Genomic DNA, 288358 nt, shown 5'->3' on the forward strand with positions numbered 1-288358 from the left:
TTATTCAGATTTGTTTATTTGTTTGTTACAACAGTGTTGCCATTGATATTAACTGCTTCCTTTCCTGTGACTACACTCAAAATGAAATTTTAAAAAGATATAAAGTTACTCTAAAGATAAAATTGTAAGCAATAGATAAATCTGAAAACCGGCTGAAATGTTTTTTTCACCCCTCACAGATTAAACAATGTGACACCAAAGGTATCAAAGCAACCCGTGCCACCTGGAAGTCACAGGAGATGCACCAGCACTTGTTGTCAACACCATCCCAATGAAGACAAGCACGGTGTAACAAACAATGACTACCACTGTCCAACAACAAAACCAAGAATGGGACCCAAGTCAGTGTACAAAGGTAAGCATTTTTTTTTCAAATTGTTCAATGTGCACATCTTTTGCAAAAAAAAAAAACAAAAAAAAACTGTAACTGACATTTAAAACAAAGTGAGACACAGCCTTAAGCTATTTTCTGGAACTGTGTTTGCTTTGGTAGAGGTAATTCATTACACCCGTAAACTTGGGGAGCGGAACCCTTAGGGACGTCTAGGACTTCAGACAAGGCCCAACATATCAGCATTTTAAATTCTATATTTAAAATCTTTCATTTAATACTAATTATCTCTTCTAATTCTAAATTAAGCCCTAGTTTTTGTCAAGTTTGCTTCAGTAATGAAAAGGTTACTGTCCTGAAACCATGAAAATTGAGTTAGCCAATCAGATTTTGTTGTTGTTGTGTCTTGGCAGAGAAAGGGTTAGCTGGCTGGCTCCCTTATTGGTTAGGACTGCTGTGCTTGGGTGTTTATTTAGAAAGTGACAGGTGAATCAGCCAATCATAGTTTGCTGTTGTAGTGGATGGGACAAAAAAAAATATCGTCCTAGTACTTCTAGAAGTCCAGACCTATCCAGACATGGGCTCACTCATAAAAAAGAATGATGTGCGGTTGCTGAGGAGTCATTATTTGTGATTGACTGACTCTTTCACATTGGCAACCCAAATACACTGGTTCACGTAAACCAATCGAACCGCACATCAGTAACGTTCATCTGTGTATCAGACGAGTGTGATGAAGTTTACGAAGCATGGCTACAGGAGGAGACGAGAGCGATGTTGTAGCTAGCTTGTTGGCGTTACCCTTCTCAAGATGTGCTTTCGGGGAAAAAGCAACAAGTGATTGGAAATGGAAGGCCAACTCCCGCTCTTGTCTTGCCTATGCTTCATCACCTCACCTGTCGGGTGTTGACCATCCCCGTATCCACCTCTTCAGTTGAGCGGTCTTTCGAACCAGTCAGTTAAATAATTATCCAGTCCGTTAAGTATTGAACTGGTCTGTGAAGTAATGAACCAGTCAGTTATGTAATGACCAGTCAGTTAAGTAATGAACCAGTCGGTTAAGTATTGAACCAGTCAGTTAAGTAATGAACCAGTTGCTTAAGTGTTAAACCAGACAATTAAGTAATGAACCAGTCTAAGTATTGAACAGTCAGTAAAGTCATTAACCAGTCAGTTAAGTATTGAACCAGTCAATTAATTAATGAACCAGTCAGTTAATTATTGAACCAGTCAGTGAAGTAATGAACCAATCAATTAATTAATGAACCAGTCAGTTAAGTATTGAACCAGTCAGTTAAGTAATGAACCAATCAATTAATTAATGAACCAGTTAGTTAAGTATTAAACCAGTCAATTAAGTAATGAACCAGTCTAAGTATTGAACAGTCAGTAAAGTAATTAACCAGTCAGTTAAGTATTGAACCAATCAAATTAACCAGTCAGTTAAGTATCCAATGGATTTGATTTTGGTGGATCTTGAGGCACTGAGTTACTGGTGGTGTGTGTGTGTGTGTGTGTGTTACAGCTGATCGCATATTACTACTCAAAAATTTGGCTGATTACAATATCATTGTGCTGTTGAAGGCAAAGAAGCAAACACATTTTTATCTATATAGCACTTTTAAAAACATAGTTACAACGTGCTTTGCACTCCATACACAAAATACGAATAAATACATAAAATAAATCGAATGAATATAAAAACTTGGCATTGGGAGTAACAGACCAAGCTAAAATTGAAACAGAAATCTGGGGTGGGAATCTATAAAAAGCTTGCCTAAAAAGATGGGTTTTTAGAAGCCGCTTAAAACGGTCCGAAGATTCAGCGAATCTAATGGGTCGGGGGATAGTATTCCAGAGGCATGGGGCTAAAATTGCAAAGGCTCGGTCATCTTTTGTTTTGCAGTTGGAGTGGGGAATGGATAAAAGACCAAGGTTTGAGGATCGGAGTGGTCAGAAAGTGGAATGTGGAATGAGAAATCAGAAATATAACTGGGGGCAAGATCATGCAGTGCTTTAAATGTAATCAATAAGATCTTATAGGTTATTCTGAATTTTACGGGAAGCCAGTGGAGGGATGCAAGAATAGGGGTAATATGGGACCTACGGCTAGTTCTGGTTGGTAGTCTAGCAGTTGCATTCTGAACCAACTGGAGATGATTTAAAGAAGCTTTGTTAAGGCCACAGTAGAGGGAGTTGCAGTAATCTAGACGGTGAAAAAAATTAAAGTGTGAATGAATTTATTCATTCACACTTCATTAATTAAGGCCCACTATCAGACCCCACGGTTCCCTACTGCAAGAATCTAATGTGCTTTTATTTATTTTACAGGTGATTTCCCAGCATGGATTGCAGACAAGAGGCGACTATGTAGGCCACCTGACAAATTGGGGTTCAATGAGGGAAAATGTCCAATATCTACTACCTATAAGGAGAGCTACAGTTACAAGAAACCCACTAAGAGGCAATTATGCAGGCCGCCTGACAAATTGGGGTTCAATGAGGGAAAATGTCCAATATCTACTACCTATAAGGAGAGCTACAGTTACAAGAAACCCGCTAAGAGGCAATTATGCAGGCCGCCTGACAAATTGGGGTTCAATGAGGGAAAATGTCCAATATCTACTACCTATAAGGAGAGCTACAGTTACAAGAAACCCACTAAGAGGCAATTATGCAGGCCGCCTGACAAATTGGGGTTCAATGAGGGAAAATTTGCAACGTCTTCTACCTATAAGGAGACCTACTGTTGCAAGAATCCTACTAAAATAAGAAAGAGCTTCAAACCAGTCCCACAGACGCGGAAACAGACTCCTTTAGATGGGACAACTACCTGCAGGTTGCCATATAAGGGTCAAGCAATCGCATCTGCAAATCTGGTCCAGAGAAAAACTCCAGCAGCCTTTGATGCAACCAGTGAGACCCATGACAAATTGAAAATCTGGCCCCCAGAACCAAAATACCGTTGCAAGGCTAAAGATTACATCCCACCTAAGGACCACATGGAATTCGTCTTTGTGATGCATGCTGACTGTGTGGCACATGATCATTACCAGTGCCCCAAGTCAGTCTTGCCACGTATCCAAAAACCCTTGGAAAAAAGCAAAGAGCCTCTACAGGTGAGAGCCAATACAAAAGTGGATTACAAGGCTTGTGACACAGTGCGTTTGCCCCCTTTGGCCCAAAAAAAAGAAATGCTTGAGAAACCCAAGTGGACTTATGAGGAAACTACCACTTTAAGATTGGTATACATTCCCAACATTGCTAGCCAATTTGCCAGCTGCAAACCTGTGCACAAGCCTTTGAACTCCAGGCCTATGCTGGGTTGAGACCTCAGTCTATCTTTGCAGCTTCACAGCCAAGAAGGTACCTCAATATCCATCTGAGGAATGCACAAAAAAAAAAAAGACAACTCCACGAGGGCTAAAGAAAACAGGCTGTCACGCCGGGGCAGAAATGGAGCACCCAAATGCATGGCTCAGAGACTGACTGGTCTAGAACAAGTGCCCCCTTCACACTGGCCAAAAAAACTGCTAACATCCACCTTTCACTCCCGGGTCAAATGACTGCAGTAGTCAAGGGTATTTATCGGCTCCAGCTCTGACCGGCATTGATGTAAACGCAACACCCAGGTAGACACGCGAATTCCATCCATCTTCGTTCAAGCAGGGGGAGGATGAATGGGACCAGGGATCTCAGGCGGATGGTCTGAGGGCTTGAACGATGGATGGAACCAATCTGGAGGGCGACCAGGATGCAGGACCAAGGGGCAGAGCAGCTCTGGCGGAAGATCAGATGGATGACCCGGAGGTCGGCAATGATGACAGGACCGCCACGGTGTGACGGACACTTGGGAAACAGACTTCAGAGGTGGCATGACGGCCGCTCGGGAAACAGACTTCAGAGGTGGCGTGACAGCCGCTCGGGAAACAGACTGGCTGCTCAGGAAACAGACTTCAGAGGCGGCGGGACGGCTGTTCAGGGACCAGACTTCGGAGGTGATGGAAGGGCCACTCGAGGACCAGACTTGGAAGGCGGCGGGACGGCCGCTCAGGAAACAGACTTCAGAGGCGGCGGGACGGCCACTCAGGAACCAGACTTTGGAGGCGGTGGAAGGGTCGCTCGGGGACCAGGCTTTGGAGGCAGCTGAAGGGCTGCTCGGGACCACGCTTTGGAAGCGGCCCGGCAGCAGTTTGGGAAGCAGGCTTCGGAGGCAGCCTGGCAGCCGCTCATGCACCAGGCTGTGGAGGTGGTGGGGCGGCAGACAGACCGCACTGGCCGACGGCACAGAAACAGACCACCCATCGGCAAAGACGGCTGACGGCACCGGTACCGACTACACGCCGGCCAGGGTGGCCAACAGCTCAAAGATAGACTGACCATTCTGGAGCTCAGAATGGTCAGTCTTTTCCTGGTCTGGTCCTGTTCACTCAGCCACACAGGCGCCGGTGAACTGAAACACCAATCGGGGGTGGGAACAGGCAAGCCCTAGTGACCCAGATCACACACCAATAACAGTAGTTATCCCAGTCCACCAAATACTAAATATTTCTCCCCCAGCATCGAGACTTGAGGAGTTTCTTGACAGTGTAGACTTCTTCGCCTTCGATGAGCCAGGGAGGAGGGTTGGCGGGTGGGGCAAGGACACAGGTGCGTACTGGCTTGATACAGGAGATGTGAAAGGTGGGATGGATTTTCCGAAGGGTCCTGGGCAACTGTAAACGGACAGCAGCAGGATTAATAATTTAAGACACCGGAAATGGTCCCCGAGCGGCCGAAGTCTGGTCCCTGAGCGGCCGTTCTGCCGCCTGTGAAGTCTGTTTCCCGAGCAGCCGTCCCGCCACCTGTGAAGTCAGTTCCCCGAGTGGCTTTCACGCCGCCTCTGAAGTCTGTTCACCGAGCGGCCCTGGTGCTCCAGAGCTTCAGTTGTCCAGAGCCTCAGCTGCCCTTCGCTCCCGAGTCTCAGCTGCCCAGCATCCCCAAATCTTGGGTGCCCAGAGCCTCAGCTGCCCAGCGCCCCCGAGTTCCAGAATGATCAGTCTGTTCCTGAGCCGTCGGCCGCCCCGTTCGGTATGCGTTCTGTTCCTCTGCCGTCGGCGGTTTTTGCCAATGGGCGGTCTGTTCCTGAGCCGTCGGCCGCCCCAGCCAACGTGCAGTCTTTTCCTGTGCCGTTAGCTGCACTGGCCAATGTGTGGTCTGTTCCCGAGCTGTCGGCCGCCCCGCCTCTGAATACTGTTCCCCAAGTGGCTGCCAGGCCGCCTCTGAACACTGCTCCCCAAGCGGCTGCCGGGCCGCCTCTGAAGTCTGTTTCCCACCGCCTCCAAAGTCCCACTGCCTTTAAAGCCTGGTCCCCGAGCTGCCGTCCCGCCGCCTGCGAAGTCTGGTTCCCGAGCCGCCGTCCCGCTGCCTCTGAAGTCTGTTCCCCGAGCTACCCCAGCGCCACAGAGCCTCCATTACCCAGAGCCTCAGCTGCCCAGCGCCCCCGAGCCTCAGCTGCCCAGCGTCCCCGAGTCTCACCTGCCCAGCATCCTAAAGTGTTTGCGTTATTAAAACTTTTTTCAAGCCCAGCTTGTCCTTGCTGTCTGCATTTGGGTCCTCTCCTTGTCTCACCGTGATACTTAAAGTTAGATATTTTCTCTTTTTTTTTTTAAATCGTTTTATTGATTTTTGAACCAGTGTTGCATACAAAACATTGTCATATATACAAAACGTCCAATTGAACTGATTTCTTACATATCTACATAGAACCAATAGTAGAGTATACAAACAGTAGAAAAAGCAGCAACAAGAACAGTAATCAATCCCTATTCCAATTCATTATTACCCAATCTTTATATATGTTGTAAATGTACACCATACATGTTTCGAAAATGTTAAGTAAAGATTAAGTTACACTCGGCAGGTTCACCAAATAAAGGGTTGCATTTTTATTTAACATTAACTACCATTAACACCAGCCATAGTCTCTGAACCCCAGAGCCACACCCCCAAACTCTTTTTTATGCAAATAGCATAAACAATAACCGCCCGTCCGCGATGAGGTCACCAATCATAAACAGCTCTCACAACCCCCCCCCCTTTTTGATTACTTTTGATCAATAACAAATCGTCTAGATAAAGCATCAAAGAAAACACAACAATGGATAGTTATGTTGGGGAACATCTTGTGAGGCTTGTCTGTTAGTTGTAAACCAACTGAAATGCTTCAGATTTACATCAACACACTTCATGTATAATTGGTTGGCTGGGGATAGGCGATATCCAATGTATGTCTCACTCGTCAATTTATGAAATGGTTCGTGTGATATTTTACGAAAAGTTATGCACAAGTTTTCATGGATAATCCTACGAATGTTACAGTCAGGAAGCACAAAATCACAGTCTAGCTGGGTGAGCTTACCCGTCCCTGACCATGACGCACTGTACGGCCTGCATTGCGCCGCGGAGTAATGGATTAGCTGCTAAGTTAGCTCGGCGGCCGGCTAACGTTAGCTCACAAACTGTTTTCTTTGTCCGAACTTGCTTCGAAACGTGAAAACAAAGTCTTTCCCCCCTCCAAAAAACAAAAAACAAAAACGCCGTTTGTGTCACCGGGGCTGTTCCTTCAATGCGAAAAGGGCTCGTCTGTAACTCACAAACAACTTTATAGTCCACTTTGACGTGAGTTTTTCGGGGGAGTCTTCTGCCAGCATTCCTATGCTTGGAGCTTTATTGATGCTTTGTTGGCATGACTGCATAAAAAAGGGGAAAAGGAATAGATAGAACTGGCAGAAACATAGAACAGCAATTGAAAAGCAACTGGCAGGAATTGAGAGTGTTTTGGTCACTCACTGACCCTTAGGCTGTGGAGTGAATCAGGTACGCCTACACACTGACGACTATATGTATATGCCGCCCAACAAACGGAAGGTGAGCTATTTTAATTTGTTTTAAGACAAGATTTAATTTGATTTTTTTTCGGTTCATGTCACTATTATTCCATCTATTCTTATCCAAACTGCTTATCCTGCTGTCAGGGTCGCAGGCACTCTTGTTACTATGATTTAATTTTTTTTCACTTTATTCTATCAAGGTTTAAATTTTGAGTTTATTATTTATCATTTATTCTGTGTGTTTTCTTCTCTCATTACCTTCCTTTTTTTAATCTACACTTTCGCCAAAGCGCACTGTATTGCATTTTAATATAGGAAATGTGCTATGTAAATAAAGTTTACGTGATTGATCGATTGATTGGTTGATTGACATTCGTCACGCAGCTTTGTCCTCACACACAGTTTTCTATCAAGCCAAGATGTGCGCAAAATAAATCGAGCAGTAAGGAGTCTTATAAATGTAGCCCGTGGAATTAGATACCACACAGGACACAATTACTTCCGGGGTTCTTGTAGCTTTAATTTTATTGTTTGAACCTTCGAATGCAGATCGTTTTACTGAGTGCATACATTCCTGTGTCTTTCGAGCAAACAGCTCATAAATGTTCACAGATGTGGCAAGTTTAACAGAAAAGATTTTAAAAAGGGAAATAATAAATACAAAATACGGTGCAAAATACGGCAGTGGACTATGTACGTTAAACAGGGTTTAACAAAGACATGTGGAACTTCCTGAAGATCGCGCAACTTCTCACTCTGTCAGTTACCTTTAAACAGAATTAAAATGCATATAAAACCTTTACATCCCAAATACAATGGCATGGTGTGGCTTTATTCACGCCAACATTACCTTGTCATGCCTGCAATGGCGAACAGCGGTCGATGGCTCGCGCCCAAAATCACCGAACATCAACTCCAGTAGCGTCTAAATCAAACCATCTTGTCAAATTACCGACATACAATATTGTTTGGAATAATGTTACAGGTATATTTCACAAGATATTTACACCTACTTACTACGGAGTCAGAGCACTGTCACACCGCAATCTTCAGGCGCTCCACACAAGAAAAAAAAGAAAGAATACCCAAGATGCACTTGGATAACTTGCACGGAGTTACAATAAAAGTCCGCCACTGCCACTTACTGGTCAAAACATGCAATGACAACCAAAACTATAAAAATACACTCACAATCTGCCTCACAATTTAAATACATCAAATGACATTTTACATGGCTTGACAGTGTAACAATTACATATATTAACAGTTAAACTATACTAAATTTAAGTGGAAAATCTTTTAACATATTTAACAGATTTACCACCCGGCTACATACTCCCCTGCAAATATAGTCAACGTCCTCGGTGACTACGAAACATGAACTGACTCAAATACTCCCTGCAAGGCCTTTTCAAAGAGAGCAGCACCCAGGCTTGTCAAAACCTTAGAGACCATGTCTGTGCTGACTGAGACTGCATTACAGGCTGACTTTGGCAGATGAAATGGGTTTGAATGAGATCCAGCCATTTCCCGCTTGCTTTTCCTAATGGCAGGTTTAGGCTCATAGGTTCTACGTCCTGCTCCACCAGCATCCTCTGTTAGTGCGGGCCTGTCCCTGTTTTCAATAATGGGCAAATCACTGTCGCTAACGTTTGGATGCACATCATTAACACATTCTGTTTCTGTGCCACAATTTCTCATATCTGAATAACCTTCCTCAGGTCCTTCACCGTCACTCTCATCTGTGGGTGCTGTCACAGGTAAACTAACACTTTCTGCTGCAAGAGGCAGGTTAGGTACTTGCACAAGCCGGCGAGGGATGACTTCCTCAACAATAACAAAATCAGCCTCAGGTGACTCAGGCTCATCCTCAGCTACAGGCTGTGTAGTGGTCTGTAACCTAGTTCTAGTTCTTGGTTTGGGAACTGGTTTCGCACAAGGTCGCAACTCTGACCTATGAACTCTTTTAATGGGACCTCCCTCAAAAGGTTCAACAGTGTGTGTGGTACCCTGGATGTCAACTACCTTGTAGACTGTTGAGGTCCATGTGTCCTGAATCTTATGTCTACCTGGGGGTCTGTGACGTAGGAAAACCAACTGACCAATGTCCACAGGAGGACAATACACCTTCTCATTTTGCAGTGAGATCCTCTCAGCTGCCTTCTGCTCTGAGTACTCTCTGGCTCTCTCATGTGCCTGTTGGAGTCTCTCCTGATGAACAGACAACCAATCCTGTTTCCTGTCTGACACACACTCACGCCCTAATAAAGCATCTACTGGGAGATGTGGCTGTACCCCGAAAAGCAAATAATAAGGCGAGTACCCTGTGGTGGAATGAGGAGTGACATTATAGGCATATACTACTTCAGACAGATGCTCTGGCCAACGCTTTTTTTCTCTGGTGGGAGTGTCCTTAACAAGTCATGGAGTGTGCGATTGTATCTTTCACACTGACCGTTTCCCTGTGGCCTGTAGGGAGTTGTCCGTGTCTTTTTAACCCCATAGAGTTTGCACAGCTCTGCTATAATTTCACTCTCGAAATTTCGACCTTGGTCTGAGTGCAGTCTCTCTGGGACCCCATATTTCATGAACCACTCCCTGAGCAAAACTTTAGCTGTAGTGTCAGCCTTCTGGTCTTTGGTAGCATACGCTTGTGTGAACTTTGTAAACACATCGGTCACAACAAGGACATTTTCACGGCCATCTGAAGCTGCCTCCAACACTGTAAAATCAACAGCCACCACTTCTAGAGGTCGGGAGGCCAGGAATGCCTGAACTGGAGCATGGATTTTTGGCTGAGGCATCTTGGTCAAAATGCACCGCTCGCAGTTTTTAACCCAGCTTTCCACATCCTCGCATAGCCCTACCCAAAAACACCTCCCTCTTAGCAAGTTTACAGTGCGCTCTATGCCCTGATGTCCCATGTTGTTATGTACATTTTCTAGAACTTGGTCCCTCAAACAACTAGGCACGAGTAACTGCCACACTTCTCCATGACGTGGGTCTGTGATAACCCTGTACAACAACCCTTCTCGTTGTTGTATGCATCTCCATTGTTTCAACAATCTTTTCACTTGACTAGACAGGGCTGCTCTCTCTCTGGGACATGGCCTCCTCCCCCGATCCCAAAATGCCCTAAACTCTTTTAGGGTGGGGTCACCGGCCTGAAAACCTACCAGCTCCTCTCTGGTATAACCTGGCAGTGTGGGGGTGTTGCCCTGTTTAGTACCTGTCTCACCAGACCTCGACTCCCCAGCACGGATCTGTCTCACTTTGTGACACTCCAGACCTCTAGAGACAAGACCAGGATCCAGAACTGTTCCTCGCTCAATCAGGTTACACACAGTGATACAGTCGTCAAAATCCGAGTCAGGGTCTGTTTCAGGCTCCCCTGCAAACTCCTGCCTAGAGAGAGCATCTGCGGCGGCATTACTGCAACCAGGACGGTACTTAACCTCGAAATCAAAAACAGACAGTTGCGCTACCCACCTCTGCTCTATAGCACCTAACTTGGCTGTCTTGAGGTGGCAGAGGGGATTGTTATCAGTCAGGACAACAAACTTTGAACCAAGCAAGTAGCCCCTGAATTTTTCAGCAACTGCCCATTTTAAGGCAAGCAGCTCCAACTTCATGCTACTATAATTTCGGTCATTCTTCTCAGCCTGGCGTAGTCTGCGGCTAGCATATGCTAGGACACGTCTGGTGTCACCTTGCTGCTGACACAATACAGCGCCTAATCCATGCTGACTAGCATCTGTCTCAACTACAAATGGTTGTGTGAAGTCGGCAAAACCCAAAATGGGAGCAGAGGTAAGTTTTTCCTTTAACTGCTCAAAGGAAGAGTCACACTCTGGTGTCCACATATTACAAAACTGGTGACCTACTTTCCCTGTTTTTTTCACACCTGAACATTTGTTGACTAGGTCATGCAGTGGCCCGGCAATCTGTGAGAAGCCTCGAATGAATCTCCTGTAGTAACTACAGAAACCCAAGAACGACTGCAGCTCTTTGGCAGTGGTTGGGACCTTCCAGTTCTTAACAGCAGAGACCTTGGAGGGGTCAGTTCCTATACCTTCTGCTGACACCTGATGACCCAAAAACTTTACTGACTGTTGTAGAAAAGCACACTTCTGCAACTTCACCTTAAGGCCCGTCTCTGCCAGTCTCTTAAACACAGTCTCAAGTCTCTCCAAATGCTGCTCAAATGTCTCTGAAAAAACCAAGATGTCATCTAGGTAGACCAGGAGTATCTGAAAAATGAGATCATTCATAGTAACTTGCATAAGTCTCTGAAATGTAGCTGGACCGTTACAAACACCAAAAGGCATTCTCACGTACTCATACAGACCAAACGGTGTAGTAAATGCAGTCTTAGTCCGATCTCTCTCATGCATAGCTACCTGGTGGTATCCGCTCGCCAGATCTATGGTCGAAAAGAACTTTGCCCCTCTCAGCGCATCAAAACTCTCATCAATTCTCGGGAGCGGGAATGCATCACGTCTTGTCTTTGAGTTGAGTTTCCTGTAATCAACACATAGCCTCAGACTACCATCTGCCTTTCTCACTAGTACTATAGGCGAAGCATAAGCACTAGAGCTTTCTTGAATGACCCCTTTTTTAAGCAGCTTGCCAATGTGTTCCCTGACTTCACTGTACTGTGTGGGTGGGATTCGTCTGTATGGCTGTGTTACAGGTATGTCATCTGTCAGATGGATCTCATGTTGTACTTTGTCAGTGTGGCCTAGATCTTCATCTTCTGTTGCAAACACAAAAGAGTACTTCTCCAGTAACAAAGTCAGCTGTGCTTGCTGTTCTGGGCTACCACAAAAATTGAGCTTGCCGAGAATTTCCTGCACATCTGTCGGTGTTTCGGGGTGTTCACTGATACTCACTTGTTCAGTGTCTGCTGAGATTCTCTGGAACTGTACCTCACAAAGCTCATCACTTTTCACACAGTCTACCTGAGTCAAAACCCCTAGCCTAGTCCGTGGCCCTAGCCAGATATCTTCATCAGACAAGTTCATGACTCGGACTGGAAAAATGTGATTGCCCGATGAAACCAAAGTAGGCACAACAACCAAACCTCCAGGAACGGGGACACCCACAGACTCCAGCAACAAAAAAGAACCATCCTCACTCACGGTCCTGAGTCCCCTAGCCATAACTGTAGCAGCAGATGAAGCAGGTATATGGACTACATCCTTACCAGCTACCCTAGCGAAAGAGAGTCTGTCTGTTGCATGTACTGCATGAAGATGATTAAAAGCCTCTCTCCAGTTTGAGTCAAACCTCTCCTGCAGTGTGGTGTCAAACTCAGTGTGTACTAGCTCTCTGCATTTTTTGACAATGTTCATCCCTATTAGACCTGGAACAGAGGAAGAGTGTTCAGAATCTTTAACTATCAGAAAACCTCGCTCTGGGATAGTCAGACCCATGGCTTCTACATCAAGCTCCACATAGCCCATATAGGGTATGTCTAATCCATTAGCTGCAGTGATCTTTAACCACTCAAATGCCGGGTGAATGTCTTCACCTTTCACTGACAGGTGTTCCCTGAAAAAACTCTCAGAAATTGTACTGACCTGGCTACCAGTGTCAAGTAAGCAGGACACTGTAACACCTCGTAGTTTCACCTCAACAGTTTTACATTCTCCGACTGCACGCTCTAAGATCCTGCTTCTGTCTGGAGTCTCTTTTGGTGAGCCAGCTTCCTCCCCTCGAGTTGTGTGGCTCATGACAACTGAGGGTGCGAGTTTTCCTGCACTACATAAGAACTAGGTGTTGCGTCCCCTTGACCCCCTCTGGCCTGTGAGCATTTTCTTGCAATGTGACCTATGCCTCTACACTTGAAACAGATAGGCTGACCATCTGGTGTGAACTTTGGCTGGGGTCTAGGTCGTGGCTTGGGCTCTAGGAATGTCTGTTGAGTGCTGCGCTTACTCAGTTCACCTACAGCAAAGGCTAGATCAGCGAGTGTTTTGCCTAACTCTGCTAGCTGTTTTTCTTGATGGGCTACTGCTCTCCGAACATCATTTAATGCAATACCTTGGTCATTGTTTGTTTTAATAATAGAGCACTGGGTTTCTGGAACCTCTGATGTAACTTGGTTGCTCTTTATGACCCTGGGACGATGAGACCTGCTGTCCTCCATCTCCCACAGGAGGGCCTCGTTCCTCACATCTAGAAGACTGCTCTCTGGTTTGTCCCTAACCATTTTCCTGAGTTCACGCCTGAGTGCTGCTTCTCTTAAACCCTCAATAAACCGGTCTCTGAGCACAGTTTTCTCATTAGGTATTACATCTGTGGACTGTTTCACTACAGAGCTCAAAATCTGGGATAGTGCATGGGAGTAGTCACGGAGGTCTTCTCCATCAGTTTGGTTACGGTTGTAAAAGGTCTGCAAAAGCTGTGTGGAACTGCGCTTTTCCCCAAATGCATTGCTCAGGTAAGAGTATAAATCACTGGGCCCCACTGACTGACCCCTCATGCATAGTCGCACCTCTTCCAATGCAGGGCCATGCAATAGAGATAGTATATAGTCACATTGTTCTTCTGTTGTTTGCTCTCTGTATCTTAAAACCCTTTCAACCTCTTCAATAAACTCTTCGACAGATCTCCTGTCTGTACCACACTCCCCACTAAATGCTTGGATCTGGCGTTCTCTTGGAACGTAGATGTATGAACGTGTGGGTGCACTGTTATCACTTGCTCTCTGAGCCCTTGCTTCACCATTTAACCTGGTGAGCTCATCTCGCAGTCTGGCAAGCTCTTGCATGGTGGTCTGCATTTCTTTTGTAGCACCTTCACCTATACCCATTATGCCACCTGAGGTGTGGCCATTATCATTACGTGAACTCCCTTCATCACCAGAATCACTAGACATAATGATATATTAGTCTTTACTCAGTCCAGTATAAATGAGGATATTTAGTTCAAAACCTGGTTCAAGGATACTACAAGGACAGTCTTTAACTTGGAGCCTTGCTGGATCTTGGTCTTTGTAGCTGAAGTTAGCGCTGGAGTCCTCTGCGCTGGTACGGCTGAGTCGTGTGAAACAGGAAGCACCAGAACCTCTTAGATGCCCTCACGTCGTCTCTCGCTGGTCACCACCTCCACAGCAGGATGGCTTCAGACTCAACACCAACGGACGTCACCAGCAATCTTCACCACTGCCGTATTTTTTTTTAAGTAAAAATAAGCCACTCTGTTGCCAATTTAAAAAAAAAATGTTTTAGCTACACCCCACTCCTGGTACCAAAATTATGTAGCCCGTGGAATTAGATACCACACAGGACACAATTACTTCCGGGGTTCTTGTAGCTTTAATTTTATTGTTTGAACCTTCGAATGCAGATCGTTTTACTGAGTGCATACATTCCTGTGTCTTTCGAGCAAACAGCTCATAAATGTTCACAGATGTGGCAAGTTTAACAGAAAAGATTTTAAAAAGGGAAATAATAAATACAAAATACGGTGCAAAATACGGCAGTGGACTATGTACGTTAAACAGGGTTTAACAAAGACATGTGGAACTTCCTGAAGATCGCGCAACTTCTCACTCTGTCAGTTACCTTTAAACAGAATTAAAATGCATATAAAACCTTTACATCCCAAATACAATGGCATGGTGTGGCTTTATTCACGCCAACATTACCTTGTCATGCCTGCAATGGCGAACAGCGGTCGATGGCTCGCGCCCAAAATCACCGAACATCAACTCCAGTAGCGTCTAAATCAAACCATCTTGTCAAATTACCGACATACAATATTGTTTGGAATAATGTTACAGGTATATTTCACAAGATATTTACACCTACTTACTACGGAGTCAGAGCACTGTCACACCGCAATCTTCAGGCGCTCCACACAAGAAAAAAAAGAAAGAATACCCAAGATGCACTTGGATAACTTGCACGGAGTTACAATAAAAGTCCGCCACTGCCACTTACTGGTCAAAACATGCAATGACAACCAAAACTATAAAAATACACTCACAATCTGCCTCACAATTTAAATACATCAAATGACATTTTACATGGCTTGACAGTGTAACAATTACATATATTAACAGTTAAACTATACTAAATTTAAGTGGAAAATCTTTTAACATATTTAACAGATTTACCACCCGGCTACATAAATGTAGCAAAAAAATATCTGGAGATACTGCTTCCACCTCTTAATAACCCCCCCCCCCCTTGCTAGCACTGCACCTTCATACACGCGTGTAATTTTTTTTTATTCCCCCTCCCCCCTTCTTCTCCCCAATTTACCCTTTGTTGGCCTTCTGATTGGTGTGTTATACCCACCAACCAGAGGGCTCCTACCCATGGTTACCGTTTCTAACGTACTTGGGGTTAGACAAACAAATCGAGTGGATAAACTCTGATGCGTTCCGATGGTAAGTGAATTTGAGAGCGAAAACAGGAGGAATTGAGATTGAACGGGAAAACTGTTAAAAGGTGTGCCTGGGGTACCTGTAACAGTGACTCACGATATCCAGAACGAAATCCTGGAGTTGTTTTTATTCCTTTCGTCAAACCCAAAACAAATATTGAGAGATGTCGCCACTGGATTCGGCTGTGTGGACAACCACACGGGCAGTTCAACCCTGCCAGCAAAAATACCTGTATATGTTCAAAGGTAAGAGAAAACAATATTGTTTTCGGTATAGTGACAATATTCCAAATGTTCCAAGAATGTTCGCTACCTGTACTGAATAACGTTAAAAGCATGCTGGTAACGTCGTCATTTCTGTCACTAAGCTAGCTGACATCAACAACAGAGTGTTGTTGTTTTTTCCCTTCAAAATAAGCATTTTGTTGATGGCGCCCCAAGCGAACAATATCCTGATCCTGTGGCTGCAGCAGGAACAGCTGCCAGATAGTCGAAAAAGATAAAGTAGGAAATGTTGTTTGCTAACGTCAGCTAAGCAACTTGCTGTCTGATGTAACTTAGGCTAACACAACCAGCAGTGAGTTGATGTTGATTAGTGTGTGTGTGTGTGTGTGTGTGTGTGTGTGTGTGTGTGTGTGTGTGTGTGTGTGTGTGTGTGTGTGTGTGTGTGTGTGTGTGTGTTTTGGCGAAAGAATGGTACTTTAACTTTTCATTATTATATTTCTGACATACAGTGTCTCAAATAATTCTTTGGGGTCCCAGCTCATTCCCCTAGGGCTTAGACATATGTCATGCTTCTTGCGGACGGCCCACACAGTGCATCTGCAAGAAGCATGAAACCCATCTTAGAAGGTTGGCAATGACGTTTTCTTTTAAATTATTGCTAAGAACAGGCCCACTCAATATTACTTTTAGAATTTCCAATATGATTCTAATGTGATGATAACAAACAGTACACCGATAAGACAGTAAACAGTATTATATATGACAAATATTGCAATTGATGCTCTGTGTGAATTGCAACGTAAACTCTTAGAGAAATCTGAATGATGTCAAGGCAGTTTTATGAACTGAGCCTACATTATGGCCTCCTTAGCTAATTATGTATTTGGTTAACAAATGTTTTTATAAATGTATCTTAATTTCATGTAGTTATTAGGATTTTTGCACAAAGCCAGAAGCTCAACTTGGAGGTCCCTGTGAAGGGAAATTGAATGTGAGTGTGCTTTAAGTATTACTGTTGAGTTGAATCCTCACATTTTTCATTGTTGCTAGTGGGGTTAGAGGGCATGTATGTTTATTTTGTACATTTTCGTGTTTTCTTTTAGTGGTAAGCCCACTGCCGTATTTTGATTTGTTTTTGAGTTTGTTTTTGTTTTTTTGTATTTGTTTTTCATTAAATCTTTCTGCTTAAACCATGTAATCTTTTTGCCTAAACCATTCAATTTAGAGTGATAACACAAAAAAATAAAGAAGGCCAAAAGTTGTGATTGTGTCCTGTGTGGTGCCTGTTTCCACGGGTATATAAAACTGGCTGTGATTCCTGAACGGTTAATGAATATTTTTGTCCAACCCCTTAAATTAAATCTGAAAGTCCACACTTCAATCACATTTTGGTTACTTCATTTCAAATCCACTGTGGTGGTGTAAAGGGGCAAAATTACAAATATTGTGTCACTGTCCAAATATTTATGGACTTAACTATGTCCTTTCAAACTTGAGCCTAGTTTTGTTTTATTTTTGTTTTTGTTTTTTTTGTTTTTGTTTTTTTTATACTTACTTACGTTGTCACCTCCTGACTAGAGCCTTGCTTGTGTTGTATTAACTGTCAGCTGTACGTCGCTTTGGATAAAAGCGTCTGCTATATGAAATTGTAAAGGCAGGAAAATCACTTTTTTCTGTCCATGTGTGCGTGTATTTCTCTTCTCTCGGTATGTGAAAAAAGAAAGGGTGGTTTGTCGCCAATTTGGAACACTGGAGAAGGGGAGAAATATGTATGCCTGGCGGAGATCTGCTCTTTACCATGGGCGATTGTTCTTCCTTAGGGCGATCGGGCGACATGCTACCAAATGGAAAAAGAGTGAATTTTTCTATCATATTCTACCACAGCATTACGCTAGCTATGACTGTAATTGACAGTTTGTCCTACGTTTGACTATCATATCACTAATCAGCGTCAACTTATGTTCTGTGGACAGCCCCTTCGGGACGATTTCAGTCTGATTGAAAATCACCCAGATCAATCTGATAGATATGGAGCCGTATTAGGGACATGGTGAGAAAAAAAAATAGGGGCAGTTTTGCGTTCCCTAGTAAATCTATTGCATTCCCTTGCAATACTTTTACGTTCCCTCGCAATATATTTTTTCACCAGTGAAGAAGAACTTCTACTGAGCCGTTTAAGAGACATGGTGAGGGGAAAAAAGGGGGGGCAGTATGTGTTCCCTCGCAAAACTATTACTGTAGAGCTACATTAACATTTAGCAGACACTTTTATCCAAAGCGACTTCACACAAACAAATCAATAAATAAATCGTCAAAATGACTACCGCCTACTTAATGATCCAACCCGGTATCACACCAAAGCGTGTAATACACCCGCTGGTCCAGCGTGTCAGTGTCACGGTTTGCCTCGCTCAGGCGTGAAAAGTACACGCGTGTAGAAAGGCGCAGTGCCAGCAGGGCGATGATTAAGAGGTGAAGGCAGGTTAGAGTTAAGGTTAGGGTTGGGTTAGGGTTCTTGTTAGGTTTGGGATAGGGTTACGGTTAGGGTTAGGCCAGGGATTTTGGAAAATGCTGTATGCTTCTTTTCCTCCGTGGGGAGTTGCTGGCATTGAGTTAATGATCGCCCCCTGCTGGCACTGCACCTTCATACATGCGTGTTCTTTTCACACCTGAGCGAGGCAAACCGTGACATTGACACGCTGGACCAGCGTGTATATTACACGCTTTGGCGTGATACCGAGCTGGATGATGATGATGGTGAGCGCAGAAACCAGCTGGAAGTTAACTTCTTCACTGGAGTAAAAGATATTGCGAGGGAATGCAATAGTTTGCGAAGGAACGTAAAACTGCCCCCTAATTCTCTTTTTCTCCCCATGTCCCTAATACGGCTCCGTAAACTTCCGGCTGGTTTCTGCAATAACTTTTTCACCAGTGAAAACGAAGAAGCTATCTTCCTGCTGGTTTCTGCAAGCATCATCATCAGATCATTCAGCGTTAGGTAAGCGGTTTCCATTTTAATGATTTATTTATTTTTATACTTTTTCATACAGTAACGATCACGGATAAATAGGCTTGCTAGCCCTTGGCTAACGGGTCGGACCCTTTAGTCGACTGGTTAACGTTGTCGCCCGCGGTGCGGGATATCCGAGTTCGCGCCCCAGCTGTGACGGTCCGGCTGAGCTACCCCCTGAATTCGCTAAATCCCACTTCTGACACCAATGCAGGGAATTCGGGAGGCAGCCCGGAAACCGCCACAGCCGGGACGCGAACTCGGATATCCCGCACCGCGGGCGACAACGCCAACCAGTCGACCCGTTAGCCAAGGGCTAGCGAGCCTATTTATCCGTGATCATTACAATACTTTTATCACATATAGCGTTATTTTGCGTTAACTCGCAGTACTTTCAGATACAGTCGCTAGTGTCTTCCGAGTCAAAACATCCGCTATGAAGCCTCTCATTGAGTTTTATTTTCAGCTTGGACTCAAATATAAAGAGATCACGACAGCGCTCGGTTATAGGCATGGTTATCACTTTTGTGAAAGACAACTGAAGATAATTCTTCATGCAAGAGGATGTTCACAAAAACTTTCGCGGTTAGGGATATAGCTTGTAGTTAGTGCAGGTGGGCCCTGTGTACTGACGATGTAAAACTCACACATGACAGTAGTGCCTTTGTACTTGCATTTTAGGTCACATATCCCTGTCACATGCAGTGCTTGACCACCATATGCACTGAGTTTTATTTCTGCTGGTCTTAGATCTACATCTCCAAAGTCCCTGTCATAAATGTCTCTCGGTATAGTGTTTACATCAGCACCTGTGCCCAGTTTAAACTCAGTTTGTGCCTTTGTGGTCAAAACTCCAGTTTAACAAATGCTTGCCTTTTGTCATTATTACTGGGGTTCTTAGTAACTGTGTCTATGAAGACTTCATAGACACATTCATATGTCATATCCTGTCGTATCAACTGTAACGTGATAGGTTACAGGAATACTACAACCGGGCTGAAGTCAGAGACTTTCAGCGTTTCTTCCACGCCAATCATTCGGATGAAACCCTTGACAGCTACTTAGAAGGAGCCAGCACCGCCAATTAAAGGATTGAATACTGGTGGGGATATCTGCACAAGGAATGCATGGAATTCTGGATTTCATTGTTTGCAGATCTGAAAGACAATGGGTTCTACGATGGAGGGTTTTTAGAATAAAAACCCGCTTTTGTTTTGCTTTATGGGACTCATTGAAGTGAGTTTGTTTGAGATAATAATGTGCATGACAATTCGCTGTGATGTGATTTGTATAACAAAAGTCAGAGCTGTGTCCGCATTCTTGGCACAAAGTTAAACACGTTTTCAGTTTGTGTCGGACTCCGCCAAGGTTTTCCCTTGTCTCCGATTCTGTTTGTGATATTCATGAACAGGATGTCAAGGCGCAGCCAAGGTGAGGAGTGTGTCCATTTTGGGAACCTCAGAATTGCATCTCTGCTGTTCACAAATGATGTGGTTTTGTTGGCTTCATCAGAACGCGACCTCCAACGCGCACTGGGGCGGTTTGCAGCTGAGTGTGAAATGGCCGGGATGTGAGTCAGCACCTCCAAGTCTGAGGCCATGGTTCTCTACCGAAAAATGATGGATTACTCCCTCCGGGTTAGGGATGAGTTGTTGCCTCAAGTGAAGGAGTTCAAGTATCTCAGGGTGTTGTTCACGAGTGAGGGTAGGATGGAGCGGGAGATTGACAGGATTATTGGTGCAGCATCAGCAGTAATGCGGATGTTGTACCGGACCGTTGTGGTGAAGAGGGAGCTGCGCCAGAAGGCAAATCTCTCAATTTACCGGTCAGTCTTTATTCCAACCCTCACCTATAGTCATGGGCTTTGGGTAGTGGCCGAAAGGGTGAGATCACGGATACAAGTGGCTGCAATGAGTTTCCTCCGTAGGGTGTCTGGGCTCAGCCTTAGAGATGGGGTGAGGAGCTCGGACATCCGGAGGGGCCACGGAGTAGATCCGCTGCTCCTTCGTGTCGAAAGGAGCCATTTGAGGTGGTTCAGGCATCCGATTAACATGCCTCCTGGGCACCGTCCTTTGGAGCTTTACCGGGCACGTCCAACTGGGAGAAGACCCCGGGGTAGACCCAGAACTGCTGGAGAGACTACATGTCCAATCTGGCCTGGGGACGCCATGGGATCCCCCAGGAGGAGCTGGAGAGCGTTGCTGGGTAGAGAGACGTCTGGAGGGCCCTATAGCTTGCTGCCACCACGACCCGACCCCGGAAAAGCGACTGATGAATGAATGAATGAATGAATGAATGAATGAATGAATGAATGAATGAATGAATGAATGATGTAATATGATAAAAAATGACAGTAATTACAGCATCATACTATAATATTAGTTTTGTCTGGAATTTTGGTAAACCGTTTGGTAAACCGTTCATTAGACAATATATAGTGTCATATTATGATACTATCAATATTATATTCATGTATTTCTTAGCTCTGCACATATTCATTTATACTAGTATATAGTTTTGCCTCAATTAACTTGTAACATGTTCTTTACAGGATGAACTGGACGACGTTGCGTTTGTTTTGAATACACACACCATCAGGCCATCCCAAAATGCCAAATGTCCCCAGTGGCCTGCCCAGTGTGATGTATGCACTCCCTGAACTCTACAGAACACGAGACTTCCTCAATTCCGTCGAACATGAAACTCTTCAGTTTTGCGAGACTCAATGTACTTTGCGCCTGACTGTTCCATGCGACGGAGATGTATTTGATCTATGTAATATTATTATGGCTGAGAGTCATCTGAATCTTCCCAGAGACCCGTATCAAATTTAAGTTTAATTTAATCGGGTGTTTAAGTTTAATTCAAACGGGTGAAAAGTTTCACGTTGTACATATCAGGTCACGTCCGTCCGTCCGTCCGTCCGTAACTTGATATGTGCAACGCGAAACTTTTCACCCGTTTGCTGATAGGTGCAGGTGAAAGTTTGCCGAAAATTCTGTGCATGTTGTTGACATATATCCATGGTAAATCTTGCAGGCGTCGGGGAAAACACGCCATTGTCAATAGCGCACGCCAGCAAACAGGACACTGGTGTGACCGCTGCAGTAAAAACCGGAAGTCAGTGAACTACCATTATGCACAGAGTGGAATGAATAGGCAATATCAAGTGTAACTTAGTTTGAATTTTAGCTTTTTTGAGTTTCTCAAAAAAATTTAGATTTCTATAGCTATTGTATTGTTATAAAGCCGCCTGGTTGCTTGGACAACTATGGGTGTCACCAACATCCATCATCTCTCGGAGAAAGTGAAAAACCATGAAACACTGAAATGCATATGGACAGTTGCCTGAAACTTTCAGCTTTCGGGAGGGTCAACATTACCACACAGTTGGACGTGAGCTGCAAGATAGCTTTGCTTCGTCACAACGATGAGGTGAGCAAGAACCGTCACATTTTAGTCCGTCTGATCAACTGTGTGAAGTTTTGTGGAGTGTTCGAAGGCTATTCTGATGAAAGCAATGCTATTTGATGAAGACTGAATCAGAATATTGTGAGTGAAGACCTTACTCAATTTTATTTGATTAATGGTAAAGCCGTCTCTCTTGACATTCACGGGTATTTGTGAAGTCAAACTGATAGATGACAATTGACCACAGTGGATTGTTCAGTCATTATATAGCCAACATAATTTTATTCAAGACCCTGTAATGGATTGGCAGCCTGTCCAGGGTGTCTCCCCGCCTTCCGCCCAATGCCTGATAGGATAGGCTCCAACATCCCGCGAACCCAATTGGGATAAGTGGCTTGGCTAATGGAATGGAACGTTTATCATGAACTCCTGGATGTAGCTGTCCACAAATACTGTACACTGTACAGTATTGTAGCCCAAGGAATAATCCTTGTCTGATGTTGCCATTTAGTGGTTACTGGTGGTATTGCTACATGAGAGGACCAGAAGTTTGGGAACAAATTGTACAATGCAATGTGACTGCAAATTAGCTAGCTGATTTAGGTTAATTTACCCATTGAACAGGTCACCTTACCCATCATCGCAACAACCCCCCCCCCGAGAGATTTGGCAGGACCCGCCACTGCTCCTCTAGTTTTGTTTATAGCTCTGTCGGTCTCTGTAACTTGCATCTGTTCAAAAAAAAGAGTTTGGTAATTTATTAGCATGGGGTCCAGGGATTGATGCTGGTATTAACTGATACCTTAATTTAAAAATTAATTTCCTCAGAGTTTCACCTTCACTGTAGGAAAAGGAAAAAGTGTACCGCAGCACAAGAACACTTTTCTCCAGCAGTCCACACCAGACTAGATCAAATGCCTTTATCTCTCCTCTGAGCAAGAGAGTCTTCCAACAAAGCATGTCTAATTTGAAAGAAAATGAAAAAAAGGATTTCAATGAGCCATAAAATATAATGCATCTGGCCCAGCGGCTTTGATGGGAGTCCATCAACTTTGATATTAGTGAGGGGATTTACGTGGCCGTTCGTGTATTCTGCTTTCCAGCTGAGAGAAAAAGAGAGAGAGAGAAAAGGCTTGTTCTATTACATGGGTTAGCACTTCTACAGAGATCACCTGAGACCTGCAACACTCTCCTTTTTCCCCCAGTCCACATCCTCTCCCGCATTGTCATTGCCGCGCCACGTCGCACACCAGTCTGCCAAGCAACAGTAAAGAGATATAGGTACAGTAATAGCAATGTTGATCATCCGACCTTGAAAATATTCAGTGTATAAGCTATGCTTTGTAGTTTGACTCCCTTACCATTTCTATTTTAAGTGTATGAAAAAGGCAATAAAGTCAAATGCTCGAAGGGGGAAATATACCCCCTCGGATCAAATTTTGCGCAGGTTATCTAAATCAATCTCGGTCTCCGTTATTTATGGACACACGTACGTTTTTTTTTTTTTTACTAAGGCCTGAAACAAAAAGAGAGCCAAGGCTTCCTTGATGGTACTCTGACTGACTGGGAATTAGAGAATATTCTTAGAATCAGGATTTCATATCTGTGAAGTGAGTTGATGCACACAAGGAAACTTACTTTGGAAACACATAATGTAACGTGAGGTCAATAACATAGTATAACTGCAAATATAGAAGAGAAATAAAAAGATTTGAGAATAATCAGTCTTCCAGACCATGCAAGTAGCGGGTAAAAAATAATAATAATAATAAAAAAGCAGAAAAAATGTTGTAGGCATTAGCTAACTTGTTTATAGATACACAACAAATGGCCTCTGCTATGTAATGTTCACACTGGAGAAGATTAAAAGTATATTATGAAGCATGTTAGCAAAAGGGCTGGTGGACACTTAATAAAATACATCCATCTATCCATTATCTAACCGCTTATCCTAATAATATAATATAATATAATATAATACAGCCATAGAAATTATTCAATTTGTTCTTTTTTGGGGGGTTAATCTTTAACGTGATTGACATCTAGATTAGTAGATTGAGCAGCTGCAGAGCATTACCGATATGTTTGCATATTGACTACCCATCCATCCATGATCCAAACCGCTTATCCTGCACTCAGGGTCGCGGGATGCTGGAGCCTATCCCAGCAGCCATTGGGCAGCAGGTGTAGAGACTCCCTGGACAGGCCGCCAGGCCATCACACGGCTGACACACACACACTCACATTCACACCTAGGGACAATTTAGTATGGCTGATTCACCTGACCTACATATCTTTGGACTGTGGGAGGAAACCGGAGCACCTGGAGGAAACCCACGCAAACATGGGGAGAACATGCAAACTCCACACAGAGGATGACCCTGGATGACCCCCAAGGATGGACGACCCCGGGGCTCGAACCCAGGACCTTCTTGCTGTGAGGTGACCACGCTAACCACTGCACCAATGCACTAAATATAACTAAATGTTGTTTCTACAGTAGCAACAGTAATGTTTACAACAGCAAAATCATTATATAAATGCAGTAATATTTCACTGTAAACAAATCTAAAATGTCAATAAAATGATATTTCTGACATGAAAATACTGAGTGAAGTTTAGAAAGAATGAAGAACACAGACATTATTCAGTGTCAGTCATTAACATCGTCAGTAATGAACCTGGGGGTCATCAGGCAAATTAACAAAACATTTAGAAAAAAAATTTTCTTTAAATTATTTTAAAATTCTCTTTCATCTTAAAGTTTAGATTGGATTTATACTCTTCATTGACACCTTCAGTAAAATCCTTTCCCAATCATGTGATCTTTGGGCAACAGCAAGCGATTCAAAGCAAATTAACCAAGACTACATTTTACACAAAGTCAACATTAGGTTTGAAATTATAGTAATCTGGGACGTGTTTCAATATAGATTTGCATAACGCCCTTTTATCTAACTTTTCACTGTAAGAAATCAGCCTAAATGTTTCATAACATGGGCACTGCATTGTTCCCAGAGGTGGTGACAAGAGGAGATGGAGTGAGTGCTCCCAGATCCCTTTCTGTGGGGGGGGGGGACTAGTCAAGAAGCAAAACTACAGAAATGTCAAAGTGCAGCTAGGTACAGCGAGGACAGCACGGAGGTCACAGCTTCTCACGCAAGAGGAGCACAAGCTCGCCAGTGCTGGGAAATGGAGGACATCTTGCCGGGGTTATGACTTCAAACATGTAACAGCCCCGGCTGCTCCGGGCCAAGGGAACAGATTGATCCAATTACAGCAAACCTCATACACCAGCATCCCCTGACACATGCAACGGTCTGCTGGAGTGGACTTAGGGTAGCGGCATGTTGCTCTGGAGCCCTGGGAGCTCCACGCATCCCAGTGCCAATCTGTATTCCATTTGAACGTGCAGACGTCTCCTTTTAGCCCCGCTTTTTCGTTTTGAAGTCTGCTCAGACTCGGGTGTCTTTGGCCTCCAATTCAGGTGATTGGCACCTACTCTTGGAATTCATAACAAAATCAATTCTGATGCGGCATCCCTGGGCGATCTGAGAAGAGACGCTTTCTACTTTGCGGGCACAGCATGCTTACAGATGAATCCCCAAGTACTCGTCCGCACATACGCAACTAAAAGCTGTGGCGGACAGCAAATTTAATTGGCAGCATCAGGTAAAACGCAACATACTGGGACAGCCGGCTGCATTGGGAAAACACCTTGTTAATTGAGGGCCGCAGTTGAGCGATTGACTAATTGATCAAGGCCTTTCCAGAGGTAGATAATTCATGGCGCTAACACCAGGAGAGAGGAGCCTTGTCAGTGATGATTCATGGGTCTCTTAGAGGAGATGCCACTCTCCACGGTCTCTTTTGTTCAGCAGGGCCTGGTAACGAGGGAATTGTATCATCAGCACCTCCGCCCAACAGCTCAGTTCTCCCTCTAAATCAGAATTAAAAAGGTGGGCCTGGTGTTGATAGGTTGCCATAAATGATACAGTGCTGTATGTCTGTATGCTTCCCTAGCTGGTAGGCCGTGCTCCCTGTACACCATCAAGGTACAGGGAAGATGTATGGTTGTACTTTAATGAAGGCATGAAGGGACTTAAGTCATGGAGGAGATGTCTATCACACAGGTGGTGCCTGTGATCATGCCCCTGTGAGCTGCACTTGAGAACAAATGAAATGTGTAACAACACTGCGAGGCTTAAAAGTGGAAGAGAGTCTGCAATTCTTTTGGTCAGGTCTGTAGACTCAGAGAGAGCATAATGGTATAAGGTTAAAAGTCTTTTCATCAAATAACATAACGGAAAATTAGCAAGCTCCTACTGAGGTAAATCAGCAAATTCAATTTTCTATCACATTCTACCAGTGTTAGGCTAGCTGGGACTGTTATAGACCGTTTGTCCTGCGTCGGAATATCATGTCCCATCAGCGTCAGGTCGTGTTCCATGGAGTAGCGCCCCTTTGAGGCGATTTCAGTCTGGTTGAAAATCACTCAGATCGCACTGATAGACTTTCGTGTTAAGGCTTCTTTTTTTTTCTTCTTTCCGAACTGCAGACTCTGCAATACATTCTCTATGGGGTCCGGGGGGGCTTGCACTAACTTGTTGTCGTCATACGTAACCAGGGCAGCCAGCCATACCTCACTGGCTGCTGCTGTGTTGTACTGTTCTTATTGTATAAGAAATGAGACTTTGTTCAGTTTTCAACTCGCTAGCCGCGCTACCGCTTTATTTCCTGCCATCTAAGCCTGTTTTCTTCTTCTCTCTCTATTACCCAGGTGTACTATAGCTCACGAACCACAGTGACAGCTACAGGCCAATCGATATATATATATATATATATATGAATAGCCGAACTATGCCATATCGTTACATCCCCTTTCCTAAGAATGTTACATAACATAACAACATAACTACAACTTTCAAAGCTTCCATATAAAACATTTGTCGAATACACAACCCCTCAATAAAACTCAAATACACTCCCTGAACTTGTTTGTGCTTTCTCTTGTTTCCCAGACTAACCATCAACATTGTTTATGGTCTAACATTCCATCTCACCTCTCATATGAAGATATTCCACATCACTTTGTTTTCTTGTCTTTCAACACATTCTTTTTAAATGCATTTCTTTCACATTTCACAACACCCCCCTTTTTTTCTTTTTCTTTATTGTAGTTATTTTATTCATCTGGACCATGAACTCAAGTTACATAATATTAAGTGGCATCTTTGCTTGGAAACACTCTCCATAGACCACTGTTGCAACTTTTGAGTGGGTAAGACAAACACTGGTGCAGAGGCAAATGCGTTCCCTTCTCAAGCAGGGAAAAAGGATTGAAACATCATGGCCATAGGTTCCCCAAAATTATCACAGGAAAAAAAATGTAACTTTTAACAAAATCATTATTTTATTTTTTTTGTTTTTGGGCGGTAACTACTGGCAAACATTAAAGGTCATTACTACAAGCTCAACTTCTATCAGGGAATGACAGAGGTGCAGAAGCAGAGACATTATTATTTCAAAATTAATAAACATTGTTTTTTTAACTTTGTTGTTATGAATTGTATCGTTCTATTTTGTATTTTATTTTATTTATTTATTTTTCTCCCGTTTTCCTCCCCAGTTGTACTTGGCCAATTACCCTATTTTCCGAGCCGTCCTGGTCGCTGCTCCATCCGCTCTGTCGATCTGGGGAGGGCTGCAGACTACCACATGCCTCCTTCGACACATGTGGAGTCACCAGCCGCCTCGTTTTGCCAAGGGATGGCACATGGGAGGATGACGCTATTCCCCCCACTTCCCCCTCCCCCCTGAACAGGCGCCCCGACCGACCAGAGGAGGCGCTAGTGCAGCGACCAGGACACATACTATGTCGCCGCTATGCGTCTGCGTGGTCGCCATATTGGAGCGTTCAATATCCGCTTGTAAACAATGTGTACTGTAACATGCACGGATAAATAGACTCGCTAGTCCTTGGCTAACAGGTCGGACCCTTTAGTTGACTGGTTAGCGCAGTCGCCCGTGGTGCGGGAGACCTGCCGGGTTCACGTCCCGGCTGCCCCCCGAATTCACTACATTGGTGTCAGAAGTGGAATCCGGAAGCGTGCAGATCCCCATAAGGCCCTTCGGAGCGCGGGAATAACGAAGAGGGCGACTACTGTAACCTACTAAAAAGACTAACTGACCTATTGGTCAGGGGGTCGGACCCTTTAGTCGACTGGTTAACGTAGTCGCCCGTGGTACGGGAGACCCGGGCTCGCGTCCCGGCTGAATTACATTGGTGTCAGAATTGGGATGGTGAGACCGTGAGGCCATCGGAAGCGCGTGCGCCCAGAGACGTGAGGGAGCTGATATGCCGAACGGGGGTGGTAGTGTAACCTGCACGGGTAAATAGACTCGCTAGCCCTTGGCTAACGGGTCGGACCCTTTAGTTGACTGGTTAGCACAGTCGCCTGTGGTGCGGGAGACCTGGGTTCAGGTCCCAGCTGCGGCGAATCCCGGCTGCCCTCCGAATTCGCTGCAGTATTGACAGATGCAGACTTCACTACCAAATCGACTGTAACTCACTTAAAGTTAGCAAGCCCCTACTGAGGTAAATCAGCAAATTCAACCTTACTTACTGTATTGCATCATTATTAGTGTAAACTACTAATAAGACACGTTAGTCCCTAGCTAATGGGTCTGACCCTTTAGCCGAGCGGTTAGCGATGTCGCCTTGTGGCGCAGTACAATCCGTATCGAATCCCGCACCGGGCAAGAAAATAACCAGTTACATTGGTGGCAGCGGTGGGATCCGGAAGTGTGCAGATCCTTAGAAGTCTCTTTGGAGCGCGGGAATAACAAAGCGCGAGGGCGCGCTTCCGGGGAGGCTGACGACTGTAAACTACTTCTGACCCTTTAGCCGAGCGGTTAGTGATGTCGCCTTGTGGTGCAGTACATCCCGTATCGGATCCCGCACCGGGCAAGAAAATAACCGGTTACATTAGTTTGTTATTTGGGATGATATTGTTTTGACGAGGATGATGATGATGATGACGGCGATAACTAGAAAGGACAGCAATAACTAATTATTGGTCATAAGTCACTGAAAATTTGTTTGTGATGACAAGCATGCAAAATCCAAGATGATGCATGTTCCTTGACTGGCCTGTAGTATTTACTGCAGATGGACGCCGCTAACTGCTGGGGAAATGAACTGCTTCAGATCAGACTCTATATCACCGACGGTTTGTCCCCTCAGCTCTGTTCTGGAAGAAGAAACATTAGCTGCGTTGAAAAAAAAACGGCTTGAGGTGAACGACCTGAATTATTGTCATGACTTCACACAGGCCGCTCTCAGCCAGGATATTGCTGCCATGAATCACAACGGGTCTATGTTTTAGATAGCATTAGCATCAAGATTACTTTGTAAATCCAGTCAATATGAGCAGTCCTGCCAAGTTTGCCTGCAGTAATCCCGTTGACAGCTCGTTCACATCCTACGGCTGAAGGAGCCATCTTAAAGTATCAGGGGGTCCTCCTGGAAGTGACGGTTATGAATCATGGCACCTTTACACACATTTTTTACCGTTTTGGAAGAGTAAACCTCGCGTTCTCCTCACTATGGATGTACTGCTCAGCGCTCACATTTACCCACGCCAACTACGTGGATGTCATAGAAATGTAATTTCAAAAACTCATTTGATAATACCAAATATATGTTACCTTCATCTCAATTATTATTAAAGTCAACAATATTCGTTTTAAAGCAGGTCATTTTGACCCAAATAAAACAAGGGCTAATTCGTCCATGTGGAGCACAGGCAGCTGAACTCCTAAAAATCGTTTAAGGTGCTGCATGCAACCAGGCATTGTATTGTTCTCGTGTGATACGAACGCGGTAAACTTTATTTATAGCTGTGGGGTTTGTAGCAGAAAAGTAACTGTGCTGGTCCTGAAACGAGTCCTGGGGGACTTTTGTTTTTTGTTTTTGTTTTTTGCCACTTTTTCTCCCAATTATACCTGGCCAATTACCCCACTCTTCGGTTAGATGGATACCACGTGGACTCAGATCTGATCGCAGTGTTCTGGATTCAAAACTGGATGTGTGTCTACCATTGCTGCACGTCGTCCCCAATTCTCTTCACCCTTTGTTTTTTCTGTCCGTCTCTACTGTCCAGTCTACTAAAATCTTAAAGTATAACATATCTTTGAAAGAAAGAAAAAAGTGTACGCATCGTATCATATTGTTTGTATTATTTATGAAACCAATGTTGGGAAAATGCTTCAGAAGAGGTGTATCATCTGTCTATGTTCATGCACTGATGTTCTTGTAAAAGAGCAACAGATGTTTTTTGTCATATCCCTGCAGAGCCAATCATCTTTGGATGACTTGATGATGTTAAATTAATCACAGGTGGGGCGTCCGGGTAGCGTGGCGGTCTATTCCGTTGCATACCAGCACGGGGATCGCCGGTTCGAATCCCCATGTTAGCTCCGGCTTGGTCGGGCGTTGGCTGTGTCTGCGGGTGGGAAGCTGGATGTGGGTATGTGTCGTGGTCGCTGCACTAGCGCCTCCTCTGGTCAGTCGGGGCGCCTGTTCAGGGGGAGGGGGAATAGCGTGATTCTCCCAAGCGCTACGTCCCCCTGGTGAAACTCCTAACTGTAAAGTGAAAAGAAGTGGCTGGCGACTCCACATGTATCAGAGAAGGCATGTGGTAGTCTGCAGCCCTCCCTGGATCGGCAGAGGGGGTGGAGCAGCGACCGGGACGGCTCGGAAGAGTGGGGCGATTTGCCAGATACAATTGGGGAGATAAAGGGAAAAAAATATTTCATAATACAACTAAGGGTGTTTAGAGGTAGTTGAAAGAAAAAAATAAGGTTGCAGGTTTGATCTCTACAACAGGTAAGAGCATCCGTTCAGCTCAAAGTGCCCTTGAGCAAGATACTCAGACTTTACCGCCCCTTACTGAACTTGGTGTGGCGACTCCGCTGGTAGGATAATGTATAACCATGTCGATTTCCCACACAAAGTGTGTAGAGATCTTGTATGCCAAGAGATGCGTTCCCAGTAACACACCGTTATGGAGTCGGAGCGCTGAATTCCGACCGAAGAAAATATGGACGTTCCAGCTCATTCCCCCAGATTTTAGATTTTAATCAGAGCAGTCAAAATGTTGACATAGAAAGTGGATGATTGATCGTCCCTCATTTGAAGACTGGATTTGATCTGGGCCTCTAGGATCCTTGGGAATACTCAGAGAGATATGCACGTGCACGTGTGTGTGTGTGTGTGTGTGCACGCGCGCGCGTGTGTGCGTGCGTGTGTGTTGGAGAACTGGACTGCTTTTCTCTAACCATATTTACTATTACCATTTATGCCGCCTCAAAACCTCCTGTTAAAAACATTCAGCGGAGGGGCGTCCGGGTGGCGTGGCGGTCTATTCCGTTGCCTACCAACATGGGAATCGGCGGTTCGAATCCCCGTGTTACCTTCGGCATGGTCGGGTGTCCCTACAGACACAATCGGCTGTGTTTGCAGATGAGAAGCCGGATGTGGGTATGTGTCCTGGTCACTGCACTAGCGCCTCCTCTGGTCGGTCGGGGCACCTGTTCGGTGGGGGGAAGGGGAACTGGGGGTACTAGCGTGATCCTCCCCCGCGCTACGTGCCCCTGCTGAAACTCCTCACTGTCAGGTGAAAAGAAGCGGCTGCCGACTCCACATGTATCGGAGGGGGCATGTGGTAGTCTGCAGCCCTCTCCCGATCGGCAGAGGGGGGTGGAGCAGCGACCGGGGCGGCTCGGAAGAGTGGGGGTAATTGACCGGGTACAATTGGGGAGGAAAAGAAGGGGGAGGGGACATTTAGCGGTACGTGACATCGTGAACATTTAGACATGTTGTTGATTTTACATGTCAAGAAAGGCATGACGTGTGTGAATGGTAACGGGTGACGTTGCAGGCTGGGGGGAAACGAAGCAAACTGTTCCTGTGTGGCTGGTAGGCGTCACTGTAACACAAGGAGGCGGCTGCTGCTCCAGGAAGTGAGTGGAAATCATCGAGCCACTCCTCAAGTCCTTGATTTGAATAACCGAGTGTTGACATTTTGTCCGGGTTTCTGCAAACAAGTCCCCCGAAGGCTGCTTGTGGGCCGTATAAACGAGACTCATCTGCCAGCCAGCATCCTTCTCTCTCGCCTTCTGATTTGCCCAGGCAGTTGTTTGTGACAGAAACAGTGGCAGGTCACAGGTGCCAGGAAAACGAACCGTTCCTTTCTCCCACCACAAACAAGCGCAAACGCCGCAGCCTCCCACAGGCTGACACGTCAACCGTGCGGATGCGTTCACCCATGGCATTAAATTTCACTTGTGCGTAGTGAAGAACAGACTCTTCTGCGCTCGCAGAGGTGACTGCTGGCCCGCTTTGAGGCTGGTCGTCTGTGCCAAGGTCAGGCAAGCACGAGTTTATTTGTTCTCGGCCGCCAAAAGGCATCCTTGACTCAGGTGCGGACGCACACGTGTGCTTCCCTTTGTGCTCGTCTGCAGCTCGCCTGGTATCCCTCTGATCTCTTCTGAAATGTTTTAGAGCCTCCGTTGTCCAAAGACGATCTCTCAAACGGAGCTTTGTAATTTCCCAGCTAATATTTCATCATCTTATTTTTTCCCCCCATAATTTCACGGACTCTAACTCGAGATATTTAGACCTCGTTTTTTGCCCCTTTATTTATTTCACCGAGGCTGAGCGGGATTCCTTTCCCACTCAGTGAAATAAACATATTGTGGCGAATTCTACTGGAGTGTTCCTGCTCGAAGTCAGGGGGTTCATTTGCATATTACCCACGATGCAACTGAAGTGTCAATGTTTTGGTTATGTTGTGGGATATTGAACATGTTAAAAACGGGCATATCTGTTACAGATAGCGGGGATGTGGTGGAAGGTAATGGGGACGTTATGAGAGAAGTTGTATTAGACAGCGTGCTATTTCCCACCATGAGGGTAAAGAGGAGGCAAATAGATAAGCTCGCTTCTGTGGCCAAGAGAAGGGGATAAGCTGAGACCAATACTAACTTGTGTCTGTTATGACTAGCTTGGTTTACGGTCATTAAAAGCTTGCTTGTTAACTCTGAAAGGTTGGCTGAGAAGCCCATTATATGACCACATCGTAGTATCAAAGCAGTCTGTTAACTATTTGTCTATATGTTTATTTGTTTGTTTATACATTCATAAAACAAGACTGACTTTGCGTTTGTTTGGGTTTTGATTTTTTTTTTATTATTATTTTTACAATATTGAATGTATTTAAATTACGGTATGGATTTCCAATCCTTTTTAGGGACGCTATTTATCAACTTATTTTTGAACTTAAGTAACTCAAGTAAAATTTTGTAAAAAACTAAACATCGTTTTGTGCATTGAATAGTGCACACATGGCGTGTGTAAACTGGCACATTGTGTTGTGTCATTCATCTGTCTTGTAATAATGTACGGACAGGCTCAAATCCATCCAAACCCGCCCCCTCCTATAACCCAGTCCCTCCACTCGTGTTGTTTTCACATCCAACGTTTGGGTTTTAGGGGGGTTTCGCGCATCATTTGTGAATCTGGCCTGATGAAAAACATTTGCAGTCAAGTATATGGTCTAGGATGCAAGTCTTGAAAGCGCAGACTCTCTCTAGTCTCTTCCCTGCATATTAAAAGATCACCATGATGCGGGGGTCACCAGTTTGCTGCCGCAACAGTGCCCTCTACTGGTACTTAGACATCCAGTGGAAGACAGGTCTATGGGAGATTCCAATAAGTAGCTGGTGTGAATTAATTATCGAAGTTTCCGACTTGGCAAAGGCAATTGTTTGAAGGAGAGAAGAAAGAAGAAGTTTGTCAGACCCCTTTGAAAACGTGACTGAAGGAGCTGGTATCTGCTCATGGTGGGATTTTAATTCCAGACATTTAATTCACAAGCTGATTTGTATTCCTGGGTGATGGAGCGTCCCATATACAAATCTTACAATCAGATGCGAAACCTACTGCCTGTTACTGATCATTTACTGTGTCATACATTCTCCAGTACTGTTGTGACCACTTTGCACTGTCAAACATTGTCAGCTGTAGTATTATATGTGGAGAGAGTATTCAATCAGACCAACATAGTTACCCCTAGAGCCCCTAGATTTTTACTTGTGTTTTACCCCTAGAGCCCCTAGATTTTTACCTATGTTTTACCCCTAGAGCCCCTAGATTTTTACCTGTGTTTTGCCCCTAGAGCCCCTAGATTTTTACCTATGTTTTACCCCTAGAGCCCCTGGATGTAAAGTGGATGTGCTCTGCAGGGAATGGGTGGCAATAAAAAGGTTAGTTTGGCTTTCTAATGTCCAGCTGAAGACACTTATGAAGTGTTGTATCAGGACGTGGATTATTATATTATATTATTAGTGTGTGTGTGTGTGTGTGTGTGAGTGTGTTTTATATATTTTGCTATTTTTATATATTCTGATGCAATTGTTGTTACTTTTAATTATTCAGTGTTTATGGCACTTTTATTTATTTTACTAACTCAGTTTTATACTTGTCCATACTATAAATTTGTCTGTACTTTTTTTGTTGTTGACCTGACCGTTGTTGTTGTTTTTGTGTGTGTGGGGGGGGGGGTTATTGATTTAGTGTGTGAAGCACTTTGTGTTAAATTTGTTTGTATGAAACGTGCTATACTACAAATAACGTCTGCTTGATTGATTGATTGATTGATTGATTGATTGACTGATTGACTGATTGATTGATTAGTGACCAAACGTAGTTGTTGTTTTTTTCAATTGCCAAATCATGCTGGTGGTTGTTGGCCTCCTCTGACGTGAAGGGAGTTGTGGGTCTTGGTTTGGGGGGGGTGAAGGGAGTTGTGGGACTTGGTTTGGGGGAGGGAGTTGTGGGACTTGGTTTGGGGGAGGGGGGGTGAACACCTCAAGCTGGAGGGAATCTCAAGTGTCTGAATTCATAATGCACTTCTCTTTTTTTATTATTGTTCATTGCTCTTACGAATTTTGATATCTCACTTCGCCCCGGAGCGTTCCCAGCAGGACCCTTGGAGCTGACCACCTGCTCCCATCTCATGCTTGTTAAGGAAGCGGGAGGGAAAATCACATTTCAGGAGGGAAGCCCTCTTTCTTTACACGTGTCACGCTTATTACGCAATCCGCACGAGCGACGTCAAAGAAACCTGGTCTATCCTTTCCTGTTGGCGGCCCCGTGGACACTCTCCGCTGTACTCCAACAACGTTGCCTCCTCTCTTTTTTTTTTACTCTCACTGAATGTGGCATGAGTCGTTAACTTCAAAACAATATCACGCATTCACATCGCAAACACACTTAGCAGCCTGAAAAGAGGGAAACCCTGATTCTGGCGTGTCCAATGTCATCGTTACATTTCCGCTGCAACATTTTTATCGTCACACCTTCCCCTCGCTGCCGATGGGTGGCGACATGCATATCGTCAGTTGTCAGCTACAGATCTCCAGATCGGCGTTGCCTACAACAATCACATGTGATCACGATAATGTTTCCCCAGTATCAACCGGTGATACAGGCGACAGACCCCCCCCCCTCCACCCCATCCATCCTAAAACAGCTGTTTTAGCTCTAATTAAAGGGAAGTAGCAGGTGTCACCTGAGCCCCAACTGCAGGGGCACACCTGGCTGCAGCAATTTGATCCAAAGTGGTTCCGACGCACTGCCTGCACTCCGGCGCCTCGCATTAAGCCACAGGAACTGAGCACCTGCTTGGAGGGAAGCGAGCAAGATTACCGCGCGGCCATGTGGAGGCGTGCCAAACTGGCGAGGCCGTGTATTCCCAATGACCCCGGAGACGTCTCAGTCATCTCTGCCTCTTGAGTTAGCAGCAACATCTGTGAGCGAGGGAAGAAGAAGAAAAAAAAGCCCTGGGATGTGGAGCCGTGGTCACATCGGGCTAAGGGCTGGGTGTGCCCAAGATAATTGGCTGTGAAAACCTCCCCGCGGCTGTAACACCAGCTTGTTTCACATCTCCTCGTGATTTCACAGGACATTTAACTTTACACCGCTCATTTGTTACGTCTTCCTGGGTATCTCCAAAATGTCCATTACAGGTATGCAGCAACCCTTAACCTCCACCGGCTTTTTATGCCGACATAAATTGCCTTTGAGATCAACGTAGAACAACAGCGGGGTATTGACATGATGCAGCTGAGCAGTTAAACACGGCTTATGGGGGTGTGCGTCTGTTGGCTTTGTGTGCGTGCGCCTGTTTGCTTTGTGTGTGTGTGCGCGTGCGTGCGTGTGTGTGTAGCGGCAGATGAGTTTGTGATTATGTGCACGTGCACGTATAGGTCGGTGTGTTACTGTCCTTGTTTGTGCATGTATGTGTGTGTGTGTGTGTGTGTGTGTGTATGACAGCAGGGGAGTTTGTATTTATGTTTATGTGCACACGCATGTATAGGTCTGTGTTAGTATCCTTGTTTGTTTATATATATATATATATATATATATATGTGTGTGTGTGTGTGTGGCAGGGGTGTTTTTGTGTGTTGGGGGGGGCTCTGTGCATGTGTGCATGCACTCAGCTGCACAAAAGTGTATTGAGGTTTCAACTGACCTTCATATAGAAATGCAATAACAGTATTCTGACCATGCATGTGCAGGACGATGTCTTCCGATGTCTTCCTGACAGCCTGGCAAGCCGAGAAATAAAAGGCGGTATTTACATCACCTACTAAGTGTGAAGCTATGTCAGTGTGACTTGGTTCTGTCCGAGTCCTCTCTCTCTCTCTCTCTCCTGCTGCAGTCATTTCTTTGTGCCACAACAATACGTTCATTTCATGAGTCAACAGGCTACGACTGGCGGTTTGCGTGGAGTTTCACAGTATTAATTGGATTGTGATCCATGGCGACACCGCCGGAGGGCTGTTTCTATCTTTTATTTCAGCAGCACCTAGAGCGTAATGGGGTGATTACATCCCTCCTGCAGTCTCTCGCCTGCTCAGCCTGTGCAGGCCCTTTGGGAACGTGCCATTCACAGTCACAGTCCATGTTGCCCCGATGCCCCGGTTTGGCTGCTGGCGAAGCCTAAGCCTCTGTTGGTTTTTTGTTGCTGCACCGCTAACACAGGCCCACATTTAGAGGGATTAACCCAAAGACCTTTCAGCAGCCATTATAATTTTGGGCAATGTTCAATTGCGAAGCTGAAATATTTGTTTACTGCGCCAAGTAAGGGAATTTGAGAGGAGATTTCCCCCAGACAAAGTAATCATGTTCACTAGGATGGAATTAAAGTTATTCTGTAATATTAGGGATACTGTTGTTTACGAAATGGGACCCGTTTTGGAGGATTCAGTAGTCTGCCATCTAAAATGACCAGATGGGATCAGGCCGTCATTGTTAGAGCCCCCCTGTAGATTTTGGGATTCTCATCCTGAGGAGGGCACAGTTGGGTTTACTTTAGAGCTTGGGACGTTTAACCTCCCTGCTCTTCACACATCCCTTATTTTTTTATTTTCATTTTACTCATTTACCCTTCATTGCTTTTAATCATTGTATCCTTGTACATGTGTTTTGATCCCTCCATTCATCCATCATCCAAGCCGCTTATCCCACTGGGGCTGCAGGATGCTGGAGCCTATCCCAGCAGTCATTGGCCGGCAGGTGGGGAGACACCCTGGACAGGCCGCCAGGCCATCCCAGGGCCGACACATCCACACCTAGGGACAATTTAGTAATGGAATTTATTCATTTATTTATCATTTATGTATTTTTATTTATTTATTTATTTGTGTATTTGTTTATTTAGTAGTGTAATTTGTTTCATGTGTTTTGCACTTTAAGTTTTTCGAGAGCGCTCCGTTCATAAGGTTTAGCATTATAATCATTTGATTAAAAATATTCACTATTTAATCTCAGTAGCAACGATTAACAAAATGCACAGAATTATAAAACAAAAACTACTGTTCATTTTCAGTAGGTTTTTTTTTTTAATTGACACCAGCTAGTGAGTTGTAGGAGGGACAGAACAGGCACAGAGAATTGCACCTCACCTGCCGTGTAAACCAGGGACAGGTCAGTGACCCCTGCTGAAGAAGATTTGGGAGAATGGCCAGCACATGAAGTCGGCACCGACAGCACAGGGGGAAACAACATTGCCGGGCCACTGACCTTCAGCGGGTCCACACACACACACACACACACATACACATACACACTCCCATCGACAACCACAGAGCGAGATGCATCTGAATAATACATCCCCCTCCTTACTGCTGGGAACGCTGGGGCCACAGCCAAAACCCAGAGACAATACACGGACACGGTGCCCTCATCTCATATCACACAGCACCCCATATGATATAATACATGGAGGCAGCATAGTACATGACCCAGCCTCTCTATTCTCATCTTCAAGTCTTCCAAATACTCCCTTTGGTACCTATTCTTGGCTTAGATAATTTCACTCACTATCGCGTGATGAACTAAATGGTAATGGGTGTAAACTGACACATACTTGTGTGCATAGTTGATAAATAAAATTTACAGGTGCACTTTGGGTGAAAGAAGGCCTCACTTAGTTTTTCTTTGTAAGTAGCGGTGTTCACTTGAAGGAGCAAAACTAAGGTGTGAACATAAGGTAGGGGCACACACAGTCAGCATTTCCTTCCCATTCTCATTTATCATACCACCCACTTGGACGTTTGGACTGGTGTGACGTGAACAGGTACACGTTGACACATCATCGGTGATGTAACCATCGTACATGTAACCAGGTCATTGGTTGGTTTGGGTCTTGTTATATTTGGACACGTTTGCTCAGACGGCACTGCAGGGTTTGATCAATGCCTGTCTGGTGTCCGAGAAGCCTGAATCCACAGTTTTTAAAAGGTCCCCTGATCTCTCATTGCTGAGGTTGCGGTTTCTCCCCCTTGCCCGGTCGGCCTTTGCTGGACTAAGATGTCTTGCTGCGGGCGAAGCTGCTGTTGTCTTCAAAAAACCTGGTCACGGTACAAGCAGTAACATCCCTCTCCCAGGGCATTTGGACAGCGGTTGAGGATATAATAGAGCACATCTCTTTGAAGGCATTGATGGCATAAAGATCTCAGCTTTGCCCCAGCAAAAAAAAACAAAAACAAAAAAAACTCTTGGTTCTTGCCAAAGGCTTTTTTTTTTTTACCAAGAGATTTTGCAGTCCACTGCCTTGCATGAATGAAGAGTGACTTTTCTGCCCCATTCACGAAATCCACATGGGGCAATGATATTACAATTTAGTTGTCATTGACGATTTTCCTCACAAAATTGATATTTAACCTTTTTTTTGTTTTAATTCCTCAGCTGTATAGCAAAAAAAAAAGAAAAAAGAAGAGCATTTTAAGACTCAACTTGTTTATAGTGGATTTACAGTATAATTCCCTATTTCATATATGAACCTTTTCGTAGTGTGAAAGGAAGTAGAATCACACAGGGCTGAGAGAGAGAAAACGGCAAGACAGCATTTGGGCTCCATCAGTTCTTGCCTTCACACCAGTAAGTGAACAATGGGGTGTGCTGCTAGCAATCTGCTGTTTACACAGTGAGACTGAGTAGAAATGCATGAAACACTTCACAGTCCCTCGCCATTGCTGGCTGCGCCGGCTCTCTGGTTTCCATATGCTTTACATACAAGAACTGCACCACAGTGTGCTCTGAGATTATTTGAATTTCATGGGTTGCTTGACGGCTGACAACAGTGTCATGTTTGTAGATTTTGAAGTCTGCCACAGACAATATCCTCTCATGTTTGCTCAGGCTCTCCTAAATATCTCTGCATGACGTCAACAGTCATAAATGTTTCAGCTTTGCATATGTAGATACGTATCAATCAATGTCACTTGTACAGGTTAGCTTTGCCCCCCCCCCCCCAATAACACATTGCGTTGGACCTGTGGAAAGCAACAAGGTAAATGCATGAGAGGTGAGAAAAAAATTGTCATCAGTACTTCAGTAATGACAAGTCAATACATTATTAAATCCTAAATACGCTGCACAAAACACATTTGCAAGTAAATTGTAAGCCTGGTCGAAAGTGTTTGCTTTATTTGTTAGTGCCCCCCCCCACACACACACACACTTGTTGTTTAGACTTTGAACACTATAAATTCAGACAGACTATGTGTTTGGGGTAGCTACTAAATAAGAGGTTGTTGACAGAAGTGACTGCAGGAAGGCTTATTTACAAGGTGTAGCCGAGAGAGAGAGAGAGAGAGAGAGAGAGAGAGAGAGAGAGAGAGAGAGAGAGAGAGAGAGAGAGAGAGAGAGAGAGAGAGAGAGAGAGAGAGAGAGAGAGAGAGAGAGAGAGAGAGAGAGAGAGAGAGAGCGTTGTGTGCGTGCGTGTTTGTGTGTATGTTCGGTTAAGTAATTTATCTTCTGACCTTAATGGCTTTGCTTGCATTTAATGTGTACATTTATACGACAGTGAGCTATAAAATTTGCAAATAATGAATAATGCACACATACACAGCGATAATGTATGCGTGCTAATCCCCACCCATTATTTCTCCATTATTACTATACCTGGTACTGAAGCTCGGGATTTAACACAAACGCAAATCTGATTGTATACGAGTAAATAAATAGGTTACACGACACACTTGAACGCTTTGAAAAAATAACTCAACAGTTGTGTAGATTTTAATGGTGGGACTCGTCAAAACATCTTCAAACTCACACGTGTCGAAAACCGAGGCGACTGTGCTGAGCGCAATGTGGAACTAAAGTGTTTGGTACTCTCGTTTTCTACCGGTGTGTTTTTGTTGTCCCACCCGAACTGGAAATGCGCTTCGGAGTAGCACTTTTAAACGTGCTCGAATAACCCCGTTTTTTTGTTTTTATTCATTTATTTTTTAGGATTAGTATTTTCCTAACTCGATTACGTAACTGGAAAGCCGCTGCTGCCAGACTGCCCACCGAGGTTTGAGGCTTTGAGGTTTATATCGCTTCCTTTTTGTGGCGACCCGTGTTCGCCTGACGGCTTCACGCACGAAAAGACGTTTAGTGAGGAGAACAACACCTTCGGCGTTTACCGATAACACAAAGAAACCGGAACATCGAATTCACGACCAACACGCGCGCGGAGAGCGGTGACGTGCGTTTCAGGTAAAAACGTGACGCGCCTTGCTCGCGCAGCGTCATTAAGCGATTCACTGATCAACTCATTAACCAACTTAAGTTTGCTCATACCAGAAATGTGTATCGCTGGGATGCTTATCATAGAGACAAAAGGACGCAAGCAAAACATTTTTAACGCAAGAAAACAAATGTCAGAAGTATCTAACTTTAAAGAACGTATATGCAACATCTATCTGAGTGTCATTTGCAGCTAAGCAGTGGATATTGTGGAAGGTTGCATTTCTGTTGGCTTACGAGGGGCAAAATTCAAGAGTAATAGGCATTTTTTCTGTATAGGGTTATTCAAAGTTATTCAAATTTAATGTATTGCACTTGTAATTTGTTACATCATACACAGAAAGGAACATGAGTATAAATAAACTGAGAATGATCCAACTCAGTTGGTTTAAAAAAACTTGTTAAAAATCAAATCAAATCAAATCAATTTTATTTGTGTAGCCCAATATCACAAATTACAAATTTGCCTCAGTGGGCTTAACAGCAACACAACATCCTGTCCTTAGACCCTCTCATCAGATAAGGAAAAACTCCCTAAAAACCCCTTTAACAGGGAGAAAAAATAGGAAGAAACCTCAGGGAGAGCAACGGAGGAGGGATCTCTCTCCCAAGACGGACAGCGTGCAATGGATGTTGTGTTCACGCAATTTACATAATACAACATTGAAAGAGGATAACAGAATTATAATGGACATAAAATGTATGAAGAACATGATGCACAGGATGCCAAGAAGTGTCCACGTGCCAACGGAGCAGTCCAGGACCCAAGCCACGTGACCAGCATCATCATGTAATAAGAAAAACATAGGTGAGGAGTGGAAGGGCAGGCAGCATCCAAACGGCGGCCACCATCACCACGGAGACCTGGGAGGAGAACCGACTGCACATGCATGCAAGAGAGACTCACATGACACCATTCAAACACAGAAAAAGAGAAAGGAGAAGACATCATTCAGAGAGAGAGAAAAGACATGTTAGAGAAGAGAACAGTTTGCAATAGTCATTAGCCATAATCAATTAAGTCATAAATTCGTCATAATCTAAACTCGATAATCTCGTCGGCAGAAGAGTGGTTGGTAAATTCATTGAGACATAAAAACAACCCGCCATCCAGTACAGGTTGTGAAGCACTCAACTTAAAGGCAACTAATTGTAAACTAAGGCAAAAAGATGAGTTTTAAGTTTGGATTTAAAGGACTCAACAGACTCCGATTGTTTGATGGCAGCAGGCAGGTTATTCCACAAAAATGGAGCCCGATAGGAAAACGCCCTGCCACCAGCTGAAAAAAATGAATAACAATATAATTTAATATACTATAAGCGATACTGCACAGCTGTTACTGTAACTATACCAATTCCTATGAATGTGCTACTCAACAGGGCATTTATGATACTGGAAGGTTTATAGATATGTTCACACAGAGTCTGTGCACATAATTAATGCCTTTGTCCGGTGGAGTTCCCCAGTGTACAAATAGTCCCTTCATTCCCTGGCTGGCTATTTTCTGCTGGCTGTTTTCTGCTGGGATACCCATGCTTGCAGCATCTGCTGTCATCACACCGTGCAGACAGTCTGTAATAGATGGGATTATTTACAATCAGTCCATTCAGCCTTTTAGTCAGACACATAAATGAGTGTGGTTTCTACATCATGCTGTGTGCCAACAAGGCATAGAGACATGCCTGTCATGCCATGACAAGGTCCACCCACAGTCTTAATCTATTCCCTCTATTTTTACGTATTATATAGTTTTAAATCTGTGCAATTAGATTAGCAATGCAATATTTTCTTACTTGAGCAGTATATTTCTTAGTTTAATAGTCTTTGGGTATCGGTATTATTATTATTATTGTTGTTATTATTATTGTTATTATTATTGCTATTATTAGATAAATACTGAATCCAGAGTTGAAACTACCATTGCTGACAGTCATACCAACATGTACCCTGGCTCTGCCAAATGACAGAAGCTAAGCAGGTATGGGCTTGGCTAGTACTTGGATGGGAGACTCCCAGGAAAACGTGAGTTGCTGCCGGAAGTGGTGGTGGGCCAGTAGGGGGCAGTCTTCCCTCTGGTCGTAATAAAAACAACAAATGGCAAATCCCAATGCCCCAGTGCAGTGATGGGGACACTGTGCTGTAGGAGATGCCGTCCTTCGGATGAGACATTAAACTGAGCTCCTGACTCACTGTGGTCATTAAAGATCCCATGCAAAGAGAAGGGGGTTCCCTGGTGTCCTGGCAAAATTCCAAACCTGGCTCTCTCCATCTGGCCACCTAATCACCCCCCCCCCATGTAATTGGCTCAATGATTCCTCCCTCTCTACCTCAAGCTGATGTGTGGTGAGCATTCTGGTGCAAAATGGCTGCCGTGCATCACCCAGGTGGGTGCTACACATTGGTGGTGGTTGAAGTGAATTTCCCCCTTCAATGTGAAGCGTTTTGGGTATCTAGAAAAGCACTATACAAATGTAATGATTATTATCATTATTACATACACTACCGTTCAAAAGTTTGGGATCACATTGAAATGTCCATATTTTTGAAGGAAAAGCACTGTACTGTTCAATGAAGATAACTTTAAACTAGTCTTAACTTTAAAGAAATACACTCTATACATTGCTAATGTGGTAAATGACTATTCTAGCTGCAAATGTCTGGTTTTTGGTGCAATATCTACATAGGTGTACAGAGGCCCATTTCAAGCAACTATCACTCCAGTGTTCTAATGGTACAATGTGTTTGCTCATTGGCTCAGAAGGCTAATTGATGATTAGAAAACCCTTGTGCAATCATGTTCACACATCTGAAAACAGTTTAGCTCGTTACAGAAGCTACAAAACTGACCTTCCTTTGAGCAGATTGAGTTTCTGGAGCATCACATTTGTGGGGTCAATTAAACGCTCAAAATGGCCAGAAAAAGAGAACTTTCATCTGAAACTCGACAGTCTATTCTTGTTCTTAGAAATGAAGGCTATTCCATGCGAGAAATTGCTAAGAAATTGAAGATTTCCTACACCGGTGTGTACTACTCCCTTCAGAGGACAGCACAAACAGGCTCTAACCAGAGTAGAAAAAGAAGTGGGAGGCCGCGTTGCACAACTGAGCAAGAAGATAAGTACATTAGAGTCTCTAGTTTGAGAAACAGATGCCTCACAGGTCCCCAACTGGCATCTTCATTAAATAGTACCCGCAAAACACCAGTGTCAACATCTACAGTGAAGAGGCGGCTGCGGGATTCTGGGCTTCAGGGCAGAGTGGCAAAGAAAAAGCCATATCTGAGACTGACCAATGAAAGAAAAAGATTAAGATGGGCAAAAGAACACAGACATTGGACAGAGGAAGACTGGAAAAAAGTGTTGTGGACGGATGAATCCAAGTTTGAGGTGTTTGGATCACAAAGAAGAACGTTTGTGAGACGCAGAACAAATGAAAAGATGCTGGAAGAATGCCTGACGCCATCTGTTAAGCATGGTGGAGGTAATGTGATGGTCTGGGGTTGCTTTGGTGCTGGTAAGGTGGGAGATTTGTACAGGGTAAAAGGGATTCTGAATAAGGAAGGCTATCACTCCATTTTGCAACGCCATGCCATACCCAGTGGACAGCGCTTGATTGGAGCCAATTTCATCCTACAACAGGACAATGACCCTAAACACACCTCCAAATTGTGCAAGAACTATTTAGAGCAGAAGCAGGCAGCTGGTATTCTATCGGTAATGGAGTGGCCAGCGCAGTCACCAGATCTGAACCCCATTGAGCTGTTGTGGGAGCAGCTTGACCGTATGGTATGCAAGAAGTGCCCATCCAACCAATCCAACTTGTGGGAGCTGCTTCTGGAAGCGTGGGGTGCAATTTCTCCAGATTACCTCAACAAATTAACAGCTAGAATGCCAAAGGTCTGCAATGCTGTAATTGCTGCAAATGGAGGATTCTTTGACGAAAGCAAAGTTTGATGTAAAGAAAATCTTATTTCAAATACAAATCATTATTTCTAACCTTGTCAATGTCTTGACTCTATTTTCTATTCATTTCACAACATATGGTGGTGAATAAGTGTGACTTTTCATGGAAAACACAAAATTGTTTGGGTGATCCCAAACTTTTGAACGGTAGTGTATGCATGTAGGTAGGTGATTGACTGGTGGCCTGTCCAGGGTATCTCCCCACCTGCTGCCCAGTGACTGCTGGGATAGGCTCCAGCATCCCCCACGACCCTGAGAGCAGGATAAGCGGTTTGGGTAATGGATGGATAGGTGGATGGATGTAGGTAATACAGCTGCATTGGGGCCCGCAACAATTTAGGGCCCACGCACATGGACCCCTCTGTATCACTCCACTATCATATCAAAGATCTCCAGCACTGACTCTATGGTATACGGTATGAGCAAAGTGTACCTGCATGTAATTATGGACGTGTACTACTGTATAGCAATATCTACACAGAAGAGTTAGCTAGCTGGTAAAGTTTCAAGACTTTGCACAGCGAAAAACCCGGTGAGTGCGCCTATGATGCAAGTAGAACTTATTATTTGACTAATAATCAACCTACACGTGTGTTTTGTGTTTATCAGGCCAATGCACAGACATGGATAATGTTGTTAATGTGTGGGTGCACTGTCACCGATTATGTTTTCATCAGTGTCAAGGTTCGCTGTTACCAATTATGTTTTCATCTGTTATGGTGCTCCGACACCAGATTTTGTGAAGTAGGCTAGTCTATCAATATCTTGGCCTTGCTATTATGACTCCTTTTCTATAGAACGACAGTCTTCTAGTAATCATCTCAATTAGGTGTCAACTGTGCAGTACATTTTGTTGTTGCTGATTATTTTAAAGCTGTGTTCATTTCTTTCATTCGCTACTGACATCACGTTATGTTACATCTGATTGTGATGGGCAGGCTGGGACCCGCGTTGACCATCTTGCATTGGGACCTGGCACTGACTCGTTACACCTGTGACTGAATCTCTGCAATTACGTATCCATTATACTATTAGCTGATTGGTCTGGATTCTTCCATCCATTCCATCCATTATCCAAACCGCTTATCCTTCTTTCAGGGTCACGGAGATGCTGGAGCCTATCCAAGCAGTCATTGGGCAGCAGGCGGGCAGACACCCTGGACAGGCTGCCAAGCCATCACAGGGCTGGTCTAGATTCTTTACTATTGTAATTTATCCTTAAATTTAAATGGCATATACTACCTGTTAATAGAATATTATCATTTTGAAAATAGGTAGATGGCAGTACAGTCAACGGTATAGCTTAGCTTCATCATTATTGTACACAAATGGCGACAAATGTAGGTGAAACTAGTCACTCAAGTTACTTTCACTGATGCCAATTGCCAATCTAGCTTAAGTTGCTACAGATCTTGTTAGATCCAGTCATCCCGGGGCCTCCTCTCCACAAATGCCAAAACTAAATTTAAATTAACAGATTGATACTTAGTACCCTAATTTGCCGACTGTTGCCTTACTGCATTTTGTGGGGTGAAATCCATTTCATGATACACGTGCTGAGAATTTTGTGGGACGAAAGCATTTTGTGATGAGGCAAAGCATTTTGTTACTCAGCACACTGGGGTGCCACATCATTACACTGGCCCACGCACAGTGTAATGATGTGGTGCGTCATTTCCAGCAGGGCAGAGCATCCACCAATCAACTTGAATTGAATTGGCAAAAAGTGACAATGGCAGCTTGCAAAGGTTCACCCAGGAGAGGCAACGCACACATGCAGTCCATTGTTACTGTGCATTTGTCATACACAGTTCCGGCTCAATGATGTCTTCAAACTGCTTTCTGTTTCACCTGCCAGTTTGGAAATGTTACTTATACATCTGCTTTATTGTACCAGTAGGTCAGTGAGCAGTGGAAAAAGCAAAACATGCTGTGTTTATATTTGTTGCAGTAGCACCAATGGCAGGTGGTTTTGGGAAATTGGGAGGTCAATGAAATGATGAAAGTTAGAGCACAGTGTTAGAAGAGTAAATTACAGCCTGCTGTGTTGTGATACCTATGAATCACGAGAAATCAATGGAGCCTTTACGCCCTAAACAATCTGTATGGAAATTCAGCCCAATCCGACAGTGCTGCAATATCACATCTTCAATCAGAACAACTGACCTTGTTTTTTGTCTGTTCCACAGTGCAGTTGAAGAGCTTCTCATCAATGGCTTTGCTATGGTCAAAAATTTCAGGCCTTTTGCCCATTAATGAGGCACAGTTTCCGCTTGAGTTCGGCGATAAAGTGGAGTCAAGTGTGTTGGATTTGCTTAAACGGTCCAGACAGCAGCTGTACAGTGAAACTGCAAGTGCCTATTGCATGCTCAATGCTCAAATCATCCTGGATATTTCATGGGAGAAACTCAACAAAGGAACATGGCGCCATGTGGAAAAGGAGTGGAGGCGTGTGTATTCTTACGGCTGCCTCTTCAAAGTTTTGGCACTGTGTCATGAGGATCCATCACCAGAAGTTATCCAGCAGGCCATAAGGACTTGTGACATGGGCTTACTCATGGGTGCAGCCATTATGGACAATATTCTTCAAGCCCTTGTCCAAATTCTACACTGTGAAGTCAGGAAAGCTACGAGGGAGGAGGACCAGACTGTGCATATTTATACCAAGGTCAATGTCCTTTCATCATGACATATACTTCTTTAGTTATTATGGTCTGTGTATTTATTTAAGATAAGGATCATGTCACTTTAGTTAAGCACCATAAGTTCCAGAGAAGTAATCCCCGTGTTACCTCCGGCTTAGTCGGGCCTCCCTACAGACACAATTGGCCATGTCTGCAGGTGGGAAGCCAGATGTGGGTATGTGTCCTGGTCGCTGCACTAGTGCCTCCTCTGGTCGGTCGGGGCACCTGTTCAGGGGGAAGGGGGAATTGGGGGGAATAGCGTGATCCTCCCACGGGCTACATTCCCATGGCGAAACTCCTCACTGTCAGGTGAAAAGAAGCGGTTGGCGACTCCACATGTATCGGAGGAGGCATGTGGTAGTCTGCAGCCCTCCCCGGATCGGCAGAGGGGGTGGAACAGCAACCAGGACAGCTCGGAAAATAGGGTAACTGGCCAAGTACAATTGGGGAGAAAAAGTTCCAGAGAAGTATTTGCCTCAGCTGTTGCAATGACCTAAAACCATTTGAACCCAGGCACCCAACAGGGTTTAGTTAGGCCATATATCAGTAGTATTTAAATTGTTGCAACCTTATTTTTAACATTGATTGGCAGACCCAAAGCACCACTTGGCCTACTAACAGTGATGGAAGTATGACAAATTACATCCAGATAGTGATAATATCTACTTCATGCTACATGCAACCACTTTCAGCAGTAAGCCTATGCTCATGTAAGACTGAAGCACTTTCACCTTATTTTATTTTACCTTAGAGAGGAACATTTGAAATTGACCTCATTGTGATAATCAGAATCAGTCATATTCGACAATTTGGATTGCACATACAAACAACTTCGTGAGATTGCACAAATAGATCACTTTATATGTAAACAAAAACTTCCAATATATCTTCTAGTATATTCAAGGTATCTGTCTCTTCTCTATTGTATTCTCACAGTTTCCGTTTATTGCACCTGGGTATGGATATGCACTTAAAAAGCAACTTATAGAAGGGCATTTATGAATGAGGTAGTATATAAGAGTTAATACGAAAATAATAGAATAATAAGAAAAAAGCAGGTCTCTTTTAAACTGTGTGCACAAAGTCTCTTGTTAGTGTTTGGTTTGTTGCACTAATAGAAAGAAATGGGTTCCTGCAAAAGGAAATAAGATAACAGCATTTTCCAATACACGGGATATGTCATAACAATCAGCATGCGATACTCCACAGTGAGGTTTCATACAGAAGATGACGAGCTATGGACTAACTATGTCCATCCTGTACCAACCTGACAACCTGTCAGAAGTTTACAGATCTAATGAATAATGCACATGGATCTGTAGTATCTATGGCTGTATTGCCTTCCATTAGAAATCATGAACTGTCAAACTTTTTTTTTTTTTTTAGAATTTAAAGATTTATTAGAAATACAACAACCCTCAACTTCTAATGGCAGATTGCTCTTTTCCTGCTCTGGTCCTGTTCTTGGCTTCTTGCTCTAGACAGGTACAGTCAGTTCCATTTTAGCCTTTCCAAACAATGTAACTTAACTGGCGCGTCACACAGGTTTAAATTTTCAGGATGAAAACATAGCTGTGCAAGATAATAAAAACCTTATGACTGCTCAGAGTTGATGATATCCAGGGCGTCCACGTAGCATAGCAGTCTATTCCATTGCCTACTAACATGTGGATCTCCGGTTTGAATCCCCATGTTACCTCCGGCTTGTTCGGGCACCCCTACAGACACAGTTGGCTGTGTCTGCGGGTTGGAAGCTGGGTGTGGGTATGTGTCCTGATTGCTGCACTAGTACCTCCTCTGGTCGGTTGGGGCGCCTGTTCGGGGGGGGGGAGCTTGCGGGGAATAGCGTGATCCACCCACGCGCTACATCCCCCTGGTGAAACTCCCCACTGTCAGGTGAAAAGAAGCGGCTGGCAACGTCACGTGTCGGAGAAGACACGTGGTAGTTTGCAGCCCTCCCCAGATCGGCAGAGGGGGAGGAGCAGAGACCGCGACGGCTCGGAAGAGTGGGGTGATTGGCCAGTTACAATTGGGGGAAAAGGGGGGTGAAAATCCGCCCCCCCCGAAAAAAAGAGTTGATGATACCCACATTTGAGAATAAAGCCCCATTCGAAGACAATAAAAAATCCTTTGTAAATGTATTTTAACCATAGCCTTGATACACTTAAAGAAGCCATGACTGACTGTTTTACTAAATTTGGAGCTCCATGCAAGATTTTTACCCCTCCTTTCTTCTGTTTTAACAGAAAATGAAAATAGAATGCCCACCTGCTCCTCTAATCAAACCAACAATGGCAGTACCTAGGATACATTGTCCGTCATTGGAGAGTTTCAAGACAAATTACCTGCTCCCCCTGGAGCCAGTTATTTTAGAAGGGATCATAGACCATTGGCCGGCCCTCAGCAATCACCCTTGGAGGTAGGTGTGTGTGGGTGTATGTGGGTGTATGTTTTTGCTTGTGCTTGTGTGTGCATGCATGTGTTATCTATAGTGTACCTATGTATATCAAAACAGTTAACATCAAAACTTATCAGGACTATGTATTGCAAACTCTCTTCCACATTTACATTGACTCATTTAGCAAACTCTTATCCAGAGTGACTTACAAGAGAAGCAATTAACAGATAAATTTGAATGTAACCATCATAGAGCACTATATCAAATCATAGCCAAGAGTGCATGTCAAGTCAATTGTATTTACTGTAGGTTTGCCTTAAAGCATCAAGAGGCAGGGAATAGGGGAATCAAAGTACAAAGTAGATGTCCGTTGCCACAAGTCAGCAAACAGACAAATTAAGCTGTCAAGGGCAGGTAGAAAAGGGCTCAGTTGTAGACACCATTATTAATAGAGTTTAAGTAAGTACAGGCACAATAGTGACAGCTGGCACCAATTCAAATTCATAGCAAAGCGCCTTCAGAGACCACTGTAAGGACTGAGGTGGGCCATATTAAAGAGGAACGTTTTTAGGTCTTTATAGGACACAATTAAGTGAGTCAGTAGCTCTGATGGAGGCCAGGAGTTGTTCCACCATTATGGGGCCAGGAGAGGAAAAAAATCTGGACCTAAAGCTAGTTTTACATATTTTACTGTTCTTTAATTTACCACCATTATGACCTTTATCTTGGAATTGAGCTTTATTATCATATTAAAACTTTGCACATTTGTTACAATCACTTGACTTATCTACTGTGTGTGAACAGTGGCATTCGGCACCACGAGAGCTTGGCAGTATTACCACTGGCATTTTCAGTTGCATTACTACAATAATCTACTACTGGTGACATCTCACATCTAAGTTTTCATACCAGGTGCCTGGATTGTGACGAGGCTAATGTCACTGGGGGCGGAATGGATGGAAAAGAGGACATGGTTAGGCAGTAACACAGGCTTTATTTAACAATGGCTCTTTTTCTCACTTCACACGAGCTGGTGCATTCAGGTGTTGGAGCTGCTGCCTCACTCACTTCATTCAGAGCTTGTGTGTGGCTCCTTTTCTCTGTTTCTCTCGTGTTGTGTTCCGCCGTGTCCTCAGTGTCAGTCCCAGACCCAGCTCACTGCGGTATTTAAGCTTAGTCGGTTAATTAGGCACACCTGAGGCTGATAATAATCGGCCTCCCTACTAACAGAAATGTCTGCTCTCCCGCAAACCACTGCTCCCTCTCTCCACTTCCAGCCAATGCTAAACCACTCCCACATACAGCCCCCACCCCAATCGAGAGAGGAAGTCGGCCATCACCGTCTGCACCCCCGGCAGTGGCACCACTGGAGTGGGGCATGGTCTGAATAGAGGGTGAATGATTGCCCCAGGAGGTAGAAGCAGAGGGTGCCGATCATCCAGCTAATGGCCAGATAGTCCTTTCTCAATAGTGATGTACCTCCTCTCCCTCTCTAACTTCCAGCTAATATACAGCACTGGGCGATAACTCCCTCCACATCCTGGGAGAAAACGGCCCCAGCCCTCTGTCCAACGCGTTGGTCTGCAAGAAAAAAGGGAGAGAGAAGTTAGGAGTGTGAATCAGTGGCTCCCCACAGAGGGCTTGTTTAACCCTCTTGAATGCCACCTAACACTGCTTCATCCACTGCACTGGATCTGAGGCACCCTTTCAGGTGAGGTCAGTCAGGGGACTAGTCAGCCCGGCAAAGGTGGGGATGAACCACTTTTAGTAACTGGACAGTTCCAGGAATTGCCTCACCTGCTTTTCATCTGAGGCTTTGGGCTGGCCACAATCACTGCTGTTTTATCTACCTGGGGGGGGGGCAGCCCACCACTTAAGTGGTACCCCACATACTGTACCTCCCACCACCCGACAATACATTTCTTTGGGCTGGCCGTGAGCCCTGCCCACCGCAAGGAGTCAAGCACTGCCGCCACCTGCCACATATGCTGCCCCAACTGCTACTGTGGATATCATCCAAGTATGCGGCAGCATATGCAGTGTGTGGCTGCATGATGTGTTGAAACGTGGCTGGAGCCGTAAACAGCCCAAACGGAAATGTCACGAACTGGTACAAACCATCCGGCATAGAGAAAGCCGTTTTTTTCCGTAGAAACATGATTCGTAAGTTAAAGCATGAGGATAGTCATGATTGGGATAAAAGGTTGGAGTGTAGTGCGGTTGATGCCCCCAGGCCTCCACAGGGTTTTCCACCTTCGAGTTGTTGTTTGGCAGAATGCCGAGAGGTGTGTTGGACCTAATTGAAGAAAGCTGGGAGAGCGGTTCAAATGCCAATAAAAATTAGGTACAGTACATCTTGGACCTAAGAACAAAACTCCATACAGTAGGGCAGTGAGGAGAATTTGGTCCAGGCTCAGGAATGGCAGCAATGCCTATATAACAGAGGAATGCATACGTCAGTTTGCACCAGGAGATAAAATGTTTGGATTACTTCCAACATCCAGCTCCAAATTACTTGCCAAGTGGCAAGGATCCTTCGTGGTCCCACAGTGGGTGAAGGATATCGACTATGAGGTTGTACGTAATTACAGGGGAGAGGTAACACATCTTTACACCTCAATTTCCTGAAAGAGGTGGCCCCGGTTTCTCTGGCCAAGGTGGTATCGGAGAAAGATGAGTTGGGGCCAGATGTACAAAAAACAGCAATCCTTCCTCCCTCCATTGTGAGAACCATCTCTCGCCCTGCCAGAAAGCTGAGGTTACCCCATTACAACAGTGGTTTGCTGATGTGTTCTCTCTCTTGCCAAGACGCACAAACCTCATACAGTCATGCACAGCGACATCACAAGGCATGGCAGTGGGCTCATCTCCGTACCACTGTCCCGAACACAAAAAGAAAACTGTTCAGGCAGAAGGTCAAGTCCATGCCGGAAATGGAGGTTATAGAGGAGTCTAGCAGTGACTGGTGTAGCCCCATCGTCCATGTGCGTAAGTCAGATGGGTCTATATCAGGCTCTTAAGTCTCAAATTTTGCATTTTCTAACGCATTTTAACCAAATATTTCACCAGATATTGTCTGAGACACTTGCAGCGGTAACGTTCTTCTGACGATTTTGTGGCATATTAGATGCAGCAAAGGCATGTTGCTGCCTTCCCCAGGTCATTTGTAGAACTCCACTGAATGAGCTAAATCCTTATCCTTAAGTGCAGTTCAATGGAGAAAATTAATAATGGTTCTGGTTGTTTCATACTGTTCCTTGTTGATTTCAATGAATGATCTGTAACTCTAATACCGATGGCTCTACTTGGCATATGGCTTCTCTCTGTGTGATAGTTAGTGCATTCCAAAGCATGATTCAGTTTCCAGCAGTAACGTTAATAATCAAATTTCCCAATAAGAGAAACCTATGACCCTTCGAAGGTTGGATGAGGAGCCATATTTTTGTAATGTGGCTCTTTCCAAAAAATATGTCAATATGGCTTCTGAGTTGGCCAAGTGTAAGTACCACTGTTCTATATGGTTCTGCATAGACTACCGCAAGATGAACAATGTATCAAAGTTTGATGTCTATCCAATGCTGCGGGTCGACGAACTCCTGGACTACTTTGACCCTGCTTGCTTTTTCACGACACTGGATCTGACCAAGGGCTACTGGTGGATTCCCTTGTCACCAGATATCATTTTATTAAATCTCTCCACAAGCCTGTGTCTGGGGGTGATACATGCTCGTGCAAATCAATTTTACACCCAAAAATTGATACAGTTTGTGTAGTGGCTGTGACAAATGACGTGTCCTGGTCCGTCAGAATCTCTTTCGGGATTCCGACGTGGCAGATTAAAAACAGTGCCTGCGCAACACTTTTAGCCAAGATTTTGCGCAATGGCACAGCATGTTGCATAAGCCACTATGACTAGCACAAAGTGGTTTAATGACCCGACAGTATACATGCTAATATGTTCAAATGGGACCTCAACTAATGGTAATGGGCACAGTGGTGCTTTCTGGATGGCCATTAGGTTCACCAGTTGACATTTGCAGCAAGACACATACCACCTATACATGTTGCCATGAATGCCAGGCCAGTAGAATCGAGCCTCTATCACCCGATGTCAGATCTATAATAAAATAATCAGCCGGCGTTCGGGTGCACCTGTTGACCATCGATGGTCATTACACGGTCGAAGGCAAAGCGTAGTGTGTTATCTCGAGTCTGTTTGGGGGGAGCCACTGTGGACTCCCCCTTGCTTGGCTTGGATGAGCTCGCGTCACCACTTAGGACCGCGCACACCATTCACACCTACCTGGCTGTTGCTGTCATGGCCCTGCCCTCTCCCTAACTACCCTATCAAACCCCGGCCAATCCAAACCTTATAAAAGGGCCGTGACAGGCAGAAACTAACCACGGCCTTGACTATGCTTTTTCCCCCATGATGTCTGATTTCAATGGTCACCACCAGATACTTGTGAATATCCCTATGCACACACCAAATTTCCACCCATGACGCCTCCACTAATGCCCCGGGCCAAACCAGGCTTTGATGGATCAGGGTCTGTATCCACCAAAGCCTGTACCACCCCCTTGCATATGCACCAGCTCACGGCATTTCCCCATCTGGACTGGGCGAGGGGGCTGACTGACCAAGAACCCAGACCACCTGGCCTACCGCCATTAAAGGGCACTCCTCCCACCAGTGGCCCAGCTTCCCATGCTGCCAGCACTCTGGGCCTGGTGTTCGACGTGCCCCTCGTAGGTCCGGGAGGGTAGAGGCTGGGCCCTGTGAATTAATAAAGGGGCAGGGTGTAGTACGGGGGCGAGGTGTAGGGTTTATCTGCTGCTGGGTGGAGGTGTGTGCATGTATAAGGGTGTGCCCCTGTCCTGTCTCCTCCTCGGGGTCGGGATGGGGCGGGCCACAGGCACCAGCCAGGGTCCTCACCATGTTGGTCCCAGGCGGTGGCTTTGTCTGAGCCCTCAGGACAGTGGAACTGGACCCAGTCGGCAGTGGCAAGCATGTAACAAACTGTTCTAGTGCCACTTGCTGGAGGAGCTCGTCAATGTTGCCGGGGTCTAGACGCAGCCACCGTCTCACCACGAGGAGCTGCTGTGCCACAATGAAGGGATGACTGGTGTCCTCCAGAGTGTATGCCCTGAACCAGTGGCGATGTCCCTCTGGCGTAAGCCCCACCCAGTTCAGGACAGCTCACCTCATGGCGTGGTCATTCCCAGAGGACACCGGTAGGCTATGCACAGTGGCTTGTGCGTCCCCGGTGAGCATGTGCACAGCCCATTCCTCCGCCGACCACCCACATGCTGATGTCGTCCTCTCAAATATAGAGAGGAAAGCATTAGAGTTGTCAGTGGCTGTCATCTTGGGGGAGGGTGATCTGGTGCCGATGAGTAGGTGGAATGGCCAGATCATCTCCATGGGTAGCCAGAGGAGAGCACAGCAGCTCCCTCAGGAGAGCCCAGTCTTTTGCCTGCTGAGCGTCCATTCCCTGCAGGGCTCGGGTCTGATCATGGAGGGTCTGACGTGGCTCTCCTGGTGGTCGGCGATCCAGTTTAGGGTTTGCCCTAGCAGAGACTCTGTTGGCCGACTTCCTATCAATACCTGTGATAATGTCACTGGAGAGGGGGTTTGGATTGAAAAGAGGACATGGTTAGGCGGTATCACAGGCATTATTTAACAATGTCCCTCCTCTCTTTTTCTTACTCCGCACGGGTCGGTGCGCTCAGGTGCTGGAGCCTCTGCCTCGCTCTCATCATTCAGTGCTTGCATGTGGCTGCCTCTCTCCCATTTCTCCCATGTTGTGTTCTGCCGATGTCCTCATCAGTGTCAGTCCAGGACCCAGCTTCACTGCGGTGTATAAGCATAGTCGGTTAATTAGGCACACCTGAGGCTGATTGGTAATTAGCCTCGCTACTAACAGAAATGTCTGCTCTCCCACAAACCACTGCTCCCTCTCTCTGCTTTCAGCCGATGCTAAACCACTCCCCACCTTCACACAGATGTATCTGATTTTCCTTTTTTGAAGTCAAGACAACACTTTTATTGTTGGTATTGTTAGTCAAATCATCTTGCACATAAAAGTAATTTGACTTGGTTAGACGCTCACTTAAAAAAAAATGTTTGAGGACAATATGAAATTCTGAGAAAGAGATTAATAACAAGGTAATTAAGAGTGTCCAAGAATATAGACTAGAGAGGAAGGCAATATAGGGAATGCTGTAATAATGATTTTCTCTACAGAGTGGGAAAAACAATTTTTTATATATATTTCGGGGAAAAAACCCAGTTATAGCGGTTCTATATAAACATTGAATATTGCACAAGTAAAAAAAGTTGTTTTACTGGGAAGTTAACATCAACACAAATATAGTAGGTGGAATTGAGTTAAAGTGGACCCAACTGCAGTATACAAATACAGTAGAAGTGAGACTAGTGGATGATATGTTTTCAAAATATAACTAAACTTATTATCAATAATTTTGTGAGTAAAAATAGAGGAACACACAGGGTACCAGCAGTAGGTCTGGGTCTTGTCTCTCACTCCTGATGCTGACATTCATATACTTAGTCCGCCACCTGATGTGCAACCTCACCATCAGACTGGTGGAGGAGGGTGGTATGAAATATTCACATTACATGTATTTTTGTGAACATTTAGAATCCAGTAAGACTAGATTTGAATTTGAATGTCATACGCTGCAATATTACTTGAATATTTAATATGTTTGTTTATTTTTGTTCTCTCTCCTTCAAAGCATAGAATACTTGAGATCTGTTGCTGGTTGTCGCACCGTACCTGTTGAGGTGGGATCAAGATATACTGACGAGGAGTGGTCACAAACACTCATTACTGTCAACGAATTCATTGATCGGTATATTCTATCAAAAGTAAGTCTACTCTCTTAGTCATTACTATAGCATTCTTTTAAAATGAAAACAATTTCAGTTGAAGACTCCATTGCCTCTCCTCTCATAATTACCTTTCATTTTTATGCCCTGTTCTTCAACCTAACCAAGGATGAAGTTAAAGCTTTGGGTTATCTCGCTCAGCACCAACTCTTTGATCAGGTACAGTAGGTTTTCATCTCGCAAGCTCTCTGTGACATGCTAAGAGTGTTGTGTTGTTTAGAATGGTTAAAATGGAGCTGGTTGTACATACTCTTATGTATATACTCTTAAAAAGGAAACCAAATAGTTGTTCATTTTAAGAGACCTAGCTTCTTTCTTTTTGTGTATTTACTATTGCTCATTAATAAGTCAAAAGTGTTTTTTATCCGATTAATCAATGGAATAATCGACAGAATACTCGACTACTAAAATAATCGATAGCTGCAGCCCTAGCAACATGTGCTCTGCAGTGCCATGACTGATTGAGAGACCTTCAACCAAAGAAGACAGAGTAAACAGTGAAATGGCTGGATAGAAAACCTGCATAGTCATGGCACTCCATGGCATATGGTTGCTTACACCTGTTTTAGAACTAACTGGTTAAGATGAATTCACACACTGACTCCAGTACTGATTATGAACAGTCATTGCTATTCCACTTACTGTTATCAAGATTAAAACATTCACATTAGTCACTAAACGTTTTTCAAAAAGGTAGTGATTGTACAGAAAACAGCTTGTGTTCTATTATAACAGGTGTCTGAAATTCAGATTTGACCAGAAATGTAAAGCACTTTGAGTGGCGCTAGAAAAGCGCTATATAAAATGCAACTTGACTTGATTGATACTCTTAGACCTGCATATCATAAAATATGTATCGAAAATCCCAAATAGTACAAATGGGTATGCTTAGAATACAGTGGCACTGGGTGTCCGGGTAGCGTAGCTGTCTATTCCGTTGACTACCAACATGGGGATCGCCGGTTTGAATCCCCGTGTTACCTCCGGCTTGGTTGAGCGACCCTACAGACACAATTGTCCATTTCTGTGGGTAGGAAGCCAGATGTGGGTATGTGTCCTGGTCGCTGCACTAGCACCTCCTCTGGTCGGTCGGAGCACCTGTTTGTGGGGGAGGGGGAAGTGGGGGGAATAGCGTGATCCTCCCACGTGCTACAGCCCCCTGGCAAAACTCCTCACTGTCAGGTGGAAAGAAGCAGCTGGCGACTCCACATGTATCGGAGGAACCATGTGGTTGTCTGCAGCCCTCCCTGGATCGGCAGAGGGGGTGGCGCAGAGATCAGGATGGCTCGGAAGAGTGGTATAATTGACCAAGTACAATTGGGGACAAAAAGGGCAGCTTAAGGGCAATCGAATATATGTAGGTCATTTTCCTTGGTCCCACCTCTTGCCGTTTATCTTCTCAAAACTGAGGTGGAAAACAAACGTGCATATTTTGCTGAGTACTTTGCTGGATAGAAATGTTTGACAGAGCTTTTTTATCCTTAGAGATGATGAAGTATGGTTTGAAGAGTGTGATTTAAGCAAAGGATACTGAACATGTCCATAGAAACATTAATAGCACCTAAGACTTGAAGACTTGAGTAATTTGTCAATAAGTTTACAAGTGTACTGCAGCACTTGGCGAATTTCATCTGCACAGCATAGTTTAATCTCAATACCATCATGGCCTGCTCATATCATGTTCTCCAGATAGACCCCGGCACAGCAGATCCTAAACCAAAGTGCCCAGTTTGGAATTTGATGTATGCATTTGGATCCTCCGAACACCCACTGGCGAAGATATCAAACAAGCTGTAAATGTCCCTGGAGGCATTCATGTTGATTTTGCCAACAAATTTGATAAATTGTCTGATTGAGAGGGGCATCTGGGTGGCGTGGCAGTCTATTCTGTTGCCTATCAATGTGGGGATTGGCGGTTCGAATCCCCGTGTTACCTCCGGCTTGGTGGGGCATCCCTACAGACACAATTGGCCTTGTCTGCGGGTGGGAAGCTCGGTGTGGGTATGTGTCCTGGTCACTGCACTAGCCACTCCTCTGGTCGGTCGGGGTGCCTGTTCAGGGGGAACTGGGGGGAATAGCGTGTTCTTCCTCCACACTACGTGCCCCTGGTGAAACTCCTCACTCTCAGGTGAAAAGAAGCTGCTGGCAACTCCACATGTATCGGAGGAGGCATGTGGTAGTCTACAGCCCTCCCTGGACTGACAGAGGGGGTAATGCAGGAAATGGGGCGGCTTGGAAGAGCTGGGTAATTGGCCAGATACAAGTGGGGAGAAAAAAAAGGGGGGGGGGTCCCCCAAAAAATTGTGTTATGAACTTTGTGACATGGATGCCATGTCTAACTAATGATGAGACAGCTTATAAAAAGGAGGTCTCCTTTCTTGTTGACTGGTGTAGCAATAACAATCTGGAACTGAACATCAACAAAACTAAAGAACTTGTGGTTGACTTCCGTAAAAATCAGGACGCGCTACTACCGCTGGCCATTAACAACCAGGTGGTAGAGAAAGTGGATCATTTCAAATTCCACAGAACTACAATCTCCTCCTCCCTAAGATGGGAAGACAACTTCACCACCATCCAGAAGAAAGCTCACCAAAGACTATTATTTCTCAGGCAGCTTAGGAAATTTGGAGTGTTAAGGGTTGCAACGTTACAGTTCTACAGAACTCTTAATAGAAAGTGTGCTCACTTTCGTAATAACTGTATGGTATGGCAATTCTACAGCCCACAAGAAAAAACTGTTGGACAGAGTCATGCATGCAGCTTCAAAAATAATTGGCTGCAAACTCCCCACCATTTCTGAATTATACCATATCCACATTCGGCTGAAAGGTTTTAAAATGTTAAAGGACTCCTCACACCCGGCCAACTCCCTATTCAATCATCTCCCTTCGGCTGAAAGACTCCACGGTATCAATACCAGAACATATCGCTTCCACAATAGCACTTGCCCTGCAGCAATCTGCATCCTCAGTGCTTCATTGATTGAACAAGTATAGTCTCCTTAAGCACATGCACTTTAATTTGTCACTTTAAGGGCATGGGCCATATGGTTGCATTAACTGAATTATAATTTTAACAGCATTTTTCTGTGGACACTCCTTGTATGTATCGTGTGGTTATATGTTTACTGTTGTTATCTTTGAGCACACAGACAAATTCCAAATCAACTGTAAAGTTGATATGACAATAAATTATTGAATCTTGACTTTGAATCTTGTAACAGCAAGTGGTGGCTTAGACTCGTTTGATGGCTCACAGTGTGGAAATTATTATGAGTGTCATCACACTTACATATTCCCCACTACATCCATAATCCACACCATGGGAACTGGCTGGGAGAGTGAAAACACATTTTGATGCACTGGAGGCACAATAATTTACAAAAAAAAACTAGGATTAGAACAATTTTTGGATAAGAACAAGTTTAAGCTTAACATTTAATCTTATTTAGAGTTTTTAATACCAATTGGTGTTCAATAAAGAAAGATCCATCATATGTTTAAAGAACAATTTTAGAATGTACTGAAGTGATTTTTCTTTTTTTACTTTTGCTCTGGAATGTTTGGAATTTTATTAATAAGGCTGTTCTGATTAAAAGGCATATTTGCAGAAATAGTAAGTTACTAAATACAAGGAGAAGATAAATAGATGAAAATTAAAAAAAAGGCCTAAACAAGCACAGTGGAAAATAAAGTATTAGTGACTATAATATGATTATTATATAATTATATTCTATATTATTATTGTATAATTATGTAACAATTATATATATGTGTGTGTGTGTGTGTGTGTGTGTGTGTGTGTGTGTGTGTGTGTGTGTGTGTGTGTGTGTGTGTATAAATCCAGGGACTCAAGTAAATTCTTGAAAAATAATTTACATAATTTACTTGACTGTGTGTGTGTGTGTGTGTGTGTGTGTGTGTGTGTGTGTGTGTGTGTATATATATATATAGCCATATATATAGCCATATATATAGCCATTGATTTTGCCGCAAAACACACAGTGATATCCGAGCAAGACAGAGACATTATATACCAGGCGAAGGAATCAGTTTTGTACCACAATGGAAACCCATGGCAGAAAAAAGGTAATAGTAAATTTGATGTAACCATGGGCAGCTTCAACTGGGCGGAAACTTGTGAAATAATTGGAATATATTTGTTACCTCAACTACAAGACCTAGACATCAGTGTTGGACTCTGTAGGGATGATGGGCTAGCAGTTTGTAGCAAAACACCAAGAAAAGTTGAGCAAGTTAAGAAAACAGTATGCAAAATATTCTCAAACAATGAGCTAAAAATCACAATTGAAGCAAGCAAAAGACAAACTGACTTTCTGTACATCTCAATAGATCTTAGGAACGGCACATACAAGCCGTACATTAAGCCAACAGTATGTCCATAGAGAAAGCAACCACCCACCCTCCATCTTGATGAACGTCCCGGAAAGCATTAATAGAAGTCTCAAAATTATCCTCTAATGAGTCCATCTTCAGTGAAGCTACACCCCCATACCAACATGCATTACAAAAGAGCGGCTACAATTTTAAGCTCAAGTACAACCCACCATTAAATACTGACTCTCAGCAAATCAACAAACGTAGCAGAAGATGAACCATCACCTGGTACAACCCACCCTACAGCAATACCGTGGTCACAAACATCAGTAAGCAGTTTTTTTTACTTTTGCATAAGTGCTTTACCCCGGGCCATCAACTGGGGAAGATATTCAATAGGAACACCATCAAAATTAGTTACAGCTGCATGCCTAACATTCAACAAATAATATCGTCCCACAACACAAGAATCATGAACAAATCAATGACACCTTCATCACAACCGGACTCCCCCAACTGCAACTGCTATGTGAATGACTAATGCCCCCTCAAAAGAAAATGCCAGACGAAAGCGGTAATCTACCAAGCTACGGTGACAAGAGATGACAATGGCAAAATAGAGACATACATCGGTCTAACAGAGGAAACATTCAAAAAGAGGTTAAATGCACACATGTAGCTTTACAAACAACCGTTTAAAGAATGTTACATTTTTAAGCCGTTATATTTGGTCATTGGCAGACAGAAACATTAATTATTCAACCACCTGGAAAATCCTCTCAAAGAACAAAGCATATTCAACCAGTAGTAAAATGTGCAATCTATGTCTAACTGAAAAATATTTTATCATTTGCAAACCAGAAATGTCCACATTGAATAAGAGGAATGAATTGACCAGCAGTTGCAGACATACACTCACCGGCCACTTTATTAGGCACACCCGTCCAACTGCTCGTTAACGCAAATTTCTAATCAGCCAATCACATGGCAGCAACTCAATGCATTTAGGCATGTAGACATGGTCAAGACGATCTGCTGCAGTTCAAACCGAGCATCAGAATGGGGAAGAAAGGTGATTTAAGTGACTTTGAACGTGGCATGGTTGTTGGTGCCAGACGGGCTGGTCTGAGTATTTCAGAAACTGCTGATCTACTGGGATTTTCACGCACAACCATCTCTAGGGTTTACAGATAATGGTCCGAAAAAGAGAAAATATCCAGTGAGCGGCAGTTCTGTGGGCGAAAATGCCTTGTTGATGCCAGAGGTCAGAGGAGAATGGCCAGACTGGTTCGAAGTGATAGAAAGGCAACAGTAACTCAAATAACCACTCATTACAACTGAGGTATGCAGAAGAGCATCTCTGAACGCACAACACGTCGAACCTTGAGGCAGATGGGCTACAGCAGCAGAAGACCACACCGGGTGCCACTCCTATCAGCTAAGAACAGGAAACTGAGGCTACAATTCACACAGGCTCACCAAAATTAGACAATAGAAGATTGGAAAAATGTTGCCTGGTCTGATGAGTCTCGATTTCTGCTGCGACATTCGGATGGTAGGGTCAGAATTTGGCGTCAACAACATGAAAGCATGGATCCATCCTGCCTTGTATCAACGGTTCAGTCTGGTGGTGGTGGTGTAATGGTGTGGGGGATATTTTCTTGGCACACTTTGGGCCCCTCAGTACCAATTGAGCATCGTGTCCACGCCACAGCCTACCTGAGTATTGTTGCTGACCATGTCCATCCCCTCATGACCACAGTGTTCCCATCTTCTGATGGCTACTTCCAGCAGGATAACGCGCCATGTCATAAAGCTCGAATCATCTCAGACTGGTTTCCTTAACATGACAATGAGTTCACTGTACTCAAATGGCCTCCACAGTCACCAGATCTCAATCCAATAGAGCACCTTTGGGATGTGGTGGACCGGGAGATTCGCATCATGGATGTGCAGCCTACAAATCTGCAGCAACTGCGTGATGCTATCATGTCAATATGGACCAAACTCTCTGAGGAATGTTTCCAGTACCTTGTTGAATCTATGCCACGAAGGATTAAGGCAGTTCTGAAGGCAAAAGGGGGTCCAACCTGGTACTAGCAAGGTGTACCTAATAAAGTCGCCAGTGAGTGTAGATATAAGCACCTACTTTGTAATTACAAATAAATCATGCTAATAGACAAATACCCCCCCCATTGGACCGTTAACAATCACGTGTTTTTGAATTTTGAATTGCACCTCCGTAAGCGATCACGTGTTTTTGAAATTTTTGTATGTTGCACCTCCCCCTTCCCTATTGGACAATGTGCACATGATGTGTATGACGAGGCAGTAAATGGTGTGTCCTTTGACAGATTATTGCTTATGGCATGAAACAGGCTTGTACTATCTCACTGTCTCATAAAGAATTTACTTGTCTAACTGGATTATATATATATGTATGTGTACGTATATATATATATGTGTGTGTGTGTGTGTGTGTGTGTGTGTGTGTGTGTGTGTGTGTGTGTGTGTGTGTGTGTATGTAGGTATGTGTATATATATGTATGTGTGTATATATATGTATGTATGTGTGTGTGTGTGTGTGTGGGTATATATATATATATATATATATATATATATATATATATATATATATATATATATATATACACTACCGTTCAAAAGTTTGGGATCACCCAAACAATTTTGTGTTTTCCATGAAAAGTCACACTTATTCACCACCATATGTTGTGAAATGAATAGAAAATAGAGTCAAGACATTGACAAGGTTAGAAATAATGATTTGTATTTGAAATAAGATTTTTTTTACATCAAACTTTGCTTTCGTCAAAGAATCCTCCATTTGCAGCAATTACAGCATTGCAGACCTTTGGCATTCTAGCTGTTAATTTGTTGAGGTAATCTGGAGAAATTGCACCCCACGCTTCCAGAAGCAGCTCCCACAAGTTGGATTGGTTGGATGGGCACTTCTTTGAGCAGATTGAGTTTCTGGAGCATCACATTTGTGGGGTCAATTAAACGCTCAAAATGGCCAGAAAAAGAGAACTTTCATCTGAAACTCGACAGTCTATTCTTGTTCTTAGAAATGAAGGCTATTCCATGCGAGAAATTGCTAAGAAATTGAAGATTTCCTACACCGGTGTGTACTACTCCCTTCAGAGGACAGCACAAACAGGCTCTAACAGGTACTATTTAATGAAGATGCCAGTTGGGGACCTGTGAGGCGTCTGTTTCTCAAACTAGAGACTCTAATGTACTTATCTTCTTGCTCAGTTGTGCAACGCGGCCTCCCACTTCTTTTTCTACTCTGGTTAGAGCCTGTTTGTGCTGTCCTCTGAAGGGAGTAGTACACACCGGTGTAGGAAATCTTCAATTTCTTAGCAATTTCTCGCATGGAATAGCCTTCATTTCTAAGAACAAGAATAGACTGTCGAGTTTCAGATGAAAGTTCTCTTTTTCTGGCCATTTTGAGCGTTTAATTGACCCCACAAATGTGATGCTCCAGAAACTCAATCTGCTCAAAGAAGTGCCCATCCAACCAATCCAACTTGTGGGAGCTGCTTCTGGAAGCGTGGGGTGCAATTTCTCCAGATTACCTCAACAAATTAACAGCTAGAATGCCAAAGGTCTGCAATGCTGTAATTGCTGCAAATGGAGGATTCTTTGACGAAAGCAAAGTTTGATGTAAAAAAAATCTTATTTCAAATACAAATCATTATTTCTAACCTTGTCAATGTCTTGACTCTATTTTCTATTCATTTCACAACATATGGTGGTGAATAAGTGTGACTTTTCATGGAAAACACAAAATTGTTTGGGTGATCCCAAACTTTTGAACGGTAGTGTATATATATATATATATATATATATATATATATATATATATATATATATATATATATATTATTAGATACATCATTTAGGATCAGCAATAACCTCTGACCTAACAAAAGGCATACATTTACTTTATTTTTACTTTATTAAAATTAAAAATAAAACAAACGTTGACAATAATGATGACTAACACATAGCAAAATATATAGTATATATGTGTGTGTGTGTGTGTGTGTGTGTGTGTGTGTGTGTGTATATATCAGTTAATTTGAATATAAACAGTGTTTGTCCTGTGACATACAGTATTTCATTGCTGCTTTTCGGGAACTCCTCTTTAAATCAAAGCTGCCCCCTGAACAGGAAAAAAGTACACTCATCCAGAAGATTAACACTCCGAAATTAAATTCCAATAATTGGTCAGGTTTTGATATATAGCATCTGTTGTGGTCATGTGGTTCAAAGGTGATGTCCCTTGGAGGTGTAGTGGCACACACCACACAAACAATAGTGGCAAAATGGCACAAATCAATTCAAAATTTAGCATCGCTGGTATTTCCCCTTTAGTGTATGGGTTTTTGAATTTTTGTAATATTTTCCTAGATACCAGAACTGAAAGAAGACATCTGCATCCCTGATTATTGTTGCCTGGGCGAGGGGGACGATGACAATATTACCATCAATGCATGGTTTGGCCCCGGAGGCACCGTGTCCCCGCTCCACCAAGATCCTCAGCAGAACTTCCTGGCACAGGTAATGAGAACCAAATACTAGCGCTCTATAAATTCAATTAACGGCAAAGCTGTGTCGTGGGGATTTGTTGACCGCAAGGAATTTCCGTTGTCTGTGTCAGGTTGTGGGAAGGAAATACATTCGCCTGTATTCCCCAGAGCACACAGAGAAGCTGTACCCTCATCCAACGCAGCTCCTTCACAACACTAGTCAGGTGGGACTGACAAACCATGGAGGACATGGCACATCTTTGGCCTGAAAATGTATGCCTTGTTTTCTCTGAATGAATAGTTTTTCTTGGTGCAGGTGGAGGTGGAGAGCCCGGATGAGGAACTGTTCCCTGAGTTTGTCAAGGCTCCCTACCTGGAATGTGTTCTCCAGCCAGGGGATGTGCTGTTTATCCCTGTGCTGCACTGGCACTACGTACGCTCCTTACAACTCAGCTTCTCTGTGAGCTTCTGGTGGTCGTGAAGGCAGATTTAAAGATTTTTCGAAAATAACCTTTAATCAAGAGCATAATATATTTTTTTAGGGGGGGGGTTTCCCCCTTTTTCTCCCCAATTGCACTTGGCCAATTACCCCAATCTCAGAGCTGTCCAGATCTCTTCTCCACCCCCTCTGCCCATCCGGGGAGGCCTGCAGACTACCACATGCCTCCGCCAATACATGTGGGGTCACCAGCAGCATCTTTTCACCTGACAGTGAGGGGTTTCGCCAGGGGGACGTAGCACGTGGGAGGATCACACTATTCCCCCTCCCAGTTCTCCCTAACAGGTGCCCCGACTGACCAGAGGAGACGCTAGTGCTGCAACCAGGACACATACCCACATCCGGCTTCCCACCCACAGACACAGCCAACTGTGTCTGTAGGGATGCCCGACCAAGCCGGAGGTAACACGGGGATTTGAACCAGCAATCCCCGTGTTGGTAGGCAATGGAATAGACTGCTACGCCGCCCGGACATATTTTGAGATAAATTTAGTAGATTCATGCTCACACTACTACCCCACCACCTGCTTCAAAAGCAAAAACCCAAACATTAATTTAATTCTCAAAAGATGACAGAACAGCTGTCTGTCACCCAAACCTGTGGTCCATGAAGAGTGAGCAAACACTGTTGAATGAATGTCAATTTTTACTTTAAGCCGCATCATTTTTGGCTTTAACCTATTTCACATGATATTTTTTTAAATCCCACACTTTCACTTCAACTCCCCATACCCATCCATTTTCCCAGGTCAGTATCCTATCCCAAAACTGCATATATATAATATATAAGTATGTGCATGTGTGTGAGTGTGACACTCTTTGCCCTTACCCCAAAGTAGGGTTTGTTTTTATTATATTTTGTCTCTTGAATATGTGTATATGTATGGACATTTCTTATTCTTCTTATATTTTTCTTATGTGAAGTTTGCATTGCATTTTATGTAAGAAATGTGTCATGAGAATATTTTTTATTGATTAATAAACCATTATGTTAGCCTGGGAAATTCGCAAATGCTGATTAGTCTGTCTGCTCTCAGCCCCTTCCATCCATCCATCCATCCATCCATTCATTCATTACCCGAACCGCTTATCCTACTCAGGGTCGCAGAATGCTGGAGGCTATCCCAGCGGCCTGCCGCCCAATGACTGCTGGGATAGACTCCAGCATCCCGCGACCCTGAGAAGGATAAGCGATTTGGGTAATGGATGGATGGATGGAGCGTTATCAACGGACGCAGACCAAACTGCCTCTGGACGCAGTTGGATAGAACCTAAAACCAATCAGAGCAACGAAATGTGTGACGTAGCGCTTAAGCGTTTATCAAAGCCTGTCGGGCGTATGGGAAACACATCTTTCTGATCAACAAAAGCTTTTGTTTAAAGAAAATATGTAATAACTCTTGCCCACATAGCTCAAAGCTGTTAAGTAACTGACTTGTTCTAATTTTTCCTCTCCCATCAAAGTCAAGGAACTAAATAGTCCTGTCAGGATGCTGCTTACATTCATCCATATCTGCTGACCAAAGCCCGTCTCTTACTGAGTGAGGCTGGTGGACAAACTGTTGGAGTTTAGGTGGTTCCATATTTTATTCCAATTTCATGATGGGGCCTGCTGGGCCTTTTGCATATCTTATTCATATCTATCAATTATTCATTCGGAAACACAGATCCGTCATCACATTTTCAAAAGTGAAAACTAGCGCTGCACAATTAGTCTAATCACGATGTCAGCCTGTGCAATTGATTATGTAACCGCCAAAGGCTGTGGTTTAATTAAATAATAAAATGTGCGCGTGCGGACGTCTGTGTGTGCAGTCAGTCTGCATAGCTACGCCCATAATTAAGAACTGACCAATCGGTCTCTGTTGAGGCAGTGAAGCGCGTGCAGTCTAGGGTCACGTGACTATCCGGTGTGCTGCCTGCAGACCAGAAAGAAGGGGAAAAAAAGGATACGATGACACCGTTCAGGTTAACGCTCACGAACTGGTGGCAAAAAAGAAAAAAGAAACAAAAAACCGCGACATCTGTTATATGGCGATATTTTTGATTCAAGCTCAGCGACATTGAGCAGAAAGAGGTGTGTAAAACATGCAAAATGAAAGTTGCCACATGTCACGGCAACACGACAAATTTGTATTATATATGTATACATGTGTTTATTGTATTACAAATCGCGATATTGTCCACAATAATCGCAGTATTGCTTTTTCGCCAAATCGTGCAGCACTAGTGAAAACCCAGCTACTTAGTCTCCATGCTATAAACATCACGTGCATATTCAAATTCAATTAGTCAATAAAGGGGGAAAAAAACTTCAATACAGAGGAAACAAAACACGTAAAGCCCGAATCAGTTTCAACAGACAAGATGGTGGAACGTGACTGGGAGGGTAGTGAGTTTGAATTTGACTAACAGTGTCCTTTAGCGTAGGAAAATGGTGTAAAGAATTACTTGATGTAGTAGCCTGCGATCCCAGCGCTTCAAATCTTCTTTTTTATAAACTTTATTGAAAACAGTATGAAATACAAAACATAAAGAACACAAAGACATACAAATTACAACGTAGAAACACAAGGCCCAGGGGTACAGGCGAAAAAGAGTGTCATTCAAAAGGTCAAAACTAAGCACCAGTTTCAGTTCAGGCTGCTCCAACATCAGTCCGGCTCCGGCGAGTTCACAAACGATTCGTATTGTAACGTGCATGGATAAGTAGACACGTCTCTCCTTGACTAACGGGTGTGAAGTGGGACCCTTTAGTCCACTGGTTAACGGTGTCGCTTGCGGAGTGGGAAGCACGGGTTCGCGTTCCGGCTGTGGCGGTACCCGGAATGCCCCCTTGAATTCGCTACAATATAAAAGTACATTCCTCGCGGCTTTACAATTTTTTTTAATGTTTTATGGTATCCATATATTCACTGAGTTCATTTTTTAAAACGGAGGAAATGGTCCAGAACCATTGCATTTGCTCTTGTGGGTGTAATGTTTAGCATGTAAAAAATACAATATTCAAGTATTTTCCTCCACATTGTATCTTAAAAACAAACATACCAAAGAAAACATCCTTAAAACTGAAAGAAAAATCAGCAATGAAATATGTTTGGATGTACACTAGAGTCAGGCGCGGATCTACGGGGTGGCAGCTGCCACCTCTGGGACACAGTCTTGCCACCCCTTTGCCACCCCAGGAAAAAATCTCTAGATCCGCCACTGACTAGAGTGTCTGACCAAAATATCTGTATAAGAACAGTTCCAAAACACGTGAACATTTTTCAATTATTTTTTTTACAAAATGGGCGTCCGGGTAGCGTAGCGGTCTATTCCGTTACCTACCAACACGGGGATCGACGGAACGAATCCCCGTGTTACCTCCGGCTTGGTTGGGCGTCTCAGACACAATTGGCTGTGTCTGCGGGTGGGAAGCCGGATGAGGGGATTGGGTCCTGATCGCTGCACTAGCGCCTCCTCTGGTTTGTCGGGGCGCCTGTTTCGGGGGGCTGGGGAGAATAGCGTGATCCTCCCACGCGCTACGTCCCCCTGGCGAAACTCCTCACCGTCAGGTGAAAAGAAACGGCTGGCGACTCCTCCGCATGTATCAGAGGAAGCATGTGGTAGTCTGCAGCTCTCCGCGAGTCGGCAGAGGGGGTGGAGCAGCGACCGGGACAGCTCGGAAGAGTGGGGTAATTGGCCGGATACAGTGGGGAGGGGGGAAAAAGTGTGTGTGGGGGGGGATCCATCCATCCATTATCCAAACCGCTTATCCTGCTCTTAGGGTCGCGGTTTCATGGAATTTATCCCAACAGTCATTGGGCAGCAGGCAGGGAGACACCCTGGACAGGCTGCCTGGCCATCACAGGGCCTGGTTTGTGTGTGCGTGTGTGTGTGTGTGTGTGTGGGGGGGGGTACAAAATGAGCTTTCAGATTCAATATCTGTTTTATAGCTCTTAAGGAAATATTTAACTGGGTAGAACCTGTGAATTAATTTAAACGTAACATTTCTCACTTTATTAGTAATAAAATATTTGAAAGGTAAGGACCACACCTTTCTCCAAGGCACATTCTCTATTATATTCCATTCCAAAATGGGATAATGTAAGGAATTGTGACAATGTTTTTTGTTTTGTTTTTTTAATGAAGGCCTAATTGTTCTGTTTTTATTCTGATGCTCTGCTGAAAAGCAGACCACCCACAGCAGTATCAGATAATTCGACAGTGTGAGTAAGCAGCCATGGGAAGTAAATACCCCTCAGCAGTGTTATCATTCCAGAAGGAATTGCATTGAAAACGACAACATATTCCTTAACTGTTATGGGAATTTGATATTTCCTCAGAAAGTCTGAGTAGTTGTACAACAAGCCATTTGAGTCAAGGAGTTGACCAACAAGAATTAAAGCATTTTTGACCCTCCTACTACTACTTTCGGCTGCTCCCGTTAGGGGTTGCCACAGCGGATCATCCAGTTTTTTGCACCAGTTTTTTTTTTTAAAAAAAAGACTTGCTTTGGTAGAGAATGTCCTTATTATTCCAAATGTAATATCTATGCGGTGAGAAGTTATGTTTAAACATGAGAGAACAGGCCAACAGCATCTGCTTATGAAAGTTTAATAATTTGGCTGGGATTTTACTAGTGGTTGCACATTAAAAGAAACCCCAGGCCACCAATTTTGGAGAACACAAAATTACCCACCATGATTACACATCTGGCTTCCCACCCGCAATGACAGCCAGTTGTGTCTGTAGGGACGCCTGACCAAGCCGGAGGTAACACGGGGAGTCGAACCTGCGATCCCCGTGTTGGTAGGCAACGGAATAGACCGCTACACTACCCGGACGCTCCCAATACTTCAAGTCTTACTTGCTGTGTGCTGAGCCTACGTGACGTCAGTATTGTATTTAGAAATCACGTCAGGACACAGCGCTGTCGCTCGACACAACCTCTACGTTGCATTCTTTATTTAGATTAACACAGCATCACAGGCAGACCCAGAGCCCGCAGGCATCACCAATCGATCCCAGCACAATAGAACAGCACCAAAGCAAATGCAGCACTCTCGATGTGTGCAGACATAACATCCCCCCCCCCCCGGCAGGATTTCAAACATGAAAGGTTGACACAAATTCCTCCAGGTGGCCAGGGCGTAAACGTGTGCGAACAGGTCGCGGGGCGGCCTGAGGCTGGGCAGGCCAAGATGGGGAGGGAGAAGGCAGGAGAAACTGAGGCCCAGGAATGTCTGGGGCATGTGTAGGAGCTGCATGAAGCCCCGGGGCGTCTCGCCATGCTGAGGGAATGGCTAAGGTTGTGTCACCAGCTGTGTGTGGCGGAGCTGACACCTTCCATAGACGACTTGAGTGCCATCGCTGAGGAGGCAGGTGGCTGGGCCCAGCTGACGGGTGACTTGGAGAGGAGAGGACCAGTATGAAGCCATTTTATTGTCCCTGTTGGGCCTGCGGACCCTGACCCAGTCTGACACATTGATGTCTGGCACCCTGGTTCGTTTTGACTGGCCAAACCGTTGCTTCATCCGCATCTGCTGACGAGTGACTGAGGCTCTGACCTCAGAGGGAGGTGCCTGGGGTGTGGAGGGGCGGAGCCTGTGAAAGGGGCATGCATAGTTCCCGGCCTAGCATGAGAGAGGCTGGGGAGACGCCTGTGGTCGAGTGCTGTGTGGCCAGTTAGTGCAGCAGAGTGTGACGGATGGCCTGCATGAAAGAGCACCCTTGGGCCATGTGTGCTCTGAGGCCGTTCTTCAGTGACTGGTGAAAACGTTCAACGCCGCCATTGGCCTGGGGGTGGTAGTACGCAGTGCATATATGATGGATGCCCTTGCTGTCGAGATAAGCAGTGAACTCAGCAGAGACCGGCTGAGGGCCGTTGTCAGTGGTAATGGTCTTTGGGAGGCCCCAGCGAGAGAAGAGAGAGTCCAGGAAGTTGATGATGATCTGTGAGGTCACAGGGCCGGAAGTGGTGAGTTCAGGCCATTTTGAGTGTAGATCGTAGGCGACCACCATGAAGCGTTGGTGGTGGGGAACTCCATGGATCTCACCACAAATGTCCAACTGCAGGTGTTCCCAGGGCTGAGAGGGCCAGGTGAGAGGTTGCAGGGGTGGGGGAGCCTGGTGGCCAGTCTTGCCACTCACAAGGCAGGCAGAACAGTCCTTCACCAGAGCCTCAATATCTCTGTCTATCCCCCGCCACCACACCAGGTCTCGGCAGCGCTGTTTCAGTTTCACAATGCCCAGGTGGCCTTCATGCGCCATATTCAAAACACGTGCACGGAGAGCAGCTGGGACCACTGTGCAAAACCCACGTGCCACGCAGGTGTCGTTCCAGCAGGAGAGCTCCTGTCTGACTCGGGCGAACGCAGCCAGCTCCTGTGGGACCTTGGGAGGCCAGCCGTTCTGGATGTAGGTGCGGAGCTGGGAGAGGACAGGGTCCTGTTTGGAGGCTGCCCTCAGCTTCTGTAGAGAGACAGTGGCCTGAAGGGGTGTGTGTAGCATTTGGACAATGTCCTTTTCCACACAGTCAGTGTCCATCTTTGGAGCTGGGGTGGAGACAGAGCGAGAGAGCAGGTCGGCGACAACATTGTCTCTGCCTGGGGTGAACTGCAGGCTGAAGTTGTACTGGCGGAGGCGGTCAGACCAGCGGTGCAGCCTCAGGGGTTTGTGGCCTGTCCCAGATGTGGACAGCAGCACTGTCAGGGCCTGGTGATCTGTCCTGAGGGTGAAGGAGCGGCCATAGAGGTAGAGGTGCCACCTTTCACAAGCCCAGATACAGGCTAACGCCTCACGCTCACCCACGGAGTACCGCTGCTCGGTCAGGTTGAGGGCACGGGAGGCGAAGGCGATGGGCTTCTCCACACCTTTCTGGGTTTGAGACAGCACAGCCCCTATCGCTGTGGCTGACGCGTCACAGGTTACAAAGGTGGAGCTGGAGATGTCGAAGTGAGCCAACACTGGTGGTGAAGTCAGTTGAGTCTTGAGATCACGCACAGCGTCACTGCATGCCTTTGACCACACCCATGGCTCATCCTTACGCAGCAGCTGGCGCAGGGGGGCTGTGGTCGCAGAGTACTGGGGAAGAAACCTCAGGTAGTAACTTGTCATAACCAGGAAGGAGGCGACCTGGGCGGCCGAGCTGGGCTCAGGGATGGCCTGAATGGCGTCCACGTTGGATTGTAGTGGAGTTACACCGCTTGCTGACAGCCGGAACCCCACGAACTCGATGGCTGGCACAGAGAGGACACATTTCTCAGCATTGAGAGTTAGCTTGTGCTTGGACAGGGCGGCGAAGACCATGTTGAGGCGCTTGTCGTGGATTTCACTGGTGGGCCCGTGTACCACTATATCGTCCAGATAAATGGCCACGCCCAGTATGCCAGCCAGCACGGAGACCATGATTTTCTGGAAGCAGCTAGGGGCGGAGCTGAGACTGAAAGGCATCCTGGTGTAGCGAAACACTCCTGCATGTGTCACAAAGGCTGTGAGGTTTCGGCTGCTGGGGTGGAGGGGCACCTGTAAGTACCCCTGTCTGAGGTCGAGCTTGGAGAACACCTCAGAGCCATAGAACTGAGCAGTGAGTTCTTCTGAGGTGGGCAGTGGATACTTATCAGGGACCACTGCCTTATTTACTGCACGTAGATCGACGCAGACACGCAGGCCCCCCGACTTCTTCTTAGCCACCACGAGGTTTGAGACCCAAGGTGACGCGTCCACCGGTTCAATGATGCCAGCTTCCAGCAGTTGTTGCAGCTCGGCGGAGACTCCATCACGGAGAGCCAACGGGATGCGGCGCAGTGGTTGGATGACAGATTTCACAGCAGGGTTGAGGAGATGTTGATGGGTGAAGGCGGAGAGGCAGCCCAGCCCCATAAACAGCGATGGCCACTTCCGCTGCCAAGGCGTGGCAACAGTCAGGATTGCTGCCCCCCTTGTGTCTTAAGAGGGAGAACCCCAGAGCGGAGAACAGGTCCAGGCCCATCAGGTTGGCCCCACGGCGTGCCACATGAAAAACTGCATTGGGCACCAGCTTGGTTCCATAGCAGACAGTCACTTGGAGAGAGCCAACCAGATCGATTTTGGAGTCACCATACCCACAGAGGACAGCTGAGGGTGCGGACAGTGGCAGTGAACCGAAAAATTGACTGTAGGTATCAACATTCAGGAGAGACACACCTGCACCGGTGTCCAACAGCAGGGAGATGCACACATCATTAATGTTGACTGTGCATGATTTGAATGACACTGGCCATGAGCTCACCTTGTGAATGATGGCGGTTGAAGACTGGGGGGTGTGGCCCTCTGACCCAGACGGGGAAGATCGACAGACGTTGGCAAAGTGATTTTGCTTACCGCAGCTACGGCATGTCTGGCCACGGGCAGGGCAGTTCTGAGCCCTTGAAACATGAGACCGAGATCCACAGTTACCACAGGCCTGTTGAGGGCGGGGCCAAGAACGCTGTCGTTGCAGTTGCAAGACGTCCCCAGTGGAGTCGGCGCCCGCCTCGCTCTGGTTGGGTTGCGTCCCGAGGGGCAGCCGTGAGTAGAGGGAGGAGTCGTTGGCAGCTTGACTGGAGGTGGCCACTTGCTGTGTATTTAGCATAGCAGCACACTCAGCTGCTCCCTCAACCTGTAGTGCGATGGTAATTGCTCTGGACAGCAGCAGATCGTCTTTTTCCAGCAGGAGAGTCTCACGCACCTTTGCGTTGTTGGTGTGTTCGACAAGCTGGTCGCGAACCATCTCGTCCTGAAGCGCGCCAAACTTGCATGAGCTAGCTAGCCCTCGCAAATTAGCTACATACTGCTGCACAGACTCACCGGGCAGTTGGTGTCGCTGACGGAATATAAATCGCCGAAGGAGGGCACTCTGTGGAGCAGCGAAATGGGTGCTCATAAGTTCCACAGCTTCGTCAAAGTTTGTGACGTTCCCCAGAGTCCCGAGCACGATGACCCTCTGCTCCCAAGCAGTGTAGCAACAGAGCCGTCTTCCTAGCCTGGCTCACGTCGTCGAGCCCTGAGGCGATGATGTAATTTTCAAAACTATGTAGCCAGCGAGTCCATGGTACCGGAGGCTCGCCAGGTAATGCCAGGAAGGGGGCAGGTGGTGGGAGAGAGATATCAGCCATCCTCGTCGCCAATATTGTATTTAGAAATCACGTCAGGACACAGCGCTGTCGCTCGACACAACCGCTATGTCGCATTCTTTATTTAGACTGACACAGCATCACAGGCAGACCCGATCAAACAACCCAGAGCCCGCAGGCATCACCAATCGATCCCAGCACAATAGAACAGCACCAAATCAAATGCAACACTGTCGATGTGTGCAGACATAACAGTCAGGGCGTTTGCACACGTGGTCCAGGGTACTCCTCTGAGCCATTCAAATAGTTTTGATGGCAGCATTCATGAAATCATCAGTTCTGTTTAAAAATTGACTTTCAGAGATGGGTATTTTCATTGGATGAGCTCTATTTTCAATCATTATCATGAATCATTAATTTCTATCAAAACCTACCTTTCCAACTGTATTTTCGTCATGGGTTTATTTTACTTTAACATTACATTAGATCAGTTACAGAAAAATAATTACAGTTTAATCCAGTTTAAGTTCAGTGGTACAACACATAAAGAGCCAGGGACTGGTAAAGGTGCTGCATGTCTTGTCTAGAGACAGGTCAGTAGTGGCTGTCCTCCTTCACGCCAGTGAATTAAATGGAAGACACGAATCTGTAGTGCAACAGAATAACACAGACAGGGGTAAAAAAGTTGAAAAGCCTTTTGTACTGGTCTTTAGGGCAATTTAACCATGATAACAATTATTATTTGGATTACACTTTCAGAGTGCTTACAGACTTCTTTACAATGCCTTCATAAAACAAACATAGAGGACCAAATATAAAATGAGGTTTAACATTACCCAAAACGAAAGTAAGAGTAATGAAACATTAATGGCATATACAACAAGGAATATAGAAAATAAAAGATATACATAAAGACCAGTCCAGGTACCAGTGAACACAATAACTAATAAACATGTTATGTAAAGTTAGTGGGGGGGGGATCAAATGTGGCTCATGCGATTTTGAAATTCTAATTTCAAATAACACAGGAGCAGTGTCAAATATAATCACAAATAATATAATTTTGATTAAGATTCAGTTTAGTGAGAAAATATTTGAACATTTTTGCACAGTGATATTTAGCCACGTTTGTATTAGGTCACGGACTTGGCCAGAAGTGGTCATTCCATAATTTTCAAGCAAAACTGTTATTGCTCTGTAGTTGTCAAGTAAGTGGCATTTACGATTGCACAAAACTGCTTACTCTCATTACACTGCAATCAATACTTAATTACCAGTGAAGTAATGGGGGACCTCTGGGTCTTATAACCCTTTCTCTACCAGAAACACTTAGGCTGCTCTTCTGATTAATGGCCTCCTGGTTCTTGAAGTAAATCTGGCAAATCGAGATAAAATCCAGGAGATTAATCTGGTCTTGAAACACAGTAAAATTATTTACAGGCGTTGATGCGTTGCAGATGCAGTGCTGAGCACCGAGCAAAGGATGTAAAATGTGATTGTGGGACTTCGTCAAACTGAGCGGTTGACTCACCCAGGCGTCCACTAATTTATAGTTCATGAAAAACTTGCTTTACTTACACGTATAAAATGGATGTTTATTCATAATTAAAGAGTATTTATCTGTGCATTAGCTGGCAGGCACACCTAAGACAGATGGACAAATCGATAGATAAAAGATTTTTGTGCTTCATGCAACCATCTTAGTTATGACATATATGCCACTGCACCTAAATACCCACCCAAAATATAACATATAACCAAATGCAACAGGTTCAACATATAGGGATTTATTAAAAAAAAATTCTGGACAGACATATTAAAGAAAAATACGAACAGTGTTAGTTAATGACAAGATATCAATATGCAAAATTTACAAATGAGTACAAAACGGAGACTGTCAAGTGTTTCACAATATATATTTAGTTAAACATACACTTGTATACCATCATTGGAGAAATGTCTTTAAACATTCAGTTACAATCTGAGCAGTTTTCTTATGAAACCACATTATCATTTTCTAAACATATCAAAGTGTTGGTAGTTGTTCTTTAACGAGAACTTTAATATGGCATCTTTTGTAGTACATTACATTCAATGAAAAAGCCATAACACACACACCCACACACACACACACATTTGCATATATCAATATAGATGTAGGAAAAAAACTTTTAATACATAGCAGTACAAACTTGTTTCGTGCGTCGCACACTTTGCATCCGAAACAAGCTTGTACTGCTATGTATTAAAAGTTTTTTTTCCCCCCTACATCTATATTGATATTCCGTTCCTCATTAGTTGAGCACTTAACACCATTGAAGGTTTCCGGAAAAAAAAAAACACTATATGTATGTAAAATTATATTTATATATATTATTGTCTTAATATTCCGCTCCGCATTTGTTGAGCGCTTTTATCTACACCATTGATGGTTTCCGAAAAAACAAAAACGCTAGATAGATAGATAGATAGATAGATAGATAGATAGATAGATAGATAGATAGATAGATAGATAGATAGGATTTTATACAGTGATGCTTGAAAGTTTGTGAACTCTTTAGAATTTTCTATATTTCTGCATAAATATGACCTAAAATATCATCAGATTTTCAAACAAGTCCTAAAAGTAGATAAAGAGAACCAAAGTAAACAAATGAGACAAAAATATTATACTCGGTCATTTATTGAGGAAAATGATCCAGTATTACATATCTGTGAGTGGCAAAAGTATGTGACCCTCTAGGATTAGCAGGTAATTTGAAGGGGAAGTCAGAGTCAGGTGTTTTCAATCAATGGGATGACAATCAGGTGTGAGTGGGCGCCCTGTTTTATTTAAAGAACAGGGATCTATCAAAGTCTGATCTTCACAACACATGTTTGTGGAAGTATATCATGGCAAGAACAAAGGAGATTTCTGAGGACCTCAGAAAAAAGTTTGTTGATGCGGCTAGAAAAGGTTACAAAACCATCTCTAAAGAGTTTGGACTCCACCAATCCACAGTCAGACAGATTGTGTACAAATGGAGAAAATTCCAAGACCATTGTTACCCTTCCCAGGAGTGCTCAACCATCAAAGATCACACCAAGAGCAAGGCGTGTAATAGTTGACCAGGTCAAAAAGGAACCCAGGGTAACTTCTAAGCATCTAAAGGCCTCTCTCATGTTGGTTAATGTTAATGTTCATGAGTCCACCATCAGGAGAACACTGAACAACAATGGTATGCACGGCAGGGTTGCAAGGAGAAAGCCACTGCTCTCCAAAAAGAACATTGCTGCCCATCTGCCGTTTGCTAAAGATCACGTGGACAAGCCAGAAGGCTATTGGAAAAATGTTTTGTGGACGGATGAGACCAAAATAGAACTTTTTGGTTTAAATGAGAAATGTTATGTTTGGAGAAAGGAAAACACTGCATTCCAGCATAAGAACCTTATCCCATCTGTGAAACATGGTGGTGGTAGTATCATGGTTTGGGCCTGTTTTGCTGCATCTGGGCCAGGATGGCTTGCCATCATTGATGGAACAATGAATTCTGAATTATACCAGCAAATTCTTAGGGAAAATGTCAGGACATCGTTCCGTGAACTGAATCTTAAGAGAATGTGGGTCATGTAGCAAGACAACAACCTTAAGCACACAAGTCGTTCTACCAAAGAAAGATTAAAGAAGAATAAAGTTAATGTTTTGGAATGACCAAGTCAAAGTCCTGACCTTAATCCAACTGAAATGTTGTGGAAAGACCTGAAGCAAGCAGTTCCCACCAACTTCTCAGAGTTGAAGCTGTTCTGTATGGAGGAATGGACTAAAATTCCTCCAAGCCGATGTGCAGGACTGATCAACAGTTACCAGAAACGTTTAGTTGCAGTTATTGCTGCACAAGGGGGGGGGGGGGGGGTCATACCAGAGACTGAAAGCAAAGGTTCACATACTTTTGCCACTCACAGATATGTAATATTGGATCATTTTTCTCAATAAATAAATGACCAAGTATAATATTTTGTCTCATTTGCTTAATTGGGTTTTCTTTATCTACTTGTAGGACTTGTGTGAAAATCTGATGATGTTTTAGGTCATATTTATGCAGAAATATAGAAAATTCTAAAGGTTTCACAAACTTTCAAGCACCACTGTATATAATTATAATTAGGCAAAACAACAAAATATGTATGGGGCAAATATTACATGGGTAAAAATTACATGTTGGAAATAAAAATCCTGAGATGGGAGCAATGCAGATACACTATTAATAAAGGCGGTGACTATTAAAATCATACAGTGACACCGGTAATGCCAAGGAATTACAGTAGAAAAAAAAAGGTTTTAGTGGCATGTAGAAGACAATTTAAAAATAAACCAGCAAACAATGTTCAAGATACACTTAATACTTTGAAATGGATAACCATGCAAGCCCATTTAAAAGATTTGATCAGGCAAAATAACTTGTGTGTCAAGAAAAGTGCAAACATTTTGAATATTAAATGCTATTCATTGGGCATCACTCTTTACATTGTGTGATTTTTAGAGTCCCCATGTGATAACCTTAAATCAGGGTTTTCTTTTCTTTTTTTTGGTTCTTCATAAAGTATTGGTCCAACAAATTGCCAGTATTAAAATAGGTTTGTTTTTGCTTTTTTTTTTTTTTTTTCAATATTCTTGCAAGTCCAAAGAGAAATTTTGCATCCTTTCCACCAAGAAGAAGCAGAGTGTTCCAGTGAAGCCAATTACAACCATGAAGAGGAGCTGCCATGTCAATAGCAGATAACCGCTGTAGAGGAAGGCCACCGCTGCAAAAATAGACTGAAGAGGGCAAAGTAAAAATGGAAAAAATATCTGTTACAACTCTGTGATACACAACACCACTGCCACCCACCTGAAACAAATACTAAAGATTTTCCGGTAATAATAATAATAATTTTATTTATATAGCACTTTTCTAAAACAATGCCACAAAGTGTGTCACAAAAAAAAAAAAACCTGAAACACAAGATCAACGTTCTTCCTCTCATTCAAGCATCACACGGCCGAGCTAACTAATTACATTGCTAACCTTGTTATCGATGGTAAATTAAATGTTTCATGGTTCATTTGTGGAACATGGCATTGATTCTGCAAAGCACAGCGATACCGCTGCAACCATCACCACTTTAACAAGCATCAGCATGCAGCAGTCTTAAGAACTGGAGGGTCAACCACTCAGGCTTACCCTGTTGTTGTTCTGTATTACACATCTGCATTATAAACCAAAGCCTACAGATACACACCTTATTATAAAGAAAAAAATGAAGATAGAACAATAAATTCTGAAGTTTTCTGAATGCATCAAGGACACTATAAGTTTCACAGAATACCTTGGGTCAAATATCCAAACTAACCCTGGATATTTAAAATTACCAGTTTTACAGGTGTCATTTTTGCACAATTGTCCCTCTGGTTACGTAGTACTCATTGAGATAGTTCATAGCTGTTCTCTTCCTTCTATAGGAAGCTAAATTATGTTTAATAAATTACAATTTTAGACTTCTAGACTAAATTATATTGACTATGTAATACATTTCAGGCCGGAGAATACCATTCCTTTTTTCTACCTAATAGAGGCATACAAGTGTACTGGTATTTATATATAGTCAAATAAATGTATAGGTGTACTTCATCTGTTTTAAACAAAAAGCTACAAAATGCATCAGGCATAATAGCAATAGATTAATATTATAATTATTAATTATTTTAATTATATATGTTATTATAGTATTATTATATTATTATAATATTATTAATAATATAATTAATAGATATAACAGATTGCGTATTCATTAGTCAGTCAAGTCCACATGAAAAATGTCTTATGTAAATGAACAATTATTTTTGCAAATATATTTCAAGTATTGCGTAAACATTTTTGGGATCATGTTTGTATCAAAAACTAATAATACTTTCAATGGAAATGGTAGATTCAGAGGGTTTATTTATTTTATTTTTTTCTGGCAGCAAATGGGAGCAGCAGAGTGCACTGACGGTGAGATTGACAGACAGACCTGTCTTCACAAGCATCATTCTTTTCCAGACAGGATAGAATATGCGTATGGCTACAATTTTCCTGAGTGTGTGAATTTATTTTACATTTGACAAAACAAGATTTCATCCTAACTTCACTCAAGCCCACTCACGGTGTCTGCTAAAATGACAGCTGGATGGATTACCTGGATGAATTTGAAGATGGCAAATGCGGGCGAGCTCTGCTCGGCATAAATGTGCCCCAGTATACTGTACAGTTGTGTATTGAAACAGCTATCACCAAGTCCAAGCAAGAAGCTACACAGTATGGCAATGGATGCACTAAAAAAGAAAATGTGTAACACATTAGCCTACACAATAGGCCTCATTCATCAATTGTTTGTACGTACAAATTTGTTCTTACACACCCATGGAATTTTTTTTTTAGCTCTCAATATTGTCTGACAGTCAGTAGCAAAGCCTGATGGTTATTTGTAATTCCTTCCCCCTAATATCTATTGTCTACCTCTTGCAATGAGCAATCACCCAGGCTTGCAATTGGTGTCTAAATTCAGGGGTTACCCAGGTTCTACGCTGGTCTCTGAGATAAACTTCTGCACTAAAAAATTCTCTGGGTGTGTAAGAACAAACTTGTACATACTAACGATTGAGGAACAAGGCCCAATGAGAGCACTGACTAGCATGTTGTTTTTAATGCATGCGCAAAAGTTGCACTCTCTCTCTCTCTCTCTCTCTCTTGCACACGCACACACACACACGCATACACACACACACACACACACACACACACACACACACACACACACACACACACACACGTATGCAACATTACTTGGCTGTCGTTAAACTTGACCTTGTACTGCAATGTTCCCAGTCAAAAAAATAAAAATAGAGAAATAAACTACCTTGGAGTCAGAAATGGTTTGTCCTGTGTGCTGGTTTTTATCACAACTGGAGCATCATCAGGGATGTTGAGGAAGATCAAATAGAAGGCAACAAAATGGACAACCATGCCCAAAAAGACTACCGAGGTCCGTCTGAAGCGGTTGTTCTTGCACATCAGTCCAAAACATCCCCCACCTAATGAGAGATGGCACAGCTTGTTACCTTGCACCGCATAAACTCAACATGCTACTTGGACTAAAGACTTTAGTCGCAGTTAATAAACTGAATAGAAGAAGAAATAAACAAAAAAAGCCACTTTATTTTGTCATTGTACAGTTAGAATGAAATTTGTTCTCTGCATTTACCCATCCTATTGTATAGGAGCAGTGGGCAGCTACAGCACCTGCAAAACTTATTTCCATTGCCTTGCTCAGGGGCACAGACAGGAGTATTAACCCCAACATGCATGTCTTTTTGATGGTGCGAGGAAACCGGACCACCCAGAGGAAACCCACGCAGACACAGGGAGAACATGAAAACTCCACACAGAAAGGACCTGGGATGGCCTGGGGTTCGAACCCAGGACCTTCTTGCTTGTGACGCAACAGTGCTAACCACTGGGCCACCGTGCCGCCTTAAGACTTAGGCCTTTAATTAGAAGACCTTCCACTTACCGACTATCTCTCCAGCACCAACTACAATGCCAGAGATCCCAATCAGGCCTTTGGCGGCTTCTCCAAACTGTGCAGTTGCCCCAATACAAGTTCCATACACTCCACTGTAAAAAGACAGCTCCAGACCTGGAGAACAGGGGAGTAGGTTTTCTATGGATGCTGTTTGGAGGTTCAATTATGGTTTTTGATGGACTTCGATACTTTGCCTTACCACTGTATGCCATGCAGCAGCTGAGAAGCAGTATAGTTTTTGTCTTCAAAAGATGTAGGATCATCTCTAAAAAGGAAGAAGAAAAAACAAGCACCATTTTATAATTCTTATAAATACTGTCTACATCCAGCACCTGCCAACAGACCTCTTGGATATCAGAAATAAGTTAAGAAAAATCAACGCAGACAGGCAAGGGCTCAAAGATAAACACAAGCAAGAAAGAAACCAAGTGAAAATTCATTGGTGTTACCAGATGACAAATGGCAATGTAAAGGTGAAATGAATAATTACATAAGCAAATTTGTAGTCCACTGTAATAGTCTGTTGTTGTTTTTTTTGCAATATTTAAAAAAAATGATTCTGACATAGATGATAATGGGCAACTGGGATGCCTTTTTAATCTGTGCCCAAAATTATCCATGGATGAACAGTGGATACATAGGATAAAAGATGCATGATAAATGTAATGTGTAAAGGAGACCAAAATGTACACCGTATTGGTAAAATAGGAAACGTACATATCAGTGTTGTGTTCCACGAGTACTGACACAACTTACTGAACTCTGACTTGGCATCATTCACAGCAGTCCTTGCTCTTTGCTTATACCTACAAAAACAAGACAGATTAATTATATCCGTTCCAATACTGAAACCCCAACCGCTCCTCCTTTGAGTGAAGACCTAGAGAAGTCCATGCATCAATGACACTTGGAAGTGCACAAAGTACAGCCAACTTTTAAAATAAAGTTGTTTCAAAGGTCTCCACAGTATATCTTGTTTTGACATTGAAAATGGTAACTGTCTAGTAATCAGAAGGTCGCTGGTTCGATCCTCGGCTGCTGCAGAGAGCATGTCAAAGTGCCCTTGAACAAGACACTGAACCCCTTACTGCTCCTGATGAGCAGGTTGGCGCCTTGCATGGCAGCCTCCACCATCAATGTGTGAACGTGTGTGTGGATGGGTGAATGTGAGGCATCCACTGTAAAGTGCTTTGAGTGGTCGGTAGACTAGAAACGTGCTATATAAATGCAGTCCATTTACCATTTTATCTGGATTTGGAGACTCCAAATATGATTTGAATAATCACGACATATGAAATCAAAAATGGATGAAATGGAGCTCAATGGCTGGCAATTAAAGGTTAAATTAGTTGTAATTATCAGATTACTCTATGGTTATATTATTTCAATCTCAAATGTTTCTGCTAGCCCATGCAGACCGGCAGTACAGATAACACAGAGGGCGGTCTGGCGGCGGCCTCGCCTACCTAGCTTTGACTGTGTTTTAGTGTCGTCGTGTGGAGTGCGGGGAGGTGTGTCGAAGGTGTCTTTCTGGGAGAGCTAGCGTTGGATCAGCTGAGGGAGCTTAGTCTGCTGTATCCGGTGGGCCCAAGGACCACAGCCCTGACTGGAGCTGCGCCCCAAGAGGAAACACCGAGGGCGGTCTGACAGGACACGGAAGCAGGGCAAGCTAACTGCATAGCCCATGCAGACCAGCAGTTCCAACAGTCATCCTGGCTGGCGTTCGTTCTCCTGGACAGTGATTTTTTTTTTTTTGTAGTGTTCATTTGGATATATACGTGTTCTTGTAGTTCTTGGATATGTTTTTGTCTTTGTGTTGCACTGCTGTGGGCTGGGGGAAACGATGTTTCGCACACATCAGGTTAGCTGCCCTGTGAGCATCCAGATTAGCTGTGTGGATGTTGACAAAACTCCCTACTGATAATGTTAAGCTATAATTTATGCACTCAGGTTCTTACAGTCTAGTTAGAGCGCTTGAGAACGCAGTAAGAAATATGTGTTGATAATATAGGAAATTAATTTACATCACGTGAGATGAGAGCAAAGACTGGCCTTCCTCTTCGGACAACATCTCCTGTTGACGATCGGTCTGCCTCAGTATTAGGAAAGTAAGTGTACCAAGAACAGAAGTGACCAGCAGAGTTGTAAAGATGGTTTTCCTGCTCCCATCTGAGAAAAAAAATTGATTACAACAATTAAAGTAAGAACAACGTACATGCTTAACAGGCACATATTTTGCTTTTTATCATACTACATTTTCCATTGTAATCTTTGCCATCATTCTTTTGGTTTGAACCCTACCTGATATTTCTGTGGCCCCATTCCAGTCAAAGTAAATGTAGAGATTGCCAAACAACATACTGTAAATAAAAAGTATCCATATGAAATAACTCAAATAAAAAGGCCTTTCACCACCAAACAAATGCCAATATTTACATTTCACCAGCCTCTCACACATACCAATCTTGAGTAAATATGAGCAACAATATGGAAACACAAAAAGTTAGACGGAGATTTGACCAACCACAAAGACAACCTTTGGAGAAAGGTTATCAGGTTTTTAAGGAATTTGAAAAACAAAACATTTCACCTGAATCTGAAGAGATCCTAGGAGGAATTATATATATATATTTTTTAATTTTGATATACTTTATTAATCCCCAGGGGGAAATTCTTCTCTACATTTAACCCATCCTAGCTGTGTAGCTAGAAGCAGTGGGCAGCCACCGTGCAGCACCCAGGGACCAACTCCAGTTCTTTTCCTATTGCCTTGGTCAGGGGCACAGACAGGAGTATAAACCCTGACATGCATGTCTTTTTGATGGTGGGGGAAACCGGAGCACCCAGAGAAAACCCGCCACAGACATGGGGAGAACATGCACACTTCACACAGATGATGACCTGGGATGACTCCCAAGGTTGGACAACCCCGGGGTTCGAACCCAGGACCTTCTTGCTGTGAGGCATTAGCGCTAACTACCGGGCCACCATGCCGCCAATATTTTCAGAGTAGGGAAAAATTATATTAATTTGTATTATGGGTGAAATTATCCTTCCATTTTTCTTTCCTCCCCCCTTTTTTTCTCCCCAATTGTATCCGGCCAATTACCCCACTCTTCCGAGCCGTCCTGGTCACTGCTCCACCCCCTCTACCGATCCAGGGAGGGCTGCAGACTACCACATGCCTCTTCCGATATATATGGAGTCGCCAGCCACTTCTTTTCACCTAATGGTGAGGAGTTTCACCAGGGAGACGTAGCGCGTGGGAGGATCACGCTATTCCCCCAGGTGCCCCGACCGACCAGAGGAGGCTCTAGTGCAGCAACCAGGACACATACCGACACCCGGCTTCCCACCCGCAGACACGGCCAATTGTGTCTGTAGGGATGCCTGACCAAGCCGACGGTAACACGGGGATTTGAACCAGCAATCCCTGTGTTGGTAGGCAACGGAATAGACCGCTACGCTACCCAGGCGCCCCCTTATCCTTCCATTTTTTAATGAAATAAAACAATGGCGCGAATAACTTTGTGGTTGCACATATTCTTGTTGGGACAGAAGGACAAAACCATAACATGTTCAACATTGCTGTGCATTGTTGGTGGCTCCATACCTGCACTGTAAGAGGGCCCAGAACATCCCTGTGTTCCTGTTGATGGTCGATGCCTCCGAGTTTTCAACCAAAAAGTGTCCTTGAGCAGTCCAAAGCACTGTTGGAAAGAGAAGGGGCTACAATTAAGCAATTAAGAAACAACAATTAGGACTGCACATGACATGAAAAAGGACCTTTGATGAGCTGGTAAACCATGACTGTCCAGGGTGCTTAGGCCACAACAGGGTTTATATCCACTTTATTCAGGATTAATAATTGAAATGCATGTTCATATCTCATTGAATACAGTGGCTTCAGAAAATTCAGCCCCTATTAATCATTTCATGTTTTGCATTGTTGGAAATACAAATTAAGATAATGTATATTCAAATGAGTTTAATTTTCTAATTCTATAGGAGTAACTCTCTTCAATGTCAAAATGAAATTAATTATTTAGGTGTCTTCAGAGTTATATAATAATAGAAACTTGAGAATTACTTAATAAGTTTTCACCTCCTTTGTATTAACAACTTAAATTGGGCCCAGTGCATTTCATTTTCTTGAGTGATCACACTGAATACATTAACAAGGCTCACCTGGGTCCAACTGCATGACTGCACAACAAACATCACTGACTTTGTCAGGTCTTATAACTGACACAGCAGATCAGATGTGCACTGCTGTCCTGGAGATCGAGAAACTGCCTGTGAAACTTCGGGACGACGTTTTTAGCAGGCAAAATGCTGGAAAAGGTTATAAAAAGACTAGCAAAGCTTCTAACCTTTTAAACCAAACAGCATCGTGAAGTACTTTTAACAAAATGGAAAAAATATTTGGCATAACCCAGACACTACCAAGGTCAGGCCATCCTGCCAAACTGATAAAGTGGATAAAAAAAGGCAATTATTAATACAACACTTGGGAGAAACTGTTAACCCGTCAACAATCTCTTAACACCCGATTTACATTTAGCATAATGTGTCTCGAGTAAATCTGAGAGCAATCTGATTTAGTCAGACCACCTCCAGAGGCATGGTGGCAGTGTGGTTAGCGTGGTTGCCTCGCAGCAAGAAGGCCCTGGGTTCGAGCCCCAGGGTAGTCCAACCTTGGGTGTCTTCTCAGGTCGTCCTCTGTGTGGAGTTTGCATGTTCTCCTTGTGTCTGCATGGGCTTCCTCCGGGGCGCTCCGGTTTCCTCCCACAGTCCAAAGACATGTAGGTCAAGTGAATCAGCCATGCTAAATTGTCCCTAGGTATGAATGTGTGTGTGTGTGTGTGTGTGTGTGTGTGTGTGTGTGTGTGTGTGTGTGTGTGTGTGTGTGTGTGTGTGTGTGTGTGTGTGTGTGTGTGTGTGTATATACACTCACTGGCCACTTTATTAGGTACACCTTGCTAGTACCGGGTTGGACCCCCTTTTGCCTTCAGAACTGCCTTAATCCTTTGTGGCATAGATTCAACAAGGTACTGGAAACATTCCTCAGAGAGTTTGGTCCATATTGACATGATAGCATCACGCAGTTGCTGCAGATTTGTCGGCTGCACATCCATGATGCGAATCTCCCGGTCCACCACATCCCAAAGGTGCTCTATTGGATTGAGATCTGGTGACTGTGGAGGCCATTTGAGTACAGTGAACTCATTGTCATGTTCAAGAAACCAGTCTGAGATGATTCGAGCTTTATGACATGGCGCGTTATCCTGCTGGAAGTAGCCGTCAGAAGATGGGAACACTGTGGTCATAAAGGGATGGACATGGTCAGCAACAATACTCAGGTAGGCTGTGGCGTTGACACGATGCTCAATTGGTACTAAGGGGCCAAAAGTGTGCCAAGAAAATATCCCCCACACCATTACACCACCACCACCAGCCTGAACCGTTGATACAAGGCAGGATGGATCCATGCTTTCATGTTGTTGATGCCAAATTCTGACCCTACCATCCGAATGTCGCAGCAGAAATCGAGACTCATCAGACCAGGCAACGTTTTTCCAATCTTCTATTGTCCAATTTTGGTGAGCCTGTGCGAATTGTAGCCTGTTTCCTGTTCTTAGCTGACAGGAGTGGGACCCGGTGTGGTCTTCTGCTGCTGTAGCCCATCTGCCTCAAGGTTCAACGTGTTGTGCGTTCAGAGATGCTCTTCTGCATACCTCGGTTGTAATGAGTGGTTATTTGAGTTACTGATGCCTTTCTATCAGCTCGAACCAGTCTGGCCATTCTCCTCTGACCTCTGGCATCAACAAGGCATTTTCGCCCACAGAACTGCCGCTCACTGGATATTTTCTCTTTTTCGGACCATTCTCTGTAAACCCTAGAGATGGTTGTCCGTGAAAATCCCAGTAGATCAGCAGTTTCTGAAATATTCAGACCAGCCCGTCTGGCACCAACAACCATGCCACGTTCAAAGTCACTTAAATCACCTTTCTTCCCCATTCTGATGCTCGGTTTGAACTGCAGCAGATCATCTTGACCATGTCTACATGCCTAAATGCATTGAGTTTCTGCCATGTGATTGGCCGATTAGAAATTTGCGTTAACGAGCAGTTGGACAGGTGTGCCTAATAAAGTGGCCGGTGAGTGTATGTTGGCCCTGTGTGATGGTCTGGTGGCCTGCCCAGGGTGTCTCTCCGCCTGCCACCTAATGACTGCTGGGATAGGCTCCAACATCCCCACGACCCTGAGATCAGGATAAGTGGTTCAGATCATGGATGGATGGATGGATGGACCTCCAGAGGTGATCGGGCATCTGATTAGGATGCCACCTGGGTGCCTTCCTTTGGAGGTTTGCTGGACAGGTCCAACTGGGAGGAGACCCCGGGGTAGACCCAGAACTTGCTGGAGGGAGCACATGTCCAATCTGGCCTGGGAATGCCTTGGGATCCCCCAGGAGGAGCTGGAGGGCGTTGCTGGGGAGAGGGACATCTGGAGTGCCCTACTTAGCTTGCTGCCACCATGACCTGACCCCGGAGAAGTGGCTGATGATGAGACCTCCAGAGGTGGTATGAGGAATCAGATTTAAATCCTTCTTTAATGTGTCTTGGGACTGTTCATAGGTGGATTTTTATGTGGTTTGACTAAATCGGATAGCGATCAGACACATTTTTATGCTAAATATAAACAGGGTGTTGAGCACTTAACAGAATTGGCCTTTTTGGGAGTGTGGCTACAGGGAAATCACTTCTGAGAAAGGCCAACATTACATCATGCCTAGTGTTTGCTAGACACCATGTGACAAAATCTGAGGCCTTCTGGAAAACAGACTTGGAGATCTCAAGAGAGTAGAGTTGAGCTTTTCAGCTTGAGAACAAAGCACTAATTTTGGTGCAAACCAAACAAGCCATCACCCAGGCAACAAGACCAAAACCATGCTATCATCAGGCTTGAGGCAGCAGCATCATGCATGGGGTTGCTGAGATCTGCCTTATGCCCCAAGATTCATGTTCCAACAAAACAATGACCCAAAGCGCACAGCAAAAATGACAAAAGAATAACTGTTAAAAAAGACACTATTCTGGAATGGCCCAGGCAAAGCCTAGACTTAAACCCCAATTGGAAATGTGGTAAGACCTGAAAACTGCTGTCCACCAATGCAGTCCATATAATTTGGTAGAACTGGAGCAAATTTGCATGGAGGAATATAAAAAAAAAAATCTAAAACTGCAAACGTCCGACAAACACTCAAAGAGACTCAAGGCTCACCAACACCACTTCCGGCAGCAACTCAGTTTTCCCGGGAGGTCTCCCATCCAAGTACAAGCCAAGCCCATACCTGCCTGGCTTCCGTCATCTGGCAGAGCCAGGGTACATGTTGGTATGGCTGCCTATAACACTATAATAGGCTGACATACAAAGTGTTGATTGGGGGGGGGGGGGGGGGTCTTTTTGTATGTGAGAAATGCATGTCTCTCATATCCAAACAAACAAGAACAAGAATTCTTGAATGATTTTTTATTCCACAGATTTTGAAAAAGAGAAGAAAAAAAAACAAAACCTTTTCAATGCATTCAATTTTGGATTTATAACAGAAACAAAACTAAGGGATGCAAGGGATGCAACTAAGGAAAGACTGCCCCCTACTGGCCCACCAACACCACTTCCGGCAGCAACTCAGTTTTCCCGGGAGGTCTCCCATGTAAGTACTAGCAAAGCCCATATCTGCTTAGCTTCTGTTATCTGGCAGAGCCAGGGTACATGTTGATATGACTGCCTATAACACTATAATAGGCTGACATACAAAGTATTGATTTGGAGGGGAGGGGAGGGGGGGCGGGATACTTTTTGTATGTGAGAAATGTATGTCTCTCATATCCAAACAAAGAATAACAAGTATTCTTGAATGAATTTTTTTTCAGAGATTTTCATAGATTTTGCTGTGTTAGTGAAGGGAGAAAGGGGGGGGGGCTTTTCAATGCATTCAATTTTGGAGTTATAACAGGAACAAAACTAAGGGATGCATATTTTCTGAAGGCACTGTATCTTTAAGAGCATGAATGGAGTATTTTAGATATTACCATAGAAACTAAGTTTACAGAAATTGCGTTCAAACCATAGGGAGCTAAGGTAAGGTCACCTTGTACATTCCTCAGTATCTTGCCAAATACCCATGTAATTTAGTTTTTAATATCAGTAGGTCTGTATGCAGGTTAATCTAGGGTTTCAACTATAGCTTCTGTTGCATTCATGTTTTTAGATGCAAACATTTTAGATTCAAGCCCTGCACAGCTTAAGGAGAAACACCCACACTTCTCTTTATTTTTTGGACAGGAAAATATTTCTGACACAGATAACAGTATTGAAGGAAAAAAGAAGTGAGATGTGGTTTGAGTTAAGGGGGATGGTGTAGTTGTTTTATCTTTAATGGTTCTATTCAGGAAATTGTGCCTGAAGTTGTGACTAAAGAGACTCAGTTCTAATTAACAAATATATTAATAACAACACCATAAAATAGTGTTGGGTGATATGGAAAATATTCTGATAATCATAGGGAACTCTCCACAATATCAATATATATTGAGATTCCAGTGGCGTCTGGACACTGCTTGGCATCCTCCTCATCATATATCTTATAATTACATTATAATTCTGTTATCCCCTTTCAATGTTATATTCTGTAAATTGTGTGCACACAACATCCATGAATAAATAATAATGAAATAAATAATAATGAAAAAATGAATAAAAAAAGTCTATCTTTCTTGGGAGAGAGATCCTTCCTCTGTTGCTCTCCCTGAGGTTTTTTTCCAATTCTTCCTCCCTGTTAAAGGTTTTTTTTAGGGAGTTGTTCCTTGTCTTACACAGGCAACAATACGGTTTACAGATACAACTGAGGTTCATCACATTGAACTGTTTGGTCATGTAAAGTGTAACACCAAACCAAAACCAGTTTTCAAATAGTACCTTCAGATATTTAAGACCTCATTTCGTGATGAATTTTCAGCGACAGATTCCTGTTATCATTCCTTTATATTGCAATATGACAAGATTCAAATTTCATCCCAATACAATATCATTGAAAGACAAAGAAAATAATGGTGAATTATTGCCCAGCCCTGCTATACTATCACTATGATAATAATAATCATTACATTTATATAGCGCTTTTCAAGATACCAAAAATGCTTCACATTTAAGGGGGTAACTAACCTCGACCACCACCAATTTGTAGCACCCACCTGGGTGATACACAGCAGCCATTTTGTGCCAGAACGCTCACCACACATCAGCTTGAGGTGGAGAGGGAGGAATCACTGAACCAATTACATGAGGGGATGATTAGGTGGCCAGATGGAGAGAGCCAGATTGGGAATTTTGCCAGAACACCGGGGAACCCCCTACTTTTTATGATAAGTGCCGTGGGATCTTTAATGACCACAGTGAGTCAGGACCTCAGCTTAATGGCTCATCCGAAGGATGGCATCTCCTACAGCAAAGTGTCCCCGTCACTGCACTGAGATTTGATATTTGTTGTTTTTATCAGGACAGGGGGAAGACTGCCCCCTACTGGCGAACTAACACCACTTCTGGCAGCAACTCAGTTTTCCTGGGAGGTCTCCCATCCAAGTACAAGCCAAGCCCACACCTGCTTAGCTTCCGTCATTTGCAGAGCCAGGGTACATGTTGGTATGGCTGCATATAACGCTATAATATCCTAAACACCCACGAATGCCCAATTCTGCATGCTTTCTGGTTTGTGAATTACCAACTATTAAATGTCTCTGACTTTTAATTGTTGTAGTGTTAACTTCATATAGTTACTGAGAATGGTGAAGTTTTGTGTGTATAGTGGTGGGAGGAACTCACTGGCTGCTCCGACGCCGATCATCACAGAGGTCAAGTAAAAAGACCATGTGGATGGGAAGATGAACACCGCTATGTAACCACTAAGAACAAAAAAAACCCAAAAAAAACAAAAGATGTCAAACAGTCATTAGCGAAAAGTTTCATCATCAAAATCCCGGTTACATTTCAAATTCAACATATACTCAGTAGAGTGGGTTCACCTGTATAGTATGCCACTGAAAAACATAGTCAGCCGTGGTCCAACTACCGCAATGGCCATTGGTGCCAGCAGATTAGAGAAGGAGAAAACTCCATAGATGATCCCCAGACTGTTATAGGGACACAAAGGGAAAAGATTGATCATTACGTTATAGCATTCAATTAAACAAGGGTGTGTTTGTATGAATACGTGCACCATATAATAGCAACCCATGTTACGGCAATCGTAATGTGGGAATGTGATAGTATCCTTGGTTACACAAGCTTAAATTGGAATCACAGAAAACCAGCATTTCCGACACTTCCATGCCATCAGTGTGTGTGTGTGTGTGTGTGTGTGTGTGTGTGTGTGTGTGTGTGTGTGTGTGTGTGTGAATGAATTAATTGTAAAGCGCTTTGAGTGGCTGTTGCAGCTAGAAAAGTGCTATATAAAATGCATCTTGATTGATTGACTGATTGAATCTTACCTGTGGTAACCACTTCCAGTGAAACTACCATTGTCCAAGCTTTTAAGCACAGTTTGCTAAAACAGAGAAGAAGAGAAATGCTTAAATTCCAGGAGTTGGATTTGTACAAAAAAGGGGCTGTGATTGGAAAGCCCTTCCTCCAACAAAACAATTTCTTTAACCGATGAAGTAAAATTAGAAACACGAGATGCGTCTCACAAGGGTCACAATGCTCTGGGCTGGCCGGCTGCCCGCCACTACAGTCGCTTCAAGACAAACGTCACATTAATTTATAAAGATAACATCATTTTCGTGCTGTTCTAGGCCATCATTAAATTACTTTTTGAATGGATGGTGAATGGGTGATGTCAGGGTCTCGCCTATGTGAAATCTACGCCACCCATTAAGGTCTTAATTGAGTAAAACCACGTAAATCACTTGATCAGTCGTGTGAAAATGCACAGGAACTAAAATATAAGTAGTTTTACATTAGCATGATAAAATCTATTCACTGATCAACATCGTGCCAAGTGTGTCAAGACTTACTTCGATGTTTCCACAAGTGGTAAAGGCGGTGAAAATCAACAAAAAGCCCAAACCCAAAATCACAACGTTGAAAGTTCTTATGTCTGCCATGATTTATGAACGACGCAAGACACCAGCAGTTCCTCGTCTACAAGCAGCGATGACCGGACGCCTCATCTGAGCCGCCAACCCCCCGGAGACCCCGACGCTGGCGTCTTCATTCAGGTCGCCGCAGCAGCAAGAAGCCTACGATAACCCGGTTTAATGGCATGGTGTGAAGACACCCCGGCGCGTCCAGATACTTTTAAATACTATTTATTGACTGGTTTGGTTTTAAACTACCAACTAAACAAACAGACATTGGAAGAAAGGTAGTTTTAACGCATATACAGTAGCATACAGTAGCTACCGCCGAGACACTACGGCACTTCCCTCCTGACAGTTACAGGCAAGACAACTTGTGACTTTAATTACAGCAAGTTTTTCCCCCTTTTTTTCCTTCTTCTTCTATCACTACTTTCATTTTCTTCTTCTATCACTACTTTCACTCCCCCCCTCCTTAGTCTTCTTCTTCTTCCTCTGCAAAATGTATGTAGAGTGGCGTGCTTTTTGGCGATGTTGCCCTCCTGAGGTTATTTCTAGTAATATCCTTAGGGAGAGATAACGTTGTATTTTAACAGTTTAAACCAATTCCTATCTACCCCTTCATATTAATCCACTCAAGAGATATGCGTTCATAGAAGAAGAAGAAATAAAGTCACTTTATTTTGTCATTGCATAGTTGTTCTCTGCATTTAACCCTTCCTATTGTATAGGAGCAATGGGCAGCAGCAGCGCCCAGGGACCAACTCCAGTTCTTCTTTCCATTGCCTTGCTCAGGGGCACAGACAGGAGTACTAACGCTAACATGCATGTGCGGTCGGCTCACAGCAAGAAGCCCCGGGGTAGTCCAACCTTGGTGGGTCATCCCGGGTTGTCCTCTGTGTGGAGTTTGCATGTTCTCCCCGTGTCTGCGTGGGTTTCCTCCGGGGGCTCCGGTTTCCTCCCACAGTCCAAAGACATGTAGGTCAGGTGAATTGGCCAACTAAATTGTCCCTAGGAATGAATGTGTGTGTGTGTGTGTGTGTGTGTGTGTGTGTGTGTGTGTGTGTGTGTGTGTGTGTGTGTGTGTGTGTGTGTGTGTGTGTGTGTGTGTGTTTGGTGGCCCTGTGATGGCATGGTGGCCTGTCCAGGGTGTCTCCCCGCCTGCCACCCAATGACTGCTGGAACAGGCTCCAGCATCCCCACGACCCTGAGAGCAGGATAAGCGGTTAATGGATGGATGGATGCATGTCTTCTTCTTTTTTTTTAAAGTCTTGCCCTATGAGCCTTTTTTGTTATCCAGCCCCTACATGACAGGTGGGAGAACATCTAATGAATGAATGAATGAATGAATGAATGAATGAATGAATGACCTTCCAATCAAGCGATTTTGACTTAAATATGCATTCATAGTTTCACCACATGCTGTTTTACTCTCTTGACCTTTTGTTTATTGTAATCTAGCCCTACATGACAGGTGGGAGATATCTGAAGTTGATGGTTGTAGGTGGTTGCCCTTGTTGCAGCAATTCATATTAGACTGCACTGTATAAACCAACGATTTTTTTGTTGATCTAATTGAAGAGATGTCTATTTAATAAGATAAATAGTTAAGGAAGACTGAAAAACGAAGATCAAATCAGTGGAATGCTCAGACTAATGAAGTGAGTCATGAAGCAGAGCCAGCAGAGTGGCCACAAAAAAAAAACTCAAAGGAGAATTGGTAAGAGGAGGAAAGGGCACAGATTATGACAAGTGACAATAAATATGAGAATTGTAGTCAAATTACAGATAATCAGTCTTTTTGTTTGGATAAAGCAACACTGTACTGTGATGGTCAAAACTGTGTTTTGTTTTGGTTTTTTTTATAGTTAATATAGGGTTATAAATCTGGCTATAGATGCTTCCATGAGAGTCATCGATCAGTCTAAAATTCATATTACAGAAGAAGATGGATGGTATTGTGAGAAATTTGCATCATCTTAAGGTTTAGCTTTAGGATTGGGACAAGAACTGATGCCTAAGCATTTCATTGTGAGCAGTGCCTGCCACATTGTATTGTTGCGTATTTGACAAATAAAAGGAACTTGAACTCGCAGAGAGATATCCTTACAATTTGAATTTGCCAATATTTATAAAAGACGCATTTAATGTAATCCAGTAGCGGGCGTTAATGACACAGTTTAGAAAGCAATCATAATCATAAAGGGGAAGAAAACCGTCTCCCATAACCAATCACAGAGCTGCCACCTCTCGGTGGCTGGTGAAGCTGGTACCGCCACCGCCACCCCCCCTTTTTTGTGTTTTTTTTACAATCAGAGAGTATTTAGGGAGGCGAGAGATTAAACGTAGCGCTTATAATCATGTTCCTGTTAATTGTTTCACTTTTAATGATAAGAGCGTCACGGATTAGGTCGTAAACTTTTCTATTTTATTTTAAAATGTATATACCGTTTTGATGACACTGCCAATGCAATAAGCACGTCACGGCAATTTACGTATGGCGAACAGTTCATGAGAAATTTCCGAGTTATTGACATTTAAAACCCATTAGAGCGTTTACCCGATAATTGGTTATAAAGAAATCTATTTTCTAGTATGCTGCACTGTGCATATCAGAACAAGAAAAGCCGTGAAGGAGTAAGGGAGGCGTTGCGTGATCCAACTCGGTTATGATCGATAGGTGAATCAAACGTGGGCAATCCTGCTGAGACTGAAAGGAAATCCGAGAGAATACACACAGTTGTTGACACAGCGGGAACGTGTTTGGACATCATGGAGAGGAAGCGCAGGGGCTGTTGAGAGAGGCTTTTGGGACAAGAGAATGGAATGAGGGGTGGGAAAGAACTACTACTACTACTACTACTACTACTACTACTACTGTATTCGGCTGCTCCCGTTAGGGGTCGCCACAGCGGATCATCTGTTTCCATTTCTTCCTGTCCTCTCCATCTTCCTCTGTCACACCGGCCACCTGCATGTCCTCCCTCACCACATCCATAAACCTCCTCTTTGGCCTTCCTCTTTTCCTCTTCCATGGCAGCTCCATATTCAGCATCCTTCTCCCAATATACCCAGTATCTCTCCTCCACACGTCCAAACCATGTCAATCTTGCCTCTCTTGCTTTGTCTCCAAACTATCCAACCTGAGCTGTCCCTCTAATATAATCGTTCCTAATCCTGTCCTCCTTCGTCACTCTCATATATATTTAATTTAGATTTGATAGAAGAATTTAGTTTTATTTTCCATCCGGTAAAAGGCACTAATGCGAAATTTCGGATGCAAACCACATTTGATAACCAAAGAAGAAGAAGAAAAGCGACGGCGGGCGATCGATTTGTCTTTATGCGTGCTCAATGTACAGGTTTATAAGGGCGGGGATACCTGCAGTTAGTTGAGACTGAAGATGCCACTTAGATGAGTGACAAAACGTTTCTCTCCCAAGAAACGTTACATTATGTCCCGATGAAGTGAGTCAACTTTCTGCGTTGTCACATGTTTGCCAATATGCGCATGTGCGCCCAACTTTGGCTTCGATTTACTCGGCCTTCATGGTGCCGTTGAGGGACGATCTTGCTCTCACTCCGCTCTCACTATCTTTACCGCAGCCTACAACGGATTGTACACAATCATCATGGCGACCCAGGATGGTGGGTATTGAGGAAAAAAATATAGTTTCTTCTCTTTCAAACTAGCTCATAATTGCGTGCGAACATTTCAATGAAACAACCTCGTTTATCGCGCAATGTGCCGATATAAATCGCTATGAATGCGGCAGCGTTTTGTTCCGCATTTCTCCGTATTTAACTCAAGATTCGTCTGTGCTCTTAACATTAACGGTCGCTAGCTAGCAAATAGCTAGATATAACATACGTTTCCTTTCTTAATAGTGTCCGCGTCCCACAGCACCCCCCTTGAATGGGATAGAAATTAACTTGTGCTTGTTCCGTTGCTAAATAAAACAAACAAACAAAAAGAAAAACCAAAACACATGGTTACTGTAGGTATAAAAAAAATATGTTGACAGTACCTTGTTCAACGTCTAACCCACCGGCTACTATCTATCGTTAGAAGTGTGGCCAGAGATCGGTTGAATCATGTGATGTTATTTTGGCCCCTTGTATAATCAAACAAACGCACCTCCAGCCAACGTTTTATGGTAAAAAATGGCCACAGAGAGTGTTTGATTCGTAATGCCGTCGGTTCCAGCATCGTGTCATCGTTTCTTTAAAGATGACATTCTCTCACAAGTTACACAAACCTTGTGTTTAACGTTACAAGTTAGCAGCGATGTCGCTTGGTAACCTTGGCTCATTTAGCGACTAAAGTTAAGAGCTTCGGGTGATGTTAAATTTTGGCTAATTCGTTGTTGGGGAGCTCATGGGAGCTGATGGTGAATGGACTGGGTGAAGACGAACTAGCAGGTTAGCTAGCGTTACGCTGAACGACAGCGTTGTAATTGACCGCCATTGGTCGTCGTTGGAAATATATAGCGTTATTGTGTTGATAACTTCGAACTGGGAACTAACCCTATTTTAGTCTGTTATAAAATGCTAACAGCAGGTCCATTAATATTGACTAGTCATTAACATGGCTCTATTTAGAGGAGGTCCCATGGTATTGTACTTGAGCCGTTAACATTTTATTAGAGTTGCCATGCAAGTATCCAATACAACTGACTTTGTGTGTGTGTGTGTGTGGGGGGGGGGGTTATTCTGCTTAATTCAGACTAATGTCGATTCTCGAGTCAGTTGAAACAATATTTAGTGATTAACCGAAGTAATTAAAAGTTCTAAAGGAAAATTACGGTGAAAAGAAACCCTGAGGTTAGGGTAGCAGTCAAGACCCACTCACTTAAACCTGATACTAGTCTTGTCTAGTCTGGTACTAGTTTAGACTCAGTCAAGAGCGTTAGCTAATGGGTCCAGGCTATGATATGAATACTCTGCAGGGTTTTTTTCAGACCACTGAGCAAACGTCAAAATGGGTATTTCCTTACATGTTTCTTAGAAATGTATTGACATCATTTTCATTTGAAAATGTGAATAACAACTCAGAAAGTATGTGAAGCAATAGCAAAGCCAGGCAGACCTAAACCAGACGCTACAACAATATCAAGACTTAATGTATGACCAAACACAGAAGTTGTCAAATGTTTCCTTAGGTTTTTTTTTATACTCTCTTATATGTTAATTGACCCTGCTGTCGTTATGTTGGATGGTTAGGTCAAGTCAGCTTTATTTATATAGACCATTATCACAAATTACAAATCAGTCTCAGTGGGCTTTACAGCAATATAACGTCCTGTCCTTAGACCCTCGTGTCGAATAAGGAACCCCTTTGGTTGTCTCGCGAGAGCATCTGGCAATCTGAATTTGTTAACGGCCAACTCCTGATGGCTTCTGCCAACTGGCGCGTATTCTGCTCTATAAGAGAAATGAAAAGCAACCAAGAGCATATTAGTTCTAATGATGTGATAGAGAAGTGTGACCTCACCCAACAGATGGGTTAAGAAACAGCCAAATCATGAGGTATTTCATTCTTTTGAGTTTTCTTTTCAGGTTTTCACAGTAGTGACACACAGGATACATTTTTCCATTAATTGACCACCTCTGCCCTGTGGTCATCACATTACAAGCTGAAGTGCTGCCAAAAATTTTAAATTAATCTCTCAAGACAGAATTAATGCATTCTTCATCTTATTTGTGTTTTTTGAAATACAGGAGAAGTTACAAGTTATGAAACTGTTGGGGTGATGCATTTACAGGACTGTTTAGGCTAACTGACCAGTTAAGGTTACAAACAGTATACAATCTGTTGCCTACATAATTAATATTTGTATTGAATGAATTTAATGAGTATTGCACATCTATGACAAATGGACAATAGTAGGTGACATTGAAGAATCCTTCTGTAAGGTGAAGTAAGGTTGGGGTTCTCCATGTAGCAGCCAGAGCATCACAGTCAAGCAATGCCAATGCTGAAACAACCGCCTGTCTGTCATGGGCTGTTAGGGTGTGGTTGATCTTCATATTGATGTGAATTTAGACAACAGCGTCAGAAAAGCTACCGACGCTGGGTTAGTGGTGTTGAATGATGTTGAAACAATATTAGCAAAAAAATCAACATTGCGAGATTTTTGTTTTCCCAATATGTATTTGACTATTAAAGAATAAAAATGAGTTGTATAAGTTCACCAAATGTATGCAGATTTTATCTTTCAAAGCTCCATTTGCGAAAATATATGACTAACAATGATTAGGGTGGTTTTAGAGGGGGGACAACCCCCCTCAAAAATAGGCAGTTGTTCAAGAAGTTGTATTATTTTTCAGATGTGCTACAATATTTTTCTGGTATAGTGTTTAAAAAAGCAGACCTTGCTAGATTTTGTTTTCTATCAAGCAACAAAAGTTTTAGCCTAACATGACTGATGGGTCCAATTTGCCTTACATTGCATCCTTCAAAGTGTGATTATTGTACATATGTATATTGTGATGTCAATTCTGAAACAATATATTTTGTTTAGCTCTACAACATACCACTTAGCAGCTGCAAGGGGCTTCATATAATGGATGTAAAACAAAGCTTTTAGCTATTTTTTTGTCCCCCCCCCCCCCCCCCCAGAAAGTGAAGGCATAACAATGGAAACGGAGGACCAGCCGAAAGAAGCTGAATCACTTTGTGAAAGTGCTGAAAAAGATGCTTCAGAAGACACGTGTCAGTCAGATGGAGGAAACCCATCAACTCAGGACTCTAATATTAGCAATGGAGGTGATGCAGAGGATAAGCAGGAGATGGTGGATCTAAAGATTATTTGGAACAAGATCAAATATGACCTGAAGATTCCGGTTGATAGCACTGGAGCCAGACTTAAAGAGAGGATCCATTCACTTACCGGTAAGCGTGTCTAACAGCAAATACTACACTTCCTCAAAGTTAGTTACCAATTTGCTGTTAAGAATTATTTAGGCAACAGTCTAAAACCAATTTCCATGTCTTTCCTGTTATTAGGTCTTCCACCAGCAATGCAGAAAGTGATGTACAAGGGGTTACTTCCTGAAGACAAGACGCTACGTGAAATTAAAATTACAAATGGTGCAAAAATAATGGTGGTAGGATCGACAATAAATGATGTATTAGCTGTGAATACACCCAAAGAGGTAATTCAGCAGGAGGTGAAAGCTGAGGAAAACAAAAAAGAACCTTTATGCAGACAAAAGGTAAGGCATTTTTTATTCAGGATACTTAAATATATATAGGACTTTTTTTTTACAGTGTTAACATTAAAATTTCATTGCTCTTTCAGCAACACAGGAAGGTATTAGACAAAGGTAAACCAGATGACATCATGTCAGCTGTGAAGGGAGCAAAGGTGAGAGATGAACTTGTGTACCATAACAGGTCCCAGAAGCAGCACAGATCCATTGTCACAAACACTGTGATTTCAGTAAGTATTCAGACCCCTTCATTTTTTGCACACTGTGTTGTAGATATAAAATTTCCATTTTGGCTATCTACACTCAATATCCCCCACAATGGCAAAGTGAAAACATGCTTTTCGAAATATTTGCAAATTTAGTAAAAATCAAAACTGAAATCTCTCATTTATATAAGTATTCAGACCCTTAATTATTACTTTGTAAAAGACTCTGGCAGCAATTACAGTTTCTAGTCTTCTTGGGTAAGTCTCTACAAGCTTTGCACACCTGCATTTTGGGCAGTTTATCTCATTCTTCCTGGCAGATCCTCTCAAGCGTCTTCAGATTGGATAGGAAGTGTCTGTGACCTGCCATCTTCAGGTCTCTCCATTGATGTTCTATGGAGTTTACAGTGTGTTGCAAAAGTATCTAACCCCCTTGACAGTCATCACTAATTTCTGGATTATAAAAGATACTCGTACATCTGTTCCAGAACAATATTATTTTTGTGAACCCATAAGCCCTAACAGCATGTTCCCAAAGCCAAAATAAGTTTCACTGACTTTTTTAAAAAATGAATTAAAAACTAAACTATAGTGTTTGCATAAGTATTCAACCCCCACATATCGATAATTTGTAGAGTACCCTTTTGCTACAATAACAGCCATGATTCTCTAGGGGTAAGTATGTACAAGCTTTGCACATTCTTCTCGAGTAATTTTTGCCCATTCTTCTTGGCAGAATTTGTACAGTGCGATTCTCAGTCTATGCCACTGATTTTCAATGGATTTGAGTTCTGGACTTTGACTTGGTCACTCCAAAACATTCACCTTTTTGTTGCTGAGCCATGTCATTGTTGCTTTAGCCTTGTGCTTAGGATCATTGTCCTGCTGGAAGGTGAACCTTCTCCCAAGCTTCAGTTTTATGACAGACTGCAACAGGTTTTCTTCCAATATTCTCTCTATTTAGCTCCATCCATTCTTCCCTCAATTTGAACAAGGTTCCCAGTGCCTGCAGATGAAAAAGTAATCCCATGACATTATGCTGCCACTGCCGTGCTTCACTGTAGGGAGGGTGTTTTTAGGGCATGAGCAGTGTTAGGTTTGCACCAAACACAACGCTTTGAGTTTTGGCCAAAAAGTTCCAACTTTTGTCTCATCGGACCACAAAATGACCCACATCCTAACTGGGTCTCTCTCATGCTTGGTAGCAAACTCCAAACATGCTTTTATATGCATAGTTTTGAGCTTCTTTCTTGCCACCTTCCCATACAGGCCAGATTTATGGAGAGCCCGTGATATGGCTGACTCATGCACATTTACTCCAGTTTCAGCCACTGACCTCTGGAGCTCCTTCAAAGTGATTGCAGGATCATCTGTGGCTTTCCTCACCAGCTGACATATTGCTCGGACACTGAGCTTTGAGGGACAGCCTGTCCTACAATGCATCAGGGTGGTGTGATACAGCTCCCACTTTCTGACAGTGGATCTAACAGTGTTCCGTGGGACATCCAAACACTTGGACATTGTTTTGTATCCTTTTCCTGCCTCCTGCATTTTAATCACTTTGTCTCTTATGCTCCTTTGTCTTCGTTTTCTGATGGAGCTCACGCCCGGCTAATGAACTTTACACAGAGTGCTTTTTATACCCATAAATGAGACCGTTACTTTAATATCTTACAGGTGCACAGTAATTATGTCCAATTGTGTTTACCTTAGTTTGTCATTTCTGTAAACTTTGAGCTTTCAGAGCACAAGGGATTGAATACTTATGCAAGCAATATATTTTAGCTTTTAATTTATTAATAAGCAAAACATAATTTATTTTGGCTTTTGGAACATGCTGTTAGAGCTTATGGGTTCACAAAAATAATATTGTTCAGGAACAGATGTGTGAATATCTTATAATCTAGAAATTAGTGATGACTATCAAGGGGGTTGAATACTTTTGCAAGGCACTGCAAGTCTTGGCTTTGGCTGGGCTACTCAAGGACAGTCGGAGACTTGTCCCAAACCCACCCCAGTGTTGTCTTGGCTGTATGCTTCGTGTCTTTGTCCTGCTGAAAAGGTGCACTATTGCCCCAGTCTGAGGTCACGTGCACTGTGGAGCAGGTTTTCTTTGAGGAGCTCTGTATTTGGCTGCGTTCATCCGTCCCTCAGTTTTGACCACTCTCCTTGTCCCTGCTGCCGAGAAGCACCTCCATAGCATGATACTGCCACCACCATGCTTCACCATAGGGAGGGTATAGCCAGGTGATGAGCAGTGCCTGTTGTTCACCAGATATAGTGCTTGGACTTTGCCCAAAGAGTTAAATTTTGTCTCATCAGACCAGAGAATCTTTTTCCTCATGCTCTGAGTCCTTTAAATGCCATTTGGCAAAATCCAAGCAGGCTGTCGTATGCCTTTCACTCAAGAATGGCTTCCATGTAGCTACTCTACCATAAAGGCCTGATTGATGGATTGCTGCTGAGATGGTTGTCCTTCTGGCAGTTTCCCCCATTTCTGCAGAGGACTTCCGAAGCTCTGTTGGAGCGACCATTTGGTTCTTGGTCACCTCCCAGACTAAGGCCTTCTTGCCTGATTACTCAGTTTGGCTGGACAGCCAACTCTAGGTAGAGTTCTGGTGGTTCCAAACTTCTTCCATTACACAATTATCGAGGTCACTGTGCTCCTGGGAACACCCAAAGCTTTATAAATGGTCTTGTACCCTTGCCCTGATCTATGCCTCACCACAATTTTATCGAGGAGGTCTACAGAGTTCCTTGGATCTCATGGCTTGGTTTTTGGCCTGACATGCTGTGTAACTTGTGGGACCTTTATATACACAAGTGTGTGCCTTTCTAAACTATGTCCAATCAATTCAATTTGCCACAGGACTCCAATAAAGTTCTTGACATACCTCAAGGGTAATAAAAACAAACAGGATGCACCTGACCACAGTTTGGAGTGCCACAGCAAAGGGCCTCAATACTTATATAAACGAGAGATTTCAGTGGGGTTTTTTTTTCTTTCTTAAATTTGCATTATTTCACTTTGTCATTATGGGTTATTGAGTGTAGATTGATGGGCAAAAACAGCAATTTTATCCATTTAGAATTAAATCTACAACACAATAAATTGTTCAAAAAGTGAAGGAGTCTGAATATGTAAACTCTGCTGAATCTAATATCAGAAACCCTGACTAAATCTCTTAATCCACTAATAACTACTAAAATCTTTCTCATTCCCCGAAACAGGAACGACTACCAACTGTGCCTTTATCCGGTATGTACAACAAATCCGGTGGAAAAGTTAGACTCACTTTCAAACTGGAGCAAGACCAGTTGTGGATCGGAACTAAGGGTGAGATAACGGCCATCCTAATTTTTCCAATATTGGTTTGTAGATGTAAAAAAAATAAAATAAAAAAATCTTCATTGTGCTCTCCACTACAGAAAGGACAGAGAAAGTTCCGATGGGCTCCATAAAAAACGTAGTGACTGAACCCATTGAAGGCTACGAGGACTATCACATGATGGTAACCGATGTCGCAAATTACTTGTCAAAGATATTACGTTTATGGAAACATAAACAACTGCTGCAGCCAGATAAAAGTATTGACATTGAGAACGTCATGAAGTAAAACACTCGGGGTCGATGATTTAGAAAATGGAGGTCATGTAAAAGGTCATATGACCTTTATTTGTGCCGGGAATAGCTGAAGTTACTAAATGATACTAGAAGGTTTTATCACGTTTGAAAAAGAACTTCCCGGTTAAATATAACTATTGTCCAAACAGCTGTGGTGCATTGCAAAGGGATTCACCATGTGAAAGAATAAGGCTGCTTTAGTTCTTCGACTGAGTCAGCATGGAGGAACAGATTCTTTAGACTGTAAGCATACACTTGATAGTCTTCTCACACTAAAGTGGGTGGGAGAAAGCAGCCAAAACATCAAACTATGTTTTGCTGTCTGAATACTTACCGATTTCACTATAAATAGCAAAGATTGGTGTGGGAAAACGTCTCCTACCTCAGATACTCTGTTTATTCATTTAAACGGTACCTTCTCCTATCCATCTACTAAAGAGACAAGAGCTTTCAAAGTCAATGTTGGTTAACAGTGAATAAATATTTGTTTAAATTCTTCAAACAATTTAAAGAGATTTGCTGATGCCCCCCTCAAGTATCATGGATCGCCATATAAATTCTTGGTTGCTCCATCTGCTGATGCTAAAATATTGTCAGTTATGATCATTAAATGGGTGGCTCGGTAGCATAGTGATTAGCACGGTTGCCTCACAGCAACAAGGTTCTGGGTTCGAGCCCCAGGCTAGTCCAACCTTGGGGTTCGTCCTAGGTCATCCTCTGTGTGGAGTTTGCATGTTCTCCCCGTGTCCGGGTGCTCCTGTTTCCTCCCACAGTCCAAAGACACGTAGGTCAGGTGTATCGGCCATACTAAATTGTCCCTAGGTGTGTGTGTGTGTGTGTGTGTGTGTGTGTGTGTGTGTGTGTGGGCCCTGTGATGGCCTGGCGGCCTGTCCAGATTGTCTGCCTGCCTGCCGCCCAATAACTGCTCGGATAGGCTCCAGCATCCCGCGACCCTGACAGCAGGATAAGCAGTTTGGATAATGGATGGATGGATGAATGGATCATTTAATGGTGAACAGGAATTATCTCTCCCTGACTTGGTGATGTAAAATATATAACTTCTAAATGTCCATTTTATTTCGGTTTTTTAGCATTACCCTAAATACCCTATGATAGAGACATACATTTTGATTAAAGTGAAGCTTACCAATTGATTTTCCTTTATTCACTCAAATGAAAAGCCATTGCACAAAATGCAACACATTTAGATGCAGTAATTAGAGTGACTATTGTGCCACTTATTCCTGAGTTTATTATGGTATATTTAGACAGTGTGGCACGGTGACGCAGTGGTTAGCGCAGTCGCCTCACAGCAAGAAGGTCCTGGGTTCGAGCCCCAGGATAGTTAGACCTTGGGGGTCATCCCGGGTCGTCCTCTGTGTGGAGTTTGCATGTTGTCCCTGTGTCTGCGTGGGTTTCCTCCGGGTGCTCCGGTTTCCTCCCCCAAAGTCGTGGGTCAGGTGAATCGGCCGTACTAAATTATCCCTATGTGTGAATGTGTCGGCCCTGTGATGGGCTGGCGGCCTGTCCAGGGTGTCTCCCCCCCTGCCGCTCAATGACTGCTGGGATAGGCTCCAGCATCCCTGCGACCCTGATTGGGATTAGTGGCTTGGATAATGAATGGATATTTAGACAGACTGGTAACATTTAAAAGCTGTTCTCCTGTCAAGACAGCAATCTGTTTCATATTCCTTCCAGTGTGCTAAATGTTGTTGTGCTTGTAGCTAGTGATTCTTGGGCCCATAAATGAAATAAACCATCTTTGCAGTTTATGCTTCTCAGGTTGCCCCCTACAAAATCTCTGGTATCTCACCGGCTTGGTAAAAATAAGAAAATAGCCTCATAATGATGAGTGGGTGCTTTTCTTTTAGGTGAACGGGTCTTTGCCCATTATGTAGGTGGGCAACACTGCAGAAAGCAGAGAAACAGGGTGGAAAAAGGATGAAAATGGCAGATTCCCTCCTGCAGCATTACCAACAATGGCAGCACATTCAAACACATTGCTGACAACAGCTTTTACTTCTTTTAAAAGATGAGGTTACAGCATTGACTACCGGTTGGCTTCTCATCTGCAGTGTATAGCTGAATTAGTTGTTCATTGTGCACCAAAGAAAATTTGCTTGTTCGGTAGCATATTTAACAGTTGAACTTCATTTGTTTGCATCTCACAGTCAATATAACTGGCCAGTGTTAAAGCAAATCACAAACTTACTAAATTGGGATTGTGTTCCAGACCGCCCAGCTGTAGAAAAATTCAAATAACATGTCACTCACATCATGAATTATAAAGTTCAGCCCTATGTGTACGGCTGACATTGGCATCCACAAAAAAATGAGTTATTTGGTTAAATGTTTGTCAAACGGGGCGTCCAAGTAGCATAGCGGTCTATTCCGTTGCCTACCAACACAGGGATCCCGGTTCAAATCCCCATGTTACCTCTGTATTGGTCGGGCATCCCTACAGACACAATTGCCTGTGTCTGCGGGTGGGAAGCCGGGTGTGGGTATGTGTCCTGCTTGCTGCACTAGTGCCTCCTCTAGTCGGTCGGGGTGCCTGTTCGGGGGGGAGGGGGAACTGGGGGGATAGCATGATTTTCCCATGTGCTACGTCCCCCTGGCAAAACTCCTCACTGTCAGGGGAAAAGAAGCGGCTGATAACTCCACATGGATCGGAGGAAGCATGTGGTAGTCTGCAGCCCTCCCCGGATCAGTAGAAGGGGTGGAGCAGCGACTCAGCGACTGAGATGGCTCAGAAGAGTGGGGTGATTGGCCAAGTACAATTGGGGGGAAAAGGGGGGGGGGTCCAATATATATATATAGAGAGAGAGAGAGAGAGAGAGAGAGAGAGAGAGAGAGAGCGTTTTTTTTCCAAAACCATCAATGGTGTTGTTATAAGTGCTCAACTAATGAGGAGCGGAATATTAATACAGATACAGGAAAAAAAGTTTAATACATTGCAGTACAGGCCTGTTTTGTGCGTCGCGCACTCATCAGCTGCTGAGAGCGCGACGCACGAAACAGGCCTGTACTGCAGTGTATTAAACTTTTTTCCTATATCAGTATTGATATATATATATATATATATATATATATATATATGTATATATATATATATTTGTCAAACTTGTGCGTATGTAAAAAGACGTGTGTTATCAAAATATGCTGATTTTTTTCCCCCCATGTTTATTTTCGTTGCAGTTTGGTTGTAATTGTGATTGCTTTTGGTATTGTGAACATTTTAATGTCAGTGAAAGTGGGACTGAACAGCCGTATGATTGATGCACTCGCCTGTTTTCCACTTCTGTAGGCGTTTCAGTTGGGTCCGACAGAAGCCTCTCAGTATTGGGTCTACTGGGTGCCTGCACAGTTTGTCGATGCAATCAAAGACACGGTCCTTGGAAAATGGCAGTATTTCTAATGTGCCTCTATTTTTGACAATGACAAACTGAGATTGCGAAGAGGAGCTGATGGAAAATGAAACTGGAGACAACAAGGAGGCTTAAAGAACTTGGAATATGTAAGAGAAGCAAACTGAAGGATGCCTGTGGACTAATCATATTATTTGGGGTTAAAAGTGCACTATGGGGCAGCATCATATTTCTCAGTTCATCGGTCAAGATTTTCAGCTAATCCAAGGGAAAATGATGAAACAATTGTACAGAAATTGCTAACACTTTTCCTCAGTTATTCTTAAAGAAATAAAACTTATTTAAGGAAATACATGCACTGGGGTATTTGTCTTTTCCCGTTAGTCTGTTCGATAGTAAGTCTCCCAAAATAGATTGTTTGATATTGACTCCACAAAAGTTTTCCATCCATTGCTCTTAATCCTCTTCATGAAACAGAACTATGCATAATTATTAATAATGCTTCAAAAGGCTTTTTTTTCCTCTTAATGTCAAAGACAAAAATTAAGGACTCGACGCCGATGTTGTCGATGCAGAACACAGAACTTTGTGCGACATGTCTGTGATTCCTACACAGAGATCTGTTAGACACTACAGTGTGTTGCTGTTTGGATCAGCCTATCACTTGTGTTGGCACAAGGAAGCACAACCTTTTTGCCATGTCAGCCATGGTTGTATGGGTTCATAGCTACAGTTTAAAAGTCACTTCTTTTCAAACCATGTGTGAGGTGTATCAGTAAACAATAGCCATGAATTATAAATATCCTTAAAGAGAGGCAAACCCTTTTAAAAGATCAAGAGCTTTGAAATATTCACCTATGCGAACAGCATTTCTCACAGCATTTTACTTATTTTTGACCGAAATTGAAAGACTAATATTTTCTAACATCACTTTTTATTTTACAGGGTGGTGGGGGTACGCGTTTCCATATATATATATATATAGAGAGAGAGAGAGATAGAGCGAGAGAGATGTGTCTATAGACACATGTATGTATATAATATAGATATGTATTTGTGTGTATATGTAAAATTCGGTTTTTCTATCTTTATTTAAAGAGCTCCCCAGTTTGGCTTCTCAGCCGATCTTTTTTTCTGATACTCAAATTATCAGGCACCCTCATTTACATACAGCCAGTCAACTCATATGAAACCCCACCCACCTTCACACCAACCCTTTGCTTGCACTTTTCACTCAGAGGTCAGCTCATGAATATTAATAAGCACCCCTCCCTAGCAGTTATTGAAGGCATTTGAGAACTACAGATAAATGGTAAAAGAATAAAAAAAATGTTGCTGAATGTTTTAATTATGCCATGTTCAAAGTTTTAGACATGACAAGTTAAATCTGATCACTGATTTTTGTCCGACTTCAATCAACAAGCAAATTAGGTGAACTACACTCTGAGATGCTCTGTTTGAGATAGTTTGTCTTATGGTTTTTACTTTTTTGATAAAAATGGTCTACATTCTTTAACTGCTCATTACAAGATTATTTATTTCACATAAAAAAATGAAATGATGCAATATAATTTGATTTAATGGATAGTAAAACTACACTAATAGATGAAAGAAAGTTGTGCCTTTTTACAGCACCAAATGTAATGGTGTACTGCTTGGTTGGTGCACACAGGTCCAGTTTTCAATTTGCAAAATGCCAAACAAGCTGCAAAGGTTCGGTTCTTACCTTATTTTAGGGAATCCTGTTGGATGCTTTTGTAGCCAATGAATCAAAATATCTAGTCTACAGCTGACATTTCAGCAAAGTGAAAATCTGAGCACTGAAATCTTAGTGACTACTATGATATAAGTTGTGCATAATGGAACAAAGTTATTTGGATGTTACCATTGTGAATAACTTCTCATCGTTTTAATCCCTATTTGTTTAATGGTCGAGGTATGGTATCTAATTATTGTCGTGTTGAAAAATATTGGCCGTTTGCGATTGCAGCTAAAGTGATATAGCATTATTATCATCATCATTGTATTATTGTTATTATTATCGTCTCAATACAGAACGTTATGGTTAAGAATATAAAGAATCCCAAATATTTTTGTTGCAATGAACCTTAACACTGAAGTAATTTGAACACCAAACTCATTGAATTGAACAACCCAAATCATCCTCTACACATCTAGGGTTCATTACACAATGATCATCTTTATCAAAAAATATAACAATTTTTTTATCTGTATATATAATTTTTTTCATGGGGATGTATTTATTTAAGACAGTAGTATTCACTTATGTGCCATGGAAGTTCGGGTGTATGCAGGTTTTCTTTCCAACCCAACACTATGCCAGTTGATTTCAATGATTGCAGTGGAGTCAAAGGTCAAGTCTGTCCAGCAGTATATTCACCTTCAAGTGACGCTTAGTATAACACAGGAGGAAAGTATCGCATAAATCTTGGGAATTTTGTACAGGATTGCAGTTTAAAATAACCAATCTTCATTTGTATCGAACATTCCCTTCATAAAAGGCAACACAATTTGTTTTGCAATTAAACAATAATGGGCTGCATGAAATGTAAAGTCAGAAAATGACAGTGGATCAAAACAAAAGTGGAAAGGGGATTAAAAGAATAAAAACGGTAAAAAAGCGATGTGTTAAAAAAGCAATGTTAAAAAGTTAAGTTTTCAGGTAATGCTTGGACTATTCTTGCTTCTTGGCATCCATAAAATATTCCGTCAACCTCTTTGTGCGGATGCAAGATCATACAAAAACATTGATAAAATCCTTAGTAATTTTTTTTACAAATTTTTTTTTAGTCCTGGAACAACAGGTGAACATAATCACCTGGTAGAATAGAGAGCCAGCAGTAGCCTACTGTGGTGCCAGCTGAGGACTGGATTGAGATCAGTGTCAGAGGCCATAAGGAACAAAGATATTTCTCAGTCCTGGGCTTTGGCATTGGGACAACTAAAAAAATTACCGTCAGAGAGGGGACTTATAAACCAACAACGAAAATCAACAGGCAAGGGCCCCACCAGGGATTTTGGTCACAATACAAATGTATAATATTGAGCCCAAGGTCATCCAACCCAAGCCCTTTTAAGGGCCCGCTGTCAGCCAGGGGCCCTCAATCAAAGTCCCTGTTAACAAGGAACCAATCTAGACTTTTAAACAGGGATAATAGTCAATAAAAAGCCAGCAGAATTTTGCACTAATTGTATATAATAAATTGACTGAAAATAATGAGTAGGGCATTACAGCAGCCTAACCTGGCAGTTATCGGTATAATTCATGGTTCTGTGTTTACCCAGGAAGAGGAGGTGGTGTGCTTTAGCAGTTTTTAAGGTGGCAGAAATCTGATATGGGTATGTGCTTCCAAGGTTAGTGACTGCTGTGTTATGGCCTTGTTTTCGGATTGTGTTATAATTTAGACCTGATGTCAAGTCAAGTCGGACTATGTGGCCCAAGACAAATGCTTCTTTTATCGTTATTTTGTTATACAAATTTAAATTGCATCCATATCATGTATCTAATGACTTCTAATGTTTTGGAGCGCCACGGCTTTTAGTGTCGTCAGGAGGAGACCCGGATATACTTGACTTAACAATTCAGCGAAAAAGATGAATAACCTTTAACCTCGGAAACGCATCACGATGCAGTTTTCAAAACTTCCTGTGAGACGCGGCGCGCGAAATAAACAGGGACGCGACATGACAGGTTTTGTCAAACCAGGTTAGACCGATGGATAAAACGGAGACCCCCGCGGGAATAAAACGGCCACCGCCTATCAAACTACTGTCTGCTCAGTTGAGAGAGGGGGATCGGAAAGAAGCCGAAGGCAACGTTGAATGTTTCATCAGAGGCAGCAATGGCCGAATACTCCCGGTTTCAATGGTGTGGATGCAAGGGACTATACTGGAAGTTAAAGCCGACCGCAATGCCGTGCGGCTTTCGGACGAGACGGGAACTTTTGTCGTCCAGGGTATCGCCAACATCCCCAAAGGAAAGCCGTGTTTATCCGACGGTAAGCTAAACCGCCATCTCTCGCACCAGTACTGCGTCGTTGAACTACAGGGGGGCTGCACAGACTACTTGACTAAACCCAACGTGACCTTGGTCGCTTTCTGGAAGATGTTTGCTCAATTGCGTATCGTGGTGGATCAAGCAATTTATACGTGGATGACTTGTGTATTATGGTCTGGGTAGTGTAGTCTCAGCCGTTGGTGTTCAAGTTCATCGTACCTATCGAATCGTCTCAAGTGTACGCATGCACGGGTTACAATGGCATTTCGACAAGGCTTGAGAAATTGTTAGAAAAACTGGTGTTGTGTATCGTCTTGAAAACCAGCATAAACATGCCTCGCCACTACACATAATTAAGTTCGGCTGCTCTACAACAGTGTACATAATTTTCTAGAACGTAATCATAAAAAAAGGAAATGATCCCATTAGTGACTACCTTGACTGTGACACTGGTCACCTGAACGCTCATCAGGCATTTATCTTGAGCTGTGGAAGATATTCAGATCCAGATTTTTTTTTTAATTAGGCATCACGTTAAAATTGACAGGATGAATACTAGACTGCAGTTTCATACCTTCCTTACTTACTTACAGAATCAATCAATAACATGCCTCACTACCTCCCAACCCCACCTCATCTCTGATTTTGCAGGCAAATATGTCATGGTGATGGGTGTCATCAAAGCCATCTCCCCAGAGCCGGTCATTCATGCAGTGAAAATGGCAGACCTGTCACAGGATGCTGCCATACACAAAAGAATGTGGAAGCTGGAAGTGGAGGATCTGCAGCAGGTGCTATCTTGAATGCAGTTCAGCATCCAGTGTAAATGTTGACTCGGGGTTCATCTATTTGCTCCTGTGCCAGTATCTTTATAAGCCTTTGGAAGCGGTCAGTCAGATGTGACTTCTCCAGCACTTTACCATGTTGACTTTTTCCTGTCATTCATATGTTGTACAATTGAGTCTCGAAGGAGCACCTGTTTAGGGAGTGCAACTCATGGATTACCACCTTCAGAATGGACTAAAGTTAATTAAAATGACTCAAGACCATTTGTGTGTTTATTTTTTTTTTTTTGCATTATAACTGGTTCTCATGCAATTTATAATTTGTGTATTTGTTGTAAAAGTGATAACTCTGCCCAAATTAACTGTCTTCAACTCCCTACAGATGTTACAGAAAAATCAGAAGAGCCACAAAACACCTTAATAAAGGTGTACGATGTAGTTAACTGTTGCACATGATGGTTAAGTTTGTAATAACATTTATATATATGGAAGGCTGGTTACAAAGCACTCCTTATGGTTTTTTTTTTTTGCTAGGTTATTTGTTTTGAACCAAAGTTCCACTTCACATGTATCAATGAAAGGATCAAACCATGCCAACCATGGCATTCATAGGTTGGTCTGCACTTAATATCCTTCATTTAAAATTGTCAATTAAAAGTCAAGCTGAATTTAATTTCCTTTGACGATTTGATCCAAACTGGATGGATTTAAGAAAAGGCAAATGGCTGACCTGATTTTGAACGGAACCAAATTAACATGCTGTGCTGCACTACTAAAGCTTAATTCTTTTTCATTTGTCTGTGCCCAGTTTGAGATGTGTTGCTAATAAAATAAAAACTGAAAGAAAAAAAAATTACTTACATTTGTAACACAAATAAATGGAAATGACATATGCAGACAATAAAACAAAAGAACACAAACTTAACTTTAATGTTTAGTATCTGACACTTAAAACATGTGACAAAGTATAGCAAATGACATTCAGTTTTTTTCCCCCCAAGGTCAACTGAAGATTGAAAATGGGTAACTGATGGAACATTTTACCCATACCATTTTCATCACTGCTTTCAGACACTGAAACATCCCTAACAAAGTGTGTCTGAGGCAGCTGAATCACTTCGTAATTGTTCTTAACAAGATGGTGGTGTGCCTTTGTCTCTGGTCAGTTACTTAACTGCTATTCTCAAAGACCGGCCTCCGACACCTCCATTAAAAGTCATACAGTGATCGGTGTTCTTTCCTTTTCTTCTACCGAGGCCCTTGAGCACTCACCTGATTCAGCACTTTTTGTGCCATACAATACTGTACCACAACTTGCAAGTGAGCATGAACATCATTGTCTCATTGTTTAATGTCCTTAAGCAGAAAACTGTATTTACCAAAGTCATTGTCGTTTGGTGCTATAAGATGGTCTTTTCTAGCTTTGGCAAGTTTCATCAATAGGAATTCCCTGCGTTCTATCCACTCTGTGAGCTCTTGTTTCCCATGTGCCAGCTTACACAAGTCTTCCTCGATGCACGTGCCTTTGAGGTACCTGAGGAAAATGAAGTTTGATAGATCAGCCATCAAAAACTAGGGATATCAATCTGAGCTGCTGGGTGGGATGATAGGCCCTAAGACTTACTTACCTCTCACAGACTTTAAAAGTGCCTGTGGGGAATCGATACTGCCAACAGTTCTGGTCGTCTTCAGAATTGAAAACTTTGTCTTTGTGTTTTTCTGAAGTGATGTGTTGCTGCCACTGCTTCTCGCTGTTACAGTTTTTACCACACAGCCAACAATGGTTACCAGCCTGTCAAAATATAAAACGAGACTGTTGATGAGATTCAGTTCACCTAATTGCTTAATCTTTTATCTCTGTTTGTATGTACAATGGCTTGAAGTATTCAGACCCCTTCACTTTTTGCACATTGTGTTGTAGATTTAATTTTGAAAGTATAAACTTATTATTTTGTCCAAAGATATGCAAGTCAGGTGAATCAGAGATACTACATTGCCTCTAGGTGTGAATGTGGGCATGAATGTGTCTGTCTGTGTCTGCCCTGCGATGAACTGGTGACCTTTCCAGGTACCTGCCTTCCACCCAATGAACGCTGGGAAAGGCTCCAGCACCCCGTGACCCTAATTTGGATAAGTGGCTTGGAAAACGAATGAATGACTGAAAATGACATTTTTTGCCCATCAATCTACACTCAATAACCCATAATGACAAAGTGGAAAACATGTTTTTAGAAATATTTGCAAATTTATTAAAAATCAAAAACTTAAATCTCATTCATAAAAGTTTTCATACCCTCAATTCAGGGCTTTTCAGAAGCCCCTTTGGCAGTAATTACAGAGTCTTGGGTAAGTCTCTACAAGCTTTGCACACCTGGATTTGGTCAGTTTATCCCAATTCTTCCTGGCAGATTCTCTAAAGCTCTCAAATTTGATGGGAAGCGCTGTCATCTTCAGGTCTCCATAAATGTTCTATGCAGGGGTTAAAGTGGGATTTGGCAGGTGGGGGAACCCTAAGATCCAGTGTAACGGTGCAGCAGGGAAAAATGACTCACCTCAAAATAGCTCCCAAATTGATTTGTACTTTGGGCTCTGGTGGACTTATTTTCTTTGTGGATAGGCTATGATCAGCTGACCTTCTTTTAAGCACCCATTTCTTGGCATATTTTTCTGGATTCGACTGGTCCAAAGTAGGCCCAACCAAAGAAATGAACATCAGCACTAAGACTTTGTTGATTTCCAGTTGTGTCTATAGTGGAGTTATTATATTGTTCATTTCAGAGAACCTTCTTTCACAGCACTGTTAACAGCAAGTGAGTTTACTGCTTGTGACAGTTTCAGCAGCCCATCAGTCAGGAATTTTTGGATGCTCTGAAATCTAATGTCAAAAAGGTCCCTTTTGGCATAATAGCATTGCTTTGGTCAAAAAGTGATGTGTCATTCTCAGTCACCATTTGTATACTATCAGTGAGTGCTTCATAAAATATCTGAGGATTGATTGATTTCTGCCTTGAGTCATTTCGCACCATTACACCATGGAAGCTTCCATGTACAATAGCTTCAGCAGCCTGTCTGTAGTGTGGTCCATGATTGTGTTGTCTGGCCAGGAAAAAAAAACAAACATCAAACTGCCCCTTAATCATATTCACAGCATGAGATAATGTTATTTATCTTGACTGCAAACGTTTAAACAGTCTTTGAGCTCCTCTAGAGCATCAAGCATAAGACTTCAAGTGACTTCATAAGTTCTTTACGAAGTCACTTGAAGACAGCTTTGTAGCAAGTCCCTCAACCATGCATGTCATTTTAATTGTGTTCAGTATCTTCATTAGCCCTGCGCAAATGAGAATAAAGAGCACAATGCATTGTCCAAACAGTGTTCACTGCTCTAGATGAGAGGCCACCCATCTCGCACGTAGGACTCAACCCATTCTTTTTAATCAGAATGCCTATTTTTGAGGCTCCATAAAACTTGAAAAAATGACTCATTTCAGTGCAGTGCTTGACAGCATCCCTGGAGTTATTTCAGTGACCGCATGTGTTAAACCAACATCTGTGACCCGTCAGATTATGTGACCCTGCCCTTAAAATGCACCATTTTGGCCATCCTCCCACATACTAATCCAAATCTTAACCACACCAACCCCACATCGAAAATAATGTGTTTTAAAAACATGACTCCATAACCTGACAGATCACAGATTTGGGTGTAACACCTGCCCAATCTTATTGCTAATCATTGATCTGAATTGGTTAAAGATAAATACAAGAAAGTTGATATTTCTGGTAAAGCAGAGATGACATTCTCACAAGTGCTTTTACCGTTACACCTCCTGTGAACGTTTAACTTAGTATTTGTGTATTTTGATGTGCAAACGCGAAGCATTTACTAAGGGCAACAAAGCTGCATGGAGAGTGTATTTTCAGAACAAAGGGCCTTCGGAGCAGCCGACTTTGGTTTTCGTGATAACGGGCCGTCGGACAAATGGGCTTCCAGTCCAATGGGACATTTTTCGGGCTACTGGGGTTTATAATGGCCATCGGAACAATGGCAGTCCACAGAAGGAACGCGAGGCTGCAGCACACAAAACATTAACTCGCTTGACATTATTATGTACAGAACTGCAAATCAGATTTATTTACTTATTAATCAAAGGAGCCACATATATATATATATATATATATATATATATATATATATATATACACACACACACACACACATATATACATACATACATACACACATACATACATATATATACACATGTATATATACATACATACACACATGTATATACACATGTATATATATATGTATACATATATATATGTGTATGTATGTATGTATATGTATATATATGTGTGTGTATATATACATATATATATATATATATGTGTGTATATATATACACACACACACACACACACACACACACACACACACACATATATATATATATATAAATGACAACCCATTAAGACTGGATACAATATTTGCATTTATATCCCTTTAAGACCAGGTGTGATGGTTGCGTGAAACTCCCTTTAGGGATGTCTTTGAATGTTCTCATTCATCCAGGTCATGGTTATCCAAAGGAACTGAATCAAGTGCAACTGGACTTGGTATATATCCGTGAAGACATTTCATGTCATCTCCCTTTGACATGAGCACGTTTTAGGTGATGTCATCATTTTCAACACACGTAACCGATGCATCGTGATTAGCTGAAATACATGTGGGGAACGTGAAATGCATTATGAGATTTTTTTTCAGCACTTAGTCCATCTTAGCCTCTAACCCAGCCACTGAGGATGCACAAGCCAGTGCATCCTTAGTGCCGGTCCCAAGCCCGGACAAATGGGGAGGGTTGCGTCAGGAAGGGCATCCGGCGTAAAATCTTTGCCAAATCAAATATGCGGATCATAAATAAGACTTACATACCGGATCGGTTGAGGCCCGGGTTACCAACGACCGCCACCGGTACTGTTAACCAGCAGGGTGCCAGTGGAAACTATGCTACTGTTGGGCGAAGGAGAAGGAGAGGGTGAAAGCATGTCCAGAGGCAGCTAGAGAGGAGGAAGGGTAGGCATGTGGAGGTGAGAGTTGGAAATTTGAATGTTGGCACTATGACTGGTAAAGGGAGAGAGCTGGCTGACATGATGGAAAGAAGAAAGGTAGGCATACTGTGTGTGCAACAGACCAGGTGGAAGGGGAGTAAGGCCAGGAGTATCGGAGGTGGGTTCAAATTCTTCTACCATGGTGTGAATGGGAGGAGTAATGGGGTAGGGGTAATTCTGAAGGAAGAGTATGTCAAGAGCGTGCTGGAGGTGAAGAGAGTGTCAGACAGAGTGATGAGTATGAAGCTGGAAATTGAAGGTTTATTGCTGAATGTTATCAGCGCATATGCCCCGCAAGTTGGGTGTGAGATGGATGAAAAAGAAGAATTCTGGAGTGAGTTGGACGACATGGTGGAGAGGGTACCCAAGGAGGAGAGAGTGGTGATTGGAGCGGACTTCAATGGACATGTTGGTGAAGAGAACAGAGGTGATGAGGAGGTGATGGGAAGGTATGGAGTCAAGAAGAGAAATGTGGAAGGACAGATGGTGGTGGATTTTGCGAAAAGGATGGAAATGGCTGTGGTGAATACATATTTCAAGAAGAGGGAGGAACACAGGGTGACGTACAAGAGTGGAGGAAAGTGCACACAGGTAGACTATATCTTATGTAGAAGGCACCATCGAAAAGGGATTGGAGACTGCAAGGTGGTGACAGGGGAGAACGTAGCTAGGCAGCATCGGATGGTGGTCTGTAGGATGACTTTGGAGACCAAGAAGAGGAAGCGAGTGAAGACACAGCCGAAGATCAAATGGTGGAAGTTGAAGAAGGAAGACTGTTGTGTGGAGTTCAGACAGGAGTTAAGACAGGCACTGGGTGGTAGTGAAGAGTTGCCAGATGGCTAGACAACCACTGCAGAAATAGTGAGGGAGACAGCTAAGAAGGTACTTGGTGTGTCATCAGGACAGAGGAAGGAAGACAAGGAGACTTGGTGGTGGAATGAGGAAGTACAGCAAATTATACAGAGGAAAAGGTTGGCAAAGAAGAAGTGGGATAGTAAGAGAGATGAAGAAAGTAGACAGGAGTACAAGGAGATGCAGCGTAAAGCAAAGAGAGAGGTGGCAAAGGCAAAGGAAAAGGCATATGGTGAGTTGTATGACACGTTAGACACTAAGGAAGGAGAAAAGGACTTGTACCGATTGGCTAGACAGAGGGACCAAGGCAAAGGATGTGCAGCAAGTTAGGGCGATCAAGGATATAGATGGAAATGTGCTGACAAGCGAGGAGAGTGTGCTAAGAAGGTGAAAGGAATACTTTGAGGGGCTGATGAATGAAGAAAATGAGAGAGAGAAGGTTGGATGATGTAGGGATAGTGAATCAGGAAGTTCAGTGGATTAACAAGGAGGAAGTGAGGGCAGCTATGAAGAGGATGAAGAGTGGAAAGGCAGTTGGTCCTGATGACATACCTGTGGAGGCATGGAGATGTTTAGGAGAGACGGCAGTGGAGTTTTTAACTAGATTGTTTAACACAATCCTGGAAAGTGAGAGGATGCCTGAGGAGTGGAGAAGAAGCATACTGGTACCGATTTTCAAGAACAAGGGCGATGTGCAGAACTGTAACAACTACAGAGTTATAAAGTTGATCAGCCACAGCATGAAGATTTGGGAAAGAGTAATAGAAGCTAGGTTAAGAGGAGAGGTGATGATCAGCGAGCAGCAGTATGGTTTCATGCCACGAAAGAGCACCACAGATGCGATGTTTGCTTTGAGAATGTTGATTGAGAAGTATAGAGAAGGTCAGAAAGAGTTGCATTGTGTCTTTGTAGATTTAGAGAAAGCTTATGACAGAGTGCCGAGAGAGGAGGTGTGGTATTGTATGAGGAAGTCAGGAGTTGCAGAGAAGTATGTAAGAGTGGTGCAGGATATGTATGAGGGAGGTGTGACAGTGGTGAGGTGTGCGGTTGGAATGACAGATGGGTTCAAGGTGGAGGTCGGATTACATCAAGGATCGGCTCTGAGCCCTTTCTTGTTTGCAATGGTGATGGACAGGTCGACGGACAAGATCAGGCAGGAGTCTCCATGGACGATGATGTTCGCGGATGACATTGTGATCTGTAGCGAGAGTAGGGTGCAGGTTGAGGAGAGCCTGGAGAGGTGGAGGTATGCACTAGAGAGAAGAGGAATGAAAGTCAGTAGGAGCAAGACGGAATACATATGCGTGAATGAGAGAGAGGACAGTGGAATGGTGAGGATGCAAGGAGTGGAGGTGACAAAGGCATTTGAGTTTAAATACTTGAGGTCAACTGTCCAAAGTAACGGGGAGTGCAGTAGAGAGGTGAAAAAGAGAGTGCAGGCAGGGTGGAGTGGGTGGAGAAGAGTGTCAGGAGTGATTTGTGACAGAAGGGTACCAGCAAGAGTTAAAGGGAAAGTTTACAGGATGGTTGTGAGACCAGCTATGTTATATGGTTTGGAGACAGTGGCACTGACGAAAAGACAGGAGGCAGAGCTGGAGGTGGCAGAGATGAAGATGCTAAGATTTTCACTGGGAGTAACGAAGAAGGACAGGATTAGGAACGATTATATTAGAGGGACTGCTCAGGTTGGACGGTTTGGAGACAAAGCAAGAGAGGCAAGATTGAGATGGCTTGGACATTTGTGGAGGAGAGATGCTGAGTATATTGGGAGAAGGATGCTGAATATGGAGCTGCCAGGGAAGAGGAGAAGAGGAAGGCCAAAGAGGAGGTTTATGGATGTGGTGAGGGAAGACATGCAGGTGGCTGGTGTGACAGAGGAAGACGCAGAAGACAGGAAGAAATGGAAATGGATGATCCGCTGTGGCGACCCCTAACGGGAGCAGCCCAAAGTAGTAGTCCATCTTAGCCTCTGTGTGGACCGCAAATTTTTTTTCTAAAGTTGCGCTTCAGACAGTGACAATGGCTGATGACCTGAGCTAGGGGAGCGATATTGATGCCAAGTACAGCAGTTACTTTGAGGACGAAAACAACAATTAATTGGAAGATTCAGACCCAGATTATGATGTGACTGCTGACCTGCTAGCCAAGGCTTAGTGGGTGAGAGACATGTTTGAGGAAGGGGAGGATTTTGGTGAATTTGCTGGATTCTGGATTTTTTATTTTTTTTCAAAAATGTTAATGAACATCAAGGGAAGGACAATAATTTCGAATTAAAGCCAAATGTTTAAGCTCTCAAATCGTTTTTGTTTCATGATTATATCTGCTACAGAGGCTGAGAAATAAAGGTTTTTGTAGGCGTTGACAATTCTGTCAACTTTTTCAGAAAACCCTCAGGTTTTAGGAGGTTGTTTTCAAGCAATGCATTAGGTTTCAAGATTTATTTTTTTTTAGAGGGCGCCTTAGGTCAATGGGTTAAAAAAAATGGAGGGACGGAAGATGGATCCTTCAACCAAGTGTTGTCGTTGCGTACTTTGCAACTCCACTGTGGCAACACACGTGTTTGGAACACCACAAATCACAACAATCAGCTGATCCAAGCAGAGTAGCCCATGACGGAAATCATCTGTGTTCATGGTAAGTTGATGATTGCCACATGAAATACATTACTTAAAAATAATAAATATTCCCCATCACTTTTTCTCTTAGCCTAAATATGCCTGACAACATTCATGTCAGCCATATCTGGTTTTGCTGCAGTAACTTTAAAGTCAGTACCATCAATATCAAAATTACTTTTGACATTACGGTAGTTACTGAGTGGTGTTGGTAGGCAAAGGAATAGACCGCTACGCTACCAGGACGCCCATTTTTATTTATTCTTTATTGGTCAGCAATTGACTGATACTGAACATACAGTATTGATGTTTATTTAGTTATGTTTTATTTTTATTTATTCTTTTTTCCCCTCAGTGTTCATTTTTAGAAATTGGCTGAAAATGTATAATAAAGTTATAAATATGTTTTAATAGTTATTTGTTTAAGAAAGCAGCATTTGCATAGTCATCAGTACAAAATCTGTGCACAAGCCACACAGAAAAAGTTTATTTTGATTCCAGCTCAAAAATTCACTATATTTGCCGCCATATTGATAATTGGTGAATTTCCCCCCTCTAAAATCGTTATTGGTCTCAAAAATCCCATATCGTTCGAGTTCTATCAAGGAGCTCTGTATTTGGCTGCACTCATCCTTCCCTCAATTCTGAACAGTCTCCTTGTTCCTGCCGCTGCACCTCCATAGCATGATGCTGTCACCACCATGCTCCCCTGTAGGAATGGTATTAGCCAGGTGATGAGCAGTGCCAAGTGTTCGCCAGACATGATGCTTGGACTTCTGCACAACACAAGCCATTGCACTCCTGGGAACACTAAGAGCTTTGGAAATGGTTTTATGCCATTGCCCTGATCTATCCCCACCACAATTTTATCGCGGAGGTCTACAGAGAGCTCCTTGGACTTCATGGCCTGACTTTTAGCCTGACATGCAGTGTGACTTGTGGGACCTTATATACACAGGCATGTGCCTTTCTAAACAATGTTCTATCAATTCAATTTGCCACAGGTGGACTCTAATCAAATTCTAGACTCAAGGACAATTACAGCAAACGGGATGTACCTGATCACAATTTGGAGTCACAGCAAAGGGTCTGATTCCTTATAGTCTAATAGGTCCATCAGATTCGAGTTTTTGATTTTTTTTTTATAAATTTGCAAAAAAATAATAATCTAAAAACATGTTTTCACTTTGTCATTATGGGTAATTGAATGTAGATTAATAGGTAAAAATGCCAATTTTATCCATTTAAATTTAAATCTACAACACAAAGTGAAGGGGTCTGAATTTCTGAAGCCACTATGTAGTATGTACATATGTATGTATGTATGTATGTATGTATGTATGTATGTATGTATGTATGTATGTATGTACACTACCGTTCAAAAGTTTGGGATCACATTGAAATGTCCATATTTTTGAAGGAAAAGCACTGTACTGTTCAATGAAGATAACTTTAAACTAGTCTTAACTTTAAAGAAATACACTCTATACATTGCTAATGTGGTAAATGACTATTCTAGCTGCAAATGTCTGGTTTTTGGTGCAATATCTACATAGGTGTATAGAGGCCCATTTCAAGCAACTATCACTCCAGTGTTCTAATGGTACAATGTGTTTGCTCATTGGCTCAGAAGGCTAATTGATGATTAGAAAACCCTTGTGCAATCATGTTCACACATCTGAAAACAGTTTAGCTCGTTACAGAAGCTACAAAACTGACCTTCCTTTGAGCAGATTGAGTTTCTGGAGCATCACATTTGTGGGGTCAATTAAACGCTCAAAATGGCCAGAAAAAGAGAACTTTCATCTGAAACTCGACAGTCTATTCTTGTTCTTAGAAATGAAGGCTATTCCATGCGAGAAATTGCTAAGAAATTGAAGATTTCCTACACCGGTGTGTACTACTCCCTTCAGAGGACAGCACAAACAGGCTCTAACCAGAGTAGAAAAAGAAGTGGGAGGCCGCGTTGCACAACTGAGCAAGAAGATAAGTACATTAGAGTCTCTAGTTTGAGAAACAGACGCCTCACAGGTCCCCAACTGGCATCTTCATTAAATAGTACCCGCAAAACACCAGTGTCAACATCTACAGTGAAGAGGCGGCTGCGGGATTCTGGGCTTCAGGGCAGAGTGGCAAAGAAAAAGCCATATCTGAGACTGACCAATAAAAGAAAAAGATTAAGATGGGCAAAAGAACACAGACATTGGACAGAGGAAGACTGGAAAAAAGTGTTGTGGACGGATGAATCCAAGTTTGAGGTGTTTGGATCACAAAGAAGAACGTTTGTGAGACGCAGAACAAATGAAAAGATGCTGGAAGAATGCCTGACGCCATCTGTTAAGCATGGTGGAGGTAATGTGATGGTCTGGGGTTGCTTTGGTGCTGGTAAGGTGGGAGATTTGTACAGGGTAAAAGGGATTCTGAATAAGGGAGGCTATCACTCCATTTTGCAACGCCATGCCATACCCAGTGGACAGCGCTTGATTGGAGCCAATTTCATCCTACAACAGGACAATGACCCTAAACACACCTCCAAATTGTGCAAGAACTATTTAGAGCAGAAGCAGGCAGCTGGTATTCTATCGGTAATGGAGTGGCCAGCGCAGTCACCAGATCTGAACCCCATTGAGCTGTTGTGGGAGCAGCTTGACCGTATGGTACGCAAGAAGTGCCCATCCAACCAATCCAACTTGTGGGAGCTGCTTCTGGAAGCGTGGGGTGCAATTTCTCCAGATTACCTCAACAAATTAACAGCTAGAATGCCAAAGGTCTGCAATGCTGTAATTGCTGCAAATGGAGGATTCTTTGACGAAAGCAAAGTTTGATGTAAAAAAAATCTTATTTCAAATACAAATCATTATTTCTAACCTTGTCAATGTCTTGACTCTATTTTCTATTCATTTCACAACATATGGTGGTGAATAAGTGTGACTTTTCATGGAAAACACAAAATTGTTTGTTTTTTCTTTAAAGTTAAGACTAGTTTAAAGTTATCTTCATTGAAAAGTACAGTGCTTTTCCTTCAAAAATATGGACATTTCAATGTGATCCAAAACTTTTGAACGGTAGTGTATGTATGTATGTATGTATGTATGTATGTATGTATGTATGTATGTATGTATGTATGTATGTATGTATGTATGTATGTATCCATCCATGGATGGATGGATACACATTTTTTCCTAAGCACAATATCTTTGCTCACTTGCATCAAGTAATCATTTAGATCCTTAATGTTTTCCATCATGCTATTTTTTTCCCTTTTAAAATGTGAAAAATAAATTCTGCCTTTACTTCAAATAATAATAATAATAATAATAATAATAATAATAATAATGATAATAAAAATAACTATATAACTTTTGTAACAATGTTACAAAGTGTTTTACAAAAGAAATAAAACTAAACAAGGCAAAAATGAAAATAAGACCAAAGGACATGAGCAAAGAGGAGGTAAACAACAAATGAAAGTGATCATATAAGTAGGAATAAAAATGAAAACAGCCTGAATAAATAAAAACAAAGATCAAACATTTCTAAAAGCTTTCATAAACAGAAAAGTTTTAACAGATTTAAAAGAAGCTGGGGACTTAGTTTGTCTGAGTTCAACAGGAAGAGAGTTCCATAGTGTGGGGGGCTCTTGACAGCAAAAGTCTGATCACCCTTTGTGACAAACCAGGACCCAGGAATAACCAGCAGGGCTCCATCTGTGGATCTTAATGGTCGAGAGGGCGTATACCAGGTCAATCAATCAGAAATGTATTTAGGAGCAAGACCATTTAAGGCCTAAAAGGGAGCAATAAAATTTTAAAATCAATTCGAGCACAGGAGTGATGTGATCATGCCTATTTGGTCCAGTAATGAGTCGAGCAGCAGCATTTTGTACCAACTGCAGACAGTGGAGGGAGCCCTGGCTGATACCCAAGTAAAGTGCATTGCAATAATAAAGCCCAGAATAGCTAAAAGCATTTTACAAGTTTTTGTAGATCAGCAATTGATAAAAATGACCTAATTTTAGAGATTACCTTGAGCTGGAGAAAACTTGACAGAACAACATGTTTGATTTGATATCAAAACAGAGGTTAGCATCAAATATTACCCCGAGATTCCAAGAAGCCTGCTTAAGACTATTTGACAGACCACCAAGATTAGTACCAAAAGGACTGAAGGAATTTGGAGGACCAAACAGAATGACCTCAGACTTATCACAATTAAATTTAAGAAATTTGGGGACATCCAGGATTCAATATCAGAGAGGCAAGTTGTGAGATTTGCTAGGCTGCTAGGAGCTGTGGGTTTTAGTGGCATGTATAAGTGAGTGTCATCAGCATAAAAATAATGTTATTAAAATGATACAAGCTGGAATCAGGTACACTGTAAATGCATGTAATCATGAAACTGTTGAGACTTTAAACAGATCCGGTAAAAAATGAATGCTGAGTAAGAAAAACAAGTCTTTTTTTTTTTTTTTGGACTGCCAAAAGCTAGAATTCTTAAATCAACCCTGGATTAGTGGTGCTCTCTAATCATCCATTTTGTACGAACTTGTTTTGTTAATGTCCAATTATTCAGGGGATAACTCTCTTCAAGTTAATCACCGAGCAACTGGAGCAACTTCGTCAGGATACAATCAGCGGCCTCAGGCAAATTAACAACACTGCACTGCCTGGGAAGTTGACGCTCTAGTGCTTTAAGTTTGGGCTGCTACCCCGACTCATGTGGCCAATAACCATGTACGAGGTCTCACTATCTCATGCCAATCGCTTGGAGAGGCTAGTGAACTCGCACTTGAGGAAGTGGCTCGGACTGCCAAAGTGCCTCAGCAGTGTTGGACTCTACTGCAATGGAGCCCCCGCACTGCCAATTTCCAGCCTGGTTGAGGAATTCAAATGTGCCAAAGTGAGGCTGGACATGTCCCTCACAGAATCCCGAGACCCGGTAGTGAGAGGGAGTTGCTCCAACCCTAGCAACAGGGAAGAAAGGGACCCCAGCTGCAGCTGTACTGGAGACGAAATCTGCCCTCCACCACCGAGACGTAGTAGGCCATGTTCAACAGGGCAGAGGCGGCCTTGGCCTGGGAACAAAAACAACTACCTGGCAAAAGGTGACTACTACCGAACGGCTAACTATGGTGGTAGAGGAGGTTCGCCGACAGGAAGAAGCAGCCAGATGTTCTAAAGCCGTAGCACAAGCCAGACAGGGCCGCTGGATGAGGTGGGAGGGTGTTGAAAAGAAGAAACTCACATAGAGTGAGCTCTGGAATCAAACAGGCTGAGCTTCATCATCAAAGCCACATATGATGTCCTGCCCTCTCCCACAAATCTAAATCTCTGGCTTGGAGAGAATCCATCTTACTCCCTGTGCACAGCCCCAGCAACCCTCAAGCACATCTTGGTTGGCTGCAAGACCAACCTCACCCAAGGCAGATACACCTGGCGACACAATCAGGTGCTCAGGTGCTTGGCAGCTGAACTCGAGCGCAAGAGGGTTTCCATCAATGTCCAACCCTTCAACAACCAAGAAGGGCCCGGCGTTTTCCAGCTTTCGTTCGGGAGGGGGATAAACTGAAGGCCAACCCTTCACTTCCTGACTTAGGCTCACTAAAGTCAGCCAGGGATTGGGAAATGCGGGTGGACTTAGGCCAGGAGCTCATTTTCCCGACAGAGATCGCAATAACCACCTTGCGACCAGACCTCGTCCTCTGGTCCAATTCTTGCCAGCTCGCTTACATTAACGAGCTGACAGTCCCCTGGGAGGATGCAGTCAATGAAGCGTATGAGCGTAAGAAGCTGCGGTACAGCTGAAGCAGAGGACAGAGGCTGGAAGGTGAAGGTGCACCCTGTGGAGGTGGGTTGTAGGGACTTTGTTGCCAGCTCCACAGCGAAACTCTTGAGGGAACTAGGAGTCAGGGGGCAGGCCCAAAGGAGAGCGATCAAAGAGCTAGCTGACACTGTTGAGTGGACTAGCCACTGGATCTGGATCAAAAGGAGAGACGCCATCTGGGCTGCCAGGGTGAACAGCTAACCGAAGGACACACACCCAGGACCGATCAACCTGTGGTGGGCCTGCCTCAGCGGAGGGTGTCTTGTGATAAAAGGCCGAAACACCCTGTGATGCTGAGGTACACAACTGACGATTTGTCCTGGTGGTGGCAATGTCACCTTGGCAGCCATCCCCAGTTTATTTCCCACCAAAACTGTTGCAGTGCAAATACTAGGGATTTTAACAACCAGTCCTTTATTGAATCTATTCTTACAGTGTATCACTTCATGAGATTATCCAACTTGTGGATTTTAGAGAACTTTATGTACACTTATGGCCAAAGGTATATGGACACCTGTTTAAATGAATGGATTTGGCTATTTAGGCCCCACCCACTGCTGGTAGATGCATAAAATCAAGCATATAGCAATGCAGTCTCCATACAACAAAAAAAAACATTGGCAGTAGAATGGGTTGTACTGAAGAGCTCAGTGACTTTCAATGTGTCACTGTCATAGGATGCCACCTTTCCAACAAGTCAGTTGGTCAAATTTCTGCCCTGCTAGATCTACCCCAGTCAACTATAAGTCTGTTATTGTTAGGTGGAAACATCTGGGAACAACAACAGCCCAGCCGTGAAGCTGTAGGCCACACAAGACCACAGAATGAGACCATCGAGTGCTGAAGTGCATAAAAATAGTCCTTGGTTGTCATTATGCATGCTCAATAATCCAGGTTAGGAAATCACAGAAAGTTGAATTAGTTCATCTGGACACAATGTTTATTGAGAGAAATGTTTCATCACTCATCTAAGCGACCTCTTCAGTCTCAACTGATTGCAGGTATCTCCACCCTTATAAACAATACAGTGGCATAATGACCAGTTTCATATGTAAATTGCCATGACCACTAACTAGAGTTACAATGGCTATGTGTACTACTCACAGAGGATTGCAACACTCACTACCAAGTCCCAAACTGCCACTGTTCGTTGGGAGCATCATGAAATGGGTTTTCATAGCTGACCAGCAACACACAAGCCTAAGATGACCATGTGCAATGCCAAGCTTCGGCTAGGTTGCTGCAAAACACACTGCCATTGAACTTGAACAGTGGAAACATTTCTCGAGTGATGAATCACACTTAACTATCTGGCAATCTGATGTACCAAGTTGGGTTCGGCGGATGTCAGGAGAACACTACCTACCCAAAGGCATAGTAATGACTGTAAAGTTTGGTGGAGGAGGAATAAAGGTCTGGGGCTGTTTTTCATGGGTTGTGCTTGGCCTCTTAGTTCCTACAGTGGGAAATCTTAATGCTATAGCATATAATGACATTCTGATGAATTGTGTGCTTCCAACATTATGGCAACAGTTTGGGGAAGGCCTTTCCAGTTTCAGCATGACAATGCTCCCTTGCACAAAGCAAGGTCCATAAAGGCAGTTTACTGAGTTTGGTATGGAAGAATTTGACTGGCCTGCACAGAGCTCTGTCCTCAACCCCATCCAACACCTTTGGGATGAATTGGAACAGAAACTGTGAGCCAAGCCTTCTCCCCAACACAGTGCCCAACCTCACTAATGTTCTTGGGCGTGACTCTCCACAGTCATGTTCCAAAATATAGTGGGAAGCCTTCCCTACAGTAGCAGGTGTTGGGGGGGGGGGGCAACTTCATATTAATGCCCATGGATGTGGAACGAGGCAGCACAGTGGCGCAGTGGTTAGCGTGGTCGCCTCAAAGCAAGAAGGTCCTGGGTTCGAGCCCCGAGGTAGTCGAACCTTGGGGGTCGTCCTGGGTCGTCTTGTGTGTGGAGTTTGCATGTTATCCCCGTGTCTGCGTGGGTTTCCTCCCACAGTCCAAAGACATGTAGGTCAGGTGAATCGGCCATACTAAAATTGTTCCTAGTTATGAATGTGTATGTATGTATGTGTGTGTATGTCGGCCTTGTGTGATGGCCTGGCGGCCTGTCCAGGGTGTCTCCCCGCCTGCCACCCAATGACCGCTGGGATAGGCTCCAGCATTCCCACGACCCTGAGAGCAGGATAAGCGGTTTGGATAATGGATGGATGGATAGATGGATTTGGAACGAGATGGCCAATTGTACTGTTCTGCCCGCTAGCTCCCCCTACTGACCTCATCAACAAGTACATATGGGTGTAATGTTCGGGTGCCCACATACTTTTGGCCATGTAATGCATGTATGAAGTCTGGCCTATGGACAGCCTCAATTTGAAAGGACTTGGAGAAATATGCTTTTTGTTTCAAATATTTAAAATGGGACAATAGTTATCACACTGGTCTCAAATCATAAACACCTATACATTTTGATCTGGTTTTCCAAGTTTTCCAATCTTAAATCTAATGAAACATAGGTTTAAATATGTACTAAATTAAATTGTCACTTCTGCAGTCTACATCCACAGTAGAACATAATTCACTGGTGTACAAGTGGTTAAGAGGTTTCACTGGAAGAAAGCACTTGACCCTTTACCAGCAGAACTTTTTAAAAGACCTCTGGCAATTCCTGGGACCTACAATGCTGGACATTAATTTATCACTTACTGCTGGCATTGTTCCCAGCAGTTGTAAGACAGCTGTGGTCCAACCTCTACTTAAAAAAAAACACCTCTCGATCCAGGGACTCTTAATAACTATCAACCAGTCTCTAATCTTACAGTACTAGAGGGAGTTGTGTATCAACAACTTTCAACCCATATAAAAGAAAACTATCTATATATGAACCTCTATATGAACCTTTTCAATCAGCTTTCAGGGCCTGTCACTTGACTGAAACTGCTCTAACCAGAGTTGTGAACAATCTTCTACTAGCTATGGATTCTGACTCCACCTCTGTGCTTCTACTACTGGACCTCAGTGCAGCCTGTGACATCATTGATCACTGTATAGTATTAGATAGAACAAATTGTAATTTTGGTGTCTCTGGCATAGCTCTCTTTTGGCTTAAGTCTTACTTATCACGAAGAATAGTGTGTCTGCTACTATAACATTACATTAAAATTCTCTGACATTAAACATGGCATACCTCAGGGCTTGGTTCTTGGCCCTCTACTTTTCTCTTTATATATTACTCCTTGGCAAAATTATACGCAGTCATGGAATAAATTTCCATTGCTATGCGGACGATACTTAGCTGAATGTGCCTATAAGGGCTGATGATCATATTCAAATGACTAATTTAGAGGCCTGCTTGGCTGCTGTGAAAAATCGGATGTCACCAAATTTGCTGCTTTTAAATTCAGATAAAACTGTGATAAAACTAGAAAATTTGACCATATTACACCAATTTTTGCCTCCCTTCATTGACTTCCTATCCATGTTAGATAGACTTCAAGGTGCTCCTGCTGACTTATAAAATCCTAAATGGGCTGGCCCCGTCATATCTGTCTGATCTCCTTAAACTGTATATTCCATCTCAAGCGCTCCGCTCTCAAAATACAGGGCTGTGTGCAACCCAAAGTTAAAAAGAAGTAAGCTGGTGGCAGGGCCTTTTCCTATCAGGCCCCGTGCTTGTGGAATAAACTGCCTGCTGCTGTCAGACAACCAGTCTCTTGAGTCCTTTAAATCCAAACTTAAAACTCATCTTTTTGCCTTAACCTACAATTAGTAAATAAAATTGACTTGACTTGACCTGCCTCAAATGATCTGAATCATTTAATAGTAAAATATTCCACCAACAAATGTATACAATTTGATAGAATTGATGATAGAAAATAGGATATGAAGCACAGACAACCACGGAAAATAACCATGGCATCGAGTTAAAGCTGATTACTAGTGTATCAAAAATAAATATCTTTTTTATTTTTGAGCTTGTGCACGTGAGACATTTAGAGAAAGGTAATTTGGATAATTTCTGCAAAATCTACTGAGTTACAAACTCCTACTGGTAAGACGGCTTCCCAATACGCTATTTTTAAGATTTTGACTTTCATGAAGCATAATCTGATTAGTAAATATTAGCAAGGGTTCACACCCAACCCCACTCCCTATATTCCTGCATTCAAAATTAACTAGTTAGTATCACTGGTGTTGGAACACCACTCACCAGGACAAACTACTACTGTACATTTACTGATATGTTAACCTACCACTTCTTCAGCGTAGTCTGTGGGCATGTGAATCTGCTTGCCATTCTCTCTGATGGAATTATTTGCGGTCTCCTCACTCCAGCCGGGCTTCTGAGACTGGAGCCACTGCTCATAGAGTTGGTCCATATCTGGAACTGGGTGAAGGAAATAGTAGAGTTTGACCAAGCCTTTACAATAGCCGTGCTGCATCACACACAAATAAAATGTTATTTAATGATAGAGAAAATCAGCTCAATAAACTTACTGTTGTTCTCCTTCATGTAAGTCCAAAGGTCTCTTTCTTCTACACTGTGAGCAAAGGTGCAATTGCCAATGTACTGGCACTTCTTACCGGCTGTCACATGCATGCAAATCTAAACAAATTAAAGGGGTATTATTTGCACCAAACTGGTGAACATAATGATAATCTACATTTTCTCCAAGTTTTTATGTCAACTGTTGGTTACGAAAATATCCAGCACATACCTCAAATTGCAATGGAAATGGCTTTTTGGTTGGAAGTGGTCGAACGGTTGTCCACTTTTTGCGTTCATTGGAACTGACCAGCACCACACGTCTTTCTTTTGACCACCTGTAGAAGATCATAGGTGAGTGACGGCCAACCATCTTAACCATTGTTCTTCGTCAAGAAATTAGAGCTCCAACTAGTTACGTTTCATTTAGAGAGTTTCTGAACGATGTTATAACAGGCGACAAATAGCGTTGGATTTCCGTTGTTGAATGGTGTGAGTGTGTTATTGAGATGTCAGTGCATCTGACAACACAAACTAGAAGAATCTTTTGAACCGCACATGAAAGCAGGTCCACACAGTGCATCCTGCATAACATTTCAAGCACCCTTAATTTGGTGTAAGGTATACAAAAAATGGGTGAATGATGGAGCATGTATAAATGACAGGCATACCCGACTTACATTTATATACACTTTTTAAAAGACCAATATGAAATTTTATCTAGCCCGGTATGTTACTTTTTAAAGTACACAGGCTGAACAATTATAATTAAGGGTGTAATGATTCACTTAATTCACGGTTTGGTCTGTACCTCAATTTCTGGACCACAATTTGGTTTCTTTCTTGTTCCATAGGAGAATAATAACAATAATAACACTAATAAAAAATACTTTTTTTCCAAATGATATTTTATTAAACTCTCCTGGTTTTCAACTGCTGTCACTAATAAATACAGACATGACTGGAAAGAGTCGAGAACTTCCCATTCTAGTTTTCATTCTAAGATTATGTGATAAGCTTGAAAAAAATGTTAAAGACGAGTTGGCAAGAGTCCCTATCAACTTTAAAGTGATACTGATATCAAAATCTGAAAATTCCTATTGATAGGCTATGCTCTGAGTTGGAATGTGACCATGGAGAAATTCAATGGCCAGTGTCTGCGGCCACTCGAGAGAGATCTGTGATTGGCTGTAGATGGTGTCCAACGACAAATTGTGCCGGTGGACATGTAGACACCAGTCAATTTGCATATAGGGTATGTCCATAGCGCGATGCTATAAAACCACGGCAAAGCCGTTCTTTCACCTCCTCCTGCTAGCTACTTGGCTCGAGTTTGTGCTATTTTGCTGAGACTTTATTATCGATCTTGCTACAACGTATTGCTATCTACTATCTATCTATCTATCTATTTATCATCTATCTATCTAACAGTTATTTGTATCATCGAACATATTATTCGCCAAGTTGTATTGCACTACCGTGCCGTAGGCCTATCACCATTTTTTTCTACAGCAAGTGACGAGTGATACTGAGCCCCACCCACGCGAAAACCCAGGAAGACAGTAGCCAATAGCTTTGACTTCATAAAACCACGCCTATTTTCGGTTATGATTCAAACTCCCAATGTTAAAAAATGTGTTCAGAAAGGGCATGTCAGTCTCTCTTTAAACAATGTCTACAAAAAAATTCTCTCACATTGCTTACAATGTTACAATTTCATTTAGCAGCCGCTTTTATCCAAAGTGACCTACATCTGAGAGTTAATACAACACAAGCAAGGACCTAGTCAGGAGACAACAACACAATTAAGTGCCAAGAAACTAGGTTCAAGTCTAATAGGACATAGGTGTCAACAGGCAGTGCACAAAGGCAATGCACAGGGTGCATAGAAGCATTTTTTTTTTGTTTTTTTTTTATTATTAATAGCATCAGGTGTGAAGGTGTTCAAGAAAGAGCTGGGTCTTTAGCTTCTTAAAGATGGAGAGGGACTCAGCTGATCGAATGTAGTTTGGTAACTTGTTCCACCACCGGGGAACTACAGAAGAGAAGAATTTGGCTAGTGACTTAGGGCCCTATTGTGGCGGAAGTGCCAGGTGCCGTTCATTGGCAGAGCGTAGTACTGAGCAGGACTGAGTGTAGACCTGGATGAGGGAGTTCAGGTAGGCGGGAGCCGGTTTAATTGCTGTTTTGTAAGCGAGCATTAGGGTTTTGAATTTGATGTGGGCAGCAACTGGGAGCCAGTGATATGATCAGCGGAGTGACGTGCTGTTTTGGGTTGGTTGAAGACCAGACGCACCGCCATGTTCTGGATCATTTGCAGAGGTTTGAAAGTGCATGCAGGGAGACCTGCCAGTAAGCAGTTGCAGTAGTCAATGTGTGATATAACTAGAGCTTGTACCAGGAGTTGTGCTGCATGCTCAGAAAGGTAGGGTCTAACTTTCCTGATATTGTACAGGGCAAATCAGCACGACCGAGAAATCGAGACCACATGAACCTTAAAGGTTAGCTGGTCATCAATCATAAAACCTAGGTTTCGGGCAGACTTTGTGGGCATGAGTTGGGTTGATCCGAGCTGGATATTGCCTTTTAAACATTAGCATTATTCATTTGTTTTAATTTCTTTCTTTCTGACGATGTGTATTTTACATTAATTGGCAAGTAGGAACGCTCATGTTAAGGTATTGTGCAAGAATACATTAAAAAAAAATCAATTTCTGTCACCCATTGAACAGTTTCATTTGAATCTGTATAGTACATTTCATCACAAAGATAATGTACTCACAGTTTTTTTTTTGCCATGTCCTATTTGACATTATGACGCCAAAAGTTTGTTTGTTTGTTTTGTTTTGTTTTTTATTTACTGTGCAGTGCACAAAGTGGCAGAAACCCTGATCACGTTGTTTTCTGGACATCGATGTGTAATTAGAGACAGTTTCTGTATTGTTTCAGAGGTTTGTCTAGGAGGTGTCAGAGGTTAGCCTATTTCCCAAAATCAGTCTAAAGAAAAAAACTGAAATCATCTATAGACTACAGCCTAGTCAAAATTGAGCACGTACGTCTGAGGTTAATTCACATATTTCTTTTGTGACTAGGCAGTCCATTGTACCAAATGGTTACAGGGTGAATATTTTACACCAATAATAATACCAAAATTCTCTCCACGAGTAACAAAAAAGACAAAAATATCCTACCGTGTCAATTACATTAACTTGTCAATAAGTATCAATAAAATATCCCACCAATAAGTAGTAAGGAATCAAAAACTCCTGGTTCTGTAGGGAACCTAGGTTCTATGAGCTACGGAGTAGTGCTATATTTACATATTGCCCTCTGACCTCGCCTCTGGCGACGCTAGGCTCTGAAATTCACCGCTCATGCGACAGCATCCCCTAAGCCCCGCCCACAACTGCACTTGACATGCGTCACCACATCACTCGTCAGTTCGACCCACCAAAGCCTCCTTCAAGGGACCTCAGCAGGCGAGCAGGAAAATATAGCACTACTCCGTAGCTCATAGAACCTAGGTTCTCTACAGAACCAGGAGTTCTATTATCGCTACTCCGTAGTGCTATATTTACATATTGCCCCAACTACGGAGTAGCGGCGGACTAATGCCCCTCGCCTGCCACCCGCGCTGAGGACAATAAGGGGAACAACACCTCACACCCAGTACTCAAATCCCCCCTTTGGCCGGCTAGTATATCGTAGAGGGGAGGCTCGCATAAGGGGGCGGGAAAAAAGAGAAAAGGGAACGTAACCGTTCCAACTTTCCATATACATATACACATAGGCTATAGCCTATATATAATATTCTTCTTTTTTTTTTTTAAATGAACTATGTACAAACGTCCGCACTCCCGACGGGAGACACTTGCGTATGGCCGGAGCGCATTACGCATCAGTGCACCTCGCTGTGCCAAGCACAGCACCGGTCACTGTCATAGCAGACTGGTCAGTTAAGTAATGATTAATGAACGAATGTGGCGAAGACCACATTGCCGTTGACATAATAGACTCCATCGCCACACCAGCATAGAGAGCCACCGAAGCGGCTGTGCCCCTCGTGGAGTGCGCTTTAAACCTGGGTACTTCTCTACCAGCCCCCACATAGGCTTGGGAGATCCCGGAGCAAATCCAATGAGAAAGCCTCTGGCTAGACAGCGCCTCTCCTTTCCTGCCCGTCGCCCCATAGCAGACACGGACCTGTTTAGTCTTTCTGAAAGGACCAGTGCGCTCCAGGTAAACCCGTAGCGCACGAACCGGGCAGAGGAGATGGAGCCTCCTCTCCTCCTCCGAAGAGGGAGAGGGATAAAAGGCCGACAACACCAATGGCACCCGCTGGTAACGCGTGGTGACATGTTTCGGACGAAACGACGGATTCGGGTAGACTATCACCTTTGAACTGTCCGCGGCAAATTCGATGCCCTCCGTGGAGAGCACGCACAGTTCGCTGACCCTACCCAAAGACACCAGGGCCAGCAGGAGCGCCACCTTGGCCGACAGCCACTTAACGTCAGCCGATTCCAAAGGCTCGAATGGCGCAGAACACAATGCCGACAGAACCAGGGATAAATCCCAAGTGGCCGTGCGGTCGTTCCGAACACCCTGCCTGTTCCTCACCCACTTGAGGAACGCCACCATACGGGGGTGAGAGAAGACAGTGTCGCCACCCAGCCTAGGCATAAAGGCTGAGATCGCTGCCAAGTACCCCTTGATCGATTCGTAGGCTAAATTGTCAGTCGATCTCTTGTATTCCAAGAACCCCGCAACGTGGGCCAAGGATGCAGACAGAGGTTCCACGCCCTCTCCCACGCACCACCTAGCAAAAACTCTCCACTTGGAGTCGTATTGCGCCGATGTGCTCGGAGCGCGCGCGGCTCGTATAGTGGCCACCGTGGCCTCATCAAAGCCCTCCTCTCTCAGCCTGGCCCTCTCAGAAGCCAGGCCGCCAGTTGGAACCCCGCTAGAAGGGGCTCCTGTTGGATAATCCCGTCCGCCTGCGTCAGAGCGTCCTGCCACATCGGGAGGAGGAACTGTGGCGCGCGCACCATGGAAACCATGTTCGGAAACCACGGCGCGCCTGGGTTGTTGGGAGCCACCAGGATCACCGACGCGCCCGTGCATCTGATCCGTTCCACCATCACCGGTATCAGACCCAGAGGGGGAAAAGCATAGAGCGGCTCGCGTGGCCACGACTCGATGCCCAGCGCATTCACTCCCATAGGCGGGTTGTCGCTCGGGCAGAGCGAATACCATCGTGTGCATTTGGCGTTCCTCTTGGACGCAAACAAGTCCACCTGCGCCACTCCGAATCTTGCCCAGATCATCTCCACGATAAGAGGATTGAGGGACCAGTTGTCCCAGCTGGGCCCGCCGCGCGACATGATGTCCGCTGCCTCGTTCTGGCTGCCAGGCACATGAACTGCCCGAATGGACTGCGCGTTCTGATGCACCCAACTCCACAGGTCGTAGGCTAACGCACGGCACGCAGCCGACCACGTCCCGCCCTGCCTGTTGATATACGTCACTGTAGTGGTACTGTCCGACCTGACCAGAATGTGTCGATGTCGTAGGAGAGGAGCGAAATGACGCACCGCCAACAGCACTGCCTCCAGCTCCAGCGTGTTGATGTGCGCATTGTGACTCACGGGCCATACTCCTCTGATTATGCCGTGGCCACAGATTGCACCCCAACCTCCCAGGGATGCGTCCGTGAATAGAATCACCTCCTCCGCTCTGGGTCCGAGGGGAACCCCAACCCTGGATCTGCAGGCCTCTGCCCTGTGATCCAGGTCCAAGCTCACCCCCTCCGGGACCACTAACCTGTGCCGTTGGCGCAGCCGGCGGAACCGGCCCTCTTGAATAAGCCAACACTGGAGTCTCCTCATAAAAAGCAGACCCAGAGGCACCACCTGGTGAGCAGAGGACATGATGCCCAGGAGCCGACGCAGTTGACCTACTGTCACCGACCGGCCCAGGGCAAAACTGGCAAGAAGGTCCTCTAACCCCTGCCACCGCTCCTCCGAGAGGGAAGCCAGCATCCTCCCTGAGTCCAACGCTAATCCCAGATAGGTGGTTTCGCGTGACGGCCAGGGAGCGCTCTTCTTCCAGTTTACCGTGAGACCCAGGTCTGACAGGTGCGAGACCAGGTGACTCGTGCGTTCCATAGCCAGCCGGTGATCTGGGGCTATCAGAAGCAGATCGTCCAAGTAGTAGGCTACAACGTAACCCTGGGCGAATAGCGGAGTGAGAGCCGCCTTGACGCACATCGAAAAGACCCGTGGGGCCAAACTGTAGCCGAACGGGAGGACTTTGTACTCGTAACACGTTCCCTGAAACGCGAACCTGAGATATTTCCAGTGGTGACCCAATATCGGGACATGGAAATATGCGCCCTTGAGGTCCATAGATGTGAACCAGGCTCCACTCGATATCATGGCTAGGAGCTGGGGGACCGTCAGCATGTGGAATGATTCTTTGCGCACCCAAGTATTGAACTGTTTCAGATCTAGAATCGGCCGCATGCCCCCCGATTTCTTGGGCACCAGGAAATATCTCGAATAAACCCCTATTTCCTCTGTGCCTCTCTCCACCACCTGTATCGCGTCTTTGGACAGCATCTCCAATATTTCCTGCCGCGACATCTCTGTTTCGGCAGGTGAACGGATCAGCGTCTGACGTATGCCCGTGTAAGGGGGAGGACCCTGCTCGAACCGAATCTCGTGCCCATGCCTGACCGTCTGGAGGATCCACTCTGGTACACCCGGCAGCGCCTGCCAGCGTGCGTAATGGGGAGACAGAGGGCGCGTGACGCGTTGTGTCTGGCTGTCGAGAAATAGGCTGTATCACTGCCATTCCAGTCCAACCTCTGAGCTCTCCACGGAAGTGTTGAGAGGCTCCCACAGCGGACCGCGCCCCATATGGGGAGCGAATATGTGCAGGATTTTGCCCAACAGAAGGTGGGAGCGCGGAAAAATCAGCATCAGCATGCGCGTGCCCAGCACCCTCTCCGACTGGCCACAGACAGCGAGTCATGCGCTCCGGTAACCCTGCTTTACGCATGGGAAAACCCAGCGCGTAACTCTGGACGCCTGTCTGATGGGATAAACTAATTTCATTCCCATCTGACAGCTCATGATTATCCGAGACAGGCATAGATACAGAGTTCAACAACCCATAACCTTGTGTATGGTTTGAAACAGAACTGATCTCAGCGGTATAATTCACATAGCCTACACCCTGTGAAGCTAGTGAACCCGTTGCCATATCTGGAACATCTTCGTTTCTTCTGACTTGCTTGCAGAGTCTGGTGGCATGTGACACAACATTACTCACTACGCCATGTGCGTGTGGAATAAAAGTAGCATCGACGTCACCAACATTATATGACAGACCACCCACCGTAGAATAATCTACAGACGAGGAACACGAAGGATAAAATGCATAACTGAAATCTTTATTCATCAACATGTTCCCCTCATTGCATGGTAAAACCTTGCCACCAGTGGCCATAACATCAATACCTGCAATGTTTGAACAGGGGGTGTGGGGGTCTGTCGCGCACCGTCAGCGGCGGCGCGGATCTCCCGAGCCGGCACCCCTGGTCTGGTGCTCGTACTTCCGCTTCAAGTCAGGCTGAGGACCACCCGCGCCGCATCCGCTAGCGTGGTGGGACTGACTGTGAGCCCCAGGGGCTGGCGCGGGGCCAGCCGACTGGCTCTTGTTGTAGTTCTTGCGGCGCTTCGAGGCTCGACTTCGCCCCCCCTGCGGCTGGGGCTTCGGAGAGCCTTGAGCACGTGCCGGAGGCTGCGCGGGACCCTTCTCTTTGAAGGTCTTAGCCAGCAGCTCCGCATTGGCCAGGTCGTGACGGATCTTTTCCAGTGCTGGCTCATCCACACCGAAAAGGCCGTCTGTGTTGATGGGGAGCTTGCGGATCATCTTAACGACCCCGTCCTCCTAGCGACAGTCCTGCGTCCAGAACGCCCGACTCAGCAGGACTGAGGAGGACAGAGCCGCACCCAGGTTCACCGCGGCATCACGGAGGAACGTGCCGATGATCTGAGAAGCCCTCCAAGCCTCGTCCAGGCGTGAGGCATCGGTGTCGTCAGCCCCCTGGCTCTCTCTGGCGAGGGATGTTTGATCTTCATCGCCGCCTCCTTGCTCTCCGGTTCGCGTAGCTTACCAGGGTAGAGCCGGGGAAAAAGAAATTTCTCCACAGTGGGGGGCGGCATAGAAGCATGAGACCAGCCGGCAACCGTCAGGTGGCTCTTGGTGTTCACTTTAACAGTGGAGCGCACCTTCTCTGGTTCCGGCCATGTGGCTTTGATGGACTCCGTGATGGGGGGGAAGGGCGGAATGTGCTTATGGTCTTGCGCACCTCCACCGAGGCAGAGAACGCCTGATCCATTCCAGGCGTCACCGAGGCATGGACTGGGGCAACCCTTGTGGTCCCCGTCGAAGCCAAGGCCCTCTCGAGGAAAAAAGGGAAAAAGTCGTCGAACTTTGCCTCCTCCTCGGACCCTTCCTCAGGGACTTGGTAGAAGCAAGATCCGCCATCTTGAGTAGCAGCCTGCGGAACCGCCGGCGGGCACATGTGGTCCTGGCTCCCAGGGAGCACAGCAGAAACCAACGAGCCCGGCCGGGGAGGGATCTCGAACACACCGGCACCAACCTGAGTGGAAAAGGCGTGTGAAACCCAGCTCATCCGTCGACTGAGCGGCCATGAAGCGCACACCATGCATGGTGGCGCCTCTAGGCTAGCTGCAGTCTCCCGAACATGAGCCATGCTAGGATGGTCGCTGCAAAAAGGATGGAAATCGCCAGCGTCCTTCTTCCTGTGGCAACAACTGTAAAACTCGGCGAAAAGAACATCGACGTCGACGTTAACACCAGCCATAGTGACGGAGAAAACCGCACTATTGTCAAAATAGAGAAAATAGCTAAGCTAGCTAGCAATGAAGAAAAAACCCGCAACAGAGCTCAGCGCGACACGTCTTCCCTTGAAGGAGGCTCTAGTCGAACTGACGAGTTATGTGGTGACGCATGTCAAGTGCAGTTGTGGGCGGGGCTTAGGGGATGCTGTCGCATGAGCGGTGAATTTCAGAGCCTAGCGTCGCCAGAGGCGAGGTCAGAGGACAATATGTAAATATAGCACTACGGAGTAGCGATAATAGAACAAGACTATACTCACGTGTGTCTGGCCTTGGCTGTACAATACTTCTTGTTCCTATCTGCTTCACTCAGTTGACCATTTCTCCAGCACTGTCCACAAACAAACATCATCTTCAGATTTGGGGGGCCAAACCTCCGCTGTGCAATGGGATACTGCTAGTGAAGTAAAAGGGAAATATTGGAAGGGTCAGGTAAGAAATATGAACAGTGATGAGGCTGTTTTAAATAAATCAGTTACAAGAGATAGATGGGTTGTTCATTCATGAAGTGCACAACTACTCAACATTTACCAAGACAAGATTTCAAGTGAACCCAAACACTACACGTGGCTATTATCAGGCCAGTTGTAGTTTAGAATTTTTGTCATTACAATTTTCAATCCAAAAATGATGCAGCAGATATAGTTATACAGTTCTGCACATTTGTGTTTACCTGCGTTGGAGGCAGAAAATTACTGATGATGGTACAATGACCAAAATGGTCTTTCATTAAATGCAAGTAGAGAAAATGCCACAGAGAAAATGCCTTCTTCAAATAAAAATTAATCCCAAAAAAGCTAACAGCTCAGTATATTTATTACTTGTTTTATATTGGTGTGCTTCATTAGAACGGCTTCACCCCCTACTTTTTAATGCATGCATTGAGCTTTTACTTTTGGCATTTACTGGCACCCTACATGCAGTATGTACTACATAATAAGCTCCTACACACCCATCAACTATTACAACTGTATGCAGCATATACACATACACTCCTATGTGTATGTGTATATGCACATGTACAGGCACATGTGCAGACCCCTTGTACATGTACATTGAACATGTATGGGGGTCCGCTGGTGTCCTGGCAAAATTCCCAACCTGGCTCTCTCCATCTGGATACCTAACGATCCCCCTGTGTAATTCGCAGAATGATTCCTCCGTCTCCACCTCAAGCTGATGTGTGGTGAGCGTTCTGGTGCAAAATGGCTGCTGTGCATCACCCAGGTGGGTGCTACATATTGGTGGTGGTTGAGGTGTTTCCCCCTTCAATGTGAAGCGCTTTGGGTGTCTAGAAAAGTTCTATATATGATTATCACTATTATTATTATTACACACTCACCTACTATTACAACTTGTCAGATCACATTTGGAATTGAAGTCTCATCCAACAGTATGAAGCATGATGAAATACTTGGTAATACAGAGTGACTTATGAATTTCTTTGCAACCGTCTTCTCTACGGGTATTTATACATTGTGGTTTTATTTTTTTTAAGTTATAGACCTAATATATATCCAATCCACGATACTAATGATTTAAGTCCCAGAGGACACAGAAACAGACACCATGTCTGCTCTAGCTATAAGCCTTACCTTGTGTGTGAATTACGGGGGGGGGGGGGGATTTCAATTCTTGGTCTACTGTAATGCAGAACGACAGGCAGGCTATATTGTGGGATTTGCAAGTCATCACACCTGCATTTGTTGATGAACAAAAAGAGGAAAAATTGCATCCAGGTAGTGTAGCGGTCTATTCCGTTGCCTACCAACACAGGGATCACCAGTTCGAATCCCCGTTACCTCCAGCTTGGTCGATTGTCCCTACAGACACAATTGGCCGTGTCTGCGGGTGGGAAGCCAGATGCGGGTACGTGCCCTGGTCGCTGCACTAGCGCCTCCTCTGTTCGGTCGGGGCACCTGTTTGGGGGAGGGGTAACTGGGGGGAATAGCGTGATCCTCCCATGTGCGCTACGTCCCCCTGGTGAAAATCCTCACTGTCAGGTGAAAAGAAGCAGCTGGTGACTCCACATGTATCGGAGGAGACATGTGGTAGTCTGCAGCCCTCCCCGGATCAGCAGATGGGGTGGAGCAGCGACCTGGACAGCTCGGAAGAGTGGGGTAATAGGCCAAGTACAATTGGGGAGAAAATTGTGTGTGTTGTGTGCACCCGACTATGTGGTCAGCCGTGTGTGTATGTTTGAGAGATTTACAGGCTGTATTGTAAAAGGTTTGAAATAGTTAACTTAGTGTTTCTATTAATCAGATTTTTATTGATTTTGTTCATTTAGTCATTTTTATTGATGGGCCTACAGTTAATTCAGTTTACGGTCCCCTACCCAAACTAGTGCCATAAAACATCTGCCCAAAACCAAGACCTAATCTATCAATAGCCTCAGGGTCCGGCTCATGTTGCAGGCCTCTAAATCAAACAAAGATCAGCCAGATCTTCAGAAGATCTGACTGATCTTCAATCAGAAGATCTGAATGATCGAAACAGTGCCAATAAATTAGTTTTGGGGAGCAATTCTGTGTGCAGACCTTACTCCTTCATTCTAGTGTAGCAATTTTTGCCTTGCACCGATGTGTGCATACTTGGTTCCTTTTTGATCAATGTCAGTATCTCATGTGTTTTTAAGGTTATTATACACTTGCAATAACATTTATGGTTTCTAAAGCAATGGCTATTTTAACAAATTGAAATGAAAATTATATTTTTTAGGCCTTAATGTTGTAAATAATCTGCATAGTTTTGGTTTGAGTAATACATTATTTAATCTCTGTCATTTTTGGAGAGGGAAAAAAGGTAATCAATGCCATAGCTTATCAGCCATGTTGTGACACCAACCTGTGAGAGTAGCAGATATTAATGCTGAAATGCTGGCAGCATTATTAGAAACCTGTGAAACTACTTACATATAAGTGAATTCTGGGTAACCTCACCTGGGATCCTTGCAAGGTCGTTGTTGCATTCCAATACTTTCTTGCATCCTGGACAATATTTTCAGGAGCGATGCCTTTATAATGCAAATGAAGTCAATGTTAGTAAAATAGAAATTTTAAAGACTGCGAGATTAAACATACTTTAGCCTACATTTTACCCAGAAAGGGCAAACATCAAACCTACCGCTAAATATCTTGGTATCATCTTTGACCAAAATATGTCTTTTGATCACCATGTTACTAAGCTTGTCCAATCCTTTTTTCTTCAGCTAAGAAATACCGCAAAAATCAGAAATATTTTGTCTTTTAAGGATATCGAAATATTAATTCACTTTCATTTTCTCCTGTCTAGATTACTGTAACTCCCTCTACTCTGGCCCCAACCAAGCTACTTGAAATCGTCTAGAACTAGCCGTACGTGCCATATTACCCCTTTTCTTGCATCCCTCCATTGGCTTCCTGTAAAATTCAAAATAATCTGTAAAAGCTTCTTGATTACATTTAAAGTGCTGCATGATCTTGCCCCCAGTTATATTTCTGATCATTCCACTTCCAGACCACTCCGATCCTCAAACCTCGGTATTTTATCCATCCCCCACTCCAACTGCAAAACAAAAGGTGACTGCGCCTTTGCAGTTTTAGCCCCATGCTTCTGGAATAATCTTCCCTAATCCATTAGATTTGCTGAATCTTTGCACTATTTCAAGCAGCTTCTAAAAACCCATCTTTTCAGGCAAGCCTTTTTATAGATCCCCATCCCTGCCTTCTGTTTTAGTTCGTTTTTAGCTTGGTCTGTTACTCCCCATGCCATGTTTAAAATTCATTCAATTTTTTCATGTATTTATTCATATTTTCTGTACTGTGTGTAAAGCACTTTGTAACGGTGTGTTTTTAAAAGTGTTATACGAATAAAATTTTACTTACTTACATTGCAGCCAATACCCGAAATATAGGGGTCTACATGGTTGGAAATAACAGGAATTTCTCTAAAATCCCGGTTTCCATAAATTCTTATAACTATGACTCTTCCTGTTGCCACCACCCCATTGTGGTTGAAACAGTCCTCAAGCGAGCAGCTTATTTTGTCTTTTTGGTGCAAAATAGCAGAATGCCACAATATGAGTATTCCTAGTTGCCATTCTGTCTGTCAGTTAAATTAACCAGTTAAGTGTGTGTGTGTGTGTGTGTGTGTGTGTGTGTGTGTGTGTGTGTGCGTGGGTGCGTGCGTGCGTGCGCACGCTGATGGACAGTAAACCCTCAACATATGAAGAATGGAAGAGACATGAATGGAGAAACACTTTAAAAAAGATGCCAACCGGACGAGTGGAAAAAAAACAAACATTAACGTTGAACCCCTGCCCACTGAGGCAAATTAGTCATTTGTGATATTGGGCTATACAAATAACTTTTGACTTGACTTCATAATTTTCTTAAATGGCCATCAATAATGTGGATTTTTTTTCTATTGCAAAAAGGTATAGTTATTTCAGCCTGTGTTAAACTTTTATCAAAGAGGGACAAGCTTATCAATGCACGCCTCAGAGATTGCAAGTCCACTACACTGACCATATCCACACATGACAAATTGAAATTTGTTATTTCCTATGAACACCATGTGTTTTTTTTCCCCCCGTTTTTCTACCCAATTGCACCCGTCAAATTACCCGACTCTTCTGAGCCATCCCAATTTCTGATTCACCACCTCTGCCGATCTGGGGAGGGCTGCAGATTACCACATGCCTACTCTCATACATGTGGAGTCACCAGCCGCGTATTTTCACCTGACAGTGAGGCGTTTCACCAGGGGGACGTAGCGCGTGGGAGGATCACGCTATTCCCTCCAATTCCCCCTACCCCCCTGAACAGGCGCCCTGATCGAACAGAGGAGGCGCTAGTGCAGCAACCAGGACACATACCCACATCTGGCTCCCCACCCTCAGACACGGCTAATTGTGTCTGTAGGGATATTCGACCAAGCCGGAGGTAACACGTGGATTCGAACCAGAGATCCTTGTGTCGGTAGGCAACGGAATAGACCATTACACTACCCGTATGCCCACCATGTGTCATCTTTGAGATAAAAAAAAAAATAAATAATGAATGTATTATCTTGAGAAAACAAAGACCGTTCTTCCCAGATATCAGGATTTTTCTATGTAAATTAATGTATTATTCATTATCAAATTTATCTAACCTAGGTTAAAACACAACAACACTAGTTTGCTCTGTGACATAAGCTAAGGTATGGGTGAAACTGGAAACACAACGTAATTATTTTTTAAGAGCACCCTTACCAAGCTCCAGCTGCATCCTCCAGACCTTCAGCTCAATCAGACTGTGGGCATAGAAGCAGTCGTCCTCTCTCACACAGCCGTAGCGTACCTCATGACGACAAAGGTCCAGCTGACACTGGGGATTCAAGGGTCTGATTTTGGAATAACGTACTGTTTTCTCTTTTAAAATGTGGACGAGGCACCTGGTTTAAAAAAAAAAACAAAACAAACAAACACGCAATGTCATAATAATGATGTCTTGTACTGATGATTACATCGCAGTGTTGCAAAAAGACTTGTTAAAATTGTGGTTGATTTAAATGGAGATTCTGTAGTTTTAGTGTAAAAGATACAATTTTTTGATTCCTTCAAGGGATACATTCAGTATTTTTAGCAGAGCAGACCAGCTAGCAATTTTTACTAGTAATGAACCAAAAAACTGATCTGAAGAAGATGAAAATGTTAAACAACTTACTTATCATCTTCAAAGTCATGCTTTGTCACTGGATGAGAGCAAAAAGAAGGGTTATCCTGGTTGGTCTTGCTGATAATTCTGGGTTTGTGATCAAAGCACACCTATAAATCAAATAATCAAAATTTCAATGTCCCACAAAAGCAACAGCTGAAACAATAACTACACTACCACCATGCCATGGTATTAGGATGGTACCACAGGACAGAGCAGTTAATGTCATAACAGCTTTTTTTCTCCCATTATCCAAATGTTACCAACTCGGTCTGCGTGCAATCTGACATGAACTCATCATGAAACGATTATTTTGCTGTTTTCTTAATGTTCCTTGTTGTTCAGTCTGGCACTTTAATGTTCAAATATAAAGAAACAGAAACAAGGTTTTTGTTGGACCACACACGCACACAGCATGCAGCTGCAGAGCCTATGGGTACAGACTGCCAAAAGCTACACTGTATTCCAATGCAATTATTTTTACAGTGGATTGTGCTTTAATTACATTTCATGGACTGTAAGCTATTTCTGGGCTCTTTATACAATAATAAAAATGTCTGCAATTTCCTTTGAAATGACAACAGAAACCGCTCATAGTGATCAAATATGCCCCGGCCAAAATGATCAATCACTATAAGCAGTTTTCAGTGTGAGCACAGATAGATTGAATATAAATGACAACTAAATGCACTTGTGTGAAAATGTGCCTGTCTCCCATGACATGTGGTACTACTGCAAACTGAAACACTACATTCCCCTAATACTGTGGAAAGGACATTTATATACCATTGCAGCCCTAACAAAAGCATCGCTAATTCAATATAATGGACTGAGAACATTTCTGAAATTCATAAACCTTCTCCAGATAAAATTACACTGGTAGACAAATGATTTTGTTTGGAAGAACACTTCACACCAGTTACAATGATTATAGATGTATCTTGTAAGCCTTTGTTGGCTGTGCTTCTAAAGCACATGTCAGAGGAGGACCAAATAATAAATAAATAAACAGACATTGGACATGGCCTATGATGTTTTGGCTTTTTTTTTTTTGCCTATATATATATATATTTTTTTTTTGCTTTTATTTTTAACATTGTCATGTAATTGTAACCGATGTAGCGAATTCAGGGGCAGCCGGGAACCGCCGCAGCCGGGACGCAAACCCAGGTTTCCCACACCATGGTCGACTACGTTAACCGGTCGACTAAAGGGTCTGACCCGTTAGCCAAGGGCTAGCGAGTCTACTCATCCATGGTCGTTACACTACCCCCCTCCTTCGGGAAGCGTGTCCCCACACTTCAGCATACCAGCTCCCTCATGCCTCTGGGCGCATGTGCTTCCGATTGCCTCACGGTCTCACCATCGCACTTCTGACACCAATGTAGCAAATTCGGAGGGCAGCCAGGAACCGCCGCAGCCGGGGCGCGAACCCGGGTCTCCCGCACCACGGGCGACTACATTAACCAGTCGACTAAAGGGTCTGACCCGTTAGCCAAGGGCTAGCAAGTCTACACATCACATTTAAAGACAATGTTATTTATTTAAAGAATAACTGGAATGTATTTGAAAGAAGACATCCAGGGGAAACCAAGATGTCCATCCTCACAAAACGCAGAAGGATCAAACCCATCACCCTGTGAGGAAACAGTGCTAGCCACTAAGCAACCATACTGCCCCATTGTGACAGTGGACTTTAAATAACCTACCCAACAAAGTGATGCTGTATATCCTCAGATAATATGGGTACTACTTACTCCACAGAGGAACATGAACGTCCCGTGATGTTCCTGAAGAATCTGGGCTACGGTCATCTTGATGTTGGAGTTAGGCCCAAACGGATCAAACAATAACTCCCTGGAGATAAACCCTTTTCGCTCCAGTGTCCAAACATCAATCTCTTCCTGGCAGTATGCAAATGTGCAGTGGCCTGGGTATAAGCAATCTTTCCCAACTGCAACCTCTAAAACCAAAAACCAAAAATTTAACAATTTTACACTTCAGGCAGCAGCTACTGCTCTTAGCTAAGCTGTGAGTGTAACAACTGAAACAAGAGCTTAAAATATTGAGTTCAAGGGTCACTCAGTCCCACGACAATGGATGTAAAAAACAATCTGTATCATCACAACATGTATGTACAATTGTGCTGTGTTAGTAAGAATAAAAGGGCCATGATGAAAAAAATTTCACCGAGGCTTTATTTTGGATTTTTAGACATCTACAGACTTATACCAGAACTTGATTTATTTTGTGAATTAACATTATGGATAGGTGAAATGTTCAAATTAATAGAATTCAGTAAACTGCTTTAGAAAAAAAAGCAAACTCCAATGAGACACATTAAGCACACATAACGATAACAGATATTTTTTGTGTGTGGCCAGCCACACCATATCAACTGTGTTATCAAAAAACAGACATCAACATACATCAAGCAAATGTAGACCAATGTCGGTATATCTATACAATAATTAAAGTATGAGAAAGTAAGCCTTTTTTTATTTCCCCCCTTTTCCCCCCCAATTGTATCCAGCCAATTACCCCACTCTTCTGAGCCATCCCGGTCGCTGCTCCACCCCCTCTGCCAATCCGGGGAGGGCTGCAGACCACGACATGCTTCCTCTGATACATGTGGAGTCGCCAGCCGCTTCTTTTCACCTGACAGTGAGGAGTTTCGCCAAGGGGACTAGCGTGTGAGAGGATCACGCTATTCCCCCCAGTTCCCCGTACCCCCTAAATAGGCGCCCCGACTGACCAGAGGAGGTGCTAGTGCAGTGACCAGGACACACACCCACATCCGGCTTCCCACCCGCAGACACGGCCAATTGTGTCTGTAGGGACACCCGGCCAAGCCAGAGGTAACACGGGGATTCAAACCGGAGATCCCCGTGTTGGTAGGCAACAGAATAGACCGCTATGCTACCCGGACGCCCAGAAAGTAAGTCTTTTAACCATACATTTACATAAAACATACTACCTGCCTTCTGATGTGTACCATGTTTTTATTTCTTATAGTGAGGAAGACAAATGGGTTTAAAGAGAAGAAAATAAACCATAAATTGTCTAAATGTGGAAATGTACATTTACCTTTGCAAATGTAATAAGGTCCAACGTATTGATTTTTTGTCGGTCTGGGTCGAATCAGCCTCCACCTTTTGTCTGGTTGGTTTTTTAATCTGCCAACTAAGGCATCCTTCTTGCATTTGTGCTCTTCAGTATGTAGAGTATAATCCAGCACACCTGGCCCTTTGGAGGTCAATTCAAGTAAATAGCATTAATTACAAAGTTTGCAACACACACACACACACACACACACACACACACACACACACACACACACACACCTTTAAAAACGTTGTATTGCCATACATTTCCTTACCAGTCTTGACAAAGCAGAGTGAGCACGCTTGCTTAAATTCATGCGTTTCAGCTAAGGGGTTCTTTGCCAAATCCACAGCTGCAGTTAGGGCCATGTTTTCAGGCATAGCCACAGCCATTCCCCCAGCACTGTCTTTGTTTGTCAGCTGTATTGATGAGAAAGAACAAGAAGTAAAACCCTGCATCTCAACATCTGTGGGAAAGTATACAGTGAAAATTCTTAGCCTCAGTTAATGATACGGGCATTACCTGTGTAGTGAATGGGAGCTGGACATGTTCTCCATCTTTGAGAAGAAAAACATATTTACGTTAAACAATATTTAAACATACCTACAACTTGCCAGAATTCTAAACTGTCCTTTTAATGGTAGGAAAAATTACAAATGTACTGCCTCGACAACTGTATTATCGCATAAGTTATATATTTTGATGATGAGAATGAAAGACTAATGGCAATAATTTAAAAAAATTCAGGTAGTAAAAAGGCCGGGATGACTGGACTTGTAACATGCAAAGTAGCATACCTGTCTGATAGTCTGATATGGACAGATGATCCAGCGAGTCCAGTGGTAAAGAGAGAGAATCCAAAGTCTCCATACCCAAGTACACACTGGATCCCGACTTGTGATAAAGTGGGGGCAGATTTACAGTACACTGCTGAGCTGAATGGAGGAATGGGCTGATGGGAGATGGCATGAAGAATATACTTGGCATGGAGTTGCTGGAGGCAATACTGGTTGGCAAGGGAAGGCACCCCTTCGCTGTGGGAATGCCCTGAAGGTAGACAAGACAGAAAAACAAAGCAAAATTCACATTTTATGTTTGTCTGTGCTACAGCGGTTCTCAATAGATACTAACACAATGTCAAATTCAATTCATTAGCAAAGGCCCTTGGCCAAAGAATGTACTGACCACTTGAGATTCCTGGGAACCAACTTGGTCCAATAGATCATCAAGGTCATCCCCAATGATCTCTGTGTCATAATCTGAACAGCTTTCAGGCAAATGATAAGACTTGCTAGCTCTGGACCCATTGACCAGCGTGGGCACAGGAAGAGGAACAGGTGAAGGCGTAGACACTGGACCTGGGATGGACTCGAAACTGTTTATCTCAGCTGGCAGCACAGAGGAGATGTTGATATTAGAAGGAATTTCATCCACTATTTTATCATCTAGAGATGGGTGCACAGCCACAGGAGCCAGGACTGGGAACTGAAGATGGGTCTGGACCTCCCTATCATAAGTCACCTTAGGCACTTCTAAAACAAATAAAGTAAATATAGAAATAAAAAGATGGACAGTTTACAAAGGGGATTCTATCTTTATAGGGGTTTTTGGTTCAAAGTTGATCAGTTCATCATGACAACATACCTGTTTCTATATCTTCAACAGACGAAGAGATCAGAGAATACTGAATGGATTAAAAAAGGGGTACATAAATATTTTCCACTGGAATATATTTTGTATATGTATGATGAAAAAGTCACCATGTCCCTTACCTTGTCACATGATGCATCTGAATATGTTGATAAAGGTAAGGCATTCAAAGCAGCCTATTTAAAAGGAAAATACCAATCAATCAATACCAAACAAAGAGACTTTTGGTCCAATACTGCTTCAGAGAAAATGCAATATAAAAAAATACAATAAGAACAGTTACAGTTCCTGTTGGTTCCTAGAACACATTCACATTTTTCCTATAAATTTGAAATTAGAGGTATGTTCATGTACTTGTCAAGATGGTTACATATTTGGCATGATTATCTCAAGTTCTTGGTAAAGTGTGAGGATGTTTCTGAAACACACTTACCTTGTTCCTCACATAAGCTTTACGTATTTTCAACCCCAATATCTTGGCAAGGTCCTGAGTCAGCTTAATGACACTGGAATCCTAAAGGCACAACAGAAATTTACAAAAGTCATTCAAATGTTGAGTTTTCATTTGGATTTAGTAGACATTTTGTTCAAATAAAAATCAGATATGGCCTATGAGGTCCGGTATCAAACAAAGTAAAACATTTAGGCCATAGGCCATTTTCAAAGGCTAATTCAATCTAACCAGCAGAAGAATTTAAAATATCTAATGAACGATAAAGTAAAAAATTCCAAACAACAGCCACCAGCCTTGAATCACTGATTTTTGTGGGGGGGAATTGAGCCCCTGTAACAGTTGATTCTCCTTGATAATTTTCCCATTACACAAATGAAAATCAGGAGTAAAAAAAACAGTCAATCTAGAAACTCAAAAGCCTGATTCCTGGACTGATGTGATCATGCCGATCTGTTTACCTAAAATGATTCAACCCTGTACCAAAACAAAATTTAGAGACACGTTTTGGGATGGGTACAGAGTACCGATTCATTTGAGGTACCAATAAGATCTGTACTAAGATTGCATCTTATCAATGTCATTCTACCAGCAGGACTCCAGACTGCAAAAAGTTTGGTCACGTGCAACCACAAATCTATCCAGTGCCATTGAGGGGTATCAGAAATAGTTTTTTTCTAAAGACAAAATGTTAAAAGCACGTGTCAACCAATGACTGCAATAGATCAAAGCTGTTACAGTTCATGTTCAGTCCCTCCATACACTTACTCGTAACATACATATACATTAACATTATACATAATAATTATACATATACATAAAACTGGCTGCTGCCCCCCATCCTCAAAAAACCTGGACTCAACTCTGATATCATGAGCAATTTCCAGCCCATCTCCAATCTCCTTGTCTGTCAAAAATACTGGAACATATTGTCGCCTCCCAACTCAAAGCTCACCTCATCTCCAATGACCTGTTTGAACCAATTCAATCCGGTTTCTGCTCACAGCACAGAAACAGCCCTCCTTAAGTCACCAACGACCTCCTCCTCTCCTCAGACTCTGGCCACCACAGCATTCTCATACTCCTTGACCCCGCTGCAGCTTTCAACACCATCAACACCATTCTTCGCTCCTGCCTTGAGGCTCCTGCCTTGAATCCTCCCTCAACATCATCTGTACTGCCCTCTCCTGGCTAAAGTCATACCTTGCAACCAGACAACAGTTCATCAGCATCAACAACTGCACCTCCTTAACTACTCCTCTGTCCCAAGGCATCCCCCAGGGTTCGGTGCTTGGTCCTGTCCTCCTGCTTTACATGCTCCCCCTTGGTAACATCATATGTCGTCATGATCTCCATTTCCACTGCTACGCTGATGACGTCCAGCTCTACATCTCCACTAAATCCATCACTACTGCAGCTCACTCTAGTCTGACCAACTGCCTCACTGAGGCTAAATCATAGAGGTAAGCCAACTTCCTCAAACTAAATTGTGATAAATATGACATGATCATCATTGGTCCCAAACCCCTTACCAAAACCCCTCACAGCTTCTGCCTCACAATCAATAACTCTACTCTGTCTCCTTCCCCACACATCTGAAACCTTGGAACTATTTGAGAGCAACCTCTTATTTGAACTCCATGTCAATCAAATCACAAGAACTGCCTTTTTCCACCTAAAAAAACATAGTGTCTCTGCACATCACTCTCCTTCTCTGCTGCCAAAACTTTGATCCATGCCTTTATCACACCCAGAATTAACTACTGCAACAGGAGTCTTTACGGCTCATCATCCAAAGTCCTAAAAAAAAACTCCAGTACAGCCAAAGTTCTGCTTCTTACCTGCTCACCCACTCCAGTGACCACATCACCCCTGTTCTCCAGAACCTCCACTGACTCCCTGGCCCACAATGGATCCAATTCAATGTCCTTATTCTCACTCACAAAGTTCCCCATAACCAGGCCCCCTCCTATCTCACCGACCTGCTCCACCACCATACTCCTTCCCACAGACGTCATTCCTCCGATGCCAACCTCGTCTCCACCACACAGGACCAAGCATTGTACCTAGGGCGACAGAGCCTTCTCCATAGCTGCCCCCTCCCTCTGCAGCTCTCTCCCCAAACACATCAGAGACCGCACCGATGTGCCCACATTCAAATCATTAATCAAAACTCACCTTTTCAGAGTTGTTTTAAGGTGTGATTAATGTTGAGTACCCTGATAAGCACTCTATAAATAAAATGTATTAAGTTCCAGTACATTATTCAGTCTGTTTCTGTTATACATATTATGTTGATGTCTGGTTGTTACAAACAATAAAAACATTAAATATGTGTTTTTTTTATATTTGGTAATTATCAACAATATATATTATTTTTTTTATGAAGCTGATGATGGCTTAGTCTGAAACACGTTCAACGTGACATGTTGCATTAAAACCTTTGAAAACTAAAATAGCCATACATACATACATACATACATACATACATACATACATACATACATACATACATACATACATACATACATACATACATACATACATACATAACATATTTTATGTTGTAGAGTTAATTTTAAATTGATAAATTTGCTCTTTTTACCCAGCAATCTACACTCAATAACCCAAAATGACAAAGTGAAAACATGTGTTTAGATTTTTTGCAAATGTATCAAAAGTTTTCAAGTTTTACAGTTTTTATTGAAATGTAAGCAGTTCAAGTCCAGTGAATAACCTGAAATGGTCCAAAGGTAAGCGATCAAATGCCAAAGGTTAAAAAAAAAGTTTAGGTTACCAAAAACTGAAAACTAATGGACATTTCAGAGTTATAAACAAAAGGTAATTTCAGGAAACTAGTAATGGGCTAATAACTTAAAGCTGTTCTGCAGCAATGGAAGTAAATTAAGCCTTTAAAGTTGATGCAAAAATTTCCTTCAGGTGTCCCAGCTTTTGCTGATTACTTATAAATGCTCTGTCTGTATAAAAGCAGTGTTGGAATAGACTGTGTTTTTACACCCTCTGAAGCGTTATTTGGACAACACTGCACTGCAGGAAGTAGTATATTGCTATCTGTTCTGACCTGAAAATAACTTTCAGTTCATTCTGCAGCCACTAGATGGTGCTTTTCTGTTTTTTAATTAATATTGGGCTTCATCGCTTGTGTAGTAACCCTGTGGGCGGACATTTTTCTTTTTTCATGTACTCCTTTGTAGCAAGTACATTGTGGAAGCACATTCCATTTCTATCAACGATAGATAGAGATAGAAATGTGCTGACAAGCAAGGCGGGTGTGTTGAGAAGGTGGAAGCAGTACTTTGAGGGGCTGATGACTGAAGAAAATGAGAGCGAGAAAGTTGGGATGATGTGGGGATAGTGAATCAGGAAATGCTGTGAATTAGCAAGGAGAAAGTGAGGCCAACTATGAAGAGGATGAAGAGTGGAAAAGCAGTTGGTCAAGATGACATACCTGTGGAGGCATGGACGTGTTTAGGAGAGATGGCAGTGGAGTTTTTAACTAGATTGTTTAACACAATCTTGGAAAGAAACAGGATCGAAACATGATGGCGACGCTTCTGCGTGACAGGTAATCTACCAATTCCACAACTGACAATGTAAATCAGTGTTCCCATAGTTTGTAATACATTTGATTGCCAGTGTTAGCTTTGGTCCACGGATGCAATTTTTACAAGGGTGGGAACTTTTTGGCTGGACCAGTCAGTGGGCCAGCTCTAAAAAAGCAAATGTCCTTGACTGAGTGACTGACTCACTGAGTGACCATATTTGACATGATTGGGCCGCTGGATCAGGTGACCAACAACGTCACTGAAGTGACACGATTATTCGGCCGAGCACTGAGAGGCATGAGCGAGAGCGCATGGTTAAAGCACCCCAAATATCAATCCCTCTAACAAAACACTCACTGGCGAATTCACAAGAGGATTGCGCGGCTTTTGAGGCCACTAAACCTGCACAAATAAGACAACAAGAAACCGTGTCCAGGCCTGATCGTAAGAGGATGTTTCAAAGGAGAATATCACCTTTTTTATTTACCTGAGACCAAAATCATTTGCAGATACAGATTGCCAGGTCCTATACTTGATGACATAAAGGAAGACATTGAGCCTACCTACTGTGTTCTTGGTGCAAAGCCACCATTTATACTTTGCAACATGGATAATTGCCATTGGATGCAAAACAAGGGCAAATTGCCCTCAGCTGCAAGACTTTATGGGCATGTTTGCACAGTAATATAATTAGCGCAATATCTTTTGTGAATCGGACCTTGAGACGGGGCAGATAGCAGTTGCAAGTGATGCGCAATTCATGGTGCTATCAGCGGCCACAATCCATTCTTTGTGAATTCACCTGCCAATACAGAGCGAGTCTTACAAAATCAAGAGACAGCCGCAGATAAAACCAGGAGGAAAGAGGGGGAGATAACAGATAATTAGGATAGTTATGATCACAGTTAAGTTCTCTTTCAAATCAAACATTCCAAGATATATGAGTGGAAAGTATTGTTCTTGCAACTGCATTTATAGCTTTTTTTTACTTGAACGTAACTTAACCATTTCATGTGATATTACTTCAGTACACTTTAACAACAAATATTACTGGAACCACTACAGAAAATTGCAGATGAACATTTAATACTAGAATAACCGGGATTTCACTCCTACCTAAAATGGCCATGGGCAGTCAAAATGACTGCCGGTTTTTAAACTCTATATTCTGTCAAGATATATACCCAGTTGAGATATTAATGCATTGCATATGTTAGTATGTTTGTTAGAAAACGACTGACACCAAAATTAACATTTTAACAACTATACTATTATTTTTAAACAATTTAAACTTCAGAGAGACATGGTCAAACTTGAAAAGCAAAAATTGAAAAGTGGAAATATTACCTGGAAAACAAATTGTAACTGCCTTACATTGTCAGTTGGGTTTCTAGTTTGGCACCTTTTGGGCTATTTTTTGGTTCCTACCTATAATATAGTTGTCCTAGAGGTGGAACTAATTTCTGTCGCTCAAGTGTTCCGCACGTAATTAATAAAACGAAACACCTTGCAAGCAAAACCAAAAAGCAGCAAAATAACAATAGCAAGACCTTGGACAAGAACAAGGACAAAGCAAGCAAGATTTAGCCCCTCTTAAATAGTAAGCAGCCTACAAGGTATGTTTGAGTTTAACTTAATTTCGTTGTGTTTTTCTATGACATATTTAATGCATAATTTAAATATACTATAAATGTGTCAGCTCAATATGCTACATATTGTATTGCTGTAGGGGAATTAAGAATTGTAAATACAAGATATACGTACATACATTTCATTTATTGTATTTTTTTTCTTTTTTTAACCCAGTTCTCACGGGTTGGTCCGATAGAGGAATAAAGCCCCATTTTTTAACCATGATCTCATGCCTCATGTCTATTACTGGAGGGAGCTATACACAGATTGCTAATCTAACAGACGTACCAAGGCCTATTGAAACAGTCCCAAACAACGACCGGAACTTAAAAACTACTAGAATAACCATGGGTTTTTAAACTCTATATTCTGTCAAGATAAATACCCAGTTGAGATATTAATGCACTGCATATATATTAGTATGTCTGTTAAGAAATGACTGACAGCAAAATTAAAATTTTAACAACTTTAATACTATTTTTTAAACAATTTAAAATCGCCACTGTCCAACACCTGTAAATACTGCAACGCCTCGGTGGTAGTCATGGTGCGTCTGAAACGGCGCCTGTATGTTGGAAATAATCAAAAATCAAGTATAGACTACTCTGCACTGGAGAACGCTAGTGTGTTTCTAGGACAGAGCAATGAACTTCGCGAAGGAAATGATGTGACCAACACGTCATAAATAGTAACATGACATGCACGATCACGCGCAAATTACGTGCGGTCATTTTGACTGCTCATGGTCATTTTAGGTAGATCGTATCATAACTTTTTTTGTGTGCAATCGATCTAAAACTCACTTTAATGCAAATATATGTAATTTTATAAGCATTCAGGAAGCAGTAGGTCTGTATCTTTTTTTTTCACAAAGTTATTAAACTTTGAAAATCCAAAACGGTCAAAATGACCTGCTTGGTCGTTCTAGTGTTAATATCCAGGAATTCATATTATAGATACTATCACTGATTATCCCTCCAAAAAATTGGCCACAATTTCGAACACTGACCATATTATATGGTCCAGCCAAATACAAGGTTTTGACCTAGTCTTGTTTGTTTAGAGCTGACGGGACATGAACGACAATGGCTGCTACACCTCGTTTGTATTGCTTGCTGCTGGAGAGAGGAACAGATCAGGAAATGTATTTAGTTCAGCTTTAATACCAATAATTACAGCTCACCTGTGGTACTGCAAGAGAGCACTTGGCAACAGCCTCATAGGCCTCTTGATGTTTCCCCATTTCTTTCAATGCTTTTGCTTTTCTGTACAGTGCTTTGTAGTTCCCATCATTCAACTCAAGGGCTTTCTCACAGTCTTCTATTGCTTGATCATAGAGTCCCTGAAGAAAAAATACAATAGTAACAGTCCCAGTTATGAAGTTGCAACAGGCTTTTTTAACAGTAGCAGTGCAAAAGACATTGTGGGCCAACCAACTTTCTTTTCACAAAGCTTAGCCATGTAATCAATTAAAAAAAAAACTTAATTGCTGAGTGAACAATAAAAAAAAAAAAAAAAAACAACAACCCAAAGGCTTAGACAAAGGAGCGCAGAGCCATTTTTCCTACCAGATAACTTGGGTAAATGCTGTTTCCACTCTTACAGGCAGACGGAACTTACTTCACTTAATTATCAAAGTCTTGCCAAATGAAGTTTTCCTATAGTGGTAAAGTTATTTTTAAACAGAATTTTCCCAGTGCAAGGATTACAGATGGTAGAACACATGTTTCCATTTCAAAATCCTATATTGAAAAGGGTGGTCAAGTTTTGTTTTTGTTTTTTAATCATTTAGGGTGCTGAAAACTTGGTTTGGGTCTAAGATGGTATTACAATGCTGCTTTGAGAGAGAAAATCTGTGCTTTTTCTTAGATCCAGGGAAAGTGCACATTACCATCAAACCCACTGACTTGCCAGTCATATGGGAGCATCGAAGACACCAAGACCCGTTTATTTAGGTGACACACAAGGCGTCCAGTACGCTCACCCAATAACATTTGAGGGAAGTATAGGTGGCACACCAGCATTAGCCAAGGCCACCTTCAGTCTAACCCACACCACCATCACTGTGCTCTACATCTACACCCCTTTATATCCTTTATACAAGGACACCACCATCACTGTCCTCCACATCCCCTTTATTACCCTTTTTCTAAATGTGAATGGGCAGAGACAGGCTTAAAAAAAAAGTAGTTACTTTGTGGGGGTGCAAGAATGAGGAGATGGAGAGATTGAGTTGAGTGAATTCTGTTTACTCGCCACACAAAACAACACTGATACAGCACAATCTCTCGTGGCAACAAGCTAACAGCTAGGCTGTCAAAAACATGGTTCCACCTCCTGGGAAATCCTAAACCATGCCTGAACGTCTTCCATAAAGGAGCAGCAGCCCCTGGTGAAGCTATCCTCAATTGTGTACGACAACTTCCTCTTTAAAATGAACTTTCATCTTGACTGATTCAAATATTTTGTTTGTGCTCAATTTCATTTATGTTGACAGTTGGAGGGAAGAGTAACTGATAGGACATATCACTCGAAAGTTTTACATTGTAATTCGCAACAACACACATTCCACTTAAAACACATGAAATAACACTGCCTGTGCAATCACATTAAAATGCAGTTATGTGAAATTGGAAATTCCTTCAGTCATTCTCCTTCAACTCCAATGCTTTGAACAACCAAAAAACTAACACATTCATTTCCCCAAAACCCCGGTAGGAAAGCTTTGATGTTGTAATAAATTCACTGTCATGACCGGTTTTACTAAAAGGCTTTCCATAACTAGAATACTGCTGCCACTGCTTCTGTAATGATCACAAATGACTAGACTCACCAGCCGGTTGGCTAATGGGTCAGACCCTTTAGTTGACCGGCTAGCACAGTCGCCCGTGGTGCAAGCGATCCAGGTTCGTGTCCCGGCTGCCCCCGAATTCACAACTCGCAACATTGGTGTCAGAAGTGGGATGGTGAGACCATGAGGCCATCGGAAGTGCGTGCGCCCAGAGGCGTGAGGGAGCTGGTATGCTGAAGCATGAGGATGTGCTTCCCGAAGGAGGGGGGTAGTGTAACGATCACAAATGACTACACTTGCCAGCCAGTTGGCTAATGGGTCAGACCCTTTAGTTGATTGGTGCAGGAGATCCGGGTTCGCGTCCTGGCTGCGGCGGTTCCCAGCTGCCCCCTGAATTCGCTACACTTCACCTTGATAAAAACATTTTTTTAAAAACTCAGCCATTTTTTGACTGAACAATATTTTGCAGCAGTGAGAACAGATGAAATTTACAAACCAATCACTAACAGCAATTGTCTTCCCGATTATTCCCAGAAAGTACTTGCAACAGATGCTGCCCCCCATTTAGCAATGGCCACATTCCTGTATCTAAGTTCCATTACACTCATGCCCATTGAAGGCATCTATCAAACTTAACATTTTAATAACCTTGATGAATATAGAACGTCATGCTATTACTGCAATTATCAATGTGTTTTTATCAATACATGAAAATATTGCACTACAATTTTCTCATCAATTAAGTCAAACACTGCTGAAGGCAATGAGTGACTGACATCGGAGAAAAAAGGGTGGAGTTGAGCTGAACAATCCGTGGCATTGTCAAATAGACTTAGTCCTTCATAGACGTTGTTTTTAACAATTGTACCTTTAATGTGTTTCTTCATAGCTTCTGCTTTCATGTTCTGAAGTCATAAATACAACTTGTTGGAAATAATGAAAAATTGTCCTTTTTTTAAATAAAGTTTGGTTGCAACCATTTTACTTTGGAAGTCAAACATCACAGAGCTACACTGCACTGCAGTTTTGCAAAAAGGAGAGAGAATTAAGTAAATGTTTCTTAATTTACTAGTCAAAAGCTGTTGCCCTTTTGAGTTTGTACAACAGCATCACTAAGTTAGAATTAAAACTGAAAAAAAGAGTTAATCAAGGAGAAGCATGATGACTAAGCAGGTTAGCACTATAATCCCCCCCCCCCAAAAAAAGAGTATGGAGTTTGATCTCAGCCCTTCTGCATGTGCATGTTCTCCACATGTTTGGCTGAGTTCCCGCCAAATACTCACTTACTCTTAGATTTCTGTCAACATGTAATCCTTAATAGCTTGTAGGTGTGAATGAGATTATGAAGCATTATGTGTGGAAGGACTGCTGGCTGTCTTAAATTCTCTCACTGTTCAACCCAATTCATGCTGGGATATACATGAGTGAACTAACTATTTAAAGGCAATGACATGCCTCGATGACAAAATATATCCTTTTTTATAATCAACTGTTGACATGGCCAAGAAGTTGGAAACAAGTATTTGTCACCTTGTCAGTTCCATCACATGTGCTCAACTCTTGATATTTTTATATATATAATATACTGAGACTAGACCTGATGGATAACGTCTACGCTAGTTTCCCCCATTTAGAAGACTTAGCCAGAATCTGACTAATTGGCACATGAAATTAAAAATGCATGGTAACGATTTACATTAACTACATTTACATTAACAAGACATTACATGGCATTCATTACATAGCTATAGACAGTCTATAGATATACCATAACTGATCCAGCATGAGTCATAAAGGTTTTATTCATATGTTATGATTCCACTGTGAGGCTGATACTTATATTAGGCCTACTGACTGGGTTCTTGCCTCCACTGTCTTCTGTTGCTGTATGCTTGGACGATTATACCATACCACATCTCGAGAGCTGAATACTCAGCCAAGGAGAGAAGTGGGCCTAACAAAAGAATTATCAGCCTGCGAGGTGGAATAAAACCTTTATGACCTATACTGGATCAATTATGGCATATAGCTATGTAATGTGTCATGTAATGTAGTTAAAGTAAATCGTTACCAAATGCATTTTCTTTTGTATTAGCTTTTTTATCTGCACTTCATTCACATCTATTTTAAATCATTGTTTTTTTTTGTGGCATAACCTGCACTTTTGAGCGTAAACTAACAAAATGTCCAATGAATGGGAGCAAGAATGTGAAAACAAGGGATTGTCAACCACTCCACTGAAACTAGTCAATAGTATATTGATATCCAAATTCTTCCAAAAAAAAAAAAGCCTGGTTATGGAAAAATGTGGCTGTTCATCAAATCAAGGTCCCTCCCCTAACAAAATCCCACCCGACAGTTCAGTTTTATCCAGATAAGTCAAATCAGAAAAGTTCATATTGTTCTAAACTTCATTTCATGGGACCTTTAATTGAACCTGGTCAATGGTGCCTGAAAAAAAATTATATTTCATAGTATGCATAAAAATGGCATGGTGCAAACAACCCATTTTCACCCTGTCAAGTGACACAAGGGCCTTTCTTGTTTTCAGTAAATCAACTTCTGTTGAAGTTGCCTTCACTGTTTGATTGGCACCTTGTGCAGACTACACTGTGTAGAAGCACTCTCGGTTTTCTTAGCTTTAGCCAACTTCATGCTACTGCTCGAAAGATATAAAGCTAGAGAACCCGCTGGTGCAGGTGGCAACCTGAGAACCCCGCTGGTGGACACCGGCGGTGAGGGAAGCCTTTCGGACTTGGTTGGCCCAGGGGTCTCCTGAAGGAGCAGACAGGTACCGGGAGGCCACAAGGGCTGCCGCTTTGGCGGTCGTGGAAGCAAAAACTTTGGTGTGTGAGGAGACTGGCGAGGCTATGGAGTAGGACTTTCGGTTGGCCTCAAGGAAGTTCTGGCAAACCATCCGGCGACTCAGGAAGGGGAAGCAGCACTTGACTAATGCTGTGTTCAGCCGGGGAGGGGAACTGTTGACCCCGACTGGGGATGTTGTTGAGCGGTGGAAAGAACAATTTGAGGAGCTCCTGAACCCGGCTAACACATCCTCGGTGGAGGAGGTAGAGTCTGAAGCCTCAGGGGAAGCCCCACCCATATCCCTGGCAGAGGTCTCTGAGGTAAAAAGCTGGAAAGGAGGCTCCGACCGATTGTTGAACCTCGGATCCAGGAGGAACAATGCAGATTCTGTCCAGGCCGTGGAACAACGGACCAACTCTTTACCCTTGTGGAAGTGCTGAGGGAGTCATGGGAGTTTGACCAGCAAGTCTACATATGTTTTGTGGACTTGGAGAAGGCTTACGACCATGTAACCCGGGGAACTCTGTGGGGGGTACTGCGGGAGTATGGGGTACCAGGGCAGTTGCTACAAGCCATCCGGTCCTTGTATAACCAAAGTGAGAGCTGTGTCCACATTCTCGGCACAAAGTCAAACATGTTTTCGGTAGCTGTCAGACTCCGCCAAGGTTGTCCCTCGTCTCTGATTCTGTTTGTGATACTCATGGACAGGATCTCAAGGCGCAGCCAAGGCGAGGGGGGTGTCCGTTTTGGGAAACTCAGAATTGCAACTCTGCTCTTCGCAGATGATGTGGTTTTGTTGGCTTCATCAGAATGTGACCCCCCAGTGTGCACTGGGGTGGTTTGCAGCTGAGTGTGAAATGGTCCAGATGAGAGTCAGCACCTCCAAGTCTGAGGCCATGGTTCTCCACCAGAAAATGGTGGATCGCTCCCTCCGGGTTGGGGATGAGTTGTTGCCTCAAGTGAAGGAGTTCAAGTATCTCAGGGTCTTGTTCACGAGTGAGGGTAGGATGGAGTGGGAGATTGACAGGCGGTTTGGTGCAGCATCAGCAGTAATGCGGACGTTGTACCAGACCGTTGTGGCGAGGAAGGAGCTGAGCCGGGAGGCAAAGCTCTCAATTTACCAGTCAATCTTGGTTCCAATCCTCACCTATGGTCATGAGCTTTGGGTAGTGACTGAAAGGGTGAGATTGGGGATACAAGTGGCTGAAATGAGTTTCCTCTGTAGGGTGTCTGGGCTCAGCCTTAGAAATAGGGTGAGGAGCTCGGGCATCTGGAGGGAGGTTGGAGTAGAGCCGCTGCTCCTTCGTGTCGAAAGGAGTCAGGTGAGGTGGTTCGGGCATCTGATTAGGATGCCTCCTGGGTGCCTTCCTTTGGAGGTTTACCGGGCACGGCCAACTGGGAGGAGACCCCAGGGTAGACCCAGAACTCGCTGGAGGGACTACATATCCAATCTGGCCTGGGAATGCCTTGGGATCCCCCAGGAGGAGCTGGAGGGTGTTGCTGGGGAGAGAGACATCTGAAGTGCCCTACTTAGCTTGCTGCCACCGCGACCCTACCCTGGAGAAGCGTCTGAAGATGAACGAATGAATGAATGAATGAATGAATGAATGAATGAATGAATGAATGAATGAATGAATGAATGAAGATTTACAAAAACAAACGCTTGACTGAAACAACCCTACTTACAATCAAGTAAATTGTTTAACGTGTCACATTCACTGTATTGGGTCAAGGCATCCTAGATTAAACCAGGCATTCGTGTAACAAAAACATCCTACTTACCGGTACAATGTTTAAGTACGCTGCAGCGCGATTTGCATATAGTTTCTCCATTAATCCTGTTGGGACAGTAATTTCCTCTGAATCTGCATATTCTGCAATACTCAAGGCTTCTGTGTACATGTCAATGGATTTGGTCCAGTCCCCTTCATTAAACACATCATTTCCTTCCCCAAAAAGATTCCACACAAGGTCCTTGATGAACACCTGAAAAGACAAATGGAAACACAATATTTAAAGCATATGAATAGTACATGATGAGGCAGTTTTGGGTTTTTGGGGTTTTTTTTACAGGAGAAACCATGGTTACTTTTACCCCTACAATTCTAAGTCCTTAAAAGAATTAAAACAAGAGGTACTCAGAGTCTTAAAACATGCTACAAGTGTAAGCGTTACCATCAAACTGAACCTCAGTTATCCTTACCTCATACTGTTCTTGAGTTCCCGGATATGGCAAGGTGGATCTAAATTAAACAAATTCAAAGTTACAAGTCTTTCAATTATCAGTGGCGCACAGAAAAGCAAAAATGGGGTAAGAAAAGACAAAGCCTACAACTTAGAAATACTAAAGTCTTGAGAGGCATAAGAATAAACTTAAGGAATAACCTTTTATAACCAACACTTATTACTATAAGACTGCACACATAGTGTAAGTGTATTAACAATGTTAGTTCCTACAATTAATTGTGGAACTGGCATAGTTTATTGGAAGTGATGGTGCATTTTGGTTAATTCTGGAACTCCAGAGCAGTTGAAAACACACCAGATGTTGGAGGGCAGTCTGCAAGTTTTAAGATCTAGCCTATTAAAAGAAAAAAATGAATCAAGTATAAATGATCTTCAGATCTTTTCTGTCAGATGGCTGATTTGTCAACTGAAAAGCTAAAACATCCAGCCATCCATTATCCAAACTGGTTATCCTGCTCTCAGGGTTGTGGGGATGCTGGAGTCTATCCCAGCAGTCATTGGGCAGGAAGTGGGGAGACACCCTGGACAGGCCGCCACGCCATCACAGGGCCAACACACACACACACACACACACACACACACACACACACACACACACACACACACACACACACACACACACACACACACAGCAATCAAGGTGTTCAAGGATTTTAGTCCAAATACTACGATTTAATATTTTTGGAACCTCATAAGATGCAAAAAGAGCAGCTCGATAATTTTGTTTCTAAAATCATCAAGAATAATAACCATGATTGATAATTGTGAACATTAAAATGTAGTCTGGATCATAATTTAGCCATGATTAAGCCCAGGGTAATCAGAATACTTTATTCATCCCTGAGGGAAATTGGGTAAGTGCTACTTACACCAGTTTGATCCACAAAACGTTAGCAGAACTGACATGCCACCAGTTTCCTGCTTACGTTTGACAAATAACTACCAAACTGAATCAAAGATACCGAATCATCCCTTGCTACGGATTCAGTGTTCAAAGCCCCCAACCCCCCCCCAAAAAAACAGGTGATGGTTTGTTTGTTGTTGCTCTGCTTCCTTGCTTTTCAACTTTAAGTTGTAAAAGCTTTTAATTATTTTTATGGTTTGCCTGCACTATTTTATGGATTGTAATCAATCTGCGATTGTATCACGGACTCAATCGCACTTTAACCCCATACTCCGTAGTACAGGCGGCGTGTATGGTGAGAACCGTGTGGACTCAACCCACAGCCGTGGCCGTAATTGACGGCTGATGTCCTTTTTGGAAATTGGGGCTACCCCGAATACCGTTTGTTTAGGGCTCCAGAGGTTCGGTAGTAATCAACAGTGAATATTTGGAGCCTGGGGGTGGGGGGTCGGGGCATGACTCGGGAAGGAGTCAGCCAGACATTTCTCCGTTGTCGGCTGAGATGGACGGTGCAACATGTGTCTTTCGGTTTAAATAAATACGTCAACTGTTAAGGATTTTATTATTCTACAGTAGTTATTTGTACTGTTATTTGTTAATAAAAACTTTCTAAAAACTTTGGTGTGCTTTATGCATGTTTGTAATCCCGGGGGGGGGGTTGAATGAGGTCCTATCCATGCACATCTTGTGACATAACAGCTTGTGACAATTTTTCTTATCTTGCATAAATTATGTATCTCCATAAATACTCGTTACAATACGCCCCGAATCTAAGACAACGCCTAAGAAAGCGCTGTGAAACAAAAGCACAGAAACAGCATACTAGTTCCGACAAATCTAAAATTTGAGATGTTTATTTATAATTTCTTTGTCATTTCTCAGTACTCGCATACGTTGAAAGGAATTTTGTCCCACGCATTTTTTTTTGTGGGTGGATGGGGGTCTTTGTTTAAATCAAAGGAGGTAAGGTAAAGAAAGGCCTTCTGTTCCACGTTCCTGCATTACTTCTCAGGCAGTCCTGCAGCTCCATCTGCTTCCTTCGCATTTAACCCTTCCTATACACTTGGAGCAGTGGACGGGGCCAGCTCCAGTTCCACATTCCGTAAGATATTAGCCTAAGTCTATAACGTTTTACAACCTGAACCCAACAAGTCAAACAGAGATACAAAACACGCTTATTTCTGTTATAACGACACTTTTAATGAGATAGCCATAACAGTATAACGGTGCCGACATTTTTCTCACAATGAACAAACTGTAACAAATAGTACAAGGTAGCGCAACTATAATAACAGCAGCACACATTTCAATAAACGAACAATTTAAATGAAAATAAATGAACGGCCTTATATAGAATAAAATGAACTGTAATACATAGAACAAGGTAGGTAGCGTAATTGACGCAGTTATAATAACAGTAGCATAGTACACATTTTAATAAACGAACCATTTCTTTCCAAACAGCCAAATTAAAAATAAATAAATAAATAAATAAACAGCTACTCGCAGGACTTCCAGTTATGGCGCGGTGCTAAGAGGTCGCAACTTTTAAACCCTGCTGCTAGCACATAATTAATCCTGCAATACTAACCAGGATTTTATTCAAAGAAAAGCAACACGTATTTAAGAGTGCTGGGTATTTAAAACGTCACGAAAAGAAGGCAAGACATACAAAGGAAATCACGATACGAGGACGAACATTCGGAGGGTCTGAAGAAACGAACGACGCCATGGCCGCCATGGATGACGACCTCGACGAAGGATAGCGAAATATCGGAGTCAGTTGAGAATAACAATCAAGATATCGTGAAAACAACAATTTCCTTGAAAAGATAACTCTATAAAAAACTGATGTGATGCAAGTGTAACCCGTACTTTGCGTTCGGCCGTCGTCTCCCTACACGCCCTGTGACTCTGCGTTGTGTTTGTTGTAGTATGTTTGCGTGGAAAAGGAAGGAGGCGGAGGCTTGGGATCGTGGCTGAGACCTGGACACTTTATTGGCACTCGCTTGCACTTCACCTCTCATCTATCAGCTGGCCGCTGGCCTCGTCATACTCACAGCTTCCGGCAGAAGAGAAAAAAACGTTTAATTAACGTAGCCTTTTGCCCGGGACAAGAACTAGGGGTACGGTGTTGCAAGAGGGACAAACATCGCCATTTGCGGCATTCCCAGGGGAACATACAACGTAACAGTGCCACCCTGTGGCGGATTTACATTACTACCTTACATCTACCCCTTCTTTAATTGATGGCGTCCCAGCCATCAGACCAAACAAAACAAAACAAATAAAACTTATGAGCATAAACATTAAAACAGATCACACTGAAAGTGACGTATTAATACCATGAGTTGCATATGAAATGTAGATGTGTGAATGCAATCAAAGTAAATAAACCATTAATAAAAACTTGTTTGTTTGTTGTTTTTTTTCGTGGATTATACGTGCCCTGCTGCTCTCTCTGCTATGGCCCTCTGCCACAATGTCCAGCCCCTCTCTATCTTCTGCTGTTCCTCTTTTGATCTTACCACCTGTGACTCGTAAGACAGTTTCTTTGGGGGACGTCGAGTTCTCTGTGGGTTCCTCCTCAGGCTGGGGCCATCAAGTGCGTTGGTGTCACTGACATTTATGTCCTCTTTCCCCCCTTGACTCACTTTTTCGGCTTCCTCCCCCATTACCTCCATGCCATCCACCTCCCAGTCCCCCATGTCAGACTCAACTCCTGCACTTGTTGCTGCACCAGCCCGCTCCACCGGAAGAAACATACACTCTGTAAGAAGGTTGCGGTGAACCACTCTCTCTTTTTCACCATCCTCTGTTCGGACCACATACACAGGTATACTGGGTTGTTTCTTCACCACAATGTATGGGCGTGACTCCCATCTGTCTCCCAGTTTCTGCCGTCCCTCCACATGACATATTTTGACCAAGACTCTGTCCCCTGGGCTGAAACCTTGACTCTTTGCCTTTATCATAGTACCTTTTCTGCTACTCTTTTGCATGTCGTGAGGCCTGGTTAGCTTGAGTATAAGCTTCTGACAGACAGTCATGCAGGGTCTGGACATATTCACTATACTCACATGGCTCTTTGGTGGTAGAAAGCCCAAAAATCAGGTCGACTGGGAGTCGTGGATGTCTACCAAACATTAGGTAATACGGTGTGTACCCAGTAGAGTCATGTTTGGTGCAGTTATAAGCATGTGTCATTGCATCCACATACTCATGCCAGCGGGGTTTCAGGTAAGGCTCTAGTGTCCCCAGCATGTCCATGAGAGTCCGTTTGAACCTGTCGGTGGTGCCGTTACCCTGGGGGTGATAGGGGGTTGTGTGTGTCTTAGTGACACCAGTACACTTACACAGCTCTTTCACCACAGCACTTTCAAAATTACGCCCCTGGTCTGCATGTAGTTTTGCTGGGAATCCAAACCGACAGAAAAAGTTCTTCCACAGTACATTCGCCACTGTACAGGCTTTTTGGTCTTTAGTGGGATAGGCCTGGGCGTACCGGGAGAAGTGGTCAGTAACAACAAGCACATTTTCTATGCCTCCCTTTGATTTCTGTTCAGAAAGTCTACACACACAAGTTCCATAGGAGCGCTGCTGTGAATACTGACCAAGGGAGCCCTGAGGCCTGCAGTTGGAGTCTTTCTGAGGCAGCACCTTTCACACTGCTCACACCAAGCCTTGATTTCCTGGAACATCTTAGGCCAGTAAAATCTCTCCCTTATCATCTGCAGCGTTCTCTCAAACCCTAAATGCCCTGAGTCATCATGAAGTGCAGTCTTGATGGATATGTGAAATCTCTCTGGTAGTACCAGCTGCTCTACTACTCCCCTTTGACAGTCTTGGACCTGACGATACATTATTCCATCCCTTACTAATAACCTCCGCCACTCTTTTAAGAGAAGGCAAACCTGCCTGCCACCACAAATCCTCTCGCTGGTTTTTTTTTCGGTTTTTGGTTCACACTTTTAAAGTGCAAAACAGGACCGATTACAGGATCCTCTTTTTGCCCTGCACGAATCTCCTTTTTTGTCAATGCAGGTAGAGAGTCCATCCCCACATCTTGATAGGATTCACCGAGCGTGTGTGACAGAGGTTTTTGATGCTCAGGTCCCTCTGAAGCGGAGCTTTCCAGTTGTTGGGGAGATTGTTCCTCTACACACCTTTGTACTTTGGCTGATACAAGCTGAGGGCAGGTTTGCAGGACTTGGGTGACCTCCTGGTTAGACAGCCGGGAGAGGGCATCAGCGTTCGCATTATTCTGTCCCCTTCGATACTGCACATCAAAATCAAATGCTGACAGCCGAGACACCCACCGCTGACCTGTAGCATCCAATTTTGCAGGCGATATGACATACTTGAGGGGGTTATTGTCTGTCTGGACTGAGAACTTGTGCCCATATAGATGGTCATAGAACTTGTCGGTCACTGCCCATTTCAGAGCGAGGAACTCTAGTTTGTGTGCAGGATACCTCGTCTCTGCTGGGCTCAATCCTCTGCTGCCATAAGCTATGACTCTCTCGACTCCGTCCTGAACTTGGCCAATACAGCACCAAGCCCCTCCCCCGAGGCGTCAGTCTGGAGCAGAAAGGGAGGCTGTAGTCTGGATAGCCTAACACTGGAGCAGTTGTCAATCTTTCTCTCAGTGACTGAAAAGCCTCCTCACACTCATCAGTCCAGACAAAGGGCGGGTCAGGCACTAACCTCTTCTTCCCCCCTCTCCGTTTCTTTCTAGGGTCACCAGCGGTAAGGCGGTACAGGGGCATGGCTAAGGTGGAGTAACTGCACACAAACCGCCTGTAATATCCGGTGAATCCCAGGAACTGAAGCACCTCTTTACGATTCGTGGGCCTCGCCCAGTCCTTGACTCTGCTGATCTTCTCTGGGTCTGTCCTGATGTCCTCCGCAGACACCAGGTGACCCAAGTAGTGCACCTCCTTTCTCACAAGCTGACATTTGGAAGGCTTCAACTTCAAGCCATGCTCCTTCAGTCGATCGAACACCAGCTGCAGCCTCTCCAGATGCTCATCAAAGGTTTTAGAGAATATGATCAGATCATCAAGGTAGATCAGGAGATGGGTGAAGTTCAGATCGCCAAAGCAGCAGGTCATGAGTCTCTGGAAGGTGGACGGAGCGTTTTGAAGGCCGAAAGGCATTCTGTTGGCTTCAAACAGCCCCATGGGAGTGCTGAATGCTGTTTTGTGTTTGTCCTGCTCCGCCACCTCTACCTGCCAGTATCCAGATGTGAGATCAAGTGTTGAGAAATACTTTGCTTGACCCAGAGCCTCCAGGGCCTCCTCTATTCTGGGCAGTGGAAATGCATCTCTTGTGCTGCAGGTGTTAAGCCTTCGGTAATCGATGCATAATCTTAGTGATCCGTCTTTCTTGGTAACAATCACTACTGGCGAAGCATATGGACTCTTACTAGGCCTGATAACCCCTGCTGTTTCCATTTCTGTCAGCAACTTCCTCACATCCTGCCACTGTGAAGGGGGAATCTTGCGGTACGGGAGTCGAAAGGGCTTTGAGTCGACCAGGGGGATTTCGTGCTGCACTGTTTTTGTGTGGCCGTAGTCCATTGAGTGCTGTGAGAACACCCCCATATTCCTCTCCACAAGCTCTTTTAGGAGGGCGCGCTGGTGCTCATTCTCCACTGCTGCTTCACTTATGTCCACCCCACCACTGCTCACAACTTGGTTCAGACACAGGTATGTCTCTTTGTTATCCTCATTTTGATGACAACCCTGTTCCGTGGCTGAAAAATTCACAACACTGTCCACCAGGAAGGCGCTGGCCAGCTGTGTGTGTGGTTTGATTGTGACAGTTTGTTGGGACAGGTTCATCACTCTGACAGGAGCACAGCCTTTCTTCACATCTGCAAGAACTTTGGCGACCATAAGGTCCTGGGGAAGCCGAATGGAGGCGTGGCCTTCAATTAGCGCTGTGTATGTCTTTCTTTGTGGGCCAGCTTTGATTTTGCACATTAAGTCCATCTCTTTCCCTCCCGGGATGCGTATTTTATGGCCAGTATACACAGCAGGGCCCACCATGTCGTCTGCTCCTGTATATTCAGTGTCATCAGTTTCCAGTAAAGCTGTGTACCACTCTGGATGGCTTTCCTTCACCCGTTGAAGATATTGCTCCCCATAGGTTGCATGGAGGTGCCTCCTGGCGGCACGGACGACATTAGTTCCCACAAGCAGTGGGACGGAGGAGCGATACTCGGAGTCAGGGACAACAAAAGCCGGCACACTCTGGAACTCTTTCCCCAGCACTTTCAACTTAATGTGCAGGACACCAGAGTAAGGCACATCCTGACCTTCTGCACCTGCTATGGGTATTTTAGAGGGCCATAGTTTCTGTCGATGGAGGTCAGGGTGGTTGCACCAGTATCTGTGAGTAATACTGGTTACCTGAGAGCCGGAATCGATAAGAGCCCTGCACTTTAATCCATTGACTTCCACCTCACCCTCATTCCTGGGACCCACAATAGAAATGTCCTCTACTCCATCATCAGTATCGCTCACCTGCAGTGGGGGGTCTTGCTGCTTGCCCATGGTTGCCCCAGTTACCACAGGCTCTAGGACGTTTAAATGCTGCGTTGAGTGGGGCGTGGTGCTCTCCGCGGAGGTCGCAGGCTGGGGTTGGTGAGTCCAGGGCGGACTGGGATCTGGGAGCACCGCTCGACATACTCGGGCTATATGCCCTTGCTTCCCACACCGGTAGCAAACAACACTGGAGCCCTGAGTACCTGTTCTGGGAGATGGTTGGGGCCTTAGTGGGGGTGCAGGGGCTGGTGCAGGGGTAGGTGCAGCAATTCTCAACTCAAGGTGAGCCAACTTGGTCATCTGTTCTTCTTGGCTAAGAGCTAATTTCTTGACCATATCTTTAAGCTCTGCCCACTCTGAAGTGTGTTTTGACCTCTCTGACCTCATATTGGTATCACATTCTGATGTGACCTGCACCTGGGTGAGCGCTTTCTTTGTCTTGTGTTGTGACTGGAACTTCTGAGTCTCTTTTGCAAGGTTTCTAAGCTCTGCTTGCAGCTCCCGGAAACTCAAAAGCCTGGGCTCCATTGGTGCGATCCTTGCATACACCATCTCATCCATAAGCCCTCTTAGAAACTGTCGAGTGAGTTTACTATCACGATCAGGAAATTGCCTGCCCCCTCTTTGACTTTCCTCTACCGCTGTCAGTGTTGCCTCCAGAGCAATAGCATACGAGCAGGCAGACTTTCCGGACCTCTGGCTGCGCTCATAGAAGTCGGCTAGTGGATCAAGTGAGCCTTGTGTGTCGCTGTATTCAGCCCTGAGCTCCTCATACGCCTTCTCTGGAGTCTGGTCGTGGGGGGGTAGGTTCAGGACTAGCTTCCTGGCCTCAACGCTCAGGTGTCGCACAACAGTTGAAAAGCGGAGGTGTGTGGGGAGCTCGATTGCCTCCAGAAGGTACTGCATATCACGAACCCAGTCTTCTACAAGTATTTGCTGTCTGGATTGCCAGTGAAGATTTGGACATTTTTTACCTGATGAGTTTGCATGAACCCACCATATGCAGCTGGTGGAAGGGTTGTGTTGGCTGCGGCTCTGACGGGAGCATTCATTAAGGGCTCATACGGACGTGGGTGCATGTGCGGGGTGGTGGATGGGTGTGGTGGAGGGTGTTGTGGGAGTGTGTTGTGGTACATGACAGCTTGAGGGTCTGAGGCAGGGGCTATGTGGTTAGGGGCTACATGTTGCACTGCTAGTGGGGTGGTCACCTCTTGGGGGTAGAGGGCAGCAGGCTGTGACATATGCACCTGGGGGATTGATCCATGCTGCAAACTTTGAAGGGTCTGGCCAGTAGAAGAGGGGTAGCTCATAATGGTCATCATTGGTGGCAATTGAAAGCTTGGCATGAGGGCCTGGGGCACAGGGGGATTATATGCAGGACCATGTAGACCTGGGGTTTAGGCTCGGCAGCAGGGCTTTGGTAAGGAGGGGTGTCTGGGTGAGTCATGGTAGGCTGCTGTACAGTTTGCATTTCCGTGGAGGTGGGGCACGAGAGGCTGTGAATTGGCAAAGGGTGTGGGTGCTGGTTCACACTAGCTTGGGGGATTAGGTTCCACTAATATCTGTACAGCTGGAAGGGATGCACTGGGCAGGCTGTAGTCTGGCCTGCTGTTTCGGTGGATTGGTTTGGCAGCTGGGCTGCTGTCAAAACATAGTGAGGGTGCTTGCATTGGAGCTCTAGAGGCTGGCAAGGTGGGTGCATGAGCTGGAGTGGAGTAGTGAATAGGGTAAGGTGACGGTATTGGGGGTGGTGGAGTGAGTGGTGCACTTAGTCCTGGGTATGGGGGCTGCTGACTGCTGTGGTGGTCTTGAGGGAGGATCAGCTGTTGGGTGGTGGTGGGGCTAGTGAAGTAGTTAAGCTTTGGCCTCACTGATTGCTGTTGATTTACAGCACTGGTGGCTGTTACACCCTTGCATGAAAGGTGGGGTTGTGTCTGGGCTGGAGAGTCACAGTTGTGGCTGGCTGTGGGCATCGGGGGCAGTTGGGAACCCGGTGTGGCAGCAGAGGCACCTTCTTGCTTTGACTGATAATCTGCATAGTCACCGAACATTTTGATATTTTTTTTTCTAAATCACTATGACTGGTGTAACTGTTGTTGTCAAAACAGATGACTATTAATGATTCACTGTGTTCACAGAATAAGTTTAGCTGTGTATGCAAAATCTTTTTTTTCCAGTAAATATATCAAAAAACAATAATCACTATCAACTCAAAACTCACATTAAACTCGAGTCAAAATCAGATGGTCAATACACAACCCTTAACCAAAACCAAAACATTATGAATGATATATATCAGCTTAATGTTAAACACAGTGTTCCTATAGCAGGATCTCACATAGTACACTTTTACACAACTCAAATAACAGTTAAGTTTATCGAAATATCATAAAAAGTCCTCAAATGGATATAGCAAGCTTTCAACAGTCTTTAAAGGATATTTGAAGAGGTGAGTATCTTTCCAATGCTGCAGCGCCGATGACAGTAGTTCAGTCCACCACACTGTCCCGTCACTGAAGGTAACGCAGTTCAATGCAGCAGCAAAGGCGAGGACGCGAGTCTCTGTATCTCCTTGGATCTCGAAACACCACGATCCGGGTCACGGCACCATGATGTAACCCGTACTTCGCGTTCGGCCGTCGTCTCCCTACACGCCCTGAGACTCTGCGTTGTTTGTTGTAGTATGATGTTTGCGTGGAAAAGGAAGGAGGCGGAGGCTTGGGATCGTGGCTGAGACCTGGACACTTTATTGGCACTCGCTTGCACTTCACCTCTCATCTATCAGCTGGCCGCTGGCCTCATCATACTCACAGCTTCCGGCAGAAGAGAAAAAAACGTTTAATCAACGTAGCATTTTGCCCGGGACAAGAACTAGGGGTACGGTGTTGCAAGAGGGACAAACATCGCCATTTGCGGCATTCCCAGGGGAACATATAGCGTAACAGTGCCACCCTGTGGCGAATTTCCATTACTACCTTACACAAGCAACAATTATTGATATAAGAAAGCAGGTACGTGAATACACAGGACGCATTGCGCATTCGGAACAATGGATTACTGGTACTGAAAGACAACGTTGGGCCGCTAATATCCAAAGTCAGCACATTGGAAAGCACCGTTAAAACGCTTAACAACAAAGTGGAAGACGAAGGAACAACGTGAGATTGGTGGGGCCTACCGGAGAAGGCAGAGGGCCAGGATACAATAGCGTTCCTGGAGAAGTGGTTACCGACAGCTCTGGGACTCGAACTGCGGGAGGTCTTGGATAATTGAGCGGGCTCATAGAATTGGCGCCCCGCAAAACAAAGACTCGCACAAGACACGTCCGAGAACAATTATTATGAAGTTACTGAATTCAAAAGACAGGGAGTGAGTATTGAAGCGAGAACCAATGGAAAAGTACTATAAAACAATGAACAAGTCCGTTTTGATCCGGACCTCTCTGCTGATGTACACAGGCGGCTGTGATGAGGTGCGAAACAAGTTGCGAGACAAGGGGATCCATAATCACAGAATCATCTTTCCGGCGCAGCTCCATGTGAAACACGCTGAGTGAGCCCTCATTCCCAAACTCTGGCTGAGGTGGAAAAGTTTGTCCCATTCTCTTTGAATGGTCGAGGCGGACCTAACGATGGGATGCTCCGGCAGGAAAGTGTAGCGGCAATACTGAATAGTTTATTTTATATCACTTAAACAAAAAGGTAACATGATCATCTTTTCTGTTTATCAAAGAAAGTTGAAACAGTTCATCTGGATACAACGTTTATTGACAGAAACGTGTCGTCACTCACCTAAGTGACCTCTTCAGTCTAAACTGACTGCATGTATCCCTACCCTTACAAACAATACAGTTGCATAACGACCGAAATCAACGATCCGTTTCATACGCAAATAAGTGTGACCATTAACTAGAGTTTCAATGACCATGTGTACTATTCACAGAGGCATATTCCTCTGTGAATAGTATTTGCTTACCTGGATTATTGAGACTGCATAAAGACCTTTTGTTTATCCTTTTTCACACTGGATATGACTGCGTTTCGTTTCCCTTTCCATTCTTATGGCTAAAATAAATGTTCATCTCTACTGATGTGGATGGTGGGCTTAATACGAATTGGGAAAACAACATTTATGCACCCAAGCAATGGACAGTTGAAATGTAATTTGCTTACAATGGACGTTCAACCCATCATGGACTTGACGTGGCCAACAGCCGTATTATTCGATTCCTTTGACATTTCCTCCATCCGTCAGCGCGGGTTCCACGCATGTGACTACGTGTCGTGTGCCCCAAATATAGTTCATTTTTACAAACTTAACTTTTAGCGGTTAGTTAGCATTCGGTTAAAGCAGTTAGAGTTAAAGATAAGGGAATAACTGAAAGTGATGTTGCTCGTAATGTGTGGGTCCAATTTGCCCATAAGTGGTAGTTATAGAGTGGGAGAGGAGCGGGCTGTTCAGTGGAGATGGGCTCCACTGTGGATTTGGGTGGGTTTTATTTTATTTTCTTTCTTTTCGCTTTTTGTCAGTGGGCGTGTTTTCATCAATGTATTTTACCAAAACAATTCTTGAGGATATACTATATAACTATAGACAGAAAATATACGTCTACAGTGCTGTTTTTTTTTCTTGCCCTTTTGTATCTGTTTAAGTCGGACAGTACTGCTGGCGTCGCGTGTGGCTGCCGCTTCTCCCGCTCGTAGCCCCCCCTCCCATCCACCCCTGTATGTTTGTGCTACGTTTATCTGTTGTCGTTTCACAGCCGTTTATTGTAAAGCAACTTTGAGTGCTAGAAACGCGCTATATAAGTTTAATTTATTATATTATTATTATTAACTAATGTCTAATAGTTGGAAGGTAAAATTTACCTCTTGGAACTGTTTAGGTTTGAGAAAAATTACAAATGGGAAACAAGTGATGAGCACGACACAATTATTGCAATCAAAAAGTTTTCTTGCAAGAAACCCACCTGCTGAATGGCGATATCTCCAAAATAAGAAGATGGCAGGGCAAGGTATTATTTGCTCCCTATATCACTCTTACCAGAGGAGTTATAACACCAATTCATAAATCTGTCCCACTACAGATCCAAAATATAGCAAAGGAACCTGCTGGTAGATATATCATGGTCCAGGGTACTTTATTATTTGAAAATATAAATTTGATAAATGTGTATGGCCCAAATAAAGATGACCCTAAATTTTATAATGATCTGTTCCTGACTGTTTCAAATCTCTCTGGGCAATACATAATAGCTGGCGACTTTAATTGCACGTTAGACCCATTAAAAGACAAATTATCCAGCTTAAATAATATACCAGATCAAGGAAGAAAATACACCATTTTATTAAAGAATTTAATTTGTTGGATATTTGGAGACATGGTAAACCAAACACAGTAGAATATTCCTGTTATTCCAGCAGTCATAAAACTTACTCACGTATAGACTACTTTTTAATTTCGGCACTACTTGTTTCCAAAATTGTTGAATGTCATTATAGCGGTATAGTTCTATTCGACCATGCAGCTATATCTTTGATTTATAACGATACTTAACTTGTTAGTCATCCCCCGAAATGGCAGGGGATGACTAAACCAGGCTGGCTTGTGGACCCCACATACTACATTCATAGATTTTTTTAGACAAATAAATTGAATTGTATTTTGAATGCAACAGTACCCAAACAACTGCTAGCAGCACAAGATGGGAGGCATTAAAGGCATTTATTAGAGGTCAGATAACTTGCTTTACCAGCTCAAAAAATTGCCCAACTTGAAATGAAGACATTAGATGAGGAAATAAAGGAATTAGAAACAGATCTATACCAAAACTGGCCTAGATTTATAGATGCATATGCAAAACTACTCCTACTTAGATCACAGTATAATGAACTGTCAGCTAACAAAGCAGCTGTCAATTTAATGAGACCCAAACAAACTTACTATGACCAGGGAGAAAAGCCTAGGAAACTTTTAGCATGGCGAAGTAAACAACAACAAACAGAAAGGTCTATTAACTGCATTGAAACTCCACACAGTAGAACTATAGTGGACCCAAAGGAGATTAATGAGGCCTTCACGGGAAACTGTATAGCTCTGAGTGCTCTTCTAACCTGGATATGCAGACACAACTCCTAACAACCCAAATATTCCTAGAATTTCCGATGAGGAAAGTAGAGTAGAGCATTTGATGGAGAATTAACAAAACTGGAAATTGCAGTAGCGGTTGGCTGTATGGAGGCTGGGAAAATGGCGGGTCCAGATGGCATCCCTATAGATATTTATGAAAAATTTCAGTCCAAATTACTTTCACCCCTTTTGGAGATGTTTCAGGATCCTTAAGGAACGGTCTTCTCCCCACATCCATGAGGGGTGCCCTAATCACATTACTTTCAAAACCAGGAAAACCAAAGACAAAATTAGAAAATGTGGGCCTTTTAAATTCAGATACAAAAATTGCTGTTTTGAGATACGCTTGTTAATGAAGACACTGTCCATGAGAAGATGAAAACTGTTGGATAAAGGATAAGGATTTATAAGAATAAATTTCTTCATTTATAAACTTATAAATCCTCTTATAAACTTCATTTATAAGGATAAACAAAGGGAGCATGGTGACACAACAGTTAGCGCGGTCGCCTCACAGCAAGAAGGTCCTGAGTTCAAGCCCTGGAGTAGTCCAAACTTGGGGGTCGTCCTCTGTGGAATTTGCATGTTCTCCCTGTGTCTGCATAGGTTTCCTCCGGGTGCTCTGGTTTCCTCCCACAGTCCAAAGACATGCGGGTCAGGTGAATCAGCCGTACTAAATTGTCCCTGTGAATGTGTGCTGGCCCTGTGATGGACTGGTGGCTTGTCCAAGGTGTCTCCCCCGCCTGCTGCTCAATTACTGCTGAGATAGGTTCCAGCATCCCCGCGACCCTGAGTGAATGAATGAAATACTTTGCAAAGCTCTTGCAAGAAGATTGAAGGGCCTGCTTCCTCAGGTGGTGGGAGAAGACCAAAATGTTTTCATTCAAGGTAGATGGGGCTTTCAGAATGTCAGACGAGTGCTCAATATTTTACACAGCCAGAGATGGGCGACAGACATGGCCTTACTCACATGATGCAGAGAAGGCCTTTGACCATGTTGAATTGCCTTACCTGTTTGATGTGCTTACCCGCTTTGGCTTTGGGGTAACATTTTGTAAATGGGTTAGATTGCTTTGTACTGGGCTCACCGCTTAAATTTTGACCAACAATGTGGTATCTAAAACCTTTAACATCTCTAGAGGTTGCCCGAAAGGAAGTCCATTATCACCATTGCTATTTATTCTTGCAATAGAACCACTTTCTATAGCGGTGAGCATTCATATTGACACTTATGGAATTCGAGAAGGTCATTTATCAGGTATCAGGAACACTTTGTCATTTCACTTTGTGCACTTGTGTACATGAAATTAAACAAAATGCCGTTTCCCCCAGCCCACAACAGTACAACACACAGACAAAAACGCATCCAAAAACTACAAGTACACACACATCCAAACTAACATATATATCAAAACTAAAAAAAAATAAATAAAAAAAAATCACTGTCCAAGGGAACGAACGCCAGCCAGGATGAATATCGGAAACGCCGATCTGCATGGGCTAGCAGTTAGATTAGCCCGCCCCGCTTCCGCGTCCTGTCAGACCACCCTTGGCATTTCCTCCTCGGGTGCAGCTGCAGGCAGGGGCCATGCTCCCCAGACCCACCGGACGAAGCAGACCAAGCTCTCCTAGCCAGACACCCTCGACACACCTCCCCGCACTCCTCAGAACGACATCAAAAACACCAAATCAAATTTAGAACACAGAATAGCACTCTTTGCCGATGATGTACTCTTGCTCCTAAAAAATCTAAAGAGTTCTATCCCTGCACTCCTACATCTGATTAAAACACTTGGAAAAATATCTGGATGCAGATTTAATCATTAAAAAGTCATCTATAAGGGTCCACCACTGGAGACCGGGGTTCACACCCCGGTCTCGTCAAATCCAACTATGGCCGGACTCGACGAAGCAGCAATAATTGGCAATGCTGTCTTCGGGAGGGGGGTGGAGTCGGCTTGTGTTTGTCACATGAATGCGTCTCTGTGTGTGTCGGAAAAAGCAGTGGTTCGGCCTGGATTCGCCTTGTCACGAAAGTGGCGAGGCGTCTCCTTCGAGACTGCCAGCCGGAGAGATGCAGTTGGCGAACACAGGCAGTAGGAGGGTGGGTGTTTGACTAAAATAGGGATTGCCAGTTCGGGTCGCTGTGTTGCCTCAAGCTTGATCAGGCATCCCTACAGACACAATAGACCACGTCTGCAGGTGGGAAGCCAGATGTTGGTTTTCAGTCTCTTCATAATCAACATGGCCTAATAAGAGAATGGAATATGTTGCATATTTTCCCTTCCAATAAATAAACAGTTGTCGATTTGTACTTTCTCAGCTCTTAATTATATTTCTTCAATGCTATCAAGAATAGTTACTTTTATTGCTATAAATAGTAAATAAATAAATAATGCTACACAATAAATAGACCACTTTAAATGGAAGATCCCCATCCCCCCCCACCCACCCTGTGATCGGCACTGGCCGATTCTGATTCCGGTGATCGGTCCCAAAAATCCTGATCGGAGCATCCCTAATTTATATAGCACTTTTCTAAAACAATGTTACAAAGTGCTTTACAAAGAAATAAAACCAGAGGAGGCAAAAATAACAGTAAGACCAAGTAAAAAAAGAGTAAAAATAAAAAACTATAAATAAATAAAAACAAACATCAAACATTTGTCAAAGCTTTCCTAAAAAGAAAAGTTTTAAACCGAGATTAAAAGAAGCTAGAGACTGGGGTGTCTGGGTGGCGTAGCGGTCTATTCCGTTGCCTACAAATACGGGGATCGCCGGTTCGAATCTCTGTGTTACCTCCGGCTTGGTCGGGCGTCCCTACAGACACAATTGGTCGTGTCTGCAGGTGGAAAGCAGGATGTGGGTATGTGTCCTGGTCGCTGCATTAGTGCCTCCTCTGGTCAGTTGGGGCACCTGTTCGGGGGGGGGGGACTGGGGGAAATAGCATGATCCTCCCACATGCTACATTCCCCTGGGGAAACTCCTCACTGCTCGTGGCTGGCAACTCCATATGTATTGGAGGAAGCATGTGGTAGTCTGCAGCCCTCCCCAGCTTGGCAGACGAAGTTCAGCAGCGACCGAGATGGTTCGGAAGAGTTGGGTTACTGGCTAGGTACAATCGGGGACATAAGGGGGAGGGGTGGGTGGGATACAATAAATAAATAAAATAAAATAGCAGAAGCTAGAGACTTGGTTTGTCTTAAATTGTGTCTCCTTTATTAATCCCCTTGGGGAAATTAATTTACTACAAACTATCCCATCCTAGTTGTCATCTGTGTAGCTAGAAGCAATGGGCGGCTGCCTTCATGCTGCGCCCGAGGACCAACTCCACCTCTTTTTCCATTGCCTTGGTGAGGGGCACAGACAGGAGTATAAACCCTAACATGCGTGTTTCTTTTCAACGGTGGGGGAAACCGGAGCACCCAAAGAAAACCCACCACAAAACAGGGAGAACATGCAAACTCCACACAGAGGACAACCTTGGATGACCCAGGACCTTCTTGCTGTGAGGTGACAGTGCTAACCACTGGGCCACCGTGGCGCCCAAAGTTTAACAGGAAGAGAGTTCCATAGTGTGGGGGCTTTAACAGCAAAAGCCCGATCACCCTTTATAACAAATCAAGACCTTGGAATAACCAGCAGGGATCCATCTACAGATCTTAATGGTCGAGGGGGCATATACCAGTCAATAAATCACAAACCTATGGAGGAGCAAGTCAATTTAAAGCCTTGAAAGTCGGCAATAACATTTTAAAATCAGTTCGAAATATAACAGGGAGCTAGTGTAGGGAGGCAAGCACAGGAGTGAAATGGTCATGCCTCTTTGTCCCGGTATTGAGCCGAGCAGCAGCGTTTTGTACCAACTGCAGATGGTGGAGGGAGGATACCAGAATAAGGTGCATTACAATAATCCCCTCCGAGAATCGCCACCTTAACGTGGTGGAAGGGTTTGTGTGTCCCGGTGATCCTGGGAGCTGTGTTGTCAGGGCCAATAGCCCCTGGTAGGATCTCCCAAAGCAAATTGGTCCCAGCATAGGGGCCAGACTAAAAGCGATTCCTAAGAAACCCAATGAAATTACACCAGCAGAGTTACAGCACCTCATTCGGAAAAGGGAAACTCTGGCCCGCTCCTGGAGCCAGACCTTGGAAGGGAGCTCGCCGGTGCGAAAAAACAAACAATGTGGACCCACCACACGAGGGAATGAGCATTGGGGTAGGGTGCAATGCTGGTCGGACGGAAGGCAAAGGCAGGGACCAGGAAGTGCCGACTTCCAGCATCGCAGATTGGTCCTTGGGACATGGAATGGCACCTCTCTGGCAGGGAAGGAGCCTAAGCTGGTGCGGGAGGTGGAGCGGTACCAACTAGATATAGTTGGGCTCACCTCAACACATAACATGGGCTCTGGTAACAAATTCCTGGACTCATTACTTTTCCAGAGTTGGCCAAGGTGACAGGCGCCGGGTGGGTGTGGGGATACTCACAAGTCCCTGGTCGGGTGCCGCCGTGTTGGAGTTCTCCCCGGGGAATGAGAGGGTCGCCTCTATACAACTGCGAGGTGCTTGGAGGAAGGCTCTGACTGTTGTGTGTGCTTATGCACTAAATAGCAGTTTGGAGTATCCAGCCTTCTTGGAGTCTATGGGTGGTGTCCTGGATAGGGTTCCCCCTCAGGACTCTATAGTTCTGCTGGGGGACTTCCACTGCGACCCGACCCCACCACTGCAACCTGACCCCGGTGAAGCGGCTGATGAATGAATGAACAATATTCAAGCTGAGAATAGATAAATGCATGTGCAACTTTTCGCAGATTGGCAATTGATAAAAATAACCTAAGTTTGGAGATTAGCTTGAGCTAGAGAAAGCATGACTGAACAACATGTTTGATTATCAAAACCAAAGTTACGATCGAATATTACACCAAGGTTCCTAAACAATGCAAGACAATTTTATTTATATAGCACATCTTAGACTCAATGTGCTTCACTTCTTTTTTAAAGTTACAAACATTATACAATAAAAAAGGATTTACCAACTAGTTCATAAACATTTAAAGAATAAAAGAATAAAATGAAAATGTAATGCAAGATTTACCACTTTGCACAAGCCAAAGTGCAAGGTTTGCATTTAGCAGAAATGGTAGCCATAAACATGTTTAACATGGATTTAAAAGTAGCCAGTGTTGGAGCAATTCTCAAAACTTCTGGAAGTTTATTCCAGCTATTTGTTGCATAGTAGCTAAAAAAAAAAAAGCATCAAAAGACATGCATGTTAGTGCCAACAGCAGCCTGCTTAAGACTACCTGACAGACCACCAAGATTAGTAACAAAAGGGCTGATGGAATTTTCGGGGCAAAACAAAATGACCTCAGACTTATCATCATTAAATTAGAGAAAATTTTCGGACATCCGGGATTTAATGTTAGAAAGCAAGTTGTGAGATTTCCGAGGGCACTAGGATCTGTGGGTTTTAGTGGCGTGCATAACTCGGTGTCGTCAGCATAAAAATGGTAGAGCACATCGTGATTTTGAATGAGCTGGCCAAGGGGCAGCATGTATATAGAAAAGCGAAGGGGGCCACCAAGGAGGTAGAATTACTCAAAACAACAGAAAAAGTTCTGTTGGTGAGATAAGAGCGTAATAAACTAAGATCTGTGCCCCTGATGTCAATCAAAGTCTCTAAGTGATGTACGAAGATTCTGTGGTCGACTGCGTCAAAAGCAGCACTTAAGACTTCTAAAATCGAGAAGTCACCTTGGTCTGCAGTCAGCAGTAGGTCATTAGTGACCTTACCTATGGCTGTCTCGGTACTATGAAGTGCTCTAAAACAAAACAATGAATAGCTTTCATTAAAGAAATCAATTTAGAAGAAATTACTCTCTCCAGAACCTATGATAGAAAAGACAATTTGGAGATTGGTCTGTAGTTACTTCGGGACAGGGGATCTAAATTAGGTTTCTTCAGCAATGGGTGAACAATGGCATGATTAAAACTGTCTGGAAAAGAAACAGAGGCCAGAGAATTACTGAAAAAGTTGCAGAATAACGGGGCTGATAGTTGAAAATACATCTTTGAGCAGCTTAGCGGGAATGATGTCTAAGCTGCAGGAGGAGGAGTACATATTGCAGACTGTATTCTCCAACACTAAAATTGTAATTGGTTGAAGCTGGGTACAAGAGGCAGAATTAACATGGGGAATGGAACAAATGCAAGAGCCTGGTTGGATTTGGGACCTGATATTCTCCACCTTATTTACAAAATGAGTGGGAAATTTTTCGGGCAACTCAACATCAGGTTCAAAAAGAGAGGTGGAGGGATCATTAATAACGGAATCAATTACCCAAAAGAAAATTTTGGTTTTGCCATCGTAGTTATTTATTGATATTAGTTCAGAGAAGTGTGCTGATCTTGCATCCTTAACTGCCTTCTGATACATTAACATTTGGTTTTTAAAGGCGTTATGTGCTAACTCAGACTTGTTGACTTTCCATTGTCATTCTGATTTTCTACAGAGTAAGGGCACGAGTGTGATCATTAAGCCAGGGGAGGTTATTTGATTTTGTTTCATAGTTTTAAACGGTGCAATTTGGTTGAGGATCGATAGGCACTGTTCGCTGAATGAATTCAACAGTGCATCTGGATTGAGAGGGGATAAAGAGGAATTAAAGGATGAGGAATTAAAAGCATTACAGAATTTAACTGTGGAACCAGCATTGCTTCAAGATCGAGATTCAAGATAGTTCAGAGTGTGAGAGCATGTTTTAGGATGGTGACTAGGAATAGCGAGCTGTAGTGGGACTTTGAAAATTACAGCTTTATAGTCAGATACAGGCATATCCACCAGTTCAAGACATTTGAGAGAAACCAGCTGAAAGTACAAGGGCTAAGATGTGGCCTTTGGAATTTGTGCCCCCTTTAACAGATTGAATGGGGTTAAGAGTCTATAAGGTCCAAAAATGTGAAGTCAGGGAATGGGAAGGACAACACATGAATAGTAAAATCGCCAAGAATAAGCACCCTGTTATATTTTGGCATGGCAATGGATAAAAGGTCAGAAAACTCAGAGATAAAACTAACAGAATTAGGGGACCTATAAATTAACATGCGGAGTAATGGGGGAGGGCAAGTGATTAAAAAACAAAAAATCTCAAAGGACATAATATTCCCATAAGTAACAGGATGTCGCCTAAGACCTAACTATAAAAAAAACAGCTAGGCCACCCCCTCTACCAGAGGACCTGGGAATATGAAAATATGCAAAATCGGGGGCGCTAACCTCAATCAGGGGAACAGTGTCCCCTGGGGACAGCCATGTCTCAGTAATCACAAAAATGTTCAGAATATTATTCGTTCAATCATTCATCATCATACCCGGAGAAGAAGACCCTACTTCTCCGGGGTAGAGTCGCGGTGGCAGCAAGCCAAGTAGGGTACTCCAGACGTCCCTCTCCCCAGCAATGCCCTCCGGCTCCTCCTGGGGGATCCCAAAGCATTTGAAGGCCAGATTGGACATGTAGTCCCTCCAGACAATTCTGAGTCTACCCCAGGGTCTCCTCCCAGTTGGCCATGCCCAGAAAACCTCCGAAGGAAGGCACCCAGGAGACATCCTAATCAGATGCCCCAACCATCTCAACTGGCTCTTTTCAACGCGAAGGCAGAGCGTCTCTACTCCGAGCTCCCCCCAGATGTCCGAGCGCCTCACCCTATCTCTAAGGCTGAGCTCAGACACCCTACGGAGGAAACTAATTTCAGCCGCTTGTACCCACGATCTCACCCTTTTGGTGGTCACTACCCAAAGCTCATGACCATAGGTGAGGGTTAGAATGAAGATTGACTGGTAAATTGAGAGCTTTTCCTTCTGGCTTAGCTCCCTCTTCACCACAGTGGTCTGGTACAACGTCCGCATAACTGCTGATGCTGCACCAATCCACCTGTCAATCTCCCACTCCATCCTACCCTCACTTGTGAACAAGACCCCGACATACTTGAACTCCTTCACTTGAGGCAACAGCTCATCCTTAACCCGGAGGAGGCAATCCACAATTTTCCAGTAGAGAACCATAGCCTCAGACTTGAAGGTGATGGCTCTCATCCAGGCCATTACACACTCAGCTGCAAACCGCCCCAGTGCACACTGGAGGTCGCGTTCAGACGAAGCCAGCAAAACCACATCATCTGCGAAGAGCTGAGATGCAATTCTGAGGTTCCCAAAACGGACACACTCCTCCACCTTGGCTGCACCTTGAGATCTTGTCCATGAATATCAGAAACAGAATCGGAGGCAAGGGACAACCTTGGCGGAGTCCGACAACCACTGAAAACGTGTTTGACTTGGTGCCGAGAATGTGGACACAGCTCTCACTTTGGTTATACAAGGACTGGATGGCTTGTAGCAACTTCCCCGGTACCCCATACTCACGCAGTACCCTCCACAGAGTGCTCCAGGGTATACGGTCATAAGCCTTCTCCAAGTCCACAAAATATGTGTAGACTGGCTGGTCAAACTCACATGTCCCCTCAGCACTTCCGCAAGGGTAAAGAGTTGGTCCGTTGTTCCATGGCCAGGACGGACTCCGCACTGTTCCTCCTAGATCCGAGGTTCAACAATCGGTTGGAGCCTCCTCTCCAGCACCCTAGAGTAGACTTTCCCAGGGACGCTGAGCAATGTGATGCCCCAATAATTGGAGCACACTCTCCGGTCCCCCTTAGTTCAAAATATTTGAAACAAAAAAATCATTAATTTCAGGACTTATTACCCAGATATCTCACATTCAAGAGGCCAAAATTACTCAGCATCAAAGCAAAATTAACACATGATATAATATCATATATTATAGTATGGCAATACTGTATGAGATTTTTGTCTCGCTCCTCATTTAATAGAGTGGAATAAAGTAATTGCCAGAACAATTTGGGGGCTCATCCGGGATCTCCAACTAATTCTTCTTTGATCCACTCTCTGCATGGATCAAATTTGGCCGGCCAGGCTGGTGAAGGGATTGAAAAATCACTGTCCAGGAGAACGAACGCCAGCCAGGATGACTGTCAGAACTGCCGGTCTACATGGGCTAGCAGTTAGCTTAGCATGCCTGGCTTCCGCATCCTGTCAGACCGTCCTTGGTGTTTCCTTTTTGTGCACAGCTCTGGTCAGGGCCGTGGTCCTTGGGCCCACAGGATGCAGCAGACGAAGCTCCCTCAGCCAATCCACTGCTAGCTCTCCCAGCCAGACACCTTCGACACACCTCCCCACACTCCACACGACACTACAAACACAGTCAAGGCTAGGCCGCTGCCAGACCATCCTTGGCGTTATCAGAACTGCAGGTCTGCATGGGCTAGCAGTTAGGTTAGCCTGCCCTGCTTCTGTGTCCTGTCAGACCACCCTTGGTGTTACCTCTTTGGACACAGCTCTGATCAGCGCCATGGTCCCTGGGCCCACAGGATGCCGCAGACCAAGCTCTCCCAGCCGATCCAGCATCAGCTCTCCCAGATGTCAAAGGAACAAAAACTCAAGACGCAGACATGAACAAAGACACTGTATGGACAGCACTGGGTGAGGCCGCCGCAAATGTGAATTCGCACTGGCATTTTCCTACACCGGTACTGGGTTGAGGCGAGGGGTGCACGATATTAGGAAAACATGCGATATGCGATAATGTTGTTGAATATTGCAATGACAATATGACTCGTGATAAATAAACAAATATTTAAGTATACAGTTTTAATTCTCTTTCTGGTTTAGGTTTGCTGCTAATATACACCCGACAATTAACAGCCTATGCACACTGATTAAAAAAATAAAATGCATTGTTTCCATTCCAGCAACATGGTTTTATTGAAAAAAAAATGCACCTGGCTACAGCCTCTATATTGACAATGAACAAATACCATCAACTTTGTTGCATGGCAATACAGGAACATCTAGGCCTATTTAAAGCAGCTACTAGAGTTTATATTACAAATGATTACGTTCATCCATTCATCCATTATCCAAACTGCTTATCCTGCTTTCAAGGTCGTGGGGATGCTGGAGCCTATCCCAATAGTCATTGGTCAGCAGGCAGGGAGACACCCTGACAGGCCGCCAGGCCATCACAGGGCCGGCTGACACACACATTCACACCTAGGGACAATCAACTTCACAAAATTTACAGACATCTAATGCTTTCACTGAATTCACACTCTCTCCATCTCTCTCTCTCTCTCTCACACACACACACACACACAAACAAATGTTCGATGTAAACCTCAACAAACACACAAATGTTCAATTTGTAAACATCATCACTTAGATATATTCATATTACCTTTATTAAAATTGTGTATTGGGTTTCAATAAGTGATGTACCAAGACAAGTCCCTGCTTAGAGAAAGATTAATTAGTGAATTCAACAGATTGTGACTGTAGAATCATGTGGGTCAGCACCAAACTACCAAAACTCACTTCTTAAAAAGCCCATTCTTTAACTAGCAATAAAAAGTGATTTACTGAATAAACTGAAGGCCTTTCTGCATGTCTTGTCTTGCCAACGACTGCTTCCGTCCCGGCTCATACCAGACATGTTTGCATGCAACATCGGGTTCTGAAAGTCAGTGCCTACACATTGGCATAGCGTTGAATGCACACTCAACAGTCTCAATTTAAAACTGATGTCTTACCAGTTTTGCAGAATGAGTAACTAATGTTAGAATCTTATTTTCTACATTATATTTTGTTGTTACTGAGGCGGAATAAGCAAAGTGACACTATCGCCTTTTTTCCAGAAGGGGGCACCAAAGTCAACACAAACTCCTAGTAGTATCTTTAAGTCAAGTCAATACCATTTTTCGCAGTTCAAGCAGCCTTTTGTGATACGTTTATCGCGCATGTTGATATCGCGATGAAGGTAAATTTTCGATATATTGTGCAGCACTAGTTGAAGCCGCTGCAAATGTGAATTCGTGCCGCCATTTTCCCAAACCATGGGAAGCTCATAACCGACAGCTCATAACCAACTCCCAGGGTGAGAGAAGACTGTGAGATTGTGGGGAGAGGAATTGTGTGATATGGCTTTTTATTTAAATGAGGATACGGTATTTAATACCACGGGAAGATGTCTGAAGTTAATGATATTCACTTAGGGGTGACGACCCATTGGCGAAGGAAATAATTAATAATGTCAATTGAATGGTCAGAACAGGAAATTTCTTGGTAATAAGAGTGACTGAAGGATAGCAGAATGGGGAAAAAAACAAAGCAAACTTTTAACTGACAAGTCTTGGCTGACAGGATGTGTGAAAATTATGTGTGATAAACATGGTGATGACTCCTGTAAACAGCTTTCAATGCGGGAAAAGAAAATTGGATTTCCTGTAAGTGGTTGTTTTAGTGTAAATCCGCTACAATTCCAGAATAAGATAGAAAGATGTGAAAGAGAAAAAGGAAGAGGTAAAATAGGTTTGAAAGTGTTGATGTGGAAGGAGGAGGCAGAGAAAAGAAACAGGCAAAATAATAATGAGAAACCAAGAGATACAAAGGTGGGGGGGGCAAGTAATCACTTTCCTCAGCTTTCACAGAAAGACCTGGATCTCCTCCCCATCTCAGCCGCTCATCAGAGACCCGCAGACCAGCAGCAACCTGCCGCAGACTGACAGCAGCCTGCCTGTCAATATCCAGAGGCCCAAAAACAACTGGTTGCAGCAGCAGAGCCCGTCACATGGAAGCCCAGCGACCACCCCGCCTCCACACCAGGCACGTACGGCGGAGGATGCATCCTTCTTCCCACAAGGCAAGTCATCCCCAGGATCTGAAACATTCAGCCCAATCTCTGGATGAACAAGATCGCAAAGTGTCTTTGCCCTCCCAGTGATTGAGTTGCCTAATCAAAGAGTGGATGGAAATGCCACAATGTATCTCTACAGGGCCTGGACACCAGATGAAATTAAATCAGTGGCCAGTGACCTGCCAGACATATCCAGACATGGAGGTTTTGCAGTCGTTAATGTGTTGCTTGAGATTGCACACCAAGACAGACCAATGCTGAGAGAAAATCAAAGCTCTTCTGATGCACAGCATGAAACTGAAATGGGACAGAGTGCAAGGAGACTGGCCAGAAGAGGATGGCCATTACGACTGTGCAGACAATGTCGATTATCGGTGCCATGTAGCGGGACTATGTGGCAGAATGAGAGACAGTTTCCCAGCCACCATGAGATGGAGGGACAATAAAGGACTGCAAATAGCAGCCTGGAGAGACAGTCTGACTTTTTAGTCAGATTGACTGAAGTTTTCAGGGAAAACAGCGGTCTAGCACCACCAGTGCTGCCAAACAATTGAGATGACTGTATGAACAAAAGCTTAAGACCCGTTTCCTGGATGGTATGGAGGGGTAAATTAGCCGTCAGGTGCACAAACACTGTGTGGGCTGGCACAGGGGACATTTGGCTTCCGTTCAAGAGCATGTCATCCATGATGAAAACAATATGAAACTCTCAGAAAAAACACAATGAACCAAAGCTCAGTTGACTGACAAGCTTCAAATGGCACAGCTGGCACGGTTCCAGACTCAGCAGAGCACCAACAGAGGCAGAGGGAGAAGCAGAGGGCGCGGCGGCCCCCCTCGAAGCGAAGGCCAAACTCCGAGTAGAGGAACCTGCAATGCATGCCTTCGAGACGAGGGGTGTTGGAACTGTGGTGGCCCCGATTATTGAGCAAAAAACTGTCGAACTAAGAAGAAGATGAAAACACTGGAAGCTTACACAGTGTTTACGTTGACGATGTAGCTTGACTGGCGGCGAGGACAGGGGAGAGTCCAGAGTCTGGTGAATGCACCCCCGACATGGCACACCAGCGGTGGAAAAACCCGGTCCAGAAAGTAAAAACCCTAACAGTGTCTTTAATCCACCGATGTACTAAACCATCAGATTGCACTGATTAGTTTCCCAAATCAGTTGGTTTAATACATGGTTGGAGTAAAGACACGGTTAGGGTTTTTACTTTCTGGATCGCGTTTTTCCACCTCTGCTGCACACACATACACGCACACACCAACGTATGACAGACAAAATGCATTCAATATGATAAAAGTGAGGTGATTTCGGAGGCGGCAGGCAAAAACATTATACGTTTTTGGTTAACTCGGAGCTAAAGTTTCAGTAATAAAACAAAATTAGTTTCAAATGCCCCCAAAATTGAGAGGTACATATAGTGACACTGTAGGAGCATCAGGCGTTGCAGTAAGATAATTATATACCTCACCACTGCCAGTTGTCAGAATAAAACACTCTTTCCCCTTTTCTAAATGTTGCCCTGTAAAATCTTGTTAACCAGAGATCTGATGGGTTCGTTGGGCTTGATATTGCATTGTACAGAGGAAGGAATTAGTCACTAGAGTGTCAAACATTCCAGGTCAATATGTACAATTAGGGTTTGGTAAGCTGCTGTACCTCTATCAACGGGATCTGCTGCCTTTGGGGCCGAGATCAAAAACCTCCAATTTCCTTAAAATAGCTCATACTTGCACGTCACCACAGCACAGGTTCAGAGAAGACTAATTTGCATGTCACAGCCCATGTAAGTGAAGGTGTTGATAAGGAATTTGAGAAAGTCTGGTTCACGCAAGGGAAAGACAGTGCTTATGACTAGCGATTGAATCACCATCTCAACCATTCACTTTGCCCCACGCCACCATGCTTGCATTTCAGAATTATCTTATTTCTCAGATGACACCATGGTATTCTACTTTAACGCAAACAAAAACCAATCAATCTGGTCAGCCAAAAACCAATCAATCTGGTCAGCCTACCCTTGTCTTTTACTTCAATGTCCAATCACCACTGGAAACTAGTGCTGTCACATTATATTCGAATATCGAATTTAATTTCGAATTTGCATAAAAACACGAGATTCGAACGTAAATGGGGAAATTCGAATTAAATAAATAAATAAATAAATAAATACATTGATTGTACTTTAAAATTATTAATTAATCAATGTCAAAAATGCCGAAAGTAGGCTACGGCAAGAATTCCCGCTCTAATTACCCATAAGTCCATTACCCATAAGTCCATGGAGCGGAAACGTAGGCCTAGGCTGCAGCCAGAAACGAGAAAATGGAGGAATTTGGTGCTGCCGACAACAAGCCCGATGATCAGCATACCAGAAAGATCGTCACTCCAGAGAATCTTAGGAGTGCGATGTGGAAACACTTTGGTTTTTGGAGTGTAAATGGAAAGACTGAAAACAAGGACAAGGTAATATGCAAACTATGTGAGCGTGAACTAGCATACCATAGTTCCACGACCAACCTACGGTCTCACATGCAGTTCCATCATCCGGCCGAATACAAAGAACTGCAGGACCCTGCTGGTGCATCTGCTGCTAAACAACCCAGGCTGACAACGTTTTTCTCACCTTCGGCTGCTCTGTCCTCTACACGAAACGAGGCGATCACTTCACAACTCACCAAATTCATATGTAAAGACATGCGGCCAATAAGCATCGTGGAAGGTGGAGGCTTTAAAGATTTCTCCGTGAAATTGAGCCACGTTACACTATCCCGAGCAGAACAACAATAACTAAAAACATTGTGAAACTCTACGATACTACTATAGCCACAGACGCTTATGTTACAGTTACAGCACACGTAATGTCGGAGGCATGGGAACTGAACGATTTTGTCCTACAAACGAAAGACTTGAGAAGTAGCCACACTGCAGAAAATGTCGCGGAGTGCATTTCTGGCACACTGAGGGATTTTCACATTCCCCGTGAATCGGTGATCGCAGTCACAACAGACAATGCACATAACTATGTGAATGCTGTGGAGAGGTACCTCGATACCGTTAACATACCTTGCATGGCACATACAATCAATCTAGCTGTACGTAAAGGGCTAGACGTCAGAGCCATAGACACGACACTTAGCAGGCTAAAGAAAGCAGCCGCACATTTCGGCAGGTCACCTACCGACAGCTACCTATTGGAGGATAAACAGCGTTTGCTGGGCTTGAAAACTGATAAATTAATTAATGATTGCATCATGCGATGGAATAGTACATATGAAATGATCTGCAGGGCATCGGAACAACAGGCAGCTGTTGCAGCTGTAATATTTGAGAAAAAATGGTCAAATCTCGAACTAACCACAACTGAATGGTCCATGGTCGAACAGATGCGTGAAATACTTAGACCGTTCAAGATGGCGACTGAGGCTTTGTCAACTAACAAATATCCCACAGCTTCTGCTGTATTGCCTTTACAGCATGTACTACTGTGTCAACTTGGCTCACCCATTCCTAATGCAATGCCCAGCTTGAGAGAAATGACCGCAAAGATCGACACAGATTTGAGGAAGCGTTATGACAAAAATAACGAAGCAACATTCATGTTATTGAATAAAGCAGCATACCTGAATCCCCGCTTTCATAGTTTAATACATTTATCAGAGGAACAGAAGGACCAAGTGCACGCAAACATTAAAGAAGAAATGGCCGTGAGATTTGAAAGTGGGACAGATGAGCATTCGTTAAGCTCAGACACTCACGCAGGGAAAACAGCCCTGATGGCAATGGGCGATCTGTTTGGAGAAACATACAAGGGAAGGGGCGAGACGAGAGACGACCAAGAAAATGTACTGCACCAAGAGATGTGGTCCTACCGAAGAGAGACAACGATGCCAGCAGACAGCAATCCTCTTCTATGGTGGAAGACGCTGGGTAGCGCAAAATATCCCCACCTGGCGCAGCTTGCAAGAAAGTACCTGAGTGTTCCCGGGACATCAGTGCGTTCTGAGCGAGTCTTTTCCATAGCTGGGAATATTGTTAACAAGAAGCGCTCCGCTCTTGACACTGAACACGTTAACCAGTTGATATTCCTGGCGAATAATTTGTAGCCTCCCAGTCCAGTTAGGCCTATGTGTATAATCGTATTTACAAAGGCCACATAACCCACTATTTTTTGTTTTATTATTACTATTATTATTTACTTTAGTTATTTAGTTTGGTGGGCTTGCCTAGGCTACGTATAGGCCACGTTCTGTTAGTAGCCTACGTTACATTGCCATGGCAGCGCTGAATGCAGCCCAATTGCCATGAGGATTATTGACATTATTATTACTTTTTTGAGAAGCATACTTTGTGGTAATTGTTTTTGAAAATATGGCAACATTTGACTTCATAATTTGCATTAAACTTCACTAATTATTTCGACCGAAATATGTTGTCTGTCTGCTTGTCCCCTCTTGTGGATACAAATGGTAAAACGCATGATCAAAATAATTACAGGTCAATAAATTACGGTTATTTTTAGTCTTGCCATTTTAAAGACCGTTTTTTACGTGGAAATTCGAATCCAAATTCGAATATGGGTACAATTCTGCCACGAATATCGAATATGTTTTTTTCTTAAAGTGACAGCCCTACTGGAAACCTTTCAAGACCCTCACAAACTACTTTCTATTTCGGAAATCTCAGAGCATAACATCGAAGGACCCTCTTTTCATCACTGAATACGGACAAGTGGCTACTCGATTCTGGTTCCACCATCACATCCGCTACATACTCTCCTTGTCTGGCATGTCTCCTGTTTATGACTCCAGACACTCCTTCAGGATCAGAACTGCCACTTCGTCCTCCTGCAATAGCGTGCCAGAACACCTCATACAACTCATGGGCCGTTGGTCCTCCCAAATGCTACATCTATTCAGATCTCAAAGGTCTCCGATCCGCTCAATCTTATCCTAAGTAAATGGAGGTCTTGGGGGTCCGTCATTGCCCGGGTGCTACCAGCGGATTCCCTATGAAGATTCCTCACAATGCAGCCAGCGGAAGCGGAAGAACTACAAGAACTATGCACATCAATAATTTTTCTTTAATAAATCATTCAAACATCTTGTTGACAGTGTGGTCCTTGCTTGTGAATCCTCAGTGATAGTAACATGGAATGTTATTCATAAAGAAACATCATTGTATTCAGTTTGTTGACTTCTGGCAATCCTTAATGAATTATCTAAATTAATTTATCTTTGATTATAGATCAGCAACTCATAAGACCTTGTGAGGATTGCTCAGCAGGGCTCGAGAGTGCGACCAAAATTTTTAAGAGTGCAACTGAAAGAAATTATAGGTCGCACTGGTGCACCTGATGCTGCTCGGGTGAACACTGAAATCTCTTTCGCAAGCGCAGCATCTCTCTGTGTTCTCCTGACGGTATCGTGGTCTAAACCAATAAGAGACAGAGCTCAGGCGGGTCCTTGCCTCTGATTGGCTGTGGTCCTTTTCACTGCTCTAAGTAGTGTCAGTTCAAAAAATGCGAGCGACCTGAGCAGGCTGAGCGCCAGAGAACTTGAACGGGAAAATAATAGCCTATAGGTCTACGCGACAAAACGAGTGAAAATGAAGAGAGGTAGACCCACTGAAAGTTTTTTTCATTAAAAAAACGAAACCTACTCCTTCAACCAGCCCTACTGTCACTCCATCCATCTCATCTACCGAGAGTAAGGCCTACATCCAGCCAAGACATGGAGCCCTCAGCCTCGGTGACGGTCCCTGGGAGAATGTCAAGCCCCGGTCCTTCCATGATAACATCAGACTCGGAACCAGAGGAGACAACCGAGTCTGAGATAGAGCCCGGCCCCGAGAGTCAAATCAAAAAGCCCAAAATATATTCTTTCAGGTGTGACTGGTTAAAAGAATTTCCCTGGCTGAGGTACGACAAAGAACGGAACGCAATGCACTGCGTTTACTGTCGGAAGTGTGGTCAGAGCATGGCCGGTAATAGTGCATTCGTCGGAGAGTCGACAACGTTTCGGATCGAGACATTAAAAAAAGCATAACTTGTCCAAAAAGCATACTACATGCCGTGACAAATGTGTAAATACAGTGGCCCCTCTCCCAGCTGCATTCTATGTCTGCTTTTTTCTATTTTTCTTTTCTAGTACTATATATTTTTTCTCTTTGTCTATCCGTCTATTTTTGTCTTCTATATTTGGAGGGCCTCAGGGTGGGAAAATTGGGATTGTGTATGTTGTATTGACTATAATTCAAAAACTATAAAAAAGTTTTTTAAAAAAAAGAAGTGGAATGGTCAGAGAGATGAAGAAAGTAGACAGGAGTACAATGAGATGCAATGTAAAGCAAAGAGAGAGGTGACAAAGGCAAGAGAAAATGCATATGGTGAGTTGTATGACAGGTTAGACACTAAGGAAGTAGAAAAGGACTTGTACCGATTGGCTAGACAGAGGGACCGAGCTGTGAAGGATGTGCAGCAGGTAAGGATGATCAAGGCTAGCAATGGAAATGTGCTGACAAGTGATGAGAGTGTGTTGAGAAGGTGGAAGGAGTACTCTGAGGGGCTGATGAATGAAGAAAATTAGAGAGAGGAGGTTGGATGATGTGGGGATAGTGAATCAGGACGTGCAGTGGATTAGCAAGGAGGAAGTGAGGGCAGCTATGAAGATGATGAAGAGTGGAAAGGCAGTTGGTCCAGATGACATGGAGATGTTTAGGAGAGATGGCAGTGGAGTTTTTAACTAGATTGTTTAACACATCTTAGAAAGTGAGAAGATGCCAGAGGAGTGTAGAAGAAGTCTACTTGTACCGATTTTTAAGAACTAAGGGCGATGTGCAGAACTGTAGCAACTACAGAGGTATAAAGTTGATCAGCTATAGCATGAAGATATGGGAAAGAGTAAGAGAAGCTAGGTTAAGAGAAGAGGTGACAATCAACGAGCAGCAGTATAGGTTCATGCCACAAAAGAGCACTACAGATGTGACGTTTGCTTTGAGAAAGTTGATTGAGAAGTATATTGAAGGCCAGAAGGAGTTACATTGTGTCTCTGTAGATTTAGAGAAAGCATATGACAGGGCGCCCAAAGAGGAGGTATGGTATTGTATGAAGAAGTCGGGAGTTGCAGAGAAGTATGTCGGAGTGGTGCAGGATATGTATGAGGGAAGTGTGACAATGGTGAGGTGTGCAGTTGGAAAGACAGATGGGTTCAAGATGGAGGTGGGATTACATCAAGGATTGGCACTGAGCCTTTTCTTGTTTGCAATGGTGATGGACAGGTTGACGGATGAGATCGGGCAGGAGTCTCCGTGGACTAAGATGTTTGCTGTGTTAACATACAGATGTTCCTGAACTTTTATATTAAGGTGTTACAATACTGTAAGAGATTGTTGTCTCACTCCTCATTTATTGTCAAGAGTGGAATTAAATAATTGCCACGACAATCACCAACACTTTAATTGTTGTGAATTTTTTAAGCTTAAACAAAAATATCCCGGTCTGACAACTGTGATGTCATTGCCTCATGTTGTAAGAAGGTGTTTTGAACACCATATCTCTCCAGTTGCGCAGTCAGTAAGTCACCTTCTTTAGGAATACAAAGGTCACTGGTTCAAGTCCCAAGGATTCCAATTCAAACTTGCCAACCTTGTGGCAATTTATGCATGTGGCATGGTTTCAAATTGTTCTGAAGTTCATATTAAGTTGAAGACTGCCTTTTTTGTGAGTTTAGATTTTCCACCATTTTGAATATTGTCCAAATCTGTTGGTACAGAGCATCTCTGGACCAAGCTGGAAAAAGTTATATTTTTGGATTTTTGATATTACATAGTTTCGATTGTACAAGCCAATCACATTTTATCAAAAGTTAAATTGCCAAAATTTGCAATAACTCATAAATGCATTGAGATAAACTGAAATCTGAGACATGTCCAGAAGTTTTCTCTACGCTTACATAATAAAGTGCATTGTGCTACCTGTTTGGACCCCACCCATTGCCACTGTGGCCGTATTTAATGTTTTTTTATTGTACACTGCCAAATTCTATAGCGCAAGTGGTTAAAAGTGGTGAAGTTAAACTTTTTTGTACATACTGCCAGAGACTAGATTACATGTACTCCCTCCTCAATTGACACTCTCCTTAATGCATTTAAACAAGAAGTTGGCTACAGCCCTTGATGCTGATGCACATCTTAAAATTAGATAAACTATTAAAAAGAGGAGCATGCCATGGAAGAATTATGAAACTACTAAATTAAAGTGGGATTGTCGGATTGCAGAACGCAGATGGCGCAAAACTAAGTTACATGTGCATAAAGAGATTTTATCAGAAAAATCAAAAATTCATAATCAAGAAATATGGGCTGCTTGGCAATTTTATTTTTCTAACCTGATAAATTCTAACACAAACTACTCCTTAGTGCTTTTTAACAACATTGTAAGGGTAGCAAATTCTGCTGCCAGCTAGCACTGGCTTGTTTATAGCCAAAGTATCTAGCTAGCGCTTAAAGCCAGACTTCTGCCAGGTTGTATCTCTCCAAAGACTCCGGATTTCACTTGCCTGTATTAGTTGTGGTCTGCCACTTGAGAGACTGACATCCTTCTCCCTCACAAAAGTCGGATTGTATCTGATTCAGATACAATGCCCTGTTAAGACTGCCAACTGCTCCAGAAGGCAAACAGAAGCATTACTTACCTCATGGAGGCTTATCCGAAGACTCTCGGACGAGCTGAAAAAGAAGGGTAGTCTCCTCTCCAGGTTCATTGACGCCAACTCTGCCCAGGCTACAAAGATGTCAGCGATGAGCTTGGCTATATCCGACACCTTTCTGTGGGATCCTGTAACCCATCCAGTAACCTGTCCCCAACCCTCCTCCTGCGTGACTCCCAATCACCTGGCTACCTGGACCGAGGTAGTATTCAGGGGCTGCAGGAAGAGTGGTCACCAGCCAGTCTCACCACCTTCCGTCAATTTTTCGAATTGCTTAGTGATTCTACAGGATGAAGCACAAATGAAACCAGCATATCTCCATGGATGCAACCACCGACCCCCGCCCTGCTGCTGGCCCAAGGTCTGGAAGAGCTGCGCCCACAGCATCTTGTGTTTTCCCTACTCAGTTCACCACTGGCTACAACAGCAACAGAGCCCTGGGATCATCCTCTGCTGCAGCAACCGTCTCCCATCCTGCCACAGACCATCCTCCAGTGGTCACCTCGACTGGCTCCTACTCCACATCACGTACTGAAAATCCCCAGTCTCGCCTCCCCAGGCAAAATGCTTAGAGCACCAAGGTACATCCCCGGTTCAATCTTCCACCAACTCTGCCACAATCCTCTTCTCTGCCTCTTCCCTCAACACTGATTCTTGGAAGCTCCATGGTAAGGAACATCAAAGCCAAAGGTGCCTACACGTACTGCTTTCTTTGGGCCCATGTTCTGGACATCCGCAATAAACTGCCTTCTGTCCTAAAATGCCATCCGAACTGCTCCAACCCGGTCATTCACATGGGATCAAATGACGTCAGCCAACAACAGTCAGAAATCCTCCGTGCGGACTTTCAAATACTCATCTCTGCCCTAAAAGACACTGGGAAATGCGTCCTTGTATCTGGTCCAATCCCGTCCCTTGGGCAGGGCTGTGACTGTTTTATTCCCATTTGCTGTCACTGCACACTTTGCTGAAAAGAAAATGCAGTGCAACACAAATGAATCTGGATTTTACTGACAATTTTGACCTGTTCTGGAACCGTAGCCAATTGTACAGACCCGACGGACTTCATCCAAACCTGCATGAGGCAAAGCTGCTCTCTGCAAACATTGACTATACATTGGTTAACCTGCAAAATATCTGTCAGACTGCCTGAGACAGTCCATGCCGCCATGAGGTAATCCACTCACACAATTAAAGTAACGTTCACTGCCACTGTAAACACACTGGTAGGGTCCCTGTTACAAGTGAAATTTCTGCAACACCTGGCCAAATTCATCCCCTACTACTCATGAGGCATGGACTGTCAAGCCAATTTTCAGCTGCTGCTCTATCTGTACCTTCTCTACCTATAAATCACATCCCAATCCATCCAACACTCAGACACCATAATTTTGTCTCCAAAGTATCTCGTTCAGTAAATTATGACAATCTTATTACCATTATACACACTATTTCATCCTCGCCTCCCCTTTCCTCCTAATTTGGTCTGCTGAATATGAAATTACTGTCAAACAAATCAATCTGTCAAGATTTTATTTTGTCCCAAAATCTAAACTGCTTCTTCATCACGGAGTCATGGCTTAATGCTAATGACCACTCCCCTCTCATTGAAGCCACTCCTTTAGGCTACTCTCACTTTCATCAACACAGATTACATGCATGAGGTGATGGGGTTACCGTAATAATAATAATAATAATAATAATAATAATAATAATTTTTAAAAAAAACCCTCAATTGCTCCATTAATTCTATAGGCCCCCTTTTCATCTTTTGAATTATTAGCTTTTGTGATAGATGCCGCACCACCAGTCTTCCGTCTACTAATTTACAGACCCTCTAAGCCCAATATTGATTTTATCAGTGAATACTCTGATCTCCTTTCCCACATTGCTTCGAAATATGACACATTCTCATTCTTGAAGATTTCAACATCCACATTTGCTGTCCCACGAAGCCATGAGTTGTGATTTTATAAATTTGCTTGAATCATTTGGTCTCCAACAATATGTGAATGGCCCAACCCATATTAAAGGCCATACCCTAGATTTGGTTCTCTCCTCAGGTTTCTCTATCTCCAACCCTGTGATAGAAAATTTTCACCTATCTGATCACAAGGCAATCATTTTTGACCTCAATTTACCACACACTTTTCCTGTCCACCCTGCTCTTCTCCGCTCCCACATTAAATTATTCCCCTGCCACTTAGTTTACAAAAGCCTATCCCATCATTGCCAGTAACAAGTCAGCAGAAAGGAACTTGTTTCTTTATTTAACAGTACTGCTTCAGCCACCCTTCACTCTGTTGCACCGGTCAAAACCAAAAAACACAAGACTTTGGCATCACCGTGTCTTAACAACAAAACTAGAGAAATAAGGAGAGCATGCAGAAGGGCAGAGCAGAGGGATAAATTGCAGATTTCATTTCAAATTAATACCAGCTGGCTGAAAAATGCCAGGGCTCAGGACTTTCCTGATTTTATTGATAAAAACTGTAATAATCCCAGCATACTTTTTTTAGTGTGTTAAACTGTCACCTCCTCCACTCTCCCATCCTGCTTAGAAGCACAGAGTTCCACCGTAACATGAAATCTGTGCTACCAATTTTTTACCAAATGTCACCTACCCAACCAGAGGCAATAAGACTCTCGACCACCATTACTCCACGGTCAAGGCAGTTTACAGGTCTATACCACAACCTCAATTCAGGAAATCTGACCGCCTGTCAGTGCTCTTGCTTCCTGCCTACAAGCAGAAAGTGAAGTGCGCACAGCCCACTGTGAGGCCAGTATAGTGCAGGACTACAGAACACGAATCCAAACATCAGGGATGTTTTGAATCAACAGACTGGTCAATCATTAAGGATTCAGCCTAGCGTTTGGATGAGTATGCTGAATTAGTCACTGGCTATGTTGGATTCTGTGTAGATAACTGCATCCCAGTATGGAGTATTGGCTCCTACCCCAACCAGAAGCCCTGGATTAACAGTGACATTCACCTGACGTTGAAGGAGCATACCACTGCTTTTAAATCGGGGGACAAGGAATGCTTCAAAATATCCAGGTATGACTTAAGGAGAGCCATCAAAGCTGCTAAAAGACAATATAGGGACAAACTGTAAAATTACTACAGTGGCTGTGACTCGCAGCACATGTGGAGGGGGGATGCAGGCGATTACGAACTATAAATCTAAACCCAGTGTGCCTATCACCTCTGCCTCTCTCCCAGATGAGCATAAAAACTTTTATGCTCGCTTTGAAGCTCACAACTTGGACCCAGCGACAGCAGCACAGTGCCCACCTAGTGAAGCCAATCTACAGGTGACAGAGGCTGATGTGAGTAAAACTTTAAAAAGGGTTAAGGCTTGAAAAACTTCTGCCCCAGACGGCATCTCTTCCCGTGTCCTCAAGGCATGTTACACTCAGCTACCTCTGATTTTTACTGACATTTTTAACCCGTCGCTGTCAGTGTGTCATTCCGCTGTGTTTTAAGAAAACCACCATTGTGCCTGTACCTAAGAAAACACCTGTATCTTACCTTAATGACCAACCTGTTGCTTTAACCTCTGTTATTATGGAGTGCCTGGAAAGATTGGTAATATCATATATAAAATGTAAAATTCCTGTTACCCTTGACCCATTAGTTTGCCTACTGTACCAACAGATCTGTAGATGATGGTATCTCATTTTCTTTGCATACTGCTCTAGTACACCTTGAAAAGAAAAATACCTATATCAAAATGTTGTTTATGTATTACAGTTCTGTTCATTGTACCATCCAAAGTGGTGTGGAAACACAGGGGTCTTGGTATGAGCAATTCCATCTGTAACTGGCTATTTGATTTCCTCACAGGCAGGCCCCAGACTGTGAGAATAGGTAAAACATACTCATCTACATTAGTTCTTAGAACAGGTGTGCCTCAGGGCCGCTGTCTCAGACCCTTATTGTACAGTCTGTTTAGACACGACTGTATTGCCACTTATGACAACAACAGCATCAACAGCAGATGACACCACAGTGATTGGACTATTAAGCGACAATGATGAGAGAGCTTACAGGAGAGAAGTGGAAGATTTAACCATATGGTGCCACGATAACAACCCCTCTCTAAATTTCAAAAAGACAATATAAATCATTGTTGACTTTAGAATGATCGCAGAAAATCACATTCCTATTTCCATCAATGGATCATCTGGACAGTTTAGAGTTCTCGATTTACACATCACAGACACCCTCGTATGGTCTGTCAACACCAATTGCATGCTGAATAAGGCACAGCAGAGACTGTATTTATGAGGCGTCTCAAGAGTTTTGGTATGAGTATCGAAACTCTTTTACTGCAGACTGCTTCAAAGGACTATAAAGACATCAGCAAAACACATTGGCACGGAACGACCACAACTTCAAATTATTTACACACATCGCTGCAAAAGGAAAGCCCAAAACATCATTAAGGACACCAGCCACCCCATTCATTTTCTGTTCTCAATCCTTCCATCTACCATCTAAAAAACATTACCAGAGCATAAAATCGCACACCACCCATCTCAGACGGTAAAATTAAGCTTCATGCAGCTCCACTCTATCTCCAAACTCAGATCAATTCTCTGTATTTCTGACTTGGGGAAAGTTATCCATGCCTTCATGTCCTCCTGCCTTGATTACCTCAACTCCTTATATTTTGATATCACTCAGTCTTGTTTATTCCATCTCCAACTAGTTCAGAATGCAGCAGCAAGAGTTTTAACAAGGTCAAAAAAGAGAGAGCACATTACTCTCATTATTGCCTCCCTACACTGGCTGCAGCTACAGGATTGTTTTTAAAATCCTGATGTTTGTCTACACAGTGTTAAATGGTCTCACCCTCTTTTACATTACAGAACACCTGTCCCCATATCACAGTGTGAGAACTGAGATCATCTGACCAAAGACTTCTATCTGTCCCAAGTTCCAGGACCAAGTGTTATGGGGACATGGCCTTCTCTATCATTGCCCCAACAAAACTGTGGAATTCTCTTCCTCCCACCATCTGATTCTCCCCTACTATTGAGGACTTTCACGAGTCATCTTAAAACACACTTTTACTCATTAAATTTTAACTGTGCCCAACAACTAGCTCAGATATTTCTTCTGAAGTCTCTGGGGGCCTGTGTTGTCATTATGGGCTCTGTCTCCATATGCCTTTACAAACAACAACAAAATCAGGGAGTAGTTGGTGGAACAATTGCACAACACAAGTGTCTATAATGTCAAATGGGAAAATTAACCCAACCTCACAGACAAAGAAAGAAGCTGAGCTTATATGACGTCTTAAGATGAGAGTTTGTGTTCTCACACAAGCATGAAGGTGGTACAATTTCTTCCCTGCTTTTGTATTTATGTGCTTCTCAGAACCAGTCATCACTGTGTGTGTGTGCATGCGTGCGTGCGTGCGTGAGTGTATGTGTGTCAATGCCACCTGTTAATTGTGCAGTGTCCTGTCTTTTTTTTTTCTGCTACAATTTTTCTGTCTTGTCAAATCAATTAGACTGCTGAGAAAAAAATCAGTTGATACCACCCCACCAACCAGGATCTATCATGCTAAGTCCAGGTAGTTCAGTGGCAAGACCATAGCCAACCGCTCATCCCAACCGTACAATATTCATAATCAACAATAAAAACTTGACCAATCAATCACATAAGCAGCCTTTTTCCTCTCCCACTCTCTCCTCCACTGCTGAGTGCACCAACATGACATTACTATTTTTACCAACAAGCACCCAACTCCCCAATATTGTTTGTCAGCAGTTAACTTTTCTTCATCAACTCTGTACCTACTGTATAGACAATAGGGGTGGGACAATAGTGGATCAAATTCTGAACTGATCGAGATGGTCTTTATGGTTTGAGATGCTCCCCATTTTGTGAGACCGTGTGTTATTAAACTGGAACAATCAGGATTTTACTCCTACCTAAAACAACCATGGGTGGTAGAAATGACCGCCTGTTTTTAAACTCTATATTCTGTCAAGATAAATACCCAATTAAGATATTAATGCATTGCATATGTTAGTATGTCGGTTAGGAAATGACTGAGACCAAAATTAACATTTTAACAGCTTTAATACTGTTGTGAATTGAGGGAACAGCGGGGAACAGCCGCAGCACCACGGGTGACTATGTTAAGCAGTTGACTAAAGGGTCCGACCTGTTAGCCAATGGGCTACCGAATCTACACATCCGTGATTGTTACAATACTATTTTTCAAACAATTAAAAATTGCTGCTTTCCAATGCCTGTAAATACTGCAACACCTCGATGATAGTCATGGTGTGTATGAAACGGCAGCTGTATCCAGAAAACGGAAAACACATATTGCTAATCTAACAAAACGTGGCAAGGTCTATAAAATGTGAAATGTAAAAAAAAAGAACTGAATGTTGCGAAGGAAATGACGTGAACAACACACATCATAAATAGTGACAACGTGCACGATGACACACAAATCACGCACAGTCATTTTGACCGCTCATGGTCATTTTAAGTAGATCTTATCAAAACTTTTTTTTGTGCAACTGATCTAAAACTCATTTTAGATGAAGCGAGTGAACAGGAAGCGAGTGAAGGCAGAGCCAAAGATCAAATGGTGGAAGTTGAAGAAGTAAGACTTGTGTGGAGTTCAGGCAGGAGTTAAGACAGGCACTGGGTGGTAGTGAAGAGTTGCCGGATGGCTGGGCAACCACTGCAGAAATAGTGACGGAGACAGCTAGGAAGGTACTTGGTGTGTCATCAGGACAAAGGAAGGAAACAAGGAGACTTGGTGGTGGAATGAGGAAGTAAATTATACAGAGGAAGAGGTTGGCAAAGATAAGTGGGATAGTCAGAGAGATGAAGAAAGTAGACAGGAGTACAAGGAGACGCAGTGTAAAGCGAAGAGAGAGAGGTGGCAAAGGCAAAGGAAAAGGCGTAAGGTGAGTTGTATGACAGGTTAGACACTAAGGAAGGAAAAAAGGACTTGTACCAATTGGCTAGACAGAGGGACCAAGCTGCGAAGGATGTGCAGCAAGTTAGGGCGATCAAGGATAGAGACGGAAATGTGCTGACAAGCGAGGAGAGTGTATTGAGACGGTGGAAGGAGTACTTTGAGGGGCTGATGAATGAAGAAAATGAGAGAAAGAGAAGGTTGGATGATGTAGGGATAGTGAATCCGGAAGTGCAGTGGATTAGCAAGGAGGAAGTGAGGGCAGCTATGAAGAGGATGAAGAGTGGAAAGGCAGTTGGTCCTGGTGACATACCTGTGGATGCATGGAGATGTTTAGGAGAGATGGCAGTGGGGTTTTTAACTAGATTGTTTAACACACTCTTGGAAAGTGAGAGGATGCCTGAGGAGTGAAGAAGAAGCAAACTGGTACCGATTTTCGAGAACTAAGGGCGATGTGCAGAACTGTAGCTACTGCAGAGGTATAAAGTTGATCAGCCACAGCATGAAGATATGGGAAAGAGTAATAGAAGCTAGGTTAAGAGGAGCGGTGACGATCAACGAGCAGCAGTATGGTTTCATGCCACGAAGGAGCACCATGGATGCAAAGTTTGCTTTGAGAATGTTGATCGAGAAGTATAGAGAAGGCCAGAAGGAGTTACATTGTGTGTTTGTAGATTTAGAGAAAGCATACGACAGGGTGCCGAGAGAAGAGGTGTGGTACTGTATGAGGAAGTCGGGAGTCGCAGAGAAGTATTTAGGAGTGGTGCAGGATATGTATAAGGAAAGTGTGACAATGGTGAGGTGTGTGGTTGGAATGACAGATGGGTTCAACTTGGAGGTTGGATTACATCAAGGATCGGCTCTGAGCCCTTTCTTGTTTGCAATGGTGATGGACAGGTTGACAGACAACATCAGGCAGGAGTCTCTGTGGACGATGATGTTCGCGGATGACATTGTGATCTGTAGCGAGTAGGGTGCAGGTTGAGAAGAGCCTGGAGAGGTGGAGGTATGCACTGGAGAGAAGAGGAATGAAAGTCAGTAGGAGCAAGACAGAATACCTATGTGTGAATGAGAGGGAGGACAGTGAAATGGTGAGGATGCAAGGAGTGGAGGTGATGAAGTCATATAAGTTTAAATACTTGGGGTCAACTGTCCAAAGTAAGGGGAGTGCAGGAGAGAGGTGAAAAAGAGAGTGCAGGCAGGGTGGAGTGGGTGGAGAAGAGTGTCAGGAGTGATTTGCAACAGAAGGGTACCAGCAAGAGTTAAAGGGAAGGTTTACAAGACGGTTCTGAGACCAGCTATGTTATATGGTTTGGAGATAGTGGCACTGACGAAAAGACAGGAGGCGGAGCTGGAGGTGGCAGAGTTGAAGATGCTAAGATTTTCACTGGGAGTGATGAAGAAGGACAGGATTAGGAATGATTATATTAGAGGGACAGCTCAAGTTGGACGGTTTGGAGACAAAGCAAGAGAGGCAAGATTGAGATGGCTTGGACATGTGTGGAGAAGAGATGCTGGGTATATTGGGAGAAGGATGCTGAATATGGAGTTGCCAGGGAAGAGGAAAAGAGGAAGGCCAAAGAGGACATTTATGGATGTGGTGAGAGAAGACATGCAGGTGGCTGGTGTGAAAGAGGAAGATACAGAAGACAGGAAGAAATGGAAACGGATGATACGCTGTGGCTACCCCTAACAGGAGCAGCCGAAATTAGTAGTAGTAGTAGTAGTAGTAGATCTAAAACTAATTCAAATGGAAATATATGCAATTCTAACAGCATTCATGGAGCGGCAGGTCTGTATCTTTTTTTTCCCCCCACCAAGTTATTAAACTTTGAAAATCCAAAATGGTCAAAATGACCGTCTTGGTCATTCTAATAGTTTTTAAAGTAATGCAATTGTGTTACAGAACAAGAAAAGATGGGACAAAATTTTGTTATAACTTCTGCACTTGCATTACATTTGAATATGTGCTTTGATAATGCCAAAATGTTGAGCCTAATTCTTAAAGTAAATTAAAAATAGAGAATTGCAATGGTGTTTTGTCGTTTGCTTAACAAGGCATCCACCGTATCATACTGAATCGAAATCATGAGCCCTAAATAGTGAGACGTATCGAACCATGAGATTTGTGAATCGTCCCACCCCTCATAAACAACTGCATATTTGTTAATATCATTACTCTCTAGGAGAATGGTGTAGAGAACTGACAAATAAATTGGTGGCTCGCCACAGGTTTGGCTTGCTTTGGTCGCGATTATATTTTTTGACCATAAATGTGTCATTTTATCTCTTATAGATCTTAAATACTTTTTGTGCTTTTGTAAATGTGTCATATTAACTTACATATAATGTTAAATCTAAGATTACATCTAAATGTGATCAATTAAAGAGTGATCAATGATTCAATTCAGGTCATGGTATGCAAGTCTGGCCTACTAGATGTGAGAAACTCGTGTAGTGTTCTAATTAGTGCTGAACAAATGCAATAAGAAATATTCCGCTCTTCCTCTCGAGATTTACAGATTTCAACATCCCTCCCACAATACTAGAACATTTCAAAAAGGGATAGTTACAAAAAAGAATTTGACTGCTTTCTCTTAAAGACATGTTTGATTCATTCTGTCAACAGTATCAAACTGCAATGTTGCCTGTTTGCCAAATGGCCACAGTAAAATCCTGGTCTTTCAGATGTAACACTTTGTCAAAAAAGGGAATCAGCATTCGAAACCATCATGTCACTTACTCTAATCAGCCTACTCAGTTTTTCTAAATCTATAGCAGTTTGCTGTTTATAATGCAAATGATTAGGTTGCGCTTGTTTCTCTTATCTTTATGATTAAAACCAATACATCAACTTTTTTTATGTAGTTTTTCCTGGTGACTTCTCCATTTTCCGTTTCCTCAAATATTATATTTACGACTCAATGCTATTTTGAAGAGTAGTCAATGGAAGTCCTGCCAACCAGAATGGTGATTGGTTTCTTCAAAACAGAAGACACCCATCTGATTTTCTCATTATCAACTTTGGCAAAGGGCTCAGGCAGACCCGACTCTATATGAAAATGTATACATGGTAAACAAAACAAGATTAGGTCAAAACCTAGTATGGCTGGACCGTGTAGGGACAATGCTCGAAACTGTTGCCAATTTGCTACAGAGATAAGTCAATGGTAGTGTCTATAATGTGAATTCCTGGACATTAAATGTTCATCTTCAATTTTCTGTAGTGGTCCCATTAATATTTGGTGTTAAAGTGTACTGAAGTAGCATATCATATGACATGAATAAGCTAATGTTTGAGTAAAAAAAGAAAGAAAGCGGTACATCTGCAATTTGTGAGATTGTGAGAAAGCCCTTGAGTTGACTGAAGGGAACTAAAAAGCACTATACAGAACAGCATAAGCATTGAAATAAATGCAGAGACATCAAGAGGCCTACGAAGCTGTTGCCAAGTCCTCTCTTACAGTGCCACAGGTGAGCGATAATCTTTGGTATTAACGCTCAAATTAATGGTTTTCCTGATTTGTCCCTCCCTCAAGCAGCAAGAAATACAAACAAAGTGCAGGAGCCACTGTTAATCCTGTGCAGTCAGCTCTAGAGAAACAAGACTAGGTCAAAACCTAGTATATGGCTGGACCGTGTATGGTCAGCGTTTGAAATTGTGGCCAATCTTTTAGAGGGATAGTCAGTGATAGTGTCTATAATATTAATTCCTGGATATTAAATACTCATCTGCAATTTTCTGTAGTGATCCCAGTAATATTTGTTGTTAACATTTACTGAAGTAGTATATCACATGACATGGTTAAGTTACATTCCAGTAAAAAAACAAAAAAGGTTTAAATGCAGTTGCAAGAACAATATTTTCCATTCACATCTTGGGATGTTAGATTTGAGAGAACTTAATATTCATTATAACTATCCGTTAATGCATCCTCCTCTTTCATCTGTTTCTATCTGGGATGTCTCTCATTTTTCTAAGACACACTCTGTATCGACAAGCAAATTCAGAGAATGGATTGCAGCTGCTGATAGCACCATGAGCTGCAACTGCTTGAGACAGGACAGATCCTGTCTCAAGGCCCAATACACAAAACATATTGCACTAACGATATTACAGTGCAAACACGCCCATATGCAGCTGAGTCCAACTTGCACTTGTTTTTCATCCAATTGCAATTATCCATATGGCAAATTATAAATGATGTCTTTGTGCCAAGAACACAGTAAGCAGGCTCAATGTCATCCTTGATGTCATCACGTATAGCAAGAATTGTCTGACCTGGCAACCTGCGTCTGTGAATGAGTTTGGTCTCAGTTAAATCCAAAAGTGATATTGCACCAGAGCACCGAGATGCTATTTGTTTGGCAGTGCCATTAGGGGTGCATTTCACCCTTTGCAGGTGCTTTGAGAATTACAGTTCGTTTTTGACTCATTTGTGCACATTTTACCCTTTGCAGGTTTTTGAGAATTACAGTTTCTTTTCGTCTTATTTGTGCAGGTTTAGTGGCTGCAAAAGCCGCACAATCCTTTCGTGAATTCGCCAGTTTGTCAGTGACTGATATTTGAGGTGCTTTAACTATGTGCTCTCCCTCATGCCTCTCGCAGCTCAGCTGACCAATCGTGTAACTTCAGTGACGTTGTTAGTCACCTGATCCAGCAGCCCAATTGTGTCAAAATGATCACTCAGCCACTCAATTTATTTGCCACTGTAACCTGTTAATCATCCATCTATCCATTATCAGAACCACGTATCCTGCTTTCAGGGTCGTGGGGATGCTGGAGCCTATCCCAACAGTCATTGGGTGGCAGGCAGGGAGACACCCTGGACAGGCCGCCAGGCCATCACAGGGCCGGCCGGCTGGCCAACACACACACACACACACACACACACACACACACACACACACACACACACACACACCTAGGCACAATCAACCTAACAAAATGTACAGACATCTAATGCTTTCACTGAATTCACACACACACACACACACACACACACACACACACACACACACACACACACACACACACACACACCTAGGGACAATCAACCTAACAAAATTTACAGACATCTAATGCTTTCACTGAATTCACACACACACACACACACACACACACACACACACACACACACACACACACACACACACACACACACACACACACACACACACACAAATGTTCAATTTGTAAACATCACTAAACACACAAAGTTCAATTTGTAAACATCAACACTTAGATATATTCATATTACCTTTATTGAAATTGTGTATTGGGTCTCAATAAGTGATGTACCAAGACAAGTCCCTGCTTACAGAGAGCTTCATTTGTGAATTCGACAGATTCTGATTGTAGAATCATGTGAGTCAGCACCAGACTACCAAAACTCACTTCTTATAATACCTACTCTTTAACTAGCAGTAAAAAGTGACTTACTGAATAAACTGAAGGCCCTTCTGGATGTCTTGCCAACGACTGCTTCTGTCCCGGCTCATACCAGACATGTTTGCATGTAACATCCGCTTCTGAAAGTCAGTGCCTACACATTGGCACAGCGTTGAACGCACACTGGAAGGGGGGGGGGGGAAATGGTCGGAACTGTCAAATTAGCCAACCATGATGTCAATAGTCATTCTCTTGCCGGGACAATTTACAAAATCAATTGTGTTGGCTAAATACTAGCGGCCATTTTATTGCTGGAAAAAAAATCTTGATCGCAAACTTGATCCTGCTGTTGTGTAGCCAGGCTTAGATAGCTCGGAAATGAGCTTCCGCGTTCAGCAGTGACGACATACATGTAACATTTCATTAGAAAGAAAAAAAAACGAAAAAAAAAAAACAAAACAGATGTTTCGGAAGTTGTTAATGCCTGACATCTGTTAGCTACCAACGGATTTAAGCCGTGCTGTTTCATATGTTAATAAGTCTAATGACGCGCTAATTAGCAATATGTCACCGGCCAGGTAAATTATGTAGCACTTTACACGTTTACTACCAGCGACCAGGAAGCTCTGGCCATATTCACATTTAGGTGATCTGCCATCTTTTCAGTCCGCCTATCTATAGCATTTGCTGGCCGTTCACATCTGGGCAAGTTGATACGAACCGCATTGTAAGGACACATGATTTTGAATTAGAAACACATCAGTTATCTGACACTGGCAGCCATTGTTATTTAAATAAATATATTACTTGGGAGTGAAATAACTACGTCTACTTTCGTGTTTGGCCCACTCCGTTGAGTCAGGACTCGAAAGTGGTCAAAGGCATACGTCTCTTGACCAACTTAGCTACTTCTGCATCGCAAACAATAGCACATACCTTCTCCAGCCCAGCCCCTTAAAGCAATGTTACTGGAACGGAGCAACGATGGCTCCAATGTAATACGTACTTACATATGTTGGCTTCGTTTTTAATTCAAAAAAATAAATAAATACACACATATATATATATACAGGCAGTCCAAATGAATGAAACAAAACTTATGATTTTTACCTCAAATATCAACTTGGCTGGAGCTGATTTCTATCGCTAAAGGCCGCGCTTTGCTACTTCTTCGTGTGAAATTTGTGGCAGACTTGACGACATGTTGGGCTCATTGCTGCCCTCAACGGAAAATTTCAAGTACTCCACACACGCACGAAATAGAGGGAGAGAGACAGAGATTTTTGAAAAGTAACTTTTATTCTAAAAAAAATACAATCATATTCAAAACACAAGCAAAGAAAGAGAGAGAGAGAGAGAGAGAGAGAGAGAGAGAGAGAGAGAGAGAGAGAGAGAGAGAGAGAGAGAGAGAGAGAGAGAGAGAGAGAGAGAGAGAGAGAGAGAGAGAGAGAGAGAGAGAGTTGATTCCCTGTCGCCCCCCTTCTTCTTTTTAGTGTTTATTGGCGGTTGGTAAACCATCTTAGAAGTGCATTACTGCTGTCCATTGGACTGGAATGTGAAACAAGAGATTGTGGGGAAAAAAACTTCCATCCATTCATTATCCAAACCACTTATCCTACTCTGACTGTCGCGGGATGCTGGAGCCTATCCCAGCAGTCACTGGGCGGCAGGAGAGGAGACACCCTGGACAGGCCGCCGGGCCATCATAGGGCAAGAAAAAAAAGCTTATTTCAGTTAAATCGGTTTCTTTTAAAAACGTAGTTATGTCACATTATCTTGTCTGCTGTTTCCCCAGTGAAAAGTCACGATGTTTTGCCTTCCTTAGTGACTGAAGAAAGTGATTTCTCTTGATAGTGTATTTTCTGCAATGAAGTAATACATGCTGAGTGACTTTCTGGTTGGCTATGTGCATTTTCCGGCTGGGTGCTTGCCTATTCTATATAATGTATGGTTGAGACCTGTATCACCTATTCTCAGACGAGTGATAACATTTTCTTCCCTTCGTTTCCAGCCCACCATCCTCCCAGCACGTCCTTGTATGATATAGATGTCTTCCAGTTTCATTATTATCTCAGTACTCCTGCCGTACTGGTTGTACATATGTCCTAATGAATGTCTTACCTTCAGCTTTGCTTAATGTAACTTGTAGGTCTATATGCTTAATTCTGAGTGTTTGCTTGGCTAGAATATCCACCTGCTCATTTCCCTCAACACCAACATGAGCAGGAACGCAAAGAACGCGTGTAGATATGCCCTTAATTTACATCCTGTACATTATAACGAATATTTCATTGATAATATCTGTTCTAAATGATGAGCTGCCAGATCTTATGCTTGTTAGTGCTGAAAAGTTTCCAGATGCAATAGCGGCGTTATTTATTTCCGTCTACTCTACTGCAGGGCCAAAATTGCCAATAGCTCTGTGGTATGATAATGTTCTCTTATTATATGACTCACTCACCAATGTCATGATTGTGTTGTCTGGGTTTCCAAAGCTCACATGTCTTGCCATTTCTGTTCCTGCCCCTGCATTGCTCATCTGTTACCCATCCCCATATTGGTTCCCAGCAGTTTTATTCCTCCTAGTCATGGATTTATTATAGAACTGGATACGACACTGCCGCTCAGCCTTGAAGCCATTTTTCCCAGGGGTCACTCGCGGTACTGCAGCGAAAAATCCCCTACGGCCCAACAAGCATTTTCCCCATAGACCACCATTGTAAAAGAGACGCCTGTAAAACTGTTAACAGGACATCTGCAGCTATAATCGTGGTCAATTATTACTCTTTGTATTGTATATTTGTAAGCCATGGGGTTTTAATCTTTTTTAGAAATTTTCCAAAGCCTAGAAAAATCTTTTTTTCTGCATGACGTCACGGCTGTGTACGCGCACTCTACGCGCGGTCATGTTGTGTCTCGGGAACGTAGTCCAGTCAAAATGGGCAAAAAGACGGAAAAACTTAGTAAAAAGCTGAAAATTGGTGTATGCACTCCTCTCAGTAGCCTTGATAACATACTAAAAGTCCCCATGTATCCTCCTTGAGCTTTCACTGTTATGACGTCATGGCGTCATATTACATTACATTACAGTCATTTAGTCGACGCTTTTATCCAAAGCAACTTACAATAAGTGCATTTAACGTAGGAAATCAGGAGAACTACTAGTCATTAGAGGTCATAAGTGCATCTAAACAAGCATCTAAGAGCAAAACCAGTGCTAAAGTAAAAGTGTAAGAAAGAGATTTTTTTTTTAAATGAGTGAATACAATAAGTGCTAAGAGCAAGTAACAGGGTAGTAGTTCTTGCGCCGAAAGATGGGCTGCGACTCCACTGTCCTGACATCAGTGGGGAGTTCATTCCACCACTGTGGAGCCAGGACGGAAAAGAACCGTGACCGGGTTGATCGGCAGCAAGGGCCTCTGAGCGACGGGGCAACCAGGCATCCCGAGGCAGCAGAGCGAAGTGGTCGGGCGGGGGTGTAGGGCTTTGACCATGGCCTGGAGATAGGAAGGAGCTGTTCCTTTCACTGCCCTGTAGGCTAGCACCAGAGTCTTAAACTGGATGTGAGCAGCTACTGGGAGCCAGTGTAGGGACATGAGAAGGGGAGTTATGTGGGAGAACTTAGGGCGGTTGAACACCAGACGAGCTGCAGCTTTCTGAACAAGCTACAGAGGTCTGATGGCCGCAAGGAGGGAGATGCCGTAGTCCAGCCGGGAGATGACCAGAGCCTGGATGAGCACCTGTGCCGTCTCGTCGGTGAGGAATGGGCGAATGTTCCTGATGTTATAGAGGAGAAATCTGCAGGAGCGAGCAACCGATGCAATGTTTTCAGCAAACGACAGTTGGTCGATCACACCCAGATTCCTCACAGTCCGAGTTGGCGTCACCACGGTGTTGTCAATGGTGATAGCCAGGTCTCGGTGGGGGCAACCTTTCCCCGGGAGCAACATCAGCTCTGTCTCGTCCAGATTGAGCTTCAGGTGGTGTGTCGCCATCCACTCTGAGATGTCAGTCAAGCACGCAGCAATGCGTGTCTCTACTAGTGTGTCAGAGGGAGGAAAGGACAAGATCAGCTGGGTGTCATCGGCATAACAATGGTAAGAGAAGTCATGCGAGCGAATAACAGAGCCCAGGGATGTCGTGTACAGGGAGGAAAGGAGAGGACCCAGAACCGAACCCTGTGGTCAGTCTGCGAGGCTTGGACACAGATCCCCTCTATGTCACCTGGTAGAAGCGATACGTCAGGTAGGATGCAAACATTGAGAGTGCAGAGCCTCATATCTTATATTTACGTGAGAAATTGTTGTGGTTACACCGCCCCGAGCTGCCTCCCCGGCACGTTCAAGCCACTCCCCCAGCTCGGACGTGCCGGAAACATCCGAGCGCTCGGCTCGCGCTCTGAGGAGACGAGAGCTGCACTGCACCAGGTGTTTGCCATCATCCATCAGGCACACCTGTGGCAATCAGGCAGCCCTCTACAAGAAGTCTCCCAGAACACCACTCCGTGCTTCGACGCACTGAACCCTGCGACTCTCCCTCCGCGACTTCCACGTTTTTCCCCGGACCTCTCCTGCGATCTTGTCCCTCTACCTGGACCCCTCCTTTCGGACTCGACTTCCCGGATCTCGGACCCGGACTTCCTCGGACAACCCCTCTTGGATCGCGGACTGGACTTTCTTGCCAGGTGCACGTGTTATGTATGCACACATCGACAGTGCTGCATTTGATTTGGTGCTGTTCTATTGTGCTGGGATCGATTGGTGATGCCTGCGGGCTCTGGGTTGTTTGATCGGGTCTGCCTTTGATGCTGTGTCAGTCTAAATAAAGAATGCCACGGAGAGGTTGTGTCGAGCGACAGCGCTGTGTCCTGACGTGATTTCTAAATACAATATTGGCGACGAGGATGGCTGATATCTCTCTCCCACCACCTGCCCCCTTCCTGGCATTACCTGGCGAGCCTCCGGTACCATGGACTCGCTGGCTACATAGTTTTGAAAATTACATCATCGCCTCAGGGCTCGACGACGTGAGCCAGACTAGGAAGACGGCTCTGTTGCTTCACTGCTTGGGAGCAGAGGGTCATCGTGTGCTCGGGACTCTGGGGAACGTCACAAGCTTTGCCGAAGCTGTGGGACTTATGAGCACCCATTTCGCTGCTCCACAGAGTGCCCTCCTTCGGCGATTTATATTCCGTCAGCGACACCAACTGCCTGGTGAGTCTGTGCGGCAGTACGTAGCTAATTTGCGAGGGCTAGCTAGCTCATGCAAGTTTGGCCCGCTTCAGGACGAGATGGTTCGCGACCAGCTAATCGAACACACCAACAACGCAAAGGTGCGTGAGACTCTCCTGCTGGAAAAAGATGATCTGCTGCTGTCCAGAGCAGTTACCATCGCACTACAGGTTGAGGGAGCAGCTGAGTATGCTGCTATGCTAAATACACAGCAAGTGGCCACCTCCAGTCAAGCTGCCAACGACTCCTCCCTCTACTCACGGCTGCCCCTCGGGACGCAACCCAGCCAGAGCGAGGCGGGCGCCGACTCCACTGGGGACGTCTTGCAACTGCAACGACGGCGTTCTCGGCCCCGCCCTCAACATTCCTGTGGTAACTGTGGGTCTCGGTCTCATGTTTCAAGGGCTAAGAACTGCCCTGCCCGTGGCCAGACATGCCGTAGCTGCGGTAAGCACAATCACTTTGCCAACGTCTGTCGATCTTCCCCGGCTGGGTCAGAGGGCCACACCCCCCAGTCTTCAACCGCCGTCATTCACAAGGTGAGCTCTGCGCCAGTGTCATTCAAATCATGCACAGTCAACATTAATGATGTGTGCATTCCCCTGCTGTTGGACACCGGTGCAAGTGTGTCTCTCCTGAATGTTGATACCTACAGTCAATTTTTCGGTTCACTGCCACTGTCCGCACCCTCAGCTGTCCTCTGTGGGTATGGTGACTCCAAAATCGATCTGGTTGGCTCTCTCCAACTGACTGTCCGCTATGGAACCAAGCTGGTGCCCAATGCAGTTTTTCATGTGGCACGCCGTGGGGCCAACCTGATGGGCCTGGACCTGTTCTCCCTCTTAGACACAAGGGGGGCAGCAATCCTGACTGTCGCCACACCTTGGCAGCAGAAGTGGCCATCGCTGTTTATGGGGCTGGGCTGCCTCTCCGCCTTCACCCATCAACCTCTCCTCAACCCTGCTGTGAAATCTTTCATCCAACCACTGCGCCGCATCCCGTTGGCTCTCCGTGATGGGGTCTCCGCCGAGCCGCAACAACTGCTGGAAGCTGGCATCATTGAACCGGTGGACGCGTCACCTTGGGTCTCAAACCTCGTGGTGGCTAAGAAGAAGTCGGGGGGCCTGCGTGTCTGCGTCGATCTACGTGCAGTAAATAAGGCAGTGGTCCCTGATAAGTATCCACTGCCCACCTCAGAAGAACTCACTGCTCAGTTCTATGGCTCTGAGGTGTTCTCCAAGCTCGACCTCAGACAGGGGTACTTACAGGTGCCCCTCCACCCCAGCAGCCGAAACCTCACAGCCTTTGTGACACATGCAGGAGTGTTTCGCTACACCAGGATGCCTTTCGGTCTCAGCTCCGCCCCTAGCTGCTTCCAGAAAATCATGGTCTCCGTGCTGGCTGGCATACTGGGCGTGGCCATTTATCTGGACGATATAGTGGTACACGGGCCCACCAGTGAAATCCACGACAAGCGCCTTAACATGGTCTTCGCAGCCCTGTCCAAGCACAAGCTAACTCTCAATGCTGAGAAATGTGTCCTCTCTGTGCCAGCCATCGACTTCGTGGGGTTCCGGCTGTCAGCGAGCGGTGTAACTCCACTACAATCCAACGTGGACGCCATTCAGGCCATCCCTGAGCCCAGCTCGGCCGCCCAGGTCGCCTCCTTCCTGGGTATGACAAGTTACTACCTGAGGTTTCTTCCCCAGTACTCTGCGACCACAGCCCCCCTGCGCCAGCTGCTGCGTAAGGATGAGCCATGGGTGTGGTCAAAGGCATGCAGTGACGCTGTGCGTGATCTCAAGACTCAACTGACTTCACCACCAGTGTTGGCTCACTTCAACATCTCCAGCTCCACCTTTGTGACCTGTGACGCATCAGCCACAGCGATAGGGGCCGTGCTGTCTCAAACCCAGAACGGTGTGGAGAAGCCCATTGACTTCGCCTCCCGTGCCCTCAACCTGACCGAGCAGCGGTACTCCGTGGGTGAGCGTGAGGCATTAGCCTGTATCTGGGCTTGTGAAAGGTGGCACCTCTACCTCTATGGCCGCTCCTTCACCCTCAGGACAGATCACCAGGCCCTGACAGCGCTGCTGTCCACATCTGGGACAGGCCACAAACCCCTGAGGCTGCACCGCTGGTCTGACCGCCTCCGCCAGTACAACTTCAGCCTGCAGTTCACCCCAGGCAGAGACAATGTTGTCGCCGACCTGCTCTGTCTCCACCCCAGCTCCACAGACGGACACTGACTGTGTGGAAAAGGACATTGTCCAAATGCTACACACACCCCTCCAGGCCACTGTCTCTCTGCAGGAGCTGAGGGCAGCCTCCGAACAGGACCCTGTCCTCTCCCAGCTCCGCACCTACATCCAGAACGGCTGGCCTCACAAGGTCCCAGAGGAGCTGGCTGCGTTTGCCCGAGTCAGACAGGAGCTCTCCTGCTGGAACGACACCTGCGTGGCACGTGGGTTTTGCACAGTGGTCCCAGCTGCTCTCCGTGCACGTGTTTTGAAAACGGCGCATGAAGGCCACCTGGGCATTGTGAAACTGAAACAGCGCTGCCGAGACCTGGTGTGGTGGCCGGGGATAGACGGAGATATTGAGGCTCTGGTGAAGGACTGTTCTGCCTGCCTTGTGAGTGGCAAGACTGGCCACCAGGCTCCCCCACCCCTGCAACCTCTCGCCTGGCCCTCTCAGCCCTGGGAACACCTGCAGTTGGACATTTGTGGTGAGATCCATGGAGTTCCCCACCAACAACGCTTCATGGTGGTCGCCTACGATCTACACTCAAAATGGCCTGAACTCACCACTTCTGGCACTGTGACCTCACAGATCATCATCGACTTCCTGGACTCTCTTTTCTCTCGCTTGGGCCTCCCAAAGGCCATCACCACTGACAACGGCTCTCTGCTGAGTTCACTGCTTATCTCGAAAGCAAGGGCATCCGTCATATACGCACTGCGTACTACCACCCCCAGGCCAATGGCGGCGTTGAACGTTTTCACCAGTCACTGAAGAACGGCCTCAGAGCACACATGGCCGAAGGGTGCTCTTTCACGCAGGCCATCCGTCACACTCTGCTACACTATCGGGCCACACAGCACTCGACCACAGGCGTCTCCCCAGCCTCTCTCATGCTAGGCCGGGAACTGTGCATGCCCCTTGACAGGCTCCGCCCCTCCACACCTCAGGCACCTCCCTCTGGGGTCAGAGCCTCAGTCACTCGTCAGCAGACGCGGATGAAGCAACGGTTTGACCAGTCAAAACGAACCAGGGTGCCAGACATCAATGTGTCAGACTGGGTCAGGGTCCGCAGGCCCCACAGGGACAATAAAATGGCTTCATACTGGTCATCTCCTCTCCAAGTGACCCGTCAGCTGGGCCCAGCCACTTACCTCCTCAGCGATGGCACTCGGTGGCACTCCAGTTGTCTACGGAAGGTGTCAGCTCTGCCACACACAGCTGGTGACACAACCATAGCCATTCCCTCAGCATGGCGAGACGCCCCGGGGCTTCATGCAGCTCCTACACGGGCCCCAGACATTTCTGGGCCTCAGCTCCCCCTGCCATCTCCCTCCCCACCTCGGCCTGCCCAGCCTCAGGCCGCCCCGCGACCTGTTCGCACACGTTTACGCCCTGGCCACCTAGAGGACTTTGTGTCAACCTTTCATGTTTGAAATCCTGCCGGGGGGGGGGGGAATGTTATGTATGCACACATCGACAGTGCTGCATTTGATTTGGTGCTGTTCTATTGTGCTGGGATCGATTGGTGATGCCTGCGGGCTCTGGGTTGTTTGATCGGGTCTGCCTTTGATGCTGTGTCAGTCTAAATAAAGAATGCCACGGAGAGGTTGTGTCGAGCGACAGCGCTGTGTCCTGACGTGATTTCTAAATACAATAGCACGCACATTATTTCAACACCTCCTGGTCATTTACATACCGCACCACACATAGACTAAAAACACTCACACATAGTTATTTATACACGCAAACCACGGGACACCACACATAGTTTATTCACACATCCCGCTAGCAGAACGTTTTTCGCACCATACATTCCCCTCCCACAATAAAACCACCTTTTGGATTTTGAAGTCATCCTGTGTCTGTCTGTTTTGGGTTTCGCCACACGGGTCGGGTTCTGGTGCGCGAGCACAACAGAAATTGCCTTATTGGAGACGTATTTTAGCATACACGAGTATATTTTATTTAATCATTTTTGACTAAACGGCCATACGATGCTTTGGAACATTGCCTTGAATGTAAATAAACACAAGAGCATGAGATCATGACCTCATTTATGACGTCATAATAGGATGACATGTTGAATTGCCTCGGTAATAATAAATCTTAAAATAATTAGTCAGGAATCTTTCTTGATGGATCGTAATAGGCATAGCATCTGTGAACAAGATCTCTGTCGACTGAGACTTCATCGCTCGGCGATTTTGCTCCACGCCCTTGGCGCTTGGAGCATCACTGTAACCATCAAATACAACGACGACACTATCTGTTCCATGGTGTTTCTGTATATATGTCACATATGCTAAATATACGTCACTGTATGTGCCATGTTGAGGCCACGTAACTCGTCTCAGTAAATATCCGCCATCTAAGACAACTGTGCTTTCTACAGGATATGTCTGACTACCAGCTCCGTGACATCATACATGACCGATTTCTGGGTTTTTCTCATTGATCTCGCATCAAAAAGTGATAAGAGGTCTAGGAGCTAGTTCATACTCTAGAAAAGAGGCGAAATCTTCAACAGATTTGATAACACAAACTATTCTGTTGAACAGCGGGGGCCGGGGGGGCCACGGCCCCCTTCCCCTGTCCCGAGTGGGTAAAAAAAAAAAAACTCCTACACAGAAACAGTCAAATGGAAGCTGTAATACATGCATTATTATTAGCCTATTAAGTCTTGTCCTTTGCCACTAAAGTTATGAGCCCAATGGGCTCATATTTGTGTAAAAGCAAGAGTGTGTAAGTGCATCATGGCAAGTCCAAGTGATGTAGTTTATTAGTTGTATGTGTACAGGATATCGAAATGTCGGCTTCATTGTGTACATTATCCCTTCATGCAATTGGAAATACTAAATGACATTTCTGTCTTAGGTCTTTACACTTTACAACACTTAAACCATACCCCTTGCGTTAACACCCGTGCATGGGACATGTAGATTAGATGAATGATACTGTAGCGAATTTGCTACAATACCATTCCATACCCGTTGGCTATACACAATCCATGGCATTGTTAAAAGGGCTATCATAATCTTCGAAAGTAGTTTTAAAATAGTAGTTTTGACAAGTGCCACCCTAATTAAATGGCTGGCTCCAGCTGCCCTCCCCAGGTAAAAAAAAGTCCTGGCTACGCCCCTGACTGAGTTGGTGACGTTGGACAGTGGAAGAACTTTGTCTTTTCGATGCAGATGGATGTCTCCAAATGTCTTACCCAATATCTTCTGCATTGTTGTTGTTCCAACTTCAACTGCAGAATCACAATTTATCGTGTCGCCACCAACGACACCAGTTGCTAGTGACATCAATTCCCGATTTGATGGCATGGGACTATGGACCGTAAACCATTGTAGTAGATGTTGTCAGAGATGAATTGTTCAGCGATTCTGGCGTGCATACCCAGTGCTAGACAGATATAAATGCTGACTTTACGGAGGAATAAATACACAGTGGGGAATCAGTTCTTCTCTTACCGGAATCAACGTAGAAAGAGAAACTTTATTGACAGATGCACACTGTTATATACGCACACACCACGTGTCAATCTTAGCACATTTCATTGGCTCACATCATTGTCCATCATACAGTACCTGCATGCACTCATTAAGTTTGCCTGTGTTAATACAAAAATATAGATTTGCTTCTACAATTGAGAGCATACTTATTTCATATATGTCAACACCCCCACTTGCTCTCATGTTGTTCATCTTCTTAACGCAAAACATAAGATTTTCTACCTCACATCATGTAACCCTTCACTTACATGGTTACTCTCCAAACATAAACTTTGCAAACTTAATCAACTTAATTTTTGTTGCGGGTTTCGTCATCACATCTGCTACCATCTGGTCTGTTGGGCAATACTCCAGACTTATTTTTCCATCATTCACAGTTGACCTTACAAAGTGATACTTTATGTCAACGTGCTTACATCTCTGTCTGCTTACAGGATTCTTTGCCAACGCTATTGCACCTTGGTTATCCTCATAGACCTTAGGTGGTGCGTACTGACGTCTGTCAATACCTTCTAGTAGTTGTACTAGGTACATACACTCTTGTGTAGTTGCAGCTAACGCCATATACTCTGCCTCACAAGTGGACAGTGCAACAGTGGGCTGCTTTTTGGTTTTCCATGAAACCAAATTACCATTTTCATTTAGGCTTATACAATAACCAGTTGTGCTGCGTCTGTCAGTTACATCAGCCGCCCAATCTGCATCACTGTACGCTTGTAGCCACAGTTTCTCATCGTCACATTTCCTGTAACACAACTCTTTGTCAATTGTGCCTTTCAGATATCTCAGTACATGTATTACAGTAATCCATTGCTCTTTTGTTGGCTCAGTCAAGTACTGTGACAGTTTACTTACTACAAAACTTAGATCGGGTCTCGTACATGTAGTCAGATAGATTAGGCTACCTACTATCTCTCTGTATTTTCTGGCATCACTCAACATTTCTGCATCATTAGTGTAGTTCAATTTTGGTTCACAGGGTGTTGCTCTAGGTTTACAATCTTGCACGTCAAACCTTTCTAGCATTTTTTCCACATACCTCTTCTGTGACATTCTCACACATTTATCACACTGGTCAAAATCGATACCAAGAAAATGTTTCAATTTACCCAAGTCTTGAATTTTGCTGTGAGCATCTCCTTTACAACCTTCAGTGCATTTTCATCACTGGTAGCAATAATCAAGTCATCAACCCACATTATAATTATCAGTGTCTCATTTTCTGTTTCCCTTGTGTAAACACAACGATCAGCTGGATTTTGCAAAGACTCATTTTCGCTCATATACTCATGCAACATTTTTTCCAGTTCCTGCCTGACTGTTTTAACCCATATAATGACTTTTCTAGCTTATATACCAACTTTTCATTTGTACTAGATTTCACCTCGTAACCCTCTGGTTCTTCCATGAAAATTTCGAGATCTATTGGTGCATGTAGGTAGGCAGTTTTGACATCCATCTGATGTAAAATCAGGTTTTCCTGCACTGCTTTTTGCATCAACACTCTGATACTGAGTTAGCAGTAGGAGAAAATGTCTCCTCATAGTCTACACCCATCTTTTGACTGTATCCCTTAGCTACATACCGTGCCTTGTATTTGTCAGATCCATCAACATTGTTCTTAATCACATATACCCATCTACCCCCCCCCCACTACATTCTTATCCTCAGGCAAGTCGGTCGGGGTAAATGTGTCATTTTCTCTGAGTGATTGCATTTTGTCCTCCATTGCATTAGTCCGTTCCTTTGAGTTAGTTGAGGTTACCGCCTCCCTGAATGTTAGGGGTACATAACATATCAGTCTGTAACAGTAATCTATGTTCGTCAGTACCTGATCATCAGATACATATTCACTTAAATAACCTGGTTTCTTCCTCACTCTATAGGGTATCGTGCAGGCTCATGGCTGAGCTCGCCAGTCTGTGTTTGGCTTTTCACCTCTGGCCTAGTTACTGGGACCTGGCTCTGAGTACATCCTGGACTCACATCAGTATTTTGCCTGGTCTTGCTAGCCCTATTCTGTACCTCGAAGTCATCGTCATCAGGCGTCATGTCAGTCTGTGTCTGCTGCTCTACAATAATTGTGTCACAAACTTAACCAGCCTGTGCTTCTGAACTTTCACTGCAAAGATTCCTTTCTCACACCTCGAGTCTAGTATTCTCTTGTCATGCTTATAGGCATAACACACTGACCCAAACTTTTGCATCCTAGAAATGTTAGGCCGTTTTCCTGTCAACATTAAGTAAGGCATCTGTTTTGTGCGATTGCAAAAGCATCTGTTCCTCACTACAGCTGCTGTTTGCACTGCATAGTTCCATAGCACTTTTGGCAACTCACTCTCTATTAGCATACACCTTGCCTTGTCAAACAGGGTTCGCCAGTTTCGCTCAGCTGTACCATTCTGGTGTGGTGAGTATGGCGCTGAGGCCTCATGCCTAATTGCATTTCTGCCGAGTAGTGCCTGGTAATTCTTTCCCATGAATTCTGTACCATTATCAGATCTGATATTTAATTTTCCCGTATGGAGCTGTCAGCAAGAAACTTCTCTGTTGCTTGCACTGCGCCACTCTTATTTTTTAGGAAGTACACAAACACTGTACTGGAATAATCATCAGTGAACGATAACACAAACCTATACCTGTCTCTGGACTCTGGCTCTATTGGTCCCGCTAGATCTGTGTGTACCAGCTCGAGAGCTGCTTTGGCTGTCACATCAGGCTCCCTATTCCTAGTTTGGATACATTTTCCTTGAGTGCACACTTCGCAATGTAGGGTAGGTTTGTCTACTTTGCCCTTGATTGTCATACCATCAACAACATTTTGTAATTTCTGAACATCATCGTAATTACAGTACCCTAGAATCTCATGTTATGTATGTATATCAAAACACGCTTTACATTGGTCATCACATTCATCATTTACTGTGTGCAAGTAGTATAGTCTGTTATGCTCATGAATGTGGAATTATGTACCGTCTCTGTCTCGTAGAATGCCCTCTCCTTTCCTGAAGATTACGGTCGCTCCGCTGGCAGTAGCTGCTTTCACAGAAAAGATGTCCTGCGGGTATGAGGGGATGTACAATGCGTCTCAGCGTCGTGTTGTGGCGTCGCCCTCTCCTGTCGATCAAGCACACTTCCGCGTCTCCTCTGCGCTCTCCGATTCCGTGGCTCCTTGTGCAATCAGCCAACTCCACGCAGTGTGTCTCGGCCTGGAACTTGTCGTCGAATTTCTTGAACTTTGCTGTATCCGTGATTATATGTGAAGTTGCTCCCGTGTCCACCATCAGACCGCTCATCTTGACACCGCGCCCTGGCTGGATCTCCGCGTCCCCGTCGCTCGTCAGGAATGCATACGCCTTGTTGCTCGCCTCCTCGGACACTTGTCGCGCGTCGTCCCGCCGCTGTCTCCGTCTGCAGGTTGCGTCCCGATGTGCGGTGCTTTTGCGCAGATTACACCACTGCTTGCGTTGACGTGCTCTGGCTTTGTGTCCTTTCAGGCCACATCTTTCGGCTCCCCGATCACCATCACTCGCCAGACCGAGTCTCGCACTCGGCTGCACTCGCGCTTTCATGAAGTTGTCGTCGTATGCTGTTGAGCGCATTTTCTCGGTGTCCTCGTAGCTCCGTGGTTTCGTTTTGAATTCGGCAAAAGGCATGGTCACATCACTTTGCGTGACATGAATAGCGAACGGTTTGAATGATTCTGGTAGTCCCCTCAAAATCATTGCTACTAACAGCCCATCACTCAATGTCTCACCAGCGTTTCTCAATGCGGTGATGGCTGTCTCTGCGCGTATAACGTATTCAGTCACCCTCTCACTGCTCGACTTTTGAAGTGAAGTTAGTTCTGCTACCTGCTGTGAGTAATCCCTCGCTCACTGAGAATTCATCTTTCATTCTGTAAAAGTCTCTTATTCTCTCGGGTACTCTCCTTATGTGTTCTGGCCACCCCTGCTTTGTCAGCTTGAGCACTGTCTTTAGCTGCTCATCGTTTGCAGTGGCAAATCTCTCGCAGCTTTTTCTGTGAAGCAGGCAGACTCTCCATCACTGCCTCCACATAACATGTGACGTCTCCTGATGTGTGGCTGGTGTTGTCGCTGGCCACCGGACTACGTGACATTGTGTCAGCGACGACTAGTGTCTTGCCAGGTGCATATTCGGCGGTTGCCCCGAATCGCATCAGCCTCAACAGCAGCCTCTAGCACCTTATAGGCACTGCATTGAGGTCTTTACTGTTGATTAAAGGTACTAACGGCTTGTGGTCTGTGATCAGTTTGAATCTGTCCATGCCTACGAGATATTTTTCGAATCTCTCACACGCCCACACTCCGGCCAGACATTCTTTTTCGATCTGTACCTACCTCTTTTCCGAGTCAGTGAGCCTCCTGGAGCAATATGCGACTGGTTTCCAACTGTCGCTGTGTTGTTGCAGCAAAACTCCCCCCAGTCCATAGCTGCTCGCATCTGCTGACACTGCTGTGGTTCTGTTCGGGTCGTAGTATGTGAGGACAGGTGATGATGTGAGTGCTTCCTTCAGACTGTGGAATGCGCTCACCTGTGATAGTCCCCATGTCCACGCCGTTTTCTTCTTCAGTAGGTCGAACAGCGGTCATCCTACTGTAGCCAGGTTCGGGATGCATTTGCCCATGTAGTTTAACATTCCCATGATGCACCTCCGTTCCTGTACGTTTGTGTGTACTGGGAGCTCCTTGATCGCCTGTATTTTCTCTGTGTAGCGGGCATAATAAGCCACGCCTTGTAGGGGTAGCAATAGTACTTATTTACCTTGAAAGATTAGGTTAATGAAGGGATCTGGGTCCCCATTCCCAATGCAATTAGTCTCAATACCTAAGTGGGTAAGTATGTGGATGCCTATCCTGCTGAACAGAGGGTTAGTAAGTTACACCCTATTAGATATAGTGAGGTGGGCTTCACGCTAAGGTATTTGACACGGCGGCCCCTGACGTGTAGAGTGTACGCTGTGCTATGGGTCCAACTCAGCATAACCCTCCCTCCCCAGAACTAACAGGACAGTTGAGATGTCCCTAATCCAAGGTAAGTACACAACTCCAGAATACTTATAAACCCTCAGGTAAGTATTGTAATAAGCCCTAAACTCCAAACACAGTAAAGATGAATCAATAGGCAACAACAGTTTAATATTAATTGAATGTAATACTATAGGATGATAATAGCAAAAAAATAAAATGCAAAAAAACAACAAACATAGAGTTAGACTTTCTTTGTATACACAGTATCTCTTGGTATACAAAAGTCAATACAACCTCAAATGAGAAACTCACTCTAAATGTTGAGTATCAAAACCAATGAATGTTCAAACATAAAGAGTTCAATTCATTTTTTTTAACAAAGTCTAGTAATAAGTAATAACGAAACTGACACAAATACCAGTCGGATGAATCCTGGGCACACGAAATGAGCCCCTGGAGAGATGACTGTACGGCAGGGTAAACCACATGACGTGCGTCTAGTCTACGTGACTCACTATAGAAGTTAGATGGCGCCAACAGCAACGCAATGCGTTCAATGTTCACACTGCTCTTGAAATAACTTTCACCCAAGAAAGCAATCTTCCGTCACAAAACTAATAAAACACGACTGTCCTCCGAGTCCTCTTCTCAGCATCCAACTGTTCATCCGAACGCGCGCAGTCCCAGTATTGAGAACTAACGAGCCACTACGACCAGTGAGCTAGTTAGCTTCACTGACAAATAGACAAACGTTAGCACTATAGGCTTATCCAGTGCGGTACTAAGTTGGTGCTGGATAGAGTCCAATCACTAAACACTAATGTCTGTCTAGAATCCTCTTCGTGCCTCATGCACACTACAACAATGGTAAATGTTCCTCTGAAACTCACGGCACTGACTTCCACGTCCTCAGTCCATGACCATTTCAAACACTCTATTGTGTTTAGAAATCACGCCAGGACACAGCGCTGTCGCTCGACACAACCTCTCCGTTGTGTTGTTTATTTCTACTGACACAGCGTCACAGGCAGACCCGATCAACTATTCCAGAGCCCGCAGGCATCACCAAATGATCCCAGCACAATAGAACAGCGCCAGATCAAATGCAGCACTGTCGATGTGTGCAGACATAATACACTCCACTGCTAGTCGGGGGAATTCATGCTAGCTGGTGGTCACTCGCAGCCTCCAAGCAGGATATCTTCTCCGACGCACCCCAGGAAACACGAATTCGTCCCAAAGGATTCTTGTAGACGGTAACACATTCACTCAGTACAGTACGTGTCTGTCTCTCTCTCTAGATTTCACAGTTTTTTCTATTAGAAAAAAAAGCTGTTCAGCGACCCACACACAGCCGCAAAGCTCTCGCACACCGCCTCTCTTCTTCTTTTTCCCTTTTTCCCCCCCTTCCCCAGGTATGTTAGAGAACCTCACTCTGATTGGCTACAATGGAGGAGGCTTGCCTGATACCAACCCTATACAACTATACTCAGAATAGTTGCATACCATACATCTGGGTCGGGTCTGACTCCGCTTTCGTCCACGACGTGTCGTAGGAAGTGTAGTTTGCTTTGCCTAAACTTACACTTGTCCGTATTGAGCTTCAATCCAGCCTGTTCAATTGTTTTTAGGACGCGTTTCAGTCTTGCGTCATGCTCTGCCATCGTTTTGCTATACAGTACTATATCATCCATGTAAACTGCTACCCCATCTAACCCCTGCAGCAGCTCGCTCATTTTTCTCTGAAATATCTCAATTGCTATTGTAAACTACTAATAGACACGTTAGTCCCTAGATAATGAGTCTGACCCTTTAGCCGAGCGGTTAGTGATGTCGCCTAGTGGTGCAGTTACACCCCATATCGAATCCCGCACTGGGCAAAAAATTAACCGGTTATACTATGTAACTGCAGACAGTGTCAGTTAAGTTTTTAGTTTTGTTTTCTGCATTATAATTTTGGTTCCTACTTCTCACCTGTATATTGTAGTACGGAGGGCGGAACTAACCTCCGCGGCTCTATTGTTACTGGCAATTTAAGAATGTAGCACCTCAATATCAAGCGCCAAAAATAATAGCACTAACAGCGACAACAAGAAAATAGCAGCACACAAGACAAAGCTAATTAGGAGAAAGACAAGTTAAGATAACAAGAATTTTTAATTGCATACTTACCTGTAAGACCTGAGGAAAGAAGATAATCTAGACGGAGACCAGACAGAGACCAGACGAAGTGAAGAATTTAGCCCCTCTCAGTACTAAGCAGCTGACGAGGTAACGTTATGTGTTGCTAATTGTCTGTTGTGCTTGCTAATTTGCTAATATGCTAACTATCTGTGCAGTTATCGAGAATTGACGTACATGTATGCATTTTATTTTTATTTTTATTTTCTCTCAACCCAGTCTCACGGGTTGGCCTGTTCCCGAAGAATAAACCCCGTTACTATCCAAGACTTGCTTCGTTGTGATTACTGAGTGGAGCTACAGTGAGACTCTACTGCACCGTCCGGATTCGACCAATAGACGGCGCCAAAGGACAGCAAAGTACCGGTAGATGACAGACAGCCCAAGCTATCAATCCAAGATGGAAAGGTCCATCACTCACCGTCATAGACTGTCATCGGTGCTTCTCTTATCTTAAGTTAAAGTCCTAACAAGAGACTGAAACACATTTATTTGCATTTCTTATACCAAGTTAATTAAGTTTATTTGCTTACCTTTTCACCTGAAGTTCATTTAAGTCATTTGATATTGCATTTGTGTGTGGTTGTTATGTGAATGTTCATATAAGAATAGTACATTTAAAGGTGAATTGCAGCTATTTAGTAATTGCACAAGTTAACTTCAGTGAACATTTTGATTAATTTAAGTTGTTACATTGGTCATTTAAGGTGAAATAAGTCTATTAGGTATAAAATTAACTCAATTGAGTGTCATTACCCTCGAGATAAGGTAGTTAATTACCAAAATAAAATAACTGCTCAACTAAGGTTTGACTACAAGGCTATAACAAATAATAGTGCTATTTGCTGTAAGTTATAGTAGTTATATCAAAGGGGGATAGCTATTCAACTAAACTAGAACATAACATGTAACTGTAAATGTGGTTAAATTACAGTTAAAGACAAGACTCAGTTTAAACCAAACTCAGATAAGAGGATAAGTCAAGTAAAATTTCAGAGAATGAGTATTATTGTGAGGGTAGCAAAAAGCCTTTAGATGACAACTTGCAGCACTTCACAGACACGCAACCATCAGCAGCTGAAGGCAAAGGAGCTGATGAGCCTGATTCCTCACAAGAGCCACAAAGGGGCAAAAGAATCCGCAAGTTAACGGAAAAGGGCCAAGAACTGCACAATGAGCAAGTAAGAAGACTTGAATACCGTTTCAGTGTGAGCTATAAGAAGTGGAAGGCTATCTCCAAAGACGCCTATCAAGCGTTGAGTGAACAATGCTCAAACAAACTGCTGCAAGAGCACATCAGAAGGGTAAGCGACACATCAAATAATGTGTACCTCATCTATGATGAATTACGGGATATTGACAGTCCTGACCATGACACACGTCGCAGGGTAGACACCTGTAAAGCAATAACAAGGAAGATAATTGAGACTTCAAAGGATCATCTGGACACAAGACAGGATGATGGTCATGGGGATAATGATCAAGGCAGGAAGGAGATAGCGCCGGCACTTACTTCTGAAGACTTAAAAAAATTAAGTATCAACACTCACCGCAGCAAGACCTCAAAAACATCATCTTCACGTTCAAGCCTGTCTGCTGCCAAAAGACAAGATGCTGCTGCTGACATTGCTGCCAATGAAGCCACTTTAGAGGTACTGCGAGAGCAAGAACGTTATATGGAAGAAATTGGAAGGCTCCAAGCTGAAGCTGCTCAAGTACGAGCTAAACAAGAAGCTGACAATGCAGAAAGACAACGAGAGCTAGAATCCAAGCGCAGACAAGTAGAGCGTCTGGAGACAATTAAGAAGCTAAATGCTGCCAAGGCTAGACTCCAAATATATGAGCAGACTGAATGCTCTGACGAAGAAATATATAACATGCTCCATGATCGTGTCTCTCTGAGGAAGGAAGTCAAGCATAAAAGCCCATTGTAGTACCACCCTTCGCCACAAGCTGTGACACAACCAATGGCTGTGATACAGCCAAAGCAAGAAGACAGCATGGCAGCTCTTGTTAGAGCATTCGCAGAGTCTATGAGTGCTAATCGACTTCCTGTGCCGGAACCAACAACATTCAATGGTGACCCACTTAGATTCAACGACTGGAAAGCTTCCTATCAGACACTCATTGATAGAAAAAGCATACCAGCTGAAGAAAAGCTATATTATCTGCGAAAGTATGTGGGTGGACCTGTCAAGGCGGCCATAGAGAACTACTTCCTGCTAGACACAGAGTCAGCCTATAATGCAGCATGGGCCGTTTTGCAAGAACGATATGGCAACCCATTCCTCATTGCTAAAGCATTCAGAGACAAACTCGATGCATGGCCCAAGATAAGCACCAAGGGCAGCACAGAACTTCAAGAATTCACAGATTTCCTTGCCAGCTGTGAGGCTGCCATGTTGCAGATGAAAGGGCTTGAAGTACTCAATGACTGTAATGAGAACCAGAAATTACTCATTAAACTCCCAGACTGGCTGACCTTAAGATGGAATAGGAAAATCATAGAAGAGGAAGAGCAAAGTCACACCTACCCAAGCTTCAGCCAGTTCATTAAGTTCCTCACACGTGAAGCCAAAATTGCTTGTCATCCAGTATCATCCCTCCACACTCTAAAACCAAGTGAGAGCGAAAGGTTCAAGGTTTCAAAAGGCAGAAGTCCCGGAGCAAAGGTGCTGGCAACCAATTCAGATGAGAGGGTTGTCTATTTATCTTGTGATTTCTGTGAGAAGGCAGGTCACAGTCTACACAAATGTCGCAGATTTATGGATAAGACAATCGCTGAGCGAGTCAAGTTTGTTCAGGAGACGAAATTGTGCTTCAGCTGTCTGAAGTCCGGCCATCGCTCAAATGAATGTAAGAGCAAAAGTTATTGTGATACGTGTGAGAAAAGACATCCAACTTGCCTCCACGATAATCGCACTAAAGAAGAAAAGATGGCAACAAGGCCTGATGGAGCAAGGAACATTGACAAGTCACAGGAAAGGAGAGTGGAACGCTCACATGATACACCGGCAAGAACATCAAGTGAGGCAAGAGCATCAAGTGATGTGAGAACATCAAGTAAAGCAACAACCTCGAGTGATCCAAGCACATCAAGCGAAGCAAGGTCATTGAGAGTTGTTCAGAATGTCAAAGACACTCATACATCCTCAATTGTTCCAGTGTGGGTGTCAGCAGCAAGTGAGCCCACCAACGAAGTTCTTGTGTATGCACTTCTCGATACACAAAGTGACACAACGTTTATCCTCGAAGACACAGCAAAGGCTCTCCACACAAAGAATGCACCAGTTCAGCTAAAGCTCTCCACAATGGCTGCAAAAACCACGCTTGTGTCATGCAGGAAACTGACTGGTTTACAAGTGAGAGGATACTTCTCAGACAAGATAATCCCTCTGCCAGGGACCTACACTAGAGAGTTCATCCCTGCAAAGAGAGATCATATTCCTACACCAAAGACTGCAATGGCTTGGCCTCATCTTGAATACATTGCGCACGAAATCGCTCCTATGCAAAAATGTGATGTTGGCTTGCTAATTGGCTACAACTGTCCTCAAGTTCTCCTCACAAGACAAGTGGTGTCAAGTAAGGAGGACAAACTGCCCTTTGCTCAGAGAACAGACTTGGGCTGGAGTGTAGTCGGCTTTGGCAATCCATGTCTCGATTATGGAGATGTAATTGGAGTAAGTCACCAGGTCATCATGAAGCAAGTGATGCCATGCCTTCGGTGCTCTGCAGATCTCACAAGTGAAGTGCACTATGTCCTTAGAACACAGATTAAGGAGGCATACTCACCTGTGGATGTCATCAAAGTGCTGGAATCTGACTTTGTCGAAAGAGCGTCAGAAGATGACCACTTTTCTCAAAAAGATCTTCAATTCCTGTCAACAATGGAAAAAGGCATCAGGCTCAAAGATGATGGACACTATGAAATGCCACTGCCATTTAAGAAAGAAAGACCCAACTTACCTGATAACAAGGTGTGCGCCATCCACCGTCTCCGATGCCTAGAAAGGAAGTTGATGGATGAAACAATCTCACGCGGAGATGCAGAAAGGGTCCCAGAATAAGACATCTGTAACTGGTTCACAGGCCCAGATTTTCTCTGGCACAAAGAGCTACCAAGTGGAGAAGTCAAGGTGGGAGAAATTAAAAGTGGCGACCCAGAGCTCAAGAAAGCTCAGGTTTATGACACCCAGGCAGAGGAAGTAAGGTCATTGTTATATTGCCTACACAAATTCTCCGACTGGTTAAGATTGGTGAAAGCTATTGCCAGACTAAAGTTCGCCAAGGAAGATCTTTACCTCCGCAAGCGATGGCAAAGTGCAACTCTTAGCCAACAGTTTCTGGGCACGGTGGAAAAAGGAGTATCTCCTAAACCTCCAGCAAAGGCAGAAGTGGACTAAAGACCACAGAAGTGCAAGGACCAACGACATCGTTCTGCTGAAAGAGGATGCTACACCACGAAACCAGTGGAAGTTGGCAAAGGTTATCGAAGTGTACCCAGGAAAGGATGGAAGAGTCAGGAGACTCAAGTTGCTCATCAGTGACTCAACTCTGGATTCTAAAGGAAAGCGCATCTCCAAGCCAGTTCACCTGGAGAGGCCTATCCAGAAGACAGTTACACTGTTGGAAGCTGTAGACTGAAGGCTTTAGTATATCTAAAGACTAATACAAATACAGTAGAAGTTAGTAGTTAACAGCTTAATTAAAGATAAGAATTGTGAATTAAGTTGACAGTATAATAATCATTTCTAAAGCTGTCTTTATCTCCAATCCCTCCACCAGTAGTTCAGCTGGTTCATAGTATATTTTTTAAGTTAATGTTTCTATGCAACATGATGTCTTTCAAAGTCTGTCGTTCTAAGAAATCACTAATGATTTGGTGGGAGTGTAACTGCAGACAGTGTCAGTTAAGTTTTTAGTTTTGTTTTCTGCATTATAATTTTGGTTCCTACTTCTCACCTGTATATTGTAGTACGGAGGGCGGAACTTATCTCCGCGGCTCTATTGTTACTGGCAATTTAAGAATGTAGCACCTCGATATCAAGCGCCAAAAATAATAGCACTAACAGCGACAACAAGAAAATAGCAGCACACAAGACAAAGCTAATTAAGAGAAAGACAAGTTAAGATAACAAGAAGATTTAACTGTATACTTACCTGTAAGACCTGAGGAAAGAAGATAATCTAGACGGAGACCAGACGAAGTGAAGAATTTAGCCCCTCTCAGTACTAAGCAGCTGATGAGGTAATGTTATGTGTTGCTAATTGTCTGTTGTGCTAGCTAATTTGCTAATGTGCTAACTATCTGTGCAGTTATTGAGAATTGACGTACATGTATGCATTTTATTTTTATTTTTATTTGCTCTCAACCCAGTCTCACGGGTTGGCCTGTTCCCGAAGAATAAACCCCGTTACTATCCAAGACTTGCTTCGTTGTGATTACTGAGTGGAGCTACACTATGCTTATGCCAAAAGGTAAATGCTTAAAACAGTAGCGGTCGAATGCCGTGATGAACGTGGTGAGCATGATACTCCCACTATGCAGTGGTATTTGCCAGAATTCACTGGCTGCGTCTAGCGACGAGAACATGGTGGTTCCTGTGAGCTTAGCTATTGTCTCGTCTGTAGTGGGTAATACGAATTTCTCTCGTTTCACATGTTCATTAAGCTTTTTTAGGCCGACAAAAAAATGCTTACTTTACCTTTAGGTTTGATAACCAGCACCATCGGTGCACACTAGTCTGTGGGTTGTGTGACTTTTTCTAGCACACCATTTTGTTCCATTCTCTGAAGCTCTGCTTTGACCTTCGGTAAAACTGGCAATGGAACTCTGACTGTTGTCTGTACCGCGTATGGCTCGGCTCCTTCTTTTAAGCTGATTTTCACTGGTTCCGTTTTAAGTGTCCCGTGCTCACCGAAAGCTGCACTCACCTCTTCTATTCTATGCACGAGCCCCATTTCAACTGCGCTGGCTCTGCCCAGTGCTAACGGTTGGACCCCTAACTACGTGCGCTTGGAAGGTGTATACTGTAGCGAATTCAGGGGACAACGCAACCACAGGAACTGCCGCGGCCGGGAAGCGAACCTGTATCGCCCGCACCGCAGGAGACATCGCTAACCGCTCGACTAAAGGGACAGACCCACCAGCCAGCGGCCAGTGTGTTTAGGCATATCAGCTCCTTCACGCCTCTGGGATCCCACCGCTGCCACCAATGTAGCGAATTCGAGGGGGTTACGCAACCACAGAAACTGGCGCGGCCGGGAAGCGAACCCGTATCGCCCGCACCGCAGGAGACATCGCTAACCGCTCGACTAAAGGGTCAGACCCGCGAGCCAGCGGCCAGCGTGTCTTCTTATCCATGCACGTTACAATACCTTACTTTTGTGCATAGTGCTAGCTTCAAACTGTCCTAAGCAATTTAGCAACCCCCCTCCCCCGGGCCGTTCAAGGTATTTCTGCTCTCTCCAAATCTCTTCTTGGTTTTAGCAAGTTAAACGTGTGTTCGTTTAATACAGTGGTATCGGTCCCGGTGTCTATTTTGAATTGAACCGGCGTGCTGCCGATGTTTAGTGTTATTGTCCAATACTCTGCACTACCTGCACCATGGTCTATGGCCCCTAGATAAAATGTCTCTCCCTCCCCGGTCATTACCTCATGCACGGTTTTGGAGTTGCACATTCGCTCCCAGTGTCCTTTCTTTCTGCACTTTCTGCATTCTGTGTCCGCGGCTGGGCATTTTCCTTGCTCCCTGCGTTGAGCTTTCCCGCATTTTCTGCACCTTTGCTCTGATCTGCCGCTGTTCCTTTGTCCCCTTCTTCTGTCGTTCCCCGCTCGTGCTGCTGGCTGTTTCTCCCTCTCGCTCCTTCATGGTGCCTGGCCTCTGCGACCTCGTGCACGCTGGTGGTTGCCTCCCCCTTCAGGCTGATCTGCTGGGCAACATCCTCTGCTTGCCTCACTGTCTGCACTGCCTGCTCCAGGGTGAGATCGGTCATCAGTTGCAGTCTGCTGGACAACTCCTTGTCTCTGATGCCTACCACTAATCTGTCACGAATGTGCTCATGTTTCCATTCTCCAAAGTCGCAGCTCTCCGCCATTTCGTGGGGTGCCCTGATGAACATTTCCGTTTTCTGCCCCGTCTCTGCACACGCTGATGAAAGCATGCTCTTTCATGGATGTTTTTTTTTAGACAAAGTATTCGTCAAACTTCCGCAGCACCTCGTCGTAAGTGTCTTTGTCTCTTTCTTCACGAAACCCGAATGAACTAAGGATAATTTCTGCTTCACTGCCCATAGCGTAGATGAGTGTGCTAACTTGCACAATACCGTCATCTCTATCTAGCTACGTTGCTATACTATATCGCGTGAAGCGCTGGCGTGACGTGGGCCATTCCGCTGGTCTCTCAAAGTTGAAGTTTTCTGGTGGATCAAATTTAGGCATTATCAGTTCTTACCTCGTTTCTCTTCTTCTTTACAGGACCACTTCTGACACCATGTCAAATGATTAAACGTTCAGTTATTTCATTTGTTTTATTTAACGAAACAATAGACTGATACATACAGACGGTCTCTCAGGCAGCAGGTTTATACTGACTTCAGGCATGCGCAGTACAGCAGATGAGTACCTAAGCATTTCCACCCAGGCCTATGACAGGATGCTTGAGCTGTCAGTCATGAATAACGTAGTCAATGTAGGGTATGCAACTATTCTGAGTATAGTCGTATATGATAGGGTTAGTATCAGGTAAGCCTCCTGCATTGTAGCTAATCAGAGTGAGGCTCTCTAACACACCGGGGGGAAGGGAGAAAAAAAAGAAGAGAGGCGGTGTGCGAGAGCTCTGCGGCTGTGTGGGTCGCTAAACAAATTTTTTTGTAATAGAAAAAAAACGATATCTAGAGAGAGACAGACACGTACTGTACGTGGAGTGACTGTTACCGTCTACAAGAATCCTTTGAGACGAATTCGTGTTTCCTGGGGTGCGTCGGAGAAGGTATCCTGCTTGGAGGCTGCGAGTGACCGCCAGTTAGCATGAATTCCCCCGACTAGCAGTGGAGTGTTTGAAATGGTCACGGACTGAGGATGTGGAAGTCAGTGCTTCGTCGGTGCCGTGAGTTTCATAGGAACATTTGCCATTGTTGTACTGTGCATGAGGCACGAAGAGGATTCTAGACAGACATTCGTGTTTAGTGATTGGACTCTCTCCAGCACCAACTTAGTACCGCACTGGATAAGCCTATAGTGCTAACGTTAGTCTATTTGTCAGTGAAGCTAGCTAGCGCACTAGTCGTAGTGGCTCGTTAGTTCTCAATACTGGGATTGCGCGCGTTCGGATGAACCGTTGGATGCTGAGAAGAGGACTCGGAGGACAGTCGTGTTTTTTTTTTTAGTTTTGTGACTGAATATTGCTTGCCTGAGTGAGAATTATTTCAAGAGCAGTGTGAACATTGAACGCGTTGCATTGCTGTTGGCGTCGTCTAACTTCTACAGTGAGTCGTAGACTACACGCACGTCACGTGGTTTGCCGTGCTGTACAGTCGTCTCTCCAGGGGCCCATTCCGTGTGCCCAGGATTCATCAGATTGGTATTTGTGTCAGTTTCGTTATTACTCTTTACTAGACTGTGTTAAAAAAAATGAACTGAACTGTTTATATTTGAACATTCATTGGTTTTGATACTCAACATTTAGAGTGAGTTTCTCATTTGAAGTTATGTTGACATTGTGTATACCAAGAGATGCTGTGAATACAAAGAAAGTAAAATTATGTTTTGCATTTTATTTTATTTTTTATTTTTTTGCTATTATCATCCTATAGTATTACATTCAATTAATAATAAACTGTTGTTGCCTATTGATTCATCTTTACTGTGTTTGGAGTTTAGGGCTTATTACAATACTTACCTGAGGGTTTATAAGTATTTTGGAGTTGTGTACTTACCTTGGAATAGGGGCGTCTCAACTCTCCTGTTAGTTCTGGGGAGGGAGGGTTATGCTGAGTTGGACCCATAGCACAGCATACACTCTACACGTCAGGGGCCGCCGTGTCAAATACCTTAGCGTGAAGCCCACCTCACGATATCTTATAGGGTGTAACTTACTAACCCCTCTGTTCAGCAGGATAGGCATCCACATACTTACCCACGTAGGTACTGAGACTAATTGCATTGGGAATGGGGACCCAGATCCCTTCATTAACCTAATCTTTCAACCTAAATAAGTACTATTACTACCCCTACAAGGCGTGGCTTATTATGCCCGCTACATATTTGGCGTCACGAACAGGATAGGATTATTTTGCTTAAGTTTTAGTAGAATCCAAGTTAGTAACACCGGTCCCAGGCCAGAGCTGAAAAAATGTCTGAAGAGCTGGACGAACTAAGAATGCAGTTTAAAGAGATGCAGCGGAGGCTAGAGAGCAGTCTGGAGCATTGCAACAGGCCAAATCGGAGCAAAGAGAAGCCCTTGCTTTGGCAACAGCTGTTATCGACCAACAGGCTGCTGCTCCAAACACCCCTGCCACCATCTATATCCCTAGAGATTGCAAGCTCCAAGACTTCAGAGGGTACTCTGGAAAGCATGATGAACTTAACATTGAAGAATGGGTTACATCCGTGGAGTCTGCATTCCGGGTCATGGAGGTACCTGAAGAGGATCGTGTGGAACTCGTCAAACAGCACTTAAAAGATGAGGCAAGAGCAACTGTGAAGTTCATGCTTAAAGGGAAAGAGAGAGATGTCAACGAGATCTTTGAAGTCCTCAAGAAGACTTATGGTGATTAAGTTCCCATTGGCACAAGGCTAAAGGAATTCTATGACAGAAAACAAACGTCAGGAGAAACAGTGCGCTCCTATGCATATGACCTACAAGAAAAGCTTAACCGAATCCAGCACAGAGAGCCCAGCCGTGTCCCTGATGCTGACATGGTATTAAAAGAACAGCTGGTTTTTGGGCTAAGAGACGACTTCCTAAGATGCGAGATGAAGACGAAGTTTAAAGAGGACCACACCCTGACTTTTGCCTAGCTGATGCAGGCTGCTATCTCCTGGTCTGAGGAGGAGGAAGTGCAAGCACCAAACGAGCCGAGAAACAGTACTCGTAGCAGAGGGGCCATACACGCCAAGGCGGCAGCAGATGATACTTCATCTGCTGATACACTTCAATTACACTAGAGATGCTCCATGACGCTATACAGAAGATTTCTGCTTGCCAGGAAGAACTCTTTAAAGCAGTACACAGCAGTGGGAAAGTCAAGGCTCAGCAGAACGATCCTAAGAAGCCACCTCAAAAGGACAGCGAGGGACGGTATATCTGTTACACCTGTGGAGAGCCAGGCCATATAAGTCGACGTTGCCCACAGACCAGAGGAACAGGGAGAAGAGTGGTTACCCCCAGGTGGTCCCTGGGGGCTGATGAGGCTGCGCACCAAGGCCCTACAGGGGGTGTGCAGAAGATCCCTGGTCCATCCGTGATTGGGAGTCGGACAGCCAAGTGGGTCACCGATGAGGTAGCTGAAACCCTCAAAGAAAGCACCTTCGGAGATTGTCTTACCATTGAAGTGAAGATATCTGGTGTGAAGACAAATTGTCTTCTAGATACGGGATCAGAAGTGACTACCATTATTGAATCCCACTTCAGAAAGCACTCTGGAGAGAGAACACTGTCATCAGCCACCTGGATCAAGCTCACTGCAGCAAATGGGTTAGACATTTGTGTCCTAGGATGCTTGGAAACGGACATAGAGTGTATGGGGAAGACACTGCGCGTGAAGTGCGTCTTTGTGCTAACCGACACCAACCCGTATGTGCAAGAGATGAAGGGGCTTCCTGGCATCGTTGGCATGAATGTCATAAGTGAGCTTCAGACCCTGCTTATGACTGGAGAAGGGGTGAAGAGGATGGACAGATACCACCAAAATACAGGGGAGGCTGGTGTCCGGAGGGTGTTGGCTCAAGTGAAGGAGGAGGTTGAGTCAATAGGCCCCAGTGGCAGGATTGGTTTTGTCAAACTGGCGGGGAGACAGAGAGTCACTATTCCCCCATACAGCGAGAAGATACTGGAAGGCCGCTGCAAGGTGTCACCTAAAATGAAGTGCCAAGTGCTAGTGGAGGCTACACCAGAAATAAGTCTCTCAAAGGGGCTCCTCATTGCTAATGTTCTTGCAAAAGCAGCAGGTGGCAAGGTTCCAGTTAGGGTGCTGAACTCAAGCGAGCGAGCCATAAAACTAATTCCAAGGGCTAGGGTAGCAACTGTATACAAACCTCAGGATTTTTGTCCAAAAGAAATAGTAGAGTTTGAGGAAGATGACGGAGTGCTCCATGTCAGGGAGTTGACACAAAACAAGATCCAGACCACAGACAGCAGCACGGAGTAGCTACCTGTTCCCGTACAAGTGAACTTTGAGGGGCTCACACAATCTCAGGTTCAAGAGCTCAACAAACTGTTGGCGAGACACAGGGATGTGTTTTCAAGGAGCGACAATGACTAAGACCACACTACTACAGCGACACGCAACATTCCGACTGCAGAGGCTCCACCAATCCAACAAACACACTGAAGAGTCCCACCACAGGTTTCCCAAAAATTCAAAAGGCATGTGCAGGATCTTGCTGGCCTGGGGGTTCTGAAAGAGAGCTGCAGCCCATGGGCGCCGTCTACTATGATAGTTATCAAGAAAGACAACAGTGTCCGTTTTTGCTGTGACTACAGGAGACTGAACCAGGTGACATGCAAGGATGCATAACACGTGTGGAGGAGTCCCTGGAGGCCTTAGGCAACGCACAGCTTTTCTCAACGCTGGATTTAACAGCAGGGTATTTTCAAGTGGCTGCTAGCGAGAAGGACCGGGAGAAGACAGCTGTCACTACTCCCTTCGTTGTACGAGTGGACCAGGATGCCTTTCGGGCTCTGCAATGCCCCGACCACTTTTCAGCGCCTTATGGGGGCGGTGGTCGGTGATCTCACCTTTGATATATTGCTAATCTACCTTGACGATATTATTATGTTCTCCCAGGATTTCGACAGTCACTGTGAGAGGTTAGAGCGTGTATTCAACAGACTGAAGCAGCACGGTCTAAAGTTAAAGCCAAGCAAGTACTTCCTCCTGAAGCCTGAAGTCAAGTTCTTAGGCCACGTGATTTCCTCAAAGGGAATACAGGTTGACGAAGAAAAGGTTCAGGCTTGGCCTGCCCCAAAAAGTGAACGAGAAGTGAGACAAGTTCTTGGATTCATGAGTTACTACAGGTGTTTTTTACCAAGGTTTGCTCACTTAGCAAAACCCCTGCATGCACTGGTCGGCAAAGCAGTTAAGGGGAATAAAGTGAAAGCTACCAAATCATTCAACTGGAGTGAAGAGTGTCAACTTGCCTTTGAAGAGTTGAAGCGGTGCTTGATGTCTCCACCAGTCCTCGGATACCCTGACTTCAGCCTGCCCTTCATCCTCACCACCGATTGGAGCCTCCATGGCTTGGGAGCCGTGCTCAGCCAAAAGCAGAAGGGGACTGAACGCGTCACAGCTTACGCAAGTAAGGGGCCTGCGAGGATCAGAAAAGAACGACAGCAACTACAGTGCCTTAGAGTTAGAGCTACTGGTGCTCAAGTGAGCAGTAACCGAAAAATTCAGGGATTACCTGATTTTCTCTCAGTTTACAGTCGTCACTGATCACAACCCGCTACGTTACCTAGCAACAGCCAACCTTGGAGCTGTTGAGCAGTGCTGGTTAGTGCAGCTGGCAGAGAACAACTTTGAGGTCAACTACAAACCAGGACGGTTGAATACAAATGCAGACACCCTGTGAAGACTTCCATCCAGGGAAGAGCCTGAAGAAGAAGACACAGGGAAAGACTTAATACGGATGAGTCCAGAGGAAGTGCGCGCATGCTTGTGGCTGGGTGAGAAGAAAGAAAAAAGTGAACCGGCTGTACGAGTTGCAATGCAAGCATCGATCAGAAAGGGCATCAGTGGAAACAGCTGCGGTGAGATTGAAGAGCAGCAAAAGAGTGATCCCAATATCGAGCCCATCTACAGTGCTGTGAAAAGAGTTAATAAGCCGAGTCCTGCGGAATAGCGTGCCATGGAGCCAAAACTGAAATGACTGGCCAGACAGTTTGAACGACTCAAGATACGCCATGAGGTGTTGTGGCGGTGTATTTTACATCCAAGAGACAGGGAGGATGTGTGGCAGCTGATCGTCCCTGAATCCTGTAGATAAATGTAATGATGTGATGTTTAATAATGATGATTACAACGTATTGATTGGAATAAGGGATATAAGGATATATTAATCATTGGGAAATCATATGCATGAGGAACAGGGCTTGTTACAAGGACATAAGGGGCTATAGTGGCAGTGGAAAAGTATTGAGTATGTTAGCAGACAGAGGAATGCAGAGTAAATTATGGGAAGAGAAGTGGGGGCAATAAAAGGATAAGATGTCCCAAGAAGGAGAGTGTGTCTATCTCCATGGAAGGAGTGAGGGTCGCTGACCTTAGATAAGGTTAGCGGCTCTGAATAGGAAAGGGAACAATAAGGGTGTTGTGGCCAAGGGGGAGTAGAGACAAGATGTGCTGTGATTTGTGGTTTCAGAAATAGGAACAGGATTTTACGATGGCAGCTGCAACAAGGAGGTCACAGCAGAAGTAGAAGAAGATTACCTGGAGTCCGGATATCAGTGAGGCGGAAATGGAGTCAGATGAATGGACCAATCACAAAGAAGACCACATATTCATGTTCAGTCAACACTTTGTATAGTATAAAGACTGGGTCAGGGAAAGGATAGTCAGTCAGAGTTCGTGAACTGACACAATCTGTTGTTTGTCAGGGATAGGAAGATCTACACCCAGAGCTCTGTATGCTTTATCCATTTACTGCTAAATAAAACGGATGGTTTTGAGACCTAACATCTTCTCCTATTGCTTTATCAACAAACACGCAGGACTACGCTCTCACATAGATGAAGATGAGTTGGTAGAGTGAGTTGCAGTCCAACGATTTGGTGACCCCGACGATAAAGACGGAGAAGTGACGGATTGACCACAGAAGTAAAAGACAACGGATAACTGCAGTGTGATGGCAACAACAAGCGGCCGCTGAAAAAAAACCTAAGGTAAACAGACGCCTGTTTTATCGAAGTTCTGTTACTGGCTATACCAAATTGTGTGTTGTCATTATACGGCAAGTGTCCTAGTTAAAGTAGATGAATAAAGCATTGAAATAAATTGCGCACGGGTTTAAAGTCCCGGGGTTAGAGGCCCTTGAAAGCAACAACAGTACTGAAAAGAAGATGTGCGGGTTTAAAGACCCATGGGTTAAGAAATCCCATAAAAGCAGCGCATGCACGTGGGAAATACGGACGGGTTTAAAGACCTATGAGGTTAGAGTCCTCATAAAGGCAGCGCATGTCCGTATAAGGGGTTAGAGGCCCTGAGTGAGTAGGTTTAGAGACCCTTGGGAACAAAAAAAAAAAAGAAAAAAAGGTAACACTTTAGTATGGGGAAGGTAGTCACTATTAATTAGGTGCTTATTAGCATGCAAATTAGCAACATATTGGCTCTTAATTGGTCATTATTACGTAGTCATTAATGCCTTATTCTGCATGGCCTTATTATACAACCAGTAAGCCATTAACTATGAGTTTTCCCTCTATAACCTCAGAATTATTGCTTATTAGTAGTACCATCTCAATATGCTTTGCTTAGTATGGACTTTATAAGGTGTGGTACCACAAGAAGAGTTATTCTCCCTTACTAACACTTAATGAATATGGTCTGTTCTTACATAACAAAACACAAAACTACAAGTGTTAATAGTGTTAAATTACTGTACATTAAGTTTTTGTTACTTAGAATATGTTCCCCATACTAAAGTGACATCCTGATCATTACTAATTCACTAGTAATTAAGTTTTTTTATGTTCCTCATACTAAAGTATTACCAAAAAAAACCAAACAAAAAAAACAGAGGTTCCCATAAAAGCAGTGCTCACTGGTTTATGATATGTGCTGTGTTTTAACGGGAAGTGTGAATGTTTGATATTTTGCATGATTAAAAAGTGTGTTGTTTGATAAAACTGTGTATAAGGGTGGTAGAAACTCATACAGCCATACAAACTGACTGGCTACTGAACTCTTCTCTGATTGGGCTGGTTGCTCGGAACGCAAGTGTCATACAAACCAGCTGGCTACTGAGTGGGGACAGATAAAACACAATGGAAGGGGAATCTGACAGGGAGTGTGAAGAATACGGAGGTTGTCCTCCCAATGTTATGTTGACTGTTAAGCAACAATGGGAAAGAACCAGGAGTCAAATTTTTGCAGGGCTCCTTAAGAACAAGCAAGACACCAAGATTGGGGTGTATGACAGTATATGGAAAGACTTACAAACACAGGGTCAGGTCCCTGAAGAGGAGGAAAGGAAGAGATTGATATTATACCTAGGGAAGGCAGAAAAACAAGCTAAAAAGAAAGCAGATGAACACTGGAAGGCGGAAAAAGTTTCCATGTTAGTCAAAAGAAAATGGAAGAAAGATGGAGAGGAAAATGAGCAGAGAAGAGCCCACTTACACAAAATGACCTTAGCTTGCATGGCAGTAGAAATGAAGCAAAAACACTCAGAAATAACCAAAGAAAAAGATAAAGGAAATGAAAAAACAAAAGCATCAGCGCCAATATATCCCAAAATACCCGGAATACAACCCCCTCCTTATCCCACACCGCAAATGCCACTCGTGCGTGTGGAAGAAGGAGTAATGAAAATGACAGCAATAGGAAAGGAGCAGTACAGAGAGATTAGGGAGACGTTAGAGGAAGTAGTAACAAGGAGAATATTAGAGGGTGCAGGAAGCCAGAGAAGTGAATAGGAAAATACATGAACAGATGAGCAGACAGGAAGAGATAAATCAGGCAAGAAGCTCACCCACGACAGTGTCAGAAACATCCTCCACCCCAAACGGGGGAGGAGCAGGACAGGGGAGGATACAGAGTCAATGGGTTGAAACAATGGATGGGTTCCAGGAGAGACAGCTCAGAGAGATAAGAGAGGAAGTAATTAGGGCAGAAGGTCCCGAGGAGAGATTGGAGGCAGGTACAGAGGCAGGGGGTGTGAAGAGTAATGAGGAAGACGAAGACAAATACCAGGTCACAATTACAGGGGCACTAACCAGGCACAACCAGACTCATATAGCACCCCGTGCTGACCACAGGCATAGACACCAGCTTAGGGACAGAGAACAGATACGACCACCCGCTAGATATCATCAACTGCCACTGATATATAAAGGACCCCAAACGGGGGATGTGTATCAACCATTCTCATTCACAGACATGAATTGCATCCTGGATAAAATGCCCCCTCCCACTGAGGGAGGAGGGCCCTGGGTGGAGAAATTTTGCCAACACACATTGGGATATAAATTAGCTATGGGAGATTGGAGAGCATTATTGGGAAAACAACTAGCTATGTGGGAAATACAGCAGATTGAGGCTGCAGCAGGCACTAGACATATACCAGACTCAGAACCATTTACCAGTGAAGCCACAGCTGTGGGAAGGGCAATGAGGGATAAATTCCCCATTCCTCCTGGAGCAATGCATTCACTGACCTTTTCCATGAAAGACGGAGAAGACATGTCAGCATTTTTAGGCAGATGCAAAGGCATATGGACAGACACCGCAGGAAGCCATCCAGGTTCAGGACAGTTACAGACCACACTGTTTAGAAAAGCTGTTATGGCTGGAATGCCCAAAACAGTACAAGATGCTATGGAGGGCAATCCAGACATCCCAGGCTGCTCTACTGAGCAATGGGAAAAACATTTGATTCATCATATGAAAAGACACAAGGCTACACAAGATGAGGATAGACAGAGTACAGAGTCAGCCCAGGTGCAGCTCCTAAAGCTCCAATTTGATGAGGCAAGGAAAAAGGTAAATGATGCCAAAAAGACAAACCAAAAGGTAGCCAATCAGATGGTTCAACAGCCGCCACCACAAAACTACACCCCAAATTTGTACCCAGTGCCTGAATGGGTGTCTAGTTCCCCTTATCGGGGCAGGCCTGTCAGAGTAACAGGAGGTATGAGAGGTAGAGGGAGGGGTCACGGAGGACCCGGAGGTATGCCACTTACATGCTTTGGATGTGGCCAGCTTGGACACTGGATCAGGGAGTGTCCCATGCTGTGGGGACCCAGGGGAAGTCAAGGTCCAGTCAGCAACAGGGGTGGTTATGTGCAGCCCCTGGTCCAAGGGCAGCCTTCAGTTATGGTTTCACTTCATCAAGCCCCTCATGCAGCAGCAGCTCCACCGCAGGGACAATATCCCCAGACCATGCAGGGTGGTCAGGGGGATGAGTACTGAAGGGGCCTGGGAACTCAAGGGCAGGTGGGGCTGGCAGAACCCTACCTGCAAATAAGGGTAATGGACATGGATCTGCATTTCCTAGTTGACACAGGTGCAAGGTTTTCCACTATCACATGCGCCATGTCTCGGTCCAACCTTTCATCCTCCAGCGTCCAGCTAGTAGGGTTCTCGGGTAAACCAGAAAATCTGCCGTTGACAACACCTCTGACTACCACAGCGGCAGGACAGACTTTTTTACATCAATACATTTCATCACCAGCGTGCCCAGTCAATTTGATGGGACGGGATATGTTGGTGAGGTGCGGGGCATCAGTCATGTGTGGGCCAGAGGGACTGGTAGTGACTTTTCCCAATGGGTATTCTGTGAACTGTTCTCTGACAATGATCCAGTCCAGCTCTCAAATGTTGTTGTCAGCTGATGTTTCACCCACAGCTGAAGGACTTTGGGCAGATATATACTGGGGACTCCTAGAACCGGAAAGCAAGCAAAGCAAAGGCGTACAGACTCTGTATCATCAGTGGCGGCCGTGGGTCCAAATGCTACATCCCTACTCCCCTCCAACCGACCCCCTCCATGTTACTCTGTACTATGATAGAGACGGGGATGAAATTTATCAGCAAACTTTTTACAATGACATTGAAGGGACACAGTGGGAAGTATTGTCTAGTTGTATTTTAGTGGGGAATGAAGGTGTGGCAGCTGCTGTTGAATTTACACCAGAACACTTTGAGTGGTATGAGATGTCTGAAGAGGCGGTGCCCCATATCACCTTAGCAGTGCATGTTAAACACCAGGCTAGAGATCTTGGGCCGATGTGCAAGTGTCTGATGGCACTGACAGACTGGGTTTGGACCCAACTCCCTGAATTACAGTACTCCCCATCCGAAAAGGCTTACAGGATCATGCACAAGACGGCTGACAAAGTGCTGTTAGAACATAGACAAATAGAGAGATTTCATGGCAGAGAGAAGGCTGATCACTCTGACGCCGCAAGCATGATAGACACTCTCCCTGAGGCGTTATGGTCAGCAGGCCCAACTGATGTAGGCCACTGCAAGAATGTTGATCCAATCTCTTTTGAATTGACAGATCACACTCCGATCTGGCAGAAACAGTACTCCCACAAACCTGAGGCAGAAGCAGGGATCACAGATACTATTGAGGGACTGTTGGCAGCGGGGGTGTTGGAGCCCTCAGCATCTGGCTGGAACACACTTATTTTACCAGTAGAGAAGCAAAATACAGGGATATATAGAATGGCTCACGACCTTAGACGGGTCAATAGTATTGTGTCAACTCCTACAGTCCCAGCACCAAATCCATATACTGCTATGTCTGCACTGTCCCCAGAACACAAATGGTTTTCCTGTATTGATCCGGCCAATGCATTTTTCTGCCTACCACTAGCTGACCATGTGAGAGACATCTTCTCGTTTACCTATAAAGGCCAACAGCTAAGGTATACGAGGGTTCCCCAGGGTTTCATCTTGTCTCCTGGGCTTTTCAATCAGGTTCTGAAACAGCAGCTCACTGATCTCACCCTCCCAAAGGGGGTGGTGTTGATTCAGTATGTGGATGACATCCTTCTGGCAGCTTCAGATCATGTCTCCTGCCTAGCAGCCACCAAATCCCTATTAACTCAGCTGTATCATATTGGGTTCAAAGTTTCAAAAACCAAGCTCCAATGCTGCAGACAGATGGTCTCGTTCCTGGGGAGAATTATCTCTAGTAGAGGAACAGGTGTGTCCCCAGCCCATAGATCCTCAATTCTACACCATCCTAAACCAGTCATAGTGAAAGACATGCTCTCATTCCTGGGGTTGATGGGTTATAGCAGACAGTCAATAGCATCATATGGGGAACTCACACACCCCTTAAGGGCCATGGTCAATGAGCAGGGGATGAGAAATTTGTCAGCATGCTTACAATGGACCACTGAAGCAGAGAATAACTTCATTTCCCTCAAACAGGCTCTCACAAACGCTGCTGATTTAGCACTGCCTGACTACAAAGAGCCATTCTATCTGGATGTTTCAGAAAAATAACATACAGTGAATGGTGTTCTTTTTCAGAAAAAAGGGGGAGGTAGGCAGGTGATGATGTATGCAAGTGTGACACTCGATCCAACAGAAAATAGACATCCACCATGCACAAGACATGCAGCAGGGGTAGCAAAAATTCTGCAAAAAGTAGCACACATAGTCATGGGACATGCTCTAACAGTCCTGACAACACACAGCATAGTGGCCTATGTGAACTCAGCAGCATTCACCATGACATAATTAAGACAGATAAGGTTGGAAAAAAATCCTCAATGCACCACACATAACGTTCACACACGAGGGACTCAACATGGCAGATAACATGGGGGAAGGTGAGCCACATGTGTGTGAAGAAAGAGTACAGAAAGATGTTAAGGTCAGAGCAGATTTACGGGCAAAACCCTTAGCTGACCCAGAGGAAGTGCTGTTCACAAATGGCTGTTGCTACAGACATCCCACAGAGGGACTGAAGGCAGCATATGCAGTGGTAAGACAAACAGATGAAGGGTTTGAGGAGGTAGTGACAGGGGGAGTAATAGGAAAATAATCAGCGCAGCTAGCTGAATTACAGGGAATGATAGCAGCATTAGAATGGGCAGAAGGGAAAAAGTAAACATCTACACAGACTCGGTATACGTGGTAGGAGCAATACAGGTAGAGCTCAGTCAGTGGATCAGAGCAGGATTTTTGACAGCAGCAAAAACCCCAATCAAACATGAGAAAGACATCAAGGGACTGGTAGAAGCCCTAATGAAACCAACAGAGGTAGCAGTAATAAAGTGCAGAGGTCACGACAAAACTGAAACAATGATAGCAAAAGGAAATCAGGAGGCAGACTCTGCAGCTAAAAGGGCAGCAGGTTACACAGCCCAATACATGATGATGCAGGTGGGAAAAACGGTGTATGATTTACTACCTGCCTGCGATGTAAATATGTTAATAAACGAACAACAGAAAGCCTCTCATCAAGAGTTCACAGTTTGGAAAGAGAGAGGGGCAACGGAATCCGAAGGAGTGTGGAGGTCGCCGGACGGCCGACCTGTGTTACCCCCAGGGTGGATGGCTTCCGTGTTACAGGAGGCACACGGGCTAACACATTGTGGAAAGGCACAGATGCAGAGACATCTGACCCATTGGTGGCATCCATTTTTGCCCGCAATGATTGTGAATCATATCAGGGAATGTAAAATATGTACAGAATACAATATCAGGGCTACAGTAAAGCCACACGAGGGAAAATTTCCTTTGCCAAAAATGCCAGGTCAAGAAATCATAATTGATTACACTGACATGTTGGAAAGAGTAAATGGGTATAGGTACCTCGTGGTCGCCGTAGATGCATACACTGGCTGGCCAGAAGCAGTACCTGCTAAAAAGGAAGATGCCAAAACGGTAATCAAATTCCTAATCAACCAATACATACCAGCGCATGGGTTTCCAAAAAGAATCAGGTCAGATAATGGCACACATTTTAAGAACAAAGACCTGCAGGCAGTAGAAGCGGCCCTAGGACTGAAACATGCGTTTGCAACAGTGTATCACCCCCAGTCACAGGGAAAGGTGGAAATTTCACATATACCCACCACAGGAGAGACACATTTGAGGTTGGCTATGGTTCTCCCACATATATAGATGCTATAGGCGTTCCCAGGGGAGTTCCAGATGAGTATAAGTTGGTAAATCAAGTGGCAGCAGGATTTGAGAACATCCCAATCATTAGTGCGCTATTTCCAGTCACTCCCAATAAGAATGTGGATAGAATTAATTATATCCATTATAACGTCCTGAGGCTCGCCAATAAAACCAGGGACGCTGTAGCAGGCTTATCTGAACAATTAGCTGCCACCTCGTTGATGACAGTTCAAAACAGAATGGCCCTCGACATGTTATTAGCTGAAAAAGGGGGTGTTTGCTCTATGTTTGACGATCAATGCTGCACGTTCATCCCCAACAACACTGCTCCAGACGGCTCGGTAACTAGAGCCCTAATAGTGCGGTATGCTATGTCAAAAAAACAGCTCCCGTAGGATTTTTGTGCCAAAATTGATTTTTTTTTGCTGTTTTGGCTTCTATAGGGACCAAACTAACAGAAAATGAAGGGTGCCAAATTTTCTAACCCCCACCCCCAATTCTGGGGGGCCATCTATTTTGGGACCTCCCAGAACAGTAAAATAGAAACCCGCCTGGGACTACTCTTACTAAAATGGCTGTAGAATTGTTATGCTTCAGTTGTATAACACCAAATTTGGAGGAGACGCAGTTGAGAAGTTGTAAAACAGATCCAAATATCTGTGGCCTGCTGGTAAATGGTATTACTGATGTTATTCACGCTCAAATTGTAAGTTTTGTTTAGGCGAACCTAAAAAATTGAATTTCTGCTGTAGTTTATCTGCAGTCCTTCTGTCCTGGTGGATGGTACAACTAAATTTCCACTTGAAGTACATTTTTCCAGGTGTTACCTATACATAGACACCAGAATTGTGCATCTGGGCCCTGTACTTGCGGAGCTATTACTGAATTATTTTGGGCATGTAATTTCGGGCGAAAATTAAAAAAAATTGCCTGGGGCTGAAGTGGTTTTTAATGTCCAATTTTTATAATATTATAGTTGTTTTGTAAGTTTTAAAATATTCTGAGTTGATTTATAACACTATTAAAACAGCTAGAAGAGTATTTGTCTGACTTTTGGTTCCTCACCTGGGACACCCCGGACTGACCCTTGTGCCTATCCCATTCATCATTACTCTCCTCTTTCCACTCCTGCTCTTTTCTTGGCCAATATAACTTTTACAATTATTTTTCATGGGCATCCAGTGACAATTAATACTTTACTGAAGGTGTTGACCATTCTGAAAGACATTCATGTTCTGACTCTGAAAAAATAAGGGTTCAAATGTGGCCATTGTAGCATAATCCTTGTTAATTTGGTTCATTTCAAACAGGTGAGATAATAATTAAAGCACAGCTGTGTTTGTAGCTGACTGAAAACAAAAAAGAACAGTACTCAAGATAAAATAATTTAAAAATAGGCCAATACGAAAACAACAACAAAACAAACAAACACCACAATAGATTTGAAGAGTCAACATTTTGAGAATCACATTCATGGAATTGCTGAAAGCAACTACCTGGTAAGTGATACTTTTATTTTAATTTTTTATCATTCAGGTGAAATTTAAAACAAGGCTGACAGATTTATAAGCCAATGTTTACACATATTTTGACATATATTTACATTGTTTTCCCATTATTAGGTCTAATCTTTCAGTCTGACATGCCCTGATCCAACAATTTTGGACAACTAACAGTAAGCTAAGGTGGGCTAAATTTAAACCATGCCCGCTAGATTTTAAAGCCAACATTTGCACATATTTATATTTACATTGTTTTCCCATCATTAGGTTTCATCTGTCTGGCATACACAGATCCGACAACCTACAACAACGAACTAGAAAGCTAAGCTAAACAGTAAGCTAAGGTGGGCTGAGAATGATCTGGTAAATGTGTCATATTTTTCTGATGAAATTTAAACCAAGCCTTCTAATTCAAATATATATTTACATTGTTTTCCCAACATTAGGTTTCATCTGTCTGGCATCCAACAAATTGGACAACTTGTGAGCTAAGGTGGGATGAGATCTGGTCAATATGGCAGAGGAATGCAACATTTGCGTGATCTGCAAAGAAGGTGCCACCCCTGGCAAGCGACTAGTTAAAAATCCAGCCATGATTGATGACCTACTGCAGGCTTGCAGGGACAGAGTTTCTTTAGGTCAAAGGGATTTTGAGGAGCTTTCCGACTACTTATCTGGCCTAAATGAAGGGGAACTGAAATTGGTTCATTATCATAGTGAGCGTCGAAAAGCTGTTATAAACAAGAATAAAATTGACCATCTCAGGGCTAACCAATCCCGACCTCAGTCACCTGTCTGTTCTAGAAGAGGACCTGGGCGCCCTTCAATTACTACAGGATCTGTTAGACCTAAACGGTCGAAATCTGTCCCAAAGGAGCAAGTGTGTTTATTCTCACCTTGTGACTTTTGTTCCAAGGGTGATTCAGAGCCACTGCACTGTGTTCTTTCTGATGCAATGGGTGAAACGCTTCTTGAAATAAAGCAGCAGACCCAAGATGACCAAGTAAGAGTCTGTGTAGCAGACCTAGTGGATGCTGGTGACGCTTCAGCTCTTGAAAAGTACTATCACAGGGATTGCTTGCGGAATGCAAAACGTACCACAACAATAAAGAAAGATCATGATAATGAATCACTCATTCGCTCTTTATGTGACGAACAGTTAATCCTCGCCATTCAAAATACCGTCACAGACGATGTTACTCTTGACATGGCTCAGGTCAATGATGCTTACTTGTTGATCCTGAAAAGATATCACATGGATGTCGATGAGACTACAAAGTATCGCAAGCATCTGAAAAAGATCATTGGTGAGCGACTTCCAGATGTCCAGTTTGTAAGCTCACTGCAACGAAATAAGCCAGACAAGCTTGTTAAATCAACTGTAGTTAGCAAAGCTATTGATTGCAGTTTTTCCACTATGAATGACGGTCAGGTTATTGGCAACCTGAAGAAAGTTGCTAACCTACTGCGGGCAGAGATCATGCTAAAGCGCAGCTGGTCATTTGCCGGGATATTTGATAACTTTAAGAATCCCTCTTTACTCCAATTCTTCCTAAGTCACCTCCTCTTTGGCAGTCATGTTGTCAAAGTGTTTGGAATGCGGGATGAAGAAGTAGACAAAACTGTTGATGTTGCATGCCAGTTTCTAGTCCAGAACACTCGCACTGATCGTCAGGTGAAACATCAGCCAAAGAAAGACGATGCCTTTCGGCAAAATGTCCAAACACCCCTCTCAATCGGACTGCCCCTTGCTATCCACTCTAGAGTGCGTGACAAAATCCTTGTCCAGAACCTCTCAGATGTCTACATTGGAAGTGACTACTTGAAGATCCTTGACTTAGAAAAAAGTGTGGAGCAGTTTGTTCTTCAACGAATGAAGGATACTGGCGGATTTTGTCTCCCTGACTTTGTGAAGAAGGGTGTGAACATCTGGTTTGCAGCCACTGGGCAAGAAACCTTCCATGGCACAGTGGTTGTAATCAACCAGCAGGACAAAGATGGAGACCTGATGAACCAACCACTTGTTATAACAGAAAAACCTCTCACGGCATCACCTCTGGCATTTGATATAAACTTGCTGCAGGAGCCAATGATCAAAACCACTCCATTGAGATTTGAGTCTGTGATAGGAAACCGAAACAATCTCATTTCCCAAGACTTCACTCACACCTGGGCATTCACAAACTACGTTGCAACTGATGATAACAGGGGGGCAACCTCAACTGAACTGCAGCTGGCAAGCAAACAGACCCAGAACAGTGAAAAAGAGAGAAGCCATGCTGAATCTAAGAACGACAGAAATCAAGATGACTCTATTGTGTCAATCAAAGAACAAAGGCGTAAATCAGTGAAATTGAAGAAGGAAGATGTGATGCCAACTTGGGCTGCAACTAAATCTCTACTGTTATCTCAGTCCTCTAACAGTATCACCTCAACAAACACAGGGGTGATTGCTCCACTGTTTAAGACCTCGCCAACAGATTATGCTACCCTCTATACCACTTTGAAGTTAACCCAGGGTATCTCTGCCACTGTCATTGGCCCTCACAGAAAAACAATGATAACCCTAGATCTTTACCTTTACTCCCGTGCATTGAAGATTCAGCAGTCAGTTGGAAACACCAACTGGATACTAAGAGCTGGAACTCTTCACATTGCATTTGCTGTGTTGCATGGTCTAGGTAAAACAGTTGATGGAAGTGGCCTTGACATATGTGCTATTGAAAGGGGTGCATACACATCAGCAGCTATTCGTGGTATATTTGGTGGCAAAGCTTACAAATGAGGCCTTGAGTACCACATCACTATGAGCCTTGCAATTTTGATGTTGCGATTTGATGCCATCTTGTCAAAACTTCCAAATTGTCCAATTCAGATGCAATGCATTGCTCTCAAAGACAAACTCCATGAACGTAACCCACTGATGGTAGAGATCTTTGAAGAAATCCAATCCTGGTACACAGAAAATGTCAAGCCACTCGAAGATGAAAAAGACATTGGTGAGCTCACTCAATTCTTAACCCAGTATCTTCACCAGGTAGAGAGTCTTCTTAATCTCATCAGCTCTTGCCGCTCAGGTGACTGGGAGGGATACTTGTCTTCATTAGAGAATCTCATCAAGTATTTCTTTGCTCATGATCTCCTCAACTATGCCCGCTTGATGCCAGTCAATCTTGCTCAAATTAATGCTCTTGAAAAAGATGACCCAGAAACATGGGATGCACTGAAGTCTGGTGCATTTGTGGTGGTAAAATCGGAGATACCCTTCACTCATCTCTTCCCTGATCAAGCCCTCAAGCAGGAAATCAAGAAGCTAAAGGGACATGGTGGGATGGTAGGACTCAGTAGAGATGAAGCAGCTCTGGACCGGCTGATCATTGCCACACCTCATCTTGCTGATCTAGTGAATCAGTACCTCAAGAGCTTCTCAAAAGCTTCCAGATCTACTTCAAGGACAGAGCATTATCATCTCTCAGGAGAGATTGCATTGAGGTCAAGAACAAATGCACTGAAGCTACGCGACTTGATTGAGTTGCACTGTGGAGGCAATCCATTCAAAGAAAAAACACCATTAAAAAGTCTTGTTTCATCAGCGCTTGTGACAGATGCGGCAAAGCATGATATTCTCCAGTTTGCGGAAAAGGGTCAGAGGCGCTTTGAGGAGTTTGTTTCTGAACGTTTGATCGCTACGTCAACACTCTCAGTGTGGGACAAAATGAAGAAATTCAAGTTGAAGACCTTTTCAAACTGGATGGAGAAAACAAAGGTACGTGTTGGAGACAAGGTCATCAAGTTGCGTGAGGAACGTGAACTGCTTGGAAGATTTCTCATCATCCAAGGCAGTCGACCAAGTCTAGTTCCCAAACTTGAGGAGACAATTGGAAACTATGAAATGTCAATGGTTCCCCGCTCTCTGTGTGCTGTGGATGGAACCTTGTACATCCCTACAGACAAAGCTAGTCTCATGCATCAAATTGAAGATGCCAAGGCAGAGCTCCTTGAAGCTGTCCCAAAGCCTGATCCAATGCAAGAAGATCCTCCTGGTGTCCCTATCAAAGTTCTAATAGTTGATGCCATGGGTGTGCTTCAGAGCATGAAAAAGACATCAACCATGCGGAAGCTGTCAGACCTTCAGGACGCATTTAACAAACGCATCAAAACAATGATGGCTGGCTATCATGAGGGTCGAGTTGTCTTTGATCGATATATGGATGAGTCATTAAAGAAGAAAACTCAACAGAAGAGAGCAACTACTTCTGTAGAATACGAAATCCATCCAGAGAGGAAGCTCACTATGTTGATCAAGGATCTCCTCTCTGCATCATCGACCAAGAAGAAGCTGACATGTGAGTTGGGCCAGGGACTGCTAGAGTATTTCTCAAAGGACAGTTCTTTCCTACTGGTTGTCATCTATGACACCTTCATCAAGGGACATGATTTTGTGGAGGCACACACACATGAAGAGGCTGATACCCTAATACCTCATCAAGTCCTTGCCTCTGCTGCCAATGGTGCCTCACGAGACATATGTGTTTGGTCACCCGACACTGATGTCCTCTTACTGCTACTTGATTTAGTATCATGTGAATGCATTGCAACTCCAACTTCTCTGACATTTTCAGCAGGCAAAGGTGCAAAGAAACGGGAAATACATTTTTTTTAGCGTGTTCAAGTTACTGGACGTCAGAAATGTCAGGGATTACTTGGCCTGCACAATTTTTCTGGTGCTGACTGGGGAGGAAAATTTGTTGGACTCTCCAAAAAGACGGGGATCAACGCATACCTGAAGCTTGATGATGATGATCCTGCCATTGACTGCTTCAAGGACCTTGGCAAGGGTTCCATTCCCCCTGAGCTTATCAATGGTGAGCTCCCATCACTGGTGAAGGCATTAGAGAATTTTGTGTGCTGTGTTTACAGCTCAAAAGGTCCAACAACCCTGCCATCACTCAGATAGGAACTATTCCGATCAAAGAACCTGGAGGGTGAGATGCTACCTCCAACTTGTGCTGCATTGCTACCCCATATCCTACATTCCAATTATGTCACAATGCGAGATAAGTCATACAAGACGAATTGCCCTGAGGTTCCACCAATCGAACAGAATGGATGGAGTGCAGTGAGTGGCGGATATGTTCCAGTCAGGTGGCTTGCCCTCCCTGCACCACAGGCAGTACTTGAGCTAATCAAATGTGGCTGCAAAGTAGGTTGCAAGGGACAGTGCAGCTGCTCAAAGAATCACCTGCCTTGCACTCCTCTCTGCAAATGTTATGGTGGAGACTGTGCAAACACAACAAGTGAGTACATTCCAGATGACAATGCTGATGAATAGATCATCAAGTATTATTTAAATTCCTTTATCATCACCTGTATTTGTTTTGTTTTGTTGTAGATGTTTTTGGGGAATTTAGCAGCTTTTTCTTACTCTCTATTTACCTACTGGCGCAACATAGAGTAACTTTTTTTTCAATTGGATACTAAGTGCAACTTTTTACTGCTGCTTGTCATCATGTATATGCTGCTATAAACAACATACAGTATGCTTAACTGAAAGATAAACCTGTCTTACTGGATTACTCGACTACTGTGTGGTTATTTACATAATAGAAACATGTTTAATAAATGTCTTCCATTTTCACATTAAATATGACAGTTATTATGTTCCCTTTCACAAAAAAGGCACATTTGTTGTTTTTACCTAATTTAGTACAATGGGACATCGCCGTAGGATGGACACCATCTTGGAATTGACAATAAATAAGTAAATGATGGAAATTTCACTGATTCAGTTGAATTCCTTGAGCCCAAAAACCTAAGATTAGACACCAAAATCAGCTTTCTAGCTTGAACAGAAACTGAGATATAGCCATTTTAAGCTCCTGGCAGCCATATTGGCTGCCATCTTGAAAATAATGCATTTCCAGGAGGTAGATTTTCCTAGATTTTTAGTATGTTCTTAAGCATGCCTAGAGGTAACAGAATGAATAGAAAAAACTATGCTATCTATTTTCTTGGGATTAAGTTTTTTTTCTTCACATATTTGTCACAGCCTCTCGCCCTTGACATCAAAGCGATCGCCCTTGACACCAGCTGGCCATCAAAGCAGTCAGCCGCTCTCCCTTGACATCAAAGCGATCATCACCCTTAAAAAGCCTCCACTGTGGTCCAGTCTTCGCTGGAACGTCGCCTCTCATGGACTTCTGCCTGCCTGCCTACCTGCCACTGAGCCAACTCCTGCTCTACCCCTGAGATCGGTTACTTCAATAAAGACTTGATTCATCCCTTACCTGGTTGTCCCGTCTGCTTTTGGGTTCTTTCCTGATACGTGACAATATTGAACCATCTATTTTGGATAGGGGGCGCTCAGAAAGGGGGTGGGGGGTCTGAAAATTTGGCACCCATCATTTTCTGACAGTTTGGTCCCTATAGAAGCAAAAACAGCAAAAAAATCAATTTTGGCACAAAAATCCTACGGGAGTACATACCATACTGCACTATAAAAGGACTTAGGACCCTGTCGGAGGAGATGCATGACCACTCAGGTATAAACGACCCGCTGGGAGGAATTTTTGAACAGTGGTTTGGGAAGTGGAAAGGTGTGATAGTGTCTGTGTTTCTGACCCTGGTAGGCATGATGACTGCACTTGTGTTGTGTGGATGTTGTTGTATCCCCTGTATCAGATCTCTGTTTGAAAGGTTGGTCGTCACTGCCATAGAAAAGAAGAGTCCCACATCGACCTATCAGATGGCTCAAGTCGAGACGGAGACGGTGGCTCTGATGGAGGACGGAGGGTGTGAAGAATTGGGCAGTGACACAGAGGCTGAATGTGATGTTTGAATCCGATTGGTTGGTTGGTCTCATTTATATGAGACCAAAAGGGGGACTTGTAGATAAATGTAATGATGTGATGTTTAATAATGATGATTACAACGTATTGATTGGAATAAGGGATATAAGGATATATTAATCATTGGGAAATCATATGCATGAGGAACAGGGCGTGTTACAAGGACATAAGGGGCTATAGTGGCAGTGGAAAAGTATTGAGTATGTTAGCAGACAGAGGAATGCAGAGTAAATTATGGGAAGAGAAGTGGGGGGCAATAAAAGGATAAGATGTCCCAAGAAGGAGAGTGTGTCTATCTCCATGGAAGGAGTGAGGGTCGCTGACCTTAGATAAGGTTAGAGGCTCTGAATAGGAAAGGGAACAATAAGGGTGTTGTGGCCAAGGGGGAGTAGAGACAAGATGTGCTGTGATTTGTGGTTTCAGAAATAGGGACAGGATTTTACGACGGCAGCTGCAACAAGGAGGTCACAGCAGAAGTAGAAGAAGATTACCTGGAGTCCGGATATCAGTGAGGCGGAAATGGAGTCAGATGAATGGACCAATCACAAAGAAGACCACATATTCATGTTCAGTCAACACTTTGTATAGTATAAAGACTGGGTCAGGGAAAGGATAGTCAGTCAGAGTTCGTGAACTGACACAATCTGTTGTTTGTCAGGGATAGGAAGATCTAGACCCAGAGCTCTGTATGCTTTATCCATTTACTACTAAATAAAACGGATGGTTTTGAGACCGAACATCTTCTCCTATTGCTTTATCAACAAACACGCAGGACTACGCTCTCACATAGATGAAGATGAGTTGGAAGAGTGAGTTGCAGTCCAACAATCCCTGCAACGTAAAGTATATGAGAGTCAGCATGAGCATAGAGGGCATTTGAGGGAGCAGAGTACCCTTGAAGACATGAGACAGGGTTACTACTGGACAACAATGACCAACGACGTCCATACATGGATACGGTAGTGTGCATGAGGCACGGAGAGGATTCTAGACAGACATTAGTGTTTAGTGATTGGACTCTCTCCAGCACTAGCTTAGTACCGGACTGGATAAGCCTATAGTACTAACGTTAGTCTATTTGTCAGTGAAACTAGCTAGCTCAAAGGTCGTAGTGGCTCATTAGTTCTCAATACTGGGACTGCACGCGTTCGGATGAATTGTTGGATGCTGAGAAGAGGACTCGGAGGACAGTCGTGTTTTTTTTGTAATTTTGTGATGGAAGAATGCTTGCCTGAGTGAGGGTTATTTCAAGAGCAGTGTGACCATTGAACGCATTGCGTTGCTGGTGGCGCCATCTAACTTCTACAGTGGTTCACGTAGACTACACTCACGTCACGTGGTTTGCCCTGCCGTACAGTCGTCTCTCCAGCGGCTCATCTCGTGTGCCCATGATTCATCAGACTGGTATTTGTGTCAGTTTTGTTATTACTCATTATTAGACTGTGTTAAAAAACGAACTGAACTGTTTATGTTTGAATATCTGTTTTGATATTCAACATTTAGAGTGAGTTTCTCATTTGAGGTTGTGTTGACATTGTGTATACCAAGAGATTATGTGTATACAAAGAAAGTCAAACTATGTTTTTTTTTTGCATTTCTTTTTTTTTGTTGCTATTATCATACTATAGTATTACATTCAATTAATACTAAACTGTTGTTGCTTATTGATTCATCTTTACTGTGTTTGGAGTTTAGGGCTTATTACAATACTTACCCGAGGGTTTATAAGTATTTTGGAGTTGTGTACTTACCTTGGAGTAGGGGCGTCTCAACTGACCTTTTAGTTCTGGGGAGGGAGGGTTATGTTGAGTTGGACCCATAGCACAGCATACACTCTACACGTCAGGGGCCGCCGTGTCAAATACCTCAGCGTGAAGCCCACCTCACGATATCTAATAGGGTGTAACTTACTAACCACTCTGTTCAGCAGGATAGCCATCCACATACTTACCCACGTAGGTACTGAGAGTAATTGCATTGGGAATGGGGACCCTGATCCCTTCATTAACCTAATCTTTCAAGGTAAATAAGTATTATTACTACTCCTACAAGGCGTGGCTTATTATGCTCGCTACATCAATACCTTGACAGTCCACGTCTTTGTTATCGTGCAATTGACGAGACATTTTCAGTTCGACATGTTGTTCGCTGGTGGTATAGGCCACGCCACAAAATGTTTCAAAGTGTTGAGTAATTTCACTGCAACCTGGCATACCCAACACCCAACGACTGATGACGCTCTCCGTCATCCCACGACCTCTGGTGAGACCTCCTGTTTCCTCATAGTTCCCCTTAGGACCTGTTCTATGGTCATGTCTGTCCGTATTCCTGCCCACATTTTATCCATTCGCCTGACCGTGAAGTAACCCCTGGAGATAAAGGCTTCGAACTCATCTGGTGACATCTCTTCTAACGCTGACAACTGCTGGAGCTATAGGTGAGCACACTTGGCATATGCTAGGTGAGCCGATGCATGGACATGTGGAAGCATTTTACGGATTGTTTCAAGGTGAAGTTTCCAATCACCACATCTTTTGGCGTGTATGAAATCACGCATAACCTGATTGAGATACTGTATACAGAAAGTGGCTGTTCGACTTTCACTACTTGCCGAATGCTTAACTGCCTCCACCTTTTCCATTACACGAACAAGTGCAGGACATTCAGCAGCATCTACGGGAGACGTACCGTTGTTCATGGCAGACTCGTTGAGAGAAATAATCTGTTCACGTGTTGAATCATCGATTTCAACTGTGTGCAAGATGACGACCATCAGTGCAAGCTGTGTCAGGAAGTGGGCTCGTAATGCTTGACTGTGGTGTATTGATAAATGTTCTATCATTCACTGTTGATACGGAACTACTTATTGTTTACATGTTGTTGACCGGATGTAACCCCGCCCAGAAAGGATATAAATATTAGTGCAAAAGCGCCAAAACCCAGAACTGCGTTCTCCAATGCCTTGACAGTCAGGTGGACATGTACAGCCGAGAGATACGAATAAAAGCTCCTTTACATAAAGTCATCTCCGGGTACTTTGTCAATAAGAACACAACACTGGCGACGAGGGGGATTCGTTTTTCCACGAAAAGTTTTTCTTCTGAGACGGAGAAAAAGGTGTGAGAGAAGAGAGAGCTAACCGGAGCAACGCGCTAGCTGGCAAGCAAAGGAGCAACCAGCAACGCCAGTCACGAAATGGTTGTGTTTAGCAGTGAGTCGGGTTTGTGCTTCAACGAGGCTAACGAAAGCTTCAGCACGTACGAGGATCGTTTTGCACAGTTTATCGAAGCCAACGGGATTGAGGAGGGGAAGCAACGGGCTGTGTTCCTATCCGTGGTGGGTGCAAAGACTTTCGCTTTACTGACTGACTTGGTAGCGTCAAAGAAGCCATCCGAAACGCCATTAGCTGATATTTTTAAAGCATTGAGGGACTTTTATGTGCCAAAGAAGAATGTCCTTAGCGAACGTTATAGCTTCCGTGCCCACAAGCAACAAAGTGGTGAGTCTCTAGCCGAGTATGTTGCCGCGCTAAAAGGGTTAGCAGCCTCTTGCGCATTTGGCGCGACGCTAGAAGAACAACTGAGAGATCAGCTAGTATATGGTATCAGTAGTAAAGAGCTGAGAACTAAGCTGTTGAGTGCGGCTTATGGACAAGAGCTAAACTGGGCTAAAGTGATGGACACGGTGAACAATTTTGAGTGCACATCCACGAGTCTTAGAGCGTTCCAGCAAGCTCCGCTGAGAACAGACATTGTGAGAGCCAGCAGCTACAAAGGGAGCGCCAGTGCGCGCGGAAACGCGGCACACGACATGAAAAAGGGCGCCAGGGACACGGCGTGCTACCGGTGCCTCGGAGAGGGACATCAAGCAGCGACATGCAGGTACAAAGAGTTCCAGTGCAGAGCCTGCAACCGGAAGGGCCATCTGGAGAGGGCGTGCAGGTCCACTGCATCATCGGAGTCGGAGACGGCCAACCAAGACGGCAGCTCCAGACGGGGACCTAGGACGAGCAGGAGGGCCAATCCTGCAGAGAGGCAGACTCGCTACATCACCAGGGAGGAGTCTCCCCACGAGCAGCAAAGTGCATCGGAGGAAGAGACTGATTATGAGGACTACAGGGCCTCCAACAAAACCCACAAGCTGACCATCATCGAGGTAACAGGGACTGAAAAAGACTTGGGGTTGTTTTCCGTTACCGGTAGGCCTAAAAATGATAATGAATATGTCAGACCATTTATGGTCATGGTGAGATGTAATGGTGTAAAGATCAAAATGGAGGTAGATACATACATGAGTATCATAAATGAGAAACTGTACAGACAGAGGTTTAGCAAGTGTAAACTAATGCCATGTGATGTAAGTTTAAAAACTTATTCTTCAGAGCCGATCCCATTGTTGGGTAAATTCCAAGTGAAAGTACAGTGTGGGGAGCAAACAGAACAGCTATCTTTGTTAGTGTGTAAGGGACATGGGCCAACACTGATGGGTAGCAACTGAATCCAGTTCTTAAAGTTAGACTGGTCTAGAGTGAGCCATGTACCGGTGGTAGTAGATCCACTGACTGAGATGTATCAGAAATACTTCCAGGTGTTTGAGAGAGACAGGGGGGGTCATTTCAGAAGTAAAAGCAAGGTTACAGGTGGTTAGCGACGCCACGCCCAAGTTTTGCAAAGCAAGATCAGTGCCTTATGCACTGACTACAGCAGTAGAACAGCAGCTAGACAGACTGCAAGAAAAAGGAGTATGGACCCCGGTAGAATATAGTGAATGGGCTACTCCCATAGTATGTATCCCCAAAACAAATGGAGAAGTCAGAATATGCGGGGATTATAAAGTGACAATAAACCCATGGCTAGAGGTAGACAAATATCCTCTGCCAAAGACACAAGACCTGTTTGTTAAACTAGCAGGTGGCCCGTATTTCACCAAGTTAGACCTCACACAAGCATATCAGCAAGTAGAGCTGGATGATGAATCCAAGCAGTACCTAACTATAAACACGCCTAAGGGGCTGTATCGTCTAAACAGGTTGCCATATGGAGTAGCAAGCTCCCCAGCAATATTCAAACTTATCATGGATCAGGTATTACAGGGGCTGCCAAGGGTGGTGTGCTATTTAGATGATATACTCATCACGGGGACAACAAAAGCCGAACACTGGGAAAATGTAGAACGAGTGCTGGAGCGGTTACAAGACAGAGGTGTAAGGGTGAACAAAGACAAGTGTGCCTTCTGCCAGCCAAGTGTTACATATTTAGGGCACAAAATAGACAAGGAAGGGTTATACCCCATAGAAGAGAAGGTAACAGCCATAGCAAATGCTCCCACCCCAAAGAATGTCACAGAACTGAGAGCATTCTTAGCCCTACTGACATATTATGGGAAGTTTATGGACAACTTATCCACTATCATAAAGCCTATGACTGAGTTGTTACAGAAAGACAAGCCATGGGTATGGTCTACTAAGTGCCAGGAAGCTTTTGAGAAGGCCAAGAGCCAGTTAACATCAGACACAGTGCTGACTCACTTTGACCCCCAGCTACCACTATTACTAGCGTGTGATGCAAGTGCCTATGGGTTAGGAGCAGTGATAGCACATAGAATGGAAGATGGTAGTGAACGTCCAATCGCATATGCCTCACGCACACTTAGCAAGACTGAGATCAACTACTCTCAAATTGAGAAAGAAGCACTAGGCATCATTTTTGGGATACAAAAATTTAGGGACTACTTATATGGAAGGAAATTCATATTAGTGACGGATCATAAGCCTTTAGTGAAGATTCTAGGGCCAACAACAGGGGTGCCAGCGTTAGCCACTGCCCGTCTGCAGAGATGGGCATTACTCCTCTCTGCCTATCAGTATGACATAGTCTACACACCCTCCTTACAGCATGCAAATGCAGATGGTCTGTCCAGGCTCCCAGTACAGGGAGAAGCACCAACGAGTAACCCAGAGTACAGAGTGTCTTGGTTAGAAGCAATGCCAGTCTCAGCCAAAGATATTAAAATCCAAACAGATAAAGACAGGGTGCTCACAAAAGTTAGGCATTTTATACAGACAGGATGGCCTAAACATGTAGCAGATGAAGAATTAAAGCCATACTGGAACAGACGTGACGAGCTCACAGTGGAAGCCGACTGTGTGTTATGGGGTTTACGGGTAATCATACCCATGACACTGAGACCAACACTCTTGAAAGAGTTGCATGCAGAGCATTTGGGCATTGTGAAGACAAAAGCAGTAGCCAGAAGCCCTTTTTGGTGGCCACGCTTAGATCAGGAAATAGAAAACATGGTAAACAATTGTATTTTATGCCAAGCAAACAGACACCTGCCCACCAAAGCGCCCGTACACCCATGGAAATGGCCAGAGCAGCCATGGGAACGAATCCACATCGATTTTGCAGAAAAAGGGAAACAGCAGTTTCTTTTGGTCAGTGATGCATACTCGCGCTGGCCAGAGGTCAAGCTTATGACCAGGACTACAGCTACAGCCCTAGTAGATGCAATGAGGCGCCTCTTTGCAGCGTGGGGGCTCCCCCAAGTGGTCTTTTCAGATAATGGCCCACAGCTAGTGTCAAGGGAGTTTGAAACCTTCTTAGAACAAAATGGTGTCAAACACATCAAGTCCGCTCCTTACAATCCAGCTTCCAGTGGACAGGCAGAAAGGTTGGTCCAGACTTTTAAACAGTCTTTAGAGAAGCAGAAGGAATATGGGTATCCAGTGCAACAGTGCATTGATAGTTTTTTGTTTAGTTATAGGAACACTCCATCAACAACCACAGGGGAAACCCCAGCTGAGCTCTTTCTGAAAAGACAGGTTCGAACCAGGTTGTCGCTGATAAAGCCAAAATTCTCAGCACAGATGAAAGAGAAACACACAAAGGTTACAGGCAGTCCTAGAACCCTCCAGCCCAATCAGAAGGTGAAGGTTAGGAATTTTCGGGGAGGGGATGGGAAGAAATGGAAACCAGGGGTGATAGAGCGAGCTCTAGGGCCAGTGACTTACTTAGTCAAGGTAGAGGGGCAAACCCTCAAGAAACACATTGACCAGTTGATCACAGATAAGACCACAGACAACACAGGAGACCCAGAATTTGACATTGCAGAACATGTGTTTGTCAGGGCTCCAGAAACAGAGGTGGTACCCAGTGGTGAACTGGAAAGAGATGAAGCATCTGCCGCTACTGAAGCACCACGACCAGACCACAGCGACACAGGCGAGCACCTGATAGGTTAATTTTATAATCTGCTTAGGAGAAACATTGATTGTAAACAACTGTTCCTTGAGTGTTGACTGTAATAGGAAAAAGAATGTCACTGCTGTGGGTGGAAAACGGGTTTTATTTTTTTGTTGTTGTTTCAGATGAAAATATGAGAGGTTTAAAGTTTCTGGGGAGGAATGAGGTGTATTGATAAATGTTCTATCATTCACTGTTGATACGGAACTACTTATTGTTTACATGTTGTTGACCGGATGTAACCCCACCCAGAAAGGATATAAATATTAGGTGCAAAAGCGCCAAAACCCAGAACTGCGCTCTCCAATGCCTTGACAGTCAGGTGGACATGTACAGCCGAGAGATATGAATAAAAGCTCCTTTACATAAAGTCATCTCCGGGTACTTTGTCAACAAGAACACAGCATTGACCAAAAGCATGTCCATTCAGCATCTTCTCAATTGAGTCAACTGAATTTATAAGATTCCACAGCTCTTTCAGTCTGCTACCACCCAATATGTAGCCAACGGCTCCCATGAATGACATCAACAGATGGAAACCGCCTAGCCTAACGACGACAGATGAGAGTTCACTGTCGCTAGCTGAAGAGGCCACCATATCCACAGCTTTTTCGTACAATGGCTGATCAAACGTGACGAAACATGTCTGTTGTCCGTATCTTTTGCATTCATTAACTGCGAATGCAAGGACTGTGTAAATCGCGTCCGAACGGCTGGGTGACAAGTTGACAAATGGCAACGTTATCACCTTAGAAGTCTGGTAATTGGTAATGTCTTTGGTTACTAACTCCATATATCCACTCCAGCTTGGATTTTTAGGCAGAGAGAGCCGGGATCCACTCATCCACAACAAATCAAGGAACGGATGAACCGAGTTTGCTGATTCAAAGCATCGGATTTCTGCAGGGTCTTTCACCGTTATGCCATCAATGCCTTTGGTGTTTGGCGCAGTATCTCTCTGCAACTTCACTTTAGTCATTGTCGCTAATCTTTCTGCTGGCGGACACGTTTTTATGCGCTCCATGTCAGAAGGAGTTTTAACTTCTGACGCTGGTGTAACACACATGACTCCTCCCATGGAATGGAATGTACCATATCCATCTACGGTCTGTATATTGAAGTCTGCGTTGTCAAACACGAATTGCTTGAATGGTTTGCTGATCATCAAGCATTGCCCCATACCGCCTCGCTTCACTGTATGATGCACAGACACCCATACTGGAAAGTATATCTATCAAATGTCAAGATGCTAAATGCCTGTACACGGACAGTCCAACCTGTATCATTGAGAGGAAAGACCTGGGTCTAGTAGCTGCAATTATAGCATGATTGATAACTGTGCACGTTCGTGTCTTATCAGCTGTGTTGCCTTTCTTTCTTTTGTTGATCACGTCATCTGTAAAGGTTCTCAGGGTTTCTGGGACAATGGACATGTCACTGAATGCTGCTTCAGAAGTTGCATACAACATCATTGTCGAAAGCCTTTGAGCGAATATCTTCCCTTATAATAGCGGCTGCAGTCTTCACGATCCACAAACGTTCTGCTTCTGGGCTTGGCAATCTTTGTTCATACCAAGAGTTATTGAGAATCTTAAATCCCGTGTCTTTAAAACAAACAACTGGTGTTTTTCCACGTCTGCTAGCAATGATAACATCATCCTCAAAATGTTCATTTGAGTTTTTTCTTCAACGTCTTCTCGGAACACAGTTCTGCAGATTGTGAAAAATATTCTGCAAGTTTTTGAAGTAACTCATCAATTGAGTATTGGCATTCATCATTTTCACTCAGGTATGAGAACAGTTTTTCATGTGCCTCGGCCAAAGCGTTGTCTTGTGGACGGCCTAGCTTACGTTCTGATAGCATTTTGAAGAAATTTGCATAACATTTGCCATGGTACTTGGCTTCAGCAGCCACCAAGTCAATCACGGAATCAACACGCGAAAGTACTGTGTCCCCATTCGTCATTGCGTTCATCTGCTGCTTTGGCAATAGTGTCTTTACAGGACATTGTTCGTATGTCGTGTATACTTTTCCGCCTGCCCAAAGGCTTTTTTGTTTCCACTGATATGTCACAGTCATCACCACATAACAAGTAGTGTTGTTTAAAGTGAAATGGTGGCAGTGATGGTCTGAGGTTTTTTTTGTTGTTGTTTCTTTTTGTTTTTGTTTTGTTGGAGAAGGATGAATCACGGACACAATACTAGATTGACATGTATAATTTTTTCGACATATTTTGTGCACATCAGTGGATAAAAGGCCAGTCAACCTCTCTGCGATTCCGTCCCCTCACTGCACGCTGCTTTTTCGAATGGTATCCAGTCCTCTAGTCACAGTAACTGCCTCCTCTGCTAAGAGTTCTTTATCACACAATGCAAATTCTGTCCTCATCCATGACGACAGTGTTTACTCTTCTGAATCTTCACTTCTTGACATACCCTGAAAAACATGGAAAAAAACGCCCTGATACTGTGAAAGATTAAGAAAAAACAACATGAAGCTCAATTGGGACATAGTTACAACATGACATCATGACACCACGATGGCGTCATGACATCATGTCATGATACAACATGTTTCATTTTGAAGCAACCTCTTTTTTCAAACAATGAAGATAGCACTGCAAAGAAGTAAATGATGAACTCGTGTGGACTGTATTTCTTAGCTCAAACACTATTTTCGACATCAGTGAGACTCATGACATCATGACGCCATAACAGGAAACGCTCAAGGAGGATACAATGGGACTTTTAGTATGTTGTTGAGGATGGTTAAAGGATTGCATCCAGCAATTTTAAGCTTTTTACTATTTTTTCCGACCCTGGCGAAAAAAAATGACCTAATATTGCTGGACTAACAAGGATCTTTGCTAGGTTAAACAAACGCTGTTCGGATGAACAAAAATCAAAGGTAAAGGTGAATAATGGACAAAAAGCTGAGCCTTTTTGTAGCGGGCATAATAAGCCACGCCTTTTAGGGGTAGTAATAGTACTTATTTACGTTGAAAGATTAGGTTAATGAAGGGATCTGGGTCCCCATTCCCAATGCAATTAGTCTCAGTACCTACGTGGGTCAGTATGTGGATGCCTATCCTGCTGAACAGAAGGGTTAGTAAGTTACACCCTATTAGGTATCGTGAGGTGGGCTTCACGTTAAGGTATTTGACACGGCGGCCCCTGACGTGTAGAGTGTATGCTGTGCTATGGGTCCAACTCAGCATAACCCTCCCTCCCCAGAACTAACAGGAGAGTTGAGATGCCCCTATTCCAAGGTAAGTACACAACTCCAAAATACTTATAAACCCTCAGATAAGTATCGTAATGTAACCGGTTATTCTCTTACCCGGTGCGGGATTCGATGCGGAGTGCACTGCACTACAAGGACACATCACTAACCGCTCGACTAAAGCGTCAGACCCGTCAGGTAGGGGCTAACGTGTCTTATTAGTACACTGAAAAAAGTAAAACATGGCTGTTGTTCATTTGATGCATTTTTTCTGATTGTGATAACTTAAAAATATTAGATTGTTTATTTGACCTAAATGTTGTGATTTAAGCTTATAGATCAACTTTTTTTTTGATTCAATATAAAATGTTGACTTGACCATTAAACTGAAATTACACATTGATCAAATGCCCTTTTTGTTTCGCGCATGCACTTTCTCTGCTCGGCCCGTCAGGCTGTAGCACGTGTATTTCCAACCGTCATTTCAATAAGAAGAAGAAGCAGCGAGTGCCTTTCTTGCCGCGGTGAAGAGACTTGAAACTGGTAAGGGAGGTATACGAAACTAAACACGTAAACATTAACCTTCACTCTTGTCGAAAATGTATAACTCATACAGTTTGTATTAGATATAACCTGCAGTATCCGAAGGAGTTAAAATTTACTTTTGAAGTCATTCAGAAGGTGTTCATGGGCCTAGATGCAAAAAAATGACGCTCAAAGTTGGACGTTTGTGCAACCTTCTACACAGCCAGTATTGAAACCAAGCTTTGCTGAGGATTCACAATAATGTTGATGACCCTTGTCCTTTTTTTAGGGGGTACTGTAATTAATCCAATCTGTGGATTGCAGTTTTCCTCATACCAAACCTGATCAGTTATTGAGCTGTTTAAGAATCAAATGCATTTGACTGGTAGCACCAATCGAATGCAAATGTAATGCTCATGTTTTTTTTATTTAATGAGATGCTGCTTTATGACTGTTTTTAAGTGTTTCCTACTGTGTTGACTACATGTCATGATCAATTTAATCCATTCATACATTGATACATATTCATACATTAATTCATACATTAAACCATGCATACGTTAATTACTTCCTGTATCAAATATAGACACTCCTGCACAGAAATGTTCAAAACACAAATAATGAATTTTTGTCATTGTTGAGGGCAAATATATTGGAAATAAAAATATATATCTGTAATTGTCTGTGTGATCTCGGTCATTTATCAATCATGTTTTAATTACAGCTTAGAATTTATAAGTAACGTCAAATTAACTAATTTTTAAAAAAATGAGTTAATCTAAAATAATATTGTGGCGAATTCTACTAGTGTTTCTGCTCCGAGGTTCATTCACATATTACCCACAATGCAACTGAGCTGTCGATGTTTTGGTTATGTTGTGGGATATTGAACATGTTAAAAACGGACATATCTGTTACAGATAGCGGTGATGTAGTGGAAGGTAATGGGGACGTTATGAGAGAAGTTGTATTGGATAACATGCTACTTCCCACCATGAGGGTAAAGAGTAGGCAAATAGATAGGGTCGCTTCGGTGGCCAAGAAAAGGGTGGAGTTAAGCCCCCTTACAAACTTGTGTCTGTTCTGATTTGCTTGACTTGTGGTCATCAAAAACTTACTTGTTATATCAGAAAGGGTGTCTAAGAAGTCCATTGTTTAGCCACGTCACAATATATTTTTTTAATCTAATATTAGCAATTTTTTTAGGTAATTAAAATAATCAGTTTTCTCTAACCTTTTAACCTATAAAAATTCGGTTGAATAGAATAAATATTTCAGGTTGAAGAGAATGGATTATTTACATTGAGATAATAAAGACAATGTTTTTTTCAATTTGCTCAAGTTAAAATAATTAGCTTGCCTGAAGTTAAAAAAGAAATTTGTTTGGATTTAAAAAGATTAAATTAGACTGAGTGGTTTTTTTAGGTTGAGCCAATGTCAAATAGTTTGTGTGATCGATTACTCTAATTTGACTATTTTAAATTACCTCAATTTAAAAAAAATTGCTATTATTAGATTAAAAAAATTATTTTAGATTAACTTTAAAAATGAGTTAATTTGACATTACTTATAAATTCTAAGCTGTAATTAAAACATGATTGATAAATGACCGAGATCACACAGACAATTACAGATATACATTTTTTATTTCCAATATATTTGCCCTCAACAATGACAAAAATTCAATGTGTTTTGAACGTTTCTGTGCAGGAGTGTCTATATTTGATACAGGAAGTAATTAATGTATGAATGGTTTAATGTATGAATATGTATCAATGTATGAATGGATTAAATTGATCATGACATGTAGTCAACACAGTAGGAAACACTTAAAAACAGTCATAAAGTAGCATCTCATTAAATTTAAAAAAACATGAGCATGACATTTGAATTCGATTGGTGCTACCAGTCAAATGCATTTGATTCTTAAACAGTTCAATAACTGATCAGGTTTGGTATGAGGAACAGCTGTACTAAATTTGGCATGGATTGGAAAACTGCAATCCACAGATTGGATTAATTACAGTACCCCCTAAAGGACAAGGGTCATCAACATTATTTTGAATCCTCAGGAAAACTTGGTTTCAATACTGGCTGTGTAGAAGGTTGCACAAACGTTAAACTTTGAGCATCATTTTTTTTTGCATCTAGGCCCATGAACGCCTTCGGAATGACTTCAAAAGTAAATTTTAACTCCTTCGGATACTGCAGGTTAAGTATATATATTAAGCCAAACAGCATGACCACAGCTCTTGTCACACAAGGGATCTGGCTGACCACCTCCGTGCCCTCAATTAAAATCTTGATGTCCTCCCCCTTCAATATGGCCATCGACACCTCATCTTCCAGCGTATCCTGGGGAGGGGGAAGAAACACATGAAACAATACAGCTACAACAAGAAATGACTGGAGCAAGCAGGTGGTCTACATGCTTCTACACTACATGCTTCTGACATAACAAATATGGGCTTAGATATATAGGCCTAGAGGGCCCTACAATTCTGAGAGGAGGAGAGATGGCCTTACCTGATCTTCTTTAATCAGGTGATGTGCTGATTCACCAAGGTAGAAGATTAGACATTTCATTACAGATTCTCTCCTTGTGTCGATTTCAACATCCTGAACAGGAACCATTAATTAAAATGAATAACACGCAGACCATTGATACAGTGCTGTCAATGCAGGGCTTCTCAAATTCTTACATCTAGTCGTGCATGTGACCAGTAAATTTACCGTTGTAACGACATTTTAATTCATTTAAATTATGTTGAGAAACAAGGAGAGCACAAGCCTGCCAGTCTAGGCCAATGTAGGCTATGTAAGGGTCGGGTTGGGAGTTTTTTTTCTCAACTGGGATGCCGTCAAGATAACCCCCAACACATTTCCCAAAAGCTTATTCCTAGTAAAAAAAAAGTTAGTCTGGAGCCCAACAATGCAAAACACGCACACATATCCCATCTAGTTTCTGAAGAATCTCGCTCGTCTTCTCCTTGGTCACCCCACTCTTTTTCTGTATGATGTGAAGAAGTCTTGCAGTGTGTATCTAACTGTTCCAAGAACTTGGATTCTAATGGAACGGTGGTGATCCTTGTGAACTCGGCGTTGATCTAGAACAAACATTAATTGTACAGAAAATAAATAAACATTTTAAAACGAAGTAAACATAAATAAACATTATATAACAAATCATTCTGGTGTGCAAAACATACCTCTTCAGGGTGAAAAAGTGCAGTATGAGCCAATTCAACTTGGCATAGACTCAATATTTTTCATCAGTCCAATAGTAGTGTAGTCATAAAAATCAGAAATGCCCTCATGATATTGCAGACAGCACTTACCACAAGCAAAGAGGACTGAACTGACACTGGATGCACAAAACGAAAACGGATAGCCAGCAACTCACCTGAAATTCAAACATAAAACATGATTTGTTTAGGGCCAGAGCACCGAGAAAATTGCACGTAATTGCATTTCCAACATGCGACATCCGTGACGTTGAACGCACTCATCTGTCACTAAGTTGTTAGTCATCGACATGTCCGCTTGCGGCTATATTTTAGTATTTCCAAAGTGTTAACCTCATGCTCAAATTCAGGATATCCAACATGAAAAATACACCTGCTAAAACCTATGTTTAATTTTAGGACAACTGGTTAACAAACACAATGGCATAGACCTAGAGAGTAGATCTAGATTCAAGAGTAGGAAGGCTAAATTAGTCATGTCCTAAACTGACGTTAAACTTTGTGAGATACCTCGCACGTCATGAATTACATCTCCAAAAGACAAATAATGACTGAAACACATGGAGTGTGTTAACTCGAGCCACATACGTAATTATCCAGAGCGATTGAGGTGCCCTTTATGAGCCGCGCATTCAGTAGCCTACAGAGTGGAAACGAAAAACCGCGTGTTCAACATTCCATGGCGACGTTTGAGTCACCTTGACCCGGACTAACGTTAGCAATCACGACACTGGCTAGCGCTAGCTATCTAGTCTAGTTAATGATAGTGCTAGCATTCAGACACGACACATAATACACTCACACAACATTTGCCAAACAAGTCAACGCTGAAGGTGTACTCAAGAATGTCTTCTTTAGTGGCTATCAGTGACTACGTTTACAACCCCTGTAGCTAGCACTAACTGCCATCATTTGGTATTAGCTGCTAACAAACGTTAGCGAGTAAGATGGCGCCAAGGGCAACTCTAAACGCAATAAAGTCCCGGTTTATTCACTTAGGAGTACAGCCAAGAAGAATTGCACAATCTACTAACACCAACATAAATAATAATAAAAATCTCCCAATGTTTAAACCGTTTAACAACGTCGTGTACATTGTGTACGCCTATATGCTATCGATACAATGCCCTAACTTTGTGCTAAAGTATCTAATACAAACTGTATGAGTTATACATTTTCGACAAGAGTGAAGGTTAATGTTTACGTGTTTAGTTTCGTATACCTCCCTTACCAGTTTCAAGTCTCTTCACCTCGGTAGGAAAGACACTCGCTGCTTCTTTTTCTTATTGAAATGACGGTTGGAAAGACACGTGCTACAGCCTGACGGGCCGAGCAGAAAAAGCGCATGCGCGAAACACGCTCAATCTAAAAAAAGGGCATTTGATCAATGTGTAATTTCAGTTTAATGGTCAAGTCGACATTTTATATTGAATCAAACAAAAAAAATAAGTTGATCTATAAGCTTAAATCACAACATTTAGGTCAAATAAACAATCTAATATTTTTAAGTTATCACAATCAGAAAAAAATGCATCAAATGAACAACAGCCATTTTTGACTTTTTTCAGTGTACAGTCGTCACCCTCTCCCGGAAGCGCGCCCTCGCGCTTTGTTATTCCCGCGCTCCGAAGAGACTTCTGAGGATCTGCACACTTCCGGATCCCACCGCTGCCACCAATGTAACCAGTTATTTTCTTGCCCGGTGCGGGATTCGGTACGGGGTGTACTGCACCACAAGGCGACATCACTAACCGCTCGATTAAAGGGTCAGACCCGTTAGCTAGGGGCTAACGTGTCTTATTAGTAGTTTACAGTAATAAGCCCTAAACTCCAAACACAGTAAAGATGAATCAAAAGGCAACGACTTTAGTAATAATTGAATGTAATACTATAGGATGATAATAGCCAAAAAAAATGCAAAAAAAAAAACAGAGTTTGACTTTCTTTGTGTAGCCCGTGGAATTAGATACCACACAGGACACAATTACTTCCGGGGTTCTTGTAGCTTTAATTTTATTGTTTGAACCTTCGAATGCAGATCGTTTTACTGAGTGCATACATTCCTGTGTCTTTCGAGCAAACAGCTCATAAATGTTCACAGATGTGGCAAGTTTAACAGAAAAGATTTTAAAAGGAAAATAAATACAACATACAACATACGGTGCAAAATACGGCAGTGGACTATGTATGTTAAACAGGGTTTAACAAAGACATGTGGAACTTCCTGAAGATCGCGCAACTTCTCACTCTGTCAGTTACCTTTAAACAGAATTAAAATGCATATAAAACCTTTACATCCCAAATACAATGGCATGGTGTGGCTTTATTCACGCCAACATTACCTTGTCATGCCTGCAATGGCGAACAGTGGTCGACGGCTCGCGCCCAAAATCACCGAACATCAACTCCAGTAGCGTCTAAATCAAACCATCTTGTCAAATTACCGACATACAATATTGTTTGGAATAATTTTACAGGTATATTTCACAAGATATTTACCCTTACTTACTGCGGAGTCAGAGCACCGTCACACCGCAATCTTCAGGTGCTCCACACAAGAAAAAAAGAAAGAATACCCAAGATGCACTTGGATAACTTGCACGGAGTTACAATAAAAGTCCGCAACACTGCCACTTACTGGTCGAAACATGCAATGACAACCAAAACTATAAAAATACACTCACAATCTGCTTCACAATTTAAATACATCAAATGACATTTTACATGGCTTGACAGTGTAACAATTACATATATTAACAGTTAAACTATACTAAATTTAAGTGGAAAATCATTTAACATATTTAACAGATTTACCACCCGGCTACATACTCCCCTGCAAATATAGTCAACGTCCTCGGTGACTACGAAACATGAACTGACTCAAATACTCCCTGCAAGGCCTTTTCAAAGAGAGCAGCACCCAGGCTTGTCAAAACCTTAGAGACCATGTCTGTGCTGACTGAGACTGCATTACAGGCTGACTTTGGCAGATGAAATGGGTTTGAATGAGATCCAGCCATTTCCCGCTTGCTTTTCCTAATGGCAGGTTTAGGTGCATAGGTTCTACGTCCTGCTCCACCAGCATCATCTGTTAGTGCGGGCCTGTCCCTGTTTTCAATAATGGACAAGTCACTGTCGCTAACGTCTGGATGCATATCATTAACACGTTCTGTTTCTGTGCCACAATTTCTCATATCTGAATAACCTTCTTCAGGTCCTTCACCGTCACTCTCATCTGTGGGTGCTGTCACATGTAAACTAACACTTTCTGCTGCAAGAGGCAGGTTAGGTACTTGCACAAGCCGGCGAGGGATGACTTCCTCAACAATAACAAAATCAGCCTCAGGTGACTCAGGCTCATCCTCAGCTACAGGCTGTGTAGTGGTCTGTAACCTAGTTCTAGTTCTTGGTTTGGGAACTGGTTTTGCACAAGGTCGCAACTCTGACCTATGAACTCTTTTAATGGGACCTCCCTCAAAAGGTTCAATAGTGTGTGTGGTACCCTGGATGTCAACTACCTTGTAGACTGTTGAGGTCCATGTGTCCTGAATCTTATGTCTATCTGGGGGTCTGTGACGTAGGAAAACCAACTGACCAATGTCCACAGGAGGACAATACACCTTCTCATTTTGCAGTGAGATCCTCTCAGCTGCCTTCTGCTCTGAGTACTCTCTGGCTCTCTCGTGTGCCTGTCGGAGTCTCTCCTGATGAACAGACAACCAATCCTGTTTCCTGTCTGACACACACTCACACCCTAATAAAGCATCTACTGTGAGATGTGGCTGTACCCCGAAAAGCAAATAATAAGGCGAGTACCCTGTGGTGGAATGAGGAGTGACATTATAGGCATATACTACTTCAGACAGATGCTCTGGCCAACGCTTTTTTTTCTCTGGTGGGAGTGTCCTTAACAAGTCATGGAGTGTGCGATTGTATCTTTCACACTGACCGTTTCCCTGTGGCCTGTAGGGAGTTGTCCGTGTGTTTTTAACCCCATAGAGTTTGCACAGCTCCGCTATAATTTCACTCTCGAAATTTCGACCTTGGTCTGAGTGCAGTCTCTCTGGGACCCCATATTTCATGAACCACTCCCTGAGCAAAACTTTAGCTGTAGTGTCAGCCTTCTGGTCTTTGGTAGCATACGCTTGTGTGAACTTTGTAAACACATCGGTCACAACAAGGACATTTTCACGGCCATCTGAAGCTGCCTCCAACACTGTAAAATCAACAGCCACCACTTCTAGAGGTCGGGAGGCCAGGAATGCCTGAACTGGAGCATGGATTTTTGGCTGAGGCATCTTGGTCAAAATGCACCGCTCGCAGTTTTTAACCCAGCTTTCAACATCCTCGCATAGCCCTACCCAAAAACACCTCCCTCTTAGCAAGTTTACAGTGCGCTCTATGCCCTGATGTCCCATGTTGTTATGTACATTTTCTAGAACTTGGTCCCTCAAACAACTAGGCACGAGTAACTGCCACACTTCTACATGACGTGGGTCTGTGATAACCCTGTACAACAACCCTTCTCGTTGTTGTATGCATCTCCATTGTTTCAACAATCTTTTCACTTGACTAGACAGGGCTGCTCTCTCTCTGGGACATGGCCTCCTCCCCCGATCCCAAAATGCCCTAAACTCTTTTAGGGTGGGGTCACCGGCCTGAAAACCTACCAGCTCCTCTCTGGTATAACCTGGCAGTGTGGGGGTGTTGCCCTGTTTAGTACCTGTCTCACCAGACCTCGACTCCCCAGCACGGATCTGTCTCACTTTGTAACACTCCAGACCTCTAGAGACAAGACCAGGATCCAGAACTGTTCCTCGCTCAATCAGGTTACACACAGTGATACAGTCGTCAAAATCCGAGTCAGGGTCTGTTTCAGGCTCCCCTGCAAACTCCTGCCTAGAGAGAGCATCTGCGGCGGCATTACTGCAACCAGGACGGTACTTAACCTCGAAATCAAAAACAGACAGTTGCGCTACCCACCTCTGCTCTATAGCACCTAACTTGGCTGTCTTGAGGTGGCAGAGGAGATTGTTATCAGTCAGGACAACAAACTTTGAACCAAGCAAGTAACCCCTGAATTTTTCAGCAACTGCCCATTTTAAGGCAAGCAACTCCAACTTCATGCTACTATAATTTCGGTCATTCTTCTCAGCCTGGCGTAGTCTGCGGCTAGCATATGCTAGGACACGTCTGGTGTCACCTTGCTGCTGACACAATACAGCGCCTAATCCATGCTGACTAGCATCTGTCTCAACTACAAATGGTTGTGTGAAATCGGCAAAACCCAAAATGGGAGCAGAGGTAAGTTTTTCCTTTAACTGCTCAAAGGAAGAGTCACACTCTGGTGTCCACATATTACAAAACTGGTGACCTACTTTCCCTGTTTTTTTCACACCTGAACATTTGTTGACTAGGTCATGCAGTGGCCCGGCAATCTGTGAGAAGCCTCGAATGAATCTCCTGTAGTAACTACAGAAACCCAAGAACGACTGCAGCTCTTTGGCAGTGGTTGGGACCTTCCAGTTCTTAACAGCAGAGACCTTGGAGGGGTCAGTTCCTATACCTTCTGCTGACACCTGATGACCCAAAAACTTTACTGACTGTTGTAGAAAAGCACACTTCTGCAACTTCACCTTAAGGCCCGTCTCTGCCAGTCTCTTAAACACAGTCTCAAGTCTCTCCAAATGCTGCTCAAATGTCTCTGAAAAAACCAAGATGTCATCTAGGTAGACCAGGAGTATCTGAAAAATGAGATCATTCATAGTAACTTGCATAAGTCTCTGAAATGTAGCTGGACCGTTACAAACACCAAAAGGCATTCTCACGTACTCATACAGACCAAACGGTGTAGTAAATGCAGTCTTAGTCCGATCTCTCTCATGCATAGCTAACTGGTGGTATCCGCTCGCCAGATCTATGGTCGAAAAGAACTTTGCCCCTCTCAGCGCATCAAAACTCTCATCAATTCTCGGGAGCGGGAATGCATCACGTCTTGTCTTTGAGTTGAGTTTCCTGTAATCGACACATAGCCTCAGACTACCATCTGCCTTTCTCACTAGTACTATGGGCGAAGCATAAGCACTAGAGCTTTCTTGAATGACCCCTTTTTTAAGCAGCTTGCAAATATGTTCCCTGACTTCACTGTACTGTGTGGGTGGGATTCGTCTGTATGGCTGTGTTACAGGTATGTCATCTGTCAGATGGATCTCATGTTGTTCTTTATCAGTGTGGCCTAGATCTTCATCTTCTGTTGCAAACACAAAAGAGTACTTCTCCAGTAACAAAGTCAGCTGTGCTTGCTGTTCTGGGCTACCACAAAAATTGAGCTTGCCGAGAATTTCCTGCACATCTGTCGGTGTTTCGGGGTGTTCACTGATACTCACTTGTTCAGTGTCTGCTGAGATTCTCTGGAACTGTACCTCACAAAGCTCATCACTTTTCACACAGTCTACCTGAGTCAAAACCCCTAGCCTAGTCCGTGGCCCTAGCCAGATATCTTCATCAGACATGTTCATGACTCGGACTGGAAAAATGTGATTGCCCGATGAAACCAAAGTAGGCACAACAACCAAACCTCCAGGAACGGGGACACCCACAGACTCCAGCAAGAAAAAAGAACCATCCTCACTCACGGTCCTGAGTCCCCTAGCCATAACTGTAGCAGCAGATGAAGCAGGTATATGGACTACATCCTTACCAGCTACCCTAGCGAAAGAGAGTCTGTCTGTTGCATGTACTGCATGAAGATGATTAAAAGCCTCTCTCCAGTTTGAGTCAAACCTCTCCTGCAGTGTGGTGTCAAACTCAGTGTGTACTAGCTCTCTGCATTTTTTGACAATGTTCATCCCTATTAGACCTGGAACAGAGGAAGAGTGTTCAGAATCTTTAACTATCAGAAAACCTCGCTCTGGGATAGTCAGACCCATGGCTTCTACATCAAGCTCCACATAGCCCATATAGGGTATGTCTAATCCATTAGCTGCAGTGATCTTTAACCACTCAAATGCCGGGTGAATGTCTTCACCTTTCACTGACAGGTGTTCCCTGAAAAAACTCTCAGAAATTGTACTGACCTGGCTACCAGTGTCAAGTAAGCAGGACACTGTAACACCTCGTAGTTTCACCTCAACAGTTTTACATTCTCCGACTGCACGCTCTAAGATCCTGCTTCTGTCTGGAGTCTCTTTTGGTGAGCCAGCTTCCTCCCCTCGAGTTGTGTGGCTCATGACAACTGAGGGTGCGAGTTTTCCTGCACTACATAAGAACTAGGTGTTGCGTCCCCTTGACCCCCTCTGGCCTGTGAGCATTTTCTTGCAATGTGACCTATGCCTCTACACTTGAAACAGATAGGCTGACCATCTGGTGTGAACTTTGGCAGGGGTCGAGGTCGTGGCTTGGGCTCTAGGAATGTCTGTTGAGTGCTGCGCTTACTCAGTTCACCTACAGCAAAGGCTAGATCAGCAAGTGTTTTGCCTAACTCTGCTAGCTGTTTTTCCTGATGGGCTACTGCTCTCCGAACATCATTTAATGCAGTACCTTGGTCATTGTTTGTTTTAATAATAGAACACTGGGTTTCTGGAACCTCTGATGTAACTTGGTTGCTCTTTATGACCTTGGGACGATGAGACCTGCTGTCCTCCATCTCCCACAGGAGGGCCTCGTTCCTCACATCTAGAAGACTGCTCTCTGGTTTGTCCCTAACCATTTTCCTGAGTTCACGCCTGAGTGCTGCTTCTCTTAAACCCTCAATAAACCGGTCTCTGAGCACAGTTTTTTCATTAGGTATTACATCTGTGGACTGTTTCACTACAGAGCTCAAAATCTGGGATAGTGCATGGGAGTAGTCACGGAGGTCTTCTCCATCAGTTTGGTTACGGTTGTAAAAGGTCTGCAAAAGCTGTGTGGAACTGCGCTTTTCCCCAAATGCATTTCTCAGGTAAGAGTATAAATCACTGGGCCCCACTGACTGACCCCTCATGCATAGTCGCACCTCTTCCAATGCAGGGCCACGCAATAGAGATAGTATATAGTCACATTGTTCTTCTGTTGTTTGCTCTCTGTATCTTAAAACCCTTTCAACCTCTTCAATAAACTCTTCGACAGATCTCCTGTCTGTACCACACTCCCCACTAAATGCTTGGATCTGGCGTTCTCTTGGAACGTAGATGTATGAACGTGTGGGTGCACTGTTATCACTTGCTCTCTGAGCCCTTGCTTCACCATTTAACCTGGTGAGCTCATCTCGCAGTCTGGCGAGCTCTTGCATGGTGGTCTGCATTTCTTTTGTAGCACCTTCACCTATACCCGTTATGACACCTGAGGTGTGGCCATTATCATTACGTGAACTCCCTTCATCACCAGAATCACTAGACATAATGATATATTAATCTTTACTCAGTCCAGTATAAATGAGGATATTTAGTTCAAAACCTGGTTCAAGGATACTACAAGGACAGTCTTTAACTTGGAGCCTTGCTGAATCTTGGTCTTTGTAGCTGAAGTTAGCACTGGAGTCCTCTGCGCTGGTACGGCTGAGTCGTGTGACACAGGAAGCACCAGAACCTCGTAGAGCCCCTCACGTCGTCTCTCGCTGGTCACCACCTCCACAGCAGGATGGCTTCAGACTCAACACCAACGGACGTCACCAGCAATCTTCACCACTGCCGTATTTTTTTTAAGTAAAAATAAGCCACTCTGTTGCCAATTTAAAAAAAAATGTTTTAGCTACACCCCACTCCTGGTACCAAAATTATGTAGCCCGTGGAATTAGATACCACACAGGACACAATTACTTCCGGGGTTCTTGTAGCTTTCATTTTATTGTTTGAACCTTCGAATGCAGATCGTTTTACTGAGTGCATAAATTCCTGTGTCTTTCGAGCAAACAGCTCATAAATGTTCACAGATGTGGCAAGTTTAACAGAAAAGATTTTAAAAGGAAAATAAATACAACATACAACATACGGTGCAAAATACGGCAGTGGACTATGTATGTTAAACAGGGTTTAACAAAGACATGTGGAACTTCCTGAAGATCGCGCAACTTCTCACTCTGTCAGTTACCTTTAAACAGAATTAAAATGCATATAAAACCTTTACATCCCAAATACAATGGCATGGTGTGGCTTTATTCACGCCAACATTACCTTGTTATGCCTGCAATGGCGAACAGTGGTCGACGGCTCGCGCCCAAAATCACCGAACATCAACTCCAGTAGCGTCTAAATCAAACCATCTTGTCAAATTACCGACATACAATATTGTTTGGAATAATTTTACAGGTATATTTCACAAGATATTTACCCTTACTTACTGCGGAGTCAGAGCACCGTCACACCGCAATCTTCAGGTGCTCCACACAAGAAAAAAAGAAAGAATACCCAAGATGCACTTGGATAACTTGCACGGAGTTACAATAAAAGTCCGCAACACTGCCACTTACTGTTCGAAACATGCAATGACAACCAAAACTATAAAAATACACTCACAATCTGCTTCACAATTTAAATACATCAAATGACATTTTACATGGCTTGACAGTGTAACAATTACATATATTAACAGTTAAACTATACTAAATTTAAGTGGAAAATCATTTAACATATTTAACAGATTTACCACCCGGCTACATATGTATACACAGTATATCTTTTTATACACAATATCAACACAACCTCAAATGAGAAACTCACTTTAAATGTTGAGTATCAAAACCAATGAATGTTCAACCATAAACAGTTCAGTTCATTTTTTTTACACAGTCTAGTAAGGCGTAATAACGAAACTGACACAAATACCAGTCTGATGAATGCTTGGCACACGGGACGAGCCGCTGGAGACACGCCTGTACGGCAGGGCAAACCACGTGACGTGTGTGTAGTCTACGTGACTCACTGCAGAAGTTCGATGGCGCCAACAGCAATGCAATGCGTTCAATGTTCACACTGCTCTTGAAATAACTTTCTCTCAGGCAAGCAACCTTCCGTCACAAAACCAAAAAAAAAAAACACGACTGTCCTCCGAGTCCTCTTCTCAGCATCCAACAGTTCACCCGAACGCGCGCAGTCCCAGTATTGAGAACTAACGAGCCACTGCGACTAGTGAGCTAGCTAGCTTCACTGACACACAGACTAACGTTAGTACTATAGGCTTATCCAGTGCGGTACTAAGCTAGTGCTGGAGAGCGTCCAATCACTAAACACTAATGTTTACTAACGTCTGTCTAGAATCCTCTTCGTGCCTCATGCACACTACAACAATGGCAAATGTTCCTCTGAAACTCACGGCACCGACGAAGCACTGACTTCCACGTCCTCAGCCCGTGACCATTTCAAACACTCCACTGCTAGTCGGGGGAATTCATGCTAGCTAGTGGTCACTCGCAGCCTCCAAGCAGGATACCTTCTCCGACGCATCCCAGGAAACACGAATTCGTCCCAAAGGATTCTTGCAGACCGTCACACATTCACTCCACGTACAGCACGTGTCTCTCTCTCTCTCTAGATTTCGTATTTTTTCTATAAGAAAAAACTGTTGTTCAGAGACCCACACACAGCCGCAGAGCTCTAGCACACAGCCTCCCTTCTTCTTTTTTCTTTTCTCTTTTTTTCTCTTCCCCCCGGTGAGTTAGAGAGACTCACTCTGATTATCTACAATGGAGGAAGCTTGCCTGATACTAACCCTATCATATACGACTATACTCAGAATAGGTGCATACCCTACGTTTTCTTTTACACGTCAAGATATTTTGAGTTTGTGGATTTGCGTGGCATGTATTGATCACTTGTAAGACTGTTTTGAACGTTGTTTTTTTGCCGTTTGTATAAATACATCCATGGCTTCAAGTCCTAAGTAAATCCCGTAGTAGTCTTATTATGCATGATGCAGATAGTAGATGCATTACAGAAACATTGCAATGTAATGCACATCGACTGCAGGAAGGTCAAGCCAAACAAGCAGATATTCATTGGCTTTACAACTCAGTGCAAGCTGCGAAATCGGATTGAAAATGGTGACGTCGGTGAAACAGAGGTCAGTAAATTCTACAGTGCCGTGGTCTCTTTCTACGAGGCAACTGTGGAATATCTCAAGACAAACTTTCCACTAGGTGATGAGCTGTTGTCACACGCTTACGTGGTTTTGAGAGTGTGCAGTTCATTGCACACAAATTCAAGGTGCATCTATAGTGGGACGACAGCGCCATTGACAATCTGTGGGAGGAATTGATAGACTATCAAAGTTTGCGAAAAGAGGAATTTCCACATCGTGTGTGGAACGAAGCAGAGATCAAGCTGGAGATTAAAGGTGGTAGGGTAATCAGTTATTTTCTTGCACGGTGCGGGATTTGATACGCAGTGTACTGCACCACAAGGCGACATCACTAACCGCTCGGCTAAAGGGTCAGACAAGCTAGCTAGAGACTAACGTGTCTTATTAGTAGTTTACAGTAGCAGTGTACCATCGGATGGATGTGGTATGGGCTTTTCTATCGCAAGTAAAGGTGCCAGGATCCGCCATTAATCGATTTGGTCGCCTATCGCAACTCGCGCAATGCGGACAAGGAGAGGCTTTTCAGTCTAGTCCGTAAAAACAAACCTGACTTCAGAGCCAGCCTTGACATGGACAAAACCCTCAGCTGAGTGATTACGGTCAAGGTCAACAGCAAGGACCCCTGTTTTAAATTCGCACCCGATCGAGAACTTCTAAAAAAAAAAGCTAAGACTGTGACCTGGGAATATAATAATGCAAAAAGCTCGACCACAGCGACAGCATCCACCTCATTATCCACGCAGCCCTCCATATTATAGATCATGTAAGTAACTCAGCTTTATTACTCGCCTGCTATAGCTTATTTACTTGGCCATTATATGTTGTGCAGCACGAACGACACCTTGCGGTCATATGCTGGTACTGCGCGTTGTGGTTGTACTGTGTGCGTGCTCTATCTATGATGCCGTTTTCTCTAAATGTATGGACTATTTTATTGTCTAAATGTTTGTGTAGTATATGTTAGTAAAAATAAAAATGATTAAATACATAATAATTGTATTCTTCGTTTTTTGTTAATTAAACAAATAAACAAATAAATAAATAATAATTATATTCTTCGTTTTTGACCGCCCTGTCTGTCCGTCCGTCAACAAATCCCACGCATTGGAATTCTGCAAACTTGACTTCAGAGGTATGATGAACAGGCAGCATTTTTAAATCCGGTATCCAGTTCTACTATAAGACATCCATGCTCCTAGTTGCCCTGTTTCTTTGTCGGATTGTAATGTTAATTTATGTTAGCTTATGTTGGCCAGGTGCTTCATCCCTTCCTTGCTGTTTGTACCTGCCGCTCCAGTTCTTGTAAGTTGATTTCCTTCATTAAAGCATTGCTCCAGCCCGGCCTGTCTCCGTTTGGGTCCTCAGTTCCTGCTCCTGGCGTGGCAACTAGGATATAACTGCTGCACCTGCACACCCTGTATCAGGATCTTTGGAGTTATCTGTGAATATAGTAGTTCTAGACCATAGGCGCCCGGGTAGCGTAGCGGTCTATTCCGTTGCCTTCCAACACAGGGATCGGTTGTTCGGATCCCCGTGTTACCTCCGGCTTGGTTGGGCGTCCCTACAGACACAATTGGCTATGTCTGCGGGTGGGAAGCAAGATGTGGTTATGGGTCCTGGTCGCTGCACTAGCGCCTCCTCTGGTCGGTCGGGGCGCCTGTTCAGGGGTGAGGGGGAACTGGGGGGAATAAGGTGATCCTCCCACGCGCTAAGTCCCCCTGGCGATAGTTATTAATATTTCAAAAAATGTATAAAGATTGTTTTTTGAACATTCTTGTTATGAATTTTATTTCTACTTGTTCTATTTCAATAGCAACCAACATGGCGTACAATAATATTCGCTTACACTTGCAGAGCTGTCCATTTCGTTTGGTATCTGTTATATTGCTACTTGTAATACCCTGGTCGATGAGGTGGAAAAAGCTATGATTATTTTCATTTTCAACTCGCTATGAATTATAGCTATAATGTTTTGGTAAAATAAACCCGAAACCATCTAGATGCAAGGCGCACCTGATGTTGCGAGTGCTGTCCTACTAAGCATCCCTCTCAGGTCGTGAGTGAGTGACCACAATTTGTGACGAACAGCCCAAGGCAGCAGTTGGGCAGCACAGTGGGTCTACCAGCCACAGTTTATAGGTGCACGCAAACACCTTTTTCATTCAGAGATGTATGACTGTGGTCCTTCATCCATTATCCAAACCGCTTATCCGATTTCGGGTCGAGGGATGCTGGAGCCTATCCCAGCAGTCATTGGGCAGCAGGCGGGTGGACACCCTGGACAGGCCGCCAGTCCATCACAGGGCCGACACATTATCACCTGGAGACAATTTTGTAAGGCCGATTCACCTGACCTACATGTCTTTGGACTGTGGGAGGAAACCGGAGCACCCAGAGGAAACCCACGCATACAACATGCAAACGCCACACAGAGGACAACTTGGGATGACTCCCAAGGTTGGACTACTCCGGGGTTTGAACTCAGGACCTTCTTGCTGTGAGGCGACCGCGCTAACCACTGCGCCACCGTGTCGCATATCTAAAACAACAACGAAACAAACATTTCTGACTGGTAAAGGCACATTGATCTCGGGATAAATGAATGTTAATCTGTGTGAAGAATGAATATTATTCTGCTGTGCCATCTCAGTTTAATGACACCAGCGATAATAACGTTTGATTGTAGTTTTGAACCAAATACTCACAACTGAATAAGGTCCATTGAGTCGTATTTTAGCAAGATGAGGACTTTCTTATTTGCAAGTGCCAGTCTAGCTGTTGGGTTGAGCTATTTTTTTTTTAATGAAAATCCTAGAAAATTTTACTTCTCGCATAACTGATGTCCAAGCACCACCTATGTTCTGGATTATGCGCCATACTGGATGTTGGTCTGACCTGTCCTTCAATTCCTGCTGCATGTTGCGGTCTATACTTGGCAAGGGGAATAACCAGGGAGGAATGGAAGAAATTCACTATGGGGTTGTATCTTTTTCTTTCTTCTTCTGGCTGCTCCCTTTAGGGGTCGCCACAGCGAATTATCCATTTCCATCTGTTCCTGTCCTCCGCATTTTCCTCTGTCACGCCAGCCACCTACATGTCATCCCTCACCACTTCCATAAACCACCTCTTTGGCCTTCTCTTGCCTGGCAGCTCCATATTCAGCATCCTTTTCCCAATATACCCAGCATCTTTCCTTCACACATGTCCAAACCATCTCAATCTTGCCTCTCTTGCTTTGAGTGGTTAGCACTATTGCCTCACAGCAAAAAGGCCCTGGGTTCGAACCCCAGACCATCCCAGGTCCTTTTTGTGTGGAGTTTTCATGTTCTCCCCATGTCTGCGTGGGTTTCCTCCGGGTGCTCAGGTTTCCTCCCACCATCAAAACGACATGCATGTTAGGGTTAATACTCCTTTCTGTGCCCCTGAGCAAGGCAATGGAACGAAGAACTGGAGTTGGTCCCCGGGTCCTGCATGGCAGCTGCCCACTGCTCCTATACAATAGGATAGATTAAATGCAGAAAGTAAATTTCATTTGTATGTATGTACAAAAGGACTAATAAAGAGTATTATATTCTATTTAATTCG

At 43.8% G+C, this 288358-nt stretch overlaps 5 protein-coding genes across 10 annotated transcripts; 3 read left to right on the forward strand and 2 right to left on the reverse strand.

The window, feature by feature from the left end:
• Positions 1-41067: 41067 nt before the first annotated feature.
• kdm8 (lysine (K)-specific demethylase 8) lies at positions 41068-67747 on the forward strand. The gene is made up of 8 exons (XM_056288306.1): positions 41068-41366; positions 47549-48027; positions 50290-50462; positions 57204-57336; positions 57466-57516; positions 66135-66284; positions 66385-66477; positions 66570-67747. The coding sequence occupies exons 2-8, from the start codon at positions 47572-47574 to the stop codon at positions 66732-66734; spliced, it is 1221 nt and encodes a 406-aa protein (XP_056144281.1). The 5' UTR covers positions 41068-41366; positions 47549-47571; the 3' UTR covers positions 66735-67747.
• Positions 67748-80003: 12256 nt separating this feature from the next.
• On the reverse strand, positions 80004-95015 carry LOC130119565 (UNC93-like protein MFSD11). The gene is made up of 13 exons (XM_056288104.1): positions 94489-95015; positions 93964-94019; positions 93499-93606; positions 93299-93378; positions 87024-87120; positions 85712-85770; positions 85435-85579; positions 84167-84216; positions 83610-83675; positions 83399-83524; positions 82745-82919; positions 82025-82160; positions 80004-80624 (listed from the first exon to the last, which is right to left on the reverse strand). The coding sequence occupies exons 1-13, from the start codon at positions 94576-94578 to the stop codon at positions 80472-80474; spliced, it is 1341 nt and encodes a 446-aa protein (XP_056144079.1). The 5' UTR covers positions 94579-95015; the 3' UTR covers positions 80004-80471.
• A 3087-nt stretch (positions 95016-98102) lies between these two features.
• Positions 98103-109309, forward strand: ubfd1 (ubiquitin family domain containing 1). 3 transcript variants are annotated; one of them, XM_056288294.1, is made up of 7 exons: positions 98103-98199; positions 101174-101446; positions 101561-101769; positions 101856-101996; positions 105204-105309; positions 105402-105484; positions 108905-109309. In XM_056288294.1, exons 1-7 carry the CDS (start codon positions 98184-98186, stop codon positions 109013-109015), a joined length of 939 nt encoding a protein of 312 aa, XP_056144269.1. In that variant the 5' UTR covers positions 98103-98183; the 3' UTR covers positions 109016-109309. The 3 variants fall into 3 exon arrangements, with proteins under 3 accessions (XP_056144269.1, XP_056144268.1, XP_056144270.1); XM_056288293.1 differs by lacking the exon at positions 98103-98199 and adding an exon at positions 98725-98973; XM_056288295.1 differs by lacking the exon at positions 98103-98199 and adding an exon at positions 98734-98973 and having other exon boundaries at positions 101856-101921.
• Positions 109310-112614: 3305 nt separating this feature from the next.
• Positions 112615-113791, forward strand: rmi2 (RecQ mediated genome instability 2). The gene is made up of 2 exons (XM_056287922.1): positions 112615-112984; positions 113635-113791. The coding sequence occupies exons 1-2, from the start codon at positions 112702-112704 to the stop codon at positions 113784-113786; spliced, it is 435 nt and encodes a 144-aa protein (XP_056143897.1). The 5' UTR covers positions 112615-112701; the 3' UTR covers positions 113787-113791.
• A 1298-nt stretch (positions 113792-115089) lies between these two features.
• zc3h7a (zinc finger CCCH-type containing 7A) lies at positions 115090-213105 on the reverse strand. Of its 4 annotated transcripts, none has more exons than XM_056287921.1 (23): positions 213053-213105; positions 211994-212125; positions 165493-165532; positions 165072-165275; positions 158877-159035; positions 152478-152558; positions 152167-152220; positions 152039-152078; positions 151580-151926; positions 151192-151441; positions 150917-150951; positions 150669-150813; positions 150377-150535; positions 149047-149252; positions 147299-147399; positions 146845-147026; positions 144551-144624; positions 141869-142002; positions 132911-133016; positions 132690-132798; positions 132446-132579; positions 115397-115560; positions 115090-115302 (listed from the first exon to the last, which is right to left on the reverse strand). In XM_056287921.1, exons 2-23 carry the CDS (start codon positions 212074-212076, stop codon positions 115110-115112), a joined length of 3000 nt encoding a protein of 999 aa, XP_056143896.1. In that variant the 5' UTR covers positions 212077-212125; positions 213053-213105; the 3' UTR covers positions 115090-115109. The 4 variants fall into 4 exon arrangements, with proteins under 4 accessions (XP_056143896.1, XP_056143894.1, XP_056143893.1 ...); XM_056287919.1 differs by lacking the exons at positions 211994-212125; positions 213053-213105 and adding exons at positions 168316-168502; positions 168969-169357; XM_056287918.1 differs by lacking the exons at positions 211994-212125; positions 213053-213105 and adding exons at positions 168316-168502; positions 168969-169357 and having other exon boundaries at positions 141869-142005.
• Between the last annotated feature and the right edge of the window lie 75253 nt (positions 213106-288358).

This window comes from Lampris incognitus, chromosome 10, assembly GCF_029633865.1.
Source record: "Lampris incognitus isolate fLamInc1 chromosome 10, fLamInc1.hap2, whole genome shotgun sequence".
Lineage (NCBI taxonomy): Eukaryota > Metazoa > Chordata > Actinopteri > Lampriformes > Lampridae > Lampris > Lampris incognitus.

Coding starts and splice junctions, on each gene's coding strand:
- kdm8 (XM_056288306.1), top strand. CDS start 47,572: ATGGCTTTGCTATGGTCAAAAATTTCAGGCCTTTTGCCCATTAATGAG. Junction 57,517..66,134: donor AGCACCAACTCTTTGATCAG/GTACAGTAGGTT, acceptor ATATTTTCCTAG/ATACCAGAACTGAAAGAAGA. Junction 66,285..66,384: donor AGCAGAACTTCCTGGCACAG/GTAATGAGAACC, acceptor TGTCTGTGTCAG/GTTGTGGGAAGGAAATACAT.
- LOC130119565 (XM_056288104.1), bottom strand. CDS start 94,578: ATGGCAGACATAAGAACTTTCAACGTTGTGATTTTGGGTTTGGGCTTT. Junction 83,525..83,609: donor CTGCTGCATGGCATACAGTG/GTAAGGCAAAGT, acceptor CCTGTTCTCCAG/GTCTGGAGCTGTCTTTTTAC. Junction 82,161..82,744: donor AAACCATTTCTGACTCCAAG/GTAGTTTATTTC, acceptor TTTCTTTTTTAG/TGCATCCATTGCCATACTGT.
- ubfd1 (XM_056288293.1), top strand. CDS start 98,940: ATGGTGAATGGACTGGGTGAAGACGAACTAGCAG. Junction 101,770..101,855: donor AACCTTTATGCAGACAAAAG/GTAAGGCATTTT, acceptor TTGCTCTTTCAG/CAACACAGGAAGGTATTAGA. Junction 105,310..105,401: donor GTTGTGGATCGGAACTAAGG/GTGAGATAACGG, acceptor TCTCCACTACAG/AAAGGACAGAGAAAGTTCCG.
- rmi2 (XM_056287922.1), top strand. CDS start 112,702: ATGGATAAAACGGAGACCCCCGCGGGAATAAAACGGCCACCGCCTATC. Junction 112,985..113,634: donor AAAGCCGTGTTTATCCGACG/GTAAGCTAAACC, acceptor CTGATTTTGCAG/GCAAATATGTCATGGTGATG.
- zc3h7a (XM_056287918.1), bottom strand. CDS start 168,467: ATGAGAGGTGAAGTGCAAGCGAGTGCCAATAAAGTGTCCAGGTCTCAG. Junction 165,276..165,492: donor GAACTCAAGAACAGTATGAG/GTAAGGATAACT, acceptor TTGTCTTTTCAG/GTGTTCATCAAGGACCTTGT. Junction 159,036..165,071: donor CGTACTTAAACATTGTACCG/GTAAGTAGGATG, acceptor TTTTTTCTTCAG/GGACTCTATGATCAAGCAAT.